The 261,948-nt window shown below is 38.3% G+C and overlaps 2 protein-coding genes and 3 pseudogenes across 2 annotated transcripts; 3 read left to right on the top strand and 2 right to left on the bottom strand.

The window, feature by feature from the left end:
- Positions 1 to 97,178: 97,178 nt before the first annotated feature.
- Positions 97,179 to 244,841, bottom strand: FUT8 (fucosyltransferase 8). Its single transcript, NM_001005262.2, is given in 9 exon segments — positions 97,179 to 98,178; positions 107,761 to 107,911; positions 114,107 to 114,283; positions 119,380 to 119,626; positions 158,416 to 158,653; positions 188,508 to 188,622; positions 198,095 to 198,257; positions 198,372 to 198,487; positions 244,416 to 244,841. Coding segments are annotated over 9 exon segments (1,728 nt in total). The 5' UTR covers positions 244,619 to 244,841; the 3' UTR covers positions 97,179 to 97,860.
- LOC102151494 lies at positions 160,532 to 161,362 on the bottom strand (annotated as a pseudogene).
- On the top strand, positions 205,229 to 205,495 carry LOC102154663 (annotated as a pseudogene).
- LOC102151577 lies at positions 213,347 to 214,841 on the top strand (annotated as a pseudogene).
- Positions 244,842 to 249,421: 4,580 nt separating the features above from the next.
- Positions 249,422 to 250,487, top strand: LOC102155893 (lymphokine-activated killer T-cell-originated protein kinase-like). The gene has a single exon (XM_038544962.1). The coding sequence runs from the start codon at positions 249,936 to 249,938 to the stop codon at positions 250,458 to 250,460; it is 525 nt and encodes a 174-aa protein (XP_038400890.1). The 5' UTR covers positions 249,422 to 249,935; the 3' UTR covers positions 250,461 to 250,487.
- The last annotated feature ends 11,461 nt before the right edge of the window (positions 250,488 to 261,948 follow it).

Raw genomic sequence — 261,948 nt, 5'->3', positions numbered from 1 at the left:
TGCTTCACAGTGTGGCAGCCAGGGAAATTTCTTCTGAGGGTGTCTCAGTAGTGACCACTCAGCTGCTTGGAGCTCTTCATTACAAAGTAGCCAGGACACATGCTCTTCTATCTCTGGTAACAGTTGGATCTCCTGTCCTGGCCATTACCCCTGACACCCCCTTCCTCCCACACTTTCCAGCTGGGTACTTCAACTACCTCTCCATCTCAGCCCCTGGCAGGAGTATATGCTGCACTTCCTCCAGGCCAGAAAGTAAAACAGATGGATTGGACTCACTGTTCCACTCACTAATCCATTCTAGTGAGTCCACTAGAGTCTCTAGTCCACTCACTCATTGGGCTGACTTTGCCAGGACCACACAGCAACATGGGAGCTGACCTGGGTCTGGCATTCAGTTTTCCTGTTTCACAACCCACTTCTCTTTCCAGTTCTTCTTTGGAAGACAGAATTTTAATGTTTTGGTATAAAATAAAATGAATCTCAGAAATTCAATCATGGTTTTCTTAAATATTTTTTTAAAAATTTTAAGTAATCTCTACACCCAACATGGGGCTTGAACTCACAACCTGGAGATCAAGAGTCTGTGTTCTACCAGCTGAGCCAGACAGGCACCCCTTAAAGCAATGTTGCAATGACGCTTGAGATCTTAAGGGAGAATGACTAGAAAATAAGAAATGCAGAGTAAGAATATATCAGAACATCGCTGATACACATCAAAAGAGAAGATACTCTGAATTCCAAAAACTAATACCAATAAACCAGGCAGGAAGATCCCTAGAGAAGAAAAGACTATTCACTGGTAGAAATATCTCTTGAACAACGTGCATGTCTGCCAGGTGGTCTCCTAAGCAGACCATCCACCAGAAAGGATTACTGTACAGAGGGCTGGTGTGAGTCACCCTGCACTGCACGCTAGCATCTGCATGCTGATGTCTTGAGTTCTCTTTGAGATCAGTAGAGATGCCTTCTCCTAGGGTCGATTCCCCTAAGTAACCAACAGCAGACTTCTAACCCACAGCACCAAGACCCAGACCTGGGACTGAAGGTCCTCTGAGGGGGATTCCTGGGTGGCTCAGCAGTTTGGCGCTTGCCTTTGGCCCAGGGCGTGCTCCTAGAGACCCGGGATCGAGTCCCACATCAGGCTCCCTGCATGGAGCCTGCTTCTCCTCTGTCTATGTCTCTGCCTCTCTCTCTCTCTCTGTGTCTCTCATGAATAAATAAATAAGATCTTTAAAAAATAAATAAATAAAACGGTTGAAGGTCCTCTGAGGTGCAAACCCAGCCCAAAGTTGAGGCCAAAGCAAGATTTCAGCTGCTGTCCTTAGGTCACCTTATCTGCACTGGGGTGTCTTTAGCACCAAGGACCCCAGCAGAAGGCAGTAGAGTGCAGTGGATAGATAGGGTACAGGCTTTAGCATCAGAGCCTGGCACTGCTGTGTGCTCTGGGCAAGTAGTTCAGCCTCTCTAGTCTGTATCCTCATCTACAAAGTGTTGGCAGTGATAATAATAATAAGACCTACTTCAGAGGGTCATCGTGAGGATTAAATGGTGCTTAGCACAGCAGCTGGCACATTGTAAGCGCTCCATAAATGTTAGCTGTTGCTATTAATACCCAGCAGGCTTCCACTGTGTTGGTTTGGCAAGGACACTGCCCTGTGCTTTGCAGGACTCAAAGACAGTTTTCCCCTCTTATTGTTTTGTCTCTCAGCACTCTGACCAGAGACTCCAGAGCCCCTGTGATATCATTCTATTAGACTCTACAAGACAGGATCAGAGGACATCCTGTCTGCACAGTTGTCAAGCACACGCCACCAGCCCGTGGGCTTGCCTATCTCTCTCGGGGGCTAGGAGCTCAAACTTCAATGTCCTATAAATGGCAACAGATCACGAAGCAAAACCAATGCACCCCTCTCACTGTGGTTCTTCCAAGAGAAGGAAATCCTTTGATAGCCAAAGGGGAGCCCTTGATTCTAATCTCTGCTGTGGCCAAATCCCAGGGTGGTGGAGTCTCCTCGGCTTAATGCTATGGAGACAGAAGATCTGACCAGAGAGGAAGCGTGATTGAGGACTGATCTCGCCTCTCTTTTTCCCTCGCTTCTCCCAGAGGGAATTCAGACTGGAAAACATTGATTTAGTATTTACAACACTGGTTTAATGAAGGCTCTTGGAGACAACTGAAGTAGCTGTGACTCCAAAGCTCTCCGATAGAAAGGGGAGCCCCTTGGCCATTGTTTCAAGTTGTTTTCTGGAAACTTCCAGAATAGTCAGGCAATAATTTCGTTGCAAAATCCAGGAAAAGCTAGAGAGAGTGATCTCTAGAAAAACAGGACTCATTCTGTGTAAAAGCAGGAATGAGATGACCAAGAACATGGAGATTACAATCGGAAAGGAGCTTATAGATGAATTTTACAGATGAGGAAACCAAGACTAAGAGACGGAGTACGTTTCCCCATATCACAGCCAGTCAGAGGCAGACATGAGTTAGTAACAGAAACAATCTGGCAGCTAGTGCTTACCTAGGGCTTACCATGTTTCAGGCATTCAGGGCTTCACGTGGACCTTGAGCACATCATTTAACTTCTCTGAGCCTCAGTTTCCCCATATGGAAAATGAGGACGATAATAGTGTTTACCTCAACTGTATAGGATCATTGTAAGGATTAAATGAGCTCTCCTTGGGTGGATCTTAGAATGTAAGTGCAGTCCGTGTTAGTTCTTACTACTACTATTATCATGAAAATGAGGATTGCTATCACCCTCTTAGGTTGGCAGGTGGGAGGAGTGAAGGAGCTGTTGTCGCTAGAAGAAGGGCAGATGAAGACTATGGCTATTTACAAGATAAAGGCAATGCCCTCACCAGCCAAAATATGTGTGGTTAACACTTCTGGCATGAAAGCAGCTGTGACCCTCCACAGGAGGGCACCAATGTCATCTGCCAAGAAATAGGACTCAAGCCACTGTAGGCTGAGAAGTGCCTCCTGCCCACAGGAGAGCTGGAGGGCAGCCAAGGAGATGGTGGTGAGGACGGCCAGGCCTGACCTGGGGACAGGAGCTCAGGAAGGAAGGGACAACAACGACTGAGGGGAGGACAGGCAAGGATGAGGCAGCTGCTGATGGCCTCAGCCCACAGGGACAGAAGGTTCCCACAGGACTCAAGACAAGAGTCTCGTTGGTGCCGGGTGTGAAAAAGATGGCCAAGGGATGCCTGGGTGGACTGGATTTCGGCTCAGGTCATGATCTTAGGGTGGGATCCAGCCCACACTTAGCAGGGAATCTGCTGGAGACTATCTCCCCCTCTCCCTCTGCCCTGACCCTGCTCATGCATTCTCTCCCACTCCCTCTCCCTCAAATAAATAAATCAATCTTAAAAAAAAAAAAAAAAAAAGGCAGCTAAGAACATGAGCTTTAAAGAAAATTCAGGCAATTGATATGGGAGTTTATCTTTGTCTATGAATTTAAACTCTGTTACCTCATTTATTAAAGCATTTCCTCACCATACCTTTCAGCAGATTTAGTTAGCTAGTTAGTATTTACTGGGGAGGTGGGGAGGGGGAGAGAGAGAATCTCAAGCAGACTCCCCCAAACCCTGAGATCCTGATCTAAGCTGAAATCAAGAGCTGGATGCTTAACTGACTGAGCCACTCAGGCACCCCCCAGAATTTTTTTTTTTTTTTAATATATCAGCTTCAGCAGCCCACTTGGGATCCATCCAGGCCCTTAAACCGGGTAAATAGTGGGTGAGGGCTACAGGCATGAGCACAAGCAAGCAGGGTCCAAAGCATTCTGCATCTATGACCTGGGAGCCCCAGGTTCCAGGGTAGGCCCCCATTTCAGTCTTCAGTTCAAAGAGGACGCTCTAGGAAGGGGTCAGCAAGCCCCTCGTGCCAGAGTTCTGTCCTAGACACTGTGCTGCACACCCACCAAGTCCCCTGGTCATCCAGCAGGGACCGGCAGCCAGCGGATTGCCGGGCCAGCAGCAGAGACCAGGATAGCCTGGGCGGGGCCCTGGGCAGCCCCCTGCTCTGCACCCAGCCTGCAGGGCCACGTCAGGGACGTTTTAAGACAAAAAGCACCGGGGTCTTGAGGGGTTTCCTTCACCCCCCCCCCCCACATGCTTATGTTTCTGGGCATCTGCATAGCAACAAAAGCCTGGGTGTCCACAAGGAGCAGCCCCTGATGTCTATCAGCCAGGGTCTGGACTTTAGGTCTTTTCAGAACCTGATGGATGCGGGGTGGTGTGGGGTGCTATATTTACTGGAGGCTCTTAGTACATGAAAGTGGATATTTCCCAATAGGCTGGAAACCATCAGACTTGGGAAGATAAATACAAGCAGCTTGCTCTGTAATAGCTTCAGGGAGCAGGTTCCTGTTGTCTTCCGCCTCTCCCTTGCTCGCTCCTCCCCTTGCTTCCTATCTGGTCTTTCCCTGATGCTCTCATCCACTCCTATGCCTTAAGCCATTCTCTGCAGATACGACCCCCAAGTACCTGTTTCCAGCTCCTCTTCTCTCCCGACCTTGATTCCACATGTCTAAACGTCTCCTGAGCATCTCCCCTCAAATGTGGTGCCAGCTTCTCACACTTGGTCCAGAGCTAAATTCTCTGAAGCCTGCCTCTCCTCCAGAGCCACCTTCCTCTGTAAGAACTCTCCTCCAGGCTCTGGAGCTGAGAGCTTAGATCTCTCCCCATCCCGGCCCTGACATCCCTCAAGCCTCCCAATTTGCTGATTCACCCTGACAAAAGCTGTCTTCCTTCTGTCCTCTCCTTTGTGTTCCCATCATCACCACCAGGTCCCTAATTGTGGCTGTCATCACTTCTTCCCGGGCGATTGCCACAGGACCCAGTCTCCCAGCCTCGACTACTTGCCCCCTCCCAGGCCTTTCCAGGCTCTGCTGCCAGATTAATCATCCAAAAGATCATGTGTAATGGTCACCCCTTCAGTGGTGGTGATGGGGTGGGGGAGACTGTCTTCCAGTGACTGTCTCTGGAATAAAATGCTAATTGCTTGGGTGCAGAGGGGCAAGGAGGGGTACAGAATGAGTTTTCCGTCCTGAGCCAACTCTGATTGGTGGATGCATGAAGAACTGCACACATAGTGAGACAAGGAGCTCTAAGGCAGTATCCAGAGTTAATGGAAGAGATTCCCACAATCAGAGTGGGTCATGTCTTTCACAATCACTGAAAGAGGACACCCATGCCTCCAATGGGCCACTTCCAGGCCTGCCAGCATTTGACCCACCATCATCATCTTTTTACCATTAGAGCTCTCCAGTTTCTTGCTAAAAAAGCAGAACACCACCCTGTGTCTGACACCCTTTATCTATCCACCGACCTCTGTGCTTTATTCATGCACACCTCTGTCAATCCAACCTATTACTCCATGTGAAAATTCCATCTCCTCCCTAAAAAGGTCCTGATTTTCCCCGAGCTGAACAGTATCTCCCTTAAATCTCTTAATCTGTAGTCTCTCTAGAATATCACACCCTCCTTTCCATAAGCAACCGGACAACAGAAGCCAGGTGGCTTGTCCAGTATTTTGCATCCGGTAGACAAAGATTTGTTAAATGAATAAATGGATATTCAAATGTGATATGTGTCCCTAATAATGACACTGTCCATCAGTTATTTTTCAATTAGGTGAATAATGCAAGTATCACAATTGAATTATTGGCTAATTACTAGTAATCAAAGCTATACCAGAAATGCAAGCTGAGTTCTGACTTACCTGCCCTTCCCTTTATTCTAAAACCCAGGGAACTTTATCATGGAGCATCCCAGTCCCTCCTCTTGCCAGGCTCCCCAAGAGCACATGTGTGGAGAATAATTGAACCTCTCCAGGGCTCATGCTCTACTGAGGCAGACAGAGAAGCCTTGGAGAATTGTCTTGGCAGCGTGATGCCATTTGGGGAATTTATGCTGATTCTATCGCAGATGGTGCGTTGTTTCAGTTTGCCTCCTACGAGTTCATGCTCATTGTTCTCTCTTGAGTTTTCAAAGGCTCAAAAATTAGTTGATTCAGAGCGCCCCCAAATTAAAAGGAAAAAATACATACCCTGAGTAAATAGACTGAGAGGATGGTGGTGGATTTGGATCCTTGAGCACTGATTTAAGAATGGGTCACCTGTGTATGAGACCAGAGTGGGTAGAGGCCAATCCCCTCACCTGACTGAGCATCGAGGTCTACTGGGGAGATTTTTCTTCCAAAAATATGGGGAACTTCCCCATCCTATGAGATCCTACTTTAGTTGGTCTAGGATGAGGATTTATAATATACATTTTAGAAAAATCTTTCTGGGCAATTCTGGTGTGGAGACACATTTGGAAGCCAATAGTATAGAGGAAGAAAAGTGTGGAGAACGGGACCCAGCACTGCACTTGCCACCTGGCCTCAGAGCTTGCACATGAGGCTGTCTGCTGGTCCTGCAGGACTGGGTCAGGTCTCCTCTGGGCAGTGGTTCACCAATGAAGTGTGCTAGGAGCATCACCAGGAGTGATGCTAATCTACTTGCTAAACAAGTAGATTCCCAGGGCCAGCCCCCCTCATTCTGAGGCAGTAGGTTTTGGGGACCCAGGAATTTGGTTGTCTAACCAACCCTCCATGGGAACCTAATGAAAGTGAGCTGAGAACCACATGGAGGGATTCCATCTCTATACTTGGGTCTAAGCCAAATGACTCATGCTAGCTCTGTGAGCCTTGAGGGATGGCCCCAAGTGGCCCATCCCACTGCTTTAGCACACAGAAAAGCCTTCCTAACTGACCCACCATGATCAATAGAAATAGCTACAATGCCTGGGTTTCTTGGCACCCCCAACTACATGATGAGCCTTCATTCTGAGATGTATCAGAATTTCTTTTCCTAAAGGGAAAATGACTTGGACCAGCAGCTAGTCTCCTTGACACTCGCGTCAACAGACCTCCCCACAGAGGTAGTGATGACAAGGTTGTGGGGGATAAATCATGCCATTTCCCCCTCACTCAAGGCCTAGATCAACGTTCTACCCCCACATGGCCTGCTCTCTGTACCACTAAAAGCGGCTTACTCTGAACTCCTAGAATGATCTCTCTTCTGAGAGACTTTGAAATACCCTTAATAATGATGAGTATTCACCCAGCAAGTCTCGGGCATCACTTGAGGCAAAGCCTGTCCTATCTTGCCTGACATGTCCAGCTGCTCTGTCATGGCTCACCCTGACCCATGCCTGCTGTGAACCTGCAGTCACCGAGTCCTCGTCACCACAGGCAACTAATATGCTACGAGCCTTCATCTCAAGAGGCTCAAAGGGGTCTCACAAAAGAGGCAAGGAAGCCACCAGGGGGGTTGCTGCAGGATCTGCTAACATGTAGATATACACGGTATTATGAGTGCTGAGGGAGCATCATGTGACCAGTGTCAGAACCACCTCATGCTTCCACCTGCCACACTGGACAAATGAGGGGTCTTGGACCCCATTTCCTCTCACTATGAGGTGACACTGACTTAAACCCCTTCATACAACTCTGAGCTCCCACCCTCTGTCCACTTGGGGCTCACAGTAGCCCTTTGAAGGCAGCCTCCGTCCCTCTGTTGTCTATGTTGGTGTAGCACAGTGGGTGATAACCAGGCCCTTCAAACCAGGTAACCTGGATTCAATCCCAGCTCTGTGCTTTAGGGACAGTATGATCTCAGGGTGTTAGTCAACTTGCCTGTACCTTGATTTCCTTCTCAAAAGTGGGAAAAAGTTACTTCACATGGGTGAGAAAAATACAAATGGGATAATACACATACTATCATCATTTTTCTAAGTAAACTCTATCCCTATCATGGGGCTCAAACTCACAACCCCAAGATCAAAAGTTGTATGCTCTATTGACTGAGCCAGCCAGGTGCCCCAGCACTATCATCATTTTAGAAGGCCAACTTATGACTCTAATGGTGGGAATTCTAGACCTGAGGGAGAGAAGAGGTAGCCTAAGGCAGGATGCTGAGAAAGCAGGAAGCTTGTGGCTCACCTGGCATACCAAAGTGTAGGGCCCTACTTTTCTGTATAAGCCTGTAGAGCCACAATCCCAGCAGCAGGAGTGGGAACAAGAGCGCTCCCTTCTGTGAGGGCCATGACAAATCTCACCTGTGGTGCTTTCCTGAGCCCCTTCACCAATCCTGAGGGGTGAGGAGCTCCTGTAAATATAAGACCCACTCCACCTGCAGCTCCAAGGCCTTCCAGCAGGCCTCACTAATCCTGAAGCACTGGAGACCAGAGCTCCTCTCCACCAGGGTTTACAAACCTTCCTCACAGGTGACTACCAGGCCCTCATTGTGTGCTGCATGAACAGTCTGCAGACCCCAGAGGTGGGCAGTCAGGGACTGCAGGGGAGAGGCTACCAACAGGACTGATGGTGTGGATGATGGACGCCTGGCCAGGAGACAGCACTAGGCAGCATGATGAGGGTGTGCTGGTGAGTATCGCACAGCTCCACCCCTTCTAAACATCCACCCCATTTGTAACCAGCTTCTTTGCATGTGTGTGTGCAGGTGTATGTCTTAGCTACTGCTGTGTAACAAAACATCCCAATATCCAGTGGCATTGAGTATTGGTTACAAGCCTATGTGTTGGCTGGGAAGTCTCCAGCTTCAGCTGGGCTTACTCACACACTGGTAGTCAGCTGAAGGCAAAGTAGGAAGCTCCCCTTGTCTTGGCTGGGCTCTCACAGGCGTCTGGGAGTCAGCAGGTTGTAAGATGGTCTATGCTGTCCTTGACCTGGGACAATTAGCCATCTTCCCATATGGCCTCTGTTCTGCTGACAGAGAACATCATCATCCTGGGCTTGTCCTCTAGGGGACGGGGCTCTGAGAGAGAGAAGGACAGAGGGAAAGAGAGTAGAAATGTTCAAGGCTTCCTGAGATGCAGGCCCTGAACTGGCACACCGTCACTCTGCCACGTTCCAGTAGTCAAAGGGAGCCTCAGGAGCAGCCTAGATTCCAGAGCAGGAGAACTAGATTCCATCTCTTCAAGGAGAAAGCTCCAAAGCCACATTGTGTTTTTTTTTTAAGTCGATATAGGGAGGGGAAGAATTGGAGTCATCCTTGCCAACAATCTACTCCCAAGATTCAGTGCTGGAGACAATTTTTTTAAAGCTGCATGGACTCACTATTGCCAATATTAGAATGAATCTCTAATTATGACAATGACTGGTGAGTGAGTGAGTGACTTGTGGTCCCTGCCTCAGCCCTGGATTTAAGCACACAGTTCCATACCCACCCTTGTACAGTTCAGGATTCCAGTCACAACGTCCTAGCTGCTACATTTCTCTGTCATGGAATTCCATCGTGATCCAGGGCTTTCCCAAGGCCAGCAGGGTGAAGCGAGGTCAGCAGGACTGCGGGCCAGGCATTGTAACCCAACTCCAGAGATGCCCCCAACCGCACAGGAGCCTGGCAGCTTCAGGGCTCCTTCCTGGGGCTTCATACTCCCAGAAGTTGCTGAGCCTGGAGAATACATACACAGTGATGTCCTTTCCGAAAACAAGTGGCTCCAATGAGACCAGCCAGGGAACATAGGACATAAATATGGATTGTACCTGGGAACACGATCCTAGCGCTCACCCCAGGAGAGGCCGAGCTGCAAAGCCAGGCCCGCAGGTCAGGGAACAGAGAGTCTGTGGAGAACCCTCTAGAGGCTTCCACACTCTCTGCCCCTCCCTCACAGCTATAGAACCAGGGACTGGGTGGCTCAGTGGTTTAGCGTGATCCTGGAGACCCGTGATCAAGTCCCACGTCGGGCTCCCTGCATGGAGCCTGCTTCTCCCTCTGCCTGTGTCTCTGCCTCTCTCTCCCTCTCTCTCTCTCTCTCTCATGAATAAATACATAAAATCTTTAAAAAAAAGAACCACAGACTGTAATTGCATGGTTTTTAATTTGCACTCTCTGTGTCTCCCTGTCAAATGGTTGCTTCCATATTCCAGTTTAGGACTTAAATGTCCCACGTTCCCCATGTGATCAGAGTACCAGATGCCTCCGTCGAAAAGATGTGACTGCTCTGGTGCACAAAATGGAAGGCTCGGGTCACCTGTGGCCCCTGACCCCTCCCCTAGGCTTGTAAACTGCCTCTTCTCCTCACCCGCTGCACCCAGCCCAGCGCCGCTCTTGCTACTGGCCTCTAAGAGAACCTGGCAAGGGGCACATCTCTCTTGATTTTGTACTTCATGGGTAGCCTAAGAGCATCCTTAGGGTCGGTGCCGCTTTGAGTCAAGGCAGCTTCTCTTTCTCTTTTCTAAAAAATCCAGCAGAGGGAGCAGCCCCAGAGCTTTGTTTTTATTTTTAACATCTGTCTCCTGCATACGGACACATAATCCCCTCACCCCTCACATTACTGTGATCAATTTGTTCTTTTTGGAAAAAAAAGATTGTGGCAAAAAAAAAAATCCCAAATACTAAATAATTAATTCAAGGACATCTTCCAAGAAAAATACAAGAATTCAAAAGAGTAATCTTCCACTTGAATGGTTTGGGCCTCTATTAATTATAACTTCCTATTCATTGTGATTAATGATTGCAAGGATGACATTTAGAACAGAAAGTTGGGAAAGAATAACAAGGGGAAACTTGTCTTTGTGATAAGATCTGACTTTAAAATAGTCTTTCCCAGAGGAAGTGACAGGACTTCATTTCTGGATCCTTTTAAAACTAGTCCTCGCAAAGCCCAGGAGAACATGCTAGAAAGAGCAATTATCCTCTAGGGACAGATCAGAAATGCCCTAAAAGGTTCCTTACCTCTCTGCTTTCTGACATGATCGACAGCTGACAATGGTATGACAACAGCAACCGCAAATACAGACCAAATAAGGAGAGAAGTTTGTTGTATTTTTAAGATAAATTATTGTAACCAGCTTAACAAGTTGATAGAAGAAAATCATCGGTGAGCATTTAAAACTTGGCAGTTTCATGCTGGGAAGATGTTCCTCCATGCTTTTATTTGGATTTTCTTTTTCTCCATGGGCTCAGTTAGCACATCATTTGGATCACCTGCTAAACCCAATACTGAATGTGCCCCATACCTCAGATGACAGCCTATAATTTAGAAGGGAATCCCCTGGAGACACGATTGTCAGGATCTATTAGAACAGGCAACAGTTCCACGGTGCCTTATCCAAGGAGGTGTGGAATTGCTGGGGACTCAGTGCCATTGACACTGAGATGCACCAGATCTACGTGGTATTCGATGGCAAACGTTGCAAATGAGCAACGGTATAAGCTCCCCAAATCCCAACAGCTCCAACATCTTCCCTGTTTCTGAGCAGGGCTCCCAGTCTTTGCCTGGTTTCTGAGGGTCCCTCACCTTACTGCAGGCTGCTGGTGAGCCAACACTCCCCAAGGGCCCCTTGAGGCTGCACACCCCAGCACTGCCCCCACCAGCTCCTCCTCAGTGACTTAGGCACCACAGCCACCCAGTAAGAAATGGAGCTGGGGCTTGTGGAGACAGGACCAGCATTCAGCACCACTTTTCATGTGGACACCGCTCACCCATTGCGCTCCGGGCCACAAAGACAGTACTTAGGACTGCTCAGAATGAGTACCCATCAAGCTATAGCTTTTTCCACTCACACACCTGCAGCCGTTTTACCTTTGACACACTCTAGTTACTGAATACTCAATCCATTGGATGTGAAAAGAGCTTTCCCTCACCACATGCTGGGTACCATACATTTTGGACCACCTGCCAAACCTACCATAAAACATATCACAATTCCCAAGGCCCAGACAGTAGAGTCATCATCCCCTCCCTCAGTAGATTTCCACTAAGGGGTTCTGTGGTCATCTCCTGGTTGAAGTCGACCCTAACCGTCAGACCTGGCTTTCTGTCTGTGCACTTGAGTGCGTGTGTGTGTGTGTGTGTGTGTGTGTGAGTGTGTGGTGATGATGATAATGGTAAAGGGGTGAGAACAAGAAGAGCCCTCTCAGGACCCTGATCTCTTCTCTCTCAAGAGTCTCTGCCTCTAAATAACTAGGTAAATTCAGTTAGAGGAAATTCTACTAAGCTCCAAATTCAAACAAGTATGTGCAGAATAACTTACTGAGAGATTAACTTGCATTGGTCTTGCTTCAGTAGGAGTCAAAAATAAGGGACATTTTTACCTCTCCCATCCCAAGAGGCCTTTTATTGGGCAGCTGGGCTCCCTAGTTAGGGGGAGTTTCCCAGGTTGTAAATGCCCAGGAGATAGCCATGCCTGTGCATGTGGGCACACATTGCCTCCTCTCCCCATAGAAGTTCTTGGTTTGGAAGATGAAGCCAATTAAGACAGGGGGAACAGCCTATCCCAGGGAGAAATGAGTGATTTCTTCAAGGCCAAAGGGAAGGAAAGGATGAGAGTATCCACTCTGCCCCTCACTGCTACACAACACCCAGAGGTGTCTGGATCTCTCTCTGAAGAAGTGCCATTGGGTAGGTGCCCAGGGGATGGGTGTCAGGCCTGGCAGCTTGGGATCCTCAACCAAGGTCCTACTTGATCCAGAAGCAGTGGGCCACCTTGTTCCTCTAGTCCTTTCCTCAGCAGTGACACTAAGAGTGTGGAGACCAGAGGGCCTGCAGAGGATCAAGCTCTGCTGGGGTCCTCTGAGAGTTCCACAAGATCCCAAGGGAGCCATTAGGCTAATCTGTAACCAATCTTGACTTTTTATCACTGGTAAGTGGGAGCTCAGAGGCAGATATGATTTCCTTCAAAATAAATAAAGCAATGTGACAGTCATTATCCCTGAATGTGGTGGAGAAATGAGGAGAGATGTGATATTTCACTTCACCCACCCATGGAGACCTGAGAACAGCCAGCATGTCCTATCACTGGTGACATAGGACCAGCTCCTACAACTGATTATTTACAACCCAGTCCTGTGTGGCAGGTGAAAATCAGACTCTATCCTCTTGAACCTCTCAGCCTTCCCTCCTTCTTCTCTCCTCTTGCCCATGTGGGTGGGCCTAGGGGGTGGGTGGGTAGCTGGAGACACTCTGGCGCATTAAAGAGATGGGGGGCATTCTGGTTTTAGTCCGTCCCCTCATCCTTCCAGCCATGTCCCAGCCACAGAGAGCTATCAGTGGGTGTTATAAGTGATGAACTAGCCAGTTTTTTCTCTTTCCATCCTTAAAACCTAAGCTGAGCCTATGCCTGTGGCCCCCAGAGATCTGATCCACATGAGCCCCCACTTTGCTTTCTCACACCTCCTATTCCCACCCAGAGCCCTTCACGGAATGTCTAGGCTGCATTAATTTATGGTTTTTCTTATGCCAGTAAATACAAACATTTCTAGATATTTTTGATAGAGTTCATCAATTTATTAATTGTCTATATGTTCTAGAAGGGCAAGAACCATGCCTTCTATCCCACTGACATCTCCAGCTGATGCCACATCAAAAGCAGGTCTCCATCTCTAAAACCCAAGCCATCTATGTGCACTGAAATGGCCTCCACGCCAAGAAGACGGACTCTGGAGCCTAGAACTAACCCCTCACTGCCTACCTGGCCCTTCGTTCCCTTTGCCTTTCCTGCTTAAAATCAAGGTTATGCCATCCTCTCGTTCAGGGTTGAGAGGAGTGCAGGAAATCTAAAGTGCCTTAAATCAGTATTTTGTGGACAGAACCAAATTCAAGAGTGGAAGCAGCCAACCAGTTTGAGTCTATTAAGGCCCGACTTGCTTGGTTTGGTGCTGTAAGTAAACAGTTTTCTCAGCTGGGATGGATTTATGGCCCTGCCAGGGACTTGCACAGGAAACTGGACAAGCCTCTGACTTCATTTCTGCTTCAGAGATATCCCTGCCTCCCGGGCCAAGCCCTTCCTCTAAAGGAGAGATTATCCACTTTGCCCCCAAACCACAGGCATCCTCCGAAGCCAGGCGGCTCCTTCCCCTTTGACTCAATTCTCAGCCTGGAATTTCTTGCCAACCCATTTTTTTGAAATGCTTGTGCTAAAAGGAAGGAGAGAGTGAGCCTAAAAAGACACCACACTCGACAGAGACATGGCACTTCAGAAGCATCCCAGGGAAGACACAGGCTAGGACCCCAGTCTCTAGCAAAGTTGTCTGCTTTCTACAAACTAAGTCAGCCCTGCTTTCCTTGTCCCACTGGTCAAGACAAAGGAAGAGAAAAGCCATCAATTAAACAAAAGAAAAAGAGAGAGAGAGAGAGAAAGAAAGAAATAGATGAGAGAGAAAGTCCCCCCATAGTCAGATTTCTCGTTGCCCTAGCCTGAGCCTCGTGTGTATAGGACCCGCAGCTGTTGCTGTCTGTCTGTCCTGCTCCTTGCAATCCCCCCCTGCAGCCTGCTCTCCTGGGTGACTTCCTTCCAGGAGATTGCTCACCACCAGAGCCGTGCGTTGCTGGGGCGTCTTCATGAGGGTGCCACAGGTTCTCGGGGCCCAGCCCCCCTGGGTGAAGCCAGAGGCCTTCCCCAGCAGGTTGAGTGCCTGTCACTTTTCTGCCACATCTGTTGTCACTTCATGGTTTCTGTCCTGCAATACCCATTCCTTACATTCAGGGCTCAATCTGTTCCAGCTGTATTCCCTCCACTGGTCTGTGTGGTTAGAGCATTTGGTCTACCAGAGTGTGGGACCACCCTGCTCCCCATTCTAGGGCATTTCCCCTGCTTGTGCGGTGAGCGAGTGGCTCAGTGTATCCTACACCAGGGCCTCTCCGTCAGGCACAGAGCAGGTTTGCGTGCCCATTCCTGTAGACACCGGATTGGTTCACTCGGGGATAACCCGGTGTGGGAAGAGGGTGGGGGGGATCATTCTCTTTCTGCATCGTGAGAACTAAGGATCTTGCAAGCCGGAAGCTCCGAGGAGGGATGGGTTGTGAGGTAGGGGATATTTGCCACACGCAGAGAGAGCCACACTGAGAATAGAACCAAGCCTGAGGAAGGGGGAGGAGAGGGTCAGAGAAAAAGTGGGATCCTGAAGATACCATTTGAGTATCGAAAGTGAGAGCCTCTCCTGGACATTCTGGTTCCATGAGCCAACACATCTCTTTTACACTGAAGCAAACTGAAGATGGGATTGTGTCACTTGCGACCACAGTCTCACTAATTAATGCACCTTCAGACTCCAGGCCCATGGAGTCATTTCTCTATTTTTCAAGAGTCTTAGTTGCAAGTAACAGGAACTCAACTCAAGTTAACTTATGCCCAAAAGGGGAGAAAATACTAAACTGCAAGAAGGAACATGAGTGGGTACATCTGGCCTTAGGGACAACAGCACTGGAACTTTCTCTCTTAGATGGCCACTTCTGCTTGTCTGCATATCCACCAAGGCCCCCTGGCTGCCTGAATTCTGGACCTAGGTCCTTACAGCCTCACGAAGAGAGAAAAGTCCTGGGAAAGGACTCTGATGGCCCTGCCTTATGTCTGACCCCAGACCCATGCCTGTAGCCAGGGAGGAGGGGCAGTGGTCAGCTGAGAGAGGAAGTCCGTCACTAGAGGAAACTGGGAAAGGTACAGGTAGTAAAAACAATAGCCACCCCAACTTCCACCCTCAGGAGTACTAAAACCTCTCCCTAAAGCACTCCTGCTAAAGCCCCTTCAGATACCAAGCACCTGGCAGTCAGCTCGGCCCTGGGCTGCTGACTCACGCTGGTCATTTCATTAACCTGGCAATCAAGCTCCCCTACAATTTGTGTGATTGGATTTTTGGACAGCACTTAGTGTATTAAGATAGGGTATTGCTTTATATTTCAAAACCTTAAAAATGATTATTTGCAGCTTAATTTTCATTCTCTGTTACTTAGCAATATTTATAAAGAGAAGACAAGACAGTGTGTCCTCAGGCCACTGTCTCCTGCTGAGCCGTGCACAGCCGTGCATCTGTGTCTGGCTTACCAGCAGCCTGGAGAGCCACAGCCTGTGCCCACCCATCCTCAAAGACCCGGTTCCACTGTCCACCTTGATGGTTTCCCCTCCTTCGGCCTTCAGAATAGAGACGTGAAGGTGTGTGGATGTGTGTGCACACAGGTGGACAATACGGTGCCCATGTTGCTGGATAAGGAAAGGTGGAAAGACAGGAAAGGGCTGGTATAGGCAGGTAGTAGGGAAAAGGTGCACAGAGCCCCTTGTCCTCACGGTGTACACTGAACTATTTGTCACAGGCTGACAAGAGCTGGGAATGTGGTGGAAGGCTCTTATTTGTAAATATCACTCAGATTTTCAGACAGATTTTTTAAGGGAGGAGATGGAGTCCAGAGTTTATAGACTTTGCTAGCAACCTATTTGTCTCACTCAATCCAAAGCTTTTAGGCAAGACCACCAAAAAATCTTCCAATGAGTTTTAGACGTTCTTGCCAATATTTTATAACAAGGAACCTGGCTAGAGTATTGAAATGTTGGGCACACTTCTTTAAAGGGAACACGGAAATTGTAATGGATCAGAGCTGAAATACATATTTCAGAGAGGCTAACGTAAGACCACTGAAAAAATTATTTGTAATTACTATATTCTTTAGCGAATTAATTTATTAACATACTGAAATAAAATTTCAGTCCCTCAAGTCACCTGTGATAATATTTAGTAACTGCCAGTATTCCAGATAGTAATTAAGTCTTTTGATAAATCATGTGTTCGTTCACTTAGCTGTCCTTCTACCTTAAAACATGTATATCTCCTCGTCGTTAAAGTGTCTCCATTACTTATAAGGACTTTTTATGGATCCAAGTGTATTGAAAACAATGTAACAACCAAACTTCAAATAGGTTCTCCTTCCAATCACAAACTATTTTAAAGGCTTTTCTTCATATCAGCCAATTATTCCTGTTGATATGAAACACATTCCAATTTGCTCTTGATAATAGCTGCTGATATAAAAAGAAAGCCAGATCATTTTAGTAAAAAATACATAAACATTTTGTAACTCGTGTATGCAGCCTGTTGGCAAACCTGCAATAACCAGAAGTGGACACTAGAGGGAGGTAGACAGAGAGGGTGAGAAGGCAGGGGGGAAAGTTGGGATATCTAGATGTTGACTTTGAATGAATAATGTATTTTGGTTTGACCCCTTTGATGCTCATTTACTGGAGGCCAAACCCAGGAACCTAATTAGAAATATGATCTGTGACTCACATAACTTACATTCACTTCGTTTGGAAAGAGATCTGAGCATAGCAGGCTTGTCTCTGAAAAAAGAAACCCCCTTCTCACGCTCCCTCTCCCCATTCTTCTCCCCAGCCAATACTTGCGTAATGCATTCCAGTTTCCAAAATGATTTCATATACATTATCTTATTTGGGAGTCAATGTGGTGTAGCAGAAATAAAATTAGACTTGAGTCAGGGAATGTGAATTGTATAGTCTGGGCTCTTCCACTAGATGGGGGTGACCTTGGGCGAGGTACTTCATCTGTCTGGGCAGCAGCGTCCGCATATGTAACATGCCAGTGTGAGAACAGATCAACTCGAAGGTTCTTTCAATTCTAAAACTCTATAATTTTATGATACAGTCTGTGTAAGAGAGAAAGAACATAAAAGTGTGTGTGTGAGTGTGTGAGAGTGCGTTTGTGTGTGTGTGGGGCCTATGAATGTGTGTGTCCTGACTTACACAGGAATTCTTTCAAATAAAAACATTATTCTCCCTTCACTGAAAACATTTTCTCCTTGTGCCTCGGAGGAGTAACGCAAACACCACGGAACTCCCAAGTAGTGAAACAGTCCCTCCGGGACTCGGCAAGTACCGAGACTGGGTTACAAAACCTAATGTGTATATGAAATGTTTCCATCAACTTATAAAATAAAATTCCAATAAAAGCAGTGGCTTTTTATTATTATTTAGATTTAGATCATCTCCTGCAGTGTTGAAAAGCCAAAGGCAACCTCCTGAGTTTAGTAGGATCTCGGAATGAAATGGAAACTGAACGTATGGAGGGAAACAGATGCATTAAGCATCATGGTCTTACCTAAAAGGCGATTCTTGTTCTTTGTTTTTTGTGTTTCTTTAAGCCCAGCAAATAGTGCAAATGCTAAAAGCTCATTCGAATTTTAAAGAATTCTCAACCTGCTGATCAATTTGAACTTTTAGAATTTCTGAATCATTTTTGATCTCAAGTCAGTCTCTACTGTGTCATTTTCATTAAATTAACGCAAAGCAATTCTCATCCCCAGCCTGGAAGAAATCCTTTAACTCTCTTGTCTGGGGGTGTGCAGATGCCTGCCTTGCTTCTCATCTGTGTCTGTAGCTTTCAGTTCCCAAACTTCTAGCTCAAGGGAAAAAATAAAACAGAGACAGACTCTAAGAAAGCCAGGAGCATGGGTCCAGGAGGCCCACCCAGGGATGGGAGGGGCTCCGTTTCATGGACCATCAGGTCAAGGCTTGGACAGGAAGCCAGAGACCCAGGCTGGAAGAGGCCATTCCAGGGTACCCCAGAGCATAGTGTGGGGGCTCCAGCGGGCAGTTCCGTAGGTCAGTAGAAACAAATCTGAGAAGTAGAGAGCAGGTAGGGCTGTGCAGAGGGCTTCTTGATTCTCAGATACTATGGCTGGGTAAGGATTAAATTGATAGCATCCACACTGACAGGACAAGCAAGTAGGAACATGAAAACTTTGGAAGGTGTTTCACTTAGATCCCTTGGAGCCCTATTCTCCAGAGGAATTCCAATTTACAGAAAATATTTCATTCAATAATTTTTATTAAGCTTCCACTGGCACTCTTTGAGACGCTAGGGATACATCCATGAACAAGTCAAACAGAAGTCCCTTCTCTCGTGGAGCTAGACTTCTAAGACTTCTAAGAGTCTAAATGTATGAAACAAATACACGATCTAGTATGCTGGGTTCTGGTGGCAACTGACGTGGAAAAAGTCAAGTCAGGTGAGAAGCATAAGAAGGGTTGGGGGACAGGGAAGAAGTTTGAAAGAGTGGTCGGGGGAACCTCACTAGAAAGGTGACACATCAGTAAAGATGTTTAAAAAGTGGGGGAGAGAGCTATGCAGGCATGTGGAGGCAGAGCACTTCAGGCAGAAGAGTAGCCAATGCCAAGGCCCTGAGGCAGCAGCAGTAGGTTCCGGGGAGAGGAATGTGGCTGGAGCAGAGTGAATGAGGGGAACAGTGTTAGGAAGATGAGGTCATAGAAGTAATAATCACCAAAACGTGTAGAGCATGTGATGTCAATTGTGAGGACTTTGGTTTTTACTTCAAGTGAAATGTGGAACCATTGGAGTGTCTTGAGGAAAGAAGTGACATGGTTTGATTTATCTTTTAATAGGATCACTCTGGCAACTGGGTTGAGATTAGTCTGAAAAGAACATATAATTCAATGCCAATGGGAATTCCCATCTGAAATGCCCTCCCAAATGGGCAACATCCTGAAATTCCTTGTGCAATGTGGCAGCCTGTCTTGGAGGGGTCTTCTGTGTCACAGCAGGACCACAGATTTCTTGAGAGGTGATGCTGCCATGAGGTGAAGGGGGTTTGCTCGTTCCTTCTTGGGTGGAGCCACTACAAAATGGCATGAAAGCACCTGCGGTCCCTTCCCCCAGATCTCGGTCTCACTTCCCTTCTCCAGCCCACCCTTCCAGGCAGCCCTCTCCTCTGGGTCCCCAGTCCAGGTTCTCCTCCTCTTCACAGTGGAAAGTTCACCCCTCCCCCACAGGAAGAGGTTCTGTTCCCTGAGATATTTCCCAAACCCTTCAGACTAGCACCTCAGGCTTCAGCAACATGTCCTCTCGTGGCTCTTTTATTCTTTTTTTAAGATTTTTATTTATTTATTCATGAGAGACAGATAGAGAGAGGCAAAGACATAGGCAGGGGAGCCTGATGTGGGAATTGATCCCAGGAACCTAGGGATCACAACCTGAGCCACCCAGGCACCCCCTTCTCATGGCTCTTAAGTGAGGTGGGAGGACGGGGTCAGCCCCAATGACTGGGCACACTATTGGCATCTAGAGCCTCAGTGCCAGGGATGCTAAACAACCAGTGATGGTCAGAGCATGCTTGTTCCATCCAAAGGGCCAAGAATCCCAATAAGAATCACTCAAGTGAGAAGTGAGTAGAGAGGAAAACCAGACCGCAGGTTCTTCCCAGCTGATCTTCTGAGGGGTCCACCTAAGAAACCAGCATGGACTTGAATTTCAATTGAATAGTAAATTTTTCTTCTGGAAGCATCATCTAGTCTCAGATGAGGAAGGGCTTATTCTCCTGATAGCATGAGTTTGACCTTGCCCCAATGACGGTGAAGCTCAGCGGCGCTGCACTAGATGACGTGGGGTGTAACGGGAGGAGGGAGCACAGGTTCCAGAGCTGGGCCTTCCCATGTGAATCCTGACTCTACCACTGATTAGGAGTGTTACACTGAGCAGGTTACTGGACTCGGTTTTGTTATCTGTAAAATGGGGAGAATAGTGGCACCCCCACCTTATGTGGACGTTATGAGAGACTACGTATCAAGGGTGAGCCCAGTAGCGCTCAAGAACTTAAATTCCTTCTGTGGAAAGGGGATGCTCCCTAAATACCAGAGTTTGTAACACATAATATACCTGAAAATTGTTGGTGTATGTTTTTCACGTTGCCTGGTTAGAAACTGCAGCCCCAAGCTGTAAGCCAATGTGAATCTAATCAGGTTGCTGTTTTGCCAGAGCTCACAGGGCTTGACAAGAGCAGAGGACTGTCAGCTGTGACACATCCCAAAAGTTGCTCCATAATCACACAACATACACTTGAGACATTCTGGAGAAGATAACACTATTTATGGCTTTAAGGTGATGTTACTACCTTGGCTCTCATCTCTTCCAGAGAGCCCCTCTGAGTAGACAAGGAGCCACTTCCCAGTGAAAAGGGGAGACAAATCATCCTCCAAAGCCCTTACATTTTTAGACAATAGTTTTGACCTGCTCTTCCCCAAGACCTTTCTGCTGGAACTACAACCAAATAGCGATGTTGATGGGCAGTTTATTAGGGTTTTTTTTTTTTAACCTCTTCCCTGGATTGTGACTTTGTTCTTTCCCTCTATTTACTTTCTTGAACCTCTCAGGTAAAGTGATGACACTGCATTCTTTTCTCTCCCAGTGAAATCAAAATGGATTTTAAAATGTTCAAATTATGGCAGAGATTCTCTCCTTTTACCAAGTCGGCTGAGTGCATGGGAAGGCACCTCGAATATGTGTGTGTGTGTGAGATATGTGTGTGTGATGTGTAGGGTGTGTGACATGTGTGGGTGGTGTGTTATGGTATGTGTATGCATGTGTCGTATGTATGTGTGTGGTATGTGTATGTATGTGTGGGTGAGGTATACATGGGGGAGAGGTAGACATGTGTGTGGAGACGATTCTTACCTATTTGTTGTATATATGTATACATTGTGTGCATGTGGTATGTACACGGCATGTGTATGTATGTGTTATATGTATGTGTGTGTGGTGAGCCTGGGGTGTGTGTGTGTGTTTGTGAGGCAGGGCAGTCAGCCAGGAATGGACAAAGCTCAGTCAGGCCCTGACCTGGCTTTGCTAAGAGCTGTGCCTGATTTTGAGTGATTTACATACATTGTCTCTAACGCACACTCCATCAGAGTTGTTTACAAACCTGGAAATCGAGTCTCAGAGAGGTTAAGATTTGGTAAATTGCCCAAGGTCACACAGCCAGTGAGTGGAATAACTGGTATCCAGAGAGGCCTGGATACTCCAAACACACACGCTCTGTCCCTGATCTCAAGCAGTATGCCCTATGATACTTGGGGCAACCACAACAGTTTGGGGAAACCACAACATCAATGGGTTTAGTCACTATTTCTTTGCCTTTCCTGGTTCCTTTTCCCCAAAGTTCTTTCTACCCATTAAATTTGTTCCAATATCAGGATTTAACTGCATGAAGGGATCTAAGAGGAGGGAACCGTAGCTGGGTCTTACAATCCTTCTTATTCTGGGAGCCGGTAAATAATCTTAGTTGTCTATTCTGGACCTTAACAGTGAACAGGGCTGACAAAAGAGAAAGAGAAGAGAGATGGCTCGAAATGACCATCTTCAAGGAGTGGGTTGGAGGAGGACCTGGACACAATATGTGTCCAGGATCTGGACACAACAGCAATATGTTTCATCCTACTTACTCATACACCAGTGGTCATGTAACACTAGCCCAAAGAGCATATAGATGGAGGATTTACAGGAAAGGGTAACAAGGAGAAAGGTTGCATTGAAATGAAGGGATTAGAGACAGAATGGCCATCAACACAAAGACACCTGCCAGATGTTTGACAGATTCACTGAGGCCATTTGACCTTGGGTCTCTCACAGGTGAAAAGCCAAGGATATCCTGACTGCATAACTCATTCCAAACACAAGAACTGAGGTTCAGCAGAGGGCTCTGGAAGAGACAAAATGTGTGAAGGGCAAGGCATCCATCAACTACAGCAGGCCTTCAGCGAGATTCTCTCCAGCTCTGCCACAAGGTTGTTCTTGGGCCCCAGAGACCTTGGAACCATTTTCACTGTACGAACACAGTCCTCCACCCCACCCTTCTGAGAAGGCCCAGGTAACGGGCATTGCAGCACATGGTTGGGGTGGGAGAACAACAGAGAGATTCCATTTCACACCATCATTTCAGCACAAGAGAAACATCTAACAATACCATGCATTGACAAGCATGTAGAGAAAAGAAATTTTCATATGTGGCTAACAGAAGTATAGATCAATTTGACCATGTTGGCATGCAATTCAGAAGTAACCAATGAAATTCATGCTCTAAATCTACCCTGAGAGAAAATCAATCAATCAATCAATCAATCAATCAATCAATCCACTCTTAGAGAAATTCTCAAATGTATAAAGAGATACATGTAAGAATTTTTGTTTCAGCACTGTTTGTAATACCAGAAAATTGGAAATAACCAGAATGCATATTAACTTGAAAATGAATAAAAAATTATGGGTTACCAAGTGATTAAGTACTATTTAGCAGTTATAATAAATGAACTACAATTACTTTTAGCAACATTGACAGATACCTAATACACAAAAATTGAGTAAAAAGCAAGTCACAAAAGGAAAAAGGAACAGCAAATCACAATCTGATATTAAGTAAAACTTAAAAATGCAAAATACAGCAATCACATGTTCATGGTATGTTCACATGCAGTGAAAATGTGAGTCATACATTAGGGTAGCATATGCCATAGTCTGCAGGGCAGGCCTCTCTGGGCAGATGGAGAAGAAAATTGAATTTTTTTTCACAACCAAAAAATGAAAATTATATGAAATATTTCCACCAGTATTTAAACACCAAATTTAATCGAACAATAGTTAAAAAGCAAAACAACACAGCATAATAACACAACCTTCTATTTAAAATAACAGTACTATTCTAGCTCTTTTCCAATTACATGTGAATATGAGGTTTATGTATACCTCCTTCTGTATGTGACTAACGTGTTTCCCAACTTCTTAAAAACTTTAAGTGGGATTTGTAACCACTCAACTCTGAATAGAAAGCTTGCCCTAAATGATCAATTAAAAAAAAAAAAAAGTAAACCTCTCTGGGTCTCATTTTCCTCATCTGAAAATGGGGCTAATCATACCGATTAGGCACTGAATTAAACTGACAAACCAGCTGCCTGTCAGCAGTTCCCCAGGCTGACAGGGGAGCCTGGGGAGTTCCCCACAGAGCTGTGGGAAGGACAGAAAGGAAAGTACCATTCATTTGGCTCTTAATATACTGTTGCCCTTGTGAGAAGGCCAGGCGATGACTGGAAGGTATGAGTGTATCCCTCCCTAGAAGCAAATGGGGAGCTACATGACCTCTGGGGTCTGCTCATCCCAGGGATCCTGGATGCTACCCAGTGGGCCCAGAGTCACCCAAACCACTGGAATACCAGGCTCTGGCACAAGGGAAACTTTCGTGCCAGTATTGATTCTTGCAGCACAACATTTGTAGCATCATTTCAAAAAAAAAAAAAGTATGGATTGAGGGAGGCCTTTCAAAGACAAATGAGGCTTTCTCCGGATGGAGAAAGATGGAGAGGCCTGCAGAGACACATCTGTTTGGCTCAAGTGCAGGGCAACACCAGCCAGGGACCAGACTGTGATGTCAGAGCCAATCAACTTGGCCAACCTGTAAAAAGGGCTCTGAACAAACCTTCACCAACCTTCACCGAACAGCCTGGCACCCTCTCCATAGAATCAGTCTTCAGAACATTGAATGCATATCTTCATTATACTCAAGACTGAACAAATTGCCTAGTAAATGTTCACAGTGGGTGCCAGAAATGGCAGTGTGTGGGGTTTTTTTTTTTTTTTTTTTTTTGGCGGGGTGGAGGAGGAGTGGAGGGCAGAAAGGAGCCGAAGACGATTAATGATCAAAGCCTAGAGGAAAAAACACTCCAGCCAATTTGTGCTGATTTTCTTCTGCCTGAAAATGGGGAAAACCCATGGATTATTCAAGCTTAATTGATGTTTTTGCAGCAAAGGAAATGAAAGGTGCTTAATTCATATACACACTCTCAGAGGTCCATTACCAAGCTGTCACCCCCATCAGCCAAGCCAGTAGGTTTTCCTTGGGCTCTCCTGCCCACTTTCACATGAGTGTGCTCCCAGCCATATATCAATCCCTGGACAACTGGCTGGTTGGGTTGTTTAAGAGGAGAAAATAGGGTTGAGAAAGAGCTGAAAAAAATAATCTGGACAGAAAATCAACACCTTTGGTCTTTGCAATTTAACAATTAAACAATTTAATTTGTTCTCCTCAAGTTGCAATTTTTCAGGCCCTAGCCCTGAAATAGTATTTAAGAACTTAACCTGAAGTGACCAAACTCAAATTTCTCAGGCAGGTACTCAACCTCTCTGAGTGCCGATTTCTTCAACCATCTTCCAGGGACATCTGTAAAGTAGGGACAACACTTCTTTAAAGAGTTGTGGTGAGGATTATGAGCCCAAGACGATATGTGAGTGACAAAAACTGGATGCTCCATAAGGGTTATTCTTTTTTCTCTGGCAATTATGAAGACATAATTTTCCTGTATATGACCCACAGCATTTAATGAGTTCAGGAGGAAGAAAACAGTACAAGAAAAATGTGTACAATGTAATAGTTAACTACCTGACTTTTTTTACTTTGACCAGAGACTATAAGTGTAATATCCTTGCACACTCAGAGCCTAAAGCATGTACCTAAGAAAATCAGCACACGAATGAACTATAAAATTTTGCACAAAGGAGGTAGCCCTCCAAATCACATGTGAACTGTCCAAGTGAAGAGCATGAAATAAGAAGCAACCAAGCCCTTGCAAGGCCACATTTTCTGGCAAGTGAGTGCCTTTAATTCCTGCTGCTGTTGCTAAAAGTATGTTTGAAAGTAGGGAACAAAGAACAACTAGAGGGGAAGGATGTTTGCACAACGAGGAAGGTTGTCCAGGCAGCACTTAGCTGTGAGTTCTTGTTTCCCAGATACCCTTTCGCCAGCAAAGACTGCGCAGGATGCATTTGCATTCAAGGAGAGCTGCCCCTCCAGCATCTCCCAAATTGCCCAGATGGGCATTCACAGGGAATGCAAATTTAAAATAAAAGCTCTAGAAAATCAATTGAATTCTACAATGGGCATGTATTTCTTTTGTAATCAGAAGACAATAGATCTCATAAAAAAGAAATAAAGAGAGCCAAATTGATTAAGGCTATACAATTGAGACCGAAGTCTGTGTATATTAAAGCCTAATCTCTATAAACAGTTGCGGACAGAGACGGAGAGGACACAACAACCCTTCTACAAGCTTTGATGTAGGGGAGAAACCAAAATAGTGTCGACCAGCAGGGGTCAGTAAGGGACATGGGTCGGTATGGGACATCAACAAACAACAGAGCTAAAGAGAAAACAAATGAGGAAAAGGTTTAGACCCAGAAGGAAATCACCCTAGCAATGCTAATACCCCTAGAGAACAGAAGACATTGATAGTTATCAACAGAACTGTCCTATAGAGACAATACTTATAAATCAAAATGTCCCCTAGGTCCTACCCTGGGCAAGATCATTTTAATAGTTTATAGTATGACCTGTAGATCAATTTCACCCATCTACTGAGTTGCACAAAGGAGGCGCCTCTCAGTCCTCAGCCTTCTTGTATCCTTGAGAATCTCCAAAAGGATGGGAAGGCTTTTGATGATGTATTTCGATTTATAATCAGTCTCTTCCCTGTTCCAATATCTGTCCACTTCTCTACACCACTTCTGTGTGCTGTCACTTTGCAGGCCTTAGTTAGTGGCACACTCCTGGTGCACCTCACTCTACCAAGCTACTGACTTGGATGTCTTTCATGGCCATTGCCACTGCCAACTGCCCCCAGAAGCCAGTCTCTGCTCTGCATCATGCTACTGCAAGGCCATCTGTCATGGTTCAAGACCACTGACACTATGCTCAGTCCACTCACTCCAGAGTCCTGATCTACCTTGACCTCTAAATACCCCAGAGTCTACTCCACCCAATACTGGTCCTGAGCTTTACCTCCACAACTGTGCTGCTTGCCTGTGTCACTAGCCAGTAAGGAAACCACCCGCTTTCCTTGCTCAGCACTTTCAAAGGCATTCCCAAAGGAGAGTTGCTCAGGCTTCCAGTCATATGGTGCTTTCCATTTTGTCACACAATCTTCTCCCTGCAGGAGTGTCTCTGACACAGATTTTGCAGGAGACAAAGATGAAGAAATGAAAGCACCCTACCCTAAAGCAGCCACAGCCCAGTAGAAGGAACACTTCTATTTGTAAGTGTCCACTATAGCATAAAAGAAGTGGACACATCAGTACTTAGGATAAATAACAAAAATAAATAAAATAAACTAACAAATCAAAACAAAACTTCAGTGCCATTGTTCAATCTTTGCTATCAATCCAGTCAACAAGAAAATCCTTCAGCATCCATTCTTGTCCAGGACACCATCACCTCTTAGCTGCTCTCCTGCTCTGTCCATGGTCCCTCTATCATCTGTGCTAGACATAGCAGCCAGAGGCATCCTGCCCTAATATGAGTCGAATCCTGTCACTGTTCTGCTTAAAGCCCTCAAATGCTCTCACCCTCTACACCCTTACTCTCACCCCTGAGGGCCTGTATCCCCTGGGCCTCCTTCTCTTCAACTTCATCTCCTGCTGTTCACCCCTCACCCAAACTGCTAGGTGAACCACCGGCTCAGGCCGTGGCCACTCCCTCTCCTGGGTGCCCTTCCAGATGACTGTTCAGATACCTCCTTCACTCTCCTTGGGTCTTTGGTGAAGAGTTGCTGCTCCAATCACCCTGTCTAAAACATCTCAGTCCCCCCAGTTGTGTGTTACTATCTATATTATATATTAATCTTGCTTATTGTTCTCCTTCCTCACTAGAATATAAACTTAATATAGGAAGGGCTTTTGTCAGTTTTCTCCACTTTGCATACCCAATGTCTGATAAATCGTCATTGAATGAGTGGGAAAAGAAGAGGAAGAAACATTTCAGATGGTTCTTGGACTAGGAGGTAAAAGGTTTTTGATACTCACACAGCTACACAATGATATCAGATTGTTCTTCAAGGGGAAAGGCCTAGAGGCTACATTTGCTACTCTGGTCAATTTTCCATAATCCAGAATCTCACCCTCAATCTTTTGAAGACAGAAACCTAATTTGCACCTTCCCTAAGGAAGAGGGCTCACAGTGACCAAATTATAAAATCAGAAAATCCATTTACTTCCTTATAATTAAAAAAAAAAAAAGTTATTTGCATGGGAAAAGTCTATGTACATATGTAATCAGCAAATTCATTCCCGCTGCCAAAAGCCACTTGGAAAATCAACAATAACCAACCAATAATAATAATAATATAATAAAATGAATAATAATAATGAATTAAATAATGGCATGAAATTTTTAAAAAGTAAAAAGAAACAAATATATAGTTGCCACCAGGCTTACATGGCCTGATGGACAAGCGGCCATTAGAATTCTCATAGTTGCAGGTGCCAGAAAACCCAGCTCACTGGCTTGAGCACGAAGGGGATCTACTGGTTCATACAACTGAGAAAGCCAGAAGTGGAGCTGACACGAGGCGTGACTTAATGCAAGAGCTCAAAGGGATTCAGTTTCTCTTTCCTTCTCTTGTCTCTGCCTCCTCTTGGTTGAAGCCATTTTCAGACAAACCCTCTCCACCTGGTGGCAAGGTGACTCCAGCAGCTCCAGCCTCACATTCACAACTCTAAAACTAATTAAGGACACAGCCTCTTTTCCAGTAGCCCTCCAAAGTCTTAAGATTCACCCTGTAATATGGGGGAATAAAGTGTGCTGATGAGCCTAGGCTCATCTCGTGCTTTACCCCTGAGTTGGGGGTAGGACTGTGCCCAAAACATGTGGCCTCAGAATGAGGAAGGGTGAATCTCAAACATTAGTGAGGGCTAATGGGATGAGCAAATAGTGCACGAAAAAAAAAAAAAAATCCCCCACAGCCTGTGACTTACTATCACATGCTCTTGTCAATGGTGTTGGAATACTCACAGTTGGTTTAGTATGCACGCAGCCTTTGCGTTATACATACTGTTGCCAATAGGTCTGGATGTCTACTGGCACGACTGCCCCTTCTCTGGTTAGTGCACAGAAACACACTCTTTTTTCTAGGCTCCTCTGCTGACCAGCCCCTGCTAACACACTCAGTCAACTACAAACAATGCCTGCTGGTTGGGAATTCTTAGTTCTATTTCCTGTAGATGATTGTATATTTATGCTCTAACCCAAGAGTAACCTGAGTCCTTTATGGGACGAACAAATTTGTTACCCATTGAGAACTGGGGGCACAATCTGGGGCAACTCCTGCAGACACATTTTGTTTAAAATCTTAAGCTCTGCCATAATGTTTAATATCGATTTTGCATTTTATTCTATAGTATTTTACCTACCTTCCATAAAAATGGAGACCAAAATGTAGGAGAGGCAGTGAGTTAGGTCTGGGATGTCTGGGGTTCAACGCTCACATGGGCCCTGCAAGTGAACCTGTCTGGTGAAGCAACTAGAAATATGGAGATGTAGCTCAGGAGAGAGGTGGGAACCAAGATGGAAATTCCAACAGCATCAGCATGATGGGATGGTGAAAGTCAAGGGTGTGGGCGGTGTTGCCCATGGACCATGTGGGGAGAAGAGAAAGGCCTACAGCACTGAGTGCTGCCCACATAGTTGAGTGATGGAGAAGGAAATGGGACCAGGAATAGCCATCAAAAGGCAGAGAAAGCCTCAAAGACTCCAAACAAGTACCCAAGAGAGACAAATCAAGCTTTGATGCTGGACGATTTGAGGTTTCCCGAGCCAGTACAGAGCACTACCTGGTGCTAAGGCGGACCTAACAAACCAGGATTCACAGCCTGTGTGGCCCAGAACTCCCAGCACTCGATTACCCTGGTCACCATGGAGTTCCGGGTGGGTGGGACTGCTTGGCGTCACCTCTGCTCCTCAGTGACACTGCTGTTCTGCCACAGGGGGCCACCACGGTTTGTGCAGGTGGGCAGAACCACTTGCGGGAGGCATGTCCCTGAGGGTCCTCTGCTGGCCTCACCATCTGTCAGCTGCTCCTCGCTTGCCCAGATCAGAGGCCCAGAAAGGAGGCAGGAAAGATCAAGGTAGGCTGCTGTCTGAACTACGGTTTGCTAAAGAGCTATCTCTTTAAAGAGATCTATCTGCTTGTGAATTGCTGGACTGGACAGATGACCTACGGCTGTTTTAATCCTTAGATCCTCTCCGGGGTGACAGTCACCAGGGTGTATATAATGGAGTCTTTTGCCAGCTTCAGACTTTCCTCATGACCAAGCTTTGAACCACTAGAAGAAGAGGAACGAACATGGATTCCACTTGCCCCGTGAGCAGGCCCTAAATTAAACACTCCGCACGCACCACCCGGGTTCCTCTTCAAGATGACCTTGCACAGCAGGTGCTGTTATGATCTGTGTTTTACACATGAGGAAATGGGGCTCAAAGAACTAGAAAGTGGAGAACCACATCAGACAGCATTTTTCAGTTTTCGGTAATAACTTTAGAGTTGACAAAGCTCTTCCTCATCGAATATTTCCTTTTGACTCAGACTCACAACCAACTGTGAGAATTAACCCCATTTTACAAATAAGAAAACTGAGATCCTGAGAGTTTAAGTGACTTGTACGAGATCCGAATGTGGGGCCAGCTGGCATCTGAGTTCAGTTTTTTCCTAGGGTACTTCCCATCTATTCTTGCCCCCAGAGAAATCCCACAAAGTATAAACAAGTGATTTTTCCCATAGCTAACACATAGGTTCCTAAGCTGGAGGCCTTTTTCTTGAAACTTCTTGCAGGAGACCTCAAAACCTGCCAAGTCCCAGAGTGAATTTGGGGAAGCAGAAGGTGCAAGAGGGTGTCAATATGGAGGGAAATGACTACTCTGGATTTAATGAAGCCCATGCCATCTCCCCTCCCCTCCAGGTCCCCAGACCTCTGCTTCTGTGGGATCCAGCAAGGCTGCCAATCTTGGCTGTTCCCTGTGTGCTCTTAAACCTCAAGCATCATGCCCGTGGCTCCCACAGCACCTGTTCCCACCCTCACAGACCGCTCTCTGCCATCCATTCACCAACTAACCAAGGGATGCTCTGTAGATCTTGGGCACTCTCCACGTATTCTCATCTAGCTTACCTTTATCATGTGCTTCATGCTCAGATGTCCTGCTTCCCTAGCATGACAGCAAGGGATCTTGTGCTTCTCTCTGTAACACTGCATGGGTCCCCACTTAGAGGATTGGTTTTTTATTTTAACCAAAGTCAGATTAATTTTTTTACTATTATATTATACCCATTCCTTACCAGAAACAGCCTTTCTACTATTAAATGAATTTCAATAACTTGTCAGGGGGAGATGCTGGCAATTTCCTTTATGATCCTTTTTGCGATGAAAGTCTCCTCTGCAAGCAAGCCATCATGATATTGTTCCACAGGGAAGCATCTGGTCAGTCATAGCTCTGAGCCTCCCTGCCCCCTTTTGCTAAGCACTGGCCGATGGAGAATAGCAGGTTATTTGGTACCTTAGTGAGATCTTTCGTTTACCATTTTGAATAATAACATCAAAAATAATAATAACACCAAGTATTTGCAACATGATTTTTCAGAGTAGCTATTGGATTTTAGTGCCGGAAAGAGCCTAGACGGAGCCAAATTCTCTCATTTACAGGTGAGGAAGCAAATGAAGTTCGGAGCACCTAATATCCTGTGACCCTCACAGCACTCTCCACGGGTGGGCCACCCCTATTTCACAGATGAGGAAACAGACACAGAAACCCACTTATCCTGAGTGACTCAGGCAAGTCAAAGCAGAGCAGGGCCCAGACTTCTAGTTTTCCAATCCCTGCTCTGGTGCTCTTTCCCCTTAGCTCTCTTCTTTGGCCAAGGAACCAGTAGAAATGGTACCAAAGAAACTAGGCCATCTGTGACACTGGATCTGACCTTGGCTCTGATCCCAGCTGCCTCCCTGCTCAGGGGTTGTCTCTGCTCCCATCCCAGCCTCCTTTCCCTCCCAGTCTGCCTGGAGCCATGAAGTGTGAAAACCCTGACTATCCTAATCATCTGTTAGAGACAATTTTGAGCTAAGGGCTGAGTAGCTTCCTGTCACTTTAATTTATGACAGTATGTGTCCGAAGCTCCCTATAGCAGCAATTCTCCTATACTGGAGGACTTTTTTTTAGCTCTATGTGAGGGAAATAAGTAGGCAGGCCTATATGGCACTGTTGGGTGGAAGTGGACCTGGCCTGGGCGGCCAGCGACAGCTACCAAACACGGAGGCAGGAGGGTGCCCCCTGGTGGAAAGGTAAAGAGCTTGCTGTTTTGGGGGCAAAAAGGGAGAGCGAGAGGAAAGGAAGGAGAGTGGACTTCCGGGGACCTAGCCCTCTTCCCAGGCAAGTCTGTGTTAACAGCTGCTCACCAAGTGGCTCCACACTGCAGCTGGGGAGCCAGGCTGATTCTGCAGCGTGTGATTGCTGCAGGCCCCACTTCCCATGGAGGTCAAGGCAAATCTGTGATCCAGGTTTCCAGCTCCAGGTACTTATATCATGTTAGGAATTCAAGTGGCAACTCTGCTATCTTTTCTGCCTGCTTGACACCCAGTTCCCTTTCTTCCAGCAATAGCACCCTGATTTATCTCAAAAGCCCCCAACTCTGTCCGTGTGGTTCAGCCTCCAAGGACTTTCCCACCCAAACTGTCTGAGAAGCACTTCCTGAGTCCTTAAAGACCCAGATAAGCTAGCTATCTCCTTCCTCTTCCAGACACCCTCTCTAGAAACCCTCAAAAGTTATCTACTTTGTCTTGTGACATCTCTGCACCCTTGCATTCATCATGCTAAACCACAACTCTGTGTGTGTCGGTCTCCCTCTCCACTCTCTCTGGGCTTTTAAGAGCTCAGGGTGTCAAAAAACAAAACCCCAGCTGGGGGTGTCTTTCAATTATTTTCATATCAGCAGCTTCTAGCACGGTGCCTGGCACATGGTAGGTGCTCAATAAATGTTGGATGGAGGAACGATGACGAGACTCACATATAAACCATAAATAATGATGTGAGTACCATATGGACAGATCAGATCCTACAGGCTTGTAGACGTTTTATCAACCTCGAGTGCTACAAACCATGACACGCAGAGGCTTTATTGCATTTATTGGAGAGGCAAGATAAACCCCATCTGACAGATCCTCTTGCTCATACATCAGACAGACAGCACAAGATTAAACAATCAACCCCGGCTCACCCCCGCAGCACCCCCGAGGCCGTGCTACAGCTGGGACCGAGGGGCTGGGTGAGAGAGCTTTCACCCGGGGCCCAGAGTGTTGTTCCTCAGGGTCTCACCCTGGTTCGGGGCTGGGCTGGAGATGGGGAGCCTGCAGAGGAGGAAGGTGCCACATCTGCCTTAAATTTTCTTGGTTTCTAGTTAGGAAAACAAAATACTTGCCTGGGGCAACAGAGGACCACCAGGCTATGTGCAGCTGATGCTTAAAAATAAAATACTTTGCTATAAGAAACAGTTACACCATAAAACAGATTCGGAGCAATCCAGGGCATCTCTTTCCTTGTAAAATGCATGAACTCAATCAATAAACATTCTTCCTCTACAGCTTGCAGCCCCAGGACAACCCTGCCTCAGTGGAAGAATTTCACCTTCAGTGAAAAAGGAAGTGAACTCAACCATGGTCTCAAGACTAGCAAACTGCAATTTCTCATTTCTCCCCGCCACACACACCACTACCCCCGCCCCCCCCCCCCCCATTTTAGAAGAACTGGTGCATTTGCTCCCGCTTCCCCAAGTTAGGAGACAGAGAGCTCAACCGGGAGTGATTTCTTCATTGAACCTCAATATTCCTCTAAATCTACTTTTTGTTGGCCCCCAGCCAAAGCCAGTTATCTTGTGATGGAAAGAAATTGTTTCAGCGTTATATGATTTGTATCTGACAACCCCGTGCACCCCGCTGATTATCAACATATTCCCGTCCTTTTGTTGCTTTCAAAATGACAGTCTATTGATCAGTCCTCTCCCAGGTTTTGAAGTTCATGGAAAAGGACGTCTCCCATGTCTTGTTCATCCCCACTGTTCCTTGTGCTGCAGGGGAGTGCTGGCGTTCATCTCACGTCCTTCCTCTGCCCCTTCACAGGGGCTCAATCACCAGGAATCTTTCCGTGCCTGCCAGGCCCAAGTTGGCCCTCAGGGCTTGTGGCACAGAATGGAGTTGAGAGGAACCATGTCTCACGCCCTCCTCAGAGACTTCGCCCTTTCTGTATTTTTAAAAGATTTTATTTATTTATTCATGAGAGACACACAGAGAGAGAGGCAGAGACACAGGCAGAGGGAGAAGCAGGCTCCATGCAAGAGCCTGACGTGGGACTCGATCCCTGGTCTCCAGGATCAGGCCCTGGGCTGAAGGCGGCGCTAAACCGCTGGGCCACCCAGGGATCCCCGACTTTGCCCTTTAATAAAGGACAGCGGTGCGGGGTCCTCCTGCACAGGCAGCGGGCATAGCAAGACATCTTGGCTACTCCTACCTTCCCAGTTTGCTCGGGCCTCACAACAGCCCACTGAGGCTGGGAGAGCAAGTGCTACTATGGACCTTTTACAAGCGCCGGAGCTGGGCCTGGTTTGAGGCTTTGAGGAGACGGAGCCGGGATTTGGCCCTCGGAATTCTGGCTCCAGGCCCCGGCTCTTCTGTCTGTCCCTCCCCGTGCCCCCCAAGCACCCCGCCACTGCAGACCCTGTGGCCCACCGCTGCTCCAACAGCACCTTGGCCCAGGGTGCTGGGGGGCCTCGAGCCTCGCTCTCGCCTCCCGCCTGCTGGAGCCATGGGTGCCCTCGTGGGTGCTCGCGGGGCTCTGGCCCGTGTTAAATGAGATGCAGCTTCCAACGCGGCGGTTATCCCGCGCTTAGCACCCAAGCGCTGTCACCCTTACAATCGTTGATATTATTATTTGGCTGAAACTGTTCTGTCTCTGAGCCGAGGCTACTCATCAGTAGGTCTTCCCTCTTCCTTGACGTCATTGTTGCTCATCCAGCTCCTTTTCTGCTTCTATAAAGAACCCATCGTTCTTTATAAGCCAGAAGGATTCTTGATTCTAAGACACTTAGAAAGCCTCTTCCAGGCAGACGTAATGAAGAGAGAAAGATCCAGACCAGACACCTGTGCCATGAGAAGCTCAGGCCTCAGGCCAGCCGCCCTCCTTCGTCTTCCTTTGTGGGGCAAAAACTTCGCAGGAGACTCCCATGTGGGCTGGCCGCCTGGTCCAGCCGTGGCCCCGAAGCGCCACTGCCCAGCTCCCCTTCCTCCCCTCTCCATCCATTTGGGTACCGGGCTCTGCTGACGCTTCCGCCGGGACTCATTTGAGCGCTCTGGCCATGCTCACTGCCGCACCCGGGGCCACGCACTCCCAGCAGGTAGGATGAACCAGCCGCTGCAATCTCCTTGCCTCCAGGCTCTCCAGGGGCCCAGGACCCCGGAACGGACTGCCTTTCCCGGAGCCTGGCTCAGGTGATGCCTTCCCTCAGCCACGTCCCACCAAATAAAGCAAACTTTTAGGCCTCAAGCCCCAGGCCACGCAGAATCTGGCCACACCTCATCTCACCTTACTGTCCTACATCTGATTCACCAAGGGTGCTATGTAAAAATGGGTGCTCCTTAATTTACTTAATGAGATTCTTAGGGTGGATCCCAGGAATCTAAATTTGTTAAAAGTTTTCCAGGAGACTACAGCCCAGCCAGATATAGGAACCACTGCCCTGCACGGGGCCCAGGGAGATCCACCCCCAGCCCAGCACATGGGCCACATACTCTGCTTTGGTGTGCGCCACCATCTGTGCCAAGAGCCCCAGTCTCTGCCTGAAAAATTCTCCCCATCATTCAAGGCCCACATCAAATACCCACTCCTCTGGGAAGTTTCTCATGATTCCTCCAGCCAGAAGTATGCTCGCCCTGCTCCAAACACCCATAACATTTTGTACCTCCCTTCTTGCCACTCTCCAGCCATTCCTTAAAAACTCATTGCCTCTATTTCTCCCAGCCCCCAGACACAAGCCTAAGATGTGTCCTTGCCTCATTGCTCTCCATCCCCTCCCCATGCACTTGGGGATGAGTATACTAGTACTTACCTAAGAGGGCTATTCTAAGGAGCAATGAGTTATCTGTGTGGACTACTTCCAATTCTGCCAAGAGACGTTAGCTGTCTTAGGCTAACTCTGCCGTCATGTCATCTTAACTCATGGCATATGGTTCTGGTTCTTTATGTACATATGCTTTCTCTCTTGAATTCCTGTTGAGAGCAAGGACTACAACTCGTTCATTGTCATACTGTCCATAGAAATTGACACAATGTCATATACCAACAGGACATGAGAAATGTTGGATGAGTGGATGACAGATGGATATATCTAATTGCTTCCCTTTCATTCCAGTCTTCTCTCCATCTACTGTAATTCACTCTCAAAGAACGTATTCTCATCAGAATTTATAATTATATGTTTATTTTTTTGTGATTTGATTATCAAATGACATTTCCACCAGGCTCTAAGATCCTTGAAGACAAGTATTTTATCTTAGCTCACTCCTGTGTCCACAGGGCCTAGCACATAGTAAATACCCAAAAAAAGATTTTAAATTAATTAACCAGCAAACCCTAACTAATCCAAAATTGATTCATTAACCCACCAATGGCCTTTTTTTGTTGTTCCCTTAATTATGCTAACAGCTTGGGTTCTGAATGTTAGAGCAGTTGTGGTAAATGAGCCCTACTAGCAGCTAGAACTGTTCAGTGATGCAACTATTCAGATGAGCCAGTTTGGGACATTTTCTTTTATTAACTGTATGACTGTAAACAAATGAATAACCTTACTCTTCTCATCTGTACAATGGAGATATAGTACTTACCTCATAGGGTTACTATGCACATGAAATGCTTACTCTGGAAGTTAGTTCTTATGATGATCTAATGTTGGCTTCCAAGGAACATTACAGACTAACAAATTAAACTTTCATGAGTTAGATCATGTGCTTCTATTTTTATATGTGCATAATGATGCACTCAAGTTCTTTTTAAGATTTTATTTATTTATTCATGGGGGGGGGGTGGGCAGAGACACAGGCAGAGGGAGAAACAGGCTCCCTGCAAGGACACCGATGTGGGACACAATCCCAGGTCCCAGGATCACGACCTGAGCCAAAGGCAGAAGCTCAACCACTGAACCATCCAGGCATCCCTCAAGTTGTAATTTATAATAAAAATTATGAGCTATTTGGGCAGCCCCAGCGGCGCAGCGGTTTAGCACCACCTGCAGCCCAGGGTGTGATCCTGGAGACCTGGGATCGAGTCCCGCGTCGGGCTCCCTGCATGGAGCCTGCTTCTCCCTCTGCCTGTGTCTCTGCCTCTCTCTCTCTCTCTCTCTGAATAAATAAATTTTAAAAAACAGAAAGTTTAAAAAATATATGAGCTGTTTATAAGGGAACAATAATAATGGAAATACAGGACCCATCCAAGTACATCCTAAGCCTTGACCAGAATATTCTCACTTACTAGAAAATAAAGCCATCACAGACTTTACTTCCTTAAGGAAAGTTTAAGCAGATTTAAAACTTTCCTCGTGGAAAAACTAAAATGAATAATTCCAGAACAAAGACAAAAAGAAGGGAATGGATCAATTCAGCCATATTCATCTTCCTGCCCTGCAACCTGTAGGCTACTCACTTTCCAAGAATTTTCATGGAAACACTAAACACTAAATATCACTATGACCCTAATAAAATCCAGAGCTCTATCCAGACTGTGCACCAAGTCACATTCAAAGTCACATGAGCCAGGGCCCACATATCATTAAAAGGGCACTCACTGCTAATCTTTGCCTGCATCTCATGAAGTACTTGAAAACTGAGTCAATTCAGGGGTACCTGGGTGGTCAGTCAGTTAAGTGTTGGATTCTTGATTTCAGCTCAGGTCATGATCTCAGGGTGGTGAGATTGAGCCTATTGTCGGGCTCTGCCCTCAGCACAGAATCTGCTTGGGATTCCCTCTCTCCCTCTCCCCCTCTGCCCCTCCCCTTGCTCTCTCTCTGTCTCTCAAATAAATAAAATCTCTAATAAAACACACACACATACACACACAAAAATAAACCTGACTCAATTCATAACTCACCATGACACATCTCAGGAGCACCTTGTCCTTTGCTCTAATGTGATGCCATCTGGGAGATACTCCTCAGCTCCAGCACCAGACAAGGCCTGCGTACCTTCCTCCTGTCTCCTCCCTGCTCACTCCCTGTGCTGACTGACTGAGTCCCTTCATCACCCCCACCGGTCCTTCCCACTTACCCTCCACTGCCCACATCACAGAGGATCCAGGACCAGGGCTGACAAAAAAACTCTCCTTTATCAGAAGATGGCCTGGGACTGGAGGGGTCCACATAAAGGACGGGCATGGTCTTTCCTATTCCTCCTCTTTCAGTAACTGAAAATTCTGTTTTCCTTTTCTGACTACAGGTCGCTTTACTGGGACTGTCAAGTAGGCCCTGGCCAAGAGGACAGCACGTGGTTCAGGTTAGGGGAGAAGCATTGGCCCAGTGCTGCCCCAGTGGGTTCCTGCCTTATCAGGGATAAGACCAGACCCTGCTCAGACCCTGAGAGCTGCCTGCAGTCTTTCCAACACAACTATCTGCTTCACTTCTCCAACCTGAGTTCTGCTGGACACTAGTCGACACCTGAAAATCACGAATCTTGTCACCATCTCCACCTGTGAGAATACGGCTGCAGCCTGGGACCAATGAACTTACGCTAACTGAAGTAGTTGGCTGTAGGGATCCCTGGGTGGCGCAGCGGTTTGGCGCCTGCCTTTGGCCCAGGGCGCGATCCTGGAGGCCCGGGATCGAATCCCACGTCGGGCTTCCGGTGCATGGAGCCTGCTTCTCCCTCTGCCTGTGTCTCTGCCTCTCTCTCTCTCTCTCACTGTGTGCCTATCATAAATAAATAAAAAATTAAAAAAAAAAATTTGAAGTAGTTGGCTGTAACTCACCGTCAAACGTTAGCCTTCATGAAATCTGCCCTCTACTGCCTTTGCTCATCCCCAACAGAACCATTTGGACATCCCCAAAATACCTAACGAAGAAAGGGATAAGGGTTACTCAGACATGTGGTAAAAACCTATGTTCATCTTCTAGAGGCCACATGTAACAATAAAAATAACAGGTAGCAAAGAGTCAAAATATTCAGCCCCTCCCATTCACTGGCTGTGTCCTCAGCGTAATCACTTCATCTTTCCTGAGCTTTGTTTATCGCATGTATGAAAATATAGATAAATATACGAGCTCTGTCTACTTCTCAAGGTTGCTGTGAGGCCAAAATTAGAAAATCAAATTTTAAAAATGCCTTGCGAATGATTAAATCTGCAGCCTGGACAAAAATTAAAGCCCATCACAGGCACTCTCTTCTCCTTACTGGTTCTTCCTCCCTGTTTTACCAAGTCTTCCTGCTTCCCCCTCATCCCCAGGGTTGCTGTAGCCCACGTGAGTAGGATGGGGCTTTCTTAGCTACCATGCCAGGTCTGGATAAAATGCACGTCCATGGGTATGTAAGTATCCATAGAATCTTCTCAGAAAATGTGAATTCCTAGTTGTGTCCTTCCCAATTTTTTTTTTACAAACATGTATACAGTACGCAACAGCCTGTGGGCACGTCCTCAGTGCCACTGGGAGGGATGATGAGGGCCCACTCGCAGGGGATCCCCCGGGTTTATGAGAACTGAGATTGCTGTGGCTTTCACTTTTTCTTTTTTCTTATTAGAAGCCGAGCTGGAGGCAAAATTTTCCTCACTCTGCAGTCTTGAAAGTAAGAATCATCACTCCAGTGCAACTTGATTAGCTAGGGATCCTGACCAAAATCTGTAACTGAAAATGATTTCTACTCAAATTTCTTAAAAAAACAAAACAAAACAAAACAGAAACAGTATTAAGAAGAAGAGTCAGGGGCGCCTGGGTGGCTCCATCGTTAAGCATCTGCCTTCGGCTCAGGTCATGATCCCAGGGTCCTGGGATTGAGCCCCACTTTGGGCTCCATGCTCAGCGAGGAGCCTGCTTCTCCCTCTCCCTCTGCCCCTCTCCTCCTATTCTTGTTCTTGCTCTGCTGTCTATCTCAAATAAATACATAAAAAATTCTTCAAAAAAAAAAAAAAAAGAAAGAAAGAAAAGAAGAGAAAAGAAAAGAAAAAAGAAAAGAAGAAAAGAAAAAAGAAGAGCCAGGAGAGCCTGGAGGAGAGGGAGCTGAGGTGGAAGCCTGAGACATGTGGACAGCAGAGGTGGAGCTCGGGGCTCAGAGTGTCAGAGGCAGCCCAGAGGCAGGCCTGTGATCGGCAAGAGGCTGGTGTTCCCAGAAAGCCTGGGTGCAGCTGCTCGCTCTTTTCTTGGTGACAAACGACTGAACTGAGAGCAGGGGAATTCCCTAGGTGCAGGGCAAGTTGCTCTTTCCGGGCTGCATGTGCTGTTAACAGGGTGACAGGTATCATTTCTGAGCTCTCACTATGTGCCAAGATGCTGCCCAGAGTGCTTCTGACGCCCTGGGAAGTAGGCACTGGGATCTGTTAGGTTGTTGTCTAGATATTTATTTCCCTTCCCTGGGTGGTTATGTTCTCCTCTCCCATTCACTTGGACGGTGATCAGTGAGATCCTCTCTCTCTCTCTCTCTCTCTCTCTCTCTGTCTGCAGTCTTGAAAGTAGGAATCATCACTCCATCCCTCCCTCTCTCTCTCTCTGTCACTCACTGGCTCCCTGGCCCGAGTGCTGTTTTGGACTTGACCCTGCCCTTCTCCCTCTCTGAGAAGGTCATCCATAGGCTGCTCTGGGCCAGTAAGATCCTCCATCTCCACAAGCTGGACCCCAAGATCCAGAAACCAGTCCGTTAGGTCCATTAGCACTTGTTCAACCTCCAGACCTACCCAGACCCAGACGTCTTCCATCAGCTCCCCGGTTCTGCCCCAGCCCGCGTCACTGTGGGTCTCTGACTCGGGGCAGGAGGACCTGGGCATGCTCTCCTGGGCCTGTGCTCATGCCCAGGGTCTACACTGCTGGCACGCCAGTGCACCTGCTACAGCGGAGGTCACCTGCTCCCCAGCTGTATCCCGGCCCTCCTCACTTCACTCTCCTCCCATGCCATGCCTGCAGGACTCTCTGGGCACGTGCTCCTCCTCACACTCCCAGCAAGCCACACTTGTCTGCTCCCCGTTCTTTGAAGGCCTCAAGCAATGCCCCGCCTCAGTGTCTCCACCCATTTTTGCCCTCTGCTGGAAATACTCTTACCTCAGATAACTGCGTGGATCACTCACTCATTTCCTCAAGTCTCTGTTCTAATACCACTGGATTGGAGCCAGGCCTCTCCAGCCAGCAGTTATAAAAATGGCACTCCACCCCACCATCCCAAAGGCACTATCCAGACCCTCACTCAGCTTTATTTTTCTTCATAGCATATTGCCACCTGAAATATTGTATCTTTATTTGTTTAATACATTTTCCCTACTAGAAATAAGAGGTTTTGCTTTGATGTCTGCTGTATCCCTGGTGCCCCAAAATACTGTCTGTCTAACACACAAGTTTTATTGAATGAATGACTAGATGGATAATATTGAACTCTTGAACTGAAAATGAAAAGCCACAGTAAGGCCAAGGAAGCAAGGAAGGCATCCAATAGTCAGCAGAGAGGGGCAGGAAGATGGAACAGATACACAGAGAAAGGCAGAGAAAACAGGCCATGTGTCCCCAGAAAGATAGAGGGAGAGGTGGCCATAGATGACTTCCAAGGTCCCCTCCCAGGTAGTTCAGCTCCTTCCTGCCCTGGGACATAACATTAGACGTGCACACATATACCCTCCCCCCACACACACACACACTTTACTGTAATGACTTTGAGTGAGTGCCTGAGTCTGGCTGCCTGATGACCCCACACCACCGCAGTGTCAGGATGTTCATTAGCGTGAGGCCCTCCCCACCATCTGGAGCAGCTCCCAGCTTGAGACAGAGTCCTGTCTTCACTTCCCTGTGGGTGTCCCTGGGAAGTCTCCATCTCTCACAGCCCCAAATAGCCCTCCCTGGGCTCCTGCCGTCTGCCTGGCCACCTTGCCCAGCATCTGCAGTCCTGCCACCTGTCCTCTATACTCGTCGTGTTCTGGGCCACTTCCCCTCAAAATTGCCCTGCCCAATTGCCCTGTCTGACAAGAGCACCTGTGATCTCCAGCTATTCTAGTGAGAAACTTAGAAGTCATATTTAACAGTTTTCTCCCTGCCACGTCTATCCATACGGCTTGTTAATTCTTATTAATTCCTTTTAAACACTTCCTAGAGTAACCTTGCTCTTCCATGCCCATGATTAGATCTGATAACAGTTCATCCAGGAGTCCTCCAACCCAGAGACATCAAGCCCCCTGCATGCTCAAGTAGCCCCCACCCACACTTCACTTTCATAGCGCTGACCACAGTGTGCACCTGCGTGTTTGGGATGGTATGTGGTTGCTGTCTCTCTTTCCCCACTAGACCATAAACTCTGCTAGGCAACTCTGAGTAAATGGCATTGGATGGACAAATAAAGCAATTTTTTCTCTTTCTTTCTTTTGTCCTTGTCCCCAGCTATAGTGTAAGTTTCCTGAAGGATGGAGCTGCCTTTGTTGCTGCTTGTATCCCCCAGTCCCAGTGCTCGACACAACACCAGGATCATACCAGGTGTTCAGGAAATCAGGGCGTATCGATTGCTGTGTCCCTGTCAGTCTTTCAGATGTTGGGTTTGTCTGGGGAAGGGCAAGGCTGCACCCAAGTGAGCAGTCAGGCAGCCAGGCCCTGCTGTCCCCGGGAGCGCTCCACAGCAGCCCCCGGCCGGCCGGTTTCTTTCCTTGGCCTCTCCATCCGGCAGTAATTAGAAACAGCAGCCCTCGCCACGTCGCGTTCCCCGGAGCACCCTGCTGGATGCGCGAACACATGTAGCTGCGAGACCACCTGCCAGGAAGAGAATAGAGGAATCATTTGCTGAACATGGCAGGGGTGATGGCTAAGGGGATGAGCCACTGCATAGCAAGTAGCTGCCCCGTCTTCCCCAAAGCCCTAAATAATTTCTCCACTTGAAAAAAAAAAAAGAGAAAAAAATACACAATTAATTTTTCATGTAGATCATCCCACTTGGAAGCTTAGGGAAGAGCTGTGCATACTAAGAGCCAGACGTGAGGAGCCACAGGCGGCCCAGCGGAGACGGAGCCGAGGAGCGGGAGGGAAAGAGGAAACACCCCGGGCTTTTGCCTGTGGCCTCCCGTGGCCCACGGACTGCAGAACAGAGGACGCCGGCTCGGTCTCTCGCCTCGAAGGTCTCGCTTTGGGCCCTGACGCTTACTTTCACCGCCGCCTTTGCACACCACTGCTCGGATTTGTCCTCCTCCTCCACTTGAGGAAACTGAGGCACGGGCAGGTTGGCATCCTGGGCCAAGGTCACCCAGCGGCCGGGAGGCCGAGCCCCCTGCGCTGAGTCCAGGAGGGGCCGAGAGACATGCTGCCCCCCCCCGGGGTCCCAGAAAGAGCAGGGCCCCCCCTTCCAGGCTTGCCCGCACTCGCGCCAGCTCTTCACCCTCTGCCTGCGCCCCACGGTGCAAGAAGGCCGCTCCATTCTGCGGCTGCTCTAGGCTGGCCCCCTGGGTGGCAGTCCCCTCCAGCGCGACATCCGCCTCTGCTACGGAGGGCGCGACCACGGAGAAAAGGTCTGAGCCGCACAGCCCAGCTCACCCTGGCCCTGCCCCTGGGCGGCGTGTGACCAGGGCAAAGGGCGCGACTTCTCCGACTTCACCTCCCAGGCCTCCCAGAACAAAGTGCTGCAAGCCGGCAACCTCGAACGGCAGCGGGTCCCCCCCAGGGCCGGAGGCTAGAAGCCCGAAATCCGGGTGTTGGGGGCCTGGGGGCCGTGGTTCCTTGCGAAGGCTCTAAGGAAGAATCTGTCCTTCTCCCTCTAAACCTCTGGTGGTTAGCCGAAGTCCCTGGTGTCCCCGACTCAGGGATGGGCAGGACTCTACTCCCTGCCTCCTCTCCTATGGTGTTCTCCCTGTGCTCCCTCTTTCCTTGTAGGGACAGCAGTCACAGTGGATTGAGGGCTAACCCTCCTCTGGTATGAGCTCATCATAACTAGTCTCACCTGCAACAACCTTTTTCCCCAAGTAAGTTCACATACTGAGGTACAAAGGGGTTCGGACTTCAAAATATTTGAGAATAGGACAAAATTCAACTCATAACTACCTCTGTGTCTCCGTTTCCCCTAAAGGAAGTGAATATTACCACACATCTTGTAGGGTGTTTGTGAGGTCTGGAGAAGTTAGTATACAGGAGGGACTCAGAACAGCACCTGATACGCCCTAAGTGTGCCACAAATGTTTGTGATTAACACCGATGTCATTCTGTCTGTGGAAGAGGTGGAGGTGTCCCCTTTTCTCTGAGACAGCAGCTTAACAGCTCGTGCTGTCATGTAGAAACTTGCTCTTTCCCCACAACCAGGAGTTTAAATATTCAGCGGCTAGGACTTTAGTCGCATTTAACAGAGCTCTACTCAAGCCGGAAGTGACAGAAAGGAGAGAGTCAGTAAAGGGAAGGAGGGTGTCTCCTGGAACAAAGGCAAGCATCCCAAGAAGGCTGGAAAACCCAGGTCTGGGGATGACTGGAGGGAATTCAGGGAGAGTCACACCCTAGCTCTTCGCTCTGCACAACTGCCTCACTTGCAGGTTTGGGGCCACTTACTTAACCTCCCTGTGCCTCAGTTTCCTTGTCTGAACAGGGATGGGAATAGGGTTGTTATAAGGGTAAAATGAGCGAATATATGCAGAGTGTCTGCGTGGCACAGAGGAGCGCCTCGCGCACAGATGTCAGCTTGCTATTACTAATCTCTCTGCTTGGCTTTTCCTGCCTGCTGTTCCGTCTACGAGATGGAGAGCACAGCTTGGTGACCAGTCTGGCGGTTTTCCCAAGCTTGTCCTTGTGGCCATGTGGCAGCCTGACCCATGTCCAAGACTATCTCCTCCCCTTTCCAAATTCCTTCTTCCACTGGGGTGGTATCCCCAAGTACCAAGTGTAACTTTGCTACCTAGACTTTCACCGTGGCCCAAACGCACCCCTCCCTACTCTTCTTGGCTTCCCAGCACCTAGGCTAAGGCTCCTATTTGTTTTTCTTGTTGACGAGACCCTTCCAGATCTAGCCCCACCTTGCTCCCCTGCATCTCAGATCTCTCCCTTAGCCTTGCCAGATATGCTGGTTCTCTGTTTCTTAGGCACAGCAGACTTGTGGCCCCCCTAGCACTTTTGCACACGCCATTCCTGCTGCCTACAGTGTCTTTCCCCAAGATTTCCATATGACCTCGCCTTTCTCGCTATTCAGATCTCTGCTCAAATGCCACTCAGCTCCCAGAGACACCCTCTCTGATCTCCTATCCTTATCTCATCCTTCTTTTATTACCACCCTAGTCACACTCTATCCCATCACCGGTTGTTATTTCTTAACAGCAATTATCACTGTCTGGCTTTATCTTGTCTGTTTATGGGCTTCCTTGTTTATTTTCAGTATACTTCCCATAGAACTTAAGCCTCATGATAGTAAAGACCTTGTTTGTCCTATTCTCCCTCATGTCTCCCAGGCCCAGAGCAAAGCCTGCTTAACATAGATGCCCACAGATATTGGGCGAATGAACCAACCTATGAAGAAATCAATTCTGGACCTAGTATCAGGTGAGTGGGAGAGTCAGAAGTTTCTCTGCTTAGGGTAAAGTCGTTAGCGATGCTCTCCAGTCTTCCACAGCCCACCCAACATGCCAACGAGATGCTGTCAGGCTCTGCTGACACACTAGCTTCTCAGATCCCCACAGCATGTAAGGCTTAGGGGCAGTCCTTGGGAAATTCTATATCAGGTCTTTTTTCCACTTCTTGGCTTCACTTGTGTTACTCAATTTGCCAGTAGTAGAGTTTGTCAGTTGGGATTTTAAGCATCACTAATAACATTTATTTATTTATTTATTTATTTATTTATTTATTTATTTATTTATTTTTTATTTATGATAGTCACACAGAGAGAGAGAGAGAGAGGCAGAGACATAGGCAGAGGGAGAAGCAGGGTCTATGCACCGGGAGTCTGATGTGGGATTCGATCCCGGGTCTCCAGGATCGCGCCCTGGGCCAAAGGCAGGCAGGCGCCAAACCACTGCGCCACCCAGGGATCCCCACTAGTAACATTTAGTTAGAAGATCAAAAACAAGCTAGACTTTTTCCTCCTTTAGCCCTGTGCAATCAAAGAAAATCTCCAATCCTAAAGCTTATTATCTAATTTTATTATCACCCAAGGATGCAAGATGATTTGTTTACATAGGTTCAGATTATTCAAATATTCCTTTATTTGCTCTGTAATAGCCATTCTTTTTCTATTGCCTTAATTGTATCTTATTAGACAACTTGGTTTTGCTATATGCTATGTGGCCTTGGGATATACTGATGCATTTAAACACCCTCACACATACTTTAATATATTGTAAGTCATTTAAACTCATTGTAACTTGTCTATGAGCTATGAAACCATTACAGATTACTTTCTGGGGAAGAAAAACTAAACCAAGTGAATTTTTCCTGGATCCGCAAATGAAGACACTTTCGCTTTGAAAAGCTCTCCTCCAGCTCAACTACCCATGTTGGGCCCATCCTGTTAGAAAGAGAAGAGAAAGTAGAAATGTCCTCCACTGTCAGGGAGGTTCCAAGTAGCACAATGGCCTAAGTGTCCCAGGTGCCCTCAGAAAAGGTTTTACAGACTCTGGTTACAAATGTTACTTGGCCTCTGGTCCTCACAGCAGCCTAAGAAATTACGTGCCCCAGTCTCACTCTGGCTTATTTCCCTTGCTGTTTTATGGAGTTTAGTTTCTGTGAGTTTGATGACTGATTGATTGATTCTGTGACCCATAAGTTGCTGACTAATCCATCTGCAAAATTAGGGATTTGAGCTGAGGCTGGGTCACTATTGGAATGAAACAGATTCCCACAAGAGTTGTGGAGGTCTCAGCATCCTGGGGTTCCTCTGTGGGTCTGCAGAAACTTCCTGTCCCTATGAGTACCTCTTCACCCCTGCACCTCTCTGTAGCCAGAAGGTAGGGCTTTGAGGACAGAGTCCAGAGAGCCTGGGATCTCGGAGACCACCTCAGGACAGAGCACTCCTCTGGGTTCTCTGCAGAAATGGATGGGTGCCCTGAGCAGTCCCCTTATTTCAGTAGGGAAGATCTAAAGCAGCTTAGTCTGACCCGATATTAATTCCCCTCTTTAATGAATTACCCAGGGGACTTCTCTTTCCCAATTTTCCTAGTGTTTTTATGGTTGTCTTTAGATCCCTTTTCCTTCATTATTCTCTCCATCCCTCCTGGGTTTGGAGCTGGAGGAATTATTTCTCCTCTTGCTGAACCCTCACGGTTTATTGGTCACTGGTACTAACGCTTCCCTGTGGCTCTGGAGTTCCCGAATCATTTTCTTCCTAATAGGAAGCACCGGGTTTAGAGCGGTGGCATTGTCTTCTTTTCAAGTCATAAAATTTTCCTCCCTGTGATTTAAGTGCCGCTGGGATGTGGCGCGGGTCTCCCAGGAGATAAAGTCCTCCTCCACTGCGAGAGTCCTGCTGTTAGATTTTGGGTTTATGGTGACCTATGACCCTAGTATCCAAGCCCTCATCAGCTGGCTTGGCGAAGTTTTCAGAACACTTAAAAAACCCAGCTCCCACTATGTACCAATGAAGTGTTAATTAGAATGACTAACTTTAATGGAGTTGATGAAGGTCCTAAAAGCCATACAGGCCTGTGTGGCTGGCCCAGTGCCCCTCCAGAAAGCTCAGAGGCAGACCATTTTGCTGGATTGCAAGCCCTGCAAGAGGGAACAGGAAACACTTTATCCTCCCTGTCCTTGGGCCATTTGGAGGTTGTTCCCACAAATACCCTAGAATATAGAGTAGAAGGCATAACTTTCGGCTGTATCTAACACTAAAGAAAAATACAGATATGGATGCTGTGTCATTTATTTGAAGACCTCCTTCCCCCAGGGAATACAAAGCCTTTTACAAAACTGCCATTCTTTAACAGAGGAGGAAGAGCTATTTATAAAAATAGAAAAACCTAGGCATGGATAGAAGATAAGATAGCCCAAGGTCACATTTGGGAGTCAGGGATAGAATAGGCAAAGGTCACTGGAGGTCTCCAGAACGTACTGTATGTGGCGCTAGATTAGCTACAGGGATGGGGCTCAGGCCAGTCTCTGCAGAGCAGTCAGTGGCTGGAGGACAGCAGTGACAGCTGGCCTGGGAACCTGCTTTGCTTTGCATTTTCTCAAGGCTCTTAGGGCTGCAGAACTTTCCCTAGTTCTGGTCTACACTGTCTGTTTCCAAGAATTAGAGACTCCCGTGTGTCAAATGAACTGCAACATTGCTGCTCAACCCTGGCTCACAATGCTGAAATCATAATTATCCTGACACAGATTACCATAGGGGGCCCAGACTAGGACACTTGACATTCACAGGTAGGAATAGCATGACGACTTATGTAAATTACATCAAAAAATGCAAAAGAATTTAATTATTTTCTGTTGCTTTGGCAGCAACACAAAATGATTTTTCACAAAATATTTAACAAGGATTTTTTTTCACGCTGAGTCCTAAGAGATTTATTTTCTGGAGTAGCTATCCATCCATAAACAGTTAAAAGACAACATATGTAAATACAACCTGAAATTGAGTAAAATGTTGATTTTAAAAACTGCCCTTCTGTTGTATGTAAGCAACATGTAGTGGTATATGCAAAATAGCTCCTGTGCTCCATTTTGTTAAAATTTGTCATCATAGTCATGCAATGAATGGTGGAAGGTGGCCAGTGAGTGGCGCAAATCCAGGCGTTGGAGTCAGTCTCCTGGGGTAAAGTCCCAGTTCTGCCGCTTACCACTTATGAGACCCTGGGCAATAATGGGACCTCTCTGAACCTCGGTTTTGTCTTGTGTAAAATGATAATAATCATCCCCACCCTGTAGAGCGGAGGCTTAAATGAATTACTTTATATGACCCTCTTAGTTCCATGCCTGCTACATAATAAGCACTTGAGAAACAGTAATGATTATTATGAAGAGGAATGCGACAAATTTCAAATATGCCCATGCAAACCATGATGGGGTGGAGGGCAGGGGAGGGAGCATCCGGAGGGAAAAAGCAAAGCATCACTCGTGCTGGACTATAGCAGTTGGCAGTCTACAAAATGTGGACAATGCAAAAGAAAGAAGAGTATTGACTTAAACAAAAATACCATTTCAGTAAAGTTAGGCTGCCAAATTCTTTGAAGGACATAACCGTAAGACCCACAGAGAGGACTCTAATTGTGTAAAAGTGAGAGGGAGAAAGATCATGTGAATAGTTGCTCCGACCACTCCAGCCCTCCAGTGGTGCCACAATATCTGTGTGGCATCTTGACTAAAACAAAAATATTTGGGGCAGATTTCTCCACTTAGGGCTACCAGCCCCTCTGCTCTCTGGAGCTCCTCCTGGGAGCCTCCTATCCACACCAGATCATGCCCCCTTAGATGCTTTGGCTGGATGTCTACAAGTTCCCATGGCAGAGGATTCTCTGGAATGGAAAGCATCAATTGCCCCCTAGTCTATAAGCGAGGCAGGCCATATTTTAGAGAGAAACTGAAGTGCTTGAAGAAGGTTCAGACCTCACTGGTTTGAGCAGGTCATGAGATAAGTTTCCACAAAGTGAGACCATGTCTCAAAAGTGCCTTGATTTCTCAGTTCTTACTTCAAAAAGGATGTAATAGGCCAGAATCAACCTTCTGCATCCCCTTCCACAAGAAGAACAACTTTGGCAGTGGGACCAGAATATTAGCTTCATCAGCTAAGGTCAAGGGTCATCTTGACTGAGGCAGAGCTCCTTGTCCTTCCACCTAAGCAGCTCTCCTGGGGCATGTGAATGGGCTGAGGGATCCCTGGCAGGGGCAGGATCCAGTCCTGGTCCTTAAAGACAGTCTTACTGTTAGGCTCAGCAGGTGAACATGTCTCCATGGCAGGAACAGTAGCCTAAGAACTGAGTCTGTTACATGGAAGACTTCACCTCTGTTTCAATTCTCCCTCCTAGAGGATGAGGATAATAATAGCACATACCTCCTAGGATTATTTCAAGGAGGAGATAGTATATCTAGAGTGCTTGGAATAGTATCTAGCATATTCAATAAGTGTCAAAAAATAAATGTCACTTAGTAAATAACTCTCAATAAATGTCACTGATGATCATGATGAAGGAGAGAAAGAAGGGCATGTTACTCAACATCAACTAAATCCAAATTCCTCAAAAGAATTGTCTTTCAGAATTTAGTAGGAGAAAAATTGTTTTCTCCAAGATAAACTGATGAGAATATAAATTTGGATTCTCAAATTAAATTGTAGTCCTCAGTTACCACTATGTTAACTCTAGTGGTTAAAATATTTGCTTTTTTTTTTTTTTGGTCCTGATTTCTATTTTATTAGTCTTGTCTTTTATGTCCTTTAGTGTAAACTGCCTAGAATTCCTGTTCGAAGAGGTGAGATATAAACGATAAAGTAAAAATAAAGAGAAGACACTCCATAAAAGTTTGCTGAATTTATTGAATTGTTGAAACTTTCCACATAAACCAGACTGCTTCTGAAAAATGAGTAAGCACAAGAGAGAGCAATAAGAGAAAAACATTCTTCTTATTTTCTTGTTTATGTATCAAAATTCTACCTAGGAGAGGAATCCCATTTCTCTCATTTCCTGTAGCCATAATGTAAATCCCCTTTTCCTTATGAGAGGATCTGAGAATCTGTGTGAGGGCAGATGCTTCAAGAGGCTAAGAGTACAACTTACACACCATCTGTTCATCCTCTGCCTTGAGGCGTGTGCCATTTCTTGTTGGAGTGGCAACTTCAACAGCTAATTTCAGCCCTATCTTTTATCACTCTTCCGCCACTGCCCTGCCCTGCCTCCTGGAGAAGAAAGAAAGAAAAAGAGAGGGAAAGAGAGAGGGAAGGAAAGGAAAGGGTAGGAAAGGAAGGAAAGAGAGAGAGAGGAAAAAAAAAAGAAAGAAAAACACACCTGCATCCTCAAGGATCAAAGAGACATCATTTGAAGCCATTCTTGAGGTTGCTATGGCAATGAGTAATTCTGATCATGGGTGTGCAGGAGCCACTGGTGCTGGGGAAAGCCATGAGTTACAGAGTTGTGGACCGATGGGTTCAGAGTGCCTCCCCAGTTGAGAAAATGCCTGGCTTGCTCAGCTCATTCTCTGCACTCCTGCAAATCCTTTCTGATGGAAAGCCAGCCTCTCCACACTCAGTTTAAACATTACCTGGCCCTTGTCACACCTCCAGAATGCTCTGGGGCTCTGGCGGAGTCCTTTTCTCATTATGCTTTAATGGGCCCTACAATGATGTGCTAAAGGAGTGGAACAATTTGCCTTTGAGGGTTTTGAGTTCAGCTCAAATTGAAGAGGAGCCCAATTTCTCCTCTGATGGATCCCTGGGGGGACTGCCTTTCCTAATGTGTCCCAAAGCTAGACGCTTCTGAGTCTGGTTCACACTGGGACTGGCTTCCCCCTGTTTGGGAAGTGATAATAGGGTATTTTAAACAGACATGGTTCAAAGTCTAACTGCACTCTGAGGACGTTCCTCTCCAAAGCTTTTTCTTCATGTATTTGCCCAGCCTGCTTCACCCAACACTGTCCCCTAAAACTATGTGCTTTTCTCATTTTGAAAAGGGTTTGTGATATCCACTAGGTCATATTCACAGGGTCTAAACACTGAGCCAACTATTTGTGCTGACTAACAAGAACGGGCAAGGAGAACAATGAAGTGCAAACAGAAGGTAGACAGAATATCTCATGCCCAGGCTATGGGCCGCCAGGGAAAACTGGAGGTGGGTGGAGCCAACGCACATTCCCAGCCCTACTCTCCTGACTGGCTCTCCTACGAAGTTGGGAAGGCAAAAGACTCTTTTTCCCAGTCTTCCTCGAATGTAACAATGGCCATGTGACATCGTTCTAGGCAATGATGTCTGCTAAGGCCTTCTGGAATGTTACTGTTTTTGTAAAAAAAAAGTACAAGATTCCCGCCCTCTTACCAATAAAGAATGTGCTCCAAGACCTCCACTGGGCTCCTGAAACTGTGGATAGTACTAAAACTTATATACACTGTGTTTTTTTCCCTATACCTACGTACCAATCACAAAGTTTACTTTATAATTAGGCACAATAGGGGTTAGCAACAATAACTCATGTTAAAATAGAAAAATTATAACACTATTACTATATAAAAGTTATGCGAATGTGGTTCCTTTCTCTTTCTCCCAAAATATCTTATTATGCTGTATTCGCCCTTCGGCCGTTTCTTGTGTTGATGAGAGATGATAAAATCCATCAAAAGGAGAAACATCTGTTTCCAGGCTGCTGTTGAGCAAGGATAACTGAAATGCAGAAAGCAAAACTGCAGATAAGGGGACTACCGTGTCACCTTGTTGTTCCTTCGGCCTTCCTTTCTTTTTTAAAGATTTATTTATTTATGATAGACATAGAGGCAGAGACACAGGAGGAGGGAGAAGCAGGCTCCATGCTGGGAGCCTGAGGCGGGACTCGATCCCGGGACTTGATCCCGGGACTCGATCCTGGGACTCAATCCTGGGACTCCAGGATCGTGCCCTGGGCCAAAGGCAGGCGCTAAACCACTGAGCCACCCGGGATCCCCGGCCTTCTTCCTTTCTTGAATGAATACGTGATGGCCTAAACAGCCTGTGACAACCATGAGGGCCTTGCCAAGAGATCCCTGGGCCTTAGCATCATCAAACCTCTACATCAACACCGGCAGTGAACTATCTCCAGACTTCTTTTTTGAGAGGAAAAACAATCCCTATTTATTTATTTATTTATTTATTTATTTATTTATTTATTTATTTATCTATTTATTTATTTATTTATACCGTTGTAGTCAGATTTTTCTTTTACCGATGGCTGAATGCTTTCCTCATTGAAATAGTCCCTCTCATTTCCATATTCTGACTCTCAAAATGCAGATGCACAGGGAGAAGCCAGTGAAAGCCCACTTCTTGAAAATTTTAAACTCAGAGCTATCTAATTTGAATCACTTGGCTGTGCCCAGGCATCTTTTCTGCTGTTTCTAAAAATTGGCGAGGTTAGGATTTTCTTAGAGCTTCAGAAATTCTGCTGTGTGCTATGATAAATAAAGCAGTATCTCAATGTTTTCTGACCAAACCATTTTGAAAGGGAGGAGAGAAAGAGCAATGGGAAAGATGGCACAGTAGAATGATAAAGTGACATAGCTCTACAGTTTTCTGCAGAAATAGAAGAAAAGCCACTTCGATAAGCAGAATTTGTAAATGGTACAATCATGAAGAGAAAAACAGGACCCTAAATCCCATTTTTTTTTTTATAAGGCTTAGTCTCAATATTTCAATCTCCTATTCCTTGGAGACTTCTTCCCCAAAGAAGGAAATTCAAGGAACGAGAATAGTTTCCATCCCTAAACACAACAATGGAAGATTTATAAGACAGATTTTTCCAAACCACTCTTAGTGCATTATGTTTACTAGTGATGTTGGCACTTGTTCTGTTCTCTCTGTTCCACCTCCTGGACCCTGGACCCCTCGTTCATTCAAAGGTAAGGGTCATTTCCTCCAATGGCAAAGAAAACAGGGGATCCAAGCAACTACTTCCTCCCTAACATCACCCCTCTACCACATACCCAGACCAAACAAAAATAAGGTGAATCAGACTCCCATTCTCCAGGTTTCTCATCATTTTCTGGTTTCTCCAAAGTTCTTCTTCAACTTTCTTTTTTTTTTTAATTTATTTTTTATTGGTGTTCAATTTACTAACATACAGAATAACCCCCAGTGCCCGTCACCCATTCACTCCCACCCCCCGCCCTTCTCCCCTTCCACCACCCCTAGTTCGTTTCCCAGAGTTAGCAGTCTTTACGTTCTGTCTCCCTTTCTGATATTTCCCACACATTTCTTCTCCCTTCCCTTATATTCCCTTTCACTATTATTTATATTCCCCACATGAATGAGAACATATAATGTTTGTCCTTCACCGACTGACTTACTTCACTCAGCATAATACCCTCCAGTTCCATCCACGTTGAAGCAAATGGTGGGTATTTGTCATTTCTAATGGCTGAGTAATATTCCATTGTATACATAGACCACATCTTCTTTATCCACTCATCTTTCGTTGGACACCGAGGCTCCTTCCACAGTTTGGCTATCATGGCCATTGCTGCTATAAACATCGGGGTGCAGGTGTCCCGGCGTTTCATTGCATTTGTATCTTTGGGGTAAATCCCCAACAGTGCAATTGCTGGGTCGTAGGGCAGGTCTATTTTTAACTGTTTGAGGAACCTCCACACAGTTTTCCAGAGTGGCTGCACCAGTTCACATTCCCACCAACAGTGTAAGAGGGTTCCCTTTTCTCCGCATCCTCTCCAACATTTGTTGTTTCCTGCCTTGTTAATTTTCCCCATTCTCACTGGTGTGAGGTGGTATCTCATTGTGGTTTTGATTTGTATTTCCCTGATGGCAAGTGATGCGGAGCATTTTCTCATGTGCATGTTGGCCATGTCTATGTCCTCTTCTGTGAGATTTCTTTTCATGTCTTTTGCCCATTTCATGATTGGATTGTTTGTTTCTTTGGTGTTGGGTTTAATAAGTTCTTTATAGATCTTGGAAACTAGCCCTTTATCTGATACGTCATTTGCAAATATCTTCTCCCATTCTGTAGGTTGTCTTTGAGTTTTGTTGACTGTATCCTTTGCTGTGCAGAAGCTTCTTATCTTGATGAAGTCCCAATAGTTCATTTTTGCTTTTGTTTCGTTTGCCTTCGTGGATGTATCTTGCAAGAAGTTACTATGGCCGAGTTCAAAAAGGGTGTTGCCTGTGTTCTTCTCTAGGATTTTGATGGAATCTTGTCTCACATTTAGATCTTTCATCCATTTTGAGTTTATCTTTGTGTATGGTGAAAGAGAGTGGTCTAGTTTCATTCTTCTGCATGTGGATGTCCAATTTTCCCAGCACCATTTATTGAAGAGACTTTCTTCCAATGGATAGTCTTTCCTCCTTTATCAAATATTAGTTGCCCATAAAGTTCAGGGTCCACTTCTGGATTCTCTATTCTGTTCCACTGATCTATGCGTCTGTTTTTGTGCCAGTACCACACTGTCTTGATGACCACAGCTTTGTAGTACAACCTGAAATCTGGCATTGTGATGCCCCCAGATATGGTTTTCTTTTTTAAAATTCCCCTGGCTATTCGGGGTCTTTTCTGATTCCACACAAATCTTAAAATAATTTGTTCTAACTCTCTGAAGAAAGTCCATGGTATTTTGATAGGGATTGCATTAAACGTGTATATTGCCCTGAGTAACATTGACATTTTCACAATATTAATTCTGCCAATCCATGAGCATGGAATATTTTTCCATCTCTGTGTCTTCCTCAATTTCTTTCAGAAGTGTTCTATAGTTTTGAGGGTATAGATCCTTTACATCTTTGGTTAGGTTTATTCCTAGGTATCTTATGCTTTTGGGTGCAATTGTAAATGGGATTGACTCCTTAATTTCTCTTTCTTCAGTCTCATTGTTAGTGTATAGAAATGCCACTGACTTCTGGGCATTGATTTTGTATCCTGCCACGCTACCGAATTGCTGTATGAGTTCTAGCAATCTTGGGGTGGAGACTTTTGGGTTTTCTAGGTAGAGTATCATGTCATCGGTGAAGAGGGAGAGTTTGACTTCTTCTTTGCCAATTTGAATGCCTTTAATGTCTTTTTGTTGTCTGATTGCTGAGGCTAGGACTTCCAGTACTATGTTGAACAGCAGTGGTGAGAGTGGACATCCCTGTCTTGTTCCTGATCTTAGGGGAAAGGCTCCCAGTGCTTCCCCATTGAGAATGATATTTGCTGTGGGCTTTTCATAGATGGCTTTTAAGATGTTGAGGAATGTTCCCTCTATCCCTACACTCTGAAGAGTTTTGATCAGGAGTGGATGCTGTATTTTGTCAAATGCTTTCTCTGCATCTAATGAGAGGATCATATGGTTCTTGGTTTTTCTCTTGCTGATATGATGAATCACATTGATTGTTTTACGGGTGTTGAACCAGCCTTGTGTCCCAGGGATAAATCCTACTTGGTCATGGTGAATAATTTTCTTAATGTACTGTTGGATCCTATTGGCCAGTATCTTGTTGAGAATTTTTGCATCCATGTTCATCAGGGATATTGGTCTGTAATTCTCCTTTTTGGTGGGGTCTTTGTCTGGTTTTGGAATTAAGGTGATGCTGGCCTCATAGAACGAATTTGGAAGTACTCCATCTCTTTCTATCTTTCCAAACAGCTTTAGGAGAATAGGTATGGTTTCTTCTTTAAACGTTTGATAAAATTCCCCAGGGAAGCCATCTGGCCCTGGACTCTTGTGTCTTGGGAGGTTTTTGATGACTGTTTCAGTTTCCTCCCTGGTTATTGGCCTGTTAAAGTTTTCTATTTCTTCCTGTTCCAGTTTTGGTAGTTTGTGGCTTTCCAGGAATGCGTCCATTTCTCCTAGATTGCCTAATTTATTGGCATATAGCTGTTCATAATATGTTTTTAAAATCGTTTGTATTTCCTTGGTGTTGGTAGTGATCTCTCCTTTCTCATTCATGATTTTATTAATTTGAGTCTTCTCTCTCTTCTTTTTAATAAGGCTGGCTAATGGTTTATCTATCTTATTAATTCTTTCAAAGAACCAACTCCTGGTTCTGTTGATCTGTTCCACAGTTCTTCTGGTCTCGATTTCGTTGAGTTCTGCTCGAATCTTTATTAACTCCCTTCTTCTCTTGGGTGTAGGATCTATTTGCTGTTTTTTCTCTAGCTCCTTTATGTGTAAGGTTAGCTTTTGTATTTGAGTTCTTTCCAGTTTTTGAATGGATGCTTGTATTGCGATGTATTTCCCCCTTAGGACTGCTTTTGCTGCATCCCAAAGATTTTGGATGGTTGTATCTTCATTCTCATTAGTTTCCATGAATGTTTTTAATTCTTCCTTAATTTCCTGGTTGACCCTTTCATCTTTTAGCAGGATGGTCCTTAACCTCCACGTGTTTGAGGTCCTTCCAAACTTCTTGTTGTGATTTAGTTCTAATTTCAAGGCATTATGGTCTGAGAATATGCAGGGGACGATCCCAATCTTTTGGTATCAGTTCAGACCCAATTTGTGACCCAATATGTGGTCTATTCTGGAGAAAGTTCCATGTGCACTTGAGAAGAATGTGTATTCAGTTGAGTTTGGATGTAAAGTTCTGTAGATATCTGTGAAATCCATCTGGTTCAGTGTATCATTTAAAGCTCTCGTTTCTTTGGAGATGTTGTGCTTAGAAGACCTATCGAGTATAGAAAGAGCTAGATTGAAGTCACCAAGTATAAGTGTATTATTATCTAAGAATTTCTTCACTTTGGTTAATAATTGAGTTATATATTTGGCAGCTCCCACATTCGGGGCATATATATTGAGGATTGTTAAGTCCTCTTGTTGAATAGATCCTTTAAGTATGATATAGTGTCCCTCTTCATCTCTCACTACAGTCTTTGGGGTAAATTTTAGTTTATCTGATATAAGGATGGCTACTCCTGCTTTCTTTTGAGGACCATTCGAATGGTAAATGGTTCTCCAACCTTTTATTTTCAGGCTGTAGGTGTCCTTCTGTCTAAAATGAGTCTCTTGTAGACGTTGCATTCCAGGTGTTCTCTCTTTAATTCTCAGGCCGAATTCATAGATTTTCAGGATAATTTGAAGGTTTTCTAGGTAATTTGGTGGAGACAGGTGATTTGGAGACCCTACTCTTCCGCCATCTTGCCCCTCTCCCCTTCAACTTTCTTTAAGGGCGTTTTTCTCTCTAAAGATGTGTAGATTCCTTGGGAAACTTTTCTTCCTCCCAGATTTGTTGCCCCATATATGATCCCAGGTTCTGAAAGAAACCACGGAAGACCCAGAGCACCTGATAAATCTACTTCTCTGTGCCCTTCTCAGATCTAGGGGAAAATCTTTTCATACATTTTATCAGATACCATCTTTAGACAAAGAAGCCTTGCTACCTTGGGACCTCAGAGTGGAAAGTGTGATAGCTGGGCCATTTGGGTGATTTTCTTTTAGGGGATCAGCTAGGCAGTGCTATCAGAAGGGTTTCCCTTTTATATAGTCTCTGGGTGAAGGAATACTATGACACAAAATGCACTTGAGAAAGTCTTTTCGCCTATTCATCAAAGGAAAAGATAACTCTTCAAATGATTTATTTTTTTACAGATTTTTTATTTATTCATAAGAGACACAGAAAGAGAAAGAGACAGAGACACAGGCAGAGGGAGAAGCAGGCTCCCTGCAGGGATCCTGATGCAGAACTCGGTCCCAGAACCCCAGGATCACGACATGAGCCAAAGGGAGACACTCAACCACTGAGCCATCCCAGGCATCCTCTTCAAATGATTTAATGAGATATTTTTCTATCCCATCCCATTATTTAACAAAATACACTGAATGACTGCTGCGTGCCGGGACTAGACATACCAAATAAGACATGGACCCTGTTTTTGAGTCACTTACAATGTGATGGGAGATGTACGAACTGAAACATCATAATGTGGTAGGATAAGTACTAAGACAGACAGATGGATAGGAAAAGCATGTAAGTTTCGAAAAAAGCATGTAAGCTGAGTAGAAGTCCACTAACCAAAAGAGGAACTCCAAAGCAGAGAGGAGAGAACATAGTCCTGACACAGGGACACTGAGGTACGAGAGTGGTCCTGGAGTGGGAGAGGCTGCTCAGTCAGTGCCAAGTGAGGGGTTGGGAGCACTCTTCCACTGCCCAGGAGCTATGTGGGCCCATGGCTGCCAACACGAGGGCTCTGTATCACCCATACCCCCAGGAAATTGGAACATCTCTTCATTTAAACCAAGCTGTCTATAGGAACCAAGTCCACCCACACCAAGCCTACCCCCTTCTAGCTATCCTAGAGAATATTTCCCTGCAGTGCCAGGCTGGACAACTACAAGATTGAAAAAAAAAAAAAAAAAAGGACATGTAGGCTGGGAGGTGATTCATATAGTAGAGATTATATATTTCTATACAATTATTTCTTTAGAGGCTGAATGGCCAAACTCCATTGTATTGAAGTGTCATACGTTATTGAGCCAGTTCCTCTATTGTTGGACATTTGGGCTGTTTGTCACTAATGGTGCTATCGTGATCCATTAAAGAAGTTTGAAGCAGTAGTTTACGTGATGTATTCAAATTAGCCACCTGAAAGATCTTTATTTTTCCTCAACCTTTAAAAATCTACCTTAACTTCATTATGATTTTTGCCAAAATGAACAACAAACCCCACCTCTCTCCTGTTGATTAGAGCTCTGACTTTGTTTCACAGGCCTGCACAAGCCAGTGGTTTGATTGCTCATGACAGGAACTTCCCAAAGACCCATCAACTCTTCAAAAAATATATCAACAGACAGAGGGTGTCATAAGGTTCTTTGAATCCCTCTCCTCAAAATCCTCACCTTGCTATTTCTACCAACCCTGGATCATTCTTACCCAATCCTAAGCAAATATCATCCTCCTCCTAACCCCCACTTAAAGACCAACCTTAGACTAAACTTCCATTCTCACTAAGTTCTGACTTTCCCTTTCCCTTTCTGAGACATTGCCAAAGATTTCCGAGGCGGTGGTCTCCTCCATGGCAGAAAGCCGAAAGCTCAGTTTTGTCTTAGCAGCAGGTTGCTTTGGTGATATTTAAGGAGCCAGGTACTGCCAGGATCTGCACATTTTGCACTGTGATATCTTCAAGCTGCCTTTTGGAAAGATTTTACTAGCTGGTAGGGCCACCAACACTGCACAGGTGTGCCCATTTTCCCATCTTCTCATCAATATAGTTTTTTTTCCCACTGTCTTTCATATATACTAATTTGAGAAGCAAAAGAATCAAATCCTCATTGTTATTTGTATTTATTTACTATTTGATGAGCTGGACCATATACTGTGAGCTCTGAAATTGGACAGTTTGGATCCTCTTACTGTAGCCATGTTCATCTTGGCTCTGTGCTTTAGATTCTATTTCTGTGAAATGGGGTGCATTAGTCTGATTTCTCCAGAGAAATAAAACCAATAGACATTTTTTTTCCAGAGGGAGCAATATTCTTCAAAGAGAGAAAGAGAAAGAGGAGGAGAGAGAGAGGAAGAAAGAGTGTTTGATGGATACACTGTAAGAAATTGGCTCCCATGATGACAGAGACCAAAGAGTCCCCAGATCTGCAGTCACTAAGCTGGAGACTGAGGAGAGCCAATAGTGTAAGCTCTAGTCTGAGTCCAGGGCAGGAGGAAACTGAGGTCCCAGTTCAGAGATGGGCAGATAAAGAGAATTCGTCTTACCCAAACATTATTCCATTCAGGCCATCCATGGACTGGATGAAGCCCACCCATGTTGGAGAGGCCAATATGCTTGACTCGGTCTACCAATTGAAATGTTACTATCATCCACACACACTGTTACAGAAAGACTGGAAATGATGTCTAACCAAATAGCTTGGCAACTAACTCATGGCTCAAACAAATTGACACAGAAAATTTACTATCACATGGGAGTAATAATCATCCCTGCTGAAGAAAGGGTTGTTATGGGCATTAAATAATACTAGTAAAGTGCTTAGAATGGTGCCTGGCACATAGCGGGCACATAGTAAAATATTTAGATACTGAGATTCATCCTTTTATATCAGAAGAGGAAGATTCTATTACAAATGCTGAGTTTAGGGGTGCATGGGTGGCTCAGCCAGTTAAGAGTCTGCCTTTGGCTCACTCAGGTCATGATCCTGGAGTCCCAGGATCAAGTCCTAGATCTGGCTCCCTGCTCCAGAGGAGGGTCTGTTTCTCCCCTTGCCCCTCCTCCACTCACTCTCTCAAATAAATAAAATCTTTAAAAAATAAATGTTGAGTTTAGCTTTCAACTCTTGAAAGATTTTTATTACACCATTTTCTAAATGCCTTCATGGTGTTAGTATGTCACAATTGTATGGTTGATCAAACCAATTCTAGACTTTTGCTCAGAGGAGAAATGTGGCCTAATCATAGGAGAAGGTCAGTGTCTGAGCAGGGAAGGCACCTGTAGTTAGTGGGTTGCTCCCCAGCTGTGTGGCCGGGTTAGGGGTCCCACCTGGCTGGGAAACGGGCATAATGAGCTCCTGTTGATTTATCACCCAACTGCTTTAGTTAAAAATGTAAATGGCAATTTTCTTCTAAATGCAAATCATAGGCCCACTCACTAAATTAAATAATTTGAATGACAATGATGTGGAGAAGAAAATGAGGACTCTGGTTTTTCATTAAAGAAAAAAGCAAGGAGGAAGGGAAGGAAATAAGAGTGTCAAACCAGACAGGATCCCTGATGATGGCTTAATGGCTCCCAAAAATTGCAATAAAAGTATCTAAAATTACAGCACCAATTTCTCCAAAATGGCCCTGAGACATTCAGGTATTCATATATATAGTCTTTGAACTAGAAAAGATATTCAAGATCTCAGTTCTCTGTTAAAAAAAACATTCAGTGACTCCCCATCCCCCTGCACCTGACTTGAAATTCGAAGTTGTAAAAAAGGCTTCCACTAACCATTGGATCTGACCCTGCCTTCACATCGTCCTTTCTCAGATTTGGAGGGAAGAAAACCTCACATCTGTCACATTGTCAACCACCTTAAGGAGTTGCTCAATCACCATAAGGACACACTCCTGTGTCCATACCAAATGATACTCTTTCTGCTCCAAGACCCCCCTCCAGGTGACACCCATCTACATTTTCAGAGAAGAATGCCATTTCAGATATTTTAACAGAGAGAATTTTAAATGGAGAACCTATAGATATTTTGCTTTCAGTGTACTTATTAATTAAAGGATTCAAGATTTTTTTCATATTACTAAGCCCTGGTCTCATTCTCCCATATCAGAGCTAAGAGGAGTTTGAATCATAGGAGGACACCCTCAAGCATTTATTTTGAATAATGAGGCTCTTCAATGAGGTAAAGAAGAAAATTAGAGATCCTGAGAGGGAAAGAGGAAGACCAGGAGGGAGAAGTCTGGATAGCTGTGGAGTTAAGAGGATTTCCAGACATCTAGCTGGGGAAAGCTCTTGCCCTCACACCTACCCTCCCTCCTTCCTTAGTATGTCAGGAGTCTCCAGGACCACATCAGCATCAGTGTTTGCCAGGAGGACTCACATGATTCAGTGTTTAGTCATGCTCAAGGCTAAGATTTATTACAGTGAAAGGATACAAAGCAAAATCAGCCAAGGGTAATGAGGCATGAGCTTTCAAGAGTCCTATCTCTGCGGAGTCATACAGGACACACTAAATTCCCTCAGGAACAAATCCAGACTATACGAGGCTACCAGGGGAGCTTAGCAGAGACTCAGTGCCCAGCGTCTTTCCTGGGGGCTGATCATGCAGGCACTGTCTGCCTAGCATGCCCCCAGATTCTGGGCTCCCAGGAGAGCAGTTGTGGAGCATAAACCACATTGTTTGCACGAACAGTTTAGGTATAGTGAGCAACTTATCAGTTGGGGTGATGGGAACCCTCTTGAATGGCAAGCTCACCGAGGCCTGCCTTGCAAGCTGGCCTCTCAAGCCACAGCCACATCAGGTCTGCTCTGGTAATTCTTTCTGCATATATTTCTGGGTCTGCTCAATGTCTCCTGCAACACTCACCTGCATCAGGTGTTCCACTCAGGGGACTGAGGACACTGCTGAGGCCCCTCTGAAAAGGGCAAACAAGTCTGCTTGCCAAAGCCATACATTTACATATGCATACATTTCAAGTTACCTTCTCTTCCTGTGGTGCCTGACAAGATTTCTTTGCCATTTCACCCAGGCCCGCTTCTCCCTGCCTCACTCCACACCATCACTCCAGGAATCAGGTTTGCTGGCTGGGTGGTCTAATGTTCTGCTTGGCCTTTGGGAGTAAGGGTGGAAGCCCCTGGCCACTTCTTTCTCCAGAGGAGGAAGAGTTCATTCATCAGGTGTTTACTGGGCATCTCAGGCCAGGGAAAAACCACAGGAAGCATGGAGAGTGATACTGCAAATGGCCCCAGCAGGAAAGAGCCTCATGTGAGGGTAAATCACTCTGGAAATCACACCTAGAAGCATAAGGCAGGGGTAAAGAGAAGAGTCTGGGGTCTGGGTTCAGGTTCTGAGTCTGCTCTTTGCTAATTGTGGGGTCCCAACTTCTGTATTTGCAAGGTGAGGGTATTAAACTCCACCTCATGTTTGTTGGGAGGAATAAATGAGAAACTCAACTGCAAAGTGCCAATTCTCTTGCCTTTCATCTTTTCTCTGCTCTAAAGGGCTCTAGATCATCCCTGCTTCTTTCAATAACTAAATTCCAATGTTAAAGGCGCTAGAAAACAGCTCTGTAGTGTAAACAATAACCCTACCTCACCCTCCCAGCAAGGATTATCGACCTGGAGGAGGTCTGTTTGCTCAGCAGGAAAAGGCTCTGAATATAAAGGCTCCCACAGAAATCCTGGAGCCCCAGAAAGCTAGACTAAAAGAGAAAAAGTTTAAACAAGTTTAAGTTGAGAGTTGATCATAATCAACAAATATTTATCATAGCCCTCTTCCTGGGATGGGTATGGTGAGGGGATATGAGAAGTGAGGGATGAGACCTAGCCGTCTTTGTTCCTAAGGGAGATGGAATGCCATTAAGAAGAGGAACTTCAGACACGTGGGGAAATTAGACCACTGTCCAGAACAGAATGAAATCAAAAGCCTGGATATAGGGAGAACACACTCTACAGTGTGCTCAAAGAATAGTTAGGAAACGGGGAAAATGTTATCTGGGTCTTTGTGATAGGTGGCTCATAAGAAGGTCCCCAACATCACCACCTCCAGTATTCAAGCCCTTGGTAATGCCCTCCTGTGTGGGCTGGACCTAATGACTTGGTTCTAACAAAAAGGATGACGCAGAAGTAATGGGATATCACTGTGACATTAGGTTATTGAAGGACTATACCTTCCATCTTAGATGTTTACTCTCATGTGCTCTCTCCCTTGCTCGCTTCCCCTGAGGAAAGCCAGTTGCCATGTTGTAAGATGCCGGAAGGAGAGGCTCCCATGGTGAGACCTGAGGTCCTCTTCCTGCCAGTAGCCAGCAAGGACCTGAATACTGCCAATGATCACGTGAGTGAGCTTAGATGTGGTCCCTCTAGTCAAATGAAACTGCAGCTCTGGCTCACTGCCCCCTGTCTCAGTACCCAGGACGTTCCCACTCTGAGCCCTTCCCTCTGCCCTCACTCTCTCCCCCAAGTCTCCGGGGCCTTAAAACTGCCTTTTCTTCAGGGGCTTATTCAAGAACAAGACAACTCTCACATTTACACTGATCCATCTGCCCCTGACTGGTATGCCTTTCCACAAGCGGAAATGGAACAGGGCCAGCCATTACCTTTTGCAGTTTTAGACTCTTGCTTATATCATTGAAGTCCGTGATTTATGGTTGAATTCTTTCATTCTTAGTTTGTTGCTTTAATTAGCTACTCTGACACCTGGTAGCTAGCTCAGTGCTTTCTCTCCCAGCTCAGCTGAGCCCCTGACAACAATCACAAAGGTATGGAAGGAACAACATCTGTGGCCTAGGCTGGACTCTAGCTGGAGAAAATGAGAAATAAGAGCTCAAGTTCAGCTTATCACTGAGAAGATGAATTCCAGAAAAGGAGACCAAAGCTCCTGGATGGAAATAGTGGATACAAAGTGTGATCCTTGTCATCTGAATGTCATCGTCAGTAAGTCTCCCCTTATTTTTAGAGCTTCACCCAGTCACAGACAGAAGCAACCCCTGTCCCCCAGGAACCCTGCTGTCCTGATGACTTTGCTATGCTCCTTGGACCGGCATCATCAGCATCACCTGGGAGATTGTTTAAAATGCAGACTCTCAGGCTCCATTCAGACCTACTGTGTCACAATCTGCACATTAACAAGAGGCCCAGGTGAGTGGTATGCACTGGTTTAAAACAGCCTGACAGACTCACACATTTAAAAATAAACAAGAACAAAATCTTAAAATGATTGCATTAATAAGGGAAGTTGAGAATTGGGATCAACTGATTAATTTATTTTTTATTTATTTTTTTCAACTGATTAATCATTCATCCAATTATTTATCTGTTAGTTTTAAAGCCCATTTATTGACCTTCTGCACTGGACATACACAACTGAAAAAATATATATATATATATATACAGCCTTGCCCCAAAAGAACTTAGAGCTGGAAGGAGAGTCAGACATGTACATAGCCAAAGAAGAAGAGCTATTACAGGTCTACTATGGAAGTATTTACTGGTATAGAGAGGCACAAAGAAGGGAACATTCCACACAAAAGGTATGAAGGGTCAAGAAAAGCTTGAATCGAGTCTTGTATATGAGTATACCCAGGGCAAGGAAGGACACTCCTGGCAGAGGTTTCTAAAAGCTTGGCCCATTTGGCAAATAGTTTGGCGTGGCTATGGAATGGAAAAGCAAGGTGTATCTGGCAAAAAATGACACTGGAGCAGACCACAGAGCAAACTTATGAAGGCCTGATGTACCCATGCTAAGAAATTTGGATTTTCAGCTGTAGGGATCTATGGACGTTATCTTAGGTTGCTTTTGCCTGGAAGTAACAAAAGAAGATCCATCTAAAAGTGGCTTCAGGGCAGCCCAGGTGGCTCAGCAGTTTAGCGCCGCCTTCAGCCCAGGGCCTGATCCTGGAGTCCCAGGATCGAGTCCCACATGGGGCTCCCTCCATGGAGCCTGCTTCTCCCTCTGCCCTCTGGACTGTGACTCTGCCTCTCTCTCTCTCTCTCTCTTTCTCTCATTGTGTCTCTCATGAATAAATAAAATCTTTAAAAAAATAAAAATAAAAAATAAATTTAAAAAGTGGCTTCAATTGTAAAGACATTTAATTTTCTCATATAATAAAAAGTCCAGCAGTATAAAGCCATAGGAGCTCATCAATGTAGAGCTCTGGGTCAGCTTCCTTCCACCATCACTATACAGGAGTCCAGGTCCAAGCATCACATCCTCAGCACACAAAATCCCAAAGCAAGAGAAATGGAATTCCTCTCACTTGTGTCTTTTATATTAAGGAGGAACTTGTTTCCCAGAAGTCCTCAGAAGTCTTCCCCTCAAGTCCAGTCAGCCAGGGCATATTCCTATGCCATAGCTGTAAGAGAATCTGGGAGGGTGAATTTTTGGCACTTTGGGCATCTCCATTGGAAACCATGACTCCCAATGAGGAAGAATGGTATTGGAAATGACTGAGGAAAAAAAAAATACAGGAAATGACTGAGGAACAGCAAATAATAGTATCAGCCACAGATGGGTGTTAAGCAGGACAATCATGTAACAAGATTTACATTTGGAAGACAGCTCTCTTGGCAGTGTGGAAGAAGAGCTGGATGGGGAGGTAACAAGTTAAAGATCCATGGGAGATAATTCTATTAGAGGCCCCTGGAGGAGCAAATTTCTCCATGTACCCAAATGAAACATCCCCCTGGAACCCAAAAAAGTAGTAGAGGGGAATTTTCAGGAGTTGAGGTGCTACATGAGCCAGTGATTTCTGTATTGTTACAATTCCCGTAATCTCATTTCAACCTGCTAGTTGAAGAGGCTTGGGGAAATTCGGACGTAAGACACATTGGAATTAATTTGTTTCCCTTAAAACAGTTGTCTCTTGAGTAATACAGGTTTGAACTGCACAGGTCCACTTATATGCAGATTTTTATAATATAGTACAGAACTGCAAATGTATTTTCTCATGATTTTATTAATAGCATTTTCCTTTTTTCTAGCTTACTTCATTATAATAATACAGTATATAGAGGACCTTGGGTGGCTCAGTTGGTTGAGCATCTGACTCAATTTCAGCTCAGGTCACATTCTCAGAGTTGTGAGATCGAGCCCCACATCGGGCTCCATGCCGGGAATGGGGTCTACTTGAGATTCTCCCTCTCCCTCTCTCTTTGCCCTCTCCCCTTTTCTCCCTCGTAAAAAAAAATACAGTATATAATACATAGAACATGAAAAATATGTGTTAATCAACTGCTTATCCAGTCAACATAGACTATTAGTAGTTAAATTTTAGGGGAGTCAAAAGTTATACTTGAATTTTCTATTGCACCCCTAGCCCTCTCACTGTTCAAAGTGAACTGTATGGTGATAGTTAATACTAAGCAGCTTTAGGTTGGGAAAGCTCATAAAGACTTCCTTGGGGCCAACTGATGTCGATGTTAAAAGGGCTTATAAAACTGAATTTCCAGAAAGCCTTTCAGCCCAACCTTTCAACAGCTGTCATATATACAAGTTACTTGGAAAGATTTTTCAAAAGGCTAAGACATAAACCTCTGGCCTTTGAGAGCTTGTTCCTGGTTTGAGGAACAAGACTTATAGACATGGATAGTACAAGATAATGTTCTGATTAGGGATGTTATAGCTGTAAGGGACCAAGGCCAATACAAATAAAGGACAGGGGGTAGGAGATTGTGAAACTCATGCCAGTCAAGGGTAGGAAGTGAGGTAAAGCAGAGCCTCAATGACACTAGAAATCACCAAGAGCTGCAATCCTTCTTTCATCTTTCTGGGGGAACATGGTCACTTATGCCCATGTGTCTCTATATTGATTCCATCCTCTTGCTTCTTTTTTAAAAATTAGCTCTTTTTGCTTACTGTTTCTGCACAAAGTCCAACATGATCACCCTAGTACTGGGATCTGCGTGGCCTTTCAGGTCCAGTGCCTTATCCTACTTAACTACAATTTCAACACTTGCAGCCAGGCCATGTCATGGGCAGATGATCAACCTATGAATGAGGCTCCTTAGGGTCAAGTGTCTCTCTCTACTCTTCTCAGCTAGGGTCTCAATCATTGGTGACAATCAGGGTGGGGAGAGAAGCAAACCAGATATGCCCAATACGGCCAGCCAGCCAGGATCCAGTCTATGTTGAAATAGATACTTAAAAGGCCTAAGGATCTAGGGGCAGACAATTTGTGTAGCTGATGAGGGCATAGAGTTTTCTCATCTGAAGTGGAAACATTTATCTCCTTTTCACATCATTTCTGTTTTCCATGTTTTTCCAAGATGAGAATAAGACCCCAAAAGTAGGAACATGAAGAACATCTAACTTCCCAGGCCACTAAGGAGGAGAAGCAGGATCACTGGGAACCATATTTCTAAGGCCATAGTTTCTGGGCATTGAAGTCATTTCACTCCTCCAAACCTGATTCCCTCATCTAGAAAATGAGGGACTGTGCTGAATGATTTCTAAGCTTCCTTCCAGCTGTGTCATTCTGTGACTATGGGCTTTTTTCTATGAGAAGCAAGTCTTCTCATTGTAGAAAGAGGGCATCATTACTCATTTGCTGAAGTACAATGTTTTGTCAGCATTAATCACCTCTCATTTTTAGAAAATAATATGAGATCCTAACTCTGAAGTGTAATTAAAAAAAAAAAAAAAAAAACAAAACCCAGACAGAGACCTCTGCAGTCTATTCTGGTGGCAGTGGAAGAAAAGATGCTGAAAAATCCTTGGGATGTAACATCTGAAATGATAACCTTCCACGTCATTAGCCAGAAAAAGCTGAAGGCAGTTTCAGGATCTCGAGCCTGGGGGAACTGCAGTTAATGAGGCTGGGTTACTCCCATGACTCTAGAGGTCAATGACAGAACTGAGGATTGGACAGATGGAACTGCAGAAAACTGATAATCAGGAGGGCTTATGGAGGAGCACTTGTTACTGTGGGCCTCTGAACTTTCACTTGGACTCAGTCTCTCAGCCGGAAACAGGCAAACCCTCTTGCTGCTTCCCTAGAAGAGGCAGGTTCCTAACTTGGAGCTACTGTGAACACTTGACATCCATCACAGCCCAGCTGTCACTCATGATAAGCACACTGGACTCTCTCACATGGGAGTAAATTAACTTGACCTTTAGGAGAAAAGGAAAATACGTCACCTTTCTACCACAAGCCATAGGCAGATGGCCCCTGCTATAAAGAATGATCTCATTGTACAGCTTTTCAAGGAGGTAGACAAGAACCCCCAAAGAGAGCTGAGAATAAAAAATTGAGGTCAGAGCAAAGGCACACAGCATGAAGTGTAATCCCCTTTGGCTTTCCACGAACCTCTCACAAGTACCATTTTCTCAGGGTCTGATCTCTCCCTCCCTTTCAACCTTTCTTGGGCATCTAATTAGCTTAGAAGGACAGCCACGGTCTTTTCTGTCATTAAATTAGATCTGGCAGGAAAGCCAGCAGTGCTTGACAGTTTGAGCCATTCAAGGGGGTGGGATGTCAAGGAAGAGGTTTCTTTCTAAGCAAGTGTCCAGGACAGCTTCCTTGGAGGGCCCTCCTGGAGATGATGAAAGGAAGGGAGGGATGTCAAATCCAGTGAATACACTCTACCCACAGCCCTACTCATGAATGAACATCATCCTCTTTCAGAGAAAACAGTGGGATCCAGCCCTGGTCAGAAGCCTCAGTCTTGTTTCAAGACAATCTCTCCAGCCTAAGGGATATGTGTTCCCATTGACCTGGGCAGTACTTAGCAGATGAGAGGCAGATGGAAAGCAATCTCTCTGACTAGAAAGGAAACTGGTCCAGTTGGCCTCAAGGCAGGTGACATTTTAGTCAGTTTAGAACTTGGGTTGAGGTTTTGCTGGTTCTTTTGGTGTAGTTGGACGACATCCCAGAGTGAGAAGGTGAGCAGGGACTCCTTGGAAAGAAATTCTTCCAGCCCGATGAATGAGTCTAGAAAGGTTGCCAGCTGTCAGGAGGAGGTTTAAAAGCCAAGGGAACAACAACAGAACTTCTGCCTACACAAACCCTTCCAGGCTCATCAATTCCATGAAACCCTGTCTGACCACTCCACCCTCCACTGATCTGTCCCTCCTTTGAACTCCTAATGGGATTACTGTCCCAACACTTAAGGGATCACAGAGCTGGGAGGATGTTACTTAGAGATCATTCTGCACGTTGAAGGTTGGGTTGAGAGGATTTCCCAGATGCAGAAACAGATGCTCAGCAAGGTGAAGTGGCTCACCTAAGGCTACTAGTTAGTGGCAGAGGTGGAAGTCGACCCAGGAACCCCAGGCTGCAGTCCCTCTTTGTTGTGTAGCATATACTGCCATGGACTATCAGTGGCCTTTTCATGCATGCCTCATCTCCTGCTTTGTCTTTTTTGTGGGTCATTGAGGGGGCAAAAGAAAGCCCTATGTGCTTGAACTGAAAGGCTTATGTGATTGAGCTTCTCTATTCTCCATGTGGAGGGGAAGGGAATGCCAGAAGCTCAAAGCCTCTGTGTTGTCTCCAAAGAAGACTAAGGTGTGGCAGCCTCATTCACTGATGCCCTGAAAAGCCTCAGATAGCAGGGTTACTTTCCTTTTCCCCCTACTCCATCTTTTCCTTCTAGGGAGCTCTCATCTCACTGTGGCTGCTGGAGTCAATCCTGGTCTTTATGCCTGGTTTATGTTTAACACCCAAGTCTTGGAAGGTATGGGCTCCTGCCCCATCTCCCAGTTGTAGGAGAGGGAAAATCTCCTACCATTAAGGTCTGGCTTATCTCCTTTCCTGGATTTTGTGGGTTATCGCTTACCACTAAAGAAGAAAAGTCTGCCCCAGCCTTATTTTTCTTTTTTTTAGAATAAAAGGAATTTACTAGTTTAATGCAAAGGAATGCAATAATAATAACTAATCCTTATTACATATCTATAGTGCACCAAGTACTGCTGTAAAGACTTTACATAATTAACTCACTTTATCCTCCAACAACTCTCTGAGAGGGATATCATCATCACTTCCTTTTGTAGACAATGAAACTGAGGCTCCAAGATGTGAATTTGCCCAAGGTCACCCAGCTGGTAAATGGCATAGCTGAGATTTAAATCCAGGCTATTTGGTTCCAGAGTCTACTGGTTTCACTACGATTCAATATAGCCTTGCACACAATGCACAATGCAATGCAATAATAGTAATATACAGCTCTGTATGGCAAGGTCCCAAATCACTATTGGGATATTTTAGTTCTTTTCTCAAATGAGGGTCTAAAGAGCCAGACTTGGGCTTCTGAGTACTTCTGAGTCTGGTGTCATGGATCAGGTGAAGAGTGTGTTCTTAACTGGGTGAAATGACAACAGCCTACACTTTCTGAGTACTTGCTGCATGTTAGGCACTAGGCTTAGCATTTTACAGAAAGTGTCTTATTTACTCTTTACTATAATTTTATGAGGAAACTCCTATGTCATACCTGTAATACCCCCATTTTGTAGATAGAGAAATTGGTGCTTAGTCCAAGAGTTCATGGGTAGTAAATATCAGAGCCTATGCTATGGGCATTGCCATTTCATCTGCCTCTTCTGGAGTGGTATGTGAGCAGCAGCATTAACTTGAAGGCTCTGAACAGAGGATAAAAGATACTACAGGTGCAGGATCACCTTTCATAAGATGGCTGTCCCTCACTGATTCATTGATTTGCCCCACCTCCTTCTTGGCTGGTTACCCAGCAGAGTGGGGCAGTCAAACTCAGCATTGACTGTAATATGATGGTATCAGAGATCACTGAGCTGATTGTAGCTCACTGTGACCTTGGACAGCATCACAAGCCAAGAAGAGAGAACTGATTCAGTGGGAATAGGTAAGGTCCAAGAGTAATTCCTTTTTGATTGTGATTCATTGCAGGTGGATGGAGGGCAAAGAGTATTGCAGGGAGGCAGTACAATGTAATGGTTAAGTGTAAGATTCTGGAGCCAGATTTCTTGTGTTCTAAACCCTAGATCTGCAACTTACTAGCTGTAGGACTTTGGAAAAATCATTTAATATCTCTGTGCCTCAGGGTCCTCATTTGTAAAATGGGAATGACAATAGTGCCTACCTCCAAGGATTATTATGAAAAGAAATAATGTAGTGTTTATAAAGTTCTTAAAATAGTACAGAGCATATATTGTTATAGAATATTAAATAAGCACGGGCAGCAAGACATATCTTAAAACTCTATACCCCATCTTCTCTTTGATATTGTTGGGGTGGAGGGAAGCCCGGGTGGCTCAGCGGTTTAGTGCCGCCTTTGGCCCGGGATGTGATCCTGGAGACCTGGGATCGAGTCCCATGTCAAGCTGCCTGCATGGAGCCTGCTTCTCCTTCTGCCTATGTCTCTGCCTCTCTCTCTCTCTCTCTCTCTGTGTCTCTCATGAATAAATAAATCAAATCTTAAAAAAAAAAAAGATATTGTTGGGGTGGAGATGGGATACAGTTGACAGGGTGCACAGTGTGTAGGGAAGGTAAACCAGTTTACACTTATGCTCTGTGGCCATAAAAGGGAAGAGTTTATACAGGATGGACTTTCCTTGGCTGATTAACCCCTTGAGCCATATTCTAAGTACTGAGGAAGCAAGAGCTGCATTGCTTAGTTTTCATCCCCTGTAGTGACTAACAGAAGGAGAATAGATACATAGTAAATACATGTTGAATGATTCTTTCCAACATTCTTTACACTCCATACATTCTATCCTAGTTTAGTTCCACGTTAAAGTTTACCCAGAAGCAGATGGCTTCAGGTCTTCTAGTCTGGCTCCTTATCCCCACCTTCTACTGCCTCCAAAGTTGCTGAACACACCTTCCCAACTATCCTTCCCAAGGCACACACCACTCCAATGCTCAGAAACCTTTGATGACTTGTCTTTGCCCACCTCAAAAGCATTTTGGCCCAGAATTCAGGCTCTGCACAATCTCTTCTCTGGTGACCTTTCTAAAACTGTTTCTCTCAACTCCCCTCTGTGTTCTAGCCAAACAATTAGCCTCTGTTTCCCCATAGGTCTCTTCCCTCATCTCCATATGTTCATATCCTACCCTACCTTTAAGATATATCCACATGCTCCCTGATGTTTTCCCTTCCTCTGAATTCCTTAGAACTCTGTATCTGGTTTTCCATGCTTATCACATCCTGGTCTGTCTTGCAGTTATTTATGATATTAAATTACCTTCTCTTCTGCAAAAATGTAAGCTATTCAGGGCAGGTGTGTCTAATCCATCTATGTATCTACTACAGGGCTTAGGAGGGCATCTCACATATGCTAAGCACTAAATGATTATTTCTTGGTTTTCTGTATAGATGGGTGGATGAATGGACAAATAAACCCTCTTGATGATGAGAAAGTTTCCATGAGGAGTCCTTTCTCTTTACTTTTCCAAAAGACACTTTAGTCCCAGGATCTACACTCATTCATGAAGTAAGAAATGACACTGGGACTCAATTTTGCTTGACTTGACACATGTATTAGGTGGCCTGTGTATTTCCAAATGGGGCCTGGAGGGCAGAGAAGTGAAAGAGTTAATGCTTAAGTCTAAGACCTAAAGGAAATTCCTCTTTCCTGGTCAATATTCAAACCACTTACATGCCAGGATGCTGCCATTAGAGATTAGGAAACAGATGCCTCACAAGCTAAAATGATTTACCAAGTACCAGTGGCACTGAGTTTAAAATTCACAGCTGAGGGGATCCCTGGATGGCTCAGTGGTTTAGCGCCTGCCTTTGGCCCAGGGTGTGCTCCTGGAGACCCGGGATCGAGTCCTGCATCAGGCTCCCTGTGTGGAGCCTGCTTTTCTCTCTGCCTATGTCTCTGCCTTTCTCTCTCTCTCTCTCTGTCTCTCATGAATAAATAAATAAAATCTTTAAAAATAAATAAATAAAATAAAATTCACAGCTGAAAGAGGAAAAAGAGGGAACTTTTACTGAGTACCAACTATTATAGATACAAGTCATCTATCCACAAAAGAGCCTTATGAGGTAAATATTCTACTGATAGGAAAACTTAAAAAGGTAAAGTAATTTGCCCAAGATCAAGTCACTAGAAGTGGTGAGGCCTAAATTTAAACTCAACTCCAACGTCCAAATCCTTGTTCTTTTCACGAAGCAATCATGCTACACTCTGTTAAATCTCAATACAGTGTCACTTAAATTAGAAAGTCATATGCTTCCTTATATTTGTATCTTGAATACTCCTTTGCTCTAGGTGGCCTCTTCATTAAACACCTCCACTGAAGTAGCCAATTATTAACCCTCACGGTGGTAACAAACTACTCTCAAGATCTCAGTGGCACAACACAATAAAGGCTATTTCTCACTCATGTCATAGTTGAATACAGTTGGGCAATTCTCCCCCAAGCAGTGACTTACGGATTCAAACTTCTCCCAGCTTGAGATACTGTAACCTTAAATATATAGCTTCCATTGTTACCTTGGAAAAGGAAGAGAGTGGGAACGATTGCAAGAGGTGTTTTATGGCCAAGATTGGAAGTGTCATATATGAGTGTCTGACCCCATCAGTCAGAGCACAGTTGCCTAGCCTCAACCTAAATGTATGGGAGAATGGAAAATGTAGTCTTCCTGTGTGCCCAGGAAAAGGAGATAGGATTGGTTAATATTGGTTGATTTCTGACACATCCATTGTATCAATCAAGGTTCTTGCAGGAAACAGATGGCACACTCACCTGAGATTTTGAACTTAATGAAGGGACTATTTACAGAGGTATTAATGGGGTTAAGGGAATCTGTATGGGATTTTGAAGTATCCAGTAACTAGCAAAAACAGGAAGTTTATACCACCACTGTTCCAAGGGCAAGGAGAGAAAACATGTTATTAGAGCCCAGTAAGAGCTGGAGCCATGGAAGAAGGGCTTCCTGACAGAAGCTATAGCTGTGGAGGGATACAACCACTGCCAGAACAGCAATGCCCATGCGGAAAGGAGATGGAGGAAGAAATACCCTGACCCCTGGCTCCTTAGGCCCTCATATCTCCTGCCAGCGCCCTCCGATGGCCAAAGCCAATTGGAAGCCAGGGTGCAAGAAAGCCTGGGTGATGCAGTGCCCCGTGGTCAGCCTCCCAGCGTGGACAATGGATCTTGAAGATAGGAATTCAAAAGAATAAAACAGCTCACTATGAATTCCATCTGAACACCTCCCTTCCCTGGGAAGAATCATTCTCCCTTAGAGCCTTCCCTCTGTGCTCTGTCCCCCAAATTCTGGCTATTGAGATTCACTCACCCTGAGGGGCACCCTGCACCCCACATGCTCCCTTGCTCCTGCCGAATCTTCATAAATGGGATGGGGGGAGAATGTAGAATTACCAAGAATCCTGAGGTTTTTTTTTTTTTTCTTTCAATATGACATGAGGAGAGAAGAGTAGACCAGGGCTGAGGGAAGCCCCATCCTGAGAGATCTTGACACCCCAGGCCCTGAATGATTCAGCCCTTCACGCCTTCCTGGCCCGCTCCCTCCCCGACAGCAGCCTGTCCTCCACCTTCAGTAACCACCCCCAGACCTGTATCTGACCTGACTCTGTGCTGTGATTCACTGTGCAGATATGTGCACAGCAGCTCTGTGCTCCTGTCGGGCTTGGAGAAGCAGCTGCGGTAATTACAGCGGATTTCTGGAATGGAAACTAATGGTGCAGGTTCACATCTAAAACGCTTTTGATACTCTTCATCATTAAAAGGCCATTAAAGGTACAACACATATATTACTGGACATCAAATCTACATTGATGTAAAAAGAAATTAGGCTGATAATTGTTCCTAAGGCCATTATCTCGAGTGAGTGAGGGCACGTGGTACCCTGTGCAGTTCTACAGAAGGGCTTTCATCGACCCTGATCAGTTCAGTTTAGACAACATTGGTTAAGCATATCTATGTGCTATCCTAATGAGATGTCTATGTCTGTGATGGCCCTGATTTAAACTGTGACTTTCAAGGACTTGAACTCTGGTTTATAGGCTGAGCCCCAGGAAAAAACTTGCAGGCCTTGAAAGACCACAAAAGTCTGAAGCAAAAGCAACAAGAAAGACTGCATGATTTAGTGACCCCAGCAAGAGGAGCGGTCCACAATGCATAAAATGATAAAATAGAGACTGTGAGCATTACCTAATACAGAGCTTTGCATGTAATAGGTATTCAATCAATATCAGCTTAATTATGAAATTAATATGTGGCCCAAAGGGTTCTCTTTATAGGCTTCACATAAGGATAGGGATTAGGACATTTTTATTGGCTTAGATACTATCTCCTCCAAACTACCACCCAAGATTCTCATCCAGAAGGCTTACCATAAGCCAAGCACACCTCACTTAATTCTGCACATCCACATTCCCAATCAGCTGGCAGGGGCCAGTAGATCCACCTGCCACCCCCTTGTGTCACATTGCACCACTGGTCAGGCTCCTCATTATCACTGCCCTTGTCACCTACGGTGTGAGTTAGGTGACAATACCCTAGTCCTATTTCTGGATCTTCTGAAATGGTAGAGAGGATGAGGGAAGTGGAGGGAGCTCTGAGATTCATGGGCCACTGGCCTCTCCCGAGAAAACACTGAGGCTGGAAGACAGTGCAGAAGTAAACAGTGACAGAGAAAGAGAGCTCCATGGAGGGGACAGATTATTAAATACATAGCACATAGCTTATCAGAGCTTAGATCCTAGACAAGAATGTCTTCAGAACCATGCCAGATCTGGGTCACTACCAAAAAAAAAAAAAAGAAAAAGAAAAAAAAGAAAAGAAATAGGTAAAAAGACTGTAACCAGAATGGGTTTGAACTGGAACCAGAAGGAAGTCTCTTGAAGTCCCCCAGTCTCAGAAGCTGAGGCAAAGATATGACTGGAGCCCATGGAGAGGGTGATGCTTGCAGAAGAGACCAGGATGGGGTGGTCATTTCTAGATGAAATGATCTTTGAATCCCTTGCATCTGGGGCCTCCTTCAGAAGATATCACTGGATTGAATGTCCACCAGTAGAGGACTGGTTAAATAAATGCTACAAATTATTGGAATATTTGCATATACCGATAAGGAAAGATCATCAGTAAGAGGAATATAAAATAAGAGTGTAGAAGGGCATAAAGGTGTAGAATATGCTACCATTTGTGTAAAAAATGAATGAAAATAACACACGACTTTATATATTTGTTTATATGTGCATATTTTCCCTAAAGGATATGTAAGAAGCCAATAACACTGATGAACTGTAGGAAAAGGGAGTGACTGGGGATGCTTGGGTGGCTCAGCGGTTGAGTGTCTGCCTTCTGCTCGGGTGTGATCCTGGGGTCCCCGGATTGAGTCCCACATCGGGCTCCCTGCATGGAGCCTGCTTCTCTCTCTGGCTGTGTCTCTGCCTCTCTCTGCATGTGTCTCTCGTGAATAAGAAAATAAAAATTAAAAAAAAAAAAAAAGGAAAAGGGAGTGGCTGGAGGCCTGAGGTAGGAGAGATAATTCTCATTTCCATATCCAAATAAGTTTGAATGTGACTATTGTTTATTCAGAATATAAAATAAAAATCATTTCTAAATGAATAGGTAACTATCATTTATTGAAAATGTATCAAGAATTTTGCAGATATTGTCTGTTTTACTTCTCTCAATTTTATTGAGTACTTTTTATTTTTATATGATTTTTTTAAACTTACAGAGGTAATATACACTCAATGCTGAAAATCTGAGAAACTCACACACCTATAGGGAGAAAAACCCAGCTGTAATCCTAACTACCCTTGGCGATAACTGTTGTTAAAATTTTGGTATAAATAGGCTTTCGGTTATATAGAATTGCAGTGATCATACTGTTTTTTGTAACTCGCTTTTCTCACTTCTCACTGTATCATGAACGTTTTCCCATATCAGCCTTATTTTTCTATAAGACAATTTTAAGTGGATGCATGAGATTATTTAATAGGGTATCATAATTTTTGTAATGAATTGTCTACTTACAATGCTGTTATAAATATTCTTATGTTGGGGTTTTTTAAAGATTTTATTTATTTATTCATGAGAGACACAGAGAGAGAGGCAGAGACACAGGCAGAGGGAGAAGCAGGCCCCATGCTGGGAGCCCGATGTGGGACTCAATCCCAGGACTCCAGGATCAGGTCCTGGGCTGAAGGCAGATGCTCAACCACTGAGCCACCCAGGCGTCCCTGTATTTTTTTTTTATAGAGCTCTGATTATGTTATCTTTACCACCTTTTTTAGAAGAGTCCAGTGGCTTAGTCTGACACGGCGAACAAACGGTACAGCTGAGATCCGCACCCAGAGAGTGTCCGCCTCCAAAATTGGAGTTCTTTCTGCCACTTAACACTGCCTGAATCTGCTTACTAAGTAGCAGATTTTCATGATTTGGTTGTATGGAAATGTTACAGGTACCCGACTGCTCTATCAGGAAGATGTTTGGACTGAACACGACAGCTTCCTAGAGGCAGGGAAGGTAAAATGAGATGTTGCCAGAGCTGTGCACATCTCCCTCCTCAGAGATGAAGAAATCATCTTCATCTTGGGGAAGCCATTTGTGCTGAGCTATCTGTTGTCAATTCAGCATAAGCATTGCTCTATCCTAAAATCTCTGCATTGCAGGAGGGAAGTCTGGAACTATGTTTCTGAAGATCTTTTTCCCTATCTGGTTCTGGGTTAGATTCTGCTAATGAGAAGCACTTGTGAAAGATTTAAGGCAGGAGAGAAGTAATTTTTCTCTGGCAGCAACTGGGGGCAAATATATGAGCAGATGGCAGAACCAAGGTTTGCAGGGATTTCTGGGCAAGCTTCTGCAAGTCACTTGCTTTGGTAGTACAATCAGTTGTGAGTGCAGTGGCTTCTTTGAGATTCTAGCATATTTTGAGTTTATAGTCTCTGACAGGGCTTCCCTGACCGTCACTCCTCCAGCTTATCTAATGTTTGTTTAAGTCTCTAATTCCCTTATTACACCCTTCCTACTTGGAATACCAGGAGTAGCTTCTGTCTCCTGACCACTCATTAAGCAAGACTTCAGATGAAAAATGTGGCCCTTGGGAAGAATTTTTTCTTTTTTACAACCACCCATCCCTTCCCTCAACCCCCTGCCAAAGGCTTAAAAAGCTATTGTACTTGTATGATTTCTTCATTTGCCACTTTTCTGGTCACTTTGAAAGATGCTGTGTGTTTTTTAACAGACATTAATAGAGCAGCTACCATGTGCCAGGGATCAGAGATACACACAGCACCTGGTGGGAAAGTCAGGGCAGTCAGAACAGTCGACAACACAAGTCAGGGAACTAAGTCTTTTCTGTGCCCTCTTGAAAGAGTATAATATCCAGATGTCATCTCTCTTTGGAAGGCTCCCTACCTTTACAAGCAGAATTAAGTGTGCTTCCAAGATAACTTGCACGCACATACCTCTAGTATAGTTCTTGAATATAAAAACCAATTATAGCAATGTGCTCTTGCCCCCACCAGACTTATCTTCTTGAAATAAAAAAGTATGATCTACTTATCAACTTACTTATCTAGTAGTTGTATACAGATTCACTTAATCCCACAGCTCTCTTTTAGTAGCTAATTCAGGACTATGTGTCGTTTCATCTTAAAATGGGAATGCTGTATATATCCTGAAGTATAAATGGTGTTGAGCACATTAATTTCCTTGATGTTTGACCAAGGAGCCCTTGCTAGAGTCATGAAGTGCCTCATACCTCTCTTTTTTTAATATAAATTTACATTAATGAAATTATTATAATTGAGAATCATACATGCATAAGGTTAAGAATTACAGGCAATAGATAAAAATTAAAATAACTTATTGCATAGGGATTTTTATGGTAGAGTGAACTTCTGTAATTTTGATTTCTGTTAATGTAAAACTATTTAGCATTAAGGCTCTTTGAGGGTTGGCTCAGTTGGTGGAGTATGTATTCCTGATCTCAGGGTCATGAGTTCAAGCCTAAGATGTGGAGCCTCCTTAATTTAAAAAAAAAAAAATTGGTCTTAACAATGGTGGCCTCAGCTGTGCTCAGCTCCCTCCTCTGTAATAGGAGGGTGGAGGGGAGGAGTCATTCTCCTAAAAAATGCAGAGGAGTCTCCTCTCTCTGCATTCTACACATCCAATATGTCCCCAGATCCTTTGGCTCTATGTTGATAACATTTCCTCAAATGACCATTTTTCTTTCACTATGACCACTTTGACCTGAGCCCCAATCATCTCTCACTCAGAAGATAATAATAATGATAACAATAACTCAAATACAGAGGCATCATTTCAAGTGTGTCGTTACAGGTGTTTTAAGTCACTTAATCCTCACACAACCAACCGTATGTTCAAAGTGTTTCACATTTAATAACTCACTTAATCCTTACAAAAACTCAATGAAGTAGGCACAATTCTTATGCCCTCATCTATATTCTTATTGCCTCATCTATAGATGAAGAAACAGAGACGCAGAGAGATTACATAGTTTGCCCAAAGTCATGCAGCTAGTAGGCATAGCTGGGTTTTGAACACAGGCAGTCTGATGTCAGAGACGCTGCTCTTCCTAAGCTCCTATCACCCCTCTAGAAGATCACCCTATGTCCTAAATGGTCTCCTTGCTTCTATCTCTATTACCATCTATAGCCTATTCTCACGGCAGCTACCTGAGTAACTGATTTTATTATGTAATCCAGACCATGCCATTCCATTGCTCAAAACCCTTCAAAAACTTTCCATTTTATGTAGGCTAAGCCCTTATGCTGGTCTGCAAGGTCCTGCACCATCTAGTCTCCCACGACCTCTTTCATCTCTTTCTCTGCCATTCTCCTTTTCTGTCACACGAGCTGCCCTGCTATTATTTGAATAGGCCATTCAAGCTCCTGTTCCCTCTGCAGGGAATGCTCCTCCTTAGTCAGCCACAGTCTTCTCCTTCAGCTCTTTGCTCAAGTGACGCAGTCTGTAACCTCCCCTTATTAAAATAATAACCTTTCACCTCCCACTATAGCATTCTTCATATCCTTTCTCCGCTTTGTCATAATTCTTAACATTTGACATACTATAAGTTTTATATATTTATTTGTTATTTGTCTCTCTCCTATAAGCTCCAGGAGGGTAGAAATCTTTTTCTGTCTTCTGCTCTAGGGCTTAGCATAGTGTCTGGCATATAGTATGTATTCTATCAATATTTGTTCCAAGGTCTCTCCAACTACTGCCATGCTCTAACATCGCATTTAAATAAACCAGTGAGTATGATTTTGCTGCCCATTGGGCATACACACTGGCAGTAGGAATTGCCAGCTATGACATTTGTATAGGAAGAAAAGGGATGGGGAAAGGGGAGGATAGGGAAGATGGAGGTCTGCGTTATTAATACTTGGTCCTGCATTATTAATCATACCTGCCTATTAAGAATATATTTTAAGAATGAAAAAAAAGCTAATTGTTTCATTAAAGCATATTACTTTCTGTTGGTAGCGGTTTCCACAAAGATGCTTGGGGCTAATTTTCCTGGGCTACATGGCATAGCCCATATCTGTGAATTGGATCAGTGCTGGGTTCTAAGACACCTCTGAACGGTAGGGCCAACTCCAGGGTAACTCCAGATAAAATCTCAGCTCAATTTTCTTAAGAATTGGTTTTGTGTTATGACTCAGAGGGAAGTGTCTTAGGATACCTGTTGGAAGGGCTCCAAATGGGCTTGGAAATCTTGGGCCCAGAAAACCATGAGGTTGGGGTAAGGGACTAAAGAAGTAAAAGAGTTGGGGAAAAGCCACAAGAAAAGAACAGTCTTGGGGCAGAACAATCAATCAGCTGGGCAGACATCTTTTTACATTGGAAATATAAAGTGTCTTGGTCCAAGAAGTATGAAGCATGATGGGCTTTGGACAAAAAAGTCCTCCTGGTCCCCGGACAATATCTGCCAGTTTTATAGTCTTCTTGAAAGTCAGGAAAAAATCGGAGCATCAACCTTCAGGGCTCAGAGATTCTTCTTCCCCAGGAAGGCCATGAGGCAAGCTGATGGGGGCATTCAGTTGCTTCTATACCCTGTCAGTTCACCTGAGCAGATGCCTGAATGAGGGAAGTTTTGAAAGGCCTACTCTGATGGCCAATTGTATCTCACTCTCAATTCCTTAATGTTCAGGTCTTTTTGCCCCCTTCCTTGTCCTGCTACTTGCTACATATATGAATTTGAACACATTGCTTAGATTCTCTAAGCTCTAGCTTCCTCATCTATATAATGAAACAGATTAATACCTAGCTCATGGGATTGTTGTATGGATCAAATGGGATGTGTGTAAGGCACACAGTAGGTACTCAATAAGTGAGTGGTGGTGGCTGCTGCTGCTGCTGATATCAGGCATAGGAATAAGATAGAAGAAGGCTGTTTGGTAGAAATGACCTTAGGGACTCTCTGGAGGTTGAGAGCCCTAGGCCACAAGGAGGTCACTTTTAGTTAAAGCTGAGTACACTACAGGAAAAATGGTTGGTGGTGTCATCTTCTGATTTCCCCCCTTGGTCCCTCCTCTATCACGTACACAATAAGCACTGCCTGCACTGACCCATTTCACATTCTTTCCTCTCCACCCCATTTCCCTATGAAAGCAGCTGAAGATACAGATGTTATGGCCCCTTTGAGCTCAGTCTAATTGCTAGGCTCGTAAGCACTCAGCACCATGCTGGCAAACGAGACAGTGGGGATGCATAATGTTTAAGTTCTGGTTATATTAATAAGGAGACATGATCACGTGATAAATAAGCCAACTCAAGAAGAAAAATAATTTAGGGAGGATAATAGGGGAAAATAAAGAAGACTGAGTTGGAGGAAGAATGGAATAGGGAGGTGGGATGGATGCTTCAGTGGGAGCCTGCAAGGACAGTGGAAATAGCACAGGTTTAGCAGTGAGACCCGGGTTTGAATTCTGTCTCAGACATATCACCTATGTGATTTGTTATGTGTTTTGAATTGCTTAAACTCAGTTTCCTCACCTAGAAAAATGGGATCAACAAGAATAGATCTCCATTAAGTTGCTGTGAGAATTACATGTTGTAAAGAGTCCAGAACAGTTCCAGGAACGTGATAGCTATTCAGCAAATGTTCTTCTCCTCTGTATGCTCTGAATTCCCACAGCCACACAGCCAAGCCCTGATTGGTGCCCTGGCCTTACCCCAGACTTGTAACATCATCCTCATCTTGGGGCAAAGGAAGAAAATGAACCTCTGGAAAGTTAGGCAAATAGAAGGCCAGGAGGCAATGGTCAGGATAGTTTCTGACTCTAGACAGAACCAGTGCAGCTCACCTATGCAACCAAACTGCAGTGAGCACTTACAGTACACCGTACCCCTGGGATACAAAGATGAATAAAATGTGGAATCTGCCTTAAAGGAACCAGAGGTTGAGAGGGAGAGACAGACACATAACTATAATAGCTATGGAAGGAGTAGGGCTTTACTTATGATATCTATGTATCTTGATTTCAAAAAATCTGCTTTATTGTCCTCATCATCTACTTTGATTTGGGGTTTGAAAAAAAAAAGTTCCTTACAATTTCATCAGAGGTCTGAGCAAAGTGCTTTGAAAGCACAGAGGGCAATGAGTTCTGCTTGGGAAAGTCAGAAGGGAGCAATTGAATAAGACTAGTGAGAACTAATGTTTATTAGTGTTCACTAAGCACTAACATCTCAAGCACCAAGTGCTTTACACATATTAATTCACTCAATCCTCGCAACAGCCTTATGAGAAAAATATTATTCATATTTTGCAGGATAAGGTCACAGTTTGCAAGTGGCAAAGTCAGGATTTGAAGCCAGAAGTTCTTATTCTGGGTTTCCACGTTCTTAATGCCTATGCCAGATTGCCTCTGTGAATCTTAAATAATAAATATTGTAGTTATCCTGATATTAAGTCCAGTCCCCACCCCCCCGCCCCGCCACTGGAACTACACCCAGACCAACAGAGATTGAATCATTCATTTATTCACATCATGTTCATTTAGTGAGTGTACCATGTCAAGCCACTCAGAACTGTGGGAATTGTAGGGGAGCAGAACCCACAGTCCTTTCTCTATGCACAAGCTCTATTTTGCTGTGTTTTTCCTTGGCTCCAGAGCCTAGAGAGCAGGATATTAGGAGTTGGGACGGGCAGCTGGCTTTTCCCACCTCTGTTCCTGGTGGGCAGGAACAGTGGCACCTGAGAAGTTTGAGATATAAAGAAAAACCCAAAGGTTTTGATTTTCCAAAGCAAGGGCTTTTTTGCCCTCTCTATTTCAAGAGTGGAACAATTCTCCAAATCCAATCTTACATGGAACAGATAAAGTGGAATCACTGTGATAGTGGTGATTTATAGCCCCACTCATTCAACACTATCTATATCTTCTCCCATCTTCTCAGGTAGCTCCCAAAGCCTCTCTATGGGATACAATTTGAAAGTCCTGTCCCAGGTAGAAACTGGTAAAAAGCTAGATGGTACCTCAATAGCCAGCGGAGTTGATGATGGGCAGTATCTTCAGCAGGCAAGTGAGGTCAGGAAGCAAGGGAGTTATCAATAACTGCTATCATTTGGAGGTTTAATGGGCATTGACATGACTCTCTGCCCTAATATGTGCTCTGAGTTTCCCAGGAGAGAGAAGAGACATAGGTTCTGGGGTAGGATGAAGGAGAAGGGGAGAGTCACAAAGCATGGGCCAAATATGGGGGCATGGGAGATATGAGTGGAACAGATGACAGACATTTCCTCTTTGTGGTAAATACAAGATAGACCAAGGATGACTGGAGATAGAAAGAATAAAATCAGAGAAATTCAGAGTAAGTGAAGCCCTCATACTTAGTTTTAACCCAGGTGATTGAGAACACTATCATTAAATTCTGCTCACTAGGGCACCCTTTACAAGACCAGGGGAAGAGCAGACTTTGGACCTTTTCTGGTTCTGTATACTCCTCCTCAGAATGGGGGTCCAGCCCTACTTTACAGGTGATACCTTGTGCTGCCCAGATATTATTTCATGCCATTCCCCATGGCAAAGTACAAAATATTGAGGCAATATTACAGGCTAGTGAAGAGACAGGGCTTGGAAGTCAGACTTGAATTTTAATCCAGGCTCTGGCACTTAGAATTTGCTTGACTTTGGAAATTATTCTTTCAGTTCCCTTTTTTACAAAATTATTCTTTCAGTTCCCTCTTTTACTATACTAGCTTCTTCCTCATAGGATTCTTGTAAGGAATAAATGCATTAGTACATATAAAGCACGAAAAACAGTCCTTGGTATATAGTGATTATTCAATAAACTATTTTCTTTTATCATCATCTTAAGAGGTACTTAATTATAGCTCTGGATATCCTAAAAGGTCAAATAGCTACTAAGCCTCCTCCCATATCTAAAATAGCTAGGCTCAAAACCTCATTTTGCCAGATTATGGCCAATTCAATATTGTCCTTTTTTTTTTTTAACATAACAAAGACTTATCTCTTAGTCACATCATAGTCTATTAAAGGTTCATCAACAAGAGTGTGGGAGGTGGTTCTGCTCCTTGAAGTAATTCAGAGGTCTAGGCTTATTCACCTAGGCTTCATCATTGCCCAGAAGTTTGATGTTCTTCACCAATTTTCTGCATTTAATTTGGAAGCAAAGGATGAGAGAAAAGCTTAAAAGATGATGTAGAGTAAGGGTCACACTTGGAAGAGGCTCTGTCACTTATGTCCACATTCTATGGGCTGGAAATTAAATCACTACACAGTGCAATCTAGCTACATGTCCAGGAAAAAGATAAGACTAGAGAGCATTGGGTCTGTCTCTGCCATATCTTACAATATGTTTTATAGTTAATTTAGATATTAATAAAAACTTATTTATGGAAAATATCAAACAAAACTAGAGAGAGTGGTGTAACAAACCCCTATGACATATCACTTAGCTTAAAGTTTTCATCTCATGGCCAATCTTGTTTCACCTCTACTTCCACCCAATTTTCCCTCCCTCCCATATTACATGAAAGCAAACTGAAGATACTGCATCCATAATTATTTCAGCACAGTACATTTTCAAGCACTTACTATGTGCCATTCACTGTGTATGCACTAGGAATATAATGATGGATAAGATAATTTTTATTTTTAAGGATCTGCAGCTGAGTGAGGAGCTTATAAACTAAAGCTTATTGATATAAGCGAGACCAAATCATGAGGATAGAAAACACAACTCTCTTATTTGGGAGGATATATCCTCCAACATGTACTAAAACAAAAACAAAAATCTACAATAATTAATAACCTTATTTTCCCCTGACCTCCCTACCTCACAAGTGGGTTTCTGTAAGCATTTTTACTTCCTTGAGCAGCTGCTCCTCTGAGAGCCATTTTAGCTTAGGAGCTCCGTATATCACAGGGCATGAACTAACCTGTCAGTAGAGGAGTCTGATAATGGAATGGTTGCGGAGAAAGAGTAAGAGAGGCCCTTTCCAGCCCAATCAGCTCCGGGGCTTCTACCAAGCAATGACCTCAGGCTTTAGCTCTGTCTTTTTTTAGAGGTGGGAAGGATAACTGGCCTCCAGGGGTTAAGAGGCAGAATCTTAATCAAAAAGAAACTGAGTGTTGACAGCTCTGCTGGCTCCAACTTCTGTCTAATCGGAGCTCAGGACACCTTAATGGGTCACTAACCTTGCCCCAGATGTCCTGCCACATATCACAGCCTATACACCAGTCATTTGGCATGCCAGACGAAGCCAGAAATAAAATACCGTCTGTGTCTTCCATCTTCAGCAATCCTTACCCTGAAGATGGGAGTATGAAATTCAAATGCAAATAGGCTTGGAACTTAGACCAACATCAAGTAATATGCAATATCACATGCAATATCAAGCTTCATATTAAAATAATGTGCCTATATATGTATGTATATATATATACATACACATCATTTAAATAATGTGCCTTCATATATATATATACACATTTATATAAATGAATGAAAATAATAGATAAAAAGCTCCAATCTCAACTGTAGTCAGACTGAAGCACACCCAGTGAATTGTTTCTGTTCAGATATATATCTTGTGAAGCACAGAAGGCAAACAGAATCAAATCTAGAATTAATTCCTGCATTTAGGGGCTGGGTAATTGATAGCATAAACAAATCTAGAATTAATTCCTGCATTTAGGGGCTGGGTAATTGCTGAGCACAGCAGGCTGAGCTGGGAAAGGACACTGCTAGGACTCATCTCCCAGTGGTTGCAGGCAAGCAGAGGCCCAAAGGGAGAGTGAGCCCAACTAGGTACCTCTAGAGCATGGGGGAAGTCTACTGCCTATCAACTCACAGAATCTTCACTTGCCTCACCAGTTTTTCTATTTCCTATTATGGATATAGGTAGAGAGTGAATAGAAACAAGTAGTGAATACTAGTTCTAAAATTATTGAGAGGATGGAGGAGGGAAACAAGGTTAATTGAAGACCATGGTTGATCACAAATTTACCTTATAGTGAGTCTGGATGATCAAACTTCAAGTGATCAAATACTCTAAGGATAAATGGAGACTGGCTCATGAAGTCTGCCTTTTTACTGCAGAGGAGCAACATTGTATAGAGGCAGACTTAACAGTCAGACAGTGCTGGATTCAAGTCTTGATTCTACTCAACCACCTATTAGCTATTGTCTTGCAAGTAATTTATCTCCGAGTTTGTCAAGTAGCAAAGGATGGCTTACAGGTGCACTACAAAATACTATTGGTTGTGAATTTTTTTTATGATAAAGTGTTTAAAACAATTTTTGTAACTATTCAACATTTTATAACGGAAGTTACATTTGAACACTTTGTATGGCATTTTGTGAGATTTCTGGACTATTGTAATTGTTAGGTTTTTTAAAAAAGATTGATTGATTGATTCATGAGAGACACACAGAGAGGCAGAGACACAGGCAGAGGGAGAAGCAGGCCCACTGCGGGGAGCCTGATGCAGGACTCCATCCCAGGACCCCAGGATCACTACCTGAGCCAAAGGCAGATTCTCAACCACTGATCCACCCAGGTGTCCCGTAATTATTTTTTTTATCACATACTTTACACCTAGTACCCACTGCCAGAGAGCAGTGTGAGCTAACTACATCACATATACCTTTCCTGATCCTATACTGAATCCTCTCAGCTAGTGAAATTATTAATACCAATGTACTGAATTTTTTACCCAGCCCTATATAGTTGCTCCAAAAACCTCAAACTTATCCCAGAATGCCAGTTAGAATTTTCTGTGTGCCATAATGTGAAAAAGTTTGGAAAGCACTGGTTTAATCTCAGAATAAGTTTCCTCACGTGAAAAATAGAAACAATAACTATGTATCTCAAAGGGTATTGTGAGGATGAAATGAGTTAAAATGTGTAAAGTGCTTAGAGTAGTGTCTGGAACATAGTAAATAAATAGAGGCCAGTTATTATTTTTCCCTATTAGCAATGATGAGGATAATAATGCCTACCTCACATGGCTGATGTGGATTATGCATGTGAGATGAAGTATGTTAAGTGCTTAATACAATGTCTGGCATACAGTCGGAGATCAGTAAATGTGAACCAGTATCTCATACCCCATCTTCAGGGTGGGGGGAGCTGAGGGTGGAAGATGTCTCTTAGCTAAAGGATAATTAGTTTAAATATATATAACTTTTTATGTTAGATTGTAACTTTCTGGTTGCAGTTCATACATGTACAACTTTCCAGTTAAATTGTAAATGAACTGATTTCATTCTCTTTGGGACCTATTACAGTTGTAGAACTGTAGAAGCTGTCCAAAACATGACTGGAGATTGATTTTACAGAGCTGTGAGTCTTTACAAAGCAATCTTATGTCTACCTCCATGTTAAAGACAAGAAAACTGAGGTCCCGGCAGATTACATGGCTTGCCCAAGATAGGAGCAGCTTAGTTTCAGAGCTAGAAGTAGAATCCAAGTCTAGTACTTCACATACAGTGTCCTTTTTACTAGACCATATTACAATACTGACGCTGCTGCATGCTGTTGTACAGGAGGGTGCAATTCATATTGTGGACACTGCACATTAGTATATTTATGAAGGAATTTTCTGACAGATGGCAGTAAGAGTTTTCTTATAAAAATAAGTATATTACAATAATTTTCTAAAGGAGAACCTTTATCCAATTTGGACAAAGGCACCACATAGATTAGTGGAGGCCCTAACACACTACTGCTACAAGTTTTCTTTGATGATTCAAACAGTATTTTGGGATGTTGAGCCCCTTTCAATTATCAATTTGAATCTAAAAGGTAGGATTACTTATAGCAGGGGTCAGTAAATTTCTGTAAAAGGTCAGACAGTAAATATTTTAGACCTTTTGGGCTCCAACAATCTGTCTTTTTTACAACCACTCAACTTTGCTATTGTAGCCTGAAGGCAACCGACAGTATGCAAATGAAATGGGTGTGCCTGTGTTCCAGTAAAACTCTCCTTATAAAAAAGGCAGTGCTTGCCAAATACTGACTTACAGAATTCTTGCTGTCTGAATTATTAATAAAAATTTCTTGAAAGAGCATTACCTCAGTTAGACTAAACTTGTTGATACTCAGTAAGTGTGAACCCAAAACTAGAAACTAGAACTAATTTGCTTCAAACCTCTTGTTCCTTTGTCTTAACACACATCAGATGTTCTTATTCCTGGTGCAATTAACCCCCAAGTATCAGGGATTAATTGTGAGGTGTGTTTGAAACAATTTCCAGTGTTTACAGATATTAATTAAAAAATAATGAAATAGATCAGAAGGGACTCATACTTGTTTTGATTTCATTGTGGGAAGGAAAAGTCAGATCTGTTCCAGAGGGGGATATCATCCCAACCCTTGGTCTCCAAGAAGACCCTGACTCCTCAGTTCTCTTGACCTTTGTCTCTTCTGTCAGTTTAGATAGGAAAAAAAGCTCTGATTGCATGAAAGAAGCTTTACCAGGAACAAAGGTGAGAAAGAAAACAAAAGAGTTTTCTTCACATTTAAACAGAGGTTCACAAAGCCTGTTACGTTAGGTAAGAAGTTAAGTTACTCAGTTATAACTGATGTCTAGAAAAAGACCTAGTCACCTAGTCTAGCAAATAGGGCTTTGTTTCTCTTGCTACCAGATCAAGCAGTCCAGGCGGCTTCAAGCTGGCACCACTTAATGACCTTACTGGAATTTCAGTCTCTACAACATGACTGCAAATCCATGACCTTTTTAGAGATATAGGGCTGGAATGGAACTTAGAGGCTATCTAACCCGTCACATGCTTGAGGCTCCCTTGGACATCCCATTCTGCGTGGACATGGCTGCAAGGAACAGGAAGCTGTCACCTAAATTAGCTGGTGTCATTTTCAACAACTCAATTTATTAGGAAGTTCTTCCCTGTGTTTCCTTTCTCTCATCGCGCTGCTTCAGCACACCATGGTCCTATAAAACAACTCTATTTACTTATTCACACGGCAGCCACACCAATGCCTGAACAGGCTATTGTGATGTAACAAGCACAGAAGTCAAGGTGAGATTTAAGGGTTCAGTGCCTTCCCTGGCAGGAGGCTTCTGTTGGTGAGGGGCAGGGTGGGGCAGGAGGGAAAGCCACAGCACACCACGGCAATATTGAATTTACAGGCAACTGAATTCTCTAGGTCTTTAGTTACAGTTCCCATAGCCTGAACTGAGGTACAATCAGCCTTTGGATCTAAGAATAAAGCCCATTTGTAAGCTGCACAGATGTTAAACGCCATAGCATTTATTATCTAATGCAGTGATTCTTAGCCCTGATATGTTAGATTTACCCTTTCAATTTTTATTTTTTTAAAATATTTTATTTATTTATTCATGACACACACACACTCATACACACAGAATGAGAGAGAGAGAGAGAGAGAGAGAGAGAGAGGCAGAGACACAGGCAGAGGGAGAAGCAGGCTCCATGCAGGAAGCCCAATGTCTCGATTCGGGGACTCCAGGATCACATCCTGGGCTGAAGACAGATGCTCAACCACTGAGCCACCCAGGGATCCCCTCATTTCAATTTTTAAGGCAACTTTTAGGGATCCTGATTCTCTCAAACAGTATAACTTATTATTATCTCAGCTTTTAGTCACTAAAAAATTTGACAACAGGGAAATAAGAATAGTGATAATAGCTCAATTTGTTGAACTTTGTACCAGGCACTGGGCTAAGAGATTTTCATGTTGACTTATCTAATCCTCACAAAAGCCTTATGAACTAGTTACTCTTCTTATTTTCATTTAGTTGATGGGTCAGTGAAGGTACAGAAAGGTTAAGTGATTTGCTCAGGATCACAGTACCAATAGGTAAAGGACCCAGGATTTGAACCCAAGTAGATTGACAAGAGAACTCAGACTTTTAGCTACTACATCATATTGTTCCCATCAATGTCCTTTTTCACAGCATTATTATACTGTGTGAACAAGTCAGGCTAGAGCTCTAAGACAAATCAGCAGAGACTTGAGTTAATCAAACCTTATGAATAAATATAGCTAATTCTTAATACAACCACCTATGTTCATGCAGCTTCAGTTGCTTTACAGTAACATGATTAATGCCAGGCCGAAATCTTAGTATAGCAGTATGCATAGACACAGTATTCCTTGAAGTGGTTAAAAGCCATACAGTCTACATATGAATCTTGGCTATACTGCCCTCTAACTTTATCATCATAGGGAAATTACTTAAGACATCTGTGCTTTGGTTTCCTAGTCAATAAAGAAAAGGTGATGATAGTACTTACCTTATGATTATGGTGATTATAAACTAACCCAGTAAAGTACTTAGAAAAACCCCAGGTACATAGAAAGTGCTCAATAAGTGCTGTTATTGTTATTCTTATTAGTCTAAAGCTATATGAAAACAAGAAATAAAATTAGCCTGGTATGTCTGGTTCTTGTTATTCTTATTAGTCTAAAGCTATATGAAAACAAGAAATAAAATTAGCCTGATATGTCTGGTTCTTGCATAGTTACCACTGTTAACTTTTAAATAATCTAGTCCAAAACCTTATTCATGACTTGTCAAATTTATCCATTTATGTGTTGATAATCTATCTTCTCATTTTTAGAAACTGAAATATCAGCTCATCTTCAATCATTTAGTATCTCCTGGTCCACCATGTCTCCTTAAAGACTACCAAGAGCCTTAATATTGCTCTCTATACCAAGGACCAGAGAGTTGAAGCATACTTTGGTGTCTGAATATTTGGGTATATTGGAGAAAAATAACAGGAACTCCCTAAGGTGGCACCTCAGTTTGTGGCCTGTTAAGTCAGAGGCAATCTGTAAGCCTTGGTATAGGATATCAAGATTGGTGGTCAGGGCAGTTAAAATAGAGCTACTTTGGATCCTCAGGCCAAGTCAGAGAGGGGCCCAGGGTATGAGCTATCACAGCACAGTCATCCTTGAGCATACTAAGTTAATTCTGAGCCCAGAATAAGAGCCAACCAAGCAGATATTTCTGAAGAATTGGGACATGTGTGACAACTGAACCTGAAAGCATTGTATAGCTGTTACCCATATTACCAATCCTTTCCAGAGACAGATTCTTGAAGCTAGGAAAGAACCTTATAGATTAGTCTAGAGGTTGTAAACTAATGGACTATGGGCCAGAAGTAGCTACAGATGTCTTATTTGCTCCCCTTAGTGTTTTATGTATTTTTTGAATTAGCTGCCAATATTTAAAAATTTGAAGATGGTGCATAGCAAATACATTTTGCTGGTCTTGAAAAACAAAGATCTGGCCATATTCTGTCCTTGAGACAGTAGTCAGCTGGGATAGCTAATAGATAATTAGCTATCTTCTTTAGACATGTGGAGCCCAACGAGACAATAAACACTTTTAGAACCTGATTAAATCCAAGCAATTCATCCCACAGATGAAGAAAATGGAGCTCTGAAAAACTATTAAACCTGTCTACATTTAATAGCAGAGTCAAAATCAGTGAATTCCAGTCTAGTGATCTTCAGTGAATATAGCTGACCCTTGAACAATGTGGGGTTAGGGCACCAACCCCCGATGCAGTTGAAAAACCATATATAGCTTTTGACTCCCCCCACACTTAACTAATAGCTTACTTGGCCAGAAGCCTTACTAATAACATAAATAATTAACATATATATTTTAATTAACACATATTTTGTATGTTGTATGTATTATATACTGTATTCCTACAGTAAAGTAAGCTGGAGAAAAGATGATGTTAAGTAAATCAGAAGGAGAAAATTTATACTGTACTTATAAAAAACTCCCATGTATAAGTGGACTTGCACCATTCAAGGGTCAACTATACTGTTGCTCTTTCCCCTAAAGGGTCTGAGATACATGCACATTACCTGCTTGTAGGCACTATGACAAATAAATAAAACTGAGAACTTTTGCCTTTGGTCCATTTGTTTTGTTGTGCCAGCAATTCTAGGGGCTGCAATCCAGTAGGGAAGTAGAGTGAGTTGGTGAGTCAGAAACTCAGTCCCAACATTCCTTGGGCTGCTGACCACACCCACAGTCTAAACTATCTGTGCTTTCTATATAAAGCACTGCACATTCTCAACCTTCACAGATGCTTGCTTATGCAGCTGGGTTATGGACAAACATACTGCTTTTTCCTTTGTTTCCTTGTTTTCCTTTGTGGGCCTTTTCTCTGCCCATACCAGCAGTTAGGGAACACGAGCCCTGTGGGACCCTGGTGCTGGAGGAAAGGTCATAGAGAACACTTACAGATGACAGGATGTCAATAGAAGCTCAGAATTCTCTTCCTGAACATCAAATGGCTATGGCCATGGCCTTTGATACATTACTTTTTAAAAAAGTGCAGACATAGTTTTACACAAAGGATCTCCTAGCTATGCTCCATTTGAGTATAACATTGATTCATGAAAATATTTGAAATCTTTAAATACATACAAACACACAGTTATCATAGCTTCATTATACCTCAGGTCCAGGAATATCTTACCTAAAACTGTCCAGGGGGAATATTTGGTTCCCTTTAAATCCTGGAAATGTCAATGACTAAACTATAGTGTAAGTAATTAGGACAGGAACTGCATAAGAAATGGAATAATAACAAGAGAAACACTCACATGAGATCATTCCCTGTAAAGGTAGTAGAAAACAAAATCAAGACTAATTTAAGGATAAGGAAAGGAGAAAGAAGTGGCAACGGAACTGGACTGGAGATGGCAAGTCTGAATAGCTGAGCAGGTTTCCAGAGGCAGAAATTCTGACTTGTATGAAGAACCAAAAATGAATCCACCATCAAAGGGCAAGGACTAAACACACATGTCAATGACAGCTGAAGCCAAGAATTTACCAAGGCTTCCCTCAGCCCTGCCAAGGATCCTGGAATAGCTTCTCTGTGTTTCCATGAGGGAGAATGCTTCCAGGAACCAGTAAGAACAGAGGCAAACTCTCCTTTGAGTTTCCTTGTGGACATTGCATTTTAAAATTCCCTAGAATTATCTGTATCTGGCATATATTTGGGTGTCATAACCAAGTCCCCAAATTCATCAATTCCCAAGCCACACATCTGTTTTATATTGTCTGTTGATCCTGGCTATTGCACAGCTTTCCCGGGAGCATAAATGAAGTATCAGGCAGTTGGTGATGGTCAACAGGCAGTTGTCTGTTGCCCCTAAGCTAAGAGAGATTTCTTATTGAGGCATCGATTAAAAAAAAAAATTTATTTATTTATTCATGAGAGGCACACAGAGAGAGGCAGAGACATAGAGGGAGAAGCAGGCTTCCCATAGGGAGCCTGGTGTGGAACTTGATCCCTGGACCCAGGATCACGCTCTGAGCTGAAGGCAGACGCTCAACTGCTGAGCTACCCAGGTGTTTCAAGGCAGAGATTTTTCTAGTGCACCATTTAGACTAATACTTTTCCTGCTTATTGAATATACTGTGATTGTAATCTCTCTGAACTAAATATAATGGTATTTCATGAAATTGTTATTTAAAATGTGCTTTTCTAACACTCAACCCTCTCAGAAGCTCAGTTCATGTTCTTAAGAGGGAACCCAGGAAACAGGCTAGGCTGTATATAATAGGAAAAACAAAAGCTCAGAGAAGGTAGCAACTAGCCTGTTCCTCACTTGGGACACCACAAAACTCTGGATTATGCCCTTTCACAGCAGGCAGAAAGTGCCAGCTCAGTACTAACTCACTTTAATGGTAGGACCAGGAGAGCCTTGGCAAGACCTTTTATAGCCCCTTAGTTATTAATACACAGGACTTTGGTGCCTACATCCAATTAGCCCAGCCTAGTAATCTGATTCTAGGTAAGGCTCCTTCAGATATGGGTCTTATAACAAGGAAGAAGACCCAAAACTTCCCAGTCTAGCACTGCTCAGTCAATTCAAAACCATGCAGTTTTTAAGTACCATGTCCTCATGGAGAAGTACACCAATGGTGAAGAAATGTCAGCCCTCCCCACAAGGCAGTGTGTAAATGAAGAATCAACACCATGTACATGATTGGCAAAAAAGTGGCTCAGAAAAGCTTTTCAGGAAGATGTGGTCAGCAGTAGTCGTAAGCCCTGCATAGCTGCAGGTTTAATAATTTGATTAGTTCTTCATCTTCCTTCCTGCTTGAAGCTACTGGCTGCTTAGCTATTAAGGCTAGAGTCTAAATAGGCTGTCATAGGACTATGTTCCTTCCTCCCACACCTTGCTTTTTTATTTTAAGTCTGCCTCAGAGTTTCACTTCTGGTATGGTGGAGTTTAAGCACGTACTGAATAGATCTTCCAATGAAGAACAACTATAAACTTGACAAAATACAGAAAAACCACCAGAAGGCATGGGAGAATGAACAAAAAGAGGTGGTAAACTCTGGAGACAGGGTGAAATTAGAAGGAAATGGTGGGGCATCTGCATGGCTGAGTCAGTTGGGCATCTGCCTTTGGGTCAGGTCACGATCCCAGCTCTGCATTGGGCTCCATATTCCTGCTTAGTAAGGAATCTGGTTCTCCCTCTGTCTCTGTCCCTCCCCCCTGCTTGTGCTCTCTCGCGTGCTCACTGTCTTTCTCTCAAATAAAGATTTTTTTTTTTTTTTTTTTAAAGAAGAAGGAAATGGCACAAGGTGAGTTCCCATTTTTATGGCTTTTAGGCTGACTGAAAATTGAAGAGTCAGAGGAAACCACAGAATCAGAGCAGCCACAGCTGCTAGAAAGTGAGGGGGTAATCTCAGAATAAAAGAACCAAACAAAAGAGAAACTCAAATTCTGTGCATAAACTCTATGCAAATCTCTGGTGGACCCCTGGAGCCGCAAACATGTAGGGCAGACTCAATCTAAAGATAAAAGAACTGAACTGAGATTTGAACTGCTGCCCAAAACACAATTTACAGTTTGAGTTCAATGAAGTTAAATGCCTAATACAAACCAAAAATCAGCACTCTGTTCAGAGGAATATAACAGAATCCACAACATAAACATTTACAACATTCAGTTGTAAACAATCTAAAATTACTCAGTATTTGAAGAACCTGGAAAATAGGGCTCTTTCTCTAGAGAAAAGACAAACAATGGAGACCAACTTTGAGATGATTCAGATGTTGGATTTAGCAGAAAATAATTTTAAAGTAGTTATAGCTATGTTCTATAAAGTTAAATGTTTGTAATGAATAAAAACAGGAAATCGCAGCAGAGACATTATCAGCAGAGAAATACATTATCACTAGTAACCCATGGTTACTAATGTTCTGATGACCAGTGAGATGGGAATTAGAAAACAGCTCATATTCAGGGGTGCCTGGCTGGCTCAGTTAGTAGAGCCTGTGACCCTTAATCTCAGGGTCATGAGTTTAAGCCCCATGTTGGGCATGGAGCCCACTTAAAAAAAAAAAAAGAAAAAAAAAAGAAAAAAAAGAAAAAGAACTCACATTCAAAAGTACCTCTGCTCACTGGGAGATTTTTATTTCAAATGACTTTATTTGTACTAAAACTAAATTGTAAATTGCTGGCTGACACTAGGTAATTAGTTTTTGTTCTTTGGGAGACTTGACCAGAGAGGTAGAAAGAATTCAGGGAAGATTGGTGGGGAGATTTTACGTACAGGTATTTTCATTTAGTGAGGATGTGAAAGATAAAGCTTTTCTGTTTGGCATTCCTGGTATTCAACACCAGGCCTGTCACTGGTTCTTATTGGATCAAATTCTTCTTTCAGAAGCTAGAACACATGCTATGAAATATTCTTGCCATGCATCTAAAGGATCAGGCCACTGAAAATAGGAAGTGTTTCTACAAGGAGAAAAGTGATGTTTAGAGAGAAAAAGCGTAGAGAGTATCAAAGTCTTATCTTCTGAATTGATTCTCTCATAGAATTACTAAAAGTAGTATTTGGAAGAGATAAACCCAAGTCCATCTTGGGTCTCACAGTGGTTCCACTCTCCTTTGTTTAGCAAATTCTACATACTGTGAGATATGTACTTAAGAAACAGAGCCAGCTTCTCAACCCCCAAATTTCTTGGTATGCTCAAAACTAGGACATGATAGGAAAGGGCACATATTGGTTCCTGGATAAAACAGGGCTCAACTCACAAAAAGTGACAGTAGCCACAATAAGAAAGGTTGCCAACAAGCCTGAAATTGTTTGTTTTGGAAATGGAGGTGACAGTTCCTCTGGGACAACAGTGTGATTATTTAATTCAATTAAAAAATAAGCAATGCCAAAATAAGAAAATAAAAGTGTGCAAAGAGTATTCTTAGCAATTTTGTAATGCGTATCAACTAAATTCAGTTTTCAGTGTTACAATGGACTAATCTTCTACCTAAGCAATCAGAAATAGAAAAAAAAATTAAGCAGGAAAACTAGAAAACTCCTCTTTTTATCATAGTTTTTCTATAAAGCTGACCACAACATCATCCAATGATGGAAAATTCCAAAAACTTTACAAAATTCCTTTTTAAAATTTATTTTTTTGTTATCAAAGAGAATGTCCAGAAACATTGAGTACTAAAGATCTGTTCATGGCATTGTTTTACAAAAGTTCCTAATGGAGTGTGAATATTTTTTGATGTATCTTTCACTTATTAATGATGAAGTGGATGAACTGATGTAATTACTTAAAAAAAAAAATCCAGACAAAAACATCCATTCTCATTCTGAATCTGTTGATTGGAGTGAATTCAGTGGTTACAATAGCACCACTGGCTAAGAATCAACCTCCCCACAGTAGGGAGCTATTTGTGTCTTCTCATTAGGTCACGTAGGTCTCTCAGATATAGGCACCATGTTTGAAGTCTCACACAAAATGTCTGTGTCACTTAAATTACACAATGTGGCAGTGTTTGTTTCATGGGGACATAATCTTGAAAGAAGGGGCAAAGTAGAAAACAACCTGTTTGTATGTTATATGTGAGTACATTATTGGACTGTGCATGAGTTTAAGGGCATTGTAGCCCTTAAAGAGTTAAAGGGTAATTCCAAAGAGTGAAGCATCTGTTATTTCCAGCTGCACCTGGTGCTTGAAGTTGTCTACTCATTTCACCATGTGTTGTAAAGTCAGGGCCTTCTTCATCTACTGTTTGGCTCAAATGGTTTGAACTGAGTTTAGCTGTCCTTCTTTTCCATTGAAACTTTATTTCTCAGCCTCAGGATATGTGGGGTACTTGACCGTTTCTATCTTCTCTCGGACTTTGTAGGAGGGATATAGGCCCGTCCTTCCCAGTTTCCTGTTGACACCTTTAGAATAGCCATCCCAATGATTTCCAGCCACACCAATGATATCTCCAGGTTCCATGGGGATTTCATCTGCAGTTCGAGGTTGGTGAGGATAAATAGCAATCTGGTTGTGGGCATTTTGGCCCCCAAAATAGTAGATGTCATCCAAAGAATGGAAGTTTGCAGAAGCATCAGGATGAAGTGTTTGCATGATTTCGTAAGCAACTCGACAGACCTTGGGAAAGAATGAAAAAAAAAATGTGTTAGTATACATAAAATCTCCTGCATAGCAACCTGAAGGCCCTTGGCCAAACAGACTAGGACCAGACCAGGACTAGGACTGACAAGTTGAGAAGAGGTAGATTCTAGTCACAGGTTTTCAGTTGATTTGCTCTCAATTACAATACAAATCATTCTTCATCTTTGTGCTTGTATCTTCTTTTTTTTAAACATAATAGATTACTATAAGTTCTCTGGGAGTAAAAAACATATCTAATGCAAGTACTTTAAGAATATGAATCAGTTAATTTTAATGAACATTTAATAAGAGTCACACAGTATACCTCGTGTTGGGTACTGGTGACAAAAAAATGAGTAAGACCCAGTTTGTGTCTTTAAAGAATTTAAGGTTGAGCATGAAGATCATAAATACTTTATACAAATGTTGCTGCTCCTTTCTCCTCATTCAGTCTCAATCAATCCCATATTCTTTTCTGCTAGGTTGGATTTGATCTCAGAACTCTTTTCAATAGAAATTCAGGTAATTTTTGACAATCAACTAGCCTTGGTAAGTGAGCTAAAATATATCATTTCTGTTCTAAAGAGTTTTAAGAGCACTAAGTAGATATTAACATTCTAGAACTGAATAAGATGGACTAGCCTTTGCTGAAGATGCATCTACCTGATGCATTTAAAGCTACTTAAAAGATTCCTCTGTCCAGGGGCACCTGGGTGGCTCAGTGGTTGAGCGTCTGCCTTTGGCTTAAGTCGTGGTCCTAGGGTCGTAGGATCAAGTCCCACATCAGGCTCCTCACAGGGAACTTGCTTCTTCCTCTGCCTATGTCTCTGCCTCTGTGTGTTTCTCATGAATAAATAAGGTCTTTAAAAAAAAAAAAAGATTCCTCTGTTCAAAGAATACCTACATGCCCACTGGATGGCTGCTAAAATACCACAATCTGAGCTTTGTACATTGAGATGCTTGGTGATAAAGTTAAACTATTACTATTTTCATGAGGGTATAACATTTTAAGCAATTAATAAATATATTCTTTATAAATGGGGTTCATGAGCTTTTTCTAAGAATAGGTGAAGACAGAAGAGAGAATACTGTCACTTTGCTTAAAAAAATTCTTCCACTATGGGCAGCCTGGGTAGCTCAGCGGTTTAGCGCCTGCCTTTGGCCTAGGGCATGATCCTGGAGACCCGGGATCAAGGCCCATGTCAGGCTCCCTGTATGGAGCCTGCTTCTCCCTCTGCCTGTGTCTCTGCCTCTCTCTCTGTGTCTTTCATGAATGGGTGAATAAAATCTTAAAAAAAAAAAAAAAAAAAAGAAAATTCTTCCATTATAAAAATAAAATTCTTCCATTATAATTCAATGTGAACAGAGAACTCAAGTCAAATTTTCCCAAATCTCCAGTAGTGGTTGTCTCAGTTAATGAAGCTTTGTCTCTATGCCAATACTTTTGCATTTATTTAAAATGAAACTACTAATAGTAATTGTTAACCTGCTCAGTGGAGCAACTTAGGATTACTCAGCAGTCTTTTAAAACTCTGATATTTATGAGATCAAATCTAAATGAAGATGCTCATTCTTAACTATTATGAGCAAATGAAATCTGATTAGGTTAAGCCTCACTTTAACTTCTTAAAAAATCTGAATTTCAGGAACTGCAGGGGTGCTTTTCAAATGCTATACATACTTTGCAGATGAGACTTTAAAAATATTTTAAATTTTGCAAATATGGACTAAAATACAAGGAGAGCAAGTCATCTGCCCAAATTCTAGTGCTAGAATTTCAACATCATAAAATCAAGGCAGTGACTTTGCTTGCAAGTTTGCTACTCTATCAACAGACTAATTTCACACTGGAGATGCGAGAATGTCATGGTACAATTGAGATCACTGATAGAATACTGAGACTATAACAAAATGAGGGTCGAAAAGATTTGGAATGGGAACTCCAAAGTCAGCTGAAGGTCCACAGGGGGGCAAGCAAAATCAAGTGGAGACTCTACAAAGGAAGAAACTAAGTAAAACAAAGCAGCTTCAAAAATAGCAAAGTATAGAGGCTAGCATTTTCTGAGTTTTTGCTGTCATTGTTTTAGGTATTATTTATTTAATATCTCTATTAATTTACTTAATACTCAAGTAGCCCCATAAAATTCTATTTCCTATTCCTATTTTCTATTTCACAGAGGTCAAAGGTCAGTTAAAATTTTGCCCAAGGTTGTAATTATTATTAAGTGGTAGATTCTGGTTTTGAACCTGGGCAGTTTGTGAATCTTGTTAACTCCTAAGTATATTTCTCTTGCAGAGCCTGGTCTCCATTATTTGGATTTTTTTTTTTTAATTTTTTAAAGATTTTATTTATTTATTCATGAGAGACACAGAGAGAGAGGCAGAGACACAGGTAGAGGGAGAAGCAGGGACATAGAGAGAGAAGCAGGCTCCATGCAGGAAGCCCAATATGGGGACTCGATCCTGGGACTCCAGATCACGCCTGAAGCCAAAGGCAGATGTCTGCTCAACTGCTGAGTCACCCAGGTGTCCCTCCATATTTGGATTGTAACACCAGAAAGATAAAACATAAGGCCAAGGCAAGCCTTGGGCAAACTAGACAGTTTTGTTTTTTCAGGGCCCTTTAACCCACTCTTCAATTATTTCTAGCCAGGAATGCAGGAGCTTGCATTGCCCTTGACATGACCATATTGTGGCAATGAGCCCTGATATATTTCCTCCTCTCTATTATTAAGTGTCTCACCCTCAAAAAACATTGCCTTTAGTCCCACACCCTTAGGGACTGCTTTCTTTTGTAGGATAATCCTAATAATCAGTTTATAGTTTGGTATCCATAGTTGTTGAAGTGTTAGTGGGTTAATAACATAAGTATTTTCTTAAGCCAAAGAAAAACAAAGGGTAGAGATTTCAAAGACTGAGGTGGGCCAATATGAGGCCCTAAATTCTTCTCATTATAATGATAACAGTATGAGGTGGTTGCTGTTATTATCCATATTTTATAACTGAAGAAACAAGCCCCAGAAAGATTAATTAAAAAAAAAGTTGGGGGGGAATGAGCTAGTAAATGGTAGAATTCTTTCTGGCTCTCTACCACACTAAAATGTCTTAGGATAAGAACCTAATACTGTGCCTGTCACATAGTAGGTGCTCAGAAAGTACCCGTTGAATGAATACTGCTTCATGCATAATATCAGCCTAGCAGTGGAGATGCAGGTCCATGAGTGATATTTAATCCCTAAGATCCACATATAACATTCTTAGTAGTACCATGGAGCAATTTACTGCAAAGGGCTATAAAGATAACTATAGTATTAATGTTTGCATTTAACTACCCTAGGCTTTCTCTTTGGGCTTTACCAATTCAAACTGTGTGGCAGGTAAATGAAGGCTTTCAGCTAATATCAATACTCAGTTTTTTTTTCTTTTAAGATTTTATTTATTTATTCATGATAGAGAGAGGGAGAGAGAGAGAGAGAGGGGTGGGGGGAGACACAGGCAGAGGGAGAAGCAGGCTCCATGCCAGGAGCTTGACGCGGGACTCAATCCCGGGACTCCAGGATCGCGCCCTGGGCCAAAGGCAGGCGCCAAACCGCTGAGCCACCCAGGGATGCCCAATACTCAGTTTTTGATGATGGACAAATCTCATGACTGAGAGAGGCAAACCCTTTGGTTGAAAGCTGTGGTTGACTATATGTAGTAAGTTTTATTTCATTTATTGCATGTCAGTATATCATTTAGAACACCACTAAGCACACAGGATGGGTTAGAGCAAAAATGTTGCTTAAGGATAAAAACACGATGCAACTGTATTTTTTAAAAAAAAGTTTAAAAGGAGAGGATGGTCCATGAACCTGAATTTTATCCCTGAGGAGCAACCAGCTGAGTTTACATGAGCCTCCAAAGCCTTCTCAGAGCAGATGGGATCTTGTTTTGTTTTGTTTTTTGTTTTTTGTTTTTTTTTGTCAAAATAGATGGGGCCAGGAGGATCTCCTAGTGTGAAAAGTTGGAAGTAGGTTCTTGTCTCCTTGGGTGATGGTGAGAGATGTATACACTTTTCCTGTAAACTACTTTGTTCTGCTATTCAGCAGGAGAATAGTATCCACTATTGTTTCGTGGGCCTTCCCTCAATGGAAATTCCTATCCAAAGTCATTTGTCTAGAATAAAATGAATGTAGTATATGGTTTTTCCCTTCGGGCTTTCCAAAATCTGATTCAGAGTGTAATGATGCCAGGTATGTTGTGTGTGGATTTGGAACTAGACAACAAAGAGTGCCACTAGGATGTTGTATTAAGTGTGAAAAAGTGTCACAAGGGAAAAAAAGTAGTTTTGTGATTTCAATGGTTAAAACTACGGAACAATGTTGATAGCTGCTTTAAAAATGCTGATAATCCAAAGCTTTTAAAGTGAGCATCTACAACAATTTATGTAAATCAGATTCCAGGATAATAAAAGCTGATTCCATAACTTGATAATATTAAAAAAAAACCTTTCTGATATTTTGCCCATCTACAACTAAGTATAATTGAATAATTGCTGTTATTTCACCACCTATAATTTCTGTGTTTCTTATTTAAGACGGTTTTATTAAATAGGAAACTAAATGACAAAGTAGATGCTTTGGATATAGGCAACTTCTAGTAACATAGAGCAAGATTAAATACTTGGTAGAATAGTTTGGAATGTGACTGCATAGCTTTCAAAACCTACTTGATGTTTTCGGAAAATGTTTATATTGCCTCTAATTTTCAGATTAAATCCTGAGGATTGTTCTCTTCGATTTATGAGGCTTTTAGGACAAACTTGGCTTTGAGAAACAGCTCTGATGAAGGGATTCAGAAAACTAAGAGCAACAATAGTAACAATATTAAAGTTTTATTATTGGCTTAAAAAAACCTTTTCACTTAAGGGGAGAGAATTCCCAGATCTCAGTTATGGATATAAAACCAAGAAAAATCAGAAGTCCTGAGATTGAGGGGGATGGATCCAAAACGTTATGAGGAATCCTGATTAAGGTGCCATGATATTCGTGTCTGCATTTTCTCAAATGTCAATTAAGTCTTGCATTTTTCCTTCTGGCATGGCATTTCATTCTTCCAGTATTGCCTATAATAGCTCATAGTCAACAGATAAACTCTTTCTCACTATTGTCTTACAGTGTAATAGTTCTCAAAGGATAGGACACAGGATACAAAACTGCAGGGTTGTCAAAGCATTATGAAGAAGATACTAAACTCTTTGTCACTTTCTAATAATATCTTTGAATATGATATTATCATCAAGGAAAGTTTGAGAGCTACTTGTCCATGTTTTATTCTGGGCTGAGATTTGGTTCTCAATGTTTTATTTTTTTGTCCCCCTTCTGGATGTAACACTTAGTCTTCTTCTATTTCCCAACATGCCTATGGCATATATAGGAACATCGGCAGATTAATTTCCCTAAAAGTCAACAAATACACAATTTTACTTGCATTTGCTAAAGCAAATACTGTTACTCATCATTTACCCTTTGGGAATGAAGAGCTTTTGTTTCTGAAAATTTATATTATATGGTGCTGTTCTCTTTCAATAAACTAAATAAAATAAAAGTGAGGAGATATATTGGCACAGAGAAATTAAAATGCCTAATGCTACTGGCTACTCTTCTTTCTTGTTTAAAAAAAGATTTATTTATTTTAGAGAGAGGGAGAGAATGAGAGAGAGAGAGTGTGAGCCAAGGGAGGGACAAAGGGAGCGGGAGAGGATCCCAAGCAGACTCTGAGTGTGGAGCCCAACATGGGGCTTGATCTGATGATCGTGAGATCATGACCTGAGCAGAAATGAAGACTCAGATGCTTAACTGACAGAGCCACCCATGCACCCTCCAGCTTCTCTCTCTCTCCTTTTTAAAAAAATATCTTACTTATTTATTCATGAAAGACAGAGACAGAAACATAGGCAGAAAGAGAAGCAGGTTCCCTGTGGGGAGCCTGATGCAGAACTTGATCCAGGACCCTGGGATCATGCCTTGTGCTGAAGGCAGACGCTCAACCACTGAGCCACTGAGGCCTCCCTGGCTTCTCTTCTTAATGAAGAATTGTTATACCTGTTCAATATACATAATTATTCAGTAGAACCTAAGCATTACCCATGACCACAAGCAGGAGTAACAGAGTCCTTGAATAATAGCATGTTTCATGTTCCTCCTAAAACATGAGAGTGTATGGTCTGAAATAGGGCCATGTGAAAAAAGGTTGCTACAGTAACTACTGTAGAATCTCTGTAACACACAAAGGTATTCCTATACTTTTCCCTTTATAAATAACAATAGCAGCTAACATTATATTTAATATATTGTTAAGTACTATTTTCAGTAGTTTACATATAATTTTTAATCATCATAGTAACTGTATGTAGTAGGTGCTACTACTGTTTTACAGGCAGGGAAGAAATGGTCAGTGATAAGCTAATTTGTTCAAATGCCACCCAGATACTAAGTGGTCAAAGTTAGATTTATTTATTTTTAAGATTTTATTTATTTATTCATGAGACACACACAGAGAGAGGCAGACATAGGCAGAGGGAGAAGTACAGGGAGAAGCAGGCTCCTTAAAGGGAGCCATATATGGAACTCGATCCCGGGACCCTGGGATCATGTCCTAAGCTGAAGGCAGATGCTCAACCACAGAGCCACCGAGGCATCCCCAAAGTTAGATTTAAACCCATTCTGATTCTAGAGTCCATGTTACTTCATTCTAGTTCTCTGCGTAGGAGTCAGTGGCTTGGCATTTTGATGTTATCAGTAACTTTTTCTCAAACTCCACTGGTGATGATGATGAGACATTTTTAGGGAAATTTCAAACAATTCCAAATTTGGGTTTATGGCAAGAGAACCTCTACAATCAAGCAACCAATTTCATTCATAGTGCAAAAATACTGAACTGTACTAAACCCATATTTTTTCTAAAAATATTTGCAAAAAATGCTGGAGTATGAGCAAACCCAGAGATTTATCAGTGAATGTGGAATTATTTCAAAATTTCAAATGCTACAGCTGATAGTCATCAAGAAAGGTATGAGATAATGACAGTGATCACATTTAGCAAACTGCCATTCAATATATAAATATAAGGTATTTTTACTGTTAAACTTTTATTCTGAACTCTCACATAAAATTTTTTGAGGTATTCAAGTCTACTTTGGGATACAAGATATTAGTTTGAGTTTTGCTTTGTTCAAATGAACAAAAGTTATTTTGGATGAACTTTGACTTATCAAGAGTTTTTAGGAATAATATAATATATAGGCATAAATCTCATTCCTTTGGAGATAAAACATCCTCTCAGCACCACTCTTTCTTCATATGAATGAATTCTCTGACCCTGAGGTATGGAAAACATGCTGAGGTTGATATTATGCACAAAATAGAACAAAGTAGTATGAACAATATGCCCCTCAAGCTTGTACAGATTTCTACTACCATAAAGTAACAGAATTCCTGATTTCTGGATCAAAATTAGAGTCATGAGGTTATAAGAATCAAAAATTCTATAGCACATCCTTGAAAAGAAAAAATAAAAAAGGATTTTCTTTCTAGAATAAACCTAATGGTATTATTAAGGAGGGCTGGAAGAAGGAAAGCAAAATAGAGAACATCCCTGTAAGTCTCAATGTCTGCCTACATGTAAGGCTGCTAAATGTTTAGACATGTATATATTTATTTAACTTTCAAGCTTTATGACTACAGCAGCGATTCTCAACAAAGGCGATTTTGTCCTCCCCACTGCTGTGGGATATTTGGCAATATCTGAAGACATTTTCAGTTGTCACAACTTGAGGTGGGGTGCTACTGGCCAGGGGAGCTGCTGAGTACCCTACAATGCACAGGACAGCATCTCACAACAAAGTACCTGCCTATAATTCTAAAAATGCCTAGGCTGAGAAACCCTGGACTACAGGAATAGACTTTAGACAGGCCTAACATCTAGACCTACAAAGAAGGTGGCATATCTAGGAAATTAAGTCTTGCAATTAATGAATGACTCTGATTCATTCATTCAAACAATAAGCATTCAAAAATTTGTGGAGGTTGTTACTAGTCATTTGTACCTGTTGATCAGGTGGGCATATAGCCAGATTCTCAGTTAAGAGAGAAAAAGTTGCGATTCCTCCCATCTACCCACTATGAGAATAGAAAAGGGAGCTTCTCAAAGAAAGGATCCTTATCCCATTTAGGAAGAAAACATCAGCAGTGGATCCCTTCATGGGAACTTGGAAGGCCAAGGAAATTTTCTGTTCTGACTAGGACTGTTGCTATGTGACTTCTGTTCTGGGTAGGAAGTTCTCATTCTATATTGAAGAAACTCATAGCCTTTGCTGGGGTAGGTATCTTTATAATAATCATATCACCATCCCATTGTGACAATGTACATTGTCACAAAATAAAAAAAGTTCATTTCTTTATATTCTCTGAAGTATATTCTCATGAAAATGGTGCAGCCTTCCTTTTCACATTTCCTTTTCTCTACTTCTTCTAGGCATTTAGGAAAAAATTTATCTTACATGATCTATATTTCTTGGTAATTACTCTCCAGTTACTTCACGTGAGTATTTTGCTCACTAGATTCTGGGCCAGGGTAAGATCTGTATCTTCAATCTCCCTGGAAATCCTCTCTGCACCTAATATAATTCTGAGCACAAATAGTCATTTAACAGATTGTTGAATGAACTAACCAATAATATGCACATAAATGAGGTCAGAATAAAACCAACAATAAATATTTCTATGCTGATATTCCATTGTGTATACAAGGCTGATTGGACCACTCATAGAAACAAATACACCAAGCCCATAATATACAATTATCTGCAACAATTAAACTCAAAGAATGATTGTAATATGGTATTGCTTAAATTTAATGTATAGTTTTTTGCTTGGTAGAAATGTAATAGGACTTGAAAAAGAATTACATTTATACTTTATTTTCTATAAAGTAATCAATGAGACACAATGCTCACCATTTAAGCCTCTCAGCATCAGTGCATCAATGTGTAGGAGTGGACGGATTCTGGTTGCATAGTGATGGCAAAATCAGGAAATATTTTTTTTTAAAGATTTTATTTATTTATTTTTAAAGGAGAGAGAGGGAGAGCCAGCAGGGGGAGGGGCAAAGGAAGAGGAGAGAGAATTCTGCGTAGACCTTGCACTGAGCCCTACACGGGGCTCGATCTCATGACCCTGAGATCATGACCTGAGCTGAAACCAAGAGTCAGAAGCTTAACTGACTAAGCCACCCAGGTACCCCTGCAAATTCATAAAGTATTAATAAGTAAGCTTTTTTACTTGCTATTTGGTTAAATGCTGTGAACAATTGCTTGTAAGCAACTATACTTGAATACCTAACTTTTTGGGAGGAGGTATGGAATCTTCCTATTCTTTCACAAAAGAGATCATTCCCAAATATTAGGAAAATTGCACCTGAACATTAAACACAGACACAGATACAGATATATATATACACACACACCCCCTAAGAACTTCCTGAGCTCAACATGACCAAAAAAAAATATTGGCTATTTAAACATGCCCTACTATCGCTTACCTGGGATGAAAAAGTACACACTAGGAAGTCTGCCTGGGAGAGAAAGTGTATATCCAGGATCACACCCCGAAGTGAATTTTCTGTGTATCGATTGTGTAGTCCAGCTGACCAAGAGATAGAGTTATCACTAATAAATTCATAAGTGGGGTACCTATAAAAAAAAGAAATAAATTTGTACATAGTCACTGAAATCACAATATTCTATCAGGAGTTAGTATCTTACCACCGGGAAGCAGACCTGCTCCTTTGACCAAAGTTCTTTTTAATAGTAAGCAGAGCTTTAACTGTGGTATTTAATAGATTCGATGAAGCATCTTTGAATCTGTCAGTGGAGTAGAAACCATTCTGGAATGTCCTAAATATTACATGTTATTGGCATGTCACATAATATGCACAATACATGCATCAAAATGTCCCTTCTCAATTCATAGGAGTTGAAGGTTCCTTATTTTTTTTGTAACGAGTGACAAAGAGGTTTTTTAAACTGCTTTCCCATTTGGTCACTAAACTTTTCCCTTAGAATAGAAATATCACGGTTAAATTTCATTTACATTTTTAACCTAGAATTTGAGATAATTCAGACTGGTTTCCCCTAAACCCCATCCTCAAAACACTGTCTTAGCCAACAGCAGTAATGGAAAATCAGTCTAGGGCAGCCTGGGTGGCTCAGCGGTTTCGTACCGCCTTCAGCCCAGGGTGTGATCCTGGAGACCGGGGATTGAGTCCCATGTCAGGCTCCCTGCATGGAGCCTGCTTCTCCCTCTGCCTGTGTCTCTGCCTCTCTCTCTCTGTCTCTCATGAATAAATAAAAATCTTAAAAAAAAAAAAAAAAGAAAATCAGTCTAATAAATTTATGAAAGCAAATTCTTTACAGATGTCCACCAAGTAATATTTCAATAGTCTTGAGATAGGATATGTGTTTAAAAGTATTAAAACAAGATATCTTTAAAAAGTCCACCATATGTTCAAATGATTCTACTGTGAATTAAGAGGTTTAATTATACTCTAGTATACAGTGAATAGATTTTCTTAGTGCATGAGGTAAATCTTTAGAGTTGAGTTGAAAACTTAGAGAATTATACAAAAATTGGATAATAATTGTACCTGTTTTACATAATTCTGTAGGAATTAAATACATAAGCAAAGTAAAGTGGTTAGGAGAGCATCTGACATGTAGTAAATGCTCATTACGTATTAGCTGTGATTGTTAAACATTCTTTTGCAGATGTCCACCTGGTTTTATTCCTTACTTCCTTTAGATCTCTGCTGTAATAAAGTCTTATTAGTGAGGACTTCAGAAATTTCTATCTTTTTTACTTACTTAATTTCATGACTTTTATTATCATCTGACATAATATATATTTTGACTATTATTTACTGCCTGTATCCATTCCCCACCTCCATCATCCCTAGCTGGAATGTAAGCTATATAAAGAGGCATTTCATCTGCTTTGTTCACTGTATTATTCTCAGTAACTAGAAAAGAATTGGGAATATAACAGAGAATCTATTAACATCTGGTGAGAGGGTAAAAGTGCCTATCTGTAAACCCTGAACCATTAGGAGTCTGTTTACATGTCTGTCTCCCACATAGTATTCTCCTAAGGTTGGGACTGGACTTGATTTTTCTTTGCCTCACAACACCTAGTGCCCCACGCAATGCTGAGTAGGTAAATACATGAATAAGTGAGTGCTACCCATGTCTGGGACTTTGTCCTAATTCCCTAACAGCTGCTTCAGATTCTCTTCATTTCACAGCCACCGAGGAGCTTTCTCTCATTGCCTCTAATAATGACTGGGATGGCAAAGTCTCAGAGCACTGTTTCAGACTGGTATTCAGTGCTCAGAACCATTCGGCCTCATTATTTTTGACATTTTGCCCTCCTAAGCCCCAAATCAGGGAGACAAAGGAAATGTCACATTTATTTTAAAAAGAAAACCACCAAAAAGACTTTTAATGTGATTCTTGTGAAGCTGCACACCCAGGCATGGGGCAGAAACAGCAACAAATAAGTATGAAAAGGCTGGGGGACAGAGGACAGAGCAAATCATTAAAACACAGGTTTTATACTTGAATAAAGACTAACTCTGTCAGTGTGGTTTACGTGCTCAGTGAAAAGAAAAGAGTGATCTTTTTACTGAGAAGTGACACTAACATTAATGCCCTTCGTAATTTAAAGATCCCTCCCTGGAACCAAACCAAAAGAACGCTTAAGTTCCACAGGCCTTATCTGAGACTGCTTGATGAAGGATACCTGAGTTTGGGAAAGAAAACAAACAGAAACAATGTAAATAATGGAAAAGGGAGATTTTGCCTCTCCAATTATAAGCATGGAAATTTCTGCACAAACATGCTTCTTTGTCTTCTGCCCACAAGTATGTCAGCAGAGGATTTCTTTTACTGTGACATTGTAGAGATTAGCAATGATAAAATATATTTTTTTCTTCTTCTACCTTATAAAAATTTATTTTTGCATCACTCACAAAGGGCTAACTTAAAGTTATAAACTAACAACACATTGTCTTTTCTGAAGTCTTTCTCCAGACTGAGGGAGATACTCCTCTTCATGATTTCACTGTACCTGGTATAAAACTCCTACAGGGCATTCATCTAACTATACTGCAATACTTGTTACATGTATATGCCTACCAGTTGGATACTCCTTTAAATAAGAAGCCACATATTATCTTTTTATTTCTCTTTTTATTTCTAGTGCCCTGTAACTGTGTGTAGCATATTATAGTTCAATAAAACATTGAAAAAATTCATCACTCGTTATTTCTGAGTCTTTATTTCGCAGGGCAAACACTTTACAAAAACTTCGAAACAAATTTTTCTTGCCTCTGTTCATTTAAATGAAACTAAATTTTAGGAGTGCTCATCCAGCATTTTTGATAAAAAGCAAACTAAGTACATAAATATATATTCTAAGAGATTTTTATTTTTATTTTTTTATTTTTTTAAATTTTTATTTATTTATGATAGTAACAGAGAGAGAGAGAGAGAGAGAGGCAGAGGGAGAAGCAGGCTCCATGCACCGGGAGCCCAATGTGGGATTCGATCCCGGGTCTCCAGGATCGCGCCCTGGGCCAAAGGCAGGTGCCAAACCGCTGCGCCACCCAGGGATCCCTATTCTAAGAGATTTTTAAAGACTGTTTCTTCTCCTACTTCACCCCTGTTCCCAATCTCCACGTCTTAGAATATGATATTGGATAGACAACTTTAAGAGTTCTTACTTCTTGGCCAATGATTCTGCAATTTAAACTCTCTAACAGTGATCTGCCTAAGAGAGACATCTACACATTATCAATGGCTGCCATAATCAGTGGGAAACAGGTGTGAAAATCTCACAGATGAACTCAGTCTTAATCTAAAGAAACCTGAGATATAATACCAAGTAGCAAAGCATTATCTACTCATTTTCACACAAAAGCCGAATATATAAAGCTAATCTTGACCACTTTTAGAAAAGATAAGCTACCCAGAAAATGGATTCTTCTCTGTGTGAATCCTATGCATCATTTACTTCTTCAGCACTTCACCCTCTTGAAGCACAAAAGTCTCATAATCATCCTGGATACTATATACCTTGATGAGAGACTAACTCATGTTTTTGGTCACCTAAAACAATGACAGAGGTTTTATGGTTTGCTTAGGTATCAAAACGAATCCTGACAGGTCTAAAGCAGAGTTAATTCAGAGCAGAAAAACATCTAGGTAAAATACTGAAGGAGAGAAACAGCATTTAAGTTCTTGGGAAAATTTTCAAAATGATTCATAAAATTGAGGTGCCTCCGTGGTTGCAGTTGGTTAAGCATCTGCCTCTTGGTTTTGGCTCAGGTCATGATCTCAGTTCAGAGCCTGCTTGAGATTCTCTCTACCTCCCTCTCTGTCCTCCTGCTTGTACTCTCTCAAATTAAATCAATCGATCAATCAATCAATCAATCTTAAAAAACAAAGACTCAGAAAATTAAAGTTAAAGGATTTCCAAAGAGGAAAAACAATGCATAAAATGCTGCTACTACATTTATAACAGAATATGAAAAAAACCTTCCTCCTGGACTACTGTGGAGAAGAGTTACTGGCTCTTTACTGTAAGTTACTGAGTTACTGACCACAGAAAGGAAATTCAAGTTTTACTATTCCTACAATCTTAGTAGATTCTGCTATCAACAGTACTATAAAGGTTGCTTGCTATAAAAATATCATGGGGCACTATGGATCAAAGTTGTAAGATGTTCATATCTTTTTACCTAAATATTTCCAAATCCAGAAGTCTAGCTTAAGGAAATAACCTAACTACAAATATTGGGAAAATGAGCAAGTAAGCAATTGCAGAAGATATGTAGTCATTAAAAAGGGACATTTAAGATAATAATTTTTTAGGGACCTGAGAAAATGGATCCATTGCTGTATTAAGTAAAAAAGAGTTCAAATTATATAGAATATGATCAACTACTAAAATGGGTAACTATATAAATGACTAAAGGGAATATGTCAACATTTAAGTAATTGTTACCACTGAGTAATAGGTTGTGGGTAGTATTTTTTCCTTGCCTATATACTTATCAACTTCCATATTTTCTAATGAGCATGAATTATTTTGCTAGTCAGGGAAAAAAGAAAAACAGGAAAAAACCTTGTGATGCTTCAAGAACAAGTATAAGAGTAGATAAGATTAATATTTTAATTTTGTTTTTCAAACAAGCTACAAATTCAGTCTGGTATTTTAAAATGAAGGAGTATGGTGAACTATTTCTAATTTGTTTCTATCTAATAGGTCTGGATATCAAACTGGAAAAGTATTTGTGAAAATTTTGTATTGTGTTTTGTGCCCAAATATTCATTTAATCCCTAACTATAAGCATATAACTTGGCTGATGAATTTCATGGTCCTTTGTGTGTATGTGTGTGCAAGACAGTGAAAGTGTGTGTGTGTGAGAGAGAATACTTGATAGAGGGAGCCTTAAAAAACGCAATTTATATCAGGTTAGTTTGAATTCTTAAAGGGAGAAATAGGATTTAAATTATTACCCAGTGATTTGAATAAACATTTGCATTACAGTCTTCACTTTAAATTTGTTTTTCTTCCCAAGTCCTATTTGTGACATAAAAAATGACCAAGAAAATTAATTAAACAAATAGCTTAAATGATTAGCAGTGAATAAAATGTTTTCAAGCTGATGGGATTGAAATAAACATAATTTAATAATTATTGGGCACTGAGCTAGGTAGGTACTGTGTCTAAGGTGCTTATAATCCAGTGAGGGAGACAGAGGTAAGCAAGTGCTAAACACTAAGTCAGAGCAGAAGGACACTTAGGGATTTAGGGATGATCTGGAGTTAATGGTGTATGAGCAAAGCTAAGACTACAGATTCTTCTCTTTCATTCCCTACTTTCACACATTTAATATATCTTTTATTAATAGTAAGTAAAGGCCAATTCTAGGTTCACTCAGATCCTGTGATAAACTCCCAATTGGGATCAGTGAGCTTTATGTGTTTTTTGAATACCCTATGTTAAAACTCTACAGTAGCTACTCTACAGTAACTGTAGAGTAATTGCCTGTTCTCCCACTAGATTAGGAATTCCTTGAGAGCAGAGGATCTTGTGTATCATGGAATACCAAGTATCTCACACAATGCCTAAAATATAGGTATGCTCCATAAATGATTACTGTTCAATACATACTAGCAGTTCTTATTTCTCCACTTATAAAACTCATCTTCTGATTCTTTACTTTTCTTTAATTTCCAGGTTCCAGAAATATTTATGAAATGAAAATTTATATTTTACATATGTTTCACTTGCCCATAATTGCTAGTGAAGATAGTAAGAGCAAAAAAGGTAAGCACTTGGTGTGTTTTATTGCTAGTAGTCCTAAACAGTTGGTTAGTGTTGTGGACTGAATGTTTGTGTCCCCCTAGAATTCCTATTTTTGAGCTGTAACTCCCAATGTGATAGTATTTGGAGATGAGGCCTTTGGGAGATGATTAGGATTAAATGGAGGCATGAAAATGGGCCCCTTGTGATGGAATTAATGCCCTGATAGGAAGAGACACCAGAAAGCTTGCTCTCAAAGAGGCCATGGGAGTACATAGCAAGATGGCAGCTGCCCACACACCAAGGGAAGAGACTTCAGAATGAAATATATACTTTGCTGGCACCTCAAATATGCTTTGATTATATTAATAGTCACCCAAGTACACAGTTGTTTGAATTTTAAAAACTCCCAATAATCAGTAGTAATATTATATAATAAGAATCATAAGTCATGGGAATTAAGGATTCCTTTCAACCGAAAAGAATCCCAGTCTAGAATCACTAGTGTTCATCTAACTCACTTTGTTTTTGCCTCCTTTAATAAAGAAGGGTCATCCGTAGCCAAATACACTCTTCTTTTATCCACTTGCATTCTTCGAGCGAGAAGCTGAAAATGTTCTTCAACGTGTACCATGTATTCCTCAATGGGATGGAAAGCTGCTTCTGTTCCTACTTTGTCTGTACGTCTGACATGGACTCTGGGGGGCAGAAGGAGAAAGTCAGATTCTGCCGACAATGTTCTGATCCACTTGGTGCTTTTAATACTGAATTTTATACCTTTATTTATGGTGGCATCACAGACATTTTAAGCCAATTTCTCTTTCAGTTTTGCCATTAGAAAAAATAAAATATTAAAAATTCAAATACATATATTCTAAATATATGTGCATGTTAACACAATACAAGGAGAATTAGAAAATAAGCTTTTGAAGAATGCTTTCTTATAAAGAAAGTAATTGGTATATCTAAGAATAATGGTAGAAAAAATGAAGATTCCAGAGTTTTATATTCCATATACACAGCAAAATACCAACCAGCCTTCCAGAAAAAACTGGATGCAACTTTTTAAGATTTTTGACAACAAATAATACCAAGATTCACAGCTGTTATTACAGAATATTAAATATATTTTTTGCAACATTTTGGTACCAATTTTTCTTGTCTTCATGATACCCTGGATAGTTACTCTAATTGCCAGCTTGTAGAATTTAAAGTTGTCTGAGGAAAACACAGACCTGCATGGATTCTTCCTATACCACAATCAAGGCAGGTAAATCTTTTAAGAATTCTTACTATTTTAAGTTCATGGAGATGTTCTAGCCCTTTTGTTGTATGCATAATGAATTTTCTTTCGCTGTTTTTCACTCTATCAAACACAAGCAGATATTGATCTCATCTGTCCTATTTTTAAAAAGCCCTAAAACCATAAAATTGGAAACAAGGATTTACACTGTTCTGCACTAAATGTTTTGACTTCCACAGTACTCTCCTCCCATCTTAGTGCTTTCAAAGTGATTATAAATGAAAATAATAATGGTCAGAGTTTATTTTCATAAATTAAAGCTCTCCTTCAATTTACCCTTCTGCATCCCTCCCTACCAAATTACCAAACCACTATTCAAAACTGGGAAAAAAAGTAGATTTGTTTCCCCTTAGGTTATAAAACATGGGCATGCCTTAGGTCAAGCCAAAAGCTGGCTTTTTTTGTGAATCTGGAGCGGGGAGGGGCAGTGTCTATTCTCATGGTAGTTAATCTGTTGTCTTTATAGGTATTATTTCCTTTGCATTCCAGACTAAGTTCCAGATGTGAATACCATCATATGAACACCTATCATTCTTTCTTCCCACATCATTCTTTTTATTTTTAAGATTTTATTTATTTATTCATAGAGACAGAGAGAGAGAGGCAGAGACACAGGCAGAGAGAGAAGCAGGCATCATACAGAGAGCCTGACGTGGGACCTGATCCAGGGTCTCCAGGATCACGCCCTGGGCTGTAGGTGGCGCTAAACCGCTGCGCCACCAGGGCTGCCCTTCCCACATCATTCTTAATCACTGCTTCTCTCAGGAAATTGGAATTATTCACTGTGCTCCTTAGAGATGAAGTGGGCCAGAAAGAACAATTGCACTGAATTTCAATGAAAAGCTTCATGAGAAGAAGCACTATTTGATACTCTGGCTTCACCATACACTTTCTTTAGCTCTAACATTTAAAATAGGGATCAGGGGGTGCCTGGGTGGCTCAGGCCATGATCTCAGGGTCCTGGGATAGAGCTCTGATTTGGGGCCTTCTGCTCAGCAGGGAGGTCTGTTTCTCCCTCTGCCTCTGCCCTGCTCCCACCCATGCATGCTCACTCACGCTCTCTCAAATAAATAAAATCTTTAAAAACAAACAAACAAACAAACAAATAAATAAGGGATCGGTAGCTTCTCTACATATGTAGACTAAGACCCAAGGGAAGATGTGGGGTGGGAGATATGAAAATGAAAATAAAAACAAAAACAAACAAAAGCTGTAATGACAAAGAAGCAGAGGTAGTGGCAGAGTACTACCAATCAATTTTCTCAATTCTCCAAATACCCCTGAAATTAGAGAGGAGCATAATGGAGTCTTTATGGAAGGATCAGAACGTTAGGCCTGTGAAGGATATTTGAAGTCATTTTAATGTAATGTAAGTCTTTCATTAGAGAGTTAAGGAAACTGATGCCTCTGAAGACATTATCAGCGAACAAAAAGACAACATAAGGCAAAGGGAAGCTGGTTTCTCTCACATACATTCAACCTAGTCATCACAAAAGTTAAAGTTCTTTGTGTACTTGCCTGACTTTCACAACAGTTGCCCCTTCAACAACATGGGTGTGAACTATATGGGTCCACTTATATACAGATTTTTTACAGTTCAATACTGTAAATATATTTTCTCTTCCTTATGATTTTCTAATAGCACATTCTTTTCTCTAGCTTTCTTTATTGTAAGAATACAGTATATAATACATATAGCATACAAAATATATGTGAATCGACTGTTTATGCTATTGGTAAGGCTTCCAGCCAACATCAGGGTATTAGTAGTTAAGTTTGGGAGGAGTCAAAATTTATACATGGATTTTGGGATCCCTGGGTGGCGCAGCGGTTTGGCGCCTGCCTTTGGCCTAGGGCGCGATCCTGGAGACCCAGGATCGAATCCCACGTCAGGCTCCTGGTGCATGGAGCCTGCTTCTCCCTCTGCCTATGTCTCTGCCTCTCTCTCTCTCTCTCTGTATGACTATCTAAATAAAATTAAAAAATTAAAAAAAAATAAAGTACAAAATTTATACATGGATTTTAAACTGCATGGGGGGTCAGTAGTCCTAACATGGCATTCTTCCAGGGTTATCTATATTAGATACCAAGCTCTTTCCGGGCAGGGAATCTTTTTTTTCTTTTTTTTTAAGATTGTATTTATTTATTCATGAGAGACACAGAGATTGAGAGAGAGAGAGAGGCACAGACACAAGCAGAGGGAGAAGCAGGCTCCATGCAGGGAGCCTGACGTGGGACTAGATCCCGGGTCTCTAGGATCACACCCTGGGCTAAAGGTGGCGCTAAACTGCTGAGCCACCTGGGCTGCCCTCGGGCAGAGAATCAAATTTTATTTATTTCTAATAGCACCAAACACAATAAATAAATGAATGAATTCTGGGTCCACACAAAAATCTAATTGTTTAGTACCATGTGAATAGAAACCTTAGATATCACCTTAGTTTCTTCAGTTTTAAACAAAGAAGAGTGGCAATCAATGAAGACCCAGAATGATCAAGTACATCACCCAAAGTCAGATTATTTCTTAGTGGTAGAAGTTAGATGGTACCCCCAGATTCTTGAATTTTAGTGTGCTCTTTCATTACAGCACACCACCTCAATGTACAAATAACTTAATTGTCTGTGGTATTTCAATTTTCTATATTTGGCCAACTCTTAATATGATGGATGGCCCATGGACAATTAGGACAGCTTTCTGGTATACATAACTGCAAGAAAGCTTCCAAGCAAAGTTAAGATGGTCTAAGCCCCGGTTTTGTTTTTTTTTTGTTTTTTTGTTTTTGTTTTTGTTTTTTTAATTTTTTTAAATTTTTATTTATTTATGATAGTCACACACAGAGAGAGAGAGAGAGAGAGAGAGAGAGAGGCAGAGACATAGGCAGAGGGAGAAGCAGGCTCCATGCACTGGGAGCCCGACGTGGGATTCGATCCAGGGTCTCCAGGATCGTGCCCTGGGCCAAAGGCAGGCGCCAAACCACTGCGCCACCCAGGGATCTCAAAGCCCCGGTTTTGTTTGGAACTTTGGGCAGAGATTTTCTTCCTTTAGTTTCCTCACCTGTAAAATAGTTATCTCTACCCACTTCACAGGACTGTGTTATAGGATCAATGAGAGAACATAAAGTTATTTTGGTAATTTAATTACTATACTGTTGTCTTTCAAGATCCTGTTCAAACACTGAAGCTATGAAGACTTTCCTGATCTAGATGGAAGTACATTTCTCTTTCTCTGATCTCTCATAAAACTTTTTATACTATTCGCAGGGTATTTTACACATATAATGTTAGCCGTATGTCTCTTTTCCAATTGCCTGTAGTAAGCTAGAAGAAGCTATTTAAAAAAAAATTAATCTCTGTCCCCCACAGTAGCAGGTATTCAATAAATGTTCTGCAAATAAGTGAATGAATCAACACATGTATTAATATTAATCAATAGCTGACTTTATTACAAACAGTATAAGCTACAGAATGTCACAGCCGCCTAGCCTACAAGTCTATTTTCAGGAATTATTTTAGCATCAGTCTCTCTGAAACGTAACAATACTTTACAGTATATTTTTTTCACTTAACTAAAATCCTTTTATACTCCTTGTCACATCACTTTTAGGTATTAGCTTCACTATTTTACAGATGGAAAAATCAAAGCCCAATATCATTAATAAGTTACTTGGTCCAGATTTAGGGAAAAGCCAGAGGTACTGTCCAGGTCACTTAGTCTAGGTACAGTATTATTTCCATTAAACAAAGACAATTTTCCCAAGGTATGAAATCTGGCCCTAGGACCTAGGAAAATTCCTCTTTCCATAACTTTTTAATGTATGTGTACAGGAACACGTATTTGTGAGCAAGATGCTCCTTTGGATTCTTCTCAGTCCTAGGATTTCCTGATATATCTATCTTCCCTGAACATAAACATGAGACTGATCATATATGTATATGAGAAGTGGGCCAAGAAAGAATTTAAATAATAATTTTAACATTATCTTACATTATATATACTCCTCTTATTTTCAAAATAGCTTCCAGGACAAAAAAGAAAACAGAACATCAAAAAATGCAAAATAATCACCAGTGGTAATTAATGAAGCCTAACAAAAAGAGCAACAGAAAAGCTATAAATGTGACAGCTTTATCTCATGGTCTTGTTAAGGGTAAGACAAGAATCATGTATAACATCCAAAATACTCTCAATAAAATAAAATTTTGCTAGCTTCCCCAGAAGAGATAGCTAATTTTAGAAGCATCAGTTTAATATATTTGTTGAATGAATAAATAAGTGAATGAGGGTAACAAAGTATGATGACTTAGCTGTTCTAAGTGAACAAAGTAAGAATGATCTCCCTGTGACCTAAGGTGAACTGTGGAACATCTGTTTTTGGATGGGGCTCTGAAAATTTATGAAACTTTATGATATAAAGTTTACAATATATTGTGAAGTATACATATATCTCTGCTACTACATATCACTTTATGAGGAACAAATCAGATTCTTACCCAATAACTGGATGTTTGAAGCCAAGCTTCTTGGTAGCCTCTTCTATTTCCTTTTCTAGCCAGGGTTGTGGGCGGATCAAGTATTTGACAAACTGGGACACCCACCACACTGCAGGATCACCATGGACTCGTACAAGCCGATCTGCAAGGTCTTCTGGTACAGCCAGGGGTAAATATGGTGGACGAGGATGAAGACTGTCTACAATGGGGAGCTCAACCACCTGAACATTTTTGTCCTTTACTTCACCTGAAAGAATATCAAAATATATCATCACCATGCTGGATTCCTCATACATTTACCATTTAAGAAGAACTCACTCTGGATGCTTTCATCCTCATAGCAACTCTAAGGCAGTATTATAATTCTCACTTTACAGAGGCACTTAAGTAACTTGCTCAAGGTACTAGGACAGAAGTGACAGAGCCAACTTTCACATTTGGGTTGGTCTGCCTCTCAAGTCCATGGCATTTTTTTTCCCGTTCATAACATGCTGCCATATCAATACCTCATACCCTAGATAAGGATGCATCTGGCACTCAAAGAATCTAATCAGAGAATAATCAATCATATTGCTAGTGAACACAGCCAAAGCAGAAAGTTCTGCTTTTTTGTACTTTTTTTTAAAGATTTATGATAGACATAGAGAGAGAGAGAGAGAGAGAGAGAGAGAGAGAGAGGCAGAGACACAGGAGGAGGGAGAAGCAGGCTCCATGCCGGGAGCCCGACGTGGGACTCCATCCCGGGACTCCAGGATTGCGCCCTGGGCCAAAGGCAGGCGCTAAACCGCTGAGCCACCCAGGGATTCCCTTGTTTTTGTTTTTGAACTAGACAATAAAGTGTTCTCAAAACTTCTAGATTGTCATTATAGCAAATGACTCTTGTATTACTTTCATGCTAGAGCACAATGATATTAGAGATACCTAAAGATTTTAATTATAAGCCAAGCAGTTATATCTTTTAAAGAAAAAAAGAGATAATTCTCGTCTTTTTTTTCTTGGCCAAATTATCCATTATATTTTCAATTATGATATCAATATAATCTATGTTGATTGTTTACATGGATATTAATGTAGTTAGAACAGATTAGATGCTAATTTTTGTAGATGATGATTAGCTTCAGAATCCAACTTCTATATATCATTAATGTTACTATGGTTCTACCAATTTTATAATGCAATGAAATGAACATCCCAAAATGGGATAAGCCAGTAACTTTAGAGTTTACTTTACATATCGAAGACCACATAGTAATAACTAGAAGACACAAAGATACCAGGCAGAGAAATTTCACAAATATAAAATGTACTGAATTAAAATTTCAGTAACAGAAAATATTAACCTGAACATACAAAATAACTCCACTTAAGATGTTGTCAATGTGTATAATGAATTAGAATCACAGTTCATCACTGGACCATTTAAGAAAGAATGTACTTGCAGAGAATAAACCTAGAATACATTTAAGATGTATTCACTAGAATGGAACATAGTCCTCAAATTCTGTTTGTTTTTTTGTTTTTTGTTTTTTTTTTTCAAATATACAAAATGTCTTAAAGCAAATTACATGATCTGGGAAAGTAATCACTCAAACCAACGGCATGATTATTAGAAAGTCAGTTGGCCTAACTAAAAATTAAAACCGTCTGGTTAATATTCTCTCTCTCTGATATGTAAAACTCATTTGAGGATTCTTAGAACAAAGCCCCTGAAACATGGTATTTGTTGCATGAATAAATGGAAATAAAAAAATTTACCACCAGTATTGCAATTCATCTAGGGTACCAGTTAAGAAAAAAGTGGGTAACTTTATCCGATGAGAAACTGTAATTATAGGGAAAGAGTGAGCTACATTTTAAATTAAGCTCTAATAATCTCCCTAAGGCAAGGGAAATTGGGATGACTTCTTTGACATGGACACGATAAGAGATGTAGTACATGAATAATAGAGAAAAAAAGGAAGCGAAAACAGTTTTTTATAAAAAAAGAAAGGAAAAAATCTAGCTCTTCTATATGACCATAAACAAAAGCAAAATTAAGAGGGCTTCCTTTTGTGATTTCTTCCTAACAAGGTTATTCTCTGTGTAACTAGAGCATTTCACTTAGATAAGTATTACACTGATTGCCTCAAGGCCTTAGCTTTCTTACAGCTAGTCCTATTGACAGCTTTCAGATAGAAATGAAAACTATGCCTATACCTTCAAGACAGAGAATTTAGTTTGCTTTTGTTGGTTCATTGTTCATTCATTCATTTATTCAGTTGTTCAAATATTTGTTGAACACTGTTATAGGTCAAATACTATATGACGCAGAGTATACAGTGATAACATGGTCCTTACCTTCAAGATTTCTAGTTCAAAAACCTCTCCTAGAACTGACCACTTTCAGTGAAAGAAAAATAAACAAAATAAAACAAAATGCCATCACCAAAAAACTTATTATCAAAATGATATCAATACTCAACTTCCTAGTAAAATATTAAGAATTTATCATTTTCATATCAATATCATTTTCATTTGTACAAAAAATAAAGTTTAGCTTCTTCAATAATGATATATTTTAGAATAAATGAAAATAACATTATATATGCTATGTTAGAAGGTCCTTTTTTAACTTGGTTGACCACCTATGTATTTTTTATTCTACTGACATACATAAGCAAAAAGATTAAAATTTGGAACAGATCTATAATCTTGTTCAGTGTTTTCTAAACTTTAGTCACTAATGTAATGAACGTTATAATTTTTACCATATCCATATACTATCTGTACTGTTTAAAGTTTTAAAAATTCACTTTTAAAACATACGAATTTATTTTATAGATGGCAAATAGAAAAATAACTTCATTGAAACAATGTAGACACTATTCCCTGTGAAGGATTCTGAGCCCAAGCTAGATTTCTATTTAAAAAGGAGATTACTGGGGCACTTGGGTAGCTTAGTGGTTGAGTTTCTGCCTTTGGCTCAAGTCATGATCCCAGGGTCCAGTTCCGCCTCAGCCTCCCCACAGGGAGCCTGCTTTTCCCTCTGCCTATGTCTCTGCCTCTCATGAGTAAATAAATAAAATCTTTAAAAAAAAAAAGGAGATTATCAGTGATGTTAAAGGGGTATAATTGCTTTTTTTCCTTACATCTCCTATGAGTTTGAAACAAAATGAAAGCGAAGAATAAAATGGCCATCATAATACCAGCTTGATCACCAATAAGGATGAACTAGAGAATGTAGTTTTTTGTTTTGGATTTTGGGCCTTATGGGTTTTCCAACAGTTCCCACCCAGCCCTATGCAGAGTTTGTTAACCAAGGCCTACTATACGGGAAGGAGGAGGAGCATGCCTTCTGAGAGAAGCCAGAAAGCTCTGTGCCTCACACGTTCAGTTCCTCCTCCTAAACTCGCCAGTTGTACACTATTTTCCTTCCAAGTAGAAGGGAAATGAGGTGGACAGAAAGGAGCAAAAAAACACTTTAGTACTTTCTCCTTGAAGGAATGGAATTAATTTCTATAGGAACTCTTGAAGAATGGAAGATTCCCAGTACGTGTTCCTACCCATCTCCACCCCCAAAACAATTATCCAATGTTAAAGAAGTATTAAAGATACCTTGATACCAAACTGAGAATTTGTCTGACATGCTCAGAAAGACTGAAAAAGAAGTAACTTTCTCAACTATGCAATTCAATGTTTATTTTAATCTTTTATCAATAAGGAAACTGTCTGAAATTATTTCATACAGATTACTACAGATTATTTTATTAAAATATGTAGGTTCAGAGTTTGGGAAACAGATTTACCTAAATTGTCTCATTTTACAGAACAAATAAACTAGAGAAGCTAAGTGAATTTCTCAAAGGTAATAAAGCTAAATAAAAGGGCCAGGATTAGACAGACTCTAGTATTTACTGCATTACTTTTATTACATTCTGCTTTCTGGAATATATATATATATATCTCAAAGCATTTAAGTATGTTCCCTTTTGATCAATCAGGAGTGCCCTGCCATTCTAATAAGACTTTATTTAGTATTGAAAAGAAAAAAAAAAAAAACAGCACTGCATTAACATTCCAGCAAGAGAATGTTTTATGTATGTGTATAAGTCACACAAAAGTCAGCACTATGCATTTGGAGAGCATCAGAGCAAACTAGCCTAGGTATTACACGAATGACTGCCTGGTTCAACTTGAACTGATAGGACCATTATTATTTCAGAGACTTATTTTCAAGACTACCTTCTCTTGTTGCTAATTCTGTTTTATAAGGTCATTCTCTTTGCTAAAGGCAGGGAAGAGTCAATAGGCTTGTTAGTACACTTAGAGCCCTCTGCCCATAGCACAGATAGCTCTTTGACAGAGAGGATATCTACAGGTGCAAGCAAGTATCTCTAGAAAAGCCCTCTTCCCTGCTGTTCAATCCATAACAACCCCATTTAAAAGCAATACTCTGTTATCATTCCATGTGCCATAAGACAGAGACACTAGCCCTAGAATTAGGCAATTTGAATTATTAATCATCAGTAGACTCAATAGAAAGATCTTAATACCTACCGTGAATGAATAGGTTCTGCTATAATGAAAAATGTTTCAAGGGTAGAAAAGATTTGGAATCCTAGTCCATGAGACATCTTCTGCATTTGCTGTCTTCTTTCTTCGGTTGCTACTCAGTGACTATATCACTCTGATTTGTGAGAGAAACAGAACTTAGGAGGGGAAAATCTTCTAAGACAGAACTCATATAGCCAGAATGGCCAAGGTAAAGAAGTTTGGAGTAGGGTTGCCAGTTGCCAGTTGGGAAAAGTTGCCAATAATAAGACATCACTACCTGAAACTTAAATTTCAGGTAGGAAGAGGAGGGGATTATTAGTAACACTATGGCAATTCTGAAGCTAAAAAGTTGTCTGCTTTCTGATCCCAAGACTCCTAAGGAGATTTCCTTAATATTCACATAGGTCTAGGCTTCCCTCAAATAGGTACAGAGGGGTAGAATGAGGTTTTAATTCCCTTCCTAGAGGTTGCCTTGAATGGCTATAGCTGGTAAATACCATCACACTCAAGAGCCTTTCCAAAGACTGTGCCCACTGCTGAGACTCATGGCCCTACCTGAGGCTGGAACAAGGGAGAAACATCAAACAAGTATGGTAAAGCAAATGCCTATTCATACAGTACCTTGACTGTAGTGCATAGTGATTATGAGTATGGGCTTTGTAATGACAAAAACTCTGTGTTGAAAAATCACTTAACAGTGGTATGATCTTGGGTAAATTATATTTAACTTCACCCAAATTTCTTCATCTGGAAAATGGCTCTGATAATAACACCTTATTATCTGTAAAATGGGATTAATTATAGGATCTTACTCCTCGAGTATTTTAAGGATAAGATATTATATGGAGAGAGCTGACACAATGCCTAACACATAGTAATTCTCAAAAAATGTTTAGTTCTTTACCCTGGAATCAATCCTGTTAAATAATTCTCAAAAAGCTAGCTAGAGTTTGGTCAGGAAAGAGATTATTTGACAAAATATTATATTCTTTGAAAAAAAATATCAAAGTTCCCAATTTCAGTGAGCCAAAGATATATTCTCAAATATACCAGATATAAGGAGACATAAGATATAAACCCAAAGTAAATCTTATTCATATTGTTTACCATAGGCAATACAACAATAAAGAGCTTTTATCTTTTCAAAATATTCAATAAATATTCAAACTGAAGAGTAGTGACTCTGGCTATCTGAAAACTCTGATATCCTATCATCACTTAACTGACTTGACCGAAATTCTGTTCTATATTAAAAGCACAGAATGACAGTAAGTTGGCTTAACTACTAATGCATATTACAGCAAAGAATTTGTATGCTTAAATTATATCTGCAAAGACTTTCTGGACTTCTGGGATTTACATTTTCTTTAACACTGTGTGGCCAAATATGACCGATTAAATCCTTACTAAACTCTGAGACTCATTACAGGAGATACGGAGAGTTACTCAGTAAGTAAAGGGAGAGAGAGATCTCCCTGAGTAAAGGGAGATCCAGACTGAAAGCTAACTAGCTGGGGAGGCACTGGGGAATTTTCTTGATTTTACTTGGACACAGTAAGATGGACATAAAAAAAAACCACATAAATGTGTGAGGTCTGTTTTTCGGGATTATTAACAATGATGAGATTAATATTTATATCTTCATTTAATGACTGAGCTCTGTTTTCATTTAAAATACAGAGGAAAGGGATCCCTGGGTGGCGCAGCGGTTTGGCGCCTGCCTTTGGCCCAGGGCGCGATCCTGGAGACCCGGGATCGAATCCCACGTCGGGCTCCCGGTGCATGGAGCCTGCTTCTCCCTCTGCCTGTGTCTCTGCCTCTCTCTCTCTCTCTCTCTGTGACTATCATAAATAAATAAAAATTAAAAAAATATAAAAAAAAATAAAGCTTAAAATACAGAGGAAAGATATACTATTAAAAAGTGAACAGCTGGGCTACTTTCCTTTTGTTTTTCAACCACTGTGGCTGATAGCGATTTCTTCTAGAACTTGAATGAGCAACTGTCGCCTGCCATATGAATTCCATCACTGCTCTACTTATGCAACAACTCAAAAGACTGTTATTACTGCCAGTTTGAAGCCTTCAACCAATTGAGTGAAAGTTCTAAATTCAATCATATGAAACAAAGTGCAGTGTTAGCAACATTCTTAAGAATTAGCATATCACACTATGGGAATGATTGTGCAGCAGTCTTATGAGGTGTTTTCTGCTTTTACTAGTACAGAAATGCCTTGCGAAGGCAACCAGACTCATGGTTCACCAACCTCAATGTTATTCTGAGAGATTTAGCTGTGGATATGGGGCTAAAAGAATGGCTAATGGAAAATATATATCTTAGTGAGTTAGGTAGTTCAGGATAAGGCAGGCAGGACATATCAAAAGAAAAAAGACCAAAGAAATTTTTTGCTTTATACCACTAAACAGAAGGCTCCCTGCAGTCATTCTGCATGTTTCTGAAACAAATTTAATCATTTAACTTTTATATACATATGTTACTTTGCCAAGATTCCAGACAGTCCACAGACAGCTTGCTCATAAACTGGACAGTGCCAACAGGTTCTCTGATGACTCACACTGCATAGGCCCTATAGCTCCATATAGAGATTTGAAAGAGTGTTTGGTTGTATTTTGTTTTGTTTTAAATAATTTAGTAATTTTTCCTAACTTAGAAACTCCTTATAACCCAAAGGATCCCAAAGCATTTTAGAACAGCTTTTCTCATGGGGAAAAAACAAGAAAAAAGAGGAATGGAAAGCAGCAGAAAGAAAGATAAGCCTTAATTTCATCAAATTATTAAGGAGCCAAAACCCAAACTCTCTTCTCCTCATTCTCATATAAAAAAAAAAAAATCACAATTCCACTTTCACATTCCTCTTATTCCTTCACCACAAATCACTCTCCTCGAAAGAAATAGGTAGGAGGAAGGACCTCCAGGTAATAATAGCCTTTTATCCCTTGAGGATTCTTTTTTTTTTTTTTAAGACTGTATTTATTTATTCATGAAAGACACAGAGAGAGAGAGAGAGAGGCAGAGACACAGGCAGGGGGAGAAGCAGACCCCATACAGGGAGTCTGATGTGGGACTTGATCCAGGGACTCCAGGATGATGCCCTGGGCCAAAGGCAGGCACTAAACCCCTGAGCCACCCAGGGATTCCCTCCCTTGAGGATTCTTGAAAGAGATGACTGAGTATACTGGTGTGCCATCAGGATCTCACAGGATAGAGCTGTCAGTTGGCATGCTGTGTTACCTTTTACTTTGGGGAATTTTACAGCAGCCTTTGTGATTAGCACTTAATAATTAAAAGTTAATAATTCAAAGTTTCATGTTGGACTTATAGTTCCTTGTGATTTTTCTGCTTAATTATTATTCAAATGTTAAATCAAGAAGGACTAATTTGACTTTCCTGATGGTAGTGTACATACAGGTCAATCCTGATACCCTAAAACAAGAATTATAACTAGAAATTCTGGCTACCCCATGAGAGAAGAAAATGAAAACACAATCATCTTGGAAGAAAAAAATCCTGACAAAACAGTTAAGACTCCTGTGGGATATGAGGAGAGAAGACAACCAAATTGACTATAGTATCACCATGCTAAAGCACTCCACAAATTGCTGCTCAAACAGACAAACATCTTGCCTACTAAACCAGGGATCGGGGTAGCAAATCTCCCTCATATTGTATGCCAACCCAATCCATAAAGTACCAGCAGCTCCAAAGTCACCCTACCACCACTGCCACCTTTAGCTTGCTGCCATCACAGACTATAGAATCTGTCTTCTTTCCCAGCTGCCCTGGCTTCCACTGTGGAAGAAGAGATGGGGGCTGGGGTAGAGCTTTATGTGCCAAGCCATAGTTGCTTCTGTCCCTGCAGCCGCTGACCTTCCCCTTCTCCTCTCCTTTTCTGGGTTGTGTTACATCTCTAGAGAGAAGAGAGCTAATACTTTACAATCTGGAGTCTTGGTGGCATAGCTGAGATAAATACTGTAAAGACGTTACTCAAAGAGTAGCTATATTTACCCTTTTGGGTTTAACTGAGGGAAAAGCAGGGGATATACCCACACATGAAAAGAAAGAACTCTGAGGCAAAAGGCATGAAATCATAACAGAGCATGGAAAGGGGAGGAAGAAGGAAGATAAATGCAGCAAATAGGGCAAGGAGATGTCTGAGATTGGGAAAAGTAGTCTTTTGCTTGTTACTGCTTACAAAAGACAATACTTTGTATAGATTTGATACTTCACGCTATGGTTCCCATGACATTTTTCATTTATACTTAAATCTGGTACAGCACCATCACAACCCTCTTTAGAACCTGGACTAGAATTTGCAAAGGAATACTTCTGTCACCCCTGCCAAGAATGGTATCTATGGTTTCTCATCATCTGCAACATATTTTTCAACCTGTAGAGAATTTTCTATCAATAGGCTCCAAAGTCTTACCTTGTAAATTTCCAAATCAGAGGCTACTATTTTATCTTAATCATATCTTCATCCCAAATCATAAAGATTCTGGCAAGGATGAGGGCCCAGGGTCTGTTCTTTTCATATGTTTTACTTCTCTTCAATGACCTATGCATGCTATAAGCCATTTCTAAAATAGCTCCTGCATCCGTTGTCTTCCTGCCTCAGCAACTTTAATTAAAGGCTAACATTTATTAGGCACCAACTACATGCCAGGTAATACACTAGATCTTTTCCATGTATTATTCCAATTAATCCACAAAGTCTTTATGAGGTCAGTAATCTCTTTATCCTCATTTGAGTTAACTTGTTTAAAGTCACTCAGCAATCAGAAACAGGAGCTGAACCCAGACATTCTGATTCCAGAATTCGAAGTTTTACACCACCCTACTCCATTACCTTAAAATTTCACAGAAAGCAAAAGTGACTCTACGTGGAATTTTTAAAAAATGGGGGCCTCCCGATATGAGTAAGGTAGCACCAATGGGTAAGGTCCAGGTCTCTTTTTACAGCAAGCATTAGATCAAGGAACTTAATATTAAGTAAAGGACATAAACTTCAAACACTGACCACATGTACACATATAAAGCAATTAGATAGTGACTAAACAAAACAACTTAATTCATTGTCATTTTGGGTTCATATTGGGATCCCTAAAGAAACAAAATAACAGCTAAAGACAGATTATCTCAAGTTTAAATTATTTGCATGAAAAAAATGAGGGTGCTTTTTAGTCAACTTAAAGCTCATGGTTAAGAGCTAATAATAATATCTTCATAATTTGATTGTAAAGAGAATATAAATTAGCCAACCTATAACAATCTTATTTCCTAATAATTATATAATAACCCTTCCATGAAAGAGAAACAGCCTACTTCAGAATAAAGAATCTATAAAGCAAAGTTATCATAAAGAGATTTATTTGACATGTAAACCACTCTCATTATCTATTTACATAGTTATTTTCAACTATTAAATATTAAAGCAAAAATATTTTGCAGTCTTAAATATCTTATCTAAAAAAATTTCCTCCTTTAATTTCTTAAATAGCGTATTTATAGATAAAAATGAACAAGTTTCACTTTGCTCCTAAAGGCCTTATAAATTGAAGTATCTACTTCCGAAATTATCCAAAATTTGAGATATAGTAATGGATGCTATCCCAAATGAATCACAAGATAAATATAAATATTTTATATTTTCAGAAACAAATTTCAGCCTTGATTATTAACTTTATTCATGTCAGTGGAATTTCTGAGAGATTAAAAAAGATCAGAGAAAGGACTTTTAGAAGTGATACAAGGTAATTTTTAAGTCAATTCAATAGATCATTTAGTTGAATATAAATGAATGGGGACAATCACAACTGTGCTTATATACTAATAAATTCATGCAAACTACTGTATCTTAAGACCAAAGAGAAATAATATTTAGAAGGATGGAGATGTTCCAAATGACAATAGGATGATTCTTTTCTATCTGAAAAGATGAGAACTGAGAATTATATGTTCAAAGCATATAAAATCATGGAAGATTTAAACAAGGTGTTCAAGAATGTGTTCACCATATTTTAGAATTATTAGGGATCTTTTGTTGGTGTTTGAAAAAAGCAGCTTAAGAATAAATAAAATAAACCCTAATTTTATACAATATTTAGAATTCTTACAGAACTCATTATCCCAGGAGAAGATAACTTAAGCCAGAAATGATGTTTGGGGTAAAATATGAATGTTCATACCATGACACCATGGATGACAACCATATTTCCTATAAAACATCACTGAAAACTACTGTTAAATCAGAGTACTTAACTGGATTAATCAGTGGTATGACCCCAAGTGCCATTCGTAGCTTTCAATGCACAGGAAACAACATATATCAGATAATAAGACTATGTTACATTTTGGTTCTAAAGGATGCTTTTTCTTTGTATACCAACAAACCATTATTTCTTCTTCTTGCAGTATGGAAATAAGAGGTAGATATACCACAAAAACAGAAAAAGATAAGAGGAGGAAGAATAGAATACTACTTATGCCTACAGATACTGCTTGCTTGATTAGAGTAAAATATAAAATTCATAAATATAAAGGATATTGGAATTCTGAAGCTAGTATCACATAGTTGTTTTGTTAGAACAAATCCTGTACATGACTATTTCCTCTCACCAATATCAAACAACAAGAAAATACTTACTAAGAACTTTTTAGCCAAGGATCACTGGTTGCAAAGAACAGAAACCTAGTCAAATTAGCTCAAGTAAAAAAGAAATTACTGAAAGAATACAAGGGAATTTGCCAAGAAACAAAAGGCAGGAAGTATAACTGTGTCTCAGGAGATGGGAAACTTGAAATTCATATCATGTCTTTGTGGTCACATGATCTGTTTGGGGCAGCAACACCTTCCTTTCTGCTGATTCCCCTTTTGCTCAGGGCCCATCTTGTAGACATCAGCTTCAGTCTACAGAAATTAACAATTCAATCTCATTTTCAGATGAGCTACAGTCTCTGTCTTGTAATAATACTAACATTTACTGAGACCACGTGTTGGATACTGTACATAATACTTATAAACATTATCTCTCTCGGGCACCTGGGTGGCTCAGTGGTTAAACATCTGCCTTTGGGTCAGGTCATGATTCCGGGGTCCTGGGATCAAGTGCCACATCAGGCTCCTCACAGAGAGACTGACTCTCCCTCTGCCTTTATCTCTGCTTCTCTGTGTCTCTCATGAATAAATTAAAAGAAAAATCTTTAAAACAAACAAAACAAAACAAATTATCTCTCTTAATTATCAAAATGACCCTATAGGGCAAGTACACTTATAGATGACCAGTGAAGGAATTAGAATCTAGATCCATCAAACTCCAGAGTGCTCAGCTACAAGATTGGATTCTCTGTCCATGGAGAATCTTATTGGCACAGCCCAGCCTGAAGGACTGGTCTCCCAGGGTCAGGTAATCACATTGGCCTGTACAGCTGTGACAGTGTGTGTGTGTGTGCATACACCTGCAGGTATTGGAGAAGAGTGGTTACAGAGGTCAGTGATTCATCAGTCTTATATAATATCCACTGCTCATTCATTATATCACATGCCTCCTTAACGCCCATCACCCTGTTATCCCATCCCCCCAAGCTCTTCCCCTCTAGCAACCGTTTGTCTCCTATGATTATGAGTCTCTCATGGTTTGTTTCCCTCTCTGATTTCATCTTGTTTTATTTTTTCCTCTCCTCCTATAATCCTCTGTTTTGTTTCTTAAATTCCACATAAGTGAGATCATAGGATAACTGTCTTTCTCTGATTGATTTATTTTGCTACACATAATATCCTCTAGTTCTATCCATATCATTGCAAATGGCAAGATTTCATTTTTTGATGGCTGAATAGTATTCCATTATGTATGTATACACACACACCACACTCACACACACACACCACATCTTCTTTATCCATTCATCTATTGATGGACATCTGGGCTCTTTCCATAGTTTGGCTATTCGGAACACTCCTGCTATAAACATTGGGGTGCAGGTGCCCCTTTGGATCACTACATTTGTATCTTTGGGGTAAATACCCAGTAGTGCAATTGTTGGGTCATAGGATAGCTCTATTTTCAACTTTCTGAGGAATCTCTATACTGTTTTCCAGAGTGGCTGCACCAGCATGTATGCCCACCAGCAATGTTTGAGGGTTCCCCTTTCTCTGTATCCTTGCCCACATCTGTTGTTTCCTGACTCATTAATTTTAGCCATTCTGACTGGTGCGAGGTATCATCTCATTGTGGTTATGATTTGTATTTCCGTATTGCAGAGTAATGTTGAACATTTTTCATGTATCTGTTGGCCATTTGTATGTCTTCTTTGGAGAAATATCTGTTTTAAGAACCATTCATTTATGTATCTCTATTACTGCATTTACCGAGATGTTTATAATTGCTTTTATGTGTATCGTCTCCCCCACAAATCTGGAATGACATAGACCTTAACCTATTTGTACTGTTGCTTCAGCAACTACCACTATCCCAGGTACATAAAAAACAAAATAAGTGCTTGGTTGAACTGAATTTAATTTAATATTTAAAGTACTGTATTTAACAGAGATCCCTCAGTCTTCTGTAGGAAATAATCACTTAGCTAGTTAATAGATCACCCCACCACTCAGCAATGTTATGGGCAAATTTTGAGATTTGAGAGTATCACCAGTTTTACTGCTTTACAATGCAAGATGGTCAATATTACTCATGTATTGTCTTTATTTAAGAACTTTACCAGTCTCTTAAATAACAAACAGGTGGAAAGCGGTATATAAATATTTGCTAAGCTATATTTATATATAACACCTCTATTCTTTTTGTTACTTGCAAAGTACTTGAGAAATATATAGGCATTCTCCTTTGGATTCATTGTCCATTTTTAAAATATATATTACTTATATAGGACATGGCAGGAAAGAAGATAATATTCTTGCTTTTGTTATTCTGACTATATGGATACTTTTCCAGGGAGCTGAATCTAATTTCCTGGACTTAAAGGATTATCTTTGAGAGTGACATACACTATAGTTATTAGTTATTAAATAATATTAGCATTTACGGTTAATTTTTACATGATGAAAGGAACCTGATGGCGCTGGAAATTATACATAGGCTTATTTATTTTATTTATGTATTTATTTATTTATTTATGTATTTATTTATTTATTTATTTATTTATTTATGTATGTATGTATTTATTTATTTATTTATTTTATTCATGAGAGACACAGAGAGAGAGAGGCAGAGACACAGGCAGAGGGAGAAGCAGGCTCCAAGCAGGGAGCCCGACGTGGGACTCGATCCCCGGACTCCAGGATCATGCCCTGGGCGTGAAGGCAGGCTCTAAATTGCTGAGCCACCCATGGATCCCCATGCATATTTTATTGTTAAAACAAAGTCTGTCCCTTCATTCAGAATTGTATTGGTTTCACACTGTATATTACCTTGAGTTAGGTAATGAAATTAATCTATAAGAATCTCACTTAGAATATTTTTATAAACCATAGCAGAAAACATACAAATGAATTAAATATTACATTTAAAATGAACATTGTCATATCTCTTGTTAATGCTATTTGTGATCATTACTATCATTCTAATAAGACATACTATACTTATTTTCACTTTCAGAGAATTTTCACCTATTAGCTCAGTTTATCTGAAGCAAACTTTCTGTTCTTCTTGACCCTACCTTCAAGGGAAACTATTTTACCAGAACTTAACCTACTGAGGTTTTACCAAAGACTAACCAACTTGGGGGACAGGAAATAGCCACCTCAGGTTCACTAAAAAACAGATCTAATCATAAGACTATAAACTGTCCCTTCCTCATACCCACCACCACATCAATAGGGCTACTGAATAATAACAAATGAGTACAGTTAAAAGAACTGCCTCTTTAAGGAGTCTTTAAGTACATCTAAAAACAATAGGGGAGACAAAACCAAGAATACTAGAGGAAAATTTAGCATCTGATTCAGAGCTATAGCTAAGAGTAAACATAGGCTAACTCCTAAGTAGATAAACACAAACCCTCACACTAAAGGCCTATCTACTATCAGTTCCTGATCTATCATGCCCAGATCTCAACAAAAAATTACAAGACATGCTAAAAGGCAAAAAGTAGACAGAAGGGACAAAGTAATCATCAGTTCTAGACTCAAACATGGCAGAGATTTTAGAATTATCAGATCAGGAATTTAAAATGACTATGATTAATATGCTATGGACTCTAATGATAAAAGTGGACAATATAAAAAAAAGTGGACAATATGCATGATGAGTGATGTAAGCAAAGAGATGGAAACTCTAAGAAATAATCAAAAGGAAATGTCATAAATCAAAAACATTGTAATGGACATGAAGAATGCCTCTGATGAGGTCATCAGTAGAATGGATATGACCAAGGAAAGAATCAGTGACTTTGAATATATAGGAATATAAACTTACAAAATTGACTGGAAAGAGAAAAAAGAATGAAAAGGATGAGAGAGAATATTGAAAACTGCAAGACAATTATAAAAAGTGAATATACATGTGAAGGAAATACCAGAAGAAAAAGAGAGGAAGAGAAGTCGTTGAAGTAATAATGCCTGAGAATTTTCCAAAATTAATGACAGACACCAAACTGCAGATATAGAAGTTCAGACAGAACCAAGCTGGATAAATATTTTTTAAAAAGTCTATACTTAGGAATATTATACTCAAACTGCAGAAAATCAAAGACAAAATCTAGAAAGAAGTCAAGTAGATGAGGGTGGGGATCTTATCACTAGAAGAAGTAGGATAAGAATCATATCAGCCTTCTCTTTGGAAACCATGTAAAGCAAGAAGAGGGTAGAGTGAAATACTTCAAAAGTTTTGGAAAAAATACAACCATCTACTTAGAATTCTGTATTCAGTGAAATTATCCTTCAAAAGTAAAGCAGAAATGAAGATTTTCTCAGACAAAAATTAGGTGAATCTACTGACAGCTTCAGCGAGAATAAAAATGGTATAGGTCAGAAACACTAAATATGTGTGTTAGAAAAGGAATAAATAGAAGGAAAATAAAATTTATCTTATTCTTAATCTAACAGATAACAGTTTGTTCAAAGTAATAATAGGAACAAAATATTTGATGATCATAGCTTACAGATAAGTGAAATAAATGACAATTATGTTATAAGGTATAGAAAGGAGGATTGGGGATTATTATTTTATAAGGTGCTTGCAGTTCCTATGAACTGTGTTATTTGAAAGTAGACTTGTATTATTTGTAAATGTGTATTACAAACTCTCAGGCAACCACTTAAAAAATACAATTTATATGCTAAGACAGGATAAAAAATGGGATATACAATGATCAATGAAAACCAGAGAAGGCAGAAGAATAGAGGAAGATAAAGAAAGAACAAAGGTCAATGAATAGAAAACAGTCACAAATATGGTTTACATTAATCCAACTATGTCAATACTCACTTTACATGTAAGCGGTCTAAAAAATACTAATTAGAAGACTGGGACTGTGAGAGTGGATAAAAATTCAAGTCTCAACTACATGGTGTTACAAGAAACCCACTTTAAATATGAAAATACAGATTAAAAATAAAGGGATAAGAAAAATACATCATGGTAACACTAATCAAAAGAGAGCTGGAGTAGCTCTATGAATTTCAGACAAAGCAGACATCATAGCAAGGAAAACTATTAGCAATAAAGAGAGAAGCATTGTATTATAATAGAAGGTCAATTCGCCAAGAAGCCAGAACTATCCTTAATATGCATGAACCTAACAACAGAGCACAAAAACACGTGAGGTAAAAGCTAAAAGAACTGCAAGGACAAGTATACAGATTATAGTTGGAGACTTCAACACTGCTCTATCAGAAAGTGACAGAACCAGCAGTCAGAAAGTCAGTAAAGATATAGCTGAACAGGATAGTATCATCAATCAACTATATCTAAGTGATATGGAATACTTCATCCAACAAGCAGAATGTATATTCTCAAGCTCAGAGGGAATATTCACCAAAATAGACCATATTCTAGGCCATAAAACACACCTTAACAAGTTTAAAAGAACAGACATCATATGAAGTATGCTATTAGACCACGATGGAATTAAGTGAAAAAATATTAACAAAAAGATTAGTAAAAAATCCCAAAATATTTGGAGATTAAACAATACACTTACAAATAACACAAGAATAAAAGAAATCTTAAGAAATTAAAAACTTTTGAACTAAATGAAAATGAAAAAAAACCATTAAGATTGGTGGGATATAGCAAGATTAGTATTTAGAGACAACTGTACAGAACTGTAGGCACATATTGAAAAAAAGAAAAAGTTAAAATCAATATTCCAACTTAGAAAAACAGGGAGGAAAAAAAAGCAAATTAAATCCAAAGCAAACAGAAAAAGATAGAGAAAAATCAACAAAACCAAAAGCTGGCTTTTTGAAAAGATTAATAAAATAGATAAGTTCCTAGTCAGGCTAGTCAAGAAAAGAGGATAGGGTACAAATTACTAATATCAGAAATGAAAGAGGTATCTTCACAGTTGATACCATGGACACTGAATGGATACATGAATATTATGGACAAGGCTATGGCCACAAATTTGATAACTTAGATGAAATAGATCCAGTCCTCGAAAGACACAATTCAGCAAAACTCACACAAGGAGAAATAGATCATTTAGTTAGATCAAAGAAACTGAATAAATAATAACTTTCCAAAACAAAAAGCACCACACCCAATAGTTTCACTGATGAATTCTACCAAATACTTAAGGAATAAATGATGCAAATACAAATGATGATTTGTTCCAGAAAAGAAGCAGAGGGGAAACTTCCCAACTCATTGTATGAGGCCATTACACTAATTTCAAAACTATACAAAGACATTACAATAAAGGAAACAGATTAATATTTTTCATTAATATAAATGCAGTATCCTCAAGAAAACATTAGCAAATCAAAACTAACAATGTAAAAAAAAAAAAAAAACTAACAATGTATGAAAAGAATTATACACCATGACCAGGTGGATTTTTTCCAGGTTATTCAAGGCTGGTTCAACACCTGAAAATCAATTAATGTGGGGCACCTGGGTGGCTCAGTCAATTAAGCATCTACCTTTGGCTCAGGCCATGATTCCAGGGTCCTGGGATAGAGCCCCACATTGGGCTCCCTGCTCAGCTGGGAGCCTGCTTCTCCCTCTCCATTACCTGCTGCTCTCCCTGCTTGTGTTCTCTCTCTGTCAAGTAAATTAATAAAATCTTTAAAAAAATTAATTAGTATAATTCCACACATCAACAGGTTAAAGAGGAAAAATTCTATAATAATGTCAATAGATACAGAAAAAAACACAATCCATAATCTAAAATTCATTCATGATAAAACTCTTAGCAAGGGGAATTTCCTCAATTTATTAATTATCATCTAATAACAACCTACAGCTATAGCTAATGGCATATATAATTTTAAGAAACTTGATTAGGAACAAGGCAAGGATGTTCCCTTTCACCACTTCTATGCACCACTGTACTGGATGTCCTGGATAATTCAGTAAGACAAGGAAAGGAAGTAAAACATACGCAGATTGGAAAAAAAGACATAACACTTTATGTTTGTTCCCAGATGACATGATCATCCATGTAGAAAATCCCAAGTAACTGACCGAAGAACTGCTGAAACTAATATGCAATTATATCAAAGTTGCAAGAAACAAAGTTAATATACAAAAGCCAATGACTTTCCTATACACTACCAATGAGCAACTGGAATTTAAAATTAAAAACATGTGGCCACTTACATTAGAACCAAAAAAGAAAGAGTGAGAAAGACATTTAAATCAAAATATGTATGATATCTATAGCTGTAAGACAATATCTATAAGAGAAAAACTGTAAAACTGAAGAAATACATCAAAACGATATAAATAAAAGGAGAGATAGTCCAAATTCATAGATAGGAAGACTCAATATTGTTAAAATTTAAATTTTTCACAACTTGATCTATAGATTCAATACAATCTCAATGATTCTAAAGTTATATGCAGAGGAGAAGACTCAGAACAGCCATTATCAATACTGAAGAAAAAGGTCACAGTCAGAGGACTGAACCTACCTGACTTCTAGACTTACTGAAAAGCAACAGTAATCAAGACTGCAATATTGGTGAAAGAACAGACAAACAGATCAATGGAACATAACAGAGAGACCAGAAATAAACACACACAAATATAGTCAACTGATCTTCGACAAAGAAGTAAAGTCAATCCAACTGAGAAAGAAGAATCTTTCAACCAAGGGTGCTAGAATAACTGCATGTCCACATGCAAAACAGAGAGAGAAAGAGAGAGAGAAAGAGAAGAAAGAATCTAGACACTGACTTTATAGCTTTCACAAAAATTAACTCAACATAGTTCATAGACCTAAATGTCAAATTCAAAAGTGTAACAATTTTTAAAAATAAACACAGGAGAAAATACAGGTGGCCTTGGGCTGGCATGGAGTTTTTACATACAGCACCCAAAGCACAATCCATAAAGGAAAAAATTGAAAAGCTGGACCTCATTAAAATTGGTTAATTCTGCTCTATGAAAGACATTGTTAAAAGAATTAAATGAAAAGCCACAGAAGGGAGAAAATATCTGTTAACAGAATTACACCCAAAATATAAAAAGAGCTGAACAGACACCTCACCAAAGAAGACATATAGATGGAGAATAAGCATATGAAATGATGCTCAACATTAAAGATCATTGGCACACTGTAAATTAAACAGTATACCACGACATGCCTTATTAGAATGGCTAAAATCTAAACGGTGACAACGCCAAATGCAGGAGAGGATGTGAAGCAACACAAACTTTCATTCACTGCTGATGAGAATGCATTATACTATAGTTACTATTAAAGACTGAATGTTAGTGCCCCCCCACCCGCCATTCATATGTTGAGCTCTTAACCCCCAGGGTGATGGTATTAGGAGGTTGGAGACTTTGGGAGGTAATAAGCCTAGCTGAAACCATGAGGATAGGGCCCCCAAGATGGGATTAGTGCCCTCATAAAAAGAGGAAGAGTCACCAGAGTTTCTTCACTCTTATCTTGCTAAGAATACAGCAAGAAGGTAGCTCCCTGCAAGGCAGGAAGAGCGGCTCTCACCAAGAATTAATTTGCTGGCACTCTGATTTTGGACTTTCCAGCCTCTAGAACTATGAAAAATAATGTCTGTTGTTTAAGCCAGCCAGTCTGTGGTATTTTGTTATAGCAGCTCAAGCTAACTTAAGACAGCCATTTTGGAAGATAGTTTGGCAGTTTCTTATAAAGCTAAACATAGTCTTACCATACTACCAAGCAAGCACTCTCTTAAGTATATCCCCAAACAATCTGAAAACTTATGCCTGCACAAAAACCTACACATGAGTGTTTATATCAGCTTTATTCATTAATTGTCCCCAATTGGAAGGAACCAAGATGTCCCTCAATAGGTGAATATACAAACTGTAGTACATCCATACAATTCAATATTATTCAGCAAAAATGAAATGAGCTGTCAAGCTACAAAAAGACACAGAGAAACTTTTTAAAAAAACTTGTCAGCCAGAAAAGACTTCCTAATGTATGATTCCAACTTCCTAATGTATGATTCTAGAAAAGGTAAAATTACAGAGACAGAAACAAAACAAAACAAAACAATGCCTGCCAGAGGTTGAAAGGGAGGGAGTGGGAGTGAATCAGTAGAACATAGGAGTTTTTTAAGGCCAGTGAAAGTATTGTGTATGATTATGTGATAGTGGATACATAACATTATGTATTTGGCAAAACCCATAGTACTACACAACACAAATGCTGAACCCTAAAGTAAACTATAGACTTTAGTTAAAATAATAATGTATCAATACTAGTTCATTGACGGTAATAAGCGTATTACATGAAGGTAAATATTAACAACAGGAAAACAGGGCCGTGGAGGTAGACAGAAGGAGTAAGAAAGAAAAGGAGAGAGTATATGAGAACTCTGTACTTTCTAATAATTTTTCTATAAATGCTCTAAGAAATAAAGAAAAGTCTATTAATTAAAGTGCATTTATAAAAGAATACACATACACATATATTTATGAATTTTTATTTTCTTTGTTATATTTTCTACACTTTCTGGGTTTTTCCAAAATGAGTGTTCACTGCTTTATATTTAAAAAATTTTAAAATATCCCAAATGGAATAAATAAATTTGTCATTAAAACAGAACAACAATCTGATCCAGATTAAATTAAATCCAGAAAACTCTGATCTCTGATCCTGTTGTCCAGTTAATATAATCTCTAATTCTTCTTTTTCTTGTCATATGTTAATTAAAAATCATGCTACCTCCCCTTACAGTTGTTTTCTGGGGAGACTAAATGAGGAAAGCTCCTTAAACAACAACAGAAAGAGTATAAAAGAAAGTGCTACAAATGATTAATTATAGGAAAAGATAGGTGTTTCCTTTGATTGAAAAGAGAGGTAGGCCTGGAGAGATTTCAGTGAAACCTTTAACCAACTAACAGAGGCTAAATTTATCACAAATTAGAAATACAAAGAGAGCATTCTATTAAACCAAAGGTTTTCTCAGTCCAACTGTAAGGCTATATGGAGGAACAGCTTCAATTCAATGAAGTATGAGTCATGGTTTAACTGAAACTTCTGTCCTGGGAAAAAACTTGTTTTATCTGAATGTATTTCTCCTTCAGTGTAGCTGTTTTCAAATTCACAACTGTAGGAATTTTCTGGTCAGTATTGATCTGAAGGCTATAATCTGAGATAAATGGAAATACAGTGTTTCCAAAGTCCTTTCTTTTATGGCAACAGAACAGCTATATAAAATTTGTCCTCACACATAATGGTTTCTTAGTCTTTCCTAATTGATGGAATTTTAAAGCTTAGAAGAAATCAAAGCAACATGTAATCAAGCCCCTTTCCCTATTTATTGTCTTCAGACTGTTAACAAAACAAAAACAAAACAACTCTTAAAATTAACAACATTAATCCTTTATTGAAATGACTTTGGTATAGTATCTCATATCCATTAACAGCCTCAACCATTCACTTAAGCCCATCTAAGTAGCTTGATCTGGTTCCATTATAATAATGTATGCTTTCTTTATTCTAGCATGACACAGCATAGAGATTTATTTCACACTGAACTTTTCTGAATTAAAAAAAAAAGATTCAAGAACAGGTGTCTCAGGCTAGATTTGGGACTGCATAAGTGAGCTTTGTGTTAGGGGATGATAAGAATACATTTAAAATTTTAATTGAAGAATGCCAGGCACCAGAGGCAAATAGCATGCAATTTTTTTAAATGCTAAAAACAGCCAGCTGCCAAAAAGGGCAAACTAGCTGATGGTTACAGCTGTTTACCATCATGTAACAGAAACACAAAAGCTGTGGGAAATATCAGAAAGGGAGACAGAACATAAAGACTTCTATTTCTTGAGATATGTCTTATCCACATGGTGGACTATGGCCTCTAAATACAATTTCTGTACAGTGGTGTTAAGTTACCACAGCATGGCATAAAACTATTCAAAATGAAGGAAAAATGACTTTCTGACTATACTGTTTTAAATGATCTACAATTACATCTTGTTTCGTTAATTTAGGAGAGAGTTGACTGCATCATTCTTACTGTTTTATATAATGGCCACTGAGAGAAAGTGAATTATTCCATGTAGTGCTGCTAGGAAAAAAAATGTGTCCAAATCTCTTTTTTGAATTGGGAAATTGAGTGGAAGATTGCAAAAATGTGTTGTCTAACATTCCAATGACAAAAGAGATTGTAAAATGTCAAGCAAGGGAAAAAAAAGTCTGAGCTTTTACCTTTTCCTTATTTCTGGTAGTCACTAACCTAAACAGAGAAGAGGAAGGACAGGAGAAAGAACAATGGCCTTTTAAAACATCCACAGATTGAACAGTCTTTTTCTGTAAGTGTTTCTTATCTGTTGTCCCTGACAGAAAATAGCATTTGATTAAATTAAACTGATTAAACATAAAACTGGATAACAACATATTACGTTTTACTAAAAAAGCAGAGCTTTAAAATCCTAGTTTGCCCTTGACAACAGACAATTCATTCCATCAACACACAGCTGTGGAACCACTTTTTTCCCTGCTCTTATTAAATAATGACATAGCTAGATAGAGGGTTCTATTTTTTTAGCTACAGTGCAAAAGACTTCATTCAAACCTTCTCCAAATCATTCTTTTTCCTCTTCTTTACTTTAATCTTCTCGACATACTCAAAGACCCAAGGAATTCATTTCAATGGGACTGAACTGCAAAATGGTCTTTAAGAAGTGGTATGGCAGGGATCCCTGGGTGGCGCAGCGGTTTGGCGCCTGCCCTTTGGCCCAGGGCGCGATCCTGGAGACCCGGGATCGAATCCCACGTCGGGCTCCCGGTGCATGGAGCCTGCTTCTTCCTCTGCCTATGTCTCTGCCTCTCTCTCTCTCTCTCTCTGTGACTATCATAAATTAAAAAAAAAAAAAAAAAGCGATCCTGGAGACCTGGGATCGAATCCCACATCAGGCTCCCGGTGCATGGAGCCTGCTTCTCCCTCTGCCTGTGTCTCTGCCTCTCTCTCTCTCTCTGTGACTATCATAAATAAATAAAAATTTAAAAAAAAGTGGTATGGCAAATGCAATAATTTGCAGAAGTGTTGTTTTTGCACCTGTGGCCACTCCTGTTTTTACTCAGTTACATAGATAATTCCACTACTAGAATAGAGAGGAATATGTACAAAAAAAAGTTACGGACATGCTAAGAGTTATAGTTAAACATGTATCACTCTTTTGTTAAAAACTAAAAATGCCATTAAATATACATTTTATATAAAATTAATGCTAAACAAAATATCTGCACCAACAATAGAACACAGAAACCAAAATTGCTACTTATCACTAATATGTATTTCTTTCAGGCTAAGAAAAATGTTCAAAAAAGAGATTTCATTTAACCAAATGAGAAATACTTATATACCCACAACAGACTAGGGAACAGTAACATGTCCATATACGTTAATTGGTTCATTATCATTAATATTAATATTAATGATATTCAGAAAAAATAGCTTGAAGCTAGTGTCAGATTTTTTTTTAAATGTCATGAATATGTACATAACATATATTACTCATACACTGGATGCCAGTCTGCATGAACTACAAAATTAAAGAATTTTTATGCCTCCATTGATTTTATTTTTTGTTTGGAATTTTGTTCAATTGGCATGGAGTATTTATTCTTTTCTCTCTTTTTGAGAAAAATCCCTCTGTCTCCAACCACTTGATTAATTATTTAACTGTCACAAATTATGTTTAGCAGAAAATGCATCTCCTGATATAGTTTAATATTTTCTTGTGTGCTTAATTAATTAATTAATTAATTAAAAAAAATTTTTTTATTTTTATTTATTTATGATAGTCACACACAGGGAGAGAGAGAGAGAGAGAAAGGCAGAGACATAGGCGGAGGGAGAAGCAGGCTCCATGCACCGGGAGCCCGACGTGGGATTCAATCCCGGGTCTCCAGGATCGCGCCCTGGGCCAAAGGCGGGCGCCAAACCGCTGCACCACCCAGGGATCCCTTGTGTGCTTAATTTAGAAAGCACAAATCTTTCAGGATGACATTCATTGTTTATATCCTTGCCATGGTTTACAACAAAGGGCTGAGTGAGTAATAATAATAATGCAATTCTATCATTTCCTCAATTTAATTAAAAAATTTCCTAACAAGCAATTCTGTATTAACTTGACTGCTTTTGCTGCTATTCTTCAGAAGCATAGCTGCATTTATTGTTTTTCAAAAATGACTGTTAACGTTATAAAATTACATGTTGAATCCTTAGACATAAAAGAAACTGATCACAAAAATTGCAATTACTATGAATGTAAACACTGGTTTTCAGTTTCACCTATTCAATGACTGTTAAGAATGAATATAAAATGCAAGGTTTATTTAACTAAAGCACTATCATTTTCATACTTTAACAGCTGAGAAAATACTTGTACCTAAGTACCCTCTATCAGATTTGTTTTGGCATCCCTTGAGAAATGCAACGTAAGTGCTATCGGGCCCATTTTTTTAGTCACACTCTCCTAAAGGATAAACTGAGAAGCAAATGGTCTAATGTTCTCTTCCACATAATTCAGCAAAGGATAGGCAGAAGGAAAAATAATGCCCAGGAGCTCTGATACTTTGGCATTATTCTAAGTAAGATATTACAGGCACATAAGCATTTTTATCATCATCTGTAAAGCAATCCAGTCTGTAGACTTGTGTATCTAAGATTTCTGGTCATTTTACAACTTTTAAAAGTCACTTCCTTCTCATTTTTCTGGCCTTTTGGCAATACTTCTCAATCCTTTAGGGTCTTGTTTATATATTTATAACATCACTAACTATAGTTTGTCTTCATGAGATCAATTTTTTTAAGTGTTTGTGTTAATCTCTACTTAGATTGGGAGCTTCTTGAGACCAGGGACTCTGTCTTAATTATCTATAATGAGATTGGCAAATCTCATTTTTTTTTTTAAGTATTCAAATAAGTCTCAGTTTTAAGAAGATCCTCTACATACACATTTGTTACTAAAAATTGAAATAGCACATCAAAAAAATTACAATTCAATTTCTGAAAACCAGAAAAATCTACCCTATGCACACTCTCCCTTAATTATACTCTAACCAAACCACCCCAAGTTTTCTGTGTATTCCTTCTGCACAAGTTACTTGGCTTCCAATTTTTTGATGTTAGGTTTTATCTTAATGACTTTAAGATAAGTCATGAAGGTTTCTTATTACTTCTGGCAAATTACTTATCTACATAAAATATGGGTAATGATAGTACCTACCACATAGGTTTATTGTGAATATTAAATGGAATAACATATGCAAAGTTTTAAGCACTGTTAGATATAAAATTCACTAAATGTTACCTATTAGTATATACAGTATTACTTTCATAATGCCTAAATGAAGTGTTTACTGAGCCGAAGATATCCAAAGAGACAGACATACACACATACATAGCTGAGACTTTGTATAGGAAAATGCCATCTTAAGTTAAAAAGTACAGTTAAACTTAGCTATTTTTTAACTTAGCATTTTTTTTAAAGATTTTATTTATTTATCCATGAGAGACAGACAGACAGACAGAGAGAGAGGGAGAGAGAAAGAGAGAGGCAGAGACACAGACAGAGGGAGAAGCAGGCCCATGCAGGGAGCCAGACATGGGACTCGATCCCAGGTCTCCAGGATCACACCCTGGGCCAAAGGCGGCACTAAGCCGCTGAGCCACCCTGGCTGCCCCAACTTAGTATTTTTCAATGTTAAGTATTTTCTTAGTTATTTTCAGTTTTACTATTTTACTGAACATATTTTTTTATATCTTACTAAAAATATTAGGAATAAAAATTTTTTTAAAAGTCTTTTAACATTAGGGTTATTTTAACTAATGCAAATATGTGAAGGTGAATTCTACCAAAGTAAAATTTATGAGACACCAAGAAGGTTAAATTCTATTAGGATTTTGTTATAGGCAATAATAAGGTCATATTTTAAAAACATTTTTCCAATATTTCCATGCCTTAGTAAAATAAAATAAAACATAAAAAATCATGTTCTTTAAAAATAACAAAAAACAAACCAACCTTTTTCCATACCTGTTGCCTCATTTACTCCTCATCAGAAACCTGTGAATCACATAGATTAGGCTATATTTCCTTTATTTGGTAGATTTGGGAAAAGAGCCTTACATTTTCTAAGGATCATTTTGCTTAGAGGCAATTTAATTTAAAACAAAAAAACAAAAACTGAGTAAAAAGTGTTGGCCAGTACTATTAGGCAAAAAAAAAAAAAAAGACAAAAATAAATCAGACAAGCTTCTCAAAGATTTTACAATATAGTCAAAGAGACATATAAACAAACTATTTAAATATAGTGTATAAGGGAGAACATGGGGTCAATTAGAGAGAAATATCACAAAAGAAATGATATTACAAGATAAATAGGATTTCATGTGATGAAATGGAGGAAAGACATTCTAGAAACATGTTCCCAGCATAGAAATACAAGTGTCTATTACTTTGAAGAAATAAATCAGTAGCTGGACTGGTGAGATCAGGAGTACTGGGTACATTTTGAGAAGTGGCTTATTTCCTATATGCTAAGTAAGGAATTTATACATACCTCTCTAGACACTGAGCAGTCACAGAAGAGCTTAAGAAACAAAATCATATTTGATTTTGGAAATATCATTCTGATGGCAGCATAGAGAACAGATTAAAAGGAGATAGATTCTGAAAGCAAGAGGGACAGTTAGGAGACTACTGAAATAGTTGCCCACACAAAGATTAGGCATATGTAGACAAGATAAAGATATGTACAGTCTACTATGACCTAGTGATATAACTACACTTCTAGGCTTATATACAGCTTTCTTATCAACACACTGCAAAATATCTGATGGCAGGTAAAAATTTAAGGTGTAAGGACAGACATAAATTAAACAGTTGAACAGAACTGAGAGACCAGAAATAGGCCCATATGTTGTCAACTGATTGTTGACAAAGCACCAAGACAATTGAAAAAGGAAAGACAAATTTTTCAACAGATAAAGCTGGACAGACTGGATAAACATATGGAAAATAATGAACTTTAACCCTTAACTCATACTGTACACAAAAAATAGTATGAGTGGGATCTAAAAGTTTTAGATTAAAACCAATAAGGCTTTCAGAAGAAAGCATAAAACAGTATCTTTGTGATCTTAGGAAAGGCAAAGATTTCTTAGAACACAAAAAGCATTAACTTTTATAGTACTAGAATAAAAATTGATGAACTAGACTTCAAGAAAACACAGTTAAGAAAATAAAGACAAGCCACAGACTGAGAGAAAATACTTACAAATCATGTTTCTGATAAAAACTTGTATCCAGAAACACACACACACACACTCCTCTTATAAATTAAAAATAAAAAGATAAACAACTCAATTTTAAAAACTAATTAAAAAAATAAAATAAATAAAAACTAATTTAAGACTTGGATAAGGATGTTGGTTACATTATCAAAACTCATTGGATTATACAATTAAGATCTGTTTACTTCACCAGAAATTAATTTTACCTCACACTACTAAGTACATGAAGAAGATCAAATTTTAAAAAACGATTCACAAATTTACAGTGATTGAAACTATACTTGTTTGGTAATTATTATTTTAGAGGAGGAGTCAGCAAACTTTTTTTGTAAAAAGCCAGGTGGTAAATATTTTAGCTTAGCAGGCCATACAGTCTCTGTTGTAACTATTCAACTCTGCTACCATCCTATGAAAGCAGCCATAGACACTATGTTAACAAATGGGCATGGGTGTATTCTAGTAAAACTATCAAAATAGTGGGGAGCTGAGTTTGGCTGAGGACTACAGTTTGCCTATCCCTTTTTTTAGAGCCTAAGATATATATATATATTTTGTAATGCACTGTCATAGAGATCTCTACAGCTTTATCATATACCACTACCTCCCAGGTGATAATATGGGCAGTAAAGATATATTTAACATACGATAAGATGTGAAAAACTTTTATAAGCACTGCCCTAGGGTAACTAACACATATGCCCAAGGACACAGGCACAAAGATATTCATTCATTATTGTTTGTAATGGGAAAAACTAGAAATAATTTAACTGTCCATCAATGAGGAAATACACAAATTATGACACATATTTACAATAAGATGCAGTATGTGAATGAACTACATGTTAACTTATTAACACTGTATAATATAAATGGATGCCTCTAAGATGGTCACCCATAACAAGCCATAAGGTAATGTTTTTAAAATTCTAGTAGCATTAACATACAGTGTAATTAGCTTTAAGTGTATATTGTAGTGATTCAACACTTCCCAGCAACACCCAGTGCTCATTACAAGAGCGTTCCTTAATTCCCATTGTCTATTTCACCCATTCCCTGCTACCCACCTCCCCTCTGGTAACCATCAGTTTGTTCTCTATCATTAAGAGTCTTTTCTTGGTTTCTCTCTCTCTCTCTCTTTATCCCCTTTGCTCATTTGTTTTGTTTCTTAAATTTCACATGAGTGAAATCATATGGTATTTGTCTTTCTCTGACTGATTTATTTGGTTTAGCATTATCCTCTCTAGCTCCAGCTCCACCAATGTTGTTGCAAATGATAAATTTCCTTCTTTTTGTGGCTGAGTAATATTCCATTATACATAAACACACACACACACACAAACACATACATATACACCATATTTTCTTTATCCATTCATCTATCAATGGACCCTTGGGCTGCTTCCATAATTTGGTTATTGTAAACAATGCTACAATAAACACAGGGTATATGTATCCCTGTATATTAGTGTTCTTGTATCTTTTGGACAAATTCCCAATAGTGTGATTACTGGATTGTAGGGTAGTTCTATTTTTTTTAACTTTTTGAGGAACCCCCATACTGATTTCCACAATGGCACACCAGTTTGCATTCCCACCAACAGTACAAGAGGATTCTTTTTTTTCCACATCCTCACTAACACTTGTTTCTACCATAAGAAAATCTTTCCTCTGAAAAAGGGATGGTTATCTTTGTCTCTTTGGCATATCTTTGTCTCTTCTGTTTTCATTTATATTTCTCAATGAGTTTCACAAAAAGCCACTGGGTACTTTTAAATTCCATTAATGTTGGTTGTCAAACTTTCTCAAAAGAAACCCTTGCTGAAATCCCATGACCTAATTATTTTATTATTTTGCTTTGTTCCCATAAAGCTAAAGTGCTAATAAACATACAAGGTGGTTTAAAATATATAAAGCATTGTCTAATACACTATCACTTTGAATCCTCATAACTCTGTAAGGTACACAGACCAGATATTAAAAAACATTGTGGGACACTAAAGCTACACGCTAATAACTTCTGATTCCAAATCAAAGACATTGAGTTGTCCTTATTGACTATGCCTTTCCTCATTCTGTAAAGGCCTAGCTTATGCTCCCAGTGATGTCTTTAATTTCCTCAGCCAGAAATAATTTCTCTATCCTCTGATGGCCCACAGAACTTTTTTTTTTTTTATTTTTTTATTTTTATTTTTATTTTTTTTCCCCCACAGAACTTTATACCGCTCTTGTGACACTAATCATATCTGGTCTTTGTTACATTAATAGATTTATGGGTCTTACCATACTCACTGCAAATTCCTGAAGGGCAGGGATTGGATCTTATTTATCTTTATATCCCTGACAGCATCTAGGAATACTCAAAGTTTTACTTGATGTCTAGTGAACTACCCTGTTTTCTTAGAAGCTTCATTTTAAAAAATATTATAAATACAAATGTACCCATTTATATTTATACTCAAATAAATATACAGTATTTGTGTAGCAGTTGTACCTTGAAAAAATTTAAGATGGAGAGAGAAAATCTCAAGCAGGCTCCATGCCCAGTGCAGATTCAATCTCTCAACCCTGAGAGATCATGACCTGAGCTGAAATCAAGAGTGAGACGCTCAATCCAGGTGTCCCTTTAGTTGTTGTTGTTTTTTTTAAAGTAATCTCTATACCCAGTGTGGGGCTTGAACTTAAAACCCCAACATTATGAGTCACAAGCTCTACCAACTGAGGCAGCCAGGTGCCCTGGCTGTACAGTTTTTGAACAAGAATTATAATACTCCTAATTGTAGTATTATATCTTTTAGGAAAATCAATTTGACTTATAGCATTACTATCTGAAATTTCTTGCTTCTAGGGTTTACAACCTGCATTGTTTGAAGGCTACTTATATTAGTTTATTAAAATTTAATTGAATGAAAAGGAGTACCTCTTTTTGAATAGGTAGGGAACTCAGATCTAATCCTTTTCAATACCATCAGGAATATTTTTATTCCTAGCTTCCTGGGCAGCGAAACAGGAGAAAGAATAGTGATCGCTAAAGTATCAGGGATTTTATAATTCTTTAATCTGCTTCTGATCTTCTGCTAAAGGCAAGGAAAATGTGTGAGAAGGAATGTCTATTATCTAAATTACATATATATAAAATATATTTTATACCGTTACCTAATGTATAAATCTCTACTGAGCTTTCTTACTCAGCAATATCCTTTTGGAAGGAAAGAAAGGATATGTATAATTCCACTAATGATCATAGACTATTATCTTCCTATTCCATGGAATTAGCCTATAACTTATATAAACTCAAGGAAGAAAGATAAGAAAATTCTAGATTTATTTCATATCCAGAGCTCTTGCATATAAAACTAACCAAAAGAGCTAGGAGGGATTCTTGACTTTATCATTTCAATACTTATTTTATTTGTAGAATCATTTCTAAACTTGATAAGATCTACATGTTTTAAACAGAACTCTTATCAAAATGCTACTGAAAGACTGCATTCTTCATTTACATACTTTGATATTTGAATCAAAAGTCAAATGTGACTAAGACTCAAAGACTTACATAGATGTGCCTCAGGAAAACAGAAAAATCCAATCATTTGAAAAAGGAAAGAAGGTGGAAGGAAGGGAGGGAGGGAAGGAAAAACAAGTGATGAATCTGGGTACTACTTGATCATATTAGAAGAAGGATTCTTTACTTTAGGAAAGGATTTCCTTTGGGAATCCTTTACATACATAGCTCCACTAAAATGTTTAAAGCATAACTTGATTTAATTGACAATAATTCAATTTACAGCAAATTTTTAAGATAAAAAATATAACATAACATAAAAAGCATATCTGTATTTACAAAACCAATGATAACTTCTGAGACTGGTATCATGACTATGTGGCCCAGTCACTGCACAGGAAATAAGAGTGCCTCAATTCTATTTCTAGCTCTAGCAACCTTGGGTAGGTTCGAACTAGAAGTAAGAGGATTTTTAAAAAAAAACTTTTCCAATGAAATTGTGTCTACTCCACAATGACTTTAATGCTAATTATGTATTGCTACTTTCTAAATCATACCTCTTTTTATCTCTGAACTCACTCTGCCAGGAACCTCCTCTAAAGTCTGCCAGAAACCTGGTCTAAAAAGGCCAGAATATACTGCTAAAATGATTCATTTTAGTGATAAACTATTTTTTTAAAAAACAAAATCTACAATTTGGTAAAAGTGCTTCATACAGCATCGCAGGGTAACAGTTTGAGATATGGATCAGAATGTAGGAGAGGTAGGTTTGATTTGTTTCTTTTGTTGCATTTATTGTGTTCTGATCAAGTTCTTGGCATTGTGTAAATAACTAAGAAGACCTAGGGCCTATTGCCCTTTGGAGTTTCCCCTTAAAGATAAAATAAACAACTAAAAATTTAAATACAAAATGGCATTTCTTAAAAGTTTTCCACCAAAATGCTTCCAATAACAGCAGAGGAGGGTAAACTTATATTACTTAGGAAGTTTTGTCTAAACCAATGGACTGAAGTTTGATGTTTCATCAAATTTTTCATTTTACTCCATTATAATATCCTGTTTGTTTTATTACTTGAAAGGATTTAACTTATATACCAGCAAATAAATTAATAGTCCAGGAAAATGTACCGTGTTTATTTATCCTGGCAGTCCATAAGCCTCTGACTCACTTCCCCAGGTTCCTTATAATTCAATTTGAGAAGTATTTGTATGATAAATTTAGAAATAAACATCTACGTGAGCTCACTCTGGGCAAGGCTGCTGTGTGGTCAAAGCTTCAGCTCTCTAATACTGTATTTCATAATTATAAATGAGACATCAAAGGTTTCCTTTTATGTCCTTAAGTGGGAAGCTAAAGATAAAGGCAATGTTATAGTGAAAAGTAGTTTGAGTTCTTCTGAGACACACAAAATATAATCTGGTATTTTGCATTCCTGAAATAAAGATCTTTCTTTTATGAACCATGAATAGTAAAACAAAAGCCACACAGGTTGAAACAAAAGTCCTTATGTACCTGTAATGATACTTGCTTAGATCAGTAATTCTCAGAGAAGTGGGGAATAGGACAGATAGACTTAGAATCTTGAAGCACTGACATCTTGCTTTTCAACTACATATGGCACCAATTCACTCTCCAAACCCTGTACCACCACCTCTTGCTCCCAAACTCAACCAGTTTAAAAATCACTAACTACGGTGAGCCACTGTTATGGGTGGGAGTAAATCCTCTATCTTGGATGTGTTAGTATAGAAAAAATATTGAGATGGAGGCTTATGGTGGCTGCAGGGTCCAAAATCTTATTATGATTAAATGGTAGATTACGCAAAAAGATATTTTAATGTCTAGAAGTTATTCTCAGAAATTATTTCTTCTCTCTGGATCTCTTTTAATTTTTCATCTAACTCTATAATTTTAAAAAGGAAAAACTATATGAAGCTCTTATAAAAGCTTAATTTTCACCTAAGAGTGCAACTTTCCTGTTGTTGCAGATTATAATCTAATAATATATTCCATTATCATGTTTGTATTTTAAAATCTGGGGACCAAACATACACAATGAAAATAAACTGTATGTAAAAATCATCTTAATATTGTTATAGTTCTTATTCATTTTTCCTTATGATTACAACCCTATAAAAGTGGATAGGAAGGTAGATATTGAGTATTGTGAGCTTTTTGTATGGCTAACCTGAGGTTCAGAAGATATAACTGCCAGAATCCAGAAAGATAAAAACAACAAAAGTGAGATCTGATGTAGTCAAACTCATAGTCCACTATCTTTTCCTTTTCCTCACATTACCTGAACAGAGAAATCAAGATGTTTTTGCAGCATGAGGGACCTAAAATATCATATGCATTTACTTCAAGTTTCTATTAGTCAATCATCAAAGGTTGAAAATATTACTGTAAAAATGCCACATAGAGGCATATCCATAGTCTATCCTAACAGGTATATTATGCCTATAGATTCTTAACCACTTCATTAGTTTACCAGTCTATGTGAGTTAGCCGTTATTAAGGATACAAGCTGGCTGGACCATTTAGATGATTCTAATATATATCTTAGTAGTTTTATAAATGTTACAACATTAGTTTCACAGGAAAACTTGAAGTAAAATTTAATCCGTGCTTTGCTTGCTAAAGATTTTCCATTTGACATAAGTGACAGATATTTGCTTAAGGAGTTCAGTGGTAGAACTATCACTGTGTGACTGTGTGATCTCATTTGTTATGTGGAATCTAAAAAAACAGAACTTACAAAAACAGTAGATTGGCTGCAGAAGGGTGGCGGTGGAGGAGTAGAGTGAAGGTGGTCAAATGGTACCAACTTCCAGTTAAGAGATGAATTAGTTCTGGGGATACAGATACCATAATAATGACAGCTAATAATACTATACTGTATGTTAGAGAATTCCTGAAAGAGTAAATCTTAAAAGTCCTTATCATAAGAAAAAATTTTAAGTATATTAAGTGATGGATGTTAACTAAATTTATTGCAGTAATCTTGTCACAATATATGCCCATATTAAATCATTATGTTGTTTATTTTAAACTAATACGTTATAATATATCTCAATAAAACTGGAAAAATTATTTGATCAGCCAAGCTGAAGACTGAATTATCTTCCTATTCTTTCCATAAAATGATAATGCAAATTGTTGTCATATAGAAATTATCTAATTTTAAAATGTAGGGAAAATAGAGTTGTAAAATTGACTTAATAAAAATATTTTTTTTCTGAATTTTATGAGTTTGTAGTATTTGTCAGCTTTTTAAAATTTACCAAGAGTAAACTCTGAAAGATATTACAAATAAAGCAAAAATTTTTTTAATTAAAAAAAAATTTATTGGTTCCTAAATGACACCAAAAGTCAGCTGAAAGCCAATTAACTTGTAACTTTGCCCCTCTCTGCTGCAAAAACAAAACAAAGGGCTTTGAGTCTTGAATTAAAATCTATTGGTTTTAGGGGAGGAATAGAATCATACAACCATCCAAATGGAAACCTGACAAACAACATGTTTTCAGAGCAAAATTTTAGTCTCTCAATAATCAAACTCTACAAGGAGCTACTTCTAGTTCCCCTAGTGATTCTGTGCTCTCTTGCCTCTCTTTTCCACATGTGATGCCCAATGACAGAAAATTCTTCTATCATATCTCTACCTCACGGACTCCTATTCATACTTTGGGTCTCAGTTTAAAAATCACTTCTTCCAGAAGAAACTCAAATATGTGTTAGTTATGTGCTTCAGAGTCCTATCAACTTACCCATATCACAATATATTTTCACATTACATTCAGTTGTCTGTCTTTCCCCCTAGGCTGTCCCTGATGGGGCAGCGACCATGTTTATCTTCATGTAGTCCAGTAGGGTGCCTGGCACAGAGCAGGTGCTTTTATTAAATTACTTTATTTTAAAATTGCCTCCATATAAAAATGCAAATAAAACTCTTTGATCAAAACGTTTTTGGAGGCTTGGAGGTATGGAGAGGAAGTAGCCATCCAGTTTTGATAATTAAATACAGCAAATGGCACTCTACCTAAAGATATACTTAAATCAGGCACCGTTAGGGCATTAAATTTCATCATATTTAGAAAATACTTTCTTGTTACTAGTCATTATTTTCACTTAAAAGATTGTTTTCCAATTAGACCTATCAATTAGGTCTTAATTTTTTATTAAAACAGTGGAAAAAGACAATGGAAGGAAATATAAAACAGCCAAAATGGTTTAACTGCTCAACTGAATAAATGTTCAATTTTTAAAATAGAATAAAGAGTGGAGAATTGAGTTTAAATGGTTGAGGTTCTGGGCAGCCCCGGTGGTGCAGCGGTTTAGCGCCGCCTGCAGCCTGGGGAGTGATCCTGGAGACCTGGGGTCGAGTCCTACGTCCGGCTCCCTGCATGGGGCCTGCATCTCTGCCTCTCTCTCTCTCTCTCTCTCTCTCTCTGTGTGTGTGTCTATCATGAATAAATAAATAAATCTTTAAAAAAAATGGTTGAGGTTCTTTGTTGCTAAACCATCTACTCAAGAGTATTTATATCAACTAGATAAGCATTTTGGAAGCTGGTCATTGGAATAGCTCAAAATAGTTAATATATATTGAAAATCAAATCAATAATTGTTGGAAGAATACTTCAAGCCACTAAACACCAAAATTCCATTCTGAATTATCATCAAGAATCTATTTGGAATAATCAGTCTTATTACATGTAGTTAGTTCAGGTTTAGGAAACAGCTTGTATATATAGAAAAATAAATTGTATGTATAAAAAAATAAATTGATCATTTTATCAGCAACTTTAACACAACATCTATAGGGAATGGGCAAGATGATGATGATGATGATGATAATGATGATGATGATGATTTTAACTGGAAGCATAATTTTGAATATTTTGCTTCACTTAATGAAATTACTTACTGCAAAGGATATGGTTTCATAAATAATGAAGGAGAAAAACAAAACTCAACCTATAACAAGGTATGATTTAGATATTGAAATGATCAGATGTGCATACTAATTCCTGTACTGGTGACAGATTTCAACAGAAATCACAAAATTCCACCTGCAGGCACATCATGTCAAGTGTGTATAAACAACAATAATTTCATGGCAGTGGTGCCAGGGGAAATATCCCACGATTCTTTATACAAGTCAGTACAATAACAGATGCAGTAGTTGATTTATGGCTAACTAAAGAATTAATGTTAAAGAACTAATTAAAATTCATTTTGTTTCCTCTAATTCTAGAAATACGTTAGTTTCTCCAAAAGGTACAAATACAGGTTACATATAAAAACAGAAACAGAAGTGGATGGCCACCAGAGCTTTCATGAAAATTAAATATTCTAAGCTCAAATATAAATCTCTTCCTCCTTTTAGATAACCGATTAGCATCTAAATTACGTTATTTACAATGAATTCTGCAAGCATACTGAAAATAATCACTAGTTTAATTAATTAAAGGTGTCCAACAGGCACAGTATAATTCATTAGCACAAAGAAAAATATATGATTTTATACAATATCTGTAGTGATAAAGGAAAGGTCTATAAATTAAAATCATAATTCTGTATTACCATAATAAAATGGCTAACCAAGGACTGCAAATGACTGAGAAGAAAATACCACTGATAACTCTTCAGTGGAAATTATATGGAAGGTCTGGAAAAAGTTACAGGACAGGGGGAGGAAATAAATTAGTAATTTTATTTAATTCCTAGACATTCAGGATAATCTCGATGGCTGTCCTTGTTCTAATGAGTAAGGTGTTTGGCATGAGTTTACTGGGAAGGATGTAAACTGAAGGTAGGTATAAGTCAATGTGCCAACCACAGTTCTGTCATTTATAAGCTGCATGATTCTGGATAAACCACGTGGTATCTATTTGGCCTTAGAATACACATAAATAAAAGAAGGATGATTTCTAGAACCTGTTTAACTACAACATTAAGAAATTCTGCAGGTTTCATATTCAAGCCTGTCTAGCCTTCATATCCTGTAGTTGCCACTACAGACTACAAAATCTATGAGCAAGGACTAAAAATCAAACCAAATAGCTAGTTGTAGCTTTTAGGCAAGGTCAAACTATATACTAAATTTGGTAGGTCTGGTGAGGCCAACTTTTTACTTTTCTATTAACACAAGAACCTTGCCCTACTCTGGCTACATATTTGACAAGCAAAGATGCTTGAAACTAAACGAAGTTCACAAAGTGAAAAAGTTAGCCACAATGAGTCTGACAGATCTGTTTTTCCTGTATCTTCCTAACCTTGACACCCAATCTGTTTGCACCAGCTGTAAACTACAGACCAGATCAATGAAAGATGCAACCTCAAAATTAAAGCTCAGTTAAGGTTCTAGCTTAAGAGGTTCACTTTAAAACTTGGGTGAGTTACAAAGAAAAAATATGTTGGTATATACCATAAGGCTCCTAAACCATCCTAAGGAAGACAAAACTCACATCACAAAATAATACTTTTAAATCCATATAGAGTCTTTTATAGAGCAACTTAAAAAACATTTTACAAAAAATTATCCAATTAACTTTTCTGTCACTTCAGTGAAAAGTCAACGGTATTATCTGATATTTTCCAAAGAAGTTAAAAAGAAACAAAGGAACTAAAGTTACTCACTTTGCCAATTACAGAGCTTCTTAATTCCACATCCAGTGTTTTAGACTTGTGAAAAAAGATGCTCAGCTCCATGACAAATTATATTAACAGAAATACCTCAGCCTTTTGAAAAAATTTTGACTTTCCACAAGATGTAAATGCAAGAGATGGTGTACTGTCTTGCTTAGCATTTCACCTAATCACTTAGTTCAGCATATGCCACACTGTAGGTATTCTCTGTATATTTACCCGAATAAAGCTATTAATGATAGCTAATAATTACTAGAGTTCATGTATCAAGTACTGTGCTAAGTGTATTACATATATTGCTTCACTTAATCCTACTAACAACTCAAAGAGGTAAGCAAATCATTCTCATTTTACTGATGAGAGAACTGAAGGCCTAGGTTAAGTAACTTGCTTAAGATTATAAACAGATAAAACCACAATTTTTACAAAGGTAGTCCAACTTTAGACCTTGTTTAAAGATCATCATTACAGAAAGAATAGATTAGAAGTAAGAAAGTCTGTATTTTATTTCTTTTATCACTAAATTCTTGGAGATAATGTCTAGCATTGTACCCTACTCATATTTTTCCTCATCAAATGTTTCATGGATAAAATTAAAATTGCATAAGCAAATTAGGTTTCATTGGCCTCAACAATGTAAAATGGAGATAAAAGTACTTGCATGGTCTGTCTCAGTGGTTCTCAAAGTGTCATCTCTGGACCTGGAAACTTTGTTAGAAATACAAAATCTCAGCACTCTCCCCAAACCTACTGAATCACAAGCCGGTGTTTTCACAAGCCCGTGTTTTAACAAGCCTTCCAGGTGATTCTCATGCATGGTGGAGATTCTCATATATCAGTTTACCTTACTAGCTAATTATATCAAATGATTTCAATAATGTGAAAGTACCCTAAAAAGTGAATCATGTATCATCATTAAAAGCATAAATTACATTCCTTAAAAAAACTTAGTGATTTTGCTAAATCCAGATAAAAATGAACATGAGAAATGAAAGAGGTCATAAAGCACCTTTTTTTTTTTTTAAAGGTTTTATTTATTCATGAGAGACGCACACACACACACACACACACACACAGAGAGAGAGAGAGAGAGAGAGAGAGAGAGAGAGGCAGAGACACAGGCAGAGGGAGAAGCAGGCTCCATGCAGGGAGCCCAATGTGGGACTCAATCCCGGGTCTCCAGGATCACGCCCTGGGCCGAAGGCAGGCGCTAAACCATTGAGCCACCCAGGGATCCCCCATAAAGCACTTTTAAAATAAAGTACATTCTAGATTTTACCTTGGTATGTAGAGCAGTCATGGATCCAGAGAAAAAGATGACCATAAGCCATAAAGCTGTGCCGAGAAATCTGATAATTGGAATGTGGCAGTTCAATCCAGAGATGTGAAATGCCGTACAGGCCTCTTACCTGACCAGTGTCCAGTGGAGGTGCCAGATCTGTCTGTACAGGTCTCACTTACAGGTCTAAACACTGTTTCCCATCCACCAGTAGCATAGCGCCAATTCTGAGATTCCAAGATGAGTGTTCGCTGAGTACCATATGCAATCATGAAGCAATAGACCACATGATGGAGTTGACAGCCATAGCCACAGCCTTTGTTGATATTACATACCAGCTTCTTGGCTTTGCTGCAGTCCTTGGGATTCTGTCAGGAGGAAAGACAAACAAAGGTGAAGAGAGGTCATCTTCTTTTTCTAAATGACAAGTGTCAAAAATCATATAATAAGCAAGGACTGATCCAGTGTATCTTACTAAGCAAAGAATCCAGCTTTAAGGTTTGAATTTCAAAGAATCCACTGAAAGTTTATTATAGAGAGATGGCAATGAAAAAGAACAGTTGCTTTGGAAATATCATGAAACAAATACGAAATGAAGCAGTTTTTCAGTTACACTGAAAAAAATACTTTCATTTCTCTATCATTCAGAACATGTAAGTATGATCATCTCTGAACTCAAAGTTGCATACGTTAAGATCTTTATGAAAGAAGTGAAATATGCTAGCTGTCCTTCAGCATGCTGTGCTTACTACCTTCCCAGCTGAAACTCAAATAATCTTAAATGAAAAACTATAATTTACCTATTAATTCTATCTTCCTCTAGAGTCAAGTGTCACAAACAAAATGTACTTTTCATTATGGAAGTGAAACTACTGAATAAAAAAATATGATTAATAATTACAAGATGTTAGTTACAGGACTTTAAAAAAAACCCTAATCTTGATGATGGCTACTAGTAATTTTCACAATAAAATGTAGACTATGTTCTATACTGTCTTGAGACTGTATTATGTCAATTTTTTAGTCATTGAAGTATAATTAACATACAGTGTTATGGTAGTTTTAGGTGTACAACATAATGATTCAACAATTCTATACACTGCTCAATGTTCATCATAAGTAGAGTTCACCATCTGTCACCAAATATTATTACAGTATTATTGACTATATTCCCTATGCTTTACTCTTCATCTTTGTGACTATTTTACAACTGGAAGTTTGTTTACCTCTTAAACCCCTTTACTTCACCCATTTGCCCACCCACTGTTATGCCAATTTTTAATCAGGAGGTCCATTTTTCTATTTGTGTACCCTGCTATAAGATGAACAGCAAGTGGTTAAAACATTATTATCTAACAGTGGATGTGATAGGGTTAGTTAATGAGAGATGCCTTTTTTATTCTAAAGCTTCAACTCTGGGGCACCTGGGTGGCTCAGTGCTTAAGCATCTGCCTTTGGCTCAGGTCATGATCCCTGAGTCTTGGGACTGAGTCCCGCATCAGGCTCCCTGCCAGGAGCCTGCTTCTCTCACAGGTTCTTAGTTTATATGACTCTTGAAAAAAGCAGTTGCCAAACCACAAACCTAAAACTAATCTTCAGGGATATCATCTGTTCTGTCAAGAAGAGCCCTAGAAACAAAAGTTAGGAATGTGATGGTATAAAATGATTCTGAAGGAAAAGCTGGGAAGGGAAAATGCAACATGGTTACTTTCAGAAGAGGTATCTTTTAAGATCAAATGTGCCATAGCAGGCTGATCTTTTCAAAATCAAAGCTCTTGTTCATCAAGAGCCCTCTGAAGAGTTAGAACCCTTATGAATTTGAGAGAATCCACATAAAATTCAGCAAGATTTGGTCAATACTGTTTTCCCAATCAAGTACTAGAGTTGCTGATTCTTTTCACTTTTGAACTCCAGTTGGTTTAGCTGCAAAAGATTTGAAGGGAACAGAAGAGTATGAGATGTGCTATTGAAAGACTAATATCACTTACTTTCTATCCAATATTGTAGAATAATCCTGGGAATAAGTAACATTCTCAAACTGATCCAAAGCTTTATTTTAACTCAATAGTTTATCAAAAGGGCAAATAAAGAACACTGACATTTGTCAGATTTTTCAAGATTTGTAAGAAATACAGCACTTGAATATCTCTAAAATTCTTATGAATACAAAAGAAAATATTCGTTATATATTTTCAATAACCTTTTTTAAGAAGTTTTTATTTTTTTAAATTTAAAAAAATGTTTTTTTCCTAGGCAAAGAACTTTATTAACCTTGTTTCAAACTTTATTCCCAGGCTTCTTCAGCTTAGTTAGCTGCAAAGAATGAATTGTGTATAAGCAAAAACTGAAAAGAGCTGCAGTGTCCAAGGGGCTTGGGCTTAAAAATATTAGAGATCTATATTTTATCAGATCCATGAACAAAATTTTAAAAAGCAGTCATAATATAAAATAGCAGCTCCCAGTAATTTCTTCAAGTTTTATCTTCTTCAGAAGTTGACTCAATTCAGTTTGCTTCATTCTTGGAAGCTTCATCAAAATTCTCCACAACATCTGGAACTTCATCATCATCATCCTCTCCGATAGCAAGTGGTGCTTTTCCACCCACGGATTGTGTGGGCAGAGCTTCAGCCAGTCTTCTTAAACTAGTCAGGCTGTCTGCACCAAGCTGGTTTAAGATACTGGGTAGCATTTCTGTCAGCTGCTTTGTCTCAGCATGGCCTGTAATGGTGAACGTGTTTGCTGCCAGCGATGCCTGAACTTTAGGGTTGTTAAAATGGATCACTGTTCCTTGGTTTGTGAACATATTCACTAGTTCAATACCAGAGATACTGTTTACCCCTAACTTCTTTAAGGAGAACTGAAGTTTTTTATCATCTGTTGTAGCTCTTCTATGAACCACCTTCTTCTTTCAGTGAGCAGTTCCTTTCCCACCAATGCGCACTTGTGCTTGCAGTTTGGCGAGTTTCTCCTGGTTCATGATAGTTTCTTTCATCTTGATGGAGTGCAAATGGGACCGCGTGGGGGACTAGGGTTGGCGCTCGGGGGGTCTCGGGCGGACCAGCTGAGGTTAGGCGCACACACGTGGGGACGCAAGATGGCAGCTAGAGGCTAGAACAGTTTTTAGATATACAGAATTATTGCAAAGAGTACAGAGATCCCATATGCCTCACATCCAGTTTTTCCTATTATGTCTTTTTTTTTCCTATTATGTCTTACATTAATCTTCATTTTTTTTCAAGGAAAAAAAGAGTGAGGGAACATAATAATTAAACATTTGAAACTAAGACTTTTTTTAAATAAAGAGAAGATATATATGCATTTATTTTTTAAAAGATTTATTTATTCATGAGAGACACACACACAGAGGAGCAGAGACACAAGCAGGCTCCATGCAGGGAGCCTGACATGGGACTCGACCCCGGATCTCCAGGATCACACCCTGAGCTGAAGGCGGTGCTAAACTGCTGAGCCACCTGGACTGCCCGACATATGCATTTAAGACAGGCACACCGCTTATGCTTCGAGAGTTTAATTAGAATGCAATGCTTTGAGCACAAGAACTGAATACTAAAAGAAAGAAATGGCCAGTTTATGAAACGAAGCTCAATTCAAGAGTTTTAGTGCTCCTCAAACCAAGCTAAATCAAGAATATATTAAATCTGTTAAATCATAGGTAACATGGAGAAAGGAAAAAAATCCATTATGTTTGGTTCTGGAATGAAAAAGGTCTACAATATACAGGGTAATCAATGGAAGATTCCAAGGCAGAGGCTAGCAGTAAGAGAAGATAAAATGAATGACTAGAATGAGAACAGTTACCAAAGTACTGAAGAAGCTCAGAGTCACAGCTCAATTTTTTCACAAAAATATTTCCAAGTCTGAAAAATTCAAAACGTCTTGTTCACAGAAAGGCAAAGAGACAGTGAGAAATAGAAAAAAATACATGTGTGTTTCTATCATAAGATTAGGTTCACCAGAATAAATGTCTAGAAAAAAACAAGCAGATATTTATAAGGTAAACAAAGCAACAATTCTGAGATGGGCAAGGATTTATTCAGATGGAAAGGATCCGTATGGGACAACCTTTACCTGACCTAAGTCTTTGTTACCCATCACTGTTACAGAGTAGTAACAGATATTTATAGGAGTCTATAAAGGGGACACAGAACCTTTGTTACACACACACAGGTGTGCGCATATATACGTATGCGTAATCTTCAAATTTCTTACCAAATAGTCTTTGTCAATTGCCACTGATCCTGGTTTTACACTTTCTGTCTGCAAAAGGCTTGCAGGTATGTCTCATCCATAAGCAAGCATATACAGAAGGGCCTCATTACTAAAAGAAGCTATAATTATGCTAACACTTTAACAGGGTAGCTATTTCTGATGATAAAACCTGTTTTTCAATTGTTTCTAGTATGCCTAATGCATTTTATTTTCTAATTCTCTATCAGTTATACAAGGATGCGGGCATATTGCTTTATTCTATATTGTGATTCTTTCGATCTTTCCCCTCCTTTCCTTTTATGACACTCTCCACTCATCACACACACAATCACACACACACACACACACACACGCAGACACATACCCGTGTGTACGTAGAATATGATAGAATACATCCCCAGCAGAAGTCCTACTAGGAAGTACTTCTCATCTGAGAGTGGAAGATGGGGAAATACAGATTGAAAGTACACCTCTTATGTCCCCAAGACATAAGAGCAAGAAGGTCTCACCTCTTCCTGCCTTGAGTATCACTCACTGACCAAGTATAGATTAAGAAAAACCACTTTCAGCTGGACTGGAAAGGGTTATGAAGAAAAATTTGTATTTAAGTTAAACCTTAAAAGGTATAATTTATTGTCATTTCTGAAATGCCAAGTAAAAGTACTTTTTTTTTTATTATTAATAAGAGCCTATATTGTAAAGAATGATGGTTAAGGGCAAAGTAAAATTATAAACTCTCTAAATTATACTTGTATTGTGGGATTTTTATATATAGGGTCTTCTTGAAGTCAAAGTCATTAATAGGCTCATATATTCTTCCTTGCAATGATGATGATTATTCAAGTTTTTGAAACAGGAGGTAATTTTGTCAAAATTACTTGAGACAACATGCTTAGTTAAGGAACTTTGCATAGAGAGGTTTAAGATAAAATTTTGTTCTAATTCAGTCTCTGTTATGAATTAAATTGTGTGATTTTTGCCTCATTTTCTTAATTTAAAATTGTGACAAAAATTCCCTCCCTCCACAATCTCTTTCTGCGTACCCATCCCTTCCTTCTCAGAGATACAAGGAAGCTAAATGACATGGTATATGCTCAAAGCTAATTCAAACATACTATCTCATTTATCCTCATAATCTCGAGACATTATTTCACAATGGATAAATGTAGTATCTTTTGCATTTAGTGCTACAAGGTGGTCCAATTATGGAGCTTTATAAGCTAACAATGTTATGTAACATTTTTACAGTTATAATTCTGCAGCAAAGTTAACGCTATAGTACATATAAATCAAGAGATAAGGACTTAAGATAAAATAGGTTTCTCCTGTATTCAGTTTCCTTCTCTTCAGTTTTTTTTTTTTTTAAACACTATCTGAGGCATTTTTTCTGACACTGCTAGTTTCCAAGAATGATCCTAGATCAATAGAACCAAAAGCAGTGTTTGTTCTCATTATCCTATAAATCAAAATTGAGAAGTATATTAAAATCAATATGCCTCTAAGATGGTACATTAAGAGAAGCAGCATCTCTTAAATCTAAATGATTACTAATTCACTAAAGGCATCATCATAACGCTGAAATATTTTAATCTTTTTTACTTTGGTTAAAATACGAAAATTGTTACCATTGAATGTATTTCAAATTACGAAAAGCCATTTTAATTTCTACTTTGCTAAAAAAGAATAGTTTTGAATCAACTAGCAAACCAGAATTATTCTTATATTAAGTAGGCACTGCTAAGATTTAGAAGTTTCCATTGCCTTCACCTAGTAATAAACCAGTAGTAATTGTGAATTAATGATGTAACATTATAAAATAGTATGGATTCCATGGCTTTTAACTTAAATCAAAGATAATGCCTTTTGCCCACAACTATTTAGGTTTCCAATAGGCTCAAGTAAAAGGCTCTTCAGAGGAAAATTTTCCAGGCACCATGTAATTTTCCTCTTATCTGCCTGGATTTACTACAGACCAAAAACATTACATTAAAAGGCTAAATTCACAACAAACAAAAAAATTTAGTCAATATAAACTGGACATAATATCTCCAGGCATCTCTTGCAAAGAGTAAATGCTCAATAACCATTAGTTCAATTGAATTGCATGTAGGGAGACAAAGATGATGTCAAGCTGACAGTGACAAAAATAAATTAATTGGTGACAGCTAGAATTTAGAATTTGGCTCTCTCAATCTATTGTTCAATGCTCTTATCTATCTTCCCATGATGTCTTTAATACAAGATTCAACAAGAAGTGCACTCAGAGCACTTATCTGGTTACTCCCCAGCTTTATGGACATATGTATATTTGATGAATAAAAATTGAATATATTTAAAGTGTACAACATGTTGATATATATACTTACACACCATGTAATAATTACCACAATCAAGCTAATTAACATAGCTATTGCTTCATATTGTTACAATTTTTTAAATTATTTATTTATTTATTCATGAGAGACACAGAGAGAGAGAGAGGTAGAGACACAGGCAGAGGGAGAAGCAGGCTCCATGCAGGGAGCCCGATGTGGGACTCCATCCTGGAACTCCAGGATCACACCCTGAGCCGAAGGCAGGAGCTGAACCTCTCAGCCACCCAGGGATCCCCAACAATTTACTTTTTGGTGGGGAGATCACCTGAGATCAAATTTCAAGTATATAATGTCAGTATTATTAATTATAGTCAGCATGCTGTACATTAGATCTCTAGAACCTACTCATCCCACATAAGCGAACCTTTGTACCTTTGGTCAACATTTCTCCATTTCCCCCAGCTCCTTGCTCCTGGTTATTACTGTACTATTCTCTGCTTTCATGAATTTGACTTTTTTAGATTGCACATATGAGATCATGCAATATTTGTCTGTGTCTTATTCAGTCAGCATAATGTCCTCCAGGTTCATCCATCTTGCAAAAGCAGGTTTTCTTATTTTTGTGGCTGAATAATATTCCATTTTACACACACACACACACACACACACACACACACACACACACACACATATCAAAACCCCGAGGATCCTTCCAGCAACTCTCTAACAGCATGTCTTCTCTAGGGAGTAGTTAAGCCATAGCTCCTAGTTCCAATGAAGAGAGGTCAGAAAAACCAAAGGACTGAGCCAAGTAAGTTAAATTTTATTGTGCTCTTTGCTCTAATCACTAAATAGTTTTTAATTTGTTTGTTTAAAAAGATCTGCAACATCTAGCTTTGTGTTGGTGATGAAGAAAAGATTCATTAATAGTGTAGTGAAAACATTTCATTGTATTGGAAATAGTCTGATTTTATTTCTCTAAAATTATTTTCAGAACTGAAGGAGAAAAGGTAATGAAGCAAATAAGAGAACTGGAATACTGAACTGTGGTAATTAAAACAAAGACTCTGGGCATAGTTAATAACCATGAAAGACAGAGTTAAAAAGCATTCTCATTTTTAAAAGCCAGGACTGGAAATTATTGTCTTTTAACACATTAAACAAGATTATTTTCATAGTAAAGTTAAGATAGTATCGAGGTGTCCTTTCTACCCTTCTAGCAAAGAACAATTTGTTGCAAGTACTAAGAACAACACAATAGTTGAGGCACATACAGGCTAACAAATGCTGTAGGAAATCAATGTTCCTTTAGGTATTTTATAAGATTTTAAGTGGGGAAACTTAATGGAGAAAAGATATCAAGATGCATAGTTTACAGGCTGTAATCCTGACACACTGAAGCAAAGGTCTATACAGTTATAGAAGAGGAAAGATCCTAGTAAGTAGAGCATCAATTGGCTTAGTTAAATGCATTCTTAAAATTTTTGCTCTTTGCCTAGAATTCTCTATTGAATGTTCTAAAGCCATTTTTTTTTTAAAGATGGAAATTCTACAAATCCAGTAGAAAGCAACAAACATTATGGGGGATTTCTACTGTGGGTCTTTGACACAGTAGTCTGTCATCTCTAGATATTCCAGATGGTGTCTAAAAATATCTCTACTTCAGGTTCAAGAGATGAGTACACCAGAGCAACCTTGGTAATATTTTCTGATACTATAAAAGCCACAAAGGAAGGAAGAGAAAGAATGAGACCAAGTCTAACTTTCTCATCCAAGAATCTAATGTAAACAAGGCTAGAGAAGAAAAGCTAAGTTACCTGAGAACCCAGACTCTGCCCATCCTACACAAATGTACAGAAGAGTTAGTATAACCTCAAGCACCTTCAAATGTTTTATTTTGTTTTAATAAAAGTCAGAGTAACTTAAACTGTTTGCCAGCTCTTCCATTCTGCAAAGTGCCATTCATCCCAGTAGTGGTGGTACTTATAGCACTTATCTGTCTACTCACTGGCTTTTAAAATCAAATCATAAACAATAACTACACCAGATGTCAAATCCTGCTGCCTGGATAGAGGCATCGTTCCACTTCTCCATGCAGCTATCCATGCTGTGAATCCACTGTTAGCTGAGCATAAATTTCTTTGAAATCCCAGTTATTATTATTATTTTTAATTAAAAATAAAACATACTTAAGACCATTTTTCTCACTGCCTCAGTTTAACAGTGATCTAACCAAATCAGGCTATTTACTTTTTGAAATCTTTAACCCTGTATTTTTTGCTGTTTATTTTTAAATAATTTAATACACACAATAAATTATAAAAAGAGTAGAGAGTTACCATATATACCTTCCATAGTGCTTTTCCCAGTGAGAACATCTTACTTAACCACAGTTCATTATCAATACCAGGAAATTGACATTACATAACATTATTAATATATAGAAATTTCTTTGAATTTCACCAGGTTTTACATGCACTCTTTTTTTGGGGGGGGGTATATTTAATTTTATAACGTGTATAGACTCATGTACCTAGTACTACAATCAGGATATAAAACTGTTGCATCAAAACAAAGAAATTCTCTTACACTACTCCCTTTAGGAGTCACACCCTTTCCCCAAATGTTAATCTCTGGCAACTACTGATCTGTTCTCCATGACAATGATTTAGTAACTTTGAGAGTGTTGTAAATGGAATCAGATAGTATAGTATGTAAGTAGCCTTTTGAGATTGGCTTTTTTATCACTTAGCATAATGCTCTTGAGATCCACCCAAGTTATTGTGTATACCAATAGTTCATGCCTTTTTATTACTGACTTGTAGTCTCTTATGTGCATTGTGTCACAGCCTATTCACCCACTGAAAGGCATTTGGGCTGTTTTCATGTTTAGGGTATTACAAATTAAGTTGTTATGCATACAAGTGTACAGATTTTTGTGTGGACATGAATTTTTATTTCTCTAGGATAAATATATAGGAGTATAATTGCTGAATCTAACTGCCAAACTGTTTCCCAGAATGACCATACCATTTTACATTTCCATAAGAAATACACAAGAGCTGGTGGCTCAAAATTCTTTGTATTTTTTGTTAGCCATTCTGATAGGTGTGTGGTGGGATCTCATCATGTTTTTAGGTTACATTTTCCTAATAGCTAATGATTTTGGACATCCTTTCATGTGCATTTTTGTCATCCGTATATCCTCATTGGTAAAGCTGTCTGTTCAAAACTTCTGCCCACTTTCCAATTGGATTGTTTCTTACTGTTAACATTAAAGAGATCTTGATACATTCTGGATATAAGACCTTTGTTGGATAAGTGGTTTGCGAGTATTTTCTCCCAGTCTATGGCTTGTCTTTGCATCCTCTTTAACAGGGTTGTTCATAGGACAGAAGTTCTAAATTTGATAAAGTCCAATTTATTGATTTTCTTTCCTTTTATAAACCATTCCCTTAGTGTCATGTTTAAGAACTTTTAGCCTAGGTCACAAAGATTTATTATAACATTTTCCTCTAAAGTTTTTATAGTTTTGTATGTCACAGTTATTTTATCTGTCCTGTTTACTATCCATTTTGAGTTATTTTATGTAAAATGTAATGGTTAGGTCAAGGTTCATTTTTTCCCTATGAGATGTCCTTCCACTGAACTGCTTTTATACCTTTCTCAAAAATCAATTGCCCACTCATAGGTATATATTCAAAAGAAATGAAAACTGTTATTCAAATACACGTAAAGATGTTAACAGCAATGCTATTTTGAAATAGCAAAAGGTGGAAACAATCCAAATGTCCATCTACAAATGAATGGATGAATTCATTTGGTATACTCGCACAACAGAGTATTACTCAGCTATAAAAAGGAATGAAATGCTAATATATGCTACAACATGGATGAAATGTCAAAACATTATTCTAAGTCAAAGTTGGAAAGAAAAGATCACATATTGCATGATTCCATTTATATGAAACATTCAGAATAGGTAAATCCATAGAGAATGCAGATTGGTGGCTTCCAAGGGTTATGGGAAGAGGGAATGGGGGAATGAGAGCAACTGACAAATGGGTATGAGGTTTCCTCTTAAGCTGATGAGATGCTGTGCAACTAGATAGAGGTAGTGGTTTGCACGACCTTGTGAATGCACTAATAGCACATTCATTTTAAGATGGTTAATTTTAAATAGTTTTAGAAATTTCACCTCAATGAAAAACAGCATACCCATGTGGTTCCATTTGAAACTCTGTTTCATTGATTTATATGTGTACCCCTCCTCCAATACCATACATTATGTTGATTACCATTGCTATAGTTGTCGAGCCTTTAAACGATAAAGTATGATTACTCCAACTATATTCTTCTTTTTCAAAATTGCTTTAGCTATTATCGTTCCTTTGCCTTTTAATATACATTTTGGAATCAATTTGTCTATATATACAAAAAGGAAAAAGGACTTGCTGGGATTTTAATAGGAATTATGTTAGGTCTATGGATCAGTCTGGGAAGAACTGACATCTTTTCTATGTTGAATCTTCCAACATAATATATTCATTTACTCATTAGATTTTTAGTTTCTTTCATCAGCACTTTTATATGTATTTTTACGTAAGTGTTCCATTTTTAATTTTTGGAGCAACTGTAAGTGGCTATATGTCTTAAAATTCTGGTTTCCAATATTTCTTGCTAGTATATAGAAATATGATTAATTTCTGTGTGCTGATCACATATCCCACAATTTTGCTAAATTCACTTATTCTAGGAGCTTTATTGTTGTGTGATTATTGTTATTGTTTGGTACATTACTTGGAATTTTACTACGGAGACAATCATGTCACCTGCAAATAGAGACAGTTTTCTTTCTAGTATATATGCCAATTATTTCTTTGTCTGCCTTACTGGATTGCACAGAACTTCCATTACTATGAATAGAACTGAAAGAGTAGGTGAGAGAGGATATCATTGCTCCTTCCCAATTTTAGGGGAAAAGCATTTAGTCTTTAAGTGTGATGATACCTGTAGGTTGTTTGTAAATTCTTTTTTTCTTTTTTAATCAGATTGGAGAATATCCCTTTTTTTCCTAGTCTGCTGAGTATTAATCATGAATGGGTATTGGATTTTGTAAACTTTTTTTTTTATCATGTTGACATTTTTTTACCACCTTATCAACGTGTTGTATTACCATTTTTATAATTTTCAACCTATTTTAGTATATATGCATATATGATATATGAATATATATTTTTATCATGACCATATCATGACCAGGTGGGGTTTATTCAAGGAATGCAAACCTAGTTAAGTATTCAGAATTCATTCAATGTAATCTGCCACATTAATAGTTTAAAGAAGAAAATCCACATAATTATACCAATTCATAAAGCAAAAGTATTAACAAATCCAATATCTATTCATGCTTTCCTGTGCATAATTTGAACTTTCAGTATTCAATTTTGATTCACCTATACTGTTTTTAAATATATTTCCTCAGAGTTTTGTTAATGGCCATATATGTATTTATACACAAACATACACAAGTAATTTATTACAGTCTATTCATATCAGCATTTTATTATTATTATTTTTTAAAGATTTATTTATTTATTTATTTATTTATTTATTTATTTATTTATTTATTTATTTATTTATGATAGAGAAAGAGAGAGAGAGAGAGAGGCAGAGACACAGGAGGGGGGAGAAGCAGGCTCCATGCCAGGATCCCGCCCTGTGCCAAAGGCAGGCGCTAAACCGCTGAGCCACCCAGGGATCCCCAGCATTTTATTATTTCAAATGGGATGTAGAAACCTCACTACCTTTACTCTCTCCCCTTTTATGATATAATTCTTAAAGATCACTTATATATACATTAAAAACTACATCAGACAATATAAATTTTGCTTTCCACCACCAACATTTTTAAAAATTTCAGAGGAGAAGACTAATCAATCACCCTGTATCTATGCTTTCATTTGCATTCTTAATTCCTGACACTCCAAGTTTCCTTCTATGATTATTTTCTTCCCATCTAAAGAATTTCCTTTTTTTTTTTGACTTAAGATTGTTGGCAATGAATTCTTCCAGTTTTCCTTCACCTGAAAATGTCTTTATTTCACCCCATCATATTTTCACTGGATGAAGAATTCTAGGCTGCCACTTCTTTCCTTTGGTACTTAAAAAAGTATCTTACTACTTCTTTCTGGCCTCTGTGTTTTCCAATAGGAAATTCACTGTCATTCAACTTGTTCCTCTGTAGGTAATGCATTGCTTCTCTCCAGCTGCTTTAAAGAATTTTTTCTTTGACTTTAGTTTTCAGCAAATTACTTAGAAAATATCTGGAAATGGATTACTTTGGGTTTTTCTGTTGGGAATTTGCTCAACTTCTTAAACTTGATGGCTTGCCAAATTTAGGAAGTTTTCAGTCATTTCTTCAACCCCTTACTCTTCCTTCTCTCCTTCTTAGGCTCCAAAGATAACATACATAAATTTTTGTTGCTCTTGTTATTGTCCCACAGGTCCCAGGCTCTGTTTATTTATTTATTTAATCTTTATTCTCTGTTAACGAACTGGATAATTTCCATTGATCTAACTTCAAGTGCACTGATTCTTTCCTCTGTTCCAGCTATCCTATCATGAGCCAGTTTTTTTTTAACTTGTTATTGCATTTTTCAGTTCTGAAATTCTCATGTTTTTTCCTTGTACCATCTATTTCTTTGCTGAGGCTATCTATTTTTTTCATTTGTTTCAAGTCTTGAATTTGAGTAATTGAGTATTTTTATTATATATCTTCTTTAAAATTCTTATCAGTAATTCCAACCCTTATGTCATTTAAGTGTGCTGTGTGCTGATTATCTTTTGTTATTTGAATTATGATTTCCTGATTTCCCTGGTTCTTGGTACATGGTGAATATTATGTTATGAGACTCAGCTTTCTATTAAATGATCTATTTTGGTAGGAAGCAAACTACATAGATTCCTAGCTTATTTTTACTGGCTGTTGCTCAAATGGCAATTTAATTATTAAAGGTTTTGCAATGTTATTTTGCTCTGCCCTACTTGTGGCTAATCAAGAGCCAGTGTGAAGCCTAGGTGGTATATCATACCAGAGTTCAGTTCTCAAACCCTTTTTTTGGATTGATTCTCAAGAGTTACATGTATGTGATGTTCAGAGGTCTGCTCAGGATATCAAACACAGACTTGAAAAATCCTGTTCTCTAATTCTCTTTTCTCCATAACTTTCTTCCACTCTAGTGGTGAGGAGAATGGGAGTTGCCTCATGATTGGAATAGGATAAATGTAATCAAAATGAGGCCTTTTTGGCTTCACCCATTAGCATTTTTAGGTTGGAGGATTCTGCAGCACCTCCAACAAGGATATATACGAATAAAGCAAGCAAATAAATGTAGAAGATTCATATTGTACAGGATTTTGGTTTTTACTTAGCAGGAAGAATAGGAAGAATATTAATGTATCTTATCCAGAAACTCTCATTTAATGCACATTTAATTCATATCTGTAATGCTACTTATTTATTTATTGGAAAACTAATGACTTTGTGTTTCCAGAGGTATAAGTTTCTTTTAAAAATGATAAACCACCCTTTTTCAATATTTGAATCTTGATAACACTATGGTACTGTATCTTCTTATATAAAAGGAAAATATAACATCTGCTGGGAGAAAAGAACTCTAGGAGTGAACATTTAAAAGATTATTCAAAGCTTCTATGGAATGTAGGCTTTGAACACAGGCAAAACTCCTTATATTTAAAAGGTTTTTCTTAGGGTACAGCTTTATTTCTTTTTTCATCCAGGGCACTAAGGTTTTTTTTGGTTGCAAGCCAAACATAGTATCTATCCTGCCCCTAACCCTTTAATCATAACCAACCCTCTCACAAGGCATCCTCTCTTTATTTCTAGCAGTACCTGCAGCTTTAAGGCATGGTCTCTTCTACTAGCTCTGATACTTCCAAACCCAGCAAGTACAACCACTTTAATCACTCCAGGGAAGAGGATTTAGACCAAAATTCAGAATAAAACAAATAAATGAAAAAACCTCCCATACAAGCAAACAAAAAAACCCCACCAACCTCTGAGCAAGGGAGATATCCACAAAGCTATAGGACAATTTTATTGGCAGAATGTTAACTAGAATTCTTCCAACAATCGCAGATAGTCCCTGATATGCTTCAACTTGTAAAAAGAAATGATGGGGTATGTGAGTATAAAAGTGTTGGCTTTTTATAGGTGATACATTTTGTCTAATAATAAACAATGGTTATGCCAATGAAAAGAGAGAGGAATAAAAGGTGCAACAGCTCTGAGAAAGACATGAAATAGTTGAAAGAAACCAGTAACAAGCAATGATAAAAATAGTGACCTATCTCTATCTATTCAGATATTAAAATCTATCTGCTTCTTTTTCTATCTGCATTGTTTTTTTTGTTTTTGTTTTTGTTTTTTTTATTTTAAGAGGGAGAGTATGCACGAGCAAGGGGTTGGGCCAGGGACGAGGGGGAGAATCTTAAGCAGGCTCCATGCCCAGAGTGGAGTCCTAGATGTCTCCATTCAGGGTTCAATTTCATGACCCTGAGAGCATGACCTAAATGGAAATCAAGAGTCAGATGCTTAACCGACTGAGCCACTCAGGCACCACTATCTGCATCTTAATCTTTTTTGGCTATTATAGCCTCTTGTGATAGCATGACAATAATAGCCCAAATATACCAGAAGAATTTTGCTATACAGTAAAACAGAAGAAAATTATTAACTAAAAATAAAAATACTACTCTCATTCCTTCCCTATCTCCAACATGTAAGAAATAAAAGATAAAGTAAAATAAAAACTGATTTCATTAGTTTAACTGCTTTAAAGTCCCTCTAGTAGAACCTGATACTACTCAGAATATATCAAGATGTGGCCCCAATATTTAAGTTGACATCGTTTTGCATTTGAAAGTTTCATAATCATTAACAGTGTTCCTTACTATATCTTAAGGAGATCACTGTGCTCTCAATATGATTTAAAGTAAATATGGCCAAAGTCTGTAACAGAGCATATTCTTGAGAACCTACATATGCTTCATATCTAGTCCCATGATCTAACCAGTAAATCTCAACTCACCCATAAATGTAAAAAATAACCTATTAGGATAGGAACTTCAGCAAGGGGCAAAGGCATATGCTCAGAAAGCTGGTATCTCAAATACAGATAAGAGCTTATATACAGCTGAAGGAACAGGAGGAGGAAGCAAAGGAAAATAGAAGGCAAAAATATTTAAGAATTATTTCTATCAACGTCTAGCCCAGGATTAACAAACTTTTCCTGTAAAGGGCCGTACAGTAAGTATCTCTGACTTTTCAGGCCATAAATTCATATTCTGTCACAATTACTTAACTTTGTCATTGTGGCCTGAAAGCAGTCATAGACAATATTTAGACAAATATGCATGGCTTTATTCTAATAAAACTTTATTTACAAAAACAGCTGAGCTGGGTTTGCCCTGAGAGTGATAGTTTGCTAACCTCTGGTTTAGGTCAATAAAATCTGTAAAAACAGGGTGGCAAAAGGAAGGACAATATTAGACAGGATGGGTAAGAATACATGTTCTCTAAGAACATTGGAACCTATGTCTTTTTCTGTTTTGCATTCTGATTTGATAAAACTTCTGAGACCTTACCATTAGTGAGATACATAGATTTAGCTCTTCAATAAATCTAGGATCCAACGCCCACATTACTTTCTACTTACACGACTAATAGTATTTTCCTAATGTCTCAGCTGCTAAGATCTTGACTCCTCTTTCTGAAGAGAACATTGACCTCATCTATAGATATATTTGAAGGATACCTCTACAGTGTATTGAACAACACCGAAAACTAGATAGGAACAAGTAATATTCATTTCTTACCACCTGGAAAGAAAGATGTTTGATAGATCTGACTTAATGGGGAAGTCAGAATATGTTTAACATTTCTTCTGTGAAAAACCAAGCTTTCTATTCACACCTCTATCTAAATTTTAATCTACTTAGCACATCATTCTATACTTTACCACCATTAAAGTTAAACTTTTTATAATTCAAAGAAAGAAAATCACTTCTTATGACTACTGTCATGATTACAAAGACAATCACTTTTTAAACATATTTCCCCTAGATTTCCATATCATAATATTACCGTATCTTTTTTCTTCAGATTTGTTCATTACTGAAAAAAAGTTCATATTCTCTAATGACTTTTACAAATTTCTATGTGTTTTCACAATTCATAATCTTTTCTAATGACAAAGAAATCATCTTAAGAGTTGGAAACAATATATATAGGCAAAGGCCACTTCTAGAAACTTTACATTTTGTGTTTCTACTCATTTAGTTATTTAAAAGTTATATATCACTTTCCTCTATTAACTAGATACATGAGGAGTCTGTTTTAAGGTTTCTGTGGCAAGGTCCTATATTGCTAATGATGGACAGATGCAAAAGAGGATGTGGCTTCACCAGACAATATTAAAAGCAGCCCTAAAGCTTATATTCAGTTAGTCTCCTTCAACAAAGCACCAGGAAAATAAAATAAAAATCAAAATACTCATTCCTCAAAGCACTTGTTAATGGTAAATATAACAACTTGGAGTTAAGATTCTGCTTCTTCTCTCTGTTATTTACTAGGCAAGTTATACAAACTTCTCTATGCCTCAATTTATTCTCCTACATGCTGAATATAACAACACCTGCCTTGTAAGAGTTTTGCCTGCTACTGAGTAATACAGAAAGTGTATAGAAGGGAAGTGTATAGAAGCTTACAGACATTATCCATGCTCACAGCTTCCTTTAATGTAGCAGAAGATTTTAAAGAAATATCCCCTCTTTCACCTTCCAATTAAAGGACTTTAATGAGACCTTGGGCTACTTGGATGTTTTATCATCTATTTTCAAAATGATTGATCCAAACCCTGAACCCAGTATAAAACCAATGTAATGACTTTGAATGCCTAAATTTTCCACAGAAAAAAACAGAATCACTAATAACCTTTCTCAGGTGGGTTTTTGAAGTGATATGAGCTGTGCAAATCACACACACCACCCCCTGATAAATATTGATCACAACTGGCCTTTTTGGTTTAGGTAGGTCAAACATATGATGGCATTCATACAGAACATCTAAGCACATTTTAGAATCACTACTACAGTACCATAAGCAATATGAGAGCATGCGTCATTTTCTAGCATCAGAGCATATCTATATATTTTAATGCTATATTTATATGCTTTTATAACTTATCACTGAGTCACATCAGAGACTTATTTGATCTTAGATTCTTAGTCAGTACTCTGTCCTGAGTTAAGCAATTAAGGAGTGTGAGCACAGAAGAGTGAGCAGTGAGGCTTACTGAGCAGATACTATTATTGTCTACAGTAACGAGGACTTACACCTAGAGTATGGGGTCGTACAAAAAGGCTGTGGACATTTACTGAATAGCAGCTAATAATCAATTGCAGGCTGGTCAATTTGAGAAAGTACTGCATACTCTAGGGAAAGACAGTGAAAGTCCTAGTCAGAAAGCTGCTTTATAAATAAAGTACAATTTTAACTGGAGGCAACCTAGTCTTTCTTTGTTATCTATGTACTTGAGACAGAACCCACTCAATCTTAAACAGTCAGCATCTATTACTTTTCATCTAAATTTGCCGTATGTCTTTTTCTATTTCAGGCTTCTTAATTACAGTGGTTCTTAGGTAATCTTATGTCTAAGGGATGTTAGATTCCCTCTTAGTTCAGTGACAAAGGCTTCCTTAGGAGCAGAGTGTGTTTACTAAAACGTAAGCTGAAGGGACCCTCATTTGAACAGGTCCTTTCAAAGGCCCTGGGAGGAGGAGGTATACGTAATGTGTTTACCTGGTCATGTGTTTTTGCTAAAAAATGCAAAATTTGATCACAATGAGTTAAGATAGCTGTCTTGTCCCACTTAGAATTCCCTTCCATCTCACTTTTCCACTATTGGTGTCAATATTGGGTGGCAATGAAGTGGCCTTCAGCATTTCCGGTTCCTGTTATGGGAAAATTAAGGTGGGGATTCATTTAGTTTAGATCTATAAGGATGTATTTATGTGGTTCAGGATTACTTTTGTGCAGTTATTTTTGTGATATAAATAGATACAGGGCAAAGGGATGTACTACAATGTCAATAGGTCCCCTGGCACCTAGCATGGGAAGTGTCAGGTAATCAGAGAATTGGGAGTTAGTTCTCAATAATGCCTAGTCAACACAGTTCTCTTCTGTCATTAATATCCTAAAAAATGTAGTGTATATAATGTAAAATGTAGTTAAATAATTATATGTATTATTCTTTGTTCCTTTTTTGATAATCACATGCAATAGAATTTCCTTCATATGGCACAAGCTTATAGAAGTACTACAAACATGAGATATGTAAAGTTGCAAATTTTGTGCATCACAAATATCAGTAATTAAAAAACAATTTTATCAACAATGTTAGAGAAAGATCTGATTGAATTTTTCTGTTCTCTTCATAGAAAATATTACAAAATCACTGTAAATTCACTGTACAGGATATCCTATAAATCATAAAGAGCATGAAGCTAAGAAACGGTATTACAGAGTGTCAGGCAATAATAAAACTTTCAATTTTTCTGGAGTATTGTGTTATGGTATTTGTCAACTTTGTAAAATTTGTAATTTGTTGGTATTTCTTTTTTTTTCATTATAAATAACCAAATCTCACTATTCATAGGTTCCATATTTGCAAATTTGCCTACTAGCTAAAATTTACTTGCAACTGCAAAATCAATACTTGAGGTGCTCTCAGGGTCACTTGTGGACACATACAATATAGTGAAAATATGAGCTGCCTGAAGCACACAGTTCTCAGCTGAGGTCAAACAAGGTAGCATTTTGCCTTCTGGTTTTAGCTGTCATACTACAAACAAGCATTCTTTTTGCAGTCTATACAATGCTTTTTGCATTTTTGTGCATTTGTTGACAACTTTACTGTTTAAAAATGACCCCTAAACATAGTGTTGAAGTGATGTCTAGTGTTCCTAAGCACAGGAAAGCTGTGATATGCTTTACTGAAAAAATATGTGTTACATAAGCTTCATTCAAGTATGCCTTGCAGTGCTTTAAGCTATGAACTCAATGTTAATGAGTCAATGATATTATATAAAATGTTTTTAAATGGAAACACACATAGCATAAGGTTATATATTAATTGGTTGGCAAAAAAGGTGTGACTAGATTTCCAGGAACCCAAGAGCTGTGGTTCACTAATTCAGTGTTTATGGTGACTTTATAGAACATAATGATACAAATAATGAAACTTGACTGTAACTATTTACTTTAATATTTAATTCTGTATTTGTATTCCTTTTTATAAAAGAAGAGTGCCAAAAACTGTAGAGATTTCAGGTCCAGCCCCTAGATCTGAATCCACCTCTCGTCAGTACCCTCCTTCTTCCTTTCATGGGAGCTTTGCTACTCCTCAGTATTTTTGCCTTGCTAAAATTGAGAATAGGATTCTGGAAAATGAACTCCTGGCCTGGGACTTCGTAATCAAGATCAAAATCACCAAATGTAACAGTATTCCTATGTGGAAACCAGACCTGCTTTAAGATTTGGAAAATTGTTTCTATAACACTGTGTATATTGTAACCTAAGGCAGAGTCAAATTATTGTGAAATTTGCCATTTCTTAGGAAAAAAAGAGTCATATTTCCAGAAACAGAAACTGAGTAACATTCAAAACAAGTAGATGTTAGGTTGATAGACCTATATTAAATAAAATTTAATTTAAGTTCAACATATTCAAAAAAAAGTAAAGAGGATAAAATATTAGGTAGGGGAGTAGCACCCAGAATGTTGTCAGTTGCTTATTTTTTTCTAGGTAATAGATGTTAAGAACCTCACATGCATTCTCTTATATACTTCTACTAAGGAATGATGTTTTATTTTATTTTATTTTATTTTATTTTATTTTATTTTATTTTATTTTATTTATTTATTTTTTTTTTAAATTTTTATTTATTTATGATAGTCTCACAGAGAGAGAGGCAGAGACACAGGCAGAGGGAGAAGCAGGCTCCATGCACCGGGAGCCCGACGTGGGATTCGATCCCGGGTCTCCAGGATCGCGCCCTGAGCCAAAGGCAGGCGCCAAACCGCTGCGCCACCCAGGGATCCCAGGAATGATGTTTTTAAAAAGCCTTTCTTAAACTAATATTATACCATATGTTAACTAACTGGCATTAAAAAAAAACTTGGCAGAAAAAATAAACAGAAGTTAAACACACACACAAAAATGCCTTTCTTATCGATAATTAAGAAGATATGAATATATAAGAAATATGTAAACTTAAAAACAACAAAATGCTGGGGTGCCTGGGTGGTGTAGTCAGTTAAGTGACTAATTATTGGTTTCAGCTCAGGTCAAGATCCCACCATGGTTGTGAGATGGAGCTCTGCATCAGAATCCACGCTCAATGCACATGCTTCAGATTCTCTCTCTCTCCCTCTGCCTCTCCTGCTCATAATCTCTCTCTTTCTCTCTCAAATAAATATTTAAAAAACAACAACAGCAACAACAACAACAGAGTGCTGGAATAGTTGTGCTGACTACACTGCTAGGAATTTAAAAAATTCCTCCATAACCACTGGACATCTCAAAATGTTTTGTTTTGTTTTTTTAAGATTTTGTTTATTTATTCATGAGAGACACAGAGAGAGAGAGAGGCAGAGACACAGGCAGAGGGAGAAACAGGCTCCATGCAGGGAGCCCAATGTGGAACTCAATCCCAAGACCACGGGATCATGCCCTGAGCCAAAGACAGATGCTCAACTGCTAAGCCACCCAGGGATCCCCTTCAAAATGTTTTTAAACTCTTGCTAAGAAAACCTAAAATCCCAAATCAGACTTTGGCAAAGATTTTAAAAGAAGGAACTAAATTTGTGATTCACTATATTGTTATGCTAATATTAAGTTACACTATTTAATTAAGATAAGTGGCTTTTAAGAGAATACTGCAAAAATGGCATCCAAATTGAAAATGACTAAATAAATGTGTCTATTTTGGTATGACATGATAATTTATGTGGTAAACCTGATGGAATCTACAAAAATGCTACTAGAATTAATGTATGAGTTTAATAAAGTTGTAGGATACAATATCAATATACAAAAAAATCAAGCTTTTATATGTTGAGGTCATTTCCTTCTGTTCCTATTTTGTTCAGTCTTTTTATCATGAAAAAGTACTGGATTTTGTTGAACATTTATTTCTGCAGCAATCAAGATGGTCAAATGGGTTTTTTGCTTTATTTTGATGATGCAGCATATTATAGTGATCAATTTTCATATGTTGAACCATCCTTGCATTCTAGGAACACATAACAGCTGTCTGTCATGAGGCTGGGAGTATGGGGTGGGTAGCTGCTGTGGAACTAAGAGAGGAAATTAACCAAACTTAACTGCAATTTATAGTTGAAGATTTCCCCTGGAAGTTATAAGCCTTCAACTGACTCCAGAGTTCCAAAATAGTTATATTACATAGTTTCTGCAGTGCAACTGATGTCTAGGTGAGGAGACAGATTCTTGGTGCTTCCCACTCTGCCATTTCTTGGAATTCCTCCCCAGATAATCAATTTTTGATTAGCACATTAAAATGTGCTTGGCAATCAGAGAAATTTGATCGATGACTGGTTATTTGATTATATTAAAGAACTATTCTTAGTATGCTAGGTGGAGTAATAGTACGTGGTTATGTTTTGGAAAAGTATCTTAAACTTTTAGAAATTTATTCTGAAACATTTATAAATAAAATGATAAATATCTGGGATTTGCTTCAAAATGATCCTGGAGATGGTAAGGACTGGTGGCAGTATAGATGAAACAAACTGAGCATGAATTCATAATTATTAAAGCTGGATAAGGCGTACATAGGGGTTCACGAGTCTCTCATTGTTATATATGTTGAAATTTTCCATAATAAAAAATATTTAAGGGATAATAAAAAAGCCTGTAGCAAAATTAGTGTAATAGGTGAATTAATAAAAAGATCCAAATAATGAGACAGAAACATAAACCTCAAAACAAAACAAAACAAAACAATGGGAATTAAAAAAACAATGTGTGCGTGTGCAAGTGTGTATATCTGAGGATAATTAATTCAGAGATACTCTGAGAATGTTACTAAACTTTAAGCTTTCCAAGAGCAGACAACATACCCTATCTGTTTGTTCACCATCCTAAATCCTCAGCAACATACCTAATGTCTAGTACATCCAAATACTTACTGAATAAACAAACAATTCAATCAGACCTATGCTCCCATATGCAAGGACTCTGTAAAATCTGTAAGAATTCAAGATAGTGTGGTTTTTAATAATGCTTAGAAAACTAACTTTAATAAATTTTCCTTTTTTCTCATCACCACCTTTGTCCATCGACTTTTAGTATAACAATTCCCCTCTTTCATTTTATGAAAGCTATTCTTGATGTTGTATCTACTTACCACTTCTTGTTCCTCCCTCATCAAACCTGTTTATATTCTTGTTCTTGGGAAAGATATTCTCCTTCTCAGTATATTCTTAAGTCTTAGATCTAAGAAACTGTCTACTTTTCTCCATTTGATCTCTTTAAAACTAATAATTTCTTTCAAACAAGGAAAGGTTGTGAAAGTTTCTACCTACTCCAGTCGTTTTATATATTTAATTAACATCTTAATACAGCTAAGCTAATGACTTTGCCTAATGAGTTATAAATATTTGTACCTCTGACTTTATTTTTAGTTTTCATCCTTGTTGGTCAGAAATACAAGTGTTACCTGAATCACTCAGTAGAACACATTTTACAACTCTGAGAATACCTGATGATGGGTTTGATCTCATGTTCAGTACACCAGCAGACAAATAAAATTTATAGTTATATTCTAACTTTATTTATTTTATTTATTTGAGAGAGAGAGAGAGAGAGAGAGAGAGAGAGAGAAAGGGAAGAGCACAAGCAGGGAGAATAGCCAAGGGAAGAGCAGGGAGCCCGATGCAGGGCTCGATCCCAGGACCCTGGGAACATGACCTGAGCTGAAGGCAGACGCTTAACCAACTGAGCCACCAGGGCCCCTCGCCTTAAATCTATTTTATTTATTTTATTTTATATTTCTATTTATTTATTCATGAGAGACACACAGAGAGAGGCAGAGATATAAGAAGAGGGAGAAGCAGGCTCCCCGTGGGGAGCCTGATGTTGGACTTGATCCCAGGACCCCGGGATCACGCCCTGGGCCAAAGGCAGACACCTAACCACTGAGCCACCCGGTGCCCCGCATTAAATCTATTTTAAAGAATTTGTTTTGTCAAAGACAAATGTGTCTACATTTTGTGTTGGGAGTTAGGGTTTCTTCAAAATCTGAAATACATGTTTAATAGCCCCAACAATGCATTCCTAGTATGACCTGGCCACTTTCCATTTTATAGACCATCTACAGTTGCTGGAATCCATACAGGAAAAGAGAAATTACTATTTCTCTAGCCAGTCTGTTATATTTGAATGGAAAAAACAAATGTCTATCGTCATTTAAGAAGTAGAATACTTGTTTTCTATTTGCACATCTTTTACTATTCTATGAAAAAAAGGAAAATTATCACCCTACTGATTTCCAGTAAAAGTCCTATTCACAACATAAACAAATCCCTAAAAAAAGGACATCTTTGTTACTTTTTATATGCTTTACTTAGAGTCCACTGAAAATGGGCTCAATATTACTTAAATAGTCAACTTTGGGTCTAGGTAGAAAAAAAATCAACCTGAACCAGAAATTAAATTAACTTTAATTTCAAGTTAAACTGGGAAATGCTTTTTGCCATAAGCTATATGCCATAACTAGTAGCACTCACCACTGTGAATTCAAACTGTTTCAAACAAGTTAAGAAACAAAGGCATTGTGATCTCTATCATTCAGTGTGTTTAATATAACCAGACTAGAATTTAATATGAGCTAATTAGAAGCCACAAAGTAAATTCTAATAACAGTAATGAAAATAGAATCTCTTCCATGTCATTCAAAAGTCTAGAAAAATGACTTATATTATGGCAAAATGTGGACTCATAATGACAATATCAGCAATGTATAGTTTTTAAAATGAGCCTGGAATTGATATCAGAAACTAGATTTCAAAATACAAAAACAGCACTTTCTCAATTTGTTATCATTACACAGCACACTTGTAAAGACCACCACAAAATGGTACTTAAACCAACCCAATATTACATGGTTACTTTATGGATAAAGAACATTTTAGGTAAACATATAGAAGACAAACACCTTAAGAGAATTACTTGCTCCATTCTACTAGAGCCTAACAGCATATTCAAGGTTGCTCAATAAGATTATTATAATCTTTTAGTCAGTTTAGTCTTTTTATACTACACCATAAGCCCTTCAGCTCTAAAGAGAAAATAATTTTAACTAAGACAACCATAGAACTTTGTCCCAATGAAGTCTAGTTGCCATAAGTATTTTTTTATTTTCTAGTATCTTTTGTGAAATGGCTTCTCCTAAGTAAAACCAAGATATAAAATTAATGAATGAAAATCTAAAATGGAGACTAAACTTGACTGAACTACGTGACTAAGTCAAGCAGCATTTTCATGGGACATAATAAATGTCAATGGGTTGGAATTGCAAAAAGGCTTAGATTTAAACTGAAACCTATTATTGATTAAGATAAAGGCTTAATGCAGGTTGTTTCTTTGACCAGGTTTTGTATTACACTTTAAATAAATCAGAGTTTAGAAAATTTTACAATTGCACCCAAAACCATAAGACACCTAGGAATAAACCTAACCAAAGAGGTAAAGGATCTGTACTCTAAAAACTAGAACACTTATGAAAGAAATTCAGGAAGATATAAAGAGATGGAAGAACATTGCATGCTCATGGACTGGAAGAATAAATATTGTGAAAATGTCCGTGCTACCCAGAGCAATTTATACATTCACTGCAATCCCTATCAAAATACCATGGTCTTTCTTCACAGAGTTGGAATAAATAATCCTAAGATTTGTATGGAACCAGAAAAGACCCCAAAGAGCCAGAGGAGTGTTGAATAAGAAAACCCAAGCTGGAGGCATCACAATGCTTGACTTCAAGTTGTATTACAAAGCTGTGATCATCAAGACAGTATGGTATTGGCACAAAAACAGACACACAGATCAATGGAACAGAATAGAGAACTCAGAAATGGAGCCTCAACTCTATGGTCAACTCATCTTCAACAAAGCAGGAAAGAATATCCAATGGAAAAAAAGACAGTCTCTTCAACAACTGGTGTTGGGAAAATTGGACAGCCACATGCAGAAGAGTGAAACTGGACCGTTCTCTCACACCATACACAAAGATAAACTCAAAATGGTTGAAAGAGCTAAATGTGAGACAAGGATCCATCAAAATCACAAAGGAGAACACAAGCAGCAACCTTGTTGAAGTTGGCCACAGCAACTTCTTGCAAGACACATCTATGAAGGCAAGGGAAACAAAAGCAATAATTAACTACTGAGACTTCATCAAGATAAAAAGCTTCTGCACAGCAAAGAAAACAGTCAACACAACTAAAAGACAACCTACAGAATGGGAGAAGATATTTGCAGATGACATATCAGATAAAGGGCTAGTATCCAAGATCTATAAAGAACTTATCAAACTCAACACCCAAAAAACAAACAATCTAGTCAAGCAATGGGCAGAAGACATGAACAGACATTTCTCTAAAGACGACCTACCCATGGCCAACAAGCATATGAAAAAATGCTCCACATCACTTGGCATCACGGAAATACAAATCAAAACCACCATGAGATACCACTTTACATCGGCGAGAATGGCTAAAATTAACAAGACAGGAAACAACAAATGTTGCTGATGTTGGAGATGTGGAGAAAGGGAAACCCTCATGCACTGTTGGTGGGAATGCAAGCTGCTACAGCCACTCTGGAAAACAGTGTGGAGGTTCCTCAAGAAGTTAAAAATAGAGCTACCCTATGAACCAGCAATTGCACTACTGGGTATTTACCCCAAAGATACAGATGTCATGAAATGATGGGACACCTGCACCCCAATGTTCATAGCAGCAATGTCCACAACAGACAAACTGTGGAAGGAGCCATGATGTCCTTCAACAGATGAATGGATAAAGAAGATGTGGTATGTGTGTATATATATATATATATATATATATATATATATATATATATATAGATGGAGGAGGTGGATGGGGGAATAGGGTAACTGGTGACAGACATTAAGGAGGGCATTGACGAGATGAGCACTGGGTGTTATACTACATGTTGGCAAATTTAAATAAAAATAAAATAATGCTTACTAGTAATAATGAGAACTGATACTAAATTTCATCAAAATGAGTAAAAATCTAGTAAAGCTTAAAATGATTTCAACTGTCCGGACCAATCACTGAAGTAAATTATAAAATCATCTGAATTATTTATTAGGAATACAATAAGGTATGACTAAAATCTCCCAAACAGATTTGAACTATTAAAAACATTTTCTCTTATTGCACCTTTTTTTTTTTAAGATTTTTTATTTATTCAGGAGAGAGAGAGAGAGAGAGAGAAGAGAGAGAGAGGCACAGACATAGGCAGAGGGAGAAGCAGGCTCCATGCAGGGAGCCCGACGTGGGACTCGATCCTGGGACTCCAGGATCACGCCCTGGGCTGAAGGCAGGCGCTAAACCACTGAGCCACCCAGGGATCCCCTCTCTTATTGTACCTTTTCCCTATTATTTCCTTGTTAGCTATAAATTATTATCATTCTTTATATAACTGCTGCCTGATAGGCCAAATAAAAAGAATCTTGTAAATTCTCTATTAAGTTATGTAAACTACTTATTTTTATGTAGAATACAGGTATCAAAGGTCAAGGTTTTTTTTTTTAATATTTTATTTATTTATTCATGAGAGACACAAAGAGAGAGAGAGAGGCAGAGACACAGGCAGAGGGAGAAGGAGGCTCCAGGCAGGGAGTCGGACACGGGACTCGATCCTAGGTCTCCAGGATCACACCCTGGGCCAAAGGCAGCGCTAAACCGCCAGCCGGGCTGCCCAAGGTCAAAGATTTTTTTCTTTATCCTCCTTTACACTTGATTCTAGCCAAAAGACCAAGAAGCTATTATCGTCCTTTACATATTTATTTTCTAGTATAGTACTCAGTTTCTAAGCCTGTTGATGTCTTTTGGGATTTAAGTTGCTTAAATAGCCTTTTTACAATAGTATTTCACTTAAAGCAATGGTTTGGGAACACCAGTACATTTGAATGCCAAGAAAAGTTATAACAAGAAAAAAATGTAATCACTTAAAAAATATGTATAAATAGCTGACCTCATCTGTAAACTCTCTAATTCATTTAGTTGAACCAGTCAAATCATTCTTTTTAAAGTAGCTGCTGTGCTTTTCTAAACTGGGAATAAAAGTTCCAGTCAGAGAAAGCATTCTTTACTAACATAAGTGCTTAATTTTGTTGGAATGGGAGAAAGGACTCTTATTTACCTGTAGCCAAAGAAGGAAAAGTGCAAGTGACTGGCATTGTTAATCTCTAACAAATAATATGTTAAAAATATAGTTCCTGAATTCAAAGAGCTTTTGGACTAGATGGAAAAAATGATCATGAATACATTAAATAATTAAAGAAAAATATTTTTCTGAAATATGTTTTTTCCTACTGAGATTTTCCTCATCTCCTTGAAGAAAAGCATGAAAGTAAGCATCTGTTAAATGGCAATATTTGAAAGTGAAAGTAAGGTCCAACTGAAATGCTGTTTTGCTCTACTCTAAAAGATTAATAAAGCCAACATGGTTTGAAATCATTAGCATGATTTACAAGTGAAATTCTCTAATATAGAACCACAGAAATCAGCACATAGAGGATCAGATTTGCACTACAAGTAAAAGCACTTGGACAAGGAGAAAAAATAAACTAAAGCAGGTGGCAGGTACTTGTTACAGTATGCAGAGCTCAACTACGACCAAATCATAGTTTAAATATAACTTTTGTTGAATAAAATCTAATGAATATGTGGAAATGGAAGAAACTCAGAAACTATAGTTATTTCCATTTTAAATGAGGATGATAGTTCTGCACCACCAGCTGTTTATAGTTCATTGAATGAAGTTCTGGTTGATAGGAGATAATTACCTCTTCCCTACAGGAGGCAAGTGTTTCTCATTCTGCAGACACCCCTGATAAATGGTCATGGGAGTATGAGACCAAGACAGCATGCCAAGATCAGTTTGGTTTTTAATGATCTCTTTAAACACTTGATTTTCTATTTTTTTCCTATGTAAGTTTAGGAAAACGTGCACCTTGAAATATAGAGAATTAGGTCACTGGCTATTATTTTGCTTTTACAAGGCACTTCAACCTTAGAAGGAAAGCAGAGTGACTGAACACAGAAAGTATACCATCCATAGTATTAGAAATGGATGGGCATGGTTCCAACTTCAAGCATTTTGAAGTTACTTACTAATTCATTGTTTACCCCAAGACTATTCTTTAAGTTCCCTGTCAGATAACAATGCGCCCATCATCCCAGTCACTTCAGCTCTCTCAGCCACTTGGAAGGGCCTATCAATTATACCTTCCCAGTCTCTCTCAATTTTGTCTCTTCATTTCCAATTCAAATTGACACACACCTCCATATTTCTCATCTGCAGGGTGGTCCTCACCTCCTAAATGGTCTCCTTGCCTCTAGTCTCTTTCTATACTATTCCAGTTCAGCCAAAATAATACTTTCGAATTAATAGCAACACCCTCATCATGCCACTCTTAGATGTAAAAATTTTTCAAAAGTGGGTTGTAATTCCAAAATGGAGAAAAGCATATTAAGCAAAAATCCAAAATTTAAAAAGTAAACCACTTCTGTTATTAGAAATAGTTAAGATTAGGTATGCATATTAATAAGAGAAGAAAACACAAAAAATAAAGAGAATACATTTAAAAGGGCCTAGGACTTGAGGCTGTTTATTGTTAAAATGATGTTTTTGCAACAAATTCTCTCAGCAACCACTTGCTGCTTATGCAACATAAAGCTTAACCGGCACCCAAAGAACCCTGCAATTTGGCTCCCAAACCTACCTTTTCTAGCTTATTTTATACCCCACCTATTCATACAACCCAAAACTCCAGACAAATTAAAATATTCCATTACTCAATGGGTTCCTGTCCTGCACTTTCCCGGCTATGGACTATTATTCATATCATATGCTCCAGCTAGTATACTCTTTTCCATTTCTATGTGTCTAAATCCTACCTAATCATCCTTTTTAGCTCAATTCAAATAGCTTTTCCACAAAGCTATCCCTGACATCTTCTTCCTCCAATGAACATTTCACCTGTATGTCGCACATAAAATACCACTTTCTACTTTGCATGGTAGTGTGTGTGTGTGTATATGTAAGCAGTAGCTCCTTTAAGGCAGGGACTTTGTTTTAGCCGTCTTTGTATTGTACTGGAGATATAACATAGCATCTTTCTGAATAAATACATAAAATGAGTAAATACTTTTAAAAAAAAAGGGCTAGAAAGACTAAAAACCAACATCTCTTATATGCTTATATGATTTTCCTTCTTTTCTCACTCAGGTTTACTTCTTTACCTAATTTTCTTACCTGAAGGTATGTTATTCTCCGCTGGACCAGGTCTGTCAGATCTTTGGCCTCTTTTTCCCGCCAATCACCTGCTCCATCTGTTTGACTGAGGTAGTATAGATCCGTCATTATAGACCTATAGACAAACAACATTTGGAGGTCTAACTTATTTGTACTTCATCATAGGATTACACAGAGTCATAAGAAGAGAACCAAATTCTTCATAAAGATTGGTGCTCACACTGATGCTAGTTCTTTTTTTTTTTTTTTTTTTTTGATGCTAGTTCTCTTCCTTTATTTTCTATTAAGACTGTGAAATTCAACAATTAGTTCCTAACATCCAAGATTCATTCCTTCAGTAAATTTCCACTGTTGAGAAAAACATGCTGGTTTTTCCCATGCCAGTCAGCTGCATTTATTTCCCAATGCAAAGTGCTACAGACATTGGGGGAAATGGAAACCCACAGCAAAGAAATAGGTAAATTAATATAAGGGAGAGAAATAAGTTGGTGCCAGTATTTGAATACTACATCTTTGTTCTCTCTGTCATTTCCTTTCCCCACTTAAATGATCTCTTCATACATAAACACTCTGAGTGGTTGGAATAAAAGATAGAGGAAAGTTCTGACATAAGTCTTAAACAATGGTCCAAACCAAGGTTCAGCAAACATTTTTCTGTAAAGAACCAGATAATACATATTTCAGGCTTTGTGGGCCTCTGTTGCTTTTGTAGCAGGAAAGCTGCCATAGACAATATGTAAATGAATGCATGTGCCTGTTTTCCAATAAAACTTTATTCATAAAAACAGGCTACGGGCCAAATTTGGACCTTTGGGAGGTGCTTAAGTCATGAGGGCGGAACCCTTATGAATGGGATTAGTGCTCTTATAAAAGACCCCACAGAACTCCCTAACCCCTTCCGCCATGTGAGAACACAGTGAGAAAGTGCTGTCCATGAACAAGAAAGCAGGTCCTTACCAGATACCAAATATGGACTAGATCTTGGACTTCCTGGCTCCAGAACTATGAGAAATAAGTTTCTGTTGTTTATAAACTACACAGTCTTTGTTATTTTTGTTGTAGAAAGCTGAACAGACTAGGCATTGCTATTTACACTACAATGCCTCAGAGTTGTTTTAGAGCTTTTACCTTGTATATGAAGAGTGCCTATGAATAGTTCTACAACTAAGAGAAAGTAACTATTGGGTGTGGGTGACATGGTACTGACGGCCAGTCAGAAAAATGATCCAATACCCAGTGCCTTACAGGACTCTTGTTTGATCAGTGAGAACTCATTTAGGAGATAATGAAGCTAGCCTTTAAAAATTGTGATTTACCTAGGAGTACATGGCATAGTCTTAATTCTCTGTTATTCCTGGCTCTTAACTAGTTGCTAAACCATTTAATAAAAAACCAATAACACCACACAGGAAAAACTAAAGTCTTATTTACTATCATAGAAAATTATTTAAAGGGATGCCTGGGTGGCTCACTGGTTGAGCATCTGCCTTTGGCTCAGTTTGTGATCCTGGAGTCCTGGGACTGAGTCACACATGAAGCCTGCTTCTCCCTCTGCCTATGTCTCTGCCTCTCTGTGTCTCTCATGAATAAATAAATAAAATCTTAAAAATAAAAAAGAAATTAACTTATAGTCTTACACAATGGATAGAGGTTCAACTTTTAAGTTTTTTCAGATTATAAAACTGAGGCCCCTGTGGATTTTTAGGTAGCCTACAGTATTTTTATAACGTTTTACATTTTTTAAAAAAGATTTTATTTATTTATTCCTGAGAGACACAGAGAGAGAGAGAGGCAGAGACACAGGCAGAGGGAGAAGCAGGGTCCATGCAGAAAGCCCAACGTGGGACTCGACCCCAGGACTCCAGGATCACGCCCTGGGCTGAAGGCAGGTGCTAAACCGCTGAGCCACCCAGGGATCCCTAAAGTTTTACTTTTATTAGGGGAAATGTCACTACCCATAAGAAATTGTGTGAGTTGATCATGGAAACACATGAGAAGTCTTAGACTATAATGGTGCTACAGGGCTCTGCTGGAAGTTTATTTAAATTAGTTTCTCAGGGTCTATTTATTTTATTTTTTATTTTTTATTTTTCTTAAAGATTTTATTTATTTATTGATAGAGACAAAGAGAGAGAAGCAGAAACATAGGCAGAGAGAGAAGCAGGCATCATACAGAGAGCCTGATGTGGGACTCGATCCAGGGTCTCCAGGATCATGCCCTGGGCTGCAGGCGGCGCTAAACCACTGCGCCACCGGGGCTGCCCTCAGGGTTTATATATATATATATATATTTTTTTTAAATTTATTTGAGAGACAGTGTGTGCAGATGTGTGAGCAGGGGGGAGGGGAAAAGGAGAGAATCCTCAAGCAGACTCCCTGCTGAGGGTGGAGCCCACAGAGAGCTCAATCTCAGGATCCATGAGATCATGACCTAAGGCAAAACCAAGAGTCAGATGCTTAATGGATTAAGCCACCCAGTTTCTCAGTTTTTTTTTTTTTTTAGTTCCTCAGTTTTATAAGCCTCTGCCCCATCACTCTCATCATGATGATTATTTTTTATACCTCATAGGTTTCATCATATCCAAATATGGTTATTGGTTATTTGCTTTTTTCTGCCTATTAAATATGAGCGATCTCAAAACCTGTTATAAGCCTCAACCTTTTTTTTTTTTTAAAGATTTATTTATTTATTTATCCATGATAGAGAGAGAGAGAGAGAGAGAGAGAGAGAGAGAGAGGCAGAGACACAGGCAGAGGGAGAAGCAGGCTCCATGCCGGGAGCCCGACACAGGACTCGATCCCGGGAGTCCAGGATCGCGCCCTGGGCTAAAGGCAGGCACCAAACCGCTGAGCCACCCAGGGATCCTGTAAGCCTCAACTTTAAATAGCAGTACTCTTTCTGGAGATGTAGTATAGTGGGATAAATAAGCAGTTTACAGGCAAATGCCTATTGAAGGAAAAAAAGGAAATCCAATATGCTCTGCATGGCTTTAACATTAAACCTACACATACTCATTGACAAACAGCACTACATTTCATTTCACTGTATACAGGTAAAAACTACATTAGGTCTAATTTGGAGGTGAGAGTTCTTTGAAATATAAAAATTGGCTCAGTTATGCTTTCACATCATAGTAAGCAAGCCATTCTTTAACCAGTGGGAATAAAAGCTAATCTCTGTATCTTTTAATAAATTAGAAAAAATAATGAATGTTTTTACCAAATTACATCAGTACTAAGTCTTGGCAATTAATTCACATCAATCCCTACCTGTTAAGAAAATAGGATAACCAAGCTTATAATTAGAGAGCCAAATATCAAAAAAAGAAAAAAGAAAAAGAAAAAAGTGCACTAATTTTTTATGATAACACAGAGTCTCAGCTACTCTATTCCAAGAGTCAACTAAAATCAAGCTTGCTTTTAAAATCTTTTTTCTTGGCTTTTCTGTTAGAGACCATGTAAGGAAGACAAGCCCAGGAAACAATCTTATTTTTATTTTTTATTCTTTTTAAATATTTTATTTATTTATTTGACAAAGAGAGAGGGAGCCAGAGAGCACAAGCAAGGGAAACAGCAGAGGGAGAGGGAGAAGTGGGCTCCCAACTGAGCAGGGAGCCTGATGTGGGACATAATCCCAGGACCCCAAGATCACGACCTGAGCCAAAGGCAGATGCTTAACCGACTGAGCCACCCAGGTAGCCTACAATCTTATTATTTTTTTAAGATTTTATTTATTTATTCATGAGAATACACAGAGAGGAGAGAGAGAGAGGCAGAGACACAGGCAGAGGGAGAAGCAGGCTCCATGCAGGGAGCTCGTTGTGAGACTCCATCCTGGGTCTCCAGGATCACGCCCTGGGCTGAAGGCGGCGCTAAACCCCTGAGCCACCCAGGCTGCCCTACAATCTTAAATTTAAATTAATTCTTTGCTGATACAATAATATTTAGAAGTTACCATCCCATAAAATTTATCATCTTTTAGCCAAAGACATGACAAAAATCAAATAGAAAGTTATGGATCATTACTGGGAAACAAGGTGACTAAAAGTCATTCTACAGAAATGTTGAGTTTTCAGTGACTACTCAGATTAAATTTCCTAGAAGTGTTCCAAAAGCTGGTAATCTGGCTGTCTTGGTTTAGACTATGAATAGATATCAAGAAATTTGGGAGGTAGGTGGTAAATCTTAAGGTCTGGTATGAGGCCAGGTCAAAGCGTGGGAAATACAAACCCAGGCAAAATACCAGCAGACTAGTGCTAGTCACTTGAGGTAGGGTATAGATGCCTGAAGATAACCAGTAGACTAGAATATAATCTGTGACTCTGAGTGCAAGCCAGCTACGACAGGTATCAAACTTCTACTTCAAAAGCTGGGCTACATTTATGTTTTTTGTATTTTCAGTAAATTTTCCTAGTTCTATATTTTAATACCCATAAAACCATTTTTAAATGTTTCAGTCAGTCTCAATTATGTCAATGAAGAACCACAAGTAGAGTATTTTGTTTATACCTGATTCGAAATGTTAAAGACAAAAATTCCCCTCTGAGGGTGAGCAAAGAGCAGACATAATTCAAGAAAATATCAAGGTGAAGGATCCATCATTTGTTAAAGTAAATGTGACTAAGAGAGGCTATACCACAGAGTCTAACCCATAAGTAAATCTGGATCACGGGCAAGAAAACTTACTTGGGCTTTGTCCAAGGCTGCTTTTACTATGATTTGCTCCTGGGGCAGAAATAAGCAGTGCAAAGGATAAAAATGTCACCAGGAGACAGATAGGGAGACAATGTTCCTTTTGCCTTCCTGGTCTCAAGGAGGAAGTTTAGGACCATCTCTTTTTGACAGCCCACATGGGTGGGGAGGAGTCCAGAAGAGCAAGAACAAAAATAGTTCATACTATCACATAAGGCCATGATTATGCTACTTGATGAGTGATGTCCTACCAACCTCATGTTTAGGTTCTAAACCTTGAAATTCTTTCTACTGAGCACTATAACAGTTTCCCCTTATCTGTGCTTGCCCTGCAGCATCTAAGAGTTTTCTATTTATATCTTCTTTTGGGGCTTTCCTTACGCAGGTCTCCTTAGAACCCACTAGAATCTATAATGTTTCAGTCACTGTGGAAAGTGTTTTATATATTTTCCCACATTTAATCAACACAATGCTATGATAAAAGACTTATATCCCCATGTGTAAAAAAGAACTTAACAATTAAGGAAAAGTATTTTGGAGTAAAATAGCTTAGCTACTTACTTGTGTAAACTCTCTAATTTCTCTAAGCCTGAATATAACTTTATTTATATAATGGGAAATGATAATACTTGCCTCAAAGTATCACTACGCTGATAAAATAAGACAATGAATGGAAAGCCTTTATCACAGTAACTGACATGTAGGAAATCCTACCTAACTATTTTTAATGTCAAATCATTCTTGAGTTTGGAAACCACACTCAAGGAGATGTAAGGTTGGGGGCAGACAAAGCAGAATCAGAGCGATTAGATGAGACACCTTTTCTACCTTTAGATTCTCCTTCCAGTGCAAATTTTATTTTAGGGGAGGGTGTTTCTGAGAATCATGATCTGGTTGATAGAGACTAAGTGATAAGAAGAATAAGGACAACTTCATATGACAATGTTCCCTTGTCCACGGATATTAGGAGGAGTGTTCTAGCAGCACTTAAAAATAAGCCTGATTCCTTAGGAGAAAGACAATCAGACAAAAACACTTTGTCCAAAGAAATTAACAACTGAGGAATGAGTATCTACATTCCAGTGTAATTTAAGTCTCAATCAAATCACATCTCAAAGAACTTAAGGTCTTCCTTGATTCCTTCCTCTGTGTGTGTGTGTGTACGTGAAATAAAAAACAAATAACAGCTTTGAAGGTTCACAAAACTTAACTTTTCAAGAGTGGAAATACCAATTCTTTGACCTTTCAAAGACAGTCTAGTAGCATTTGCCGTATAAAAATAGTGAAAACACAAGCTATTGTGCTATAATAGCTATGATCAGCAGTTCTGATCAAATAAATCTATAAGCTGTTGGCCTACTAATCTTCCCTATAACCAGAGATTGCACCTCTTACCTGAGTTGAAGTCCTTTCCCTTGCTACATAACCCCAATACACAGTATTCAACAGCCAATCAGCATAATTAGCCATAAGTATTATTTATCATTTGGGAAACATCTCACCTCAGTCTTATCAAAGCTGTTTTTTATATTACTGATAATGAGATGATACAGACCAGGCCAGGGCAATGAGATTGCTGCTTTGCCAGATTATTTCTCAATAGTTTCAGACAACTTCATTGAGAAAGAGTTCATCAACCCTGTATGCCCTCCTGTTCTTCAGTTTGAAGTTTAATAATGGCTATAATCTAAAATCAGAAAGAAGTAGCTCCAGGAACTATTTCATAAACCCTGGTGTCTAGCAATATAAGGAATGCAAAAAGAACCAAAGCAACAGTGATTAAGTTAAATATGTCTATAGTCAACCTAAGATGATGGTAAGACAGAATTTCCCATGATATGCCCAGAGGTTAAGGGATGAATATATATAGCTATAAATTCAAGCACTAAAGCTGTACTGCTACACAAATAATAAAATCACGACAATAATAATTACTCTAAACTGTTAATCTCCCTTTTGCTAGTTCAAAGAAGCCACAGTAAATTCATGATCAATATTGTCAAAAGCAGCAGGTAAACTTGGCTGAATTACTATGATGTATGGTAACATGCAATTGCTAGAATGAAATCATCACTTGAAAATCTAGTTTGGCCATGTCTTGTAAATTAAAGAGACACTCAATATATGACCCACAAATCCCGCTCCAGATATTTAATCCAAAAGAAATGAAAATATGTTTCTGCCAAAACATGTATGTTAATGTTTATAGTGGCTTTATTCATAATCACCAAAACATATAAACAACTCAAATGTTCTTCAATTGGTGAATGGATAAACTACCTATGGTACATCCATACAATAGGATATTACTTAGCAATAAAAAGAAATGAACTACCAATACACAAAACAACATGGGTGAATCTCAGATGCATTGTGCCACACTCAAAGCTACACAATGATTGCATTTACATAAAATTCTGGAAAAGGCAAAATTATAGGTATAGGAAACAGACCTAATGACTGCCAAGGACTACGGGATGGGCAGGTGCTGACTACAAAGGAGCATGAGGAAACTTCATGGGTTAATAGCAATGTTCTGTATGTTGATTGTGGTGTTGGTAACAAAACTGCAAGCATTTGTGAAAACTCATAGAACTACAGACTAAAATACATATGTTTTATAGTATATAAATTATGTCACAATAAAACTGACTTAGGAAAAAGATCAATGTTTCTATCAGAACAAAGTTCTAAGAAAGAAAAAAACCCTTTTGAAGAAACAAAAGCCTCTAAATTTGTTCCTATAATTGATGTCTTTCTTTTTTTAAATTTTTTAAAAGGATTTTATTTATTTATTTGAGAGAGTGAGAGAGAGACAGAGAGTGAGATGGAGCATAAGAGGGCAATGGCAGAGGAAGAGGGGACTGAGTAGGGAGCCCAACACTGACACCAGGGCTGGATCCCAGAACCCTGAGATCATGACCTGAGCCGAAGGCAGATGCCCAACCGACTGAGCCATCCACGCACCCAACTGATGTCTTTCTGAACCAAAAGATGACAACAGTGATCATAGGGAAAGCTGAACAAAAACACTAATCGACGCACCCTCTGATTTCTTAGAGAACACAAACTTTTAGTCCAGAGACAACCTATACACTACATTTGGGGAAATGAAAAAGTGAAATGGGAATTTTTGTGCAATGTAAAAATCACCAGAGGCAAACACAAAAGTCTGTTTTAATTCTTACACTTAAAAATCTTGAAAATTATAAGATGGCATATTCTGCATACATACAAATTCTCTCTAATTATACATTCATAACTTTAGGGTTATTTCTCCAATGTCTGGCTGTGCTTTGCTCATTATTTTATCATTGCATTCTAATACAGCTACCTGAAGTGAAATTACTACCCAGTGAAGTTGCATCCCAAGTTCCTTAGAATTTCTGCCTAAGATAACAAAAGAAACTGACTGGGGTACCTTTCCATTTTCTTTTCAGTGAAATATTATTATTTAACATATACTAAAAGGTAGTGTCAGGAATCATAATATATTTAAAACAAAATTCAACTTACAAAAAATTTAACAATGATTTACATCAACTTTAGGGCTCCACACTTTTTTCATTTGTATATTTGCACATATTTTTCTATTTCTATATACAGTCACAAAATACATGCACAAAATAATTCTTTAAATAATAATTTTAATTTAGAAAAGACCTGAAGATTAAATTTTCAAGTAATTTAATCACTCAAACTTTAAACACAAAGAATTCAATAGCCAAAATTGTCCTTTAAATACCACATAGTCTACCCAACTCAAATCCTCTTCAGATCTGCATTATCCTATAAAACTGCATTAAGCAAAGCATACAAGCATACAGCTCCAATTAGCAGAATCATGATGCTCAGAATCAGCTTTAGGGTAGAGAAGCAATAAGGATGGAATTAATCAGCAATTGGTCTAATGGTCTAAATATGGCTAAAATTTTAAAAGGGACTGCTGAATGCCCCTTGAGATTAATGCTTACTTCTGTAGATTAATGCTAAAATGATTCCAATAAACTGATGGATTTTATTTGTAATTTCACTTAAAATAGCAAAACAGTATTTCAAATCTGTACAATATTGGGGATGCTGTTAATATATATAAATCTCTTGGTTGTGGGGTAATTCTTTTCTTCTTCCCAGTGGTAGATTGTGTTAATACAACAATTTTTCTTTTACTGTTCACTAATGAGACAGTAATTGCCATCAGAATCCTACTGGGAATATAGACTTGTATATATAACAGGCCTAAGGACAGGTTTCACTGTATTTATAATGATTCTCAGATACACTGTGTTCCACATGAATACTCCAGTACCAAAATGTTTTCTTTTCTATGGAAGATAAACTGCATATTTTCAGGAATATGTAAACAGGAGAAATAAATTTAACTAGGGAGATCTCAGGTTCTTCTTTCTAAAGCAACTAAGTAGAAAAGAATTAAAAGAAATGTAGCCATTTATTAAAAACATGTGCAACCTTTAATTAGAGATCCTAAAAAGGTGTTATTTTAAAGTCTTTAACGTGTGAATTAGAAACATAACTGCCAGCCTCAGTATGAGTTCCAATGTACTATAATGTAAAACTGCATACTCCAATTATTGATTGTATATGAAGGAAATTTATAGGAAGATATTTTAATGCATTACTGGCTGACACCTTCAGAGTTCACTTAGGGTTATAAAGATTTCTAAAAATACATTTTAAATAATATTTTCCAGTGATATATTTTAGTTGATGAACTACACTTGGGAATTATTGTCCTTAAAATCTTAGGTACTCTTCTTCTAAATATGGTAGGTATCACTTACCATTCAATAGGGAAATTAACAAAAATTCCAGTTTATATTCTTAGAGTATAATCTTTACCAAAGCCCCAATGAAATGTAAAAAAAGAATAGCACCTTTCATGATGTCCCAAATCTGACAGAAATTCATCTGCATGTCTTTGGAGTACATTTCCTTCTAAATTCTTTAATTTCTTTAATTCACTTTGTAGAAAAAACCAGAGCTCTTTAGCTCCATTTTCAATCCTCCTCCTTAGGATTTCATGATCCTTCCCCAGACCTGCAGTCAAAGAATAAATAGTATTAACATTTTCATATTTTGATGAAAGAAAATTTTAATTATTTGTGGTAATATCAACATATTAAAGAAGAAAAAGATTACATAATCACCTACCATTTCTAGTTTGTTTCTTATAATTTTCAATCTGTTCTTTGGCCTTCAAAAGCTGTTCTTCTAAAGCACGAACCCTTCCTGAAGCTGGCGCCTGGTCGATGGGACCTTCTGGTATCCTGTAATTCAAAAAAGAAAATGTAAACATTTCGCTTATAAATTATACAATAAAATTAATGCTTACTTTGCTACAATATATTTATTGGTAACTCTAGAAGTCATAAATCATATATTAGAAGTACAAAATAAAATTTTCTCTCCAAAGGTATAGGATAAAGCATAAACAATGGAATGATACTGAACAAAACCAGAAAAAAATAATCTAGCTCAGATATCTATGACCTTCTAGGAATACAGGAGCCTTTAGGATTGTGTCCTAAAAACTCTCATCATATCACTTAGAAAAACACCACCCGTGGCATAGTGGTCAATTCTCCATTAGTGTCAAGAGCAACAAAGGTGAAAGAGAAGGTGACAAAAAGGCTTAAGGGAAATAAGAAGGTATGAATCTAAACATGTGCGGGTGTTCAAATAGCAAATACAAATTATTTCTGAATTCATCACAATATCAAGTTATGTAAATTGGTGCTTCAATTCATAAACTCATGACCTTAGATTGCTAAGTACTGGTTTTATTTTATTTTTTTATTTTACTTTATTTTTTTTTAAGTACTGGTTTTATAGAAAGGAAAGACAAGAGTAGAAGATGAGCATATTGGAAAAAAAATGAACAGTCTTGGATTATGTAGGTGGGCCTTAATTGTAATCACAAATGTTCCTATAAGAGGGAGGCAGAGGAAGGTTTTACTACAAAAGAAGAGAAGATGGTGTAGCTATTAGCTTTAAAGATGGGAGGACGGGGTCATAAGCAACAAATACAAGGAATGCATCCTTAGAAGCTGGGAAAAGCAAGGAAACAGATTCTCCTCTAGAGTTTCCCAGAGGAATGTGGCCCTGCTGACACTTTGGTTTTGGCCCAGTAAAACTCATGTCAGACTTCTGCCCCCCCAAACTGTAAGAGAATAAATTTCTATTGTTTTGAGCCACAAAGTTTGTAGTAACTATTACGGCAGCAATAGAAAACTAACACACGTTCACATAATACTTACATCCATACATCTATGTATATATTTGCATAATTACTGTCAAGATTAAATAATGGCTGATTTTCTTCCAAAATCTATGGAAGTATTTAGCACAATGTTTGGCAATAAACTATCAGGACCATTGTATCTGGGCTCAGGCATTTCAGAGATGAGCTATAATTGCAAAATATCTGGGTTATCTATTCTTATCACAATCATTTTAAGGGAACTTAATTTTTAAAATATACTTGGCAGAACTTAAATCCAGATGTCAACTCAGTCCTTTGATGCAAAGACTGCAATACAGATTTTTTATACCTTTTTGAATATTTTTTTATATAACAGCCAAATTAACTATTACTTACCTATACCACTTCAGAATAAAGGCTTAGTAAAGTAGCTCTTGGTACAAATCTACCAGAGTAAATGAGGTATTCTGTAATTGTATGCATTAACACTGAACAGCAGCATGAAAAATAACCATTCTCTAATCATGAGTATCCCAGGCTACAAAATTTGAATTACAAAGCCTTAATTTGTATACATAGAGTGAATAATGATAAAATAAACAGAGTTGTTAGGTGCACAATTACCCAATTTATAAGCTCAAATGTGCATACATTCATAAATGAGGCATTTCCTGGTATACAGTTTTTAAAATTTGGCTTTTAATCTCTTTCTGAAGTAGATGGCTGATTTCTAGGAAATAATTTGATAAGAGACTAAAACTACTACCTCTTAGAATTTATTTTTGAGAGCAATATGCCATAGGACAAGCATGTCCTTTTCCAGAACATACCTTAATGACAGAAAATTCCAGACAACACAAAAAAAATATGTCTAGGTTCTCTTCTTCATCTCATTTCCTCTTATATTGATGGAAAAAAATTAGTGTAAAAAAGGCAAGAAAAAACAGCATTAAATCATTTCAGTAGATTTCCATGAAGTACTAAATCCAATCTAATTTTAATAAAACATACATGAATTAGTAATTTATATTACATTATTATATATAATAATCTAATCCAACTGTGGATAAACTACAGATAAAAGTAATAGAGAAGCCAGTGTAAAAAAAAAAAAAAAGTACACAATAAGGACTATTCTTACCAAAACCATTCCAGAAAAGAGTCAATCTGCAAGGACATTATCTGAATATTTAGGATTTGATTTTGTTTTGCACCATACTAACTATGCAAAAGATATATAGGATATCTTCTGGCCAAGATGAAGCACCAGAGATTAAATTTACCATAATGTCTGAAACAACTGAAAAACGAGACAAAATATATGAAATAACAGTTTAATAAAACTGAATCAGCCATTTGAAAGATGGAAAAATAGGTGGTTCCCCACTTCAGTCCCCTTCACGGAAAGGGCAACTAGCAACTATATAGAGACATTTGCAAAGATTCCAGAACATGGTGGTGAGGCTGAAGCATCCACTTTGGTTATAAAAACAAAAAACAAAAAACAAAACAAAACGAAACGAGAAAACCTCATTAGAATAAGATAAGAGGAGCAGTTTCATTTTGACTGCATTTCTCCTCCTCCAGGTCAGTGCAGTGCTACACAAGTGGGTCCCCCCTGGGCCTACAGTTTCTCTAGCGAGAAAAGGAATAGTGCAAAGTGGGTATCAAGCTTCCCTCACATCACTGATGCCTCCTGGAATGTCCACTAAAGAAATGCTTCATGGAGACTACTGGAAGCAACAAGTGAACAAGTGTGCAGATCTTGGCCAACTGCATTCCTGTTAGTTGTGGGGCCTGAACACAGATCTCAGTCCCTGGCTCTGATCATTTGCAGAGCTGAGCTAGTGCCTCTAACTGGCCAGGGAGCTTAAATGGCAATTCTGCTTTGTTTGGGCCCCCCGCTAGAGGGTTATCTTGGTGAGGAGCCCCACCTACACAAGAAGCAAGTCAGCAGCCTGCTCAAATGCTGAGCATAGCCTCTGGCCCCACTTAAGCAGGAAGCCTGCCCTAAGCTGCTGGGTTTTTATAGGGCATCCTATGACACACGAAAGCAGAGAAACAAGTCACTGGCCACAGCTAACTGCTGGGCATAGCCTTCAGGCCCACCCAACAGGGAAGCCTGACCAAAGATGCCAGGCAGCCATGGGCTGCATATAACACATTCTATGGCCTGCCTAGGCAGTAAAGCAAGTCAGTTGCCTCACCAAACTGCTAAGTAAGTTTGCCCCACCAAACTCCATAGCTTCCAGCTGCTCCTACCTGAGAATTCTGGCCAGGGATCCTGGCAGCCACAGACCCCATTCTATAGTTCCATTCAGGTAGGGAACCAGGTCCAGCAGCAGCATCCTACTGTTGAGCATAATTTCAATCCCTGCCTCAAAAGGTTGCCCATCTAGAGACCCTGGCTAGCTCTAAAGCTCAACCTGATAGCCCATGCAGAGCACAGACAGCCTATGGCTCCATCCAATTGCTGGCCATAGATTGCAGAGTCACCCAGACAGAATGCACAGCCAGTCACCCCACCTAATCACAAAGCAAAGCCTGTGGCTCCACCTAATCAGCGAGCCCCGAATGCAACCCTGCCTGATGATGGAGCACAGCCTCTAACCCCATCCAACTGTAGGATACAGGTGGTAGTCCTTACCCAACCAGAAAGCCCAGCAAGAGACATTGTCAAACAGCAGAACACCACCCGTAGCCTGCTCAATCGTAGAGCCTAATGTGCAGCCCCATCCAATATAGGGCACAGCCTACAACCCCACCCAGTCAAGAAGCACAGCCTGAGTTCCCATCTGATTGCAAAGCCCTGTGAATGGCCTTAATTAAATGTAGAGTCCAGCCAGTGGCACCATTAAGCCAGGGGACACTGTTTGGGAAACTCCAAACGACAGGAGGCAAATCTGGAGTTCAGCATGTGGCTTTGTCCATCACAGAGTGCAACCAGCAATACCACCCTGCCAGGAAACATAGCCTGCAACCTGTCCAACCATATGTGATTGCAAAGCCCAGCAAGTAGCTCTGCCTGAACACCAATACAAGCCAGCAGTTATGCTTGAACGCAGAGCCCAGCCATCAGACCTGACTGCAGAACACTGGCAATTCCCCACACCAACCTCGGAGAACAGACATCAGCCCCACCCAATTTGGGGCCCCCGAGAACAAGCACTGCCTTCAAGAAGCTGCTAGCAGCTGCCTGTTGACCCCCCCCTCCCCGCCCCTGATTAGCTGAATGGCAAGGTCTTTCCCTGTCAAAGCAAATCTATAAAGTCTGGAAAGGAAACTGCTTCCTCAAATGAGCAAATACCAACATTAGAATATGAAGATTGGGAAGAATCAAGTAAACATGAAAACTAATAAAGCTAATAAATTAATAAAGCTCCAATAGCCTTAAAGAAATAAAGATATAATTAATTAATTAATTAATTAATTAATTAATTAACTGTCTAAAGAAGAATTCAGAATAATCCTCTTAAAGGAATCTGCTAAGAGATTTGGACATCTAAGTTCAATGCAGCCTCACAGTCCTCAGTTTCAACCCAAAAAAATCTTCTTTAAGGCAAATTATAATAAAACTATCTAAAATCAAACACAAAAAATTTTAAAAGCAGCAAGAGGAAAAAAAATTCCTCACATACAAGTGAACTTCCATGAGGCTATCAGTGGCTTTCTCAGTAGAAACCTTACAGATTAGGAGAGTGGGATACTGTTTTCAAAGCACTATAAGAAGAATACTACCAATCAAGAATACTTTATTTGGCAAGGCTGTCCTTCAAAAATGAAGTAGAGGTAAAGAATTTCCAAGAACAACAAAAGTTGAGGGAGTTCATCACCATGAGACTAACCTTACAAGAAATGGTAAAAGTTCTTTTTAAGCTGAAATGAAAAGATGCTAATTAGTAACATGAAAACATTAAAATATAAAACACAATGGTAAAGGAAGTATATAACCAAATTCAGTATACTACAGTACTGTAATATGGTAGTGTTTTAATCATTTCATTCTGGTATAAAAGTTAAAAGATCGTAACTACAATTATTTGTTAATTACTATACAATATAGAGATATAATTGTGACATCAAAACATAAAGTGTGGGGAGAGAGTAAAAAGGGAGAGAGAGGTTTTTTTTGTATGATAAACTTAAGTTGTAATCAGTTTAAAATGGACTGCTAGATCTTCATGGTGTTTCATTTAACTCTCATGGTAACCACAGAACAAAAACTAACAGCAGATACACAAAAGGTAAAGAGAACAGAATCAAAGAATACCATCAAGTAAAATCATAAATCACAAAGGAAAACAGCAAGAGAGGAAGAAGGCCGGGGGTGGGGGTGGGGTGGGGTTAACAAAACAGCCAGAAAAATAATATGATGGCATTGGTGTTTGCTTATCAATAAGTACTTTAAATGTAAATGGATTAAATTCTCCAGTCAAAAGGAATAGACTAACTGGTTAAAAAAACAAGATCTAAGTATATGTTGCTTATAATACTTACATCAGCTTTAAGTACACATACAGGCTTACAGTGAAGGATGAAAATTGATATTCCATGAAAATGGTAACCAAAAGAGAACAAAGGTAACTATACTTATACCAGACAAAATAGACTTTAAGTCAAAAACTATAAAAAAGACAAAGAAGCCCATTATAAAATGAGAAAGAGGTCAGTCCTCTAAGACTATGTAACAAATGAAAATATATATGTCCCTAGAATTAAAGCACTTAAATACATTAAGTATTATCAAACCTAAAGGGTGAAACAGACAATAACAATAGCAGGTTCCACTACTATTGTGGGAACCCCATCTCCAACAATGGGCTGATCATTCAATCATAAAATTAATAAGGAAATATTAGACTTGAACTATACTTTAGACAAAATGGACTTCATAGACACATACAGAACAGTCCAACAGCAGCAGAATATACATTCAAGCACAGATGAAACATTTTCTGGGACAGATAATATTTTATTTTATTTTTTAAAAAGATTTTATTTTTATTCATGAGACACACACAGAGAGAGAGACACACACACAGAGACAGAGAGAGAGAGAGAGGCAGAGACACAGGCAGAGGGAGAAGCAGGCTCCATGCAGGGAGCCCGATGTGGGACTCGATCCCAGGGCTCTAAGATCACGCCCTGGGCCGAAGGCAGGCGCTCAACTGCTGAGCCACCCAGGCGTCCCAGATCATATTTGAAGTCACAAAAAATGTCTCAGCAAATTAGAAAATCATACCAAGAATCTTTCCTGATCAAATGGTATGAAATTAGAACTAGGTAACAGGAGAAAAAAGGAGATATTCACAAATATGTGAAAACAAAACCCCACACTCCTGAGAAAAAATTGGGTCAAAGAAAAAAAATCAAAAAGGAAATTTTTAAAATCTTGAAACAAATGAATATGGAAAGCCAACATACTAAAACATAGGGGATACAGAAAAGCAGATCTAAGACAGAAGTTGATAGCAATAAATACTTACATTAAGAAATGAGACATTCAAATAAATGATCTAAATTTATATTTTAAGGAAATGGAAAAAGAACAAACTAACTCCAAATAAGCAGAAGGAAAGAAAGAAATAACAAAAATCTGAGCAGAAAGAAAATGAAATAGAAAAAAGGAAAAGAATAAGACAATTAATGAAACTAAAAGTTGGTTTTTTGAAAAAATAAGCAAAATTAACAAACCTTTAGCTAGATTTACCAAGAAAAAAAAGACCAAAAAAATTAGGTTTTTCAGGGCTCTTGGCACAAAGTGCAGCAAACCAACAGCTGCAGTTGCCACCATTCATTCAGCTTCATGGTGTTTCCCACAGCCAAAAACATTCTAAGTTGTCTCCAAGTTCAAAGCATTCAGCAAACAATGGCAAAATAGAGCCATCAGAAAGGGGCATCTGATATCCATGGCAAATATGGCTATGCTGTATTAGCTAACAGAGCTACTTTCTGTGTTTCTGTATGGGCATACACAGAAACACAAATTGGAATAGAATGGGACCTGTCTCCTGTTGGCATAGTCATCCTAAAGGAATGAAGAAATCAGTATTGTTTCAAAGCCAACTCATGATTGATGCCAAGTAAAAGTACTGCACACCCATTAAAATATGGCATGATTGAAGAAATAAGGTATAGTTGAAACCTTAAAAACAATTAATGAAAAAAGAGAAGACATTATAACTGATCTCAGATAGTCAAAGAGTTGTAAGAGACTACTATGAATTAATTACATGCCAATAAATCAGACAACCTAGGAGAAATGAGTAAATTCTTTAAAAAGTACAATGTATCAAGAAATAAAAGATCTGAATAGACTAATAATGAGCAAAAAGATTGAGCAAGTAACCAAAAATCTCCCAACAAAGAAATGCTCGGTACTAGATGCCTTCAAGGGCAAATTCTACAAAACATTTTTTAAAAATGCCAATCCTTTTTAAACTGTTCTAGAAAACTAAAGTAAGGGAACACTTGCAAATTCATTTTGCAAAGCCAGCATTACCAGAGCCAGATAAGGACACTACAAGGAAATAAAACTCCAAGCCAATATTCCTGATGTATATAGATGAAAAATTTCTCAACAAAATACTAGCAAACCAAATTAAACAGCACATTAAAAGGATCATATACCATGATCAAGTGGGATTCATTCCTAGCATGCAAGGATGGTTCAATGTATGTGATTAAGTAGGATACATCACATTAATAGAATAAAGTACAATAATCCTATGACTATCTCAATAGTTTCTGAAAAAGCATTTGATAAAATTCAACATTCTTTCATGGTAATATGTCTTCACAAAGTGGGTATAAGAGGCCATATATGACAAGCCTACAGCTAACATAATGGTAAAAGGTGGAAAGCTTTTCCTCTTAAGATCAGGAACAATATAAGAGAGCCCACTGTCACTATACCTATTCAATGTAGTTTGGAACTCACAGCCAGAACAATCAGGCAAGAGAAATAAATAAAAAGCACCCAACTAGAAAAGAAAAAGTAAAACTGTCTTTGTTTGCAGATAATATAACCTTATATATAAAAAATCCTAAAGACTCCACCAAAAATTGTTAGAACTAATCAATAAATTCAGTAAAGTAGCAGGATACAAAAGAAACAGAAAAATCAGTTGCATTTCTTTACGCTAATAATGAAACATCTGAAAAACAAATTAAAAAAGTCTATTCACAATAATACCAGAAAAATAAAATATTTAAGAATAAAAGGGGGGGTGAAAGATTTGTACACTGAAAACTGTAAGACTTGGATGAAAAAAGATACAAATAGAAAAATACTCATATTCTTAAATCAGAAAAATTAATGTTGTAAAATATCCATACCACTTAAGCTATGTATAGATTCAACACAATCTCTGCCATAATTCCAATGTCATTTTTCACAGAAATAAAAAAAAATCCTAAAATTTGTATAGAAACACAAAGACACTGAATAGACAAAGCAATACCAAGAAAGAATAAAGTTGGAGGCATCACACTTCCTCATTTCAAGCTATATTACAAAGCTATAGAATTTAAAGCAGTATGGCATGGCATAAAAACAGATATACAGACCAGAATCAAGAGCTCAGAAATAAATCCTTACATATATAGTCAACTAATATTTAAGAAGGGAGCCAGGAATACTCAATGGGGAAAGGATAGTTCTCTCTAAGGAATGATGCTGGAAAAAAAACCGGAAAACCATATGCAAAAGAATGAAACTGGATCCCTATCTTACCACCATTCGTAAAATTTAACTGAAAATGTATTAAAAACTTGAATGAAAGACCTGAAATCATAAAGCTCTAGAAGGAAACAAAGGAAAACTTGACACTGGTCTTAGCAATGATATTTTTTGGATGTGGTACCAAAAGCATAAGCAACAAAAGCAAAAACCAACAACTGGACTACATCAAATTAAAAAGCTTTTGCACAGCAATCAAAATGATCAAAAGAATGAAAAGGCAATCTATTGAAGGGGAGAAAATATTTGCAAACCATGTATCTGGATAAGGGGTTAATATCAAATATCTATTAATACTCATGCAACTCAGTAGCAAAAACATCATCATCTGATTAAAAATTTAGGAAAGGTCTTGAATACACATTTTTTCAAAGCCAATATATAAATGTCTGACATTTACAAAGGTATATGCAAGATGATTAACATTACTAATCATGATAGAAATGCAAATTAAAACCACCTCACACCTATTAGAATGGTTATCAAACAGACAAGAAATAACAAGTGCTAGTGGAGGATGTGGAAGAAAGGAAAACGTTGATACTGCTGGTAGAAATGTAAATTGATTCAGTCTTTATGGAAAACAGTATGAACATTTCTTACAAATTTAAAATAGGACTACCATATGATCCAGCAATCCACTTGGTTTATATCCAAAGGAAATAAAAATCAGTATCTCAAAGAAATACCTGCATTCCCATGTTCTTTGCAGCATTATTCACAATACTTAGGGCATGGGAAAAACTTAAGTGTCTGTTGAAGGATGAATAGATAAAGAACATATGGTATGTATATATGGTGCATGTGTGTGTATTGGCATATATATATATACACACACTATATACACACATACCCACCATATATACATACCATATACTCTTTATTCATCCATAATTATATATATATACACACACACACACACCTTTACATGAAATATAAAAATTACAAACTCACAAAAAATGGAGTGTAGACTGGTAGTTACCAAGGACTGAGGTTTGGAAAAAAATGGGAAAATGTTGGTCAAAGGGTATAAACTTACAGTCCTAAAATAAATAAAGTCTGAAGAATTTAATGTACAGCACAGGGACTATAGTTAACAGTACTGTATTCTATACTTGAAAATTTCAAAGAAAGTAGATCTTCAATGTTCTCACTACAAAAAAATTATAATTATGGGTTGAGATGGTTGTGTTAACTAACCTTTCAGTGGTAATCATTTTATAATATAGATATGTATTAAACCATGTTGTACACCCTAACCTTGCACAATGTTTTATATCAGTTACATCTCAATAAAGCTGAAAAAAACACTAGAATCAGACAATAAAGGTCAGTGATTCTCAGAGAAGGGAATACAAATGATCACAGCCATTCTATTGCCCCAGTTTACTGTCTTGAGAGTTTCCTGACTACATCTGGAGTGATGGAGCTGAGTCTAGCTGTCTCAGAGTATGGATGACCAGAGTACCACAGAAGAGAGAGGTGAACAGGGAGAAAACTCCAGAGATATGCATAGGTCTACTTGACAATCAGCAGGTGTATGTAAGGAAACTTCTGAAGGCTGGGAAAATAATTCTCTAAAAGAATTAATAAAGGGATGCCTGGGTGGCTCAGTGGTTGATCGTATGCCTTCGGCTCAGGGCATGATCCTGGAGTCCTGTGATCGAGTCCCACATCGGGCTCCCTGCATGGAGCCTGCATCTCCCTCTGCTTGTGTCTCTGCCTCTCTATGTGTGTGTGTCTCTCATGAATAAATAAATAAATAAGTCTTTAAAAAAAAGAATTAATGAAATCAGTGCTTGGCATTCCCTGGGTTAGGAACAATTCTTGATCTTACCAGGTGAGATTCATTGTATACACCAAAAGTTATAAAACTCCCCTGAAGAAAACATTTAACAAAAATCTTTATTAAAAAACATGAAGGTGCCCTACTAATACCCAACATAAGTCCCACTCTTCAAGGAATTCAGTGGACCTGTCCAAAAATATGAAAACCAGTAAATGCTTACTTTCTAGTCAGAATATGAAAAAACAGTGAATTCGTAGCTAAGTGGAATGATTATACAGTGCTCTCAGAAAAATTAAACTTTTATCATCAGAAATATATTTAATAATTGATTTAAAACAGGTTGCTTTCTTAAACAGTTGCAACAGTTATACCATGAATATTGGAATAATAAAGACCTTAATTAAGAAAAAGAACCTAGATACAAATAAACAATATTAGGAATGTAAAGGGAATTACACACATAGATCAAGAATATTAAAAATTAATCACAAAATACTATAAACATTTTCAGGCACTTAACTTAAAAACATGGAAAAAGTAAATAATTTCTAGAAGTTAAATTACCAAATAGATTAAAAAGAAACAAATTGAATCAGTAGTCAAAAATCTACTGAATTAAAAAAACGCTAGATCCAGGCATTTTTATAGATGTTATAAAAATCTTCATAAAACAATTATCTGAATTGAAGTTTCTATGGAATATAAGAGAGGATGCTCCAAAATTCTATTCCTAAGATTAGGATAAGGTTGATATAGAAGGAATAAAAAGATCAAGAAAAGGAAAGTAAAAGGCCAATTCAATTTAAAACTTATTTTCAAAATCTCAAGTGATATATTAACAAGTACAGCAATGTATTTAAAATTACATCAGGACTATCCAAACTTTATCCAAGAATAACAGGCTGATTTATGATTAGAAAAGCTATTTCTTGTCATTATACCTATCCATTTTACCTAATGTGAAGAAATTCAAAATGGAATGGAAGAAGGAGTACAAGGGTCAAGGAACACATCAGCTTCAATAGAATAATCACATGGGATAATCTGTATCCAACTTCAGCTCTAGATACTGTAATATCAACATTAAATAGAGGTCTCAGGCTCAATTCTCCCAGGAAATCTGTGACCATGTTTGTTTTGACAAGTGAAATAGAAAATGTAAATTTGGCCATTCTTTCATCATCCAACAAGCCTTAGACAGAACAATCTAGACTGACAGTTGTCCCTGTTCACTTCAAATGTGACAACACCCCTGGTAAAAGAAGGCATTTTGGATAAAACACAAAAATTAAGATAATGAACGATTGTTGTAAAATTTGAAGGTTTTATCTCCAGATTTTTTTTGACAAAAGTGTAATTACTTATTTATTTGCTTATTCATTGTACTGTTAATTTTCCTTCAATCTTATTCACTTAAAGTTTCTTTGAAAATATAGTACGTGAATAGAGGTTTATTTCTTTTTTAAGGTACAAGATTACATATAATGAATAACAAGTCCAGTCCCCATGGACCCTCAGTAGAAGCTGTGTCTTCTACTTCACTGTTGGCAGTGTCTTAGGTATTTTTCTAAAAATGTAAAACACATACACACTGAGAGAGATATATATAAAACATTCATTTTACAGAAATATCATAATCTATTCAATGTATCCCCTATTGATGGTGATTTTGGCTGTTTCTATAACCACACATTTAAAGTAAAAGCTTGTTTCTCCTCTCTGCTACATGCAAATTGGTGAGGGCACTATTTTATATATAACATATGACACATTCTCTGCCACACAGTAATTGCTTCATAAATATTTTTTTGAATAAATGAACTAACAAACAAATCACTATTTATCAGAGCCAAGGGGGAAAAGAAGAAGGTGTAAAGGAAGGGGGAAACAATAAAGCTCTGTTATGTAGCCAGCTAAAGATCAGTGAGAAGTGAAAATAAAGCACTTGTGAAATTGAAATCTGAGTAGATGGAAAATTCAATTACTTTTTCAAAAATCCAATTGCCACATTTGTTTTTATAAATTCATGCTTTTTATTAAGAATGAACACTTTAAAAAAAAAGATTTATTTATTTAAGAAATAGAGACTGAGAGATTGAGCAGGGGGAGGGGCAAAGGGAGAGGAACAAGCAGAGCTGAGCAGGGAGCCAGATAAGGGACTCAATCCCAGGACCCCAAGATCATGACCTGAGCCAAAGGCAGATGTTTAACCAACAGAGCCACCCTACCATGCCCTAAGAATGAACACTTTAAATGGAAGAAAATGCCCAAAACACAGGTTGTTGTAAAAAATTTGGACATTCTATTCTAGGTTTTTTTGGTTAAAATAAATGTCCAATGCTGGCCTTATTATCAAGTTTTCTTCTGTTAATACATCTATCACTTTTTGGAGAAATTCCTACATTCCAACATTTCTCAATAGTACCAGCTAATTTTCTTCATGTACTCAAATGGCATGAAATCTTTGGTGAGAATATCTTCTGGGCAGATTTATAGACCACTGAATTTTTGTCAAAGCTTATATACAAAGACCTGATAAACTATTATTGGAAATTTCTTCTTACAAATTAAGAAGACAGTGAATGGCTTTATTAAGAAATGGAAAGACCTCAATAGCCTGCCAAATCATGCTACTAAGACTCTTTAGATGCAAGGTTTGAAGGTAGAAAAAAAGGTACCACTACTAGTTTACTAAGTGAAGCAGAACCCTTAAGATAAAATGTTGAAAAGCGACTTGGAAACCTTGCAAACCACAGAGTATCTCTGGATGTCTGGCCCAGCAATATATCCTCAAATTCTTCTAAGCATAGACTTCCTTCAAGGTGGTAGATCAGGCCTTTATATGACATAGGTCCAAACTTGAGTAGCTTGCCTATACCAGCCATTCCCTAGCATGAGTAAGAATTTAGAAAATTTCAGAAAATACTCATAAGCAAACTGGGAATATATTAAAGTAATTAAAATGACATTTTGGAAAATAAATTTCTAAAAGGGTATTTTTTTTTTTTGTCTCCTTTCAGGTACACCTTCATTTTTTAAAAAATGCTTACAAGAAATGCTGTTAAAAGTATGCATGGAAAGGAGGAAACTGCAAGCATTCTCGATGAATTTAGGTTTTCTTTTCCCCTCTCTTCCTCCATCCAATTTCTTTTTATAAAAATGATTACCTTATTTATATGCCTGATATTAGAGTGGGCAGCATATTCTGAAAATCATGTTTTCTGTTTACTAGTGCTGATGATTGTTTTTGCTTATTTCTCGTTTACAAGGTGAAAAACAGCTCAAGCAAAAATTAAGTTTTATGTTCAGAGGCTTGTAAAAAATTGCAAACAATAGTTTAGTTTTTGAAATAAGTAAGTGTACTATTATGGAAACCTAACATTATTTTCTTCCACATTTCAATGACAACAATAAACTAAGAAATGAGGGTAAGACTTCTACCAAACAAAAACACTAAAAGCTAAATTAGTCTAGATTTAATAGATGCATACACATATTCTTTTCTCCCAAAAGTACATATATATATATGTACACAGACATATCTAAAAGTAGAAACATGTATACTTATATTCGTAATAGAACTCAAATTAAATTGGCAGATTGCTACGACTATAATGTTTCTCATACAAGGGTAGGGCACATTAGTTTGTCTGAATGCTTATCACCAAGCTGCTTATTTATTTCTAAAGTGCTCAAGTTTGCAAGCAAATTTTTAGAAAATTTATTCCCAGGCACCTCAGTGGCTCAGTCAGTTAAGCATCTGCCTTCAGCTCAGGTAATGATTCTGGAGTCCCAGGACTGAGCCCTGCATTGGGTTCCCTGCTTGGTGGGGAGCCTGCTTCTCCCTCTGCCTCTGCTCCTCCCCTGGTCATGCTCTCTCACGCTCTCTCTCTCTCTCTCTCAAATCAACCAATCAATCAACCCCCACTCTTGTTTGTTCTAACATGAATAATGAAAATGGCAATATAGTTATAACAGCTATTGTAATATATGCTACTCCCATTATCTTCAAGACACTGTGTTTAGCCTTTAAGAGAACTATTTCATTTACAACTCATAATAATCATGAAAAAGGAATTTATTCTTATAGACGAGGAAATGAAGTTTAGAAAGGTTAAGCAACTTTGTTCAAAGTTCCAAAGCTAATATGTGGTGCAGCCAGAATTGGGAGTTCAGGCCTTTATTATCCTTCCTGGTAGTCAACAGAATAAAATAAAACCTATTAAGAATAAATTTACTATAAGGTAGCATGAGTTGTAAATATTTAACTCGGACACCATCTTTGGGCTGATCCGTGGTGCATGTTTTGAGGGCAGCTGACCCACAGCCTACGCGCACTGCCTCCTGTGGAAGCCTGAGCCGGCTGTGGAGCTTTCTCCCTTTGTCTCATAATGATGTCCACCAACGAGAATGCTAATTTACCAGCTGCCCACCTTAACAGATTCAAGAACAAGGGGAAAAACAGTACAGAAATGAGGCGGCACCGAATAGAAGTTAATGTGGAGCTGAGGAAAGCTAAGAAGGATGACCAGATGCTGAGAATGAGAAATGTAAGCTCATTTCCTGATGATGCTACCTCTCCACTGCAAGAAAACCGCAACAACCAGGGCACTGCAAATTGGTCTGTTGATGACATTGTCAAAGGCATAAATAGCAACAATTTGGAAAGCCAGCTCCAGGCTACTCAAGCTGCTAGGAAACTACTTTCTAGCGAAAAACAGCCCCTCATAGACAACATAATCCAGGCTGGTTTGATTCCAAAATTTGTGGCCTCCTTGGGTAGAACTGATTGTAGTCCTATTCAGTTTGAATCTGCTTGGGCCCTCACTAACATCAGTGAACAGCTGTATGGGCTCTAGGAAACATTGCAGGTGATTGTTCAGTTTTTCCAGACTTGGTTATCAAGTATGGTGCAGCTGACCCACTGTTGGCTCTCCTTGCAGTTCCTGATATATCATCTTTAGCATGTGGCTACTTACATAACCTTACTTGGACACTCTCAGATCTTTGTTGCAACAAGAATCCTGCACCCCCCTTAGATGCTGTTGAGCAGATTCTTCCTACCTTAGTTCGTCTCCTACAACATGATGATTCAGAAGTATTAGCAGATACCTGCTGGGACATTTCCTACCTTACTGATGGTCCAAATGAACGGATTGAAATGGTTGTGAAAACAGGAATTGTGCCCCAACTTGTGAAGCTTCTAGGAGCTACTGAATTGCCCATTGTGACTCCTGCGCTAAGAGCTATAGGAAATATTGTCACTGGGACACATGAACAGACTCAGACTGTAATAGATGCAGGAGCACTTGCTGTCTTTCCCAGCCTGCTAACGAACCCCAAAACTAATATTCAGAAGGAAGCTACATGGACAATATCAAACATCACAGCTGGTCACCAGGACCAGATACAGCAAGTTGTGAATCATGGATTAGTTCCATTCCTCGTTAGTGTTCTCTCTAAGGCAGACTTTAAGACACAAAAGGAAGCTATATGGGCTGTGACCAACGATACAAGTGGTGGAACAGTTGAACAGATTGTATACCTTGTTCATTGTGGCATAATAGAAACATTGATGAACCTCTTAGCTGCAAAAGATACCAAAATTATTCTGGTTATTCTGGATGCCATTTTAAACATCTTTCAGGCTACTGAGAAACTAAGTGAAACTGAGAAACTTAGTAAATGACTGAAGAATGTGGGGGTTTAGACAAAATTGAAGCTCTACAAAACCATGAAAATGAGTCTGTGTAACAAAGCTTCATTAAACTTGATTCAGAAGTATTTCTCTGTAGCAGAAGAGGAAGATCAGAGTGTGTGCCTGAAACTACCTCTGAAGGCTATACATTCCAAGTTCAGGATGGCACTCCTGGTACCTTTAACTTTTAGATTGTACAGCTGAGACAGAAAGTTGTTTGTTGTGTACTCTGGTAGAAGTTTGTCTTAACAGTTTCTCTACTAAGAACTCTTTTTAAATGTGTTTTGTTATTGTAGCACTTTTTACAACGAACCTATACTTAACCAGTTCCGAACTGTACAAACTGTATGAAGCTCCTTTCAGTGGGCTTCTTATTTCTATGTGGAATCTCCTATCTTACAGTGTCCTGTAAATAAAGATTAAATTCCACCCTTAAAATAAATAAATAAATAGATAGATAGATAGATAGATAGATAGATAAATAAATAAATAAATAAATAAATAAATAAATAAATAAATATCTGACTCAATGTTACCCTGATTGAGTTATCCATATTGGTCAGTGTGGAGCCAAATATCCTCAGCTGTTTTAAGATAGGTGGAAAGAGTTTCCGGGCCACCAAAGAAATGTTACACTATGCCCTTTACCCCAAGCCATACTCTGGGATATACATCATTCTAGTAAGTATGGATAAATTAGATGATTAATCATTACTATCACTGTAAAGATCATTCAAATCAGTGCCTTTTTAACCGCTGGTTAGGTACACTACAGTGGTTTTAGAGTAAGACAGATCTTGATCAGGGTCCTACTAGCTGTGTGACTCTGAAGTTATTTAGCCTAAGCTCCTGTTTCCTTATCTGTACTATGACAATAACAATAGTAACACAAACTGTGATCATATCTTACTTTTCCATGTGTACCTGAAAGATTTTTCCATCATGTCTCAAAGTAAAGGCTGTAAAAAAGAGAAAAAAGAAAGAAAAACAACAGTACACAAAGACTCATTTTGAGGACTAACTGCTCCAAAATAGTAGAGGCTCAATAAATGTTACCTATTAACATTTGTACTGTGTTCTATTGTTGAACAGCACAGAACACTGTGGAATAACTTTACGGTACATCCCTAAAATTTTATAAAGATTATAAAGAATATGATTACACCTTCTTCTTATGAATTATGCTACTGAGCTGACTGGTCTACAAAAAACTTAGTAAAATTCTATATATTCAAATAAGTGTTTACATAGGACCATGCTTAGAAAACTCAATATACTAGAATATAGTAAGTCCTCTGAGAGAAAATAATCACTAATATTAAGCTACTATCTTTTTTTAACAAAAGAATCTCTTGGGTCATCAAAGAATTATGTAGTTTCTATCTGTTTCTTATGGCATCTTGGAGATGTTAGCTGAAAACTATCAAAATAATAAATAGTAACTTCCCTAGTTATTCTGCACACTCACATCATAGTCTGCTAAGAATATTTGAAGGAACATGAAAGAAGGATGGCTTTAAAAAATTTCAGTAACATTAAAATAGCTTATCATATAAGAAAGAAAGATAATCCTTCTCCAGAACAAAAGTCTTGGTAACTGCTATAAATGAATTAACAGCATTTGAAAGAATACTATATAAATTATATGACAATATCAAGAATTTTAACTGAACACTGCTGCTGTCAAAGCAATGATTAATAAGTACATTTAATCTTCAAATTATGCATACTCACATCCAAGTAAAAAATGTGGTTTTTATTATAGAAGATCTGCAGTTGAAATCATAACATATCAAAATTATAACTTTCCATTTTGCATACATATGTGCATGTGGTCATTTCTGAGTACATTTATTTAACCTGGTAAAAAAAATCATTCCTAAAATTAAAAATATAATTAAAAAAATCCCAACAGAATCTAAAGGGACCAAAAATTAATTTCAATTTGACTGGAAAGGTTTTAGATTCCAGATCACCAGTTTGTCAGGTCATTTATAAACTTCATTTCCATTGTTACAAGTCTGTTTTTTCTAGCCCAGATAATATGATTTATGTTCATACTTTAAGAAACACAGAATAATTATCAGTCCCAGCAGTAATGTTTTAGAGTATAAATGATAGAAGAAAATGCCGTGAAAAATAAACAGATGACTCTCACCAAGTTCTTTGATAAAGAATATATGTCAAATTCTACTTAATGCAAAGTGACCTTTCTTCTCAAAATCAGGTAACTGGTTTGAAACTACTACTAACCAGACTGAAGAATATCATGGAAATGAGAAAAAGAAAATGACACTTTATTTTTAGGAAGAAATGAACCCTGCAAACAAGTTTCCCCTATCATTTCACCTCAAAAAAGAAAATCTAATACTTTGAGTTCATATTAAAATAGTCAAATAGACACAAGACAGTTCAAGATAAGTCCGTATTTAAATACTTTTGAAATGTGGCTAATGAAATTGTAGTTTATTATATCCATTCATGTTAATGATACTCTGACCCTTAGTGACAGATTTAAGGATTAATAAATAACAAAGATTAGATATTCTAATTTGTATTTTAAAAATTCACATTTAAAAGCAATTTTTCACTTAATTTTTTAATTACTTTTTTAAAAAAGATTTCAATTATTTGAGAGAGAGAAAGAATGAGAGAGCAAGAGTGAGGAGGTGGAGAGAGGGAAAGGCCGACTCTGAGCTAAGCATGAGACTGATGTAGGGGGTAAGCGGCAGGCAACACAAGCCACCCAGGTACCTCTCTGTACTTATAATAGAGATTTCTTAGTCAAATTGGCAGTGTAAGGTTCATTAGAAAAGTGCATTTCAGAAAAGCATATCATCTCACAACTATTTTAATTTTTTATAAAATCAAAAATTATCTTTACATAGATATTAAGCAGACAAGTTTAGTCTGTATCTTTACTTTGTGAAATACAGAATCTACAGTGCTATGATAAAACTTTGAACATTTCAAAAGCAAAAAAATCTTGTTTGCTAAAGGAATAATTATCCCTCTTTCAAAATAAAAGTAGTAGATTCCTCACCTAACCTCAAAATTTATTTATTTTAGTTGTTATATTATTCTTTATTTAAAGTAGTGGATATTTTCCTTACTCTTCTTTTTCACTTGGAAAAAGTAAATATAAGGCATCTATATGTGCATTGGCACATAAAGACTCATAAAAGGAGTGCAGTCCAGGTGACTATTTTACAGTGATTCAAGTAAATCAAGAAAAATACATGGTAAAGATCAACAAGCAATGTAAGATTAGCTTGGAAATCCTATGGTATTATGGTGGGGATGATAAATAGTATTGAAGCCTGGAAGGACTGATCAATTGCCTGAACTAGTTGTAAGAAACTATACTGGATCCATCATATGTGAATACAATGGGAAAGAAACTACCAAAAGAATATATACAGAATTTACTCTTTGGAGACACGGTCTCACAGCCTTGTGCAGTTCTGATTTAATAAATATTAATATTTACAAGAATGTACCCTTTCCTAAAAGGGGTCATTTATATTACATCTGGGACTATGAAGATTCTGGAATCCCAGACAGAACATTCCATTCATTTAAGGCAATCGCTCCACTTTTTGACATAATCTACAGGTGGTCTTCACTGACTTAGCCTTAATCGGGCCTCAGAATGCTTTAGAGTACTTTAATCACTTTATGTATTTGGTCTTCAATCCAATTCAATTTTATTGAATATTTACTATGGCTTAAAATTGTACCTGACAGTAGGACAAATACCAGGGGATACATGATAGGTAAAACATGTATCCGACACTTATCCTATCTTTAAAAAGCTGTCTAGTAGGGAAAGGCCAGGGTGAAAAGTGCAACACAAATTTGTGTCTAGGTAGCAGAGAGGAGAAAGTGATTAGACTATGGAGTTACTATACAGATTGAGGAGAGGCAAAGGTGGCTTTACAGAAAGGATAATGCATGAGTTATATTTTAAAGGATAAACTAGAACTAGGCCAAAGGAATGGAAAGCATTCTATAGGTAGAAACAACAACACATGCAAAGGACTGGTGGTATAAAATGGAATAACAGCAGCTCAGTACTACTGATTTGATAGTGGACATAGTGGAAAATGAAAGCAAAAAAGATAGGTAAGAGCCAGATCATAAAGACCTCTTATGCCATCCAAAGGAGGTTAAATGTTTATGATTGTATGCCACTAAAGGGTTTTAAACAAGTTGTGGCAAGATAATATTGTCAAGAGCATTCACATCAGCTGTATTACAGGGAATAGAAGACAGGGAGGGATGCAGACCAATCACTATAGCAGTGATAGTTAGAACTAAGAGAGCAGTAATTATGGCAGGAGATGCTGAGGAGTTTGATGGCATACTACTAGATAGAATCTGGGGAAAAGAATCTCTTTCTGCTCCTCTACTTCCATAACAAATCCAGAGTAAAATCATAAAAGATAATAGATGTGAAGAGAAATACTGTTTAAGAAGTAAAAGGAAAGAACTGAGACTTCAGGAGATTACCTCTCTCATCAATTTAGAGAACTGGGATTCCTAAGTGAATCAAAGATACTGCCTTTAAGAAATAGTTGATGAATCTTATAAAAAACAATAACAATAATGAATAGGAAAGGAGAGGGCAATCAGGTTCTTTTCTCTTTCTCTCTTTCTTTTCTTTTCTTTCTTTTTTTTTTTTTTTTAGAGATTTTATTTATTCATAAGAGACACAGAGAGAGAGGCAGAGAAACAGGCAGAGGCAGAAGCAGGCTCCATGCAGGGAGCCCGATGTGGGACTCGATCCTGGGACTCCAGGATCATACCCTGGACCGAAGGCAGGCGTTCAACTGTTGAGCCACCCAGGCATCCCTGGTTCTTTCCTCTTCACAAACAATATTAATCCTTTAAAATGGTACAGAAATATAATAATAATCATGATGACAATAATAATAATACATCTGGTAATTATGATGATTAGCCAGATTTTAAATCGATTCTGAATCTAACATGAAAGAATGCTTTTAAAAAAAGGCATAGGTTAATATCATATTTTAAAATCAATTATACCATATACTGGTAGTACATAATGCCTGACCTACTTGGAATTCAACTAAGAGCAATGAAGTGAGCCAAACATCTTCTGAGTAGTAAGGTAGATAAAAAGTCTCAGCACTAGAACCTATTTGGTAACTGCCAATAAGACAGGGAAAATGGACAAAAGGGAAGCCTACCCACTTGAAGGGAGAAAAAAGTATTGGTAGAAAAACCTCACCAGGTATAACAGTGAATATTTACTTTTAAGAGCAAAAAAGGTATCCTAAAACTACTCAATGGAAATTTTAGTTTTTTTGATTTCTCATTATTCCTATTCAGTTAAATAAAAAGAAATATAATTTGTGGAACATAATTGACTTGCATTTGAAAAACAAAAAGCACTTTATAAAGAATAACCACCTTATCATTGCTAAGGAACTTCTGGAAGACTTAATGAAGATATGCTACAGCATCATGTGAAAGGTAATATAACTGTAAATTTAATCTGTTACTTGAAAATAAAAGGAAAGAAAGGGCACGAAGGAAGGGAGAAAAGAAGGAAGGGAGGAAGGACAAAACACTCAATATATCCCCAAACAATAATCCTCACTTAGAGAGCAGCTACTTTGTCTTATTCAATTCTATGAACATGGCATGCCCTAGCCCAAGTGCTGGCACGTAGTAAGTGCTCAGGAAATGCCTATCAAATGACTGATGCATTTAAGAATGACTAGAGATAGTTTCCTAACAAGTAAAAGAGAGGAATATTTTAATTATAATCTTTATAATTAAGGAAGACCTCACCACTTATTTCATTCTCTAAGAGAACACAATTACATCCCCTAGAAAAAGCCAATACTTGAATAAAGGGGGGGAGGGGAATAGGTCATAGGTCACTCCCTCTCCCTCCACCAAACCTCCCTCCACCAAACCCTCATGCTTTTGTCCATGAATTACAAATGTAAACTTGTATTTCAAGTCACACTCACAATCATTTTTTGTGAACTACTTTCAAGCAGGGAAATGATTATGACATAAAACTAAAGTAAAAATTCTTCATATATATCCATAGGCATTCAATGCCTGTTTTAAAAATGGAGCTGTCAAAAAACCAACTGCACATATGGCTGCAAGTGCACAAGGATGCAGAAACACCTTCATAATTAATCCCTGTGTTAACAAACAATTAGAAACTTCCTCAAGAACTAGGAGGTAATATCTAGAAGCAATGACCTTTTATTTCCAGTTAAAATTTTATTAATTTGTAATAAATTTTATACCCTTTTGAAAAATATTTTTTTTATTTATTCATGAGAGACAGAGAGAGAGAGAGAGAGAGAGAGAGAGAAAGAGAAAGGGGCAGGGATACAGGCGGAGGGAGAAGCAGGCTCCATGCAGAGAGCCTGATGTGGGACTCGATCCAGGATCATGCCCTGAGCTGACAGCAGACACTTAACCACTGAGCCACCCAGGCATCTCAATTCTATATCCTTGTAGTCACAACCGAATCATGCAAAGAATTGTTATAATCAATCTGTGACTTTCCTGCAGTGTTAACCATATCAGTAAAGCAAACTGCTACTAGATTCTCTCTCTCTCTCTCTCTCTCTCTCTCTCACATGCCCCCCCTCAAAGCCAACTTGAACAGTGCACATTTCCTTTGGTTAATGTACTAGAATTGTTTAAGGGAAAGACTACTAATTTTTAGCTAAGATATTAAAGATGAGACCCACTTCAAAAAGCCCTCTAGCCTCAAACTACACTATCTTACAGATTAAGACCAAAATATTCTCCTCAGCCTTCCCTCAAGTCACAAATGAAAAAATGATCATTGGTTTGTAAAACCACAATCATAATAGCACTATCTAACCTTTAATAACTTAACTTCATTTAATCCAATCGTATCAAGCTGCTTTGCCAATGTTAATTAAGCTATATAAAATCCCAGTGAGGTAAGTAAGCATTATCAACAACTGAGGGTTAATCCTTTCAAAGAAAAACATGGATTTTACTTATATATCATCTTGCTGTCTGACTGAAGTAGAACACAGTTGTCCGAATAAGGAAGTTCAAGTTTAAAGGCAGAATGCATTATAAGCTCTCAGAAGTAGAATTTCATGTCCCATTCATGTTCTTCAATACTTAAATCTAATCCTGAACTAAATATCAGTTTGTTTGTTTTTTTTAATTTTTGTTTTTTGCTTTTCATTGAAAATAGTAACAAATGACAGGCCAAATGAAAACCACATAGACTGTTAAAAGCAAGTTCAAAAGTAAATTTGAGTTTCTTTATATTGAAATGGGAAATTTAAAAACCACTCATTCCATATTTATTGAAGTAACAAATGTATTCACATAACAATTCACGAAGAAGCATTTCCCTCAAAAGACTGAGCTTTGTTTCCAAAGTATCAACAAAGTACTTTCTATTTCCTACCATCATTGCACAGCACTGTTATATATGTGTGTGTTTTAACAAAATATAGGTAAAATAACTCAAATTTTAGGATACAACATTTTCCCAAGTAAATACTGAAATGCTTTTGTTTGTTTTTCCTCTACAATGAAATGATGAATGTGTAAAATTCCTCAAAATATAACACTAACATCACCTCTTCTCCCCACAGAGATTTTTATCAAGACAGATGGAGTGGCAGAAGGAGGTGAAAGAACATTACTATCATGTGCCCTCAGGCATATAATTGCAGCCTGAAGCATGAAAGCTATTTTCAACAAATACCAGGAGATTGTTGAAACAATGTTTTAAGTAGGATTTTACTGAGGTACTGAACCCTGGCAGTGTCTTGAAACTTTTTGTCTGGAGTTAAGAATCACAGGTTTTTACTGTGTTCCTACTTCACAAAATAACTAGTTTTCCCACATGCTTAAGTATCTTTTAGACACTAATCCATTTCCAGGAAATGAATGAATGACACATTAGGTTCCAGCACGCTGCCATCTAGGCAACAAAACTTTTCCGTTATTATTATTCCCCAATGTTTGCTAAAGAGGGAAGAAAGAGAAAGAGACCTCCCAAAGGATTTTCCCCATAGTACCTATTCTTTGGCCCCATGATGCAAAGATATAAAAACAATTCTGCAAGTTATGTGGAGACGTTCAGCTTTCAACAAAAGCATAATCTCTACTTTCCTATCTCTTCTTATATCATGTGACAAATGAACTGGTTATACTGGTTTGAAAACATATTCATTGCAAAGTCATTTCCAATTATAAAGACTTAATGTTTTTCACAGGTTTTTAAAAAAAGGTTTTATTTATTTGAGAGAGACAGAAACAGAGAGAGAGGGAGGGAGAGAGCACACAAGCGGGGGGATGGGGCAGATGGAGAGGGAGAAGCAGACTCCCAACTTTGAGTGTCATGCGGGATTTGATCCCAGAATCCTTAGATCATGACCTGAGCTGAAGTCAGCTGCTTAACTTACTGAGCCACCAGACACACCAATGTTTTTCAAGTGGCTATTAAATTTTCTGCCCATAACCTCATGATCAACAAGTGATTTTTTTTTTTTTAAAGATTTATTTATTTATTCATGAGAGACGGAGGGAAAGAGGCAGAGACACAGACACAGGGAAAAGCAGGCTCCATGCAAGGACCTGACGCTGGACTCGATCCTGGATCCCGGGATCATGCCCTAAGCTGAAGGCAGATGCTCAACCCCTGAGCCACGCAGGTGTCCCTCAACACATGATTCTTATTTTTGTACAGTTATAAAGACCAAAAAAATGAATTTACAGGAACAAAACAAGTAGGCAGAGCTCTCAAACACTGAACAAAGAGCTAGGAGACCATGCCAATATGTGAGGTGATCCACTGGTATGGTCATATATTTCTTTCCTCACAGATAGGGAGGATATCTCTGAAAGGATGCACAAGATCATGATGGAAGAGATCTTATGGGAAGAGGAAATGAAGGGTTGAAGAATGGGTTAGTGTGGGGATATTATTTGCCCCGTATCCCCTTTTATACCATTTGAATAGTTATTTTAAGTCCAAGAAACCATGGAGGCTCAGTGTTAAGACCATGCTACCATCTTTTATGCCCACTTTGTAAAATTTTCTAAATGTTAACCTTAACAGTATAATTTTATTCACAAAATATTACATGTACTAAGTAGGTAAGTTTACCTTACTAAAGATTTTTAGCCTATTATATACATACATATATAATATGGAGCCTATTATTTTTTTCTTTGTAACACACTGTGGCTGTCTCTACCACTGCCCTGGAAACATCTTAATTCCATGTTATTATTCATGTAAGAGAGTAAAAAGAACAGTAGACAAAGAAACATGTCATTTCTGGGCCTCATTTTCTTTTTTCTTGTGTAAGCGTCATAATTTTTTCCTGAATACATGAATATTATATTTTATAGTAAATAACTTCTCCTAAAACTTATAAATATTTTACTAATTTTTGTGCAAGTTAGGACTTACTACTTGAGAGGGATTTTTAATCCCTTTAATAGGGATTTTTACTATAGAAAAAACCCTCAAATACCACTACACAAAAATAGCTATCATTTACATTAACATAACTCTAGCTACTTCAGTGCATATGCAGAAATAAAGTTTATATATAAATTGTATCCAATGGATACTGTTTGTGTTTTTTAAATATAGTACACCTAATTTTACTTTAATTTATTACAAGCACAACCTCAATGAAAATACATGAACTCCACAATTTCAAATTGATATTTTCTAAAATATTAAGGTTAAAAAATTGCAATGTCATATATTTAAAATTACATTTTTTAAAGATTTTATTTATGAAAGACAGAGAGAGAGAGAAGCAGGGACATAGGCAGAGGGAGAAGCAGGATCCATGTAGGAAGCCCAATGTGGGACTCGATCCTGGGTCTCCAGGATCATGCCTGAGCCAAATGCAGACATTCAACCACTGGCCAACCAGGCATCCTTAAAATTATATTTTTAATTCCAGATGTTTATTAACTGAAACATAAGAATATTCACATTTGCAACTCTAAATTTTGTGGGCATGCTATTATTCACGCTGTCCAACTTTGTAACAAATATATTCCATAATCATAAATTGCATAAATGTCTAGTATTTCATTTTAGATGGCTCACTGCCAATTTTGTTATCAATTTGTTGTATCTTTTAATTGGTTGGATTTCATAATTAAGTGATATTTTCTTAAGAGTACTCATGGGTATTTGGGAATAACTGTACTAAATTTATACTTGAATGGTATCTTAGCTAGGCATAACATTCCTCGATGGCTTTTTTACTTCAGAAGTGTACAGAGATTGCGAAAATGGCTTTCAGCACTGACTGCTCCTGGGAAGACATTTACTAAAAGCTTGATTTTCCTCCCTTTGAAATTATATGTTCTTCTTTTTTGCATACCTGGAAAAATAGCAAAATTCTTTTTTTTTTTAAATATTTTTATTTGAGAGAGAGAGAGCAAGAGAGAGCACAAGTAGAGGGGGGAGAAGCAGGCTCCCTGCTAAGCAGGGAGCCTGATGTGCAGCTCTGATCAATCCCAGGAATCAAGGATCATGACCTGAGCCAAAGACAGATGCTTAACTAACTGAGCCACCCAAACACCCTTTAATTCTATCATTTAACCTAGATGTGTCAAGCAATCAAAATCTCTAGGACCCAAAATATTATTTTGACCTGATGATTGTTTATTCTTTTCAAAGAAAACTTTATTATATCTTTGAATAATTTTTCTCTTTCACATTTTCCACTCTCTACATCATGCAATTATCTTAATTCTGGATCTCTGCTGGTTCTCTGTATCTAATTTATTCTCTGTGCTTTTATTTCCCACTTTTTCACCTGTATTCTCTGTGATTATATCAAGTGTTTCTTCAATGTTAATAATTTATCTATTGTTTTTTCTGCTATTTCTACTTTATTTATTTTTTTTTTAAAGATTTTATTTATTTATTTATTCATGAAAGACTGAGAGACAGAGAGAGCCAGAAACAAAGGCAGAGGGAGAAGCAGGCTCCATGCACCGGGAGCCCGATGTGGGATTCGATCCCGGGTCTCCAGGATCGCGCCCTGGGCCAAAGGCAGGCGCCAAACCGCTGCGCCACCCAGGGATCCCTATTTCTACTTTATTTACTATTTCAGTAACTATGTTTCCAAGTACTACAGAGTAAGTATCTAAGGCAAGGCAACCTGACTTCCATATGATGAGTTCTGCCAGCCCCCATTATCTCTGAAGGAAACTAGTAACTAGACATGCCACTCCTCTATCTTCACTCTTTGTAACAATGTAAGAAAAATTATACTTTTTTTTGCTCCTTGTCTAAAATCATAATAAAAATACAAGTAATCTATACATGTATCAAAAGAGGAACAGCTTAAAAACATCCATATTTTTACAAAAATATCCATATTTATATGTTAATGTTATTTCCTATTACCTCACATTACATATAGCCAGAACTTTTACCCTGGCTATCATTTCAAATCAATCTTATTCAGGGTAGAGAACCATAAAATTGAGAGACCAGGAGAAGGAGGGAGTGGGGGAGACAGTGAAAGAGAGAATATCCTAAGAGATGAGTTGGAAGACAAATAAAAGTATTTATAAATGAATTAACCAATAAATGTATAAACAATTAAAAGTATCTATTAGAACAATTAAATATTTAGTTTACATACATTCCCAAACCATAATATGCTAGTAGAATCAATGGTGACATTATAAGGTCCAAAAGAACAAAGTTTTCCTAAAGTTCAGAGGCTTATTCTAGTCTAAGCTGTGCCATGAATTAGCCATAACATCTTAGGGGAAATACTCAATAAGCCATCTAATATTCCATTCTTTTGGCATTAAAAATGAGAGAATTAATAGAGGTAACACTTAAAATCCTTTACGGTTATCAAATCCTATGAACATGTAAGTAATTTATTGTACTAGGTACAGCAGCTAGCCTACAAAATGGCCCAGATAGATTCCCACCTCCTGGTATGCACTCTCTCATGTAGTCATCTCCCACAGTGACTAGAGATGACCTATGTAATAACAAATATGATGTTGCCAATGATGAAGCATAACTTTGATTGCTAGGTCTTATAAGACATTGCAACTTCTGACTTTTTTGAATCCCTTTCTCTGGGGGCAGCCAGACGTCATGTCATTAAATACTCCAAAATAATTCTAAGGCAATAATCTGCTACACAGAAACAGATGATAAACTAAGACCACGGAACAATATGTTTTGAGTAACTTCTTTTATTTCCTACAAAATTTATCCCACTTCTCAAATGAGTACTGTTCAAAGAGGGACTAAGGAATCAATAAGATATGTACTTTCATGTACATAAGATAAAGAATGCCTAAGAATGCCATCTCTAACTACAAAATAGAATTTTTCCCCATACAAATATAATAGTTTGGGGTGTGGACCAATTCATGACCTTTTCCTTAACATCATGCCCTCTGACATCGACTAAGCCAATTGACTCAAAACTCTAGTATTATAGATTGATTTAAAAGGTTAATCTGTCATTCTAACAGTTGCTTGAGAAGTAAACTTTGGTAGTAATTTTTATAGGAAATGGTATATTGTTTTATATTCTGAAAGTTACAATGTATTTATGTGAAACTGAAACTGAACCTGAACGTAGTTTACAGAATCTGTCACAAAAGGGACACCTGTGTGGCTCAGTTGCTTGTGTTCAACTTTTGATTTCAGCTCAGGTCTTGATCTCAGGATTGTGACTTCAAGCCCCTCATTGGGCTCCATGCTGGGCATGGAACTTACTTTAAATAAAAAATCTATCAAGAAAGACATTTAACATCTCAAATGATGGAAATCATTTGGGGCAGAGATCTGTGATTTAGCAAATTCTAAAGATCACTTGGCAAAGTATTCTTCATTTGTCTTCTCTGATGGAGAAAAAAAAGAGTGTCTTATTTCCAAGCTAAGGAGATTTGTTAATAACTGTTTAAAGGGGGGGGCAACCTGGGTGGTTCAGTCAAGGTTAAGCATCTGCCTTCAGGTCAGGTCATGACCCAGGGCCCGGGATTGAGCCCCACATCATTGAGCAACCTGCTCAGCGGGGAGCCTGTTCTCCCTCTCCCTCTGCCTGCTGCTACCCTTGCCTCTCTCTTTCTCTCTCTCTGTCAAGTAAATAAATAAGACATTTTAAAAAATTTTTTAAAGGTTTAAGTGGATATTCCTATAAAGTGATATATTGCACTTGAGCTATATATAACCTTCAACTAATTGATGTTGCTGCTGTATTTTGTAAACATTAATGTCTTTACTAGTCAGAGGAATGGTCACAGTCACTTTGCTCATACTACTGCAGTTGACTGATTCGAAGTTAACTATATGATCCCTAAAATCACTTCTGCCTTTAACTTTAGGCAGGTCTGCCCATGTTATCAATGCGGTGGAATTACCCTGGCCCTTCATGCAGAAGGTAAATGTATATCATTCACAAACCAACTATATTTTTGAGCCTCAATAGAGAAGAAAAAGTTTATAGCCTCCATTTTTATTAGCATCCATACCCCCATTTTCTTTATGTATTCTGATTTCCTTTATATGAATTTCCAATTAACAAGTCTTTTATTTGACAGCCATTTTGATATTCTTTCCTCAATAAATTGGAGTATGGTCACATATACATATGCATGTATTAGGCTACAATATTTTAAATGTGTGTAATATCCCAAGGTTTTCAAAATACCATCTAAGTAAAAAAATATATATATCTGTGATTGATAATCTATTCAAAAATATAAGAAAAAATTTTCTGAAACTTTAAATGTAAACTTTGGATAATAAATCATTATATTTTTTAAAACTGCCTTAATGGGGCAGCCCCGGTGGTACAGCGGTTTAGCGCCGCCTGCAACCTGAGGTGTGATCCTGGGGACCCAGGATTGAGTCCCACTGTCGGGCTTCCTGTATGGGGCCCGTTTCTCCCTCTGCCTCTCTCTCTCTCTCTCTGTGTCTCTATGAATAAACAAACAAAATCCTAAAAAAAAAAGGGGGGGGGGCAGAATCCCTCGGTGGCTCAGTGGTTTGGTGCCTGCCTTTGACCCAGGGCGCGATCCTGGAGTCCCGGGATCGAGTCCCGCATCGGGCTCCTGGTATGGAGCCTGCTTCTCCCTCTGCCTGTGTCTCTGCCTCTCTCTCTCTATGTCTATCATGAATAAATAAATAAATCTTTAAAAATATAAAATAATATAAAAAATAAATAAATAAAACTGCCTTAACATGCTACTTATCTTTTATTTTAATCAGATCTAAAACTTAGAACAGGCAGGAAGCATAGTGCTTTTGAAGAACTATAAATTGCTCAATAAAGCAGTTTAGAATCCAAATTAAGAATATTGAGAATAAAGGTTAGTGAAGTAAGCAGAGATCATAAAATACTAACATTATTATAACTCTATCTAAAACTAATGAAGTACATTTAAATAAAAATATTTCAGAACAACATAAAATTTCCAGGGGAAAAACACATAAATTTAAAATGAAAGAAATCATATGTGCTTACCATGAATAAAATATGGATATACAACCAAAAATGGGTACTCATGACTTTAAATATTACTTTAATTAGATGGAAGAAAAAAATTCTGGTTAAACTGACTCTTCTGACATTTATGCTCCTTTCAAGCTATGCCTCTGTGGAGCAAAGTGCACTCACGTACATTGTTCTATTTCCTATATCTCAAAGACAAGTTCAACATCATGACTTTTAGCTATCACAATGGGATTCCAATAGCCTCAGCCAGATGTAATGGACAAAATAAACTGCTTCCTCCCAAGATTAAGAAAGTAAAAATCTGATCAAATGTCAATACCTTCCTTTCTGTAACCAAATTTTTGTGTAAACATACAAAAGTCCCATTAGAAAACAAAAAATTCATAAATATGTCTGTGTTGATTTGGCAATAACAGCATCATTCAAGAAAAGAATAATGGGTAGAACAAAAAAGATAAAAATGATTGATACCTATTAGTAATAATATATACCAACTCAATATCACACATAGATAATTATGAAAAATAATCTCCATAGGTTTTAACAGGAAAACAAGGCCAGAATACGTAAACTGAAATTTACACATGCTGGTTTATATTCTTTGACACAAACAAGTAAGGTAATATTTTATTCACATTCTCCTTTCAAGGCTTTTGTTGTTAATAAAAGCTTTGGCTGTATAAATGATTCAATATAAATCTTGCAAAAGCAGCAATCTTCCTAAAATGAATAAACAGAAGGTTCCCAATAGGTGCTTCTGAAGTAATATAAACTTCACTTCTATCATATTACATGAGGTTCTACACGTAACAGAAAAAAGATGTGAATATTTATCTCATTAGTAACCTCTGCCAGGTATCTGAGAATAACTGGTCACGATAAGCTTCCAAAGATGATTTACTGGTAGTTAACTATTTCTTTTTCCGTTATGAATTTTTTTCAGGACTTTAAATATCACATTTTTATACTTATTAGGACAGTGGTTCTTAATTTTTTTCTATCCCTCTAGTTTGTATCTATATGCATCCTCAAAGCTGAAATGGTCTCATAGTTGTTGTTGTTTTCTTAATCTATCTAGTCACTCTGTCTTTTGGAGAATTCAATACATTTACACTGAGAGTAATTATTAGTAAGGACTTACTAATGCCATCTTATTAACTGTATGTATTAAAAATACACATCAGATCCATCTAGATAATTAGTTAAAATACATTACTGAGCGACATCTCGAGTTTATGATTCAACAGGCCTTGGGGTGGGGCCTGAGCATTTGGAAGTTCTCAGGTAATGTTCATGCTACTGTCAAATGACCATACTTTGCAAGACAGATGTGGTAGGGGTGGGGTGTGTGTGTGTATGAAATAAGTGAAGGCAATTAAGAGTACACTTATCCTGAAGAACAATTAGTGATGTACAGAACTGTTTAATAACTATATTATACACTTTAAAATAATATAACTGAATTTTAATTATGCTTGAATTTTAAAAAATAAATTAAAAAAAAGACAACCACACTTTGAAAACCACTGCTTTGGGGTGATTCGATGAAATCAGAAGTCTAGTTATAAACCATTACAGCATCATCCTTCCAATTTTTTTTTATATCAAAAAGAAAAAAAATTTGCTCAGATAAAGAACACAAATACAGAGTATAAAATTATTTTCAAGTTTTCCTTTACATTAAATATAACGTGTAAACCATCCTGTCTCTCATTTATACAGTGACAAAAAACATTAATCAACTATAAGAGCAAATCATGGTCTTACAAAATTTTTAAACATCATTAATAACTTTAGCAGTTAAAGTCAAAGAAATATCCCCTAGTCTACTTTTTTTCTAGTGATTGAATATTTAGAGAGGGGGAAATGGAATGCAGTAAAGAGTAGAGAGGCACAATATCAATCTGTGTGGCATGCCTTTTAAACATCTATCTTCCTATAATTACCACTGGTTCTTGCCAATTTTTATACTTTGTTATAAAGATATGTATATAATTTTTTTCAATCCAAATATGTCAGGGTGCTTCCTAAATGGATTCCAAGAACCTTCCCTTGAAGCAGTTTGGATTCAATAACAACAAAAAAAAAGTATATAAAAATTATTCCAATTAATCAGTTATGATGAAAAAAGAAATATTTTTACAATGAATTGCTCTGGAAATTTTTGGTATTAAAACTCTAAATAAATGCATTCCTAAAAACATACCCAAAACTTCCTTTGTAGGAAGCAATATGTTTTTAATACTGTGGAGCATACAAAGATGATTGAAATAGGCCCTACTTTCAAGGTGGTTAGCACTAAAGAGGTTAAGATAAAACAAGTCCATATATATTTTTTAACATGTATTTGAGAGAGACAGAGAGAGAAAGTGCACAAGTGGGAGGTGGGAAGCAGAGGGAAAAGCAGACTCCTGCTGCATGGAAGCCCAATGAGGGGCTTGATCTCAAGACTCTGAGATCACGACCTGAGCCTAAATCAGAGTCAGATGCCCAAATGAATGAGCCACCCCGGTGTCCCAAATCTATTAATATTTTTAATACAATACCTGGTAAAAAGTGCTATAACAGACAATTTTATGCAAGAAAGAAACTGGGAAAAGGCTTTAGGAAGAAGCTTATTGGACAAAGGCCCTAAATAATGGACAGAACCTCAATGGACAAACTCAGGGGAAGAGAGGAGAGTATAAATATATGCACATTTATACATGCATAGAGAAGCATATATCAGAAACAGCATTCTCTTCGGGTTTAAACTTTGAAAGCATGATGCAATTTTTTATTTGCTTGGTTCTTTAAACCAACAGAAGTTTCAAATACTTAAGTCTGTTATATCTTTGAACGTTAATACAATTTAGGTAGCATATACATCTTTATTTTCACTTACTAGACTAGTACTAATTAATTGCTCATCTAACTTAAGATTTCTTATCTGACTACAGAATATCACTTTAAAGAGGAGTGTTCTACTGATATATATTGTATACCACAGTTTGGATAAGTGGTCATTAAAAGAATCATTTACATAATATGATTTCCACAAACCTGATTTCCTTTAAATTAAGTAGACTAGGTAGGCATGACATCTGCTCTGAAGCAGTGGTTCTCTCTATATAAATGTTATTGGAAATAGAAAAGAAACAAAAATAAGATGAAAACCAAATGTAACTTCCATTAAAGGATGATCAATAATAGTTAATCTCTATATACAGTACTACAATGACAGTAATAAACTTCAAAATATCTTAACAAATGGTGTATGTGGTGAATGCATTTGTGGGTATTAGTGTATATATGTTCTAAATCTATACTCAAAGAGTAATAAAATATTTTATTGGGAAATAAGCCCTTCAAATTTGTTTATATTTTATTGTTGAGAATTTTAGCATATTCATCGAGGATATTCTCTTGTTTTCTTTTTTATAGAGTCTTTTCCTTCTTTTAATATCAGGATAATTCTGGTCTCATAAAATAAGTTTCCTCCTCTTTAAAGTTTTGGCCCATACAGTTAATCAGATGGCATAAATAACTCTTTAAATATCAATAATCACTCTAAATGTAAGTGTACTAAATTCTCCAGATTCAAAGCAATCCCCAACAAAATTCCAATGGCATTTCTCACAGAAATAGAAAAAACATTTGTATGGACCCACAAAAGATGCTGAATAGCCAAAACTACCTCAAGAAGGAAGAATAAAGTTGGAGGCAGCACACTATGATTTCAAACCATCTACAAAACTATAGTAATCAAACCAGTATGCTACTTGCATAAAAGACACATAGACGACCATTGAAAAGAACCAAGAGTCCAGAAATAAACCCTCATATATGGTCAACTGATATTTGACAAAGACATCAAGAATACCCAAAGGGGAAAGGATGGTCTCTTCAGGAAATGGTGCTGGGAAAACTAGATAACCACATGCAAAAGTATGAAATTGGACCCTTATCTTACATCACTAACAAAATTAACTCAAAATGGACTAAAGACTTAACTGAAATCATAAAACTTCTTGGGAGAAAATATAGGGGAAAAGCTCATTTACGTCAGTCTTGGCAATAATTTTTGGATATAATGCCAAAAGCACAAGCAACAAAAGGAAAATTAATAAATGGGACTACATCAAACTAAAATAAATAAAAAAGCTCTGCACAGCAATAACCATGAAATAAAAAAACAATCTAACAAATGGGAGAAATATTTACAAATAATGTGTCTTATAAAAAACTAATATCTAAAATCTATAAATAACTTATACAACTATACAGCAAAAAAATGATCTGGTTTAAAAATGGGCAGAACTAAATAGATATTTTTTTTAAAGAATACATACAAATTACCAACATGTACATGAAAAGATGCATGACATCACAATCATGGAAATGCATATCAAAATCACAATAAAATATCACCTCACATATGTTAGAATGGCTATTATTAGAATGACAAGATATAAGAAGTATTGGAGAATAGGGGACCATTGTGCATCATTGGAGGGAATGTGAAATAGTACAGCAGCCACTATGAAAAACAGTATGGAGGTTGCCAAAAAAATTAAAAATAGAACTACCATATGATTTAGCATGTATACACACATACACACACGCACATACACACACACCTGAATATTATTCAGCCATGAGAGAGATGGAAATCCTGACATTTGCAACAACATGGAAGAACCCTAAGAACATTACACTAAGTAAAATAAATTACAGTATGATAAATACTGTATAATCTCACTTAGAATCTTAAAAAGTTGAATTCCTAGTAACAAAGAGTAGATTAGCTGTAGCCAGGGGGTTGGGGAATGGAGGGGTAGAGGAAATGGGTGAAAGTGGTCAAAGGGAACAAACTTCTAGTTATAAGTTGTGGGGATCTGCATGGTGACTATGGCTTATACTAGTGTACTGTATAGTTGGAAGTTACTAATACAGTAAATCTTAAAAGTTCTCACCCACACACACATAATTAAGTAACTAACCTTACTGTGGTAACCATTTCATAATATACACCAAATCATCACACTGCACAACTTAAACTTACATAATGTTACGTGTAAATAACATAAAAACCTCAATAAATCTGGAGGGGGGGAGACAATATCCCAAAAGAAACAGTAATATTAAACTCTTCAGCCAGCTTTATTTCCAATAAAAGGCAGTTTATTAGCTAAGAAAAATCTAGAAATATTATTTCATTGTTATAATTAATTCAATATACATGAAAATGTGAACTATCTAGAATTGTTATAGAAGCACTTTGTCAACAACTAAAAATCTAGTAAATACAAAAGTCCATGACCTGAGGGATAGTGCATTAGGCTTAGGTTCCAAAACCATAGTGTCCAGGAGCTGATTCAGATATCCTTTGATACCTGAACAGAAGGTTGATCAAATCCAGTAGTTAAAATAATGCCACAACTGCCTTAAGAGAACCATTTACACAAGGTACTGCAAGAACACCTAAAAGTATAGAAGTGTGGATTTCAGAGTTACAGAATAGATCATGTGACTATTTTTGCAGCTGCTTATTATGTTTCTATATTCAACAGGCAGAATTCAATCTGAGCCTTGTCTTTACTGTAAAATATTAAATGTCAGCAAAATTATGAGGGAGGAGGATGCCTGTCTTCCTCGCTAACCTTTAGTCTGGGGAAGCTACCAATAGCTAATAAAAATAATGATCAACTGGTATAGGTTAGTTTGCAATTAATCTTGTGTGTGTGTGTGTGTGTGTGTGTTTGTGTGTAGAGTATGTAACATTAACAGTACTGTGGAAAGATATACTCTCCAAAATGCTGGGAAGCCAGAGGCATATTGATTATTGGGATATCTTAAAATGAATTTTGCTTTCTAGGGCTTTCTTGGTGTTAGGTCTGGCTCAAGAACTTATAGATCCCAAAGCTGATATACATTCCCTTAAATGGAAATGCATTGACTGTTAGCACACATTCTTCCAAAAAAAAAAAAAAAAATGATGACATTAGTTCCAGGTATAAAAAGATTAGATATAACAACAAATGACCTTAGAGCTGGATAGACAATACCTCATATGGACAATTACACATGTAGTTTATAGGACTCTAAAGAGCCATGAGGGAATCTAAAGGGCCAACAGAAGCTACATTTAGACATATTACATGTATTCCTACTCTACGTGGCCACTTGTAATAAACTTATATATGATTAGATTAAGTTATTTGACCAATCTTATAGCATATGGTTTCTTCCTACAAATCCATGACCCACATAAAATGCTACAAGTACTGAATATAGCAAACTTCTGTGGCAAATGTGCCATTTGTATTTATTTGTACAGATTATAAGCTTTTATTATAGTTAAGTTCAATAAATATTAAACACACCCTTTATATGCTTAAATGGGTGTATCTATATAATTTAAAGATTTAATGATTCAGCTAGCCATTTCTGATATCAGCATATGGGAATCTTAGATAACATATAACAATGACCAGAAGTAATTATAATGTTATTTGGATATTTTGGTCATTATTGATAGGCTAGTAAAACATACTGTCCTGAGTAAATACTTAAAGGAAGAGAAATCTGAAATGGTATAAAAAATGACAGTGTTTCAGTGTACTGAAAATTAAATACCACCTCATAATTCCTTGGAAGATTCTATTTCTGTTTCTACAACTAACTTGCAGAAAAATGACTAAGTCACTTAGCTTCTGTACACATCGTGTGGTATAATATTTTTGAAGTGCTATTGAATACAAATTAGAAGTAATATTAAACTATACTTCTGAAAGTCCCTTTTGTCTTTATTTGCAGATTTAGCATTCTGCATTTATTAGGGGAACCTGTTTCTCTCCAAACCTTATTAGACTCTTTTAAGGATTAAGATGTGAAACATCTCTGCCAAGCAACACCTTTTGCATACAGTTTAAAAGAACAAAAGGACTGGATTAAAATCAAACTTATTTTATTTGAACCAGCAACAACAAGAAAAGCACAGTATGGTATTTTAAACTATACTTCCTTCTATCCATCATAATTCATAGGCTAACTATAATATTTTATAATCTTTTTATATTTATTTTCCTTCAGACAGCTTTGTCTAGAATACTGATCTCTGAACTAAATAACCATTTTCTTTCATGATTTTAACTGAATGAATTATGAAATATCAATTCATATTTTGAATATTTTCATATTCATATTTCATATTTTGCAGTTTGCAAAAACAAACATCTTCATAATGAAATAAACGTCTACCTAAAAGAAATATGAGAAATAGTCCAGAAAAGTTGTTTTCTAAACTACTAGATTATATGTCGTCTAAATCAGATAGCACAGAAATTGATCACTATAAGCCATATTTCCTATAGTTATTAGCTTCAATTATCAAGAAGTGCTCAGAGCTATTATCAACTCCATAATATCAGGATAAGAGAATAAAGAGTAATATGTAAAAAAAAATGTTCAATCCAGCTCCTAAACTCAAATATTCATACATTTTAAAATATTTAATGCAAATTCACTTTGTCTCTATGGCATTTATACATGGAAAATAATTCAAACAGAAAGTTTAAATTTTTTCAATCGAGTTAAGATTTTACTATTCTTATTGTGTGACATCTCTCTGAAAGAATGATCTATTCTTTCCTAGAGACCTTTCTGGGTAGTGATAATAACTAAAATTCCTATATTTTAAATAAAGCTTAGGATAGGGAATTATAATTCTTATACCTAAAAGCATCAACCAGCTAAAAAAAATATAAATTTAGCCAGGAAACCAAATTATAAGGAATAAAGCCCATTCTATGCTATTCAACCTAGTGTATTATATAACTCTTTTGTCTCTGCAAAAACGTACAGATCTACCAAATGTGATCATCTATCCCAACTGACTTTCTTCGTAATTTTGATTCCAGGCCCACAGAAGTTAAGTTTTCTCAAGGTAGAGAGTTACTCTAAAAAATATGTAGGTTTCTGAATTTTAATCCACTGAAATAAGAGAATTCTTTCTATTAGAAACAAAGGAAATAAGTATTCTAAATTCCATGAAAAGTATATAAGGTCATGTGCTTTTTAGATTATTAACTACCTACCATAGGGTATAAAACTAGTTTATAAACTACCATTAGAAAAATTACTGTTTAGTGAATAACTACTAATACAAAGGAGGGCTTCTCAATGAGCTTTTAAATCTCTTGTTAAAACTTAACAAAATTCCAAAATAGAGATTATTATTACCATTTTACATCTGAAAAACCTGAATATCAGAAAGATTGTAATCTTTTAAAAGACCATTTAGTAAGTAGTATACTTGAGATCCAAATACAGATCTGAGAAACTCACACTCCTTTCATTTCACCAGACTGTTCCTTTCTAAACATACCCAATCTCTTACCCATAAGTCCCATTTCAGCCCCAAGTCTAAGCTGCTTCAAGGAGGCGGACTGATGAAAACATGGGATAGCTGAACATGGAGTAAAAGCATAAAACAAGAAGAAATGAAAGGTATAAAGTATATAAATATTTATAAGCAAAAAGATAAGAATAATATCAATAATTGGACTTTGTCTTACTTTCAGAGCATGTCAATACCCACATGCAATATGCATAGCAATTTAGAGATTAAGAGAGACAAGAGCTAAAAATGAATACATCTTCATTCACACAAACTTTTGGTCAGCAAATTTTGTATAAGGGACCAGACAGTAGGTTGAAAATATTTTTAAATTTTTAACTATTTTAATTACAATTAAAATGGGACACTGTCAAAACTTGTGGGATGCAATTTAAAACTGCTTAGAAATTTAAAGCATATATTAGAAAAGAAGCAAGATTTAAAATCATTGATATAGGGGCACCCGGGTGGCTCAGGGATCAAGTCCCTTTTCAGGCTCCCCATGGGGAGCCTGCCTCTCCCTCTGCCTATACATAGTCTGCCTCTCTGTGTCTCTCATGAATAAATAAAATCTTTAAAAAATAAATAAATAAATAAAATCAATGATATAAAATTCTTCCTGAAAAAGTTTTAAAAACCACAGCAAAAACAAAAACAAAAAACCATACATGAAAAAGAGATTATAAGAAATTATCAAACTAAGAGAAGAAATCAATAAAATAGAAACAGACATATGATTAGAGAAAAAACAAAATAACAATCAAACTACTTCTTTGAAAAGGTAAATGAAATTGATAAACTCTTAGCAAGGTAAAAGGAGAAAACACATTTAATATCAGGAATGAAAAAGGTACATCACTACAGGTATTACAGGTATGGAGAAGAAAATTAGAAAGGCATTATGAACAACTTTATGTTTATACATTTAAAAATGTTGATAAAATGGACACATTCCTTGAAAAACACATCTTACCAAAACCGATATAAGAAAAAATAGAAAAAAAAATAGAAAACTGAATGGGCCAATTTCTATTGAAAAGATCAAATTCAGAATTTAAAACCTTACGTCATGCCCCCTTTCACTCAAACTCAAACCTTGCACCCTTCTCAAAAGACTCTAGACCCAAATAACTTCACTGGTAGAATTCTAACAAAGATTTAAAACAGAATGAGTATCAATTTTATACAAACCCTTCTAGAGAATAGAATTGGCCTGTATAACCTTGCTCTAAAACCCAAAAGACATCATAAGAAGGAAAAATTATAGGTAAACATGTCTTGTTAACACAGAAAAAAAATTCCAAAATACGACAAGGACAAACTTAACCTAGCAATATATTAAAAAGTTAGTAAAAATTTCAGGGAGATAGCAGCTGTTTGTCAGACTGGGAGGGCTAGGAATCTTGACTACAAATCTTTTTTTTTTTTTTTTTTTTTTGACTACAATCTGAGAAAGATATTCTCACACAGGGGAGCAGTATTGCCCCTAAGGACAAATTAGATACTCTTAATAGCATAAGGAATAACAGATGCAGCGTTGCAAAAATAAAAGGCACATATGTAAGGTAAGGTTAAAGGTAGATGGCAGGTGTTCTAAACATTCCAAACCACTCACTTGCTCTACGAATATAAGTACACTCTTTACATGAGAAATGGGCAGTTACAGAGAAGAGAGCCTAGAGCAAATTTTCCAATCAACCAATAGGAACAAAGGCATCCCTCATTTTCTAATACCAGCTTCTCAAACAGAAGAAGTAAGATATGACCTGTGAAACATTATGTCAGTTTCCTTTCTACCCATTCTGTGTCCATGCTTCTGTTGCTCCAAATTTTTCCAACAGAAGACTCGTGCTTTGGCTCTAATCCATCTGGGAAATTTACTACATAGCTTAGAAAAACAGAGAAAGCCATAGATTAATTATACAAATCCCAAGAAGCAAAGATTCTGTGAACAGTAACTTCACATTATTAAAGGTTGAGAGAAAACAAACATGAAGTATAGAAAAGCATTCTTATAGGGTAGCAGGCTGAGAAGGTGATTACCTCTAAATTTTTAAAAGAATGTTTTACAAAACAAGTACCACATGCTTACCTAAAGTGCTGGCAATTAACAAGTAAAAAAGGGATGTCTGGGGAATGCCAAATAAGAGCATACAAGAAACATGAGAAAATAAGTAGATGTACCTTGATTCCTGAGCAAAAAAATTCAACCACTAATTTTAATCGAGGTCAGTATCACCTCATGTCTAGATTTAATACTATATTTCCAAGTTAATTTCATTGCAGTGAAGCACATACCCTAATTCCATCTGAAAATCTAAATCTTACTCAACCATCTTCAATATGTCATTCCTCTGCTATAAACCCAACCACAAATAACTCTATCAACCAAGTCTAAACCAAACTCTGGCTATCAGGACCACAATGATTTGACCTAGTCGATTACTTCTGAAGATGAGAATGGTAGTTTAAATATGGCCACAAATTCTTTGCAGTTTTTCCCTGTGTTCCCTGAATATGGAATGTCCCTTTCACTTGCATACACTAACAGAATATGGCAAAAGTGTGACTTTTGATACTGGGCCTCAAAGGGACTTACAGTTTCTGTTCTTTCCCTCTTGGAATACTATTACATAAGAAACCTGAGCCATCCTGCTGGAGAAGCCACATGTAAGGGTCCTAGCTAATCATCAAACACGTGAGTGAGGTCATCTGGACTCCCTTATCACAATGTAGTAGCTGCAAGAGTGACCCCAGACTAGAAAAAACAACCAAGCTGAGAGCAACCCAAATTAAATAATCAAGGAAAAAAAAAACTTTGTTTTAAGCCACTGGATTTTTACTCTATTATATATATAATGTATATTATATACATATATAATTTATATTTACATATGCATATAAATTTAATTTTTTATATCGAAATACAATTTTAAAAAAGAATGCAAAAATAAGAAAACAAATTTTAGTAACAAAACCCAATTTTTTAAAATTGACAATAGGGGCACCTAGGTGGCTCAGTTGGTTAAGCATCTGCCTCTGGCTCAGGTCCTGATCCTGGGGTCCTGGGATAAAGCCCCACATTGGGCTCCTTGCTTGGCACAGAGGTGGTTTCTCTCTTTCCCTCTGCCCCTCCTCCCAGTTGTGCTTGTTCTCTTTCTCTCTCTCAAATAAATAAATTAATTAAGTAAGTAAGTAACAAATGTGAACAGATGCCTCACTAAATTATGGCAATTAATAAGCATATGAAAAAAATGTTCAACATCATTGTGGAAATGCAAATTGAAACTCAGTGAGATATTACTACGTATCTATTAAAACAGCTAAAATATAAAAAACATAACAGCAAATGCTAGCAAGAGGAACTGGAACTCTCAAGCATTGCTGGTGGGAATGCAAAATGATATAGATACAATGGAAAACATTTGGGCAACATCTTAAAAAATTAAACAAACACTCAAATGACCCAGAAATCCCATTCCTAGACATTTACCCAAGAGAAATAAAAACTTATGTTCACACAAAAACCTATAGAGCAAATACTGTAACAGCTTTGTTCATAATTGCCAAAAAACATCTTTCAACTGGTCAATGTGTTAAAAAAAAAAAAAAAAAAAAGACAACAACCCTGAGATACATCCTTACTATGGAATACTACTCAATATTAAAAAGGAATTAAAATAATAGGAAAAAGAAAAAGACTACCAATCCACACAATAACATTAATGAATCTCAAGTACATGATAAATGAAAAAAGCCAGACTTATAAGGCTGGCTTATTCTATTTATATGATGTATTTTAGAATCAGTATAAAATACAGAACAGGGCAGCCCGGGTGGCTCAGCAGTTTAGCGCCGCCTTTAGCACAGGGCATGATCCTGGAGACCCAGGATTCAGTCTCGCATCGGGTTCCCTGCATGGAGCCTGCTTCTTCCTTTGCATGTGTCTGCCCCTCTCTCTCTCTGTTTCTCATGAATAAATAAATAAAATCCTTTTTTAAAAAAAGAATTGTTTTAAAAAAATACAGAACAGAAAAAACTTCAGTACCAGGGACAGAAGGTAAGGCTAGAATCTGATTACAAAAGCACACAACAGAATTCTGGTGGAAGGTAGAATTTTTCTAAAATTTAACTGTGATGGTAGTTACAAGACTCTAAACATTTGCTAAAATTTATAGACCTATATGCTGAAAAAAGTGAATTTTATTGTATAGAAATTATTCATCAGTAAGTCAGAATTAAAGACTAAACACACACACAAACAACCCCCCAAACATTGTACTTAAACATTTGCATCCCTCAGAATAATGATTAATTTTTCTAAATGTGTAATTCAATCAACAAAATTAGCAAATTTTAGCTAGAGGATGAGTTATCTACTTTTAAAACTACTGTCCTAACTCTTGAACATTGTAATTTCAGGCTTCTGGATCACTCTCCTCCAATCCAATCCATATTCTTCATCCCAAAGAAATGACCTAGATTTGCAGACATATGAATTACTCCGTTTAGCTTACAAACACATTGTCATCTAAGAAAAAGACATAGAAAACTGGGTACAAAATGTTATAATGAGAGGGAAAAAACACCAACACCCATAGCACTTCTACTGTTCTTCCTTTTATGCCAGGGCTCTAAAATGCAATCCCTCTGGCTGAAACACAAGTAGCCCTACTGGTAAAGTTGATGGACGGGTCTGAAGAGGTTTTCTTCCCTAATGAGGGAAAACAAGAACTTATTTATTTTCCTAAAATTATCTATCTATACATAAAAATGGACTTGGTCTGTTTTCAGATTGTATTTATGATGATATTACAGCACTGTCTATTACATACCATCTCAACTCTTACAAGTTGTCTCTACATTTGAATGCAGTAGTAGAGAATTTAATTTCAACACAAAAGAATACAAAGAAAGTGACTTAAGAGACACAAAGATTGGGGTGCCTGGGTGGCTCAGTGGTTGAGCATCTGCCTTCGGCTCAGGGCATGATCCCAAAGTCCTGGGATCCAGTTCCACATCAGGCTCCCTGGAGGGAGCCTGCTTCTCCCTCTGCCTCTCTTTGTGTGTCTCTCATGAATAAATAAATAAAATCTTAAAAAAAAAAAGAAGACACAAAGACTAGTCTGCAGAAGAAACTACTATTATTAAAGGCAAGCTTCCTTTCATGCAAAAAAAAATAAGACACTTGGCAGTCAGAAATAAGCCAACTGACATCAGTACTGAAGTTGGAATGAGGAGAAAAATAATTATTTATGAGCCTGAATTGTTAAGAAGCAAAATCTTTTCCAAGGACCAATAATCCCAGGATGTAGAACAAGATTTTACTATAATCAAAGCATACTCCAAAACCAACTAGAGCAGTAGCTATTCTTAGTGATCTCCTGCATGACACTTTTAGTTGAGATTTCTGAATCACTGACTTCTCTCTGGTTTCTCTTCAGAGGCAATACACCTTATCAGAGTCCAGGCTTTTGAGGCATACCGCCAGGATGCAGGATATTCCACCACTTGTGAAAGTATAACCTTGGGAAAAATTAAATTCCTTAATACTGCTTTGATTCCTCATCTGTAAAATGGTTATGAAAACAAGTATCAGCATCTCATAAGGAAACTTATGAAATTCAAAGAGATAATCCATGCAAAGTCCTTGGCATAGTACCTGGCACAATAATAGCTATTACTAACCTCTAAATTATCAATCTTTGATTCTCATAACAAATGACTGAATGAGACTACAGAAAGATCACCTTCTCTGTGATACTCCCAGGTCCCCACCCAAAAGGAAATAAAATGATATATAAATCCAGGGAGTTATCTGTTCACTTTTTAATTCCTGGTTACTTTGCATTTTACCACATGGTACTACTAAAAATGACAGGAATAACTTTTCATTCATTATGTGAAATTCTTAACATCAAGCACTGTCTTCCAGAGAACATAAAAGGGCCAAAAATAATATTATGGTAAAGAAAAAAGTTGAGAGAAAAGTAAATTCTAAAGAAAGTGCAAAGGCAGTAGTGGCAGGGAGATGAAGGAATGGGAGGAGAGAAGTCTTCTCTAAAGCCCCTAAAGTATGTGACACTGCCAACTGTATTCGTCCTTCACAGAATGCTCCTCAGCTTCACCAATCTAGCACTTTCCTTCTCTTCTTCCTCATCTACTCTGAAGGCTCAATGCACAACAGGATGTTTTCATTTTCCACTCCTCAATTTTTTTGTTCTCAAAAAGAAATGAACTCTGTCCTCTTTTTCTCTACCCTTGGGGTCACTTACACCTCTAGAGTAATGAGAACTCAAATCTTCAAACTTTAGCTTGAGAAACAGCAAGCACTGAATACATAATCACCTTCATATATAAAACAGAGGATTTAGAATTAAGGAATTACTTGTTCCCTGAAAATACAAGATTTTATTCTTCCAAACAGCTGATGCCTTCTAACATACATGTCACATTTTGTAATAAACTAGAAGTAGCAACAGTAACAATTCCCTAGATTCCATATCCAGTTGTTTTATTCAGCAATGAATTTTTCTTTCTTAATTTTAATAAGTTAAAGATTATTATCTCAATTATTATAAATGTCTATTATTGTCCATATAACAAAAAGTTTAATATGCACTAATTTAAATCATACAAAGTTTATATTTAATGTATCAAAATTATTAAAATGCTGAAGATAACTACTAGTGAAATACAAAAACAAATTAAATGGCATGGTTTTTCTATATTAAAATTCATATGCAAAATAAGATTTGACACCATGGAGAAATTATGTTAAATATATAGAGCTATCATTGTTATAAACAGTATCTCACTAAAATATTTAAATTTTTGCATAAATAACCTACCGGAGAGATTCAGCCATTCGCCTCAAGTCTTCATTTTGCTGTTTTAAACGTTCAAGCTTTGCCAGAATCTTGGACAGTTCTCGGCTAGAGTGATCAGGGTGGTCATTATCTCGTACCAAGTGACCACCTATATAAAATAGCAAGGTCCCCCAGGCAAAAAGAATGAGCATAATCCAACGCCAGGAACCAGTCCATGGCCGCATTTTCAGATTTTCAACTCACTCTCCTGGCTTCCTGGAGCTCAAAGAATTGAAAACATCATAACTCTGTTTCTAGCTAGTGCAAAAGTAGTAGCCTTCTGTTGTTTCAACACATGATGCTTCAGACTTGGTGTCTCTGGTAGTCCTGTAGTGAATCTTTCAAAGAGATCCTCCTGGTGGTATGAGTAGGAAGCTTTATTGTCCTGTGCTTCATGGACTCTACATGCTGTGGAAAGAGTAAGAAATATATTTAAATTATTTAGAATATGCAAAATAGCATATGCAGAGATTCATGGAGTTAAATGAAACACATTGGTGTTGAATGGTCCACAGGGTGGCAAATAACTTAACAGCCTAATAATAAGTAAAAAGCTAAAGCTTTTATGTCTACATCACCCATGTAGACCAGGGCTATACCAGATAAATTAATTAGCTCTAAGCTTGAAAGTCTTCTAAGTGCCATCATAATTCTTTTTTCTTATATCATTGTGCAATAGATAATACACAGAAATCAAAAGATTATCTTTAATGAACAATCTAAGCCAAACAAACATATTCAACCACATATTTTGGCCCAATGTTTCCATGATCCCAAACAGAAACATGTTCTCATTCCTAAAAGATCTTGATTTCTGGGACACCTGGGTGGCTCAGCGGCTGAGCGTCTACCTTCAGTCCAGGGCGTGATCCTGGAGTCCCACATCGGCTCCCTGCATGGAACCTACTTCTCCCTCTGCCTATGTCTCTGCCTCTCTGTCTTTGTGTCTTTCATGAATAAATAAAATCTTTAAAAAAAAAAAAAAAAGATCCTGATTCCTTCTCCCTCCATCTCACTGCTCAGCTGATATTACACTACTTAACTCTGCATGTGACAGGCAAATTGTCACTGATAAATTCTAAAAGTGACATGCATATTAACTAAGCAAAGGTTATTGCAGCCATTAAGCAGCTGGTAACCACTCCAAATATCACAAGCAAAGGTTCATTATAGATTAAACTAGATTATCCCTTCCTTGAATGTATTAAAAAATACAAACATGTGCATCCTAAGTCTCTACCAGTTATATCTTAGTCACTGCGCATCTTAAGTTTCACATGCACATGCTTTCTCAGGCTTGGCTGCAGGTTTCATTTGTCACTTCATCATTAGACTTATAATTCCCTTTAGAAACAAAACCATTTTTTCCCCCAAAGAAAAAATTGTAGGCAAACATATAACTTTAACACCATTTGAAAATTCCAGAGCTATATAAGAGAAGTCATATCTCCCTCCAGCCACAGAGTTCCTTGTAAAAAAGAGAAAAGATGAGAAATAGTTTTTATATTCAAGACTAAATGTGATAGGCACTTGAGCATTAATGAAAGTTATTAAAAACTAAACAGAAAAGTTGGGAGAAAAGTTGGAAAAGAGGCTTCAAAAATTACTACAGAGTTGCTATTTTCCTACTTTTGAACCTCAAATTTCAACTGTTTTTAAGTGGCCAAGTATTCAAAGAAAAGTAAATCTCTTCAAACAAGTGTTCTATTTCCTTCCTACTCCTACACTATTTTCATCATCGTTAATGGTTTACACTAGTTAAAACATACAACAAAAGGAATTGTACTCACTGAGAATTGTTTGAAAAACAAATAGAAAAGCAATAATCAAAAAGAAAATTGGGTGTTTTCTCTGTTTTAATAACTATGTTTAAGCCTACTGAGAACATTATTTTTAGTGACTCCACTGTTCATTCTTGTCTCTCTCAAAATTCTTTCTCAAAATCCTGCTCCTCTAATCTCAGGTTACCTCATCCATTCACTAAAACATAAGAATAATTAAGGACTACTCAACATCTCAGGCCAAAGATCAGTCATAAGATGTCTACTTTATTTTGCTTTAATTGGAGTTCAATTTGCCAACGTATAGCATATTACCCAGTGCTCATCCTGTCAAGTGCCCTCCTCAGTGCCAGTCACTCAGTCACCCCAACCCCCCGCCCACCTCCCCTTCCATCACCCCTTGTGTTCGCTTCCCAGAGTTAGGAGTCTACTTTTCATATGCAGAAACAATGCAGATATTCAGGGCTTCCTGGTTAAAAAGCAAATTAAAAAAACAAATCTACTCTTATGCCCTAAGGATGGATTTAATTCAGTAAGTTAACAAAAGAAGCTACCCATTAACATTTGAGTTAATAATACTGTTTGTGACAACATATACAACAATATAAATTGCTGTTTTAACATATGCTGAACCTATAATATAGTCCAAGCTATACCAGTAAGATGTTACATTTTTAAAAATATTTTATTTATTTTAGAGAGCGAGAGAGTGCACACAATTGAGTGGAGGGGGGTGCCATGAGGGAGAAGGAAAGAATCCCAAGCAGAATTTATGCTGAGCACAAAGCTATGCAAGGCTTGATCTCATGATCCTGAGATCATGACCTGACCTGAAACCAAGAGCCAGATACAAATGGACTGAGTCACCCAGGTGCCTCAAGGTATTAAATGTTCTAATCTTTCCCTTCATAGCAAAAGTTAACTTAAAAAATATAACGGTGATAAACAAAACATAGCTTTCTTACAAGAATCATTTAAATAATAAGTAATAAAAAGATGTGCTATAACATTTTATTAAAATTACAATAAAAATTATAATACTCAAAGCCAGCAAAAGTATAACTCAAATAGAAACAAAAGGCTATAGAAACATAAATTTTGTTATACAAAATACTTTAAATTCTTATAAACTACCATCAAAAATAACCAAAATATTAAATATCAAAATATTAAATTACTACATATTACATGAATTGTAAGAATGCATTAAAAATTATCATAGGAGCAAAACAAGGCCATTTTCTTAATTAATAGCACCAGCCTATTGTTTGAACGATGTCTGTCAAAATGTAAACTCCATGATTTTTATCTATTTTGTTTACTGATGTATCCCAAGTACTTAGAGCAGTGTTCGGCACTTGTAGATACTAACAAAATTTTTTAATAAATAAGTGAATGAATGAGTGAAGGATGTCATACATGGTATATGCTAGTATGACATATGATGCAATTCATGCACATCAACTTCAAATGCATTTTATGCCCCCCTTAAGAAAGCAAATCTGAATGTATAAAGTAAAGCAGTACTGTACCATGAGGAAAACAGTTCAAAAATAAGTCATTTATAAGCTTTAGGCTTTACTATTGTCAACATATACCTTATAAAACACCCCCAAATAATCAAAATAAAATGGTCTAAAAGGCTATAACATCAACTTATGGTTACCTTTCAAAATGAGAAAATAATTTCTCACTACTTTGTCTTATTTTCCTCACCTAAAAGATTCATTTTGCAAAGACAATGGGATGACTGAAGAAAGTATGTATAGATCTTGATATGAAAGCCACTCTATTTATTTGTGAAAGAATTAGTGAAAATATTTCAAATTTATTAGTAAAAATATTTCAACATTAACTACATGAGTGAATTTCTAACTAAAATTTATATAGTAGTGTTTGCTGAGATTTCTTCTAGGAGTGGGTTGTTTCCTTTAAAGTTTTGATAAATTCATTCCTAAGATTCACATACCACCTTTCATCTGCAGAATATATATATACACACATATTATATCATATATATAATAATATGTATATATATACACACATATATTTGAAGAATATTAAATGTGAATAATAATGTGTATATATATACACACACACACACATATATTTGCAGAATATTAAATGGACTGAAATATGTCAGACTTCCTTCCACAAATTTATTTAATGATACTACTTTTTTTTTTTAAGGTAGTAGGTATTTAAATGATTCTGGGGGATGTTTACAGAGATTCTTTGGGTCATATTTGCTTAATTCTCTGAAACAAAAAAATGTATGTAATTTTTCAAAGTAATTCCTTTAATCTGAAAGCTGAAGTATATAATCAGTAAAACTGAGAACTTTAATAAAGTTACTGTGAGGCTGAAATGATGTTAATATATATGTTCTTACTATAATGCTTGGCATATGAGATGTGCTCAATAAAAGGTAATAGTATTTTAATGCTGATAAGATATGGAAATTAAATATATTGGTAGTAAAATAGGCAAAGCCTGGACTAGAGACTTTGTTCTGCTACGTCACAGCAAGGTAATCTCACTGAAGTTCAATTTCTTTATCTATTAAATAGATATAATGCATACTACTTCTCCCATGGGATACTGAAGAAGCTTAGATAAAATGTGTGGGAAGCAGTTAGCATACTACTAGCAAACTGTTACTATACTACATATATTAATGTTGGTATGTTATTTTATAGACCCATTTATAATATTTTGTTAATTTATACACTATGTATTATTATAGGCAGTTTCTAAAATGACTACCAATGATCCCTGTGTCCTATACTCATGCCCTGTGGAATCTATTCCTCCTGAGTGTGGGCTGGACCTAGTTGACTTGCTTCTTAAATAGAATACAGAAAAAGTGATATGATTTCACTTCTGAGATAAGGTTACAAAAGACTGATACTTCTATCTTGCTCACATGTTCTTGTTACTTTGATGCTGCCATATGAAAAGACTCATGAACTACTGGGACTTCATCAAGATAAGAAGCTTTTGCACAGCAAAGGATACAGTCAACAAAACTAAAAGACAACCTACAGAATGGGAGAAGATATTTGCAAATGAAGTATCAGATAAAGGGCTAGTTTCTAAGATCTATAAAGAATTTATTAAACTCAACAGCAAAGAAACAAACAATCCGGAGTTGGTGAGTTGGTGGGTTGGCGGGTGGTGGTGGGGGGGGGGGGGGGAGGGCTCGGGATCAGATTTCAAGACCGGCTTGGCCGAGACCTCTCCTCCCCGGCGTGGCTCCAAGTGTTTATTACAACGGAAGAAATCAATAATTTCAAGACACCAAGCAAATTATCAGAAAAAAAAGAAATCTGCATTATGTTCAACTTCATGTATAAATATTCCTGCCTCTCCATTTATGCAGAAGCTTGGCTTTGGTACTGGGGTAAATGTGTACCTTATGAAAAGATCTCCAAGAGGTTTGTTTCATTCTCCTTGGGCTGTGGAAAAGATTAACCCTAAATGTAATGATCATTACCAAAGTATGTATCAAAAGAGATTAATAGATGAAGCTAAGATTTTGAAAAACCTCCATCACCCAAACATTGTAGGTTATCGTGCCTTCACTGAATCCAGTGATGGTAGTCTATGTCTTGCTATGGAATATGGAGGTGAAAAGTCTCTAAATGACTTAATAGAAGAATGAAATAAAGACAGCCAAGATCCTTTTCCAGCAGCCATAATTTTAAAGGTTGCTTTGAACATGGCAAGAGGGTTAAAGTATCTACACCAAGAAAAGAAACTGCTTCATGGAGACATAAAGTCTTCAAATATTGTAATTAAAGGTGATTTTGAAACAATTAAAATCTGTGATGTAGGAGTCTCCCTGCCACTTGATGAAAATATGACTGTGACTGATCCTGAGGCCTGTTACATTGGCACCGAGCCTTGGAAACCCAAGGAAGCTTTGGAAGAGAATGGCATTATTACTGACAAGGCAGACATATTTGCCTTTGGCCTGACTCTGTGGGAAATGATGACTTTGTCTATTCCACACATTAATCTTCCAGATAATGATGATGATAAAGATAAAACTTTTGATGAAAGCGACTTTGATGATGAAGCATACTATGCAGCTTTGGGGAGGAGGCCATCTCTTAATATGGAAGAACTGGATGAAACGTACCAGAAAGTAATTGAACTTTTCTCTGTATGCACTAACGAAGATTCTAAAGATCGTCCTTCTGCTGCACACATCGTGGAAGCTTTGGAAATAGATGTCCAGTGATCCCCGCATATTCATGACTACTGCCTTTACATGTGGCTCATGTATAGAACTGTTCTGTTTACTCTAATACACTATAGAGTTACTATGATAAGCTGTAATTATTAGACTTTTTGGAAGTGACCCACTTTAGGACCACAGCGCCTAGTTAACATTTAAACAGTTGTATTTGTTAATATGCTTCTGATGATAAGCATTTGAGATTATAGGTTTTCTTTTTTTTTTTTTTTTGAGATTATAGGTTTTCTATTAAGTTCAGGAAACTAGCTACTTATGTATTTGAACGTTTATATATATATATAAAACACTAGCAGTAATACAATGCTATAAACTCTATGCATAACGTTAATTTGGATCGAGTGACCATCACTTTTACTGTTTCTCAAATATTATTTTAATGGATTTATTGAAATTAGCACTTTGTGCCATACAAAAAGAAGTCTATGTTTGCTTATCTTTTAAGCCATTTAACTTTTTCCTGGCCTTTTTTGGCTGATGTGCTTATTATGAAATATGGTCACCAGAAGCTGAGAGAATATGGCTCACAAGACTAGCTTCCTGGGTATTTAGATGTTTTTGGTTAAGGCTTATCTTGCTCTCTCCATTCTCCCCAGGTCTTTGGCTTTTGCTTTATTAGATGTATTTTCTGTTTTGAAATATTTTTTTTATTTAGTAATCTATATCTTAAGCATTTTGTAGTTCTGGCATAAAAATAAAATCCTAGTAGGATGATATAGAATAAAGGAGACTTCAGTTACCAGAAAAAAAAAAAAGAAACAATCCAATCATGAAATGGGCAAAAGACACGAACAGAAATCTCACAGAGGAAGACATAGACAATGGCCAACAAGCACATGAGAAAATGCTCCGCATCACTTGCCATCAGAGAAATACAAATCAAAACCACAATGAGATACCACCTCACACCAGTGAGAATGGGGAAAATTAACAAGGCAGGAAACCACAAATGTTGGAGAGAATGTAGAGAAAAGGGAACCCTCTTGCAATGTTGGGAATGTGAACTGGTGCAGCCACTCTGGAAAACTGTGTGGAGGTTCCTCAAAGAGTTAAAAATAGATCTGCCCTACGACCCAGCAATTGCACTGCTGGGGATTTACCCCAAAGATACAGATGCAATGAAACACTGGGACACCTGCACCCCGATGTTTATAGCAGCAATATCCACAATAGCCAAACTGTGGAAGGAGCCTCGGTGTCCATCAAAAGATGAGTGGATAAAGAAGATGTGGTTTATGTATACAATGGAATATTACTCAGCCATTAGACACGACAAATACCCACCATTTGCTTCGATGTGGATGGAACTGGAGGGTATTATGCTGAGTGAAATAAGTCAATCAGAGAAGGACAAACATTATATGGTCTCATTCATTTGGGGAATATAAAAAATAGTGAAAGGGAATAAAGGGGAAAGGAGAAAAAATAAGTGGGAAATATCAGAAAGAGAGACAGAACATGAAAGACTCCTAATTCTGGGAAACGAACTAGGGGTGGTGGGAGGGGAGGTGGGCGGGGGGTGAGGGTGACTGGGTGGTGGGCACTGAGGTGGGCACTTGACGGGTTGAGCACTGGGTGTTATTCTGTATGTTGACAATTGAACACCAATAAAAAATAAATTTATTAAAAAAAAAAGAAAAGAAAAAAAAAAAAAAAACCCCTGTGAAATGGAACCGAATCTGTCAACAACCATGTAATTAAGCTTAGAAATGGATTCTGTACCAGTCAAGCCTTAATGTGACTGAAGCTTGGTCCACATTTTGATCTCAGGCTTTTGAAAGACCACAGCCAGAAGATCTAGCTAAGCCATGCCCAGATTCTTGACCAACAGATAGATAGTAACTGTCTTAAATCACTTAGTCTTAAGGTGATTTGTTATATAACAATAGATAATTAGTATACATGCCTACTTCCTACTAGGGCTGAGTGCCTGGTCTTCAGTTCATGTGTTATTCTTTCTGTCCCCAGCAAGTTGTACAAAGTCTAAGGCACAGAGCAGGCATTCAAATGCCAGACAGAATTGAATCTTAATCATACTTTCTTATGCATCCTGCTAACATATCTTACAAATACTTTTTATAAAATTTTACTCAATTATAAAATTTTTTTATAAAATTTTATAAAAATTAAACTCAATTTAGAGCAAATAAGAAATTCGATAAATGCCTTTAGACTTCCAATATAGCATTAAACTAATAATTACAATCTTATTTATTTAACTAGGCTAGAAAACTTAAGTATTTAGAAAACCTGTTTTCAGAGATCGGGCAATAGCCAGACAAGACTGTGATGCCTGAGATAAGGTAAACAATCAAAGGTAAGTCCTATAATCACTCCAGTCTTTTGCCTAAAATTTACTGAATACCCACACAAAAGTGGAGGACCCATGCAAAGCACAGCTGTCTTCCTAAAGTGAAAAGATAAAGTCTAAGAAGTTTAAGGGAGCGAGAATCTACAAGTTAGCATATTAAAGAGGAGGGTGCTGCCCAGTGAAAACGATCTAAAAATGTGCATAGGTGAACCTTTAGTCTTTGGCTGGATACTAAGCTCTGCGTGCATAAGATTTCATGAGGCTGCCAAAGAACAATTATCAAGAAAAGAAAAATACGAGCTAACTGAAAAGTAACTATCTCTCAGAGACTGTTTGAAGGGGAAAATCTATGAGTTCCAACCAAAAACAATGAAAATGCCGCAAAGAAAACCTGGTGCATTCAGTAGAAAGGCAAGAAATAAAACACCTTAGAAGTTAGGGTTAAGTAAGCCCTAGAGCAGGGATCAGAAAAATTTCTCTAAAAAGCAGGATAATAAATATCATAAGTTAGTGGGACACATAATTTCTATCACATATTTTTTATTTTTGTTTCTTTATAGCCTTTTAAGAATGTAAAATCCCATTCTTCACTCAAAAACTATACAAAAACAGGCTATGGACCAGATTTAGCTCATGAGCCAAAGTTTAATGACTCCAGCCACAGAATTAAGATGAGGCTAACAAAAACTATAACAAAATTAAAAACAAGCTACAAAAGGATCAAGGTGATCAAAAAGTAAATTACATGCCTATTCAAACAAAACTCAACATTCTTTTGAGAAAGACAACAAAATAAACTTCACACTCTCCATCAACTAATCAAAAATATAAAGAATATTGAGACAGATCATCTTGTGATGCAGCCATCCAAAGACATGGTAAACGCTAAGGACAGACTAGAATACTGAGTAATCTTAGCACTCCAGGCCCCACACTAAAAATGAGGTAGCAGTATTCCACTACTCTAAGAATTTTAAGTCTCTGACTCAATGAAGGTAGCAACTTGTAAAAACAACAACAAAACAAACCCAATTCAATCACTGAACATAATGACTCAATTCCCATTCATACATAAACAAATAGCCTCAAAAAAGAAAGGTACCCATTTCTGAGCATAAATACTATTCACCTCAGTCTTTACTACTCTGTAATTATAATGTCTGGCATGCAACAAAAATCCTGAAACACATAAAAAAAAAAAAAAAAAGCAAGATATGACAAACCGTTTTCAAGAGATAAAACAAACACCAGAGCCAGACCCATAAATAAACTGGATGTTAGACCTATCAGACAGAAAATTCAGAATAATTATAACCAATATATTGAATGTGGACAACACACGTGAACAGATGGAGGATTCAGCAGATAAAATACCAAATTAACAAAAAAAAGACCAGAGGACCTTCAACAGGCTTACCAGAAAACTAGATAAAAGTGAAAATTGATCAGTGAACATGATAGAAGGCTGCCAGATTATCAAAATAAAACTCAAAGAGAAAAAAAAAGACTGGAAAAAAAGAGAAGGAACTCGAAATCTGTGAGAGGATTGATTATCAAATGATCTAACACATATATAATTGGAGTTACAGAAAGAGAGGAGAGAAAATAAGGCAAAAAATATATTTTAAAACATGTTAGCTGAGAATTTTCTAAAATCAATGAACAATAAATCACAAATCCAAGAAATGCAGAGAACTGCTGGAAAGGTAAATTTAAAATGTAGGTAAAGCTGCTGAAAAACAGAGAAAATCTTGCAGGTAGCTGGGGAAAAATTACATACTGACAAAGAATGAGAACATAATTCTTATCAGAAACAAGTCAGCCAGAAGACCACAGAGCAACATCTTTAAAGTACTGCGGGGGGTGGGGGCGGGGGAATGGAGAGATGGAAGTGGAGATAATTTTATAGCATGGTTCACAACTTATAACTAGTGAAAATATCTTTCAAGAATAGTTGTTTCTGGGGGTGGGGTGAGGCTGAAAAATACTTTGTGCCAGCAAAACTGCACTACAAAAAAAAAAGAGTAAATGAAGTCCTTCACATAGGAGAAGTATGATGCCACACAGAAATTTGGATCTACACAAAGAAATAAACAGCACTGGAAGTGGTAAAATCTAAAGAAAATAAAAACATATTTTCCCTAACTTAATGTCTAACTCAAAAAGAGCAATAACGTATCACTAGGTTTATGAGTCTGTAGAAAATATGACTAAACACAGAAGGAGAGGAGGGAAAAAATGGAAGTACACTGTAGTAAAGTTCTTATAGTACATTAGACTGATAGCTCAAAAATGTATACTGTAAGCCCTAGAACTGCACTATCTGCTTCAATAGTCACTAGCCGTATGCAACTACTTAAACTAGAATTAAAAGTAAAAATTTGTCCTCAGTCACAGTACCAACATTTTTATTGTTCAATAGCCACTTCTGCCTATGGCTACCATTATGAATGGTACAGATATAGAACACTTCCATCATCTCATTAAGTATCAATATTGCCCCAGAACAACAAATGATTTAGAAAATAAGTATAAAAAATCCAATAGTGGAGATAAAATGAACAAAAACAAAAGCGTGATTCAAAATACAAAACAGAAAGGATGAACATAAGATATATGATATAGATGACTATTCTGGGATTTCTGAGAGAGAATTTAGTATCTTGAGAAGACGGGGAAAGTTTCACAGTTGCAGTAGAAAAGGGAGTGCATCTGAGAGATGGCATGAGCAAAGGTCTTTGTCCATTATGATGGTCATTTTTTACATACTCTCCTGTGCCACCAATAAGAAGTTTAACTTTAAATAAGTTACTTCACTCAGTGTAGCTGTTCATACATTGTGCTCTATTTATTTTAAAATATATAGCATGGTTCTAATCAACATTTGTAATAGAGAACATCTGGAACAAATCTACCATATACTTTACCTAATGCTATAAAGTACCATGATTCAATCATTTGTTCATTCAAAAAATACTTAATAAGTCCCAATCATATAAAAGACACTGTCCTAGGCCCTGGAGTGGTAGCAGTGACTAAGACCATGAGAAGCTCTGCCCTCAAGAGGTAACATTCTATTGGATTCTAATTGCAAAGGGAAGTAATTCCACAGAAACAACTTCAGAAAAGCCTCTTCTTGAAGCAACTAACATACTAAGTGATACAGTGAGAAGCTGAATATAAACTATACCACCTAATTAATTTCCTAAAGACAGAACTAATCACTCTGTGAAAAACAACAATTGCAGTACCATTTATAACATGTCAAATTGACTGTTCTTATTATCTGACAAATAAGAAAATGACCAATAGCCACTTCCTTTAGCATCTGACTATGTGCAAATGATGTTTCCAAGAATCACATTCAAGTGGTTTCCCTTTAATGCTAAGGGCAAAAGATAAGTATATAACAATATTCTATAGAACTAACTAAGAGTCAGAACAAAGAGTTGTTCTGCTATGAACCACTCTCATAAGAGGATAGTCTTCCAAACTCAAAAATAATTCACCACTTACTTAACTAATACAAGTATGTATATACTTATATACTATGCAAAGGAAAATATGGCATTATATATCAAGTATTTATGTAAAAACATGACCTTTGATGAGAAATCCCACTAGCAGGAATTTATACTAAGATGTGTTTTAACATATGAACAAAATGCATTTTACAAGTCTATTCATTATAATTTTTTTTTGCAATAGCTCCATATTGGAAAAAAAAACATAATTGCTGATCAATACAGTTTAATAAATTATGAATTACTTTTTCCTCCCAAAACTGTGTTTTTCTGTGACTCAGAACCAAAAAGAAAATCAGCAACCTAAAACAAACCCGTAAGACAGAGATGATGAAAGCAGACAAGGAAACTAAAACAATTACTAAAAATATACACTACAATTTAAATTTAAAAGTCAATACACTAAAAAAAGAAAAGCTATAACAAAAAATAATTTCTGTAAGTAAAAGTATCTGAAAGTTTTAAAAATTCTCTGGAAAGGATTAAAGATTAGATACTACAGAGGAAAAGTTCAATGGACTTGAAGACAAAGTAATAAAAAAAATACCCTCATCACAGGAAAAACTTTATAACTAAATACAGTGAGAAATGCTAACTAGACTTATTGTGGTAGTCATTTCACAATATATACAAATATCAAATCAAGATGTTGCACACCTGAAACTAGTATGTTATATATATTATGTTATATGTCAATTAAAAAAAAATCCAGAGAAAAATATCCAGGAAAAAAATCTGAAAAGATTTGATAGAAAAGAAAATTTTAAAGCAGGTACTTTATAGCACTTATCTTTAGATATCATGATATTTTACAGCTTTCCCCACAGGGTATCACCATATAGTATCCATCATCATGAACCAAAAATTGTTCATGTATTGATAAGACTCAAATAAAAGCCATACATCATCGTTAGCAAGAAAGCAATTTACATCATTAGCCTCAGGGCCAGTTAGAATATACCAGCATTTCCCAATTTTGAAATTCAGCTTGAAAAAGGACTTCTCAGAATGAAACCTGTCATCAAACTTTAATATACAGTAAAAATAAGCCTAGTCATAAGTAAACACAGAATTTGTAACATATTTTAAAATACAAATAAAATCATAATTTAGAGGGGAAAAATAGTCATGGAAAAATACATACATGGCAAAAACAATTTCAGGGGCTTCTTAGAAAAAAGTACAAGCTAGTGGGCAATGGAACAACATCTTCTAAAATTGCTGAAATTAAAAAAAAAAAAGGCAAAACTACACTCGGCTATCCAGTGAAAATATTTTCAAAAATAAAAGCAGTTTTCTGTGAACTTAAGTCTTCACTTAACTTGGTAAATACCAAAAAGTAAGGCTGTTGTGTCATAAGGAAAATGTATGTTTATTTAAAAAAAAATGCCACACCCAGCAAAACTTTAAATGTTTTAATGAAATATGATCTATTCTTTTTTTTCATAATTGTTGTTTTGGTCTTATATCTAAAAATTCAATCCCAAATCTAAGATCACATGTATTTTCTCCTATTTTTTCCTAAACAAGTTTTAGGACTCAAAGTTAAAACTATGCTTAACCAAAGAATGCCACTCCTAGGTATCAACCCAAGAGAAATGAAAGCTTATGTTCTCCAAAAATCGATACTCAAATGTTTATAGCAGCTTTACATATATATAATAGGCAAAACTGGGAAAAAAACTGATATGGCCTTTAACAGATGAATGAATTTAACTCTGATATGTCAAAAACTAAGGAATACTGCTCAGTAATTAAAAGGAACGAGCTACTGACCCACTCAATGAAATGGATGAAATTTTAATATATTTTACTACATGAAGGAAGCCAGAATCAAAATTTGCACATTGTGTTATTCATTTATTTAACATTATTGAAGATGGAAAACTAGGATGAAAAATGGATTAGCAGTAGCCAAGGACTAGAAATGCAAGGAGAGGCAGATTACCAAGGGGCTGCAGGGGAAATCTTACAGTGATGAAACAATTCTAAATGGTACTGAAGAAGGGCATATCATCTCTATGGTATTCACTCACAAATCTGTAACTTCATCCTAATAATGAGAAAAATACCAGACAAACCAGAACTGACCCAAACATACTCTTCAAAACTATTAAGGTCATAAAAAACAGGAAATAACTAAGAAATTGCCAAAGATATGAGAAGGCCAAGGAGACATAATGACTATATGCAACATGGTATCCTGGATTTGGATCTTAGAAGAGAAAGGGACACTGAGGAAAAACTGGTGAAATCCAATATGATCTGTAGTTTGGTTAATAACACTGTACCACTGCTAATTTATTAATTTTGACAAATTACCACAGCTGTATAAGTGGGAAACTTGGCCAAGAGTATTGGAAACTCTCTGTACTTTCTTTGCAAATTTTCTGTAATTCCAAAATTATTCCAAAATAAAAAAGGTTTTTTTAAGGTTTTTTTTTTTTTTTAAGGCAAAATAAGTACATTTTGTTTTCTGAAAGGAAAATAAAAGCTGAAAGAACTTGTTGGCAGCAGATACCACTACAAGATATATGTAAAAGGATGCTTTTCTGGCTGACTGTAGATGGAAAAGTGAATATAAACAATGGATTTAAACAGACATATTAAATGTATGGTAAGTATAAATGAAATATCATTTTAATTTCTTCTAAAATAGATTTGATTCTTTAAAACTAAAGTAATGATAAAGCATTATGGGACATATAACAATGTCATAAAGTGTATGCCAATGATAATGAAAGATGACAGGCAGAAAAATGAAAGATTGTTTTAAAGCTTCTACATTATTCTTCAAGAGGTATGACAGTACTACAAAGTTTGGTGAAATAGGTAAAAGATTCAAAATATAAACTCTATCAATGAACTATCAAACAGATAAGCAATAGAAAAAAAATCAATGAGACCAAAAACAAGCCCCTTGAAAAGACCTATAAAATTGATATTTCAGCTGAACTAATCGGGGGCAGGGGGCAATAAGACATAAGTTGCCAATATTAGGAATGAAAAGAGAGCATCTGGGTGCTGAGGTGGCTCAGTTGGTTAAGTGTCTGCCTTCACCTCAGGTCATGATTCCAGAGTCCTGGGATTAAGCCCACTTTTCCCTCTTCCTCCTCTCCCTCCTGCTCTTGCTCTCTCTCTCTTGCTCTAACAAATAAAATCTTTAGAAAGCGGGGGGGGGGGGGGGGGGGGGGTATCACTACAGATGCTACAAAAGATAAGGGAATATTGTAAACAACTTTGTGTCAACAAATACAAAGCCAGACCTGAAACTGGCAAGTTTCTTAAAAGAAACAACCAAAGCTCAATCAAGAAGAAAGAGACATTCTGAATAGCTGTATAGCCTCATGACTATTAAAGATTCAAATTCATATTTATAAATCTTCCCATGACGAAAACTCCAGGCCCATATGGCTGTATGTGTGTATTCTATGAAATATATTTATAGAAAATGTAACAACAATTTTAAATAAATTTTTCTAGAAAAGAAAAAAGAAAAAAAAGTCTGACAGACCCATAAAATGCTAAATATATATTTGCCATATAACTCAACCATTCCATTCTTAAGTATTTACAAGAGAAACGAAGACATATGGTCATACAAAGACATACAAGAATGTTCACAGCTGCTTTATTTGTAAGTGCCAAAATTTTGAAAAAATCCAAGTATTACCAACACATGACTGGATGAACAAATTGTGATATATTCATATAAAAGGATATTATTCAACAGTAAAAAGGAGAAAACTATTAATATATACAACATGGATGAATCTCAACAATATGCATGGCTAAAGATAGTAGAGACAAAAAAAACACATTAATATGAAAGTCTAGAACAAACAAACACATAGTGCCACAGAGCAATCAGGTGACTAAAACAGGGAATGTTAGTTACAAGAAGGTATATATTTGAGAAAAACCATCTATCTGTATACTTAATATGGGTACATTTTATTGATGTAAATTATGCTTCAATGCAGCTGAAAAACATTTTAAGAGAAAGTTTAAACTACCTCCATTTTGTGAATGTAATTGAGAATTTCAATAATTGAAGGCTGCTAATTCATTAAATGGCTAAATTATGTGCTCGCATCTTGAGTTTCAATGAAAGAGGTTTTTTTAGCAAAATCACTGTACATTCTTTTAATGAAAATTTTTCAAAGGTAATTATTCTATAAATATAATCAACTTCAATCCAAATGGTAATGTGAAAATTGTATTTTGTACATATCTCAAAAAAAATTAAGAATCAACTCAAATAACTAGTAATATAATTAACAAACCAAAAACTGTGTTGAATTTTACTAGTCTAACCTTCTTCAGAACAAAAGAAATAATCACAAATATTCAAATAATGATTCCCTAAATCATAATAAATATATACTATTTATTATTATAGTAAAATTTATATTTCAGAGAGTTATTATCTTTAGAAGAATTTACTTTTCTAACTGGAAAGAGTAAAAACCAAATTATTATTAGAGACTGCTTCTTGAAGTAACTCATTGTAATGAAATGAAAAATTCAACAGAAAAATAAAATCATAGAGGTTAAATATAACTATTACATTTTAAAGGCATCAGGTTGATAAAGGGAAACAAAACTTTTAGAAAAAAGCTAATTATCAATTATAATGTACAAATATTTTGGTGGGGGGCACCTGGGTGGCTCCCTTGGTTAAGCATCTGCCTTTGGTTCAGGTCATGATCCCAGGGTCCTGGGACTGAGCCCTGCATCAGGCTGCCTGCTCAACTGGAAGTCTGCTTTTCCCTCTCTTTCTGCCTCTAGCTCTCCAACCCTGTGCCTGCTTCAAGCTCTCTCTCACTCTCTTATGCACTCTCTCTGTCTCAAATAAATAAATAAAATCTTGAATTAAAAAAAAGGGAAAAAAAGTACAAATGTTTTAAAAGCCCTGTACATAAGAAATTCAGTTTGTGATTAACATATACCCAAGACTTTAAATATCTTCCCATTTGATCTAAATTCACTTTCAAATTAAATATTGTTATATAATTTATTTAAAACACTTCTTACTGGGCAGCCCAGGTGGCTCGGCGGTTTAGCGCCACCTTCAGCCCAGGGTGTGATCCTGGAGACCCGAGATCAAGTCCCATATCGGGCTCCCTCATGGAACCTGCTTCTCCCTCTGCCTGTGTCTCTGCCTCTCTCTCTCTCTCTCTCTCTCTGTCTCTCATGAATAAATAAATAAAATATTTTTAAAAAATACTTCTTACTGTCCAGTCTCCATAAATGGAAAAAATGAAGTTTATAAAATTATGTTTATTAATTTAAGTAGAAAAAAACAAATTAAAATAGTATCATAAATTAAAATGGCCTTTTAATGCTAGTTGAAATCAACTTTATTTATATAAAAGCACTAAGTAACCAACTAAACTGAAATATAGAATAAAGTCAGGGAGGAAGAAAGTAAAAAGAGGGAGTCAAGAAGGCAGGGGAGGAGGAGGGGGAAGATAGGAGAGGACAGAAAAGGAAATTTTCATATAGCCCTCACCAAGACTATAAAATTCAATTTTCATTCATTACTTACAGAGTGATCTATCATACTTTCACACTGCTTATCAGTAAGGTCACAGTATATGCACATATGAATTTAAAATGCTATGCATCCTGAATG

Source organism: Canis lupus, chromosome 8 (genome assembly GCF_011100685.1).
Source record: "Canis lupus familiaris isolate Mischka breed German Shepherd chromosome 8, alternate assembly UU_Cfam_GSD_1.0, whole genome shotgun sequence".
NCBI classification, from domain to species: Eukaryota; Metazoa; Chordata; class Mammalia; order Carnivora; family Canidae; genus Canis; species Canis lupus.
The sequence above is the reverse complement of the archived record's forward strand: the minus strand, read 5'-3'. Positions and strand labels throughout refer to the sequence as shown.

What these genes read in the sequence shown, in the direction of transcription:
- LOC102155893 (XM_038544962.1), top strand. Translation starts at nt 249,936, where the DNA reads ATGGCAAGAGGGTTAAAGTATCTACACCAAGAAAAGAAACTGCTTCAT.